This window comes from Pipistrellus kuhlii, unplaced genomic scaffold (genome assembly GCF_014108245.1).
Source record: "Pipistrellus kuhlii isolate mPipKuh1 unplaced genomic scaffold, mPipKuh1.p scaffold_m20_p_5, whole genome shotgun sequence".
Classification (NCBI taxonomy): domain Eukaryota; kingdom Metazoa; phylum Chordata; class Mammalia; order Chiroptera; family Vespertilionidae; genus Pipistrellus; species Pipistrellus kuhlii.
In genome coordinates this window covers 47,466,060-47,727,590 of record NW_023425551.1, presented here as the reverse complement: position 1 = coordinate 47,727,590, position 261,531 = coordinate 47,466,060, and the positions used below count along the sequence as shown (strand labels likewise).

The window sequence follows — 261,531 nt, the reverse complement described above, 5'->3', positions numbered from 1 at the left end:
AATATATTCAATATATATATATAGTGATATATATATATATATATTCAATATATATATACTGGTGTATATATATATATTTAATATATATACTGGTGTGTGTATATATATATTCAATATATATATATACTGGTGTGTGTATATATATATTCAATATATATATATACTGGTGTGTGTGTGTGTATATATTCAATATATATATATACTGGTGTGTGTGTATATATATATATATATATATATATAATATATATTCTGTATATATAGAGAGAAGCTGCATGTTGATTAATTTTGGAATAAGTCCATAAACTAAGTCACAGCATGCATAAATCATTTATATCTTAACTGCTCATTTATATCTGAACAAGTTTTCAATAAGCGGGCTAGTCATTTTCAAATGTTCAAATGTGGTAGCATTATCTTATTTTGCTAAATTACATTTGGGAAAAAGAAGCTGAATGTTTCATTTATTTAATGTTAATATATTCTGAACAATATTACACAATTCATGTGTAGAAGATTAAAATATCACAAATTTCCCATAAAAACATATTATTTAGTCTATCATTGGTATATATTTACAAAACAGTTTATTTTAACACTGCAAATAGAAGTTTCGGTGTAAAGCACTGGAATGGGTTTATACTCTATTACCATGATCATAGTGTTCTTCTTAGGTTCTAGTGAACCTCAGCAATGTTCATCATCTGGAGGTAGGAGTTTATCAATTGCTTGTTAGCCATCATTTCCTGGTGACATCATGCCTTCATAGGCTTTGAAGGTTACATTGGCTGGGTTTGCCAATGTTTTTGGCTTTTCAACAGCAAGAAAACAACTATCAAGGGAACGAAAGGGTCACAGTATCCATGACACTGGAGAATAAAAATGTGTGTATTAGTCACTGATAGTGAAACTGGACTCAGTGGGTTCAAGGCCGCCTGTCACTTCTGGAGCCAAATTAAGCAGAGACAGGGTTGAATCATGTATGAGCATTTATTCCAATAATGCCAGCAGAATGGGGAGAGCAGTCGGTCACCCTGGAAATTATGCTCTGACCCCTGCTTGCCAATTGACTGATTCTACACATACAAAGAAGCAGATAGCTACCCTGTTTCCCCGAAAATAAGACAGTGTCTTATATTAATTTTTGCTCCCAAAGATGCACTAGGTCTTATTTTCAGGGGATGTCTTATTTTTCCATGAAGAAGAATACAATACATATTTATTGTTAAATGAAAATAAAGGAAATTTATTACCTGTATACGATATAGTAGTATGGTAGTTGTCAACACAAACCAGACAAACTGTGAATCCTACAGTATCAAGAATTTACTCATTTATTCAATGACAATCATGACATCATCTTTTGGAACATCATCACAACAATCCAATTCCTGAATTTCCTAATGAATTTCTTGTGACTCCATTTCTTTCAGAATCAGTGGACCAAATCTCTCATGTTTAGCCTAGTGGGGCCTTATTTTTTGGGGATGCCTTATATTTCACTCAGAAGGAAACCTGTAAGTAGATCTTATTTTCAGAGGATGTCTTATTTTAGGGGAAACACGGTACCTGCAGCTGCAAGTGTAACTTGGAAAGGGGAGGTTAGAGTTTGCAATCTGGCCTTTAGAAGCTCAAAATCTGATAACAAGATGGCTAATCTTCTATGGTGCTACAAACAACTCAGCTCATTCCTGGGACCGGAGAATGATCAGCATTCCTGAGAAAACCTCCCGAGGGGGTCAAGGTCTGGGCACAGCACCCAAATCAAAGGGTGCCCTGCCCTTGATCTGTTCTCAAAAATGTATCTTTTTCTGAGTAATAGGCCCATGGAGGCATCTTATCTTGTTGCAGCCCTTGGTTCATCCTCCAGATTCCCAGGGTCTGTGAGAAAACTTCTTATCCATAGTGAGGTGGGTAATTATTGGGCAACTCTGGCCTGTTGTTATTACGTGCCCTTCCCCACTATCAATACGACCCTGCGGAATCGAAGCCAGTAACTGAGGGCAGCGAAGCTTGCTAGCTTTTGCTGTGTGGTAAAGAGCGGTGTAGAAAGATAAACCTCCTCCCTGAGAAAATCCTCCCAAAATATTCTGTTTAAAGGAATAGTGTTCTTTGCCTCTGGTCTTTCAATGGATGTTTCCTGCTGTTTATTTAATTCCGGGTTCCCCTTCCTGTGAATTTGGTGAAAGCCTAATAATATCAAACCAAGAAGGCATAGCCATGTTCAGATTTAACATAACAGGCATACGATATGTTTGATATGTGAACATCTGACACCTGCCCACCTCTTAGATGGGACAAAGGTCTCAAGGTCTATGCAGTTCTAAATGTGAGTACTAAGTGTTATTCTTACTACGTGTTAAAATGTCGCACAGAATTTTGCAGACCAGCAGTAAAACAGGATGGGTGTGGCAGGAGCCTAACCAGTAAATGTGGCCAACTGCAAGGAAGAAATCAATATGTAATTGACCAGATAGTGTGTGTGAGCAAGAGCAAAGCCTCGCTTCAAGGAGACAGAGCTTTGGGCGTGAATCCCCTGACTCCCGCACTTGCTGCAAGTAAATGGACTACCTTGTGACAACCCTGTCTCATTCTTAAACAGAGCACCCCAAACGGCAAGTCCCTTGAGTTCAGTGACACACCCATGCCCTTAACTCCTAATCCAGGAGGGAAAGCTACCATAGGGGCCATCCTGGTGGGGAACACAATGTCAGGAAGCAGGCAGGCATGCCATTGCCCTGTAGGAAGCAGGAAAGGACATGGCACTTGGAGAGCACAGTTTAAAAAGCAAGGACCTATATCAGTGGCTTTCCATCTTTATGCTATAACCGAACCACCTAGAGAGTTTTAAAAATCACTCGTGACTGTATTAAGAATGGTGGATTTAAATGGTCTGAGTTTTGTATAGGATTTTTTTGTTCAAGGAACCCAGATGATTCTAATTTTCGGTCAAGGGTGAGAACCACCAGTCTAGAATAATGGTTCTCAAAATTTGCTTGCATTCGAGTATTATTTTAAGTTGGTTATTTTTAAGGAATAAAAAGCTCAAAAAAACATTTGGCCTTCTCCCCAACTGCCTAAATTTAGATAGAGGACCTGTTCCAGGAAAGGAGATATCAACATAGATAACTATAAATTAGCATGAACTAAGGTCTGATAGGGAGGAACTTGTCAAGGCCCGTTTCATCAAAGTCCTCTCAGTGTTTCATTGTTCAAGATGGCCCCGCAAACACTTATTTACCAAACTTTCGCTTTAATATTGCCTTCCTGCCCTTTGAAGTCCCAAACCTCAAGCCCCCTTCTCTTTAGCTCAAGGTGGTATATGAGTCTCAACTGGGCCCCATATTCTTATGGAACCCTCCTATGTACATTCATAATAAAGTTGGGGATTTTCTCCTGTTCATCTGTCTAGTGGTAGATGAACAGGAGAAAATCCCCAACTTTATTATGAATGTACATAGGAGGGTTGTTAGCTTAGCCAGAGAACTTCAAAAGTAGAGAGGAAAACATTTTTTCCCCTTACACAATAAGTAAGTGTCAAGTATTTAGAACAGTGCCCGCCACATAATAAGCACTCAACAGATTTTATCCTTTTCCTTCAATATCTAGTTCAATATCATCTTGTTAAGCTTCCCTTAATCCTCACACAGTTATTTATCCCTTAATTTATTTAAAATATTTGCCGAAACCGGTTTGGCTCAGTGGTGGAGCGTTGGTCTGCGGACTGAAAGGTCCCAGGTTCGATTCCGGTCAAGGGCATGTACATTGGTTGCGGGCACATCCCCGGTAGGGGGTGTGCAAGAGGCAGCTGATGGATGATTCTCTCCCATAGACATTTCTAGCTCTCTATCTCTCTCCCTTCCTCTCTGTAAAAAATCAATAAAAATATATTAAAAAAATAAAATATTTATTGAACATTTTGTATATGCTAAGCCTCAGGCTTAGGCCCTAGTTGCATAAACTCAGGAGGAGAAACAGTCAATAACAAGTAACGAAGTTGGTGATTACAAAATCTGAAGTGTGAGAGCAATGAGTAACATGAAGACTGTTTTAAAATATTTAGAATTTTTTTAATTTTATTTTTTTTCTTAATACTTGGTATGCTTTTACGGCAGGCAGTTAGACAGACGTGAGCAGAGCATGGACAGGGGCCAGGTACAGGTCACCAGGGTGGAAAGCTTTGAGTGCCTAGTGAAGGTCAAGTGTAGGATGGAACCTTTCCCCCAGGCTGACCTCCTCCCTCAGCATATCACTAGGCATGTGGTTTGGACCCTCTGACCTTTCCTCCCTGCAGATAACTACCAGGCCTAGGCCTCAGTTGTGTTTCAGCACCAGGCTCAGCAAAACAACAAAGCCAGCCAGCCACCTCCAGGCCAGTTGTATGAAATAATGATCCTCTGCCTTGATGCTCAGTGGAGGCCCAGACCCTAAAAGGATACAAGGATAAACTGCTGAATAGTCTATTAAAATCTTGCCAAAACCTGTTTGGCTCAGAGGTAGAATGTCGGTCTGCGGACTGAAAGGTCCCAGGTTCGATTCCGGTCAAGGGCATGTACCTTGGTTGTGGGCACATCCCTGGTAGGGGGTGTGCAAGAGGCAGCTGGTTGATGTTTCTCTCTCATCGACGTTTCTAGCTCTCTATCCCTCTCCCTTCCTCACTGTAAAAAATCAATAAAATATATTTAAATATAAATAAAAATTTTAAAAAAAGTATATTTAAAAAAAAAAATCTTTCCCTGGATCGTTCCTTGAAATCTCCACCCTTAAAAGTCTTGGGCCCTGGCTCATGCTCCTTAGTGGTTAGAGTGTTAGCTCACCCACCAAAGGATCATGGGTTCAATTCCCCATCAAGGGTACCTACCTGAATTACAGGTTCCATTCCTAGCCTGGTTGGAACATGTGTCACTCTCACATGGATGTTTCTCTCTCTCTCCTCCATCCCTTGTCCTGTATCTAAAATCAATGGAAATACATCCTTAGGTGAGGATTAACAAAACAAAAAAGACACTGAATACTGAAAGGATAGTTTTTTTAATTTGAAAAAATATGCCCCAAAACTATTGATAGTTTGCTTTATTTTATACTTCTGTAATGTCTGAAGGTTGAATAGAATATATATTACTTTTATATTCAGAAAAAAAAACCACCTAAAATTTGGAATATACTGAGGGGGGTGTATATAATTAAAGTAAAACACCTTAAAATTTTAGGAACCTCTTTTTTTGTTTTGTTTTTTGTTCCAAAGGTAATCTGATATGACAATTTCATTAATCCTCATCACCTTCCTCTAGTTTGGATACTTGAAAATCTCTGACTGCTTGCCAGCAGTCACTGGAGCCAACCACATAATGCAACTCTGAGACAGGGAGGGCAAGTTTCATAATACTGTAGTCTGCCAAACACCTCTGTGGATCCACCCTACTCTTCTTACTTTGCAAAAGCTGGACTAAAAACTAACTAAAAAATAAACAAACTTAAGATAAAAATTAAACTTAAAACCTTCATAGACATTTAACCTTTTTCATAAAAATTTACACTGAATTTACCATTTAACCCCAACTCACCTAAAGACTAGATATTCATGATTTAGTTAATAAATAACTGCTTTTCCATTGTAACATGATGCTAAGAGTAACTCTGTGTGGCTTTTTACTTCTCAATCTCTGTTTGAAAGTACTAGTACCCAGTGAGTATGACTTATTTCAAGCAAAGTTTTTCAATCACGAAAAAATATTTCAAAAAAATACTTAAATTTCTTCTTAGAATGAATAGCTAGTTATTGCTTTTAAATTGTCATTGGTTTCTGACACTGGATTAAATTATTTATCTTAATACCTCAAATTATGAAAAATGGGGGATCAAAATATCACAAACACTCCGACATGGGTACCCCCAGACCACTCCCGGGAGCGCTGTTCAGGCAGCTCAGAGGGGCACAGGCCTGTGCCCCATGACGTAGGGTCCCTTGTCTGCAAGGTGGGAGAGAAAGCTGGGCGGCCTCCTACAGCTCCTCGGAGTCCCATGGACAATGACTGTGGACACAAACCAGGCAGGAAGCATCTGTGGGAGGGTGGGGGGTGGGGGTGGGGCAGAGTCACAAACACAAAAAGAGCCTTATTAAGTTGCTTTGTTTAATTTGAATTTTAAGAAACAGAATGTTCTTGTTTTTTAGAGATTAACTCAAAACACACCGACCTTGTTTACTTGGAGCTCACGAGCTATCTGGTTGGCATCCAGTGACCTGCCAAGAGTATAACTAAGCCGGCATTAAGGCCCCAACCAGCAGTCTGTAGTATCACCAGAAGCTTGGCATTTCCAATCCAGCTCTAAGCCGAAGCTTCTAATGGCGTGGCAGAGCGCCAGGCCTCCAGACCTTCAGGTTTATGGGCGAGGGAGAGTGCGGGTATGAAAGCTAGTAGTCAGGAGGCTTATACAGGAGATTCATTCACAGTGAAGAGTCCTGGCAGAAAGCACAGAAGCACGGTGGAACGTTGAAGAACCAAAATAAATTTTGCCACGGTAGAAACAGCAAGACGAAACCATTTTCTGAAGACGTGGTCTAATTTTTGAGGGAAAATTGAGGAAACTTTGAGCAGGAGAGTATAATTGTATAAATTTGGTAGGAGGGTTGTTAAGTCACTTCGGGGTTTTGAAAATAATCAGGCTTGGGTACTTGTTTTTCAACCAGATCCATTTAATCATTCAAGGTTTCCAAATTAGAGTAGAATTTATACTGACATAGGAACCTTAATTATATGTAATTGTTTATTTCCAGGCTGTTTATAGTCAAATTTGAGATAGGTATTGATTACTAGGACCATCGATAGAAGAAGGAAAAAAAAGTTGGAGGAAGTAGCCAGTCATTTGTCCTTAGCTTCTGCCAGCCTCATCTCCCCACCCCCACAGACTGTTGTATCACCTGAAAAAGCAGATTCTCAGAACATTTTCCTCTCCTGACACTGCGTAGCCTGCTCCATCAGGCCTCCCTTGGGCTTCAGGGAGACCTGAGACCTTCCTGCCCCGCCCTGGCCTTCGTGTGGTGCAGAATGAGGGCAAGTTCTAGCCCATGAGCCAGGACTGCACAGACTCTGATAGCCTCCCCCTCATCCCTTACCTCTCCTTCCTTATTTAAGCCGCTCTGGATGCAATGGAAAAAAACAAGGAGCAAGAAGTGAAAAAGCCCTGCTGAGCAGAAAAGGGAGGGAACTTCCTGAGCGCAGGCAAAGTTAGGGCAAAACTATAAAATGACTCTGTTACGCAGGGTTATCAAAACGCCCAGGAGCTCTTGGACTTAAGTTCAGAACCAGCTCTTGGATTTTCAGAGAATCGAAGCTTTAAAGTTTTCTAGGTCAAGTCCCAGAGACTGTGATGCACACTTTGATTTGTTTGTCCTGTCTACAGGGAAGCCGATAATACAACTTTAGAAGTTATATCACTGGATACAAATATTAAGTCACCTGGATTTTGTTATATATAGTTTTGTTTGCAATTATCCTGATAACATCTGCTGGAGAGAGACAGGAAATCTATCTCAGGAGGATAAAATCATTTTTGTGGTTTTTTCTCATAACACTCTCTTCCAATCTCTATATATTTTCTTCATAAGCAGATCTGTGCATAGAAAAAAAAAGGGGGGGGGCATAAGAACAAAGTCAAATAAATATTAAACTTTCTTGTAGTTTTTGAACAATTAAAGAGCAGTGGAGAGAGAGGCAAACAGTAATTTAATGCTCTTGTACCTAAAAAGCCCACATTTTTATATGCCCTTCTCCCAGCTCCCATACCTCAAGGAAGATAATGTATCACATTCCCCTCCCCCCTAATCCAGTGATATGGTCTACTTGTGTTCAAGTTTCTTTTGTTTCCCCATTCTAGTTATGATAATCTTTACAACCTATAATGTTCCCACAGGAGGAAGAGCATTTAATAAACCCAGACTAAAACTGAAATCTCCCTAGATTCCTTTTAGAAATTTATATATATCAATAAATATTCTAACACTTGCCCGTTATTTCAAAACCACTAATTTCAGCAGATATAAATGTACATATACAAACATAATAGGTTTTCTTTTCAGAAATCTCCTTATTTCAACAGTCATTTAATGAAACTATCAAACTTAACAGTTTTAGATTTTTAAGAAAACATATTTTATTGATATTTTACAGAGAGGAGGAAGGGAGAGAGAGAGCTAGAAACGTCGATGAGAGAGAAACATCGACCAGCTGCCTCTTGCACAACCCCTATTGGGGATGTGCCTGCAACTAATGTACATGCCCTTGACCGGAATCGAACCTGGGACCTTTCAGTCCACAAACCGATGCTCTCCCACTGAGCCAAACCGGTTTCGGCCAAATCTAACAGTTTTAATAAGATGTTGATAATATTTCTCTCCATTTAACTTATTAAAATGAAATAAAAACAATATGCTATAAAGAAAAACTTGGGGTGGGGGAGACAGTTGTTAGAGAACCAAGAAACTAGGTAATTTTTTTTTTTAATGAGTCACCTGAAATCCTGATAAGGATGGTTTTGTGAAAATATGCTACTCTTAGTCTGAAATACTATGGATTTGCAGACATCTACACTAAAGGCCATTTCAGTAACATTGAAGTTATAACATCATTTTCCCTGGCTATAGATAAGGTCATTTTTTAATGTATTCATTACCTATTAATATGTAAGAAATTACCATACAACCTAGTGGCCTACATTTATCTCACAGTTTTTGTAGTTCAGGAATCCAGAGGCAGCTTGGCTGGGTACCCTGGCCCAGGTCTCTCACAAGACAAGTTCTTCAAATTTCCACCGTGCCTTTGTGCTTTCTGTCAGGTCTGTTCATCATGAATGAATCTCCTGTATATCTCTCCTGAGTACAACCTTTCATACTCTCCCTCTCCCATAACCCAGGGTCTGGACCTCTGCCACTCACCTCTGCCAGAGTCAAGGCGATGGCCAAGGCTGTTTTCATCTCAAGGCTCAACCAGGGGAGAATTAGATGCCAAGTTCACTGACATAGATGTCAGCAGGATTCAGTTCCTGATTGGCCTTGCTTATTACATTGGACTCTCTATAGAGCAGGGCACCCATAACTTGCTGCATCACAACAAGCAAGCAAGAAGTGTGAAAGTTGGGGGTGGAGGGGTGGAGAGAGAGAGAGAGAGAGAGAGAGAGAGAGAGAGAGAGAGAGAGAGAGAGAGAGAGAGAAGCAAAATGGAAGTCAGTCTTTTATAAACTAATTTCAAAAGTGACATCCCATTACTTTTGCCATATTCTATTCTTTTAAATCAAGTCACTAGATTTAGTCCTCACTCAAATAAGACTGCACAAAATGTGGGAATACTAGGAGGCAAGGATCTTTGAGAACCATTGTAAGGACTGCCTACCACATCTGATATAGGAAATTTTTATAACTCCTGGCCTTTTTGAGATAGCAACATTTTTGGATAACCATTTTCAAAAGTTGAAAGTTTTAGAAGAGGGTAAAGGGAATCAAATACAAGGTGACAACAAATGACTAGACTTCAAGCAGGGAGCACACAATAGTGTATCCACATGTTGTATTTTAAAGTTGTACATCTGAATATGATATTAACCAAGGATACCCTAATAAATTTAATAATAAAAAAGTGGACTTACCATAATTTTAAAATGCGTTCTATTTTTTTATTCTGAATATTGAGAAAAAAATTTTTCAGGAAGTAATTTCTTTTATACATTTTAAAAATAAGTACCTACTTTTAACTTATTAATGATATATATTGATATATCTAAAACACTTTTTTGGCTAAATAAAGTTAAGGAGAGTTAGAGGGGGGAAATCAAATAAATAATATATTTTTATCAAAATATATTTCAATTTTGAGCTAGATAATATAAGCTCCTTGACACATGGATCATATAATAAGTCCATTTTACAAATAAAATAAAGGGCATTTATAGATGGGCATTAAAATTGTTTCCAAAAAAATAAGCAAATCCACAAAAATGTCTAGTCAATTCTTCGAAAAAAGGTTTCCCTTCTCCATTACAGTCTCAACAAAATATTTTTGTATATTTGTTGATGTCAAAACTTGAAGTGTCTGTGCATTTTTCTGTGGAGGGAGTTAATAGCATCCATGAGATTTTCAAAACACAAAGTATCGTTATTGTATACAACAATAATTTCGGCGCTGAATTCCCATACTGTCTCATAAGTTTGCTTCATATATCCAAAAGATAAAAGCAAAGCAAAATTTAATGGATTTTCTTTTAAACTGTCCATTTTATCAGTTTAACTAGTGTTGAACTCACACTCATTCGATAGATATTTATTCAGTATACTAGATGCCATCAAAAGTTACAAGCAATGGAAATACAAGTCCCATTCTCAAGGAGCTCACACGTCTGGGGGTAAATGGTAGCAGACAATAAAGACAGTAACGTATACAATACTGAGTGTGCTAAGTGCTGTGAAGAAAATAAGCAGGATATATTTCTGAGTTCTTCAAAGCTTTAATGGGAATATACACACACCTTCAATCAGCCCCTTTGGTCTTGCATGAAAGCTTTTAATGTCAGTATAACGCACTCAGTCAAGTCCAGCAAATATTTATCTAGCACTTACTATTGGCTAGGTCAGTGGTCGGCAAACTCATTAGTCAACAGAGCGAAATATCAACAGTACAACAATCGAAATTTCTTTGAGAGCCAATTTTTTTAAACTTAAACTTCTTCTAATGGCACTTCTTCAAAATAGACTCACCCAGGCCTTGGTATTTTGTGGAAAAGCCACACTCAAGGGGCCAGAGAGCCTCATGGGGCTCGCGAGCCGCAGTTTGCCAACCATGGGGCTAGATGATGAGGTGAACAAGCTACTCAGAGAAGTTTACTGTCTGGGCATGGAAGGTCCCTAGACACCCTCTGGGCTGAGTCAGGGGTTCCCCTCTGTGACCACATAATAACCCGGGCACACATTTATTGTGTTTACCTTCAAATCACATCTAAGTGTCTCTCTTTCGTACTTGACTGCAAGCTCTTTGACAGCCAGGCCTACACTTTATTAATCTTTGAATCCCTAGTGCTTGGGGCTTAGTGGTTGTTGACCTGCATGTGAAGAGATAGGCTAACTGAGAGATTGAGTGTGCCCAGGACTTTTCTCTGACTTCATCTTGAGCAGTAAGATTCAGAATGACATTTTTCTCTTAGGTTGCAGTTCAAAACAACGAATATTATTGATATGAAATCTGACATGGTATAAAAAATGTTTTAATCAAGATCATATGCATTCTTTCCAAGGAAAACTAGTTAGCAACACATTGCCATGTTTTATCCAGCAAAGAAATCATTCTTCTTTTTCAGATTCCTCCCTCCTTCTGGCCCTGGGCCCATGTAACAGCTCCACACCACACGTTCAGTCTCCATTCTTGCTCTGAGATGAGAAGTGACCTGGAGAAGTGGAGGGAGGAGTACCATGCTGTGAAGGTGATGAGTCCTAAGTTTTAGGCTACATTTCCAAAAAAGTCATTCAAAGGTCAGGTCCCATATATATATATATATATATATATATATATATATATATATATATAAATTTAAATTAAACTGAACTTCTCACGGTCAGTGTGTTCTTTGTATATATTGTATCAGAAACAATTATATCATGTAACCATTTCTTTCCGAAAAAAGCCTAATTCTCTGTACACACCCAGCAAAATGTATGTTTTTTTATTCTCAATTTTTCTCAAAGGCAAATGCTTTCCCACACTCAGACATGCATTAATGGTCCTTTGAGTATTCATTTTATGCCAAATTTCAGAGTTATAAGTCTAAACGATTTTGTTTATTTTTTTAAAACATGCATTATAGCAGAAAAAGAATATTTTTTTTCATGCTTGACTGACTCAATTAGTCATTATTTCTATGAATTCTTGAGAAATTGCTTTTAAACTAAGAAGTAGAAGGAGAAATTTCATCAGAAAATTCTATTTTTTGAGAATATAACAAATATGAAGACATGGAATCAAAAGCCTTCATCCTTTACCATATTAATACAACTATCGTATGTCACTGTTGCCAGGAAAGAAGTTTGGGTTTAAACTAACAATTTTAATAATAAATTAATAGCTCTGTATCACCCTGGAGGGAAATCTTTAATAGAAGTAGGGCTCTATCCTTATCTTTATTTTTTAGTGCTCATCAACTTTTTAGATGAAAATGTAAAAGGCATAACCTTTTTTAAAGTATTGATATGCATTTTTATAACTTTTCTCCTAGTTATAAAAATTGCACATGCTTAATACAGGTAATTTAGAAGACACAGGTAAGTATCCTCCATAGTAATATGAGTTTTCTTTCTTATGGGATAATTATACCTCACTAATGTCGTTAAGCCAAGGCTAGATGATCATCTATCCAGGAGCTAAATTATGCTAAAGAAAGGATTCTTGAACTGAGTGGGATATTGGACTATATCCAGCTCTGAGATTGAGTGATTCCATGGTAGAAGTGATTCCATTCATAATTGGAACCAGTTCTGTAACTGTTTATTTTGGAACTAACAAAGAAGAAAGAAAACTTTTTCTAAAAATGTTGCTTGGAACCCAAGAATGTGAATTTACACAATTGTTGAGACATTATCCTTTAATCCTAGCTGGATGGTGTGGAAGGTGCACACAGAAGTACACTTGTGTTTCAAATGCAACAGCTCCTATAGTCCACAAGTAAAAAATAAAAACAAAACTTTCAAACTATAAAGTAAGCAAATTGCACATTGGATTGGGGTGATAATTGGGCGAGTGTCAAAGTATCCTATATAATAAAAGGCTAATATGCAAATCAATCAGACAGCAGAATGACTGGTTGCTGTGACACCCATTGACCACCAAGGGGCAGATGCTCAACTGCCTTCATGGCAGGGCTAAGGATGTCCAAACTGTCAGCCGGACATCCTCCAAGGGTTCCCGGACTATGAAAGGGTGCAGGCTGGCTGAGGGATAACACCCCCCCCTCCTTGCCCTGAGTGCACCGGGCCTCTAATCTATCTACATATATATATATATATATATGTGTGTGTGTGTGTGTGTGTGTGTATATATATATATATATATATATATATATATATATATATGGCTAATATGCTAAGTGTCCCTCTGTCCTATCATCACTATGATGTGCACTGACTACCATGGGGAAGATGCTCAATGCAGGAGTTGCCGTGATGCACACTGGCCATTTTCAAAGAAATGGCACCATGGACCTGGCACCAACAAAGCAACACTTGGCTTCTCCCAAGTGGGACACAGGCCTCGCCACCACCCCGGAGCGACAGCCCACCAAATTGCACCCAACACTGTTGAGACCCCATGGTGCAAAATGCGGCCCACAGCTCATATTATATATATATATATTAGGCTAAGTTGACTCATGCATGTATGATATATATAAAGCTCTCGCTGGCGCCAATTGCATGCATGTGTTTCGATCTGTCATTGTTGATTGTAAATTTGATTGACACTTGTATTATAGAGAAAGGGTGAATAGTGATATTAAACTGTTTCTTCTAATTAACTTCCATTCATTGTGCACGAATCCATGCACTGGGCCACTAGTAGTTTATATAACGAACTCTGGAAAGGAGCCAAATAATGGATTGGGAGTGAAACCCAGATATTGGCAATGTCCCAGGAGTCATGGTTGGAAAGAATTAATCTACCTACTCGTATTTCCCCGAAAATAAGACATCCTCCAAAAATAAGACCTAGTGCATGGAAAGATAAGACATCCCCTGAAAATAAGACCTAACTCAACTTTGGGAGAAAAAATTAATATAAGACACTGTTTTATTTTTGGGGAAACAGGGTATTAGAGTATTAATTTTTATAGGGTAAACTGATACAAATCACCTCAAAATGAAAATGTTATTTTAAAGCTGCCCATCACCTTGCATCTTGAATACTTTTAAAATCATATTTGCATGATATGATTCTAAATATATTTAGAATTTTTTAAATTAATCACTGAAGGGGTCAATGTAAACAAGATACTCGTGAGCAACTTGTTAACCAGAAATGTTTACTTCAGAAAGTAGTTACATTTGAATATGTGAATAAAATATATTATTCAAAGAGATTACTTATGACATAGAGGTAAAACAATAAGCCATGGCTTCTAAAAGATCATAAGGGACTAACTTTGTGAATGATTTTTTTTCCTGAAATCTCAAGCACTTCCTAATTTCTGCTAATTCTTTTTGGTTTACCTTTTTAATGCTTAAAAATAAGATTTTTCTATATAATATACTTAAAAGTCTATGCTGAGTTCAGTAGTTATTCATGTGAAATTAATATGCTTCTTAGTTGATATAAAATTAGTAGGGAAAGCAAGTCATAATATATTTGTAGAATATAAAATCTTAGCATGTTTGGTCAAATATCGTAACACAAAGATGACTTGTATCCAAAGAAATCATAACATGGTTGAAAGTGAAAAAGTCAAACAAATTCAGGGCAAGGTATTTGGGAACTAAAAATGCACTTACAAAACTGGATTAAAAGAGTCTTTTTTATATGTGCATCTGGCACAGAGAATTTGCCTGGCCTGTTAATTTGCTTCCTTACTGTTTATTATATGTTCAACTTGTGGAAAAGGAAATGTAGTTATATAGTTGTGTCTTGTATTCCACTATAGACATGTCCCTTAAAAGTGTAAATTGAAATTTTATAAACTAAATATGTGAAATGGATTCTTGGAATTGGCTTTAGAAGTAGTTAGCATATGATAACCTTATGAGTACTACACTGTATAAACTTGAATTGTTTTGAGTAAATTTTGCTTAAACAAATAAATCTTTTTAACCATTGAGTAATGGGCCATATCTGCTTGGCATGATTTTCAGACTAAAAAGGCAGTTTATGACAACTCCTTATTCAGACCAATTATGAAATAAACTGCTAAAATTCACTTATTCTTAGGTGTCAGTGTGGTAGGATCTGAAACCGGGTTTTCCATTATTCTGCTTTGGTTGACTACAACACTGCAAACTCTTGAATCAGAAACAGTAAGTGTAGTTAATTCAAAATAAGTATACCTTCTTAGAAACACCCTGCTCAAAGTTATTAAAATTGTATCATCACTTGGAATAACTTATCACTGCACAATTCTCAAGAGAAAATAGGGATGGAATTATTGAAAACAAGTGAAAAAAAACATGACAGTGATTGTCATTGCAGAAAAAGCCAAATCAAACATAGGGGAGAACCTAGCATCTGGGAAAAAGCAGCTGCGTGCTCATGGCTTCATAATTCCTCCTGGCGGGGCCCTGTTCAGCTTTACTTCAGACCGAGGCTGGCTGCGGTATGCCAAAATGCTCTTATTCTGCTGAAACACACTTGCCAAAATTGTTATCTTTCCCCCCCATAATATATGCTAGTTTTTCTTTCCTCCTCTGTGTATCCCACATTCTTAAATATATCCCCCATTGTCATAAAGACAAAAGTTGATTTTTCTTTCACTAAAGCCAATTGTCAAGCACAGATGGCCTATGACTTCCCTCCTACGTGCCCCATCCCGTCCCACTCGCTGACCCCAGCCCTTAGAAAACCTTGCCCTCTCTGCCTCGGTGAAGTTGAGTTTGCAGTTAGTTCTCCATCTCTCTCTCCGAATGTAATAGCCTTGAATAAAGTCTTTCTGGCCTTTTAACTCTGTTTGGTATGGTATGTTGTACGTACGTTGATACCAATTTTTAGAAAATGAAAATAGTCATTCAAAATACTGTCTTAGGAGAACAGTGTGGAGTTTCCTCAAAAAACTGAAAATGGAACTCCCATTTGACCCAGTAATCCCACTCCTAGGAATATATCCCAAGAAACTAAAAACACCAATCAGAAAGGATATATGCACCCCTATGTTCATAGCAGCACAATCTACAATAGCTAGAATCTGGAAACAGCCTAGGTGCCCGTCAGCAGATGATTGGACCCAAAAACTATGGTACATCTACACAATGGAATACTATGCTGCCATAAAAAAGAAGGAATTCTCATCATTTGCAGCAACCTGGATAGAACTAGAGAACATTATGCTGAGTGAAATAAGCCAGTCAATAAAAGAGAAATACCACATGGCCTCACTCATTTATGGACATTAAAAAACATTATAAACTGACAAACCAAAAGATAGATATAAAGACAGTAAAGCAACAAGCAGACTGTAAAATTACACCAGGGAGAGTAGGGAAATCTGGGGGAGATAAGAGATCAACCGAAGGACTTGTATACATGCATATAAGTACAACTAATGGACACAAAACTCTGGGGAGGGAGGGTATGTGGGGGGGGGCAATGTTAAAATATGTACACAGATAATAATTTAATAAATAAAAAAATTAAAAAGAAAAAAAGAAAAAGAAAATAAATTTAAAAAAAATACTGTCTTAGTTTATGCTGAAAACGGTTTGATGTTTTCTTAAGATAAACCACCTATTGCATTGTCTACATAAGTAATCCTGTAGTCATGTGAGCAAACTGAAACGGTTTGATTGTAAAGGTAAAATCCGATCCCAACTATGCCTGATGCTGCTTCCACACTACACATACCTATTACCCAGTTTACCTGCCCTGCCCTGGAACCATGATGGGAAAAGAAGCCAAGTGCTGCTGCTGTTTTGTTTTGTTTTTGTTTGTTTGTTTGTTTTTTCCCATTTTTATCTAGAACACTTTCTTCTGGAACATCCTCTCACTCTAGCTGCACATCAAAATAAACCCCACCTAGGCCCGGAATGATTGACCCGGTTCAGTGATCTATATCTGTTCAGATTTGCATGCCAGCCAAGGCCACTCTCAGCCCAAATCTACACTGTCAGGTTTCCTAGAATTTATATTATCTGCAAATCTCAGGAAGTTAATCATCATGTCTTTTTGTTTCTTCTCAACATTTGGCCAAAGTTGAATTATATTAATAAAAAATATTTTCTTCTCACAAAGGAAATCCAATAGCTTGTAGAGAGAAAACTCCTCAGGGTAATTTTCTTTCCTTTCTTGGTGGCATCACAGGACCTTTACTTCCTCTACCACCTGAACACCAAAGGCCGTCAAGAAATGTTTGCACCATCCAGTTCTTAGTCCCAGCTCACTCAATTTTATTTAACCAGATGTAAAGAGCGATGGCTGGGGTGGGTGGGGACATGACAGGAGGAATTACAGACTTTCATTAGAACTAAAAATACCTTATGGTATATACATATGTTTATAAATTTATGGTGCTTTATGGTAATCCTTTTAATCCTCCCAAGAGTCCTATAGGGTAGGTTTTTATAGTGTCCATTTTATAAAAACAAATTGATCTTTCTCTCTCTCTCTCTCTCTCTCTCTCTCTTTCTCTCATCAATAAATTTTAAAGAGAGAGATTATTCAATTGACTTTTGCCAAAAGTGGTAAGATTTTACTTGAGCTGCTGTAGTAAGGGAGAGAGACTCCAGTATAGAACTAAATTTGGCGAAATTAGAGGCAGGAGGTTTTTTTTAAAATGCTGGAAGTGCAAAAGAGAAGTACTTAAGGACCTTGGCTGGGTGGTCTATGTGACGAGGCCATATGTGTCGTCAGCTGGAGTTTATGGAGGGTGAACTCCCACTCGCCCTCAGAGATTCGGACATAAGGGCTCTATCCTCCTTAATGATTACATTTCACAGGGTGGCTCCCACATCCTTGAGAAAGAGATCCTTCATTGTGAAAGATAGAATCTCAAAAAGACAGAGAAAACATTTGCAGTTACATCTGTTCTAAGGAAAATGCTCAAAGAAAAGGGAACTCAGGGGCCTATAATCAGATTTCGTCTAGAACAAAATTCTGTGGGCAGCATTAAGCTTTCTCAGGTTGGGGTCGTCATCCTAGGAACACAGCCTTGAGCTGATTGAAACTATGTTAGGGTTTGTTCAAGTGTTTTAGTGTGAAAGGTGGATGAGATCGTTTGTGTGGAAAGTTACAGTTCTTAGAGGGAAAGTTTGAGGCCTCCTCAAAAAGAGGGCTCAAAGATGATTGGATCAAAAAATTATGGTACATCTACACAATGGAATATTATGCTACCATAAAAAAGAAGGAATTCTCATCATTTGCAGCAACCTGGATAGAAATGGAGAACATCGTGCTGAGTGAAATAAGCCAGTCAATGAAAGAGAAATACCACATGACCTCACTAATTTATGGATAATAAAGAACATTATAAACTGATGAACCAAAAGATAGATATAGAGACAGTAAAGCAACAAGCAGACTGTCAAATTACAGTGGGGAAGGTAGTGAGATCTGGGGGAGATAACAGATCAACCAAAGGACTTGTATACATGCATATAAGTACAACCAATGGACATAAAACTCTGGGAATGGAGGGTATATATGGGAAGGGGGGGCAATGTTAAAATATGTACAAAGATAATAATTTAATTTTTTTTTTTAAAAAGGGCTCAAAGGAGTTGGACTGAAATTTGATTAAGGAGAGAGTCTCTGTCAATGACTGTGGGAATGAGTATAAATTCCCTCCCATAACACCAGTGTTCTCAAAGCATAAAATGAAAGCTATTAATGTTTCACTATTTTTAATGCCTAATAGTCCAGATAAATGCCTTTTGTGAAAAGTGAGATGTCTATAGTCTCTGATGTCCAAAAAGCAGAAATTTAACTCACAGTAGTGGGCTATGATGCTGAGAAAGGAGTTTATTAGAAAAGCAGAAGATAAGGACTTTGATATCTCTGCCTTTGGGTTGCATCTCTTATCGTAAGTGAATGGACTCTCTACCCCACCTAGGTACCTGATCTTGAAACACTCTTTGTGCTCTAAAAAAAAGCCAAGTCACTCAACAAATAGTCATTGTGTGCCCAGCATATACCAGGCCCTGAGTACTTAGTGGTGAACAAGACACACAGATCCCTGCCTGTAGGGGACTCACATTTTATGTGATGAAAGACAGACAATAGATGAGTAAACCAACAATAGGGTGATAGAGTGTGATGGGCTGGGAGGGATCTGCTTTAGATGAGGAGACCAGGGAACCTCTCTTGTCAGGCATTTACGTTGAGATCTGAATGTTCTGGGGGAACAGCATTCTGGACAGAGGGCACATGTGCAAATACCTTGATGTGGAAATTTTGCTAAATTTACAGAACAGAGAGGAGTAGCTGAAGCATAGTGAGTGAGCAGGGAGTGGTAGGAGATGTGACTGAAGAAGGAAAGCCAGGTCATACCTGACATTAGAGGCAGTGGTGAGGAGTTCAGATTTTATCAAGTGCAATGGAAACTCGTGAAAGATTTTAAGCAGGGGAGTGAGAACATCAGGTTTATTGTTTGTGGAAGAAAGAGCAGCAGGGGTCAAAAGTAGATGTAGAAGAGCAGTTCTGAAGGTATTTTAAAAATCTAGAGAAAATGTGATGGTAGCTTGTATTAGGGTTGTAGCAGTAGACAGGGAAAGCCATGAACAGATTCAGGATATATTGAAAGGGGAACTGATTTGTGAATAGATTAGATGTAGGGAATGGAGGAACCAAAGAGCACAGTTAGACATATAGCTTGAGGGAAATACTGGGGGGAAATGGGCGTGAGGAAATGAATAAGAGATCAGTTTAAGAGATGTCAGTCAGAAGCTCTATGCGTAAGTCTAAAATTCAGGAAAGGGAGTCACCTGCATGTGGAAGATATTTAAACACATCACCTTCAGGATTTGAGGAACACAAAACAGAAAATATTTTAGATAACTGGGCAGATGAGGTAAGTATAGTTGTCTATATTATTTATCACATTTAATGGCAGTTATTATGTATTGCATATGTGCATTTTATATATTATACGTTAAATGTGCCTTTAGGTGCACTTATGAATATCACGGGGGAAGGGAGGCAGACCTTGCTATTACGTTTTATGTGTTATGGTGTTGCAATCCTCAAAAATATATACCACCCAGCCAATGTGGCTCAATGATTGAGCATTGACCCATGAACCAATATGTCTCTGATTTAATTCCCGGTCAGGGCACATGCCCAAGTTGTGGGCTTGATCCTCAGTGTGGGGCGTGTAGGAGGCAGCCAATCGATGGTCATCCATATTTCTATCTCTCTATCCCCCTTTTTCTAAAATCAATTTTAAAAAGCATATATATTTTTAAAAGTATACCATATATCAAACTTTCAAATCAGCAGTGCTCCTCATGCCAATCAAATAGTACAATCACAGGCATAAACGCAGAGAACAGAAGTATCAGTCATCTCCTGGCCCATTCTTTCTTTATTATGCAATACTGTGGTAAATGCAGTGACTCTTAGCTGTCACTCGTTTTGGAAGACAGGAGGGTGGAGCAGAGGAGCACCAAACAGAATGGCTCCCACGCCCGCCCACCTGAGTCCATTGAGCCACTTAAGATTACTGAATGATTAATGCAAGTCTTTCCTGGCACATCACAAAGAGTGTCAGCTGGGCCTGTCACAACTATTAGGCATTCTGACATTGGCCTGCTCTTACAAAATGTTCATTGCTCATATACTCGGATCAACTCTTCTTTTTATGAGATTGTATATTATTGTGCAGCAGGTCAAACAACTCTAGAATTCCATCAACACTGTTCAGATGTGGGAGCTTGAAAAATGTCTTTTTCAGTGCTTTGTGCTCAACCACAGTATAACCACACCCAGTTTCTGTTACAGTCTTACCATTACTGCAGCTTCATAAATACTACCATGCATCAAAGTTTAGTGAGTATTTTATGGAATTAGAAGGGAAAATTGTGCTTCTGACTCATGAGTTGGTTGGATTAGATGATTATTTTATTTAAGCTTAAAAAAATAAACACAATTTTTAAAAAAATCAGTTTCAGAGAGGAAGAGAGAGAAGCATCAATGATGAGAGAGAATCATTGATTGGCTGCCTCCCTCACACCCCTACTGACAATGGGATGGAGCCCGTAACCCAGGCACATGCCTTTGACCAGGAATCAAACCATGACCTCCTGGTTCATAGGTTGACATTCAGCCACTGAGTCAACATGGCCAGACTCTTAAAGCTTTAACGTTCTACTTATTTGAAATGAATGCTCCAGATTACTGTCCAATAGAAACTACCTTGGCTAAATGGTCTTTTATTCTTGCCTAAGTGCCTCTGGTGATCAAAAATTTTCAGTCCTCTGACCACAGACTATTCTAAGGTAGTATAGTGGTTTAAAGCTTATGTATTTCTAGTATATAGGCCAGTGGCCAACACATAGTAGAACTAACTAACAATATGGACTCGAAAGCTTTGGATCAGCAGCTATGGTTTCAGGTCTCAGTTTTGCTTCTATCAGGCTGATATTGGAGATGTTAATCTTGTAAGCCTCATTTTCATCATCTATAAAATGAAGTTATCATATTGATCTCTTAGAGCTATTGCATGGGTTAAATATGAAGTACTTAGAGCAATGTTTGGCAACACTGAGCATCAGTGAACGGTACTGAACTAAAACATCATTGCCATATACGATGGGTTCTCCCCTCATGCCTCTCACCCATGGCTTACCCATTTGGGTCATAGAAATGCAGTCTATAGCTTCTATTGCCTCAAAGGGGACAACGCCAAATTCTCCAAGAAGGAGCTGGATGAATAAGTGACTCAGTTCCTCTCTCCCCTGCCTCCTCCTATCCCCTGAATACATCTGACCTGAGGCAAGGAAGAGGGGGAGTAAAAGAAAAAGAAAGAAATGAGTCCCAGTGTTTCCTGCCCCTGGCACCTGGCCTCCATGCCCCACCAGAAGCAGTTACACACGGTTTGCAGTGTGTGTATGGCCCGCTTTGGTTCCCTCACTAAGCTCAGTGCCCTAGTATCTGGCTTGGTGTCCTTGTGGGAAGAAAATGTCTCCCCTCCTGGGGAATGTTGAACTGACCTAGTTTATTAGGAAATGGTTTTTTTCTTACAAATGGGGACTTGAGATAAAATATGGTAGACATAGAAAAAATAAAATTACATTTTAAAGACTTTAGTACATGACTTAAACATTCTCACTAGCCATAGCAACTTTCATCTTTATATATTAGCCAAAATTCATATCCACTCTAATTTCTACCCACTGGTGCCATAGAGAAAGAATTTTATCTTTTACTGAAAATGTCTTCAAATATTTTGACATGAAAATTTTGCCTCTCAAGCTTTCTCTAAGTTATTATTCTAGGTTTGCTAGTCATGTATCACATAAGATGATCCTAAACTCTTCCATTGCAGATATTATAACCTATACATGTTCAAGTATATTTGTCTGAGATTAATATTTCTTGACATTAAAGTGATAAATAACTTTTGAAGCAATGGGAATATCTGTCTTGGAAAAACTGAAAAACTCATAGAAATAACCTTGAGAGGACATTAGGAACTCGAGTTTCAGGTATGTAAATGAATTTCTCCTTTCATTCTGAGCTTTGTTATCTCTCTTATACTTTCATAAATTCTAAGTTCTTTTTTTGGTTAATAAAGAAAAAGAAGGGCCTTAACTGGTTTGGTTCAGTGGATAGAGCATAGGCCAGTGGACTGAAGGGTCCCGGGTTTAAATCTGGTCAAGGGCACATGCCTGGGTTGCAGGCTTGATCCCTAGGGGGGGGCAGGCAGGAGGCAGCTGATCAATGATTCTCTCATTATTGATGTTTCTATCTCTCTCTGCCTCTCCCTTCCTCTCTGAAATCAATAAAAATATAAAAATAAAATAAATAAATAAATAATATTTTTCCATTGATTTTTTTTTTTTTAAAGAAAGAATGGAAGGGAGACGGGGGGATAAGGAGAGAGATTGAGAGAGAAAAAGAGAGACAGTGACTTTGATGTAAGAGAGACATCAATGTGAGACACATTGATTGGTTGCCTCCTGCACATGGGATTGAACCTGCAACCTAGGCATGTGTTCTTGACTGGGACTCAAACCCTTGACCCTTTGCTGTGTGGGCAAACACTCTAACCATTTAGCAACACCAGCCAGGGCCAAAATGCTAACTTTTATCATAAATATTAACTTTATTATCAGTAAGAAAACCCATCACTGACAGGATCAATTTATAACATTTAATTCATTAATTTAAAAGTTAATAATATGTAAGTAAAGTGAATTATACACTGTCTTATTTTTGTCTTTGGAGATGATTACAGAGCATCCATAAAATGTTATGAGTAAGTGGCATATGGTATAAACATCAGCAAAATCCAAATAGAACATCTATCTGTTGAGACTGTAAGACAAGTTTTGCAAGGGTTTTGTATTTCCCACTTCCCTGTGACCTTGCACAAGCAATGACTTTTGGTTTCTGTGGATGTCAAAGATGATTGCATGTTAGGCAACATAATTCTAGCATTAGAGGTATGACTTAGTGCGTTGACAACTACCGCCAGGGTAACCATCTCCTGATCTTCCTACTTGCAATAACTTTCATGCTGATGTCTTCATGCTGTTCTCATTACTAGTTTAAGTACAGCTGGAAAAAGCTCATTAAGCTCTTGCACCAGTCGTTCTCAGAGAGAACCCTGTAAATGTGCAGCAGTAGCTGAGACCGGTTTAGCTCAATGGATAGAGCGTCGGCTTGGGGACTGAAGGGACCCGGGTTCGATTCCGGTCAAGGGCATGTACCTTGGTTGCGGGCATATCCCCAGTAGGGGGTGTGCAAGAGGCAACTGATCGATGACTCTCTCATCGATGTTTCTAACTCTCTCTCTCCCTTCCTCTCTGTATAAAATCAATAAAATATATTAAAAAAAAAAAAAGAATGTATTTGTTTAAAAAAAAAAAAATGTGCAGCAGTAGCCAGAGGAGCCTCCAAGCCCCAAGGACACTCTTTCGTCACTGCTCTGGAAGAGCAGTGTCTGATTCCAAGCATTACGCAGCCTAGTGAGGACACCCTGGGGTCAAAGTTCACAGGGCTCATTCCTGCCCCAGCAGCAGAATTCTGGGTAACCAAAGAGGGAACATTAACAGATATGTTTGTATCAGCAAAATTTAGTAGTTTAAGACATCCCCATCTAGTAATAAAACTGTTTTATAAGGGTTTGGAAATTTCCACTTCCTCATTCTTATTCATCTGTTTTTCCAGCTCCTCGCCCATACTCTGATAACATCCCTCTTGTATCATGTCCATAGCAAATTTTTTTTTTGTTTTGCTTTATTTATTTTTAATTGTAGTAAAATATACACAACATAAAATATACTCCTTAACCACTTTTAAGTTTACAGTTCAGTAGCATTAGGTACATTCACATTGTAGGGCAACCAGCCTTCACAACTCTTTCACCTTGTGGCACTAAAACTCTATACCCATTGAACAACTCCTCATCACCTCTACCCCCCCCCCCACCCCCCGGGAAACACCATTCTACTTTCTACTTATACAAATTTCACTGCCTCATATAAGTGGAATCATATAGTACTAGTATTTGGCTTTCTGTGACTGGTTTATTTCACCAAGCATAATGTTCTCAAGGTTTATCTATGTTGTGGTATACATCAGACTGTATCTCCTTATAAAAGTTGAATGCATATGTAGAGACCATATTTTGATTATCCTTTCATTTCTTGATGGACACTTGGGTTACTTTCACCCTTTGGCTGTTACGAATAATGCTGCCATGAACATGTGTATACAAATATCTCTTCAAGACCATGCTTTTGGGTATATACTCCCAAGTAGAATCGCTGGATCATAAGGCAATTCTATTTTCAGTTTTTGAAGACCATCATCCCACTTTCCATAACAGTTGCATCATTTTACATTCCCACAAACAGTGCACAAGGCTCCAAGTTTTCCACATTCCTGTCAACACCTGTTATTTTCTGTTTTTCTGATAGTAGCTGTTAGGGACTGAACTCCCTTCTTTCCCACCCCAAATTCATATGTTGAAGTGTCCACACCAGTAAATCAGAATGTAACCACAGTTTGAGATCAGGCCTTTAAGAGGCAATTGAATTAAAATGAGCCCTAATTCAATCTGACAGGTGTTCATATGAGAAAAGGTCAGGACACACAGACATAAACGAGGTATGTGCACACGTGGAGAAAAGGCAGCTTCTCAGAAGACAACCTACAGATTGCCAACAGACATATGAAACAATGTTCACCAGCATTGGTTCTCAGAGGGATGCCATTTAAAGCCACAATGAGGTAACACCTCACACCTATCAGAATGGCTACCTTCAATAAATCAATAAACAAATGCTGACAAGGATGTGGAGAAAAGGGAACTGTTGGTGGGAATGCAGACTGGTGCAACTAGTACACTGTTGGTGGGAATGCAGACTGGTGCAGGCCCTGTGGAAAGCAGTCTGGAGTTTCCTCAAAAAAAATGAAATTGGAACTATTTTTTGACCCATCAATCCTACTTCTGGGAATATATTCTAATAATCCAGAAACACCAATCAGGAAGAATATATGCACCTCTATATTCATAACAGCTCTATTTATAATAGGCAAGATCTGAAAACAGCCTAAGTGCCCATTAGTATAGTAGTGGGGGAAAAAACAAAACAAAACAAAAACACTATGGCACATTTGCACATTTACATAGCTGTAAAAAAGAAGGATCTCTTACCTTTTGTGATAGCATGAATGAACCTGGAGATTATTACGATAAGCAAAATAAGCCATAGGGAGAAAGACAAATATCATTTGTTCTCACTTATATGTGGAGTCTAATGAACAAAATAAACTGAGGAACAAAATAGAATCAGAATCACGGATACATGGAACAGACTGACAGAGGTCTGAGGGGAGGAGGACTAGATGAGAGAAGGTGAAAAGATTAGCCAAAGAATATATATGTGTAGCCCATGGACTCAGACAACAGCGTGATGATAGCCAGAGGTGGAGGTGGGGTGGGGATGCAGGGTCAGGGGGACTGGGTGGAGGGTGGAAAAGGGGCATGGAAATGGGGGATATCAATAACAGAGTCAACAATTGGGGAGAAAAAGACAGTATCTAGCATTGGCAAGATGTGAAGTAACTGTGACTCTCAAAAGTTGCTCTTTGGCTATTTCTGTTTATAATTAAACAAATGCCTTTTCTCTGACACAGTTATGTGCTCAAAGTGACTTATTCCCAACCATTCATAGCATGTTCATTTATAATAGCTCCAAATTAGGAACCACGCAAATAGTCATCATAAGCAGAATGAATAATAAATCATGGCATATTCATACAATAGAATGCTACACAACAATAAAGAATGTACCAAAGAAATACAACAACATGGATAAATCTGAAAAACATGCTGGGAGCAAGAGAAGAAAAATACATATGAGTATGTACTGTGTGAATCCATTTGTATGAAGTTCTAGGACAGACAATACTATTCCATGGCTGTGGAAGTTAACCTAGAAATTATCTCAGGTTTGGTGTTATTGTCTGGGAGGATATCTTAGGAACTTTTTGTGGTAGATAAATATGTTCTTGATTGGTGTTAGTTACATGGATTTATAAGTAGTAAAAGTTTACCAAGGTAGACTAAACATTCAGTAACTATAAACTTGTAAAGTAAAAAAGTTTCTGCCAGCCACTCATCAGATGTGTATTCATCACCATTTGCATTTGGGAAATGAGTCCTGTGATCTTGAAAATCCATAAACAAAGCTACAGGTTTCTGAGTGTAGATTGCTCTTTTATTGCAACTCTGAAAAACTTTTTTTTTTTTTTAAGAAAAAGAGGACTAAATTACCCAAAAAGAAAGCTTTTAAGAAACAGAGCTCGAATTCAAACATCTTCTTATAGAAATGTCAAAAGGAAGTATTTATTGTTGCATTATTTTTCAGATGTTGTTTTCAACCTTAGAGAAAATATTTCACATTTCAAATGATTAACTTTAATTATACATGTTCTTGTGCTAGACATATTTTGCAAATGTAGCCATGAAATAATTAAGGTCCTTGTTTCAGAGTTTCAAACATCTTATGAAGAGAGAAATACCAGCAGAAGAGGGAGCAGTGACGGCAGAGCTTAGGAAAGGGGGCATTTGAGCTTAGATGCAAAGCAGGGTAGAGAGAAAGGGTTTTTATGAAGGTGGGCGTATTAGGTTCTTCAGAGAAACCAGAACCAGTAGAATGTGTATATAAAAAGAAATTGTGGAAACTTGGCAAATTCACAATTCTCACCAAAGGCTGGCAGGCTGGAGACCCGGGTCAGAGTTACAGCTGGAGTCCTAAGGTTGACAGAATTTCCTCTCCTTTCAGGGGATGACTGGACGAGATCCACTCACATTATGGAGAATAATCTGTTTTACTCAGAGTCTACTGATTAAAATGCTACTGTCATCTAAAAAATAATATTTGACAAATGTCTGAGCACCGTGGCCTAGTTGACACATAAAATTAACCATTACAGAGGGATGAGCATATTCTCAGGCCGAGGGAAGAACTAAGGGTTCGTATTGGGGCACTTTGTGATAAGAATAATTCATGAAGAAAGATTGGAGGGAAGGAAGAGGGGCTATGATCAAGGGCACAGGCGGAGGGGTTGGCCTTAGAAAGAAGGATGGTACAGAATGGTTGAGGTGAAGAGGAAAAAACTGGGGGAAAAAACACACAAAAAACTTGTCAAACAACTTTGCTCTCTCAGGCGAAAATGAGATATTTATTGGAAGGGAAGATTGGGGGTTGGTGGCAGCTAAAAGCACATCCTGGAAACAAGTTGGGGGTTTGAGGATGTAGAAAGTATCAGGCATCACACTTAGAATAACCTTTCTGTTTCAGGAAATGTTGAATCTAAATCTTTACTTTTGTTTCCCAGCAGGATCTCTAAAAGAGAAGGAGCTGTGGAATTATACTAACTGGAATTTAAGTCGCAAGAACCCACTCAATAACCCACTATGTGACCTTGAGGAAATTACATAAACTCTCATAGACTGTGCTGTAAAAGATGAAGAAAAGGACCTGTGTAAAAGTGTCTAGAGCCACAAGTGATACTTAACGGGGAGAATTCTGACCCTTACAGCACATTTGGCAATGTCTAGAGATGTTTTTGTTTGTAACAGCTGGAGGAGGGTGTGGGTGCTGGTGTGTGTGTGTGTGTGTGTGTGTGTGTGTGTGTGTGTGTGCTATTACATCTCTAGTGGGTACAGGCCACGGATGTTACCAAATATTATTTAATGCACAGGACAGCCCCATCACAACAAAGTTTTAGCCAGTCCAAAATGTAAATAGGCCCTAGCAGGTTTGGCTCAGTGGATAGAGAGTTGATCTGTAGACTGAAGGGTCCCAGGTTCAATTCCAGCCAAGGGCACATGCCCTGGTTGTGAGCTCAATCCCCAGCAGAAGCTGTGCAGGAGGCAGCTGATCAATGATTTTCTCTCATCATTGATGTTTCAATCTCTCTCCGTTCCTCTCTGAAATTAAAAAAAAAAAAAAAAAAAAAAGGGACTAGTGCCAAGTTTGAGAAATCCTGGTCTAGAACAATGCCCGAGGCATTGTAAACAGTAAATGTTGGAAATGTTGGTTTCTGTCTTCTTATTAATCATGGTAAACCAAATGAAATAGAATTTTTTACCCATAAGTGGCCACTGCTGAAGGTTTGTTTTAAAAAATATTTTAAGTACTCTGCTATTTGAAGAAGATGAAAGTATAATTTAGAGACAATAAAGAAGGAAGCCCTACTCAGAAATAAAATTTCTACACAAATAAACTTAAACAAAATCTACATAATCAAGAAATACCCAAAGTTCAACTCCTAACTATAAAAGGACCCTGCTATTCCTTTTTAAAAAAATATATATTTTATTGATTTTTTACAGAAGGGAGAGGGATAGAGAGCTAGAAACATTGATGAGAGAGAGACATTGACCAGCCGCCTCCTACACACCTCCCACTGGGGATGTGCCCACAACCAAGGTACATGCCCTTGACTGGAATTGAACCTGAGACCCTTGAATCTGCAGGCCGACTCTCTATCTATCCACTGAGCCAAACTGGTTTTGGCCCTGCTATTCCTTTGGAAAGGTTCTGGCTAGGACAGACTAGTTCTTTTACTTTGTGTGCTATGAACCAAACTGAGGGAAACTTTCAAGTGATTGGGGTTTACATTTATAAACTTATTTTTACAGTTTTCCTATAGCAATTATATGTTTTAGAAATTAAACAGAGAACTCAGCAAATTGAATGGCTAAGTTTTATCCAGTCATATGTATAATATGCTAATTAGACTGGACAGCTGAATGACCTTCCAGATGTCCTTCCGGACAAAGCTGGGGCTACAGCTGTGGAATAGAGGCAGCTGCTGCCACTGCAAGGCAAGGATTGAGGTGCAGCTGCGTAAGCCTATTCTTGCACAAATTGTGTGCATCGGCCTCTAGTTAAAAATAAAACTGACGTCCTTAAGCAACTTTGGTGCCCATTTCGAACAGTTTTACCTGGGATATCACAAGCTGGTATTCCCAGAGATGTAGACACTAAACAAATAAAGCAAATATATAAGGTGAGTTTAGTTCTTCCAAAGTGATTTTTATTATAATTGCATCAAAAGTGCAAATCATTTCTATTATGCTTTGATGGTGCTGGGAGGCAAGACCCCAAAGCTAGTTATCCAGCACTTAGCAATGCTGTCACACCTAAGTCCCTCATTTATTTAATAATTTTCTTTACATTGTGGTCAAAACTTGCAAAACTATAACTTGCAAAGAAAGCCTTTTACTTGTTAAATGTGAACAGGACATCTGAAAATTACTTTGCATTTGAAGTAAGTATTAAACCAAGAAGTCTGGTCAGCTAAAAATAGGACCAGGAAGAAACTATGTGTGAGCCCTGGTGTCTGCTCACTGGCCAGTGGCCCAGAATTCCTTCTTTGGCCTCAAGTAACTGATCAAAGTCTAGAGAAAAGGGGAGGGGCCCTTATTCCTGGAACTGTACAGAAAAGTATTCGTAGAGGTTAAGGAGGAACTGAAGGCCATGGCTGAATGTCATCCTTGGGAAGTTGGGGGGTGGTTAAGGGGGGTTCCAAGGAGTACTAAAAATAGTAGCTGCCACCTGAGGAGAGCCCACTATGGGCCAGGCAGTCTATGGACATTTTTTTAAATATATATATATATTATTGATTTTTTACAGAGAGGAAAGGAGAGGGATAGAGAGTTAGAAACATGGATGAGAGAGAATCATCGATCAGCTGCCTCTTGCACACCCCCTTCTGGGGATGTCCCCCCAACCAAGGCACACGCCCTTGACTGGAATCAAACCCAGGACCCTTCAGTCTGCAGGCCAACTAAGCCAAACCGGTTTTGGCTATGGACCTTCTTTTATTTGATCCTAACAACCACCTTTCAGGGTTGAGATTATTTTCACAGAAGAAAAAACAGGCTGAGAGATTAATTGCCTAACTTCACCCAGACTTAAGTAGCTGTGGTGGGATTTAAATCTCATACGAGAGGAATGTTGAAATGACTGAAAAATATACCTTGATTGTGTTTGTTTACAATGAAAGTAGATCTAATGTAGATTTTTTAAAAAATTAATAAAGCATTTTTACACAATTTTAGACTCATTGTGGGTTTTTATACCAATTTTATAAATAATCTCTAATAGTATAAGGTGATTAAAATCAATTGGAATCTGCTCAATTCCCTTGGGTGAGGGCATATGCCCAGGTTGCCAGCTCAATCCCCAGCAAGGGATATGCAGGAGGCAGCCAATTAATGTTTCTCTCTCAACAATGCTTTCTCTCCCTCTCTTTTCCTTTCTAAAATCAATAAAAACATATTTTTTTAAAAGTCAATTGGAATCCATTAAGCTTCTTTTAATCATTACATGCATCTTTTTAATGGTTTTATATACATACTAGAGGCATGGTGCACAAAATTTGTGCACTTGGAGTAGGAGGTCTCTCAGCTCAGCCTTTGCCCTCTCACAGTCCAGGAGCCCCACCATCAATGGCCCCACAGAAGGAAGCCCCACCCACCACTGCAGCCCACTGGTTGATGGTCTGGGCCTCCCACTTTGGGGTGATCATGAAGCCCCCTGATCAATCACTCCGCCAGTCGGTGGCCTAGACCTCTCTCTATGGGATGATCGTGGGGCAATGGCGGGGGACCCCCCAACCAATTGCATTGCACCCGCCTTGGCTGGCCTGGCACCAGTGAGTGTCATAGCATGCTCATCCAGACAGTCGTTCTGTTGTTCTGCCATTTGGTCGATTTGCATATTATGCTTTAGTTATTATAGATAAGCAACTCACTAAAAATATAATCATATTCTTTGTATGATTATATATTCATTATTATAATTGAATACTCACATGCATACACATTTATGTACCATATATGTATGTTTACCTATCTGCATTTACATACATGAATTGGTGCATGGGTGGAGTCCCTCAGGGTGGCCTGTGAAGATTTGGTTGAAACCCACAGTCCAACACCACCTGCCACTCCCGCTCATTCCAGCCTGCGCCGTCCGTCGGTCCCAATCAGGAGAGGCTCATACAGCCGCAGCAGCAGCTCTTGCCAGCTGTGAACCTGGTGCCTGTATGGGGGTTGGGGGGGGTTGGGGGTTGGGAGGTGGTGGATAGGACGTTATTGGCCCCCTGGGCAGGCGGTGGAATGCCCTTGCCGGCCTGGGATCTAGATCCGTCCCACTGACATTCACGCTGGTTGTTGGGAGACACCAGGAGGCTGCTTTTATATTGTTTCTTCCTTTTAGAGTGTCTAGGGAGGGGAAGCAGCCACGGTGCCCAAGGACAACTTCCAGGAGGCCTGTGGTGCTGTGGGGATTGTGCTGGCGGTGCCCGGTCCACTGGTGCCTGGCCCATTTTCCAGAGATTAGACTTGCAGGACTACTGAGGGGGTGAGTGGCTGCCACCTGGCTGGTGAGCTGCTGGGATCTGTTGGTCATCTGAGCGGTGCTCCCTCTGTGGGAGCACACTAATCACCAGGGGGCAGCTCCTGCATTGAGTGTCTGACCCCTGGTGGTCAGCATACATCATAGCAACCGGGCGACCAGTCATTTGATTGCTTAGGCTTTTATATATAGATAGATAAACTCTAAAAATTAAAAGACAATACTTTATAATATAGATTATTTTGCTTTTCTTTTGCTTGCTTCCTCCTCTATTTTGTTCAATCATAATTCTAACTGAATACACACATATGCACACATATTTGTATACCTATCTGCATTTACCTATCTGCGTTTGTATGTTTACCTACCCGCATTTACATACATATGGAGGTTTTTTTGGTTGTTGCTTTTATATCAATGTAATGGAACCACCTCATGTATATTCCTCAGTCCATTTCACTTAACCACACTCTGAGGAAATTCCTCCAAGGCAGCTGGCTTGGGTCTAGCTTTTTCTAGATAACGACAGCACAGTGACCCCTGTATGGGTATATCATGGTGTGTTTACCATTTTGCTTTCATAAGCATTCACTTTGTTTCTATTTCTCCTCTACAATACAAAAACGGTTTCAATAAATACCCTTGTGGACAGCCTTGATTTCTTTTGAGTCCTGAAATCCTCCCTTTTCTTCATTTATGCTCCATGTTCAGTCACCAGTTTTCAGTTTTATCCCCGAGATCTCTATGGAACTTGTCCTCTCCCCACTTCCAGGGCTACTGCCTAGTTGGTACCTTCATAATGTTTAGTCTGAACGGTTGTAATAACCTCTGCGTTGATCTTTCTACTTCAAGTTTAACCTTTCTCTTTCACTTTATCTCCTTCTTCTTCCTGGACAATCTTTCTAATATCCAAACTGACCTTATATTTTCAGGTACTCGCCTACCCTGTAAATGCATAGTACCATTGGCTGAGACAAATGGACATGATGTATGAAGTCAATTCTTAGGCTTAATACGGAGCAGATAAAAAGGAGACAACTTTCAAGTTCTAGAGGGCCTGTTCCATCTAAATGGTTAGCTCATCCTTAGCTTTGATCAACTTTTGTCACAAGTGAATGTGGACCAGACCTGCCTCATCTCATTTTTCTAATTTACTACCTTTACCAAAGCATCTGTAATCTGAGGATCAAAGGTGACCTGGTCTGTTTGTTGTTCCCATTTTCCCCTTCTCCTCTCCTCATATCCTTCACTCTGATCTCAGGTGATTCTTCCCTGTTTGTTCATCCTCTAGGGCAACGGTCACCAACCTTTTGGGCCTCAGGGACCACCAGTGGTCCACAGGCCACTAGTTGGCGACCGCTGCCCTAGGGGATTACTTAAGTGTTATGAAAGCTGTTTAGCTTAATTGATGCTTTGTCTCTGCATGTAGTCATCTAGGGGTTTAATGAGAACAGAAGGGAAAGCATAGCAGAAAGAAGCTAACATTAGAGGTCCCTGAGTCAATCACAGAAATCAGCTTCTGATTACACCTCGGAGTAAGGTAGTGACCTCTGCATTTTGTCACCCATTATCCTCTATTCCAGGGGACACTTCTCTGGGTCTTCAAAATTTAATTTTAGCTCTACTTATTGATCAACTATCATACTCCTAGCCATAGTTAAGGACAGTCACATACATGTTCACGTTTATGCCTCATGACCACTCTTCCAGGCTAGTTTTATCATGCTAACTTTTCAAGTAGGTAACAGGGGCTTTGAGAGGTGCCCAAATCACATAGCTAACAATAGCAGTGTTAACCTTCAAATCTTAGTCTTCCCACCCATTTCCAGTGAGTGCACTGCTGGTACAAGCCCAAGATGGACTCAGCGACGTAGTCAAAGGTCATGGAGAAAGAGGAGGAATAGCTTTGGTCCTCCTCATTGGACACATGCTTGAAAGTGTAGTTTGCCCAGGATCATTTTCACCCCAATAAAGATCTTTATTGAAGGCTTGCACATATCTCATTGTTATTTATCTCTATTTTCAGAACCAAATAAACATCTGGTAATAGTAGACAAAAAGTTATCATGAGCTTCCAAGCTTGGAGTATAAATGATTCTGCCCCATCATCCTCAAATTACATTCCTATAAATTCAGCTTTACAAGAGTCTCTAATCCCCCTGCAATGCCCTTCCTATATCTGGGAGACTTTGTGGTTTGGGTCCAATGTTTTAGTCTCTGCTGCATTCTTTATTTCACACTTACTTATGATGGTTAACTCTTTGTGGTTTCTGTGGGAATTCTAGTTTCTCCTTCTAATCTTCTATTTTCTCTCTAAAGTACAAGGTGAGAATGGCAGAAAATCTCTTAATTCTGGTCATTTCTGAAGATTTTTTCATTTTCTCAGTTAACATTTATTAAATATATAAATTCCAAACACTACACTTAGTACTGAAGATATAAAGGTTTTGCTGCCCTTGAGGCTCTCACAGGCCAGTTTGGCAGAAATGATTCCAAAACATCTTGCCAAGCACCGAGTTTCAGCGCTGGCACACAGGAGGGAGAGATCAGCTCTGCCCGTCAGAGAGAGCAAGTCCAAGATGGGGGAGGGGCTACAAGATGACTAAAACGAGGGACCCAACTTTCAGATTTCTTTTGGGGAGAGATCATTGCTTCATTTTGCGCCACACAGAAAGACGAAGGAAGTTCATTGTTTTGCAGGTTTGTGGAAAGCTAGCAACTGTTCCTCAAATTAGCTGATTACAGGTGGCTCCTATCAGTGTAAGTGTAATCTGAGGACAAATATCACCTTTTCTTGTAATGTTTTTTAATTATTATATTTGCTTAATTTTCTTAGTCTGTCTTAACCAACGATCCCTGAGTTTTTAAATATGCAGATCCATATTAATATTACCTAAAGGTTTTGATCAAAACTTGGGATTAAAAGTTAACAGAGAAGATTCCATCCACAGCAAGTTGTGCCCCTTCTACAAGGTTGACTCATTGCTTAGATCTTGACCATGAACCGTGAAGCATGACCTCTTTCTATCTTTCCAGCGTTAAAAATTTCCAAGTACATTTCCATGACAAGTAAGATTTAGCATTGGAAAAGGAGCTCTTCTATGTTGGTTTAAGTCTCTTGGGATACCGAATCTAGAAAAAAAAAATTAAGTGACATAGCCTTAATCATAGCTAGGCTAGACAGGGGTCACCGATTTCTAATGAGGTTACAACATCCTTAATTATCAGAAATGTGATACGAGATGTATCCGGTCTTCTGAGTCCATTGCTGGGAAGCTATACAAATGCCCTCATTAGGCTAGGGGGTCCCGCACAGAACAGGTAGCTGTAAATTCCATTGATGCATTGATGAAAGGTTGGATTGTATTAAAAGAAATTTGGTCAAATCTTTAACCATGATGGTCATAATATTTGAAGAGCAAGTAAGTCTAGGAGTGTTGATGAAAGAAGAATAAAAATTACATTATTACTGGTGTGTGTGTGTGTGTGTTGTTTAAACTTAAAACATTCATTACAATGCATTATTTACTAAAATGGTAGGAAACTTATTAAATAAAGTGTTTACTCTCATGTAGAAAATTGGTTGAGAAGCCTTGTAAAATTGTAGGGTCAAAATAACAGAACAAAAATGGGAAACTTGAAGAGATGGAAAGGAGCCTTTTTGATTATGGGTCTCTACATTGCTCATACAAGGCTGCAGAACACTTGAGGGACTGTACTAAGGTCTGGAGAAGGAACCCTGATTAAGAGAAGTCAGAATCCTGGAACCAGAGGAATAGTAATTATTAAGATAAGGCTATAAATTAACTAATTAGTTAGTTAATTTTTAAAAAGTCAGGTTAATGCTAAGACAACCTCTACCAGATCCAGAAATGAAAGGCACTAGGGGAGCCATGTTGCCAAGATGGCAGAAGAGGGGACCCCAGCCTCCACCCCCCAACAAAGACCAATTATTAGCTATCTTTGAGCAAAAATACACCTGCAAGGGTTCTGGGGTCCACTTACAAAACTTCAGCAACACAATGGTACAAAACAACTTAAGGTTAACCACACAAAGGGGAGAGAGAACAGCTGCATTTTGCCTGCAACACCCAAGTCCCCCTCCCCCAGCTAAAACTGCCCAGCACCAAGAGGGAACTCCCCAGCGAAGGCACTGCCCTTACAGGAAAAGGAAGAGCAAGGTCAGAGGGCAGCTTCCCCAGCCCAACTAGAGGATGAAACTCAAGTTGGAGAGTTGGATCAAAAACAGACTGGAGAAAGGCATGGAGCTAACAACTATCTCTGGGGCTGACATAATAAATGGGGGGCCTTGGGGAGCTGGGTGATAAAGGGAAGAAATTAAGTATACATTTCCAGCTATAAAAACAGTCATGGGCTGTAAAGTAGAGCATAGGGAATATAGTGATTGTGATAACTATGTATGGTGCCAGGTGACTTATTGGAGGGAACACATTGTAAATTATATAAATGTCTAACCATGATGTTGTACAATTGAAACCAAATATATTGTGTGTCAACTGTAATTGGGAAAAAATATTTAAAAATATTTTTAAATAAGTTCTCTGAAACTTGCAAATCTTATCATACTTTTGAAATGTAAACACCCCAGGAGCTAACCAAAACATTGCGCACAGAAACCCAAAGACAAAAGAGGCCTTAAAAAAAATAGACTGCTGTAGCCAAAATTGATTTGTGAAAGAACTAAGGCTTTTTACGAAACTACTAGAACATAGTAAGGATGAAAGAAAATGACTGTATATGAGAAGTAGGATATAGGTTTTCTGTACAAGAAGGTATAAAAAGAGGAGATGCATTTTTGTTGAGGGAAAGGAAAATAGAATATGGTGTTGTTATTTTGATAAGAGAATGATAAAAAGAACAGTTTTTGGTAAAAGGTAAACAAAAATAATAATTTTGTCCTAAATTAAAATGATTGTTTCAAAATACACAAGAGAACATAGGGGAAAAGCTGAAAGGCACATGAACATTGCAGAAGGTTTATGGAAAAGGAATCTTGAGGGAAGAATTTGATCTGTGGTCAGGCTGAATGGAATATTAAGGTAGATAACTCAGTCAATTGCCTCATGGTGTATATATAATACATGTGAATTACCAGGCTCTTAAAAAAAAAAAAAAAAAAAAATATATATATATATATATATATATATATATATATATATATATTATTTTTTTTTTTACAGAGAGGAAGAGAGAGGGATGGAGAGTTAGAAACATCAACAATAGAGAATCATCCATCAGCTGCCTCTTGCACACCCCCTACTGGGGATGTGCCCGCAACCAAGGTACCTGCTCTTGACTGGTATCAAACCTGGGACCTTTCAGTCCACAGGCCAACGCTCTACCACTGAGCCAAACTGGTTTCAGCAAACTGCCAGATTCTTAACCATGATTGTTTTTAAGTCTTTTGTCCTTTGCAACAGTTATTATTTTATTCTAATGCTTTTGCAGAAAGGTTCCTGCCAGCGTACTTCATCTTTAAGAAGATTCATGGAAAGACTGACAAGTACAGGTTTCTGATAACTAAGTTAACTTCCCTTCACTTTTGGGGGGAAGGAGCAACAATAAACCTCTTAAGAGCTTCCCCAAGGCTACCTTCACAGCCCCACAATGTGACCTGTCCTTCCCACATCAGTAGGATGACCTACTGCCTTGATGACATAATGTTCCCGTGTGAAGATTGGCTCTGCCGGGACACCTGCCAGGGAAGGATGAAGGGTAAATCCACAGAGAACGAAAGGCCCAGAGACACCAAATGCCAGTGAGGAGGCGGAGAAAAGGAAGCCCTGGTGCTCATGGAGATCGGTACAGTCACTATGGAAAACAGTATGTAATCCCTCAAAAATTTAAGGATACAACTACCATATCATTAAGCAATTCTACTTCTGGGCATATATCTGAAGAAGATAAAAATCACTATTTTGAATAGATATCTGCACATTCATGTGCCTTACAGCATTATGCATAAAGGTCAAATCATGGAAACAACCTAAGTGTTCATTATCAGGAAAATGGATAAAGAAAATGTAACACACACCTCTCTCTCTCTCTCTCTCTCTCTCTCTCTCTCTCTCTCTCTCTCTCTCCCTCTCTCTCTCTCATAATATATATCTATATTATGATATATATATATATATATATATATATATATATATATATATATATCTTGAGGGCATTGTGCTAAGTGAAATCAATCAGACAGAGAAAGATCAATATGTGTGAACTCCTATGTGAAATCTAAAAACACCAGCTTCTTAAAAACAGAGACTAGGATGGCGGTTATCAGAGCCTGAAGAGTGGGGGACTGTGGGAATGTTGGTCAAAAGGCACACACTCTCTATTGTAAGATGACGAAGGGGAGCCTAGGGCACAGCATGGCGGCTGTAGTGAACAATATAGTATTGTGTCCTTGAACACTGCTGTGGGAGCAGAGCTTTAATGCTCTTTCAGTAACAAAATGGTAATTATGTGAGGTGAAGGATGTGTTAACTCACATTTTGCAATACATCCAAGTATGAAATCATCACATTAAACACCATAAACTTACATGGGGTTATATGTTAATAAAACTAGGGGGAAGGAGGCTTGGAGTAAAAGACTCACTCAGGAGGGGGGCCTTGGAAATGTGAGAGCACCTGAAGTCAGCCTTATGTGATGTCTGTAAGGGTCCACATTACATCTTTCTGGATTTATGCAGTGTTAGAATCCCCAAAACTGTTTGAGGAGTACAGACTGTAGAATTTCGCCAGCCTTCTTAATTTACAGGTGAACACATTGAGGCCTAGGCCACAGCCATGTAGTATCACTGTGACTTTCCCTTCTGGATTCTGGGTTTTCTCTATGACTTCCCACTTAACTGGAAACATTTTTTAGCTCAACACATACCCAGCACCCATGACATACCATGTGGCATAGGGTGGTCATTCAGAGATGTGGATAAAGCTTACCATCTAATGGAGGAGGCAGCATTTCAGAACTAATTATAGTCTACCAGATAAAAAAAAAACTATTCATAGATGTAAATTACATAGTAAATGCATAAATGAAAATGCTAAGTGAAAAAACAGGAAACAAAGTTGTATGCTCTGATAGCAATTCATTAAAAAAAAAAAATGTAGGGACTTGAGAAATGCAATAACCCATGAATGAGCCAAGTGCTAGGAGAAGTGCTAAAACCTTGTATTACAAACACCCGTGCACTTACTTGAGGGGCAGCACCCAGTGTTTGTGCTCCGCGCTGTAGCTCTGCATCTTGCCCCAGTAGAAGCAGCTCAGTAGATCCTGAAACAATATATTAAGTTCCCTTCCATACGCGGTCCCTACTCCAAAGGAACACTCTCCTAAAGAGAATAGAAGAGAGTGAGAATGAACGAGGTTAGAATTCAGATGGACCAAGGAGGGCAAGGATCCGAAAGGATATTCGCTGAAAGTGAAAAAAAAAAAAAAAAAAAAAAAAAAAAAAAGCCTTCTTTCCTCCTGACAGATGGAAACCGACGAGCGCCCCCTGCAGGCGGCACGGATGCTCACAGGGTCACCAGCCGCGAGGCAGGCGGGCGAGGCAGCCTCGGGCTCCCGGTCCACGGTGGGCGCCGTGGGAACCCTGGGCTGCAGGTGACTCTGCACGTGGCGCTGGCACCAGTCGGACTCGCCCCGTGGGCAGTGCGTCCTGGGGGGCGAGGTCCGGGATGAGGACTGGCTGGGGATGGGGTTGGGGAAACGCCCTGGTGCTGGGGGCTGAGTCGGAGCAAACCAGCCGAGGGGAGGAAGGAGACTGAAAGTTAACTCTGGGGCGCTGCCCTCCCCACTTCCAACACATGCACACTGCAGGGGCTCTTCTGGAGATGGCCAAGGGGTGCACGCTCTCCCTGCGTCAGATGTTTCCAGTAAACCCACTCACACATGTGCCCCACAGCTCAATGCATGCACTCTGGGGACAGAAACGAGGTGGGAGGGTTCTTTGTCTAACCCCGCATTTCATAGCGAAGCACAGCATCCCTCCTCCCCCCTCCCCCCACCCCCCCTCAATGGGCAAGTGTCCCGGCTCCTTCCCGGTCCCTCCCTCCTCTGGCCCACCTCCTCCCCGCTTCGCCTCCCCCCACCCCCACGCCCGCCCCGCGTCATCGCCCCCTTTCCCCTCCCCTCTCCCCTCGGTGAGCAGCTGGCTCTGCCTCCTCCGCAGTCTCCGCCGCTGGCTCCGGAGGTGCTGGCCAGCGGTGCAGGGCAGCTCCGGCCCAGGCAGGCAGCGGGGATCCTGCAGCAGCGCCCCCGCCCTCCTCCCTCCCTCCGTCCGCAGCTCCTGGTGATCACCTCGCCCGGAGCTCTTTGATTCCTACTGGGCAGCGCCCTGGGGCGGAATAAGCTTCACAGGTAAGGATGGAGCGTCCCCCGCACCCCCTAACCCCTCCCCAACCGCGGGCTAGACCCTAGCTAGAAGCTGGAAGTTTTCCTTAAAAAGGCAGTACCCATCCTTTTTTTGAGGGACCCTAAAGATGGGATCAAACTTAGCATGTTGTCCTCAAAGCAATGAACTTCTCTTCCCATAGGCAACGGTGGGTGCCTGCCTCTGCGCCGTTTGGCATTAACAGTACAGTGTGTGCATTGGAATACAAACGGGATTCTTTCTACCGAGGCAGGACCAGAGAGGAGCCTCTTTATTTTATGATTATTAGCAGATGCTATTGCAAAAGGTGTAAAACACATTCTCATAAAGTCTACTCTTGAAAACCTCCTTGGCAGGGTTAACTGTGAAAGCTAGAATCCATCAATCTCTCCCTTCAACTTGCAAAAGGAGAGTGGAACACCTTTCTCAAATAAGAAGGTGAAAAGGAAATAGAACAGCATTAGACTGGCTGTAAAATACTCCAGAAAAAAAAAAAAAAGCGCATGGGGGTGGGAGGGGGAATAGATGAAACAAGATTGGCGAAATATTGATAATTGTTGATGGGCACCTCTTACTCTATGTGTGTGTAGCTTGGACATTTTCTATAATAAAACGTTTTGAAAGTTGCAGAAATATTCTTGCCCGGTTCCTCTGACCTTTTTACATTGTCACTGGTTTGAAATGAAGCTGCATGTCCTATCTAGGTGCCTCCTCCCCCTTTTTATGAATCCTACGAACTTCTGGAATTCTCATTTTATCCCAAGTACATTTGCCTCTAGAGAGGATTATAAAAGTCACATTTTGCTACTTGGAGAATTATGCTTAGAATCTGTTTTATAATTTGTAGAAAGAATGTTCAGATCCCAGCCAAATAAGACATCGAGGCTTGAAAGCAGTGGCCAAGCATCATTTGGAATTTTATTTTTTTAAGGAAATATTAGAGGAACTCCTTTAGTGTGAGAAGGGATTGAACTCTCCAACATTTTCTTCCAGACAAGCCCAGAAACCCGGGGGCTTCAGAGAAACCTTTTCATGTTTTTAAATGTGAGACTGTTTAGCCTATGTGTACTTGGCACACAGTATGTATCATTATATGTTAAAACAAACTGTTGCTAATGTGGGTTAATTTTCCCTGTTGAGTAAATTATTTATCTTTCGCTGCCCAACGCTCGAGCATATTGCATTTTAACAGCAGGATCAGATTCAGAATTTTGGAGGTTGAAGCTTCCTCACTTAGCACTGAGTTCATTGCCGAGGAGAAATCTGAGATGAGAGATTAGAAAACAGCGAAGTCAGGTTAGTGGGACAAAAGTTATTTTAGAACTTTGCTTACCTAAAAATTTCTTCAAAAGTTTCAGATACGTTAAACTGATTGAACTGATGTATGATTAGCAACAACCACAATAAAAATGGTGATCAAAAGCTGCTTTAAGGCCTGAAAAGTAGCAAACCTAATATACTGATAGACATTCTTTGCTTTCAAAGATCAACTTGCAAGATATAAAAATAAGTCCGGGGCCATATACTGTGCACTTCCTACCTCAATGCATGAGAGAGCCAGCAGAGGGTTCCTGCTGGGTTCCCTCACTGCCATCCACCCCGAGTTTGATTCACACACAGCATATCCATTGCATACATTGAAATTACATGCCCTGGAAAAAGAGCTGAAAAAAAAAGGGAGGATTTTTATTTTATTTTATTGTGATGAGAAACAGAAGATGTGCGTTACTGTAAAATAATCAGCTGTGTAAGGTTACCATCTTCCTTTCCCTCATGTGCTGCCAAACTCTTAAAGCAGACGTTACTTGGTCTCCGTTCCTGAAGCTCAAGTTGAAACTCATGCTATGGTATGATATTTTGAATAGAAATTGGCACATGGTCAATGAACTTTCTTGCCTTCAGCATGGGATCAGTGGAGAGCATATCCTTTGGGAATGGGTTATAAAGTATTTGATAAACATATGTGAAATATTTGGCAGCATGAAGATTTTCCTTCATGTTGAAAGGAACTGCAGCACATTGGGGTGGGGGGACTATTTAGCAATGCTGTAGGTCATGGTGGAAGTGTGCTGGCACTGCTACGGTTTTCGGAAAGCCACCTGCCAGAAAATTGTCTGGCTGTAGACAGCATTATCAGCTCTCAGTTCATCAGGATGGGCTCTGCGGCCTGGGGATGGGTTTTCTAACTGTGATACATTCCATATGTGACAACCATTTTGTGTATTCGTCAGTTGCTTCTCCCCGTGCTGAATTCCACATGCTTTTCAAATAGATTCTATATCACAGCCCAGAAATGTAAACAATTCAAATGCAGGGCCTTGGATTTGCTATCACCAGGCTAACTTTGCCATCTAGTGGTAGCAATGTAGATAGCAGGTAAGTTCTTATCCTCGAGGATTAAGAATTGAAGCTTCTCGAGGATCATGGGTGAATAAGTTACTTGTGGCTTAAATTCTTTTTTAAAAAAATGTGTTTTTATTTATTTCATAGAGGAAGGGAGAGGGAGAGAGAGACAGAAACATCAATGATAAGAGAGAATCATTGATTGGCTGCCTCCTACACACCTCACTGAAGATGGAACCCACAACCCGGGCATGCGCCCTGGCCAGGAACGGAACCGTGATCTCCTACTTCATAGGTTGATGTTCAACCACTGAGCCATGCTGGCCTGGCATCACCTGTGGATTAATCTAGGATGTTAGAGCTGAAAGAGATCTTAGAATTGTTCTAGTCTAACTTGATAGCTAAAAAGAACTATCACAAGAACTTAAACAAGGAGACTTTGAAATGGTGCATAGTCTTCAGTACCTGTTTGCTGAATAAACAAACAGATCTACCTTCCCTTTCCCAGTTCTTGTCTCTCTTGCAACACTGCTTCATGCCACCATAACATTTTACTGTGATCTGTTTTTAGTTCTAAAATTGCATGTCTGCATACTTTTCCTTAAAATGAAAATTTTCATTTATGTTTAAGATGCTGAACCAAACATTTTCCCACTTTATATCACTCCCTACTTCCTCTTTCTTTATAAACACCAAGGGCAGACAATTTTTAAAAGGCTAGATTCTTACCTTTGTAAGAGTATTGATTTCCTTTTGCTGCTGTAAGAGATTATTGAAGATGCAGTGACTTAAACAACACCTTACCTTATACTCCGGAAAGGCCAGAAGTCTAAAGTAGGTCGGCAGGGTTGCTTTCCTCCTGGAAGTTAAAAGAGAGAACCCATTTTCTTGCGTTTTTCAGGTCCTGGAGGCCACCCCACATGCTTGTGACCCTAACCCCCGCCTCCACCTTCCTAGCTCCTGCTCACGCCGGGCCCTCCTACGTTCTCATAAGGCTCGCTGTGATTACATTGGGCTCACCTGGATAATCCAAACTGGTCACCTCGCAGAATCCTTAATCCCATTTGCAAATCTTTCACCGTGGAAGGAACTTATTTCCAGGTTCTGGGAATTAGAATGTGGCTCTCTTTGGAAGCCATTACTTGGCATAAGCAACGAGAGACACAGCAGTGGGAAATGTATGAAGCACCTTATAAGTATCTGCCAATGTTTGGACTTCCATTGTTTTATGTTAATAGTAATACATTGCTGCTATTTGTTGAATGTATGTCATGCTCTGGGCATATTAGTTTCTTACAAAAATACTTTAAGGTATTCGCCCTATTTAACAAATGTGGGAAATAATGTTTGGAGAGATTGAGTAACCTTCCTAAAGTCTTGCAGCTAAAAAGCAGCATGTATAGACTTACATTGGTATAGACTTACCATGCCCACTGCCTCCATAATGATGGAAACACCCTGTTCTTACTCTTCATACTTGTTAAGTCACTAACACTGCTATTTTCTCAAGGCTGACATTTCATACATGCTGTAGCTTAAAGGCTGCCCGCTATTCCCTGCCCCAGCCAGTAATTACCATCAGTGAGGGCCTGCAGTGGGAGCTGAACTTTGTAAATTACGTTTTCTTCTTTACACCTGCCCCCAATTTGTGAAAGTGACTTTTAACGTTTTTACAGGTGTTCTCCAAAACCTGGCCCATGAAGGCTTGCTTTCTACTTGTTTAGTCTTATTAGTGACACCCCCTCGTCTCCTGCTATGGGCTTTTGCCTGAGCCAGCACTTCTCTCTGTTGGCATTTAAAAATACCAGGGTCAGGTCACAACCTCAACCTGCTGTATGCCAATCTGTATGGAGCAGGCAGGGTATGAAAGTGGAGGAAGGAGATGGCTGGAGCATGTTTTCATACTTATGATGCATGTGTATAAATGTAGGCAGTGATGTGTGTGTGTGTGTGTGTGTGTGTGTGTGAGGGGAACAGGTGGTTGAGATCTTAGATGGTTAAGAAAAGGACAGGCAAGTTGTAAAGTGTCTGTGCAATTGTTGGTGTGACCTAACATATACGTAAGGTAGGAGTTGGTGTTGGCTAGTACTGCCCCCTTGAATGTTTAACAGATTAAGGCAAAATTCTCTTCCGTAATAGCATACTATTTATATACATCAGTGTTTCCCAAATAAAATTCTTGTTCAGTGTTTCCCAAACTTCTCTCATGACGAGAATCACCTGGTGGAGTTGTTAAAATACAGATTCCTGAATCCCAACTAAGAAGTGCTAAACTAGAATTTTTGGGAACATATAGGTAAAATTGTAGAAGTTTGGGAAACACTGAACATGAATTTGGACATCCGCCTCACCATGCATTACAAGGGACAGGTGGCAAAAAAGGTCTGAGTCAGTGTGAGTGTATCACCTGGTGAGGGAATGCCATTGATGCCAGTCCTTGATGTTAAGCCAGCAGCCTCATTTTTCATATACAAGAAAAACAGTTCATGTGAAATTAACATAGTGAGCAGCCTTCTCACCATTCATTATTAGTCCACCTGCCCTACCTGAGCTAAAGTACAAATATAATTGACATGCCAGTAATATTCTATACATTTTAGATAGATTCCTTCAGAAAGTTAGTTTTTTTCTTTCACTGCAAGTCACTCCCTTAGAAATGTTATTTTGACATGGACTCTGTTTCTTTTTAGGCTGAGGGCCTGAATTCCTATGTAGATCCAGGCTATAAATAAGTCACAGGAAATGCTGTTTGAGTGTTCTGGTGAGCGGGTGATGTTTAATCATATTTAAGATTAACAGTAATGAGAAAAATATATTACAAAAAACACAGATGTTTGTAGGAAGGAGTAATTAGGAAAAAATTCACTTGGGAAGTCTCTAAAGTGAAGCTGTCCTTGAACAGAACAAAACACAACAATAAACGGAGTTTGAGAGTGTGTTGGAAACCATCCTAAAATAAAAATATTTGACCGTAAAATCGACGTTTTAGAAAACTAAAAGTGCTCTAACTTTAGCTCATGTAATAAGTTATTTCAAAGTGATATTTTTAAAAAATTAAATTTAGTGGGGTAACATGGGTTAATAGAATCATATAGGTTTCAAGTGTACATTTCTTTCTTTTTTTTAAGTATGTTTTATTGATTTTAGAGAGAGGAAAAGAGAGGGATAGAGAGATAGGAACATTGATGAGAGAGAAACATCAATGGGCTACCTCCTGCACGCCGCCTACTGGGAATTGAGCTTGAAACCTGGGCATGTGCCCTGACCTTGAATCGATCCTGTGATCTTTTGGTTCATGGGTTGATGCTCAACCACTGAGCCACACTGGCCAAGTCCAAGTATACATTTCTATGATACATTAGTGCAGTATGTGCCCACCACCCAAAGTCATGCCATCTTCTATCACCATACATTTATCCTCCTTTACCCTTTACTATCCTCCTACCCCCTTCCCTCTGGTAGCTGCCACATGTTGTCTGCATCTATGAGTTTCAGTTTTATATCCCGCATATGAGTGAAATCACATGGTGCTTAGCTTTTCCTGACTTACTTCACTTCACATAATGTTCTCAAGATCCATCCGTGTTGTCACAAACGGAAGGATCTCATCGTTTCTCATGGCTGGGTAGCATTCCATTGTCTATCTGAACCACACCTTCTTTACCCAATGCTCTAGGACACTTTGGTTGTTTCCATGTCTTGACCACTGTGAATCACACTGCAGTGAGCACAGGGTGCACATATCTTTGAGAATAAATGTTTTTGAGTTTTCCATGTAGATACCCAGAAGAGGGATCTCTGGGTCATAGGGTAACTCTATTTTTAATTTTTTGAGGAACTGCCCTACTGTTTTCCATAGTGGCTGTACCAATTTATAGTAATATTAATTGACCCATGGAGGTAGAACAATAATGATGAAAGAACCTGTTATTGATGCTTATCATTTGGGCTCATTGGTGAGAACAAATATCATCTCATTTAATGCCCACCATTATGATATGAGGTAGAGATCATTATTATCCCCACTTTTCAGGTGAGGATGGAACTTAATGAACTTCCCAAGTCCATATGCCTCATAAGTGGTAAAGATGAGACTTAACCTAAGTCTTCTCACTCCATGGTCTGCAACTCATACCAGCTGGTTACACGTGCAGACCAGATATTCTATATACTATCACAGTCACTTTCTGAGAGCATAGCAAACAAACAAACAAACAAAAAGTAGTAAGTCATCTTTTGTAGTTCTAGAATCTAGGTGGTCATTTCTGTTAATAATGATCAGGTCCAAATGTGCAGTAGTATTTGCTCTATCAGTACAAGATCATCTGCATACCCTGGTATTCTTGCTTCCTTCCTGATTCCCATCTACTCCATTTATTTCTATGTTCCAACCCACAATCAACTGTGTGTACACTGACTCATGGTGGAGAGCCATGACTGCAACCTCACTTTCATTAATCAAAAGGAAGCTTCAACACCATCAGGAAAGTGACAGTTAAGGTCACAATTCTAATGGAATATTGGATCAAAGGAAGAAGATAAGGGAAGACAAGGAATGTTATAGATTTCAAAATATAGATGCTCCACCAATGGGGACTGCATCTTGTTAGGTCAATGAGTTAGTGCGTTTTGAATGTTGGGCCTATGTAGATGGAGCCAATGAACCATGGGTTGCTCTATCAGCGAGAGCTGTCATTTACATTACATTGACATTTTACCACCAGGCAAACTTAGATTTTCCAAAGGAAAGCATCCACAAGCATTTGTCCAATTTTAAATTACAGGCCAAATTAAGCTAACTAAATCCATGTCCTCTTATTACCGGGATTTTGAGGTCATGTTACAAGGCTGTGCCCTTCCCGTGCCCAAGGATAGATGTGGGCACGGCTTTTATTTTTGTGGAGCTCGCTCCACGGGCACCAGACAGGGCTGGGCAACTCATGCCATTGCGCCATCTGTGGCATCAGATGTTGGAGGCATCTCACACCAGCCTACTGAATTTGAAACTTTTCAGATCTCTTATCAAGCCACTGATATAAAAGTAAGTTATTTTGTTTTTCTTATTAAATCACTGAACCATTCACTGTTAGCAGTTGCTAAGATAGCAAAAGAGCAAACTTCAGAATAAACTGATTTTGTGCACACACATGGAGCAGATGTCATTTGAAACCTGGTTAAGCAACCATCCCTGGAAAGACTGCCTTCCAGGGTGGGGCTCAAGCTGCTATACTAGGGCCTGGGTTTATTGTGATTCTTAAACTGCACTGAGGATCAGCATTGCCTGGAAGGCTGGTTAAAACATAGATAACCGGGAACCTGCCCTCAACAAGGAGAGTTTTGGACAGTAGGTGGTTGGGTCCTGAAATGATCATTTTTAACACATTCCTGGGTGATGCCAACCTGGCTACTCTGGGGAGTACAAGCTCGGCATCCTTCGATATGACAGGTATTATAGTTTGCCAGACACCAAATATAGAATTTCATTAACAAATTAATAACGTTCTTCTGAGTTGTTTATATTTTATTTTTGAGTCGCAGGTCAGGAATAAAAGCAATGCCTCAGCTCACAGCTGCTAGGCAGGAAGTGCTTCCCCTTACTCACAGGGAAGTCAGTCTTTTCGTTCTGCTCAGACCTTCACCTGATTGGGTGAGGCCCACCCACATTGAGGAGATAAACTGCTTTGCTCATTCTGCTAATTCAAATGTCAGTCTCATCCGGAAACACCCTCACAGGCACACCCAGGATAATGTGCAGCCGAGTACCTGGGCACCCTGTGGCCTAGTCAAGTTGGTGCATAAAAGGATTACATGGGGCTTTCTTAAAAGTCTGCCTACAGAGTGAGGACCCAGGGCACATGTTTCATTTCGTACAGAGAAGGGACATTTCTATATTTTTGTTCATATTCTATCAATAGTTCCATGATTTGCAAAGTAGAATATCATCTTGTCAGTTATTTAATAGTTACATTCTTCCTTTCTAATCCCTACGTAGATAAAAAGTTGCAGGACTAAATTAAATCATCCAGAAAGTAAAAGTAACTGGGGAAATAGTACCTCAGCACCATGATTTGGGGCATCATTGTTTGCCTAGGAATGACATTCCACATTATTACTCCACAGAACATCAGTATCAAGTGTTTATATGTACAAAGTGATGCTTTGTATTTCTCAGTGAAGACATATGGCTGACTTTCAGTCTTTGATGCAATCACATGCTGTATTAAGTATACAATGGACAGCTATGATCATAAAGGGCTAAATGAAAAAAATTAAAAAATTTTTTAATCCTCACCCAAGAATATTTTTTTTTGGGGGGGGTGAGGATTAGGTGGAAGGGAGGGAGTAGGTGGAAGTGGGGGTGGGGGGTTAGAAACTTCAATGTGAGAGAGACACATTGATTGGTTGCCTTCTCTATGCTCCCTAGTGGGGCCGAAGATTGAACCTGCAACTGAGGTACATTACTTTGATCAGGAATTGAGTCTTGAGACCCTTTGGTCTGCAGGCCAACACTTTAACTACTAAGCAAAACCAGCCATGAAGAAAAAAAATTAACTTTTAAAACTTGTTTTCCAGACTGAAAAGCTCCTTTAATTGAAATTTTGCTGAGAATCAGGTAGATAAAATACATACCTCTTTTTATCCATCATCTATTTTAGTCTGTTGAAAGCTGAGAGGCAACAAATAACTCTGATTTTAGCTTTTTTTTTTTTTTTGTGCAAAGACATAGGTAATTTTTCATTGTGGAAACTATCCAGTTAAGCACAGGATTTCAAGGTCTTCATGGAATTACCGAATCACTCCAACACAATTACATAAAATTGATGAAATATTCATTGTGCAAATTGCATAGAAGACAACAAAAGAAAATACTAAGTGGCTCAACGAAATCATTATCAATATAAATACTGCTCTGATAAAGTCAAATTTGCCATGGTAATGATTAGACAAAATTGTCCCATGACTATGGATTCTTTCCCAAAGTATATTCTTTATGAATTTTGGACAATATCCATTATTTCCCCAAATAAAACAAGTTACAAGATAGGTTACAAGGTACTTAACCATTACAGTCTAATATTAACTGAATCACCATTATTCAGCATTCAAGTGTGAGCAGATCCAAAAAATGAAACTTGCAAAACTTCTATGTAATCTTGCTGATGCCAAGTCATGGTAAATATTTTATAAATTTGTTTAATATGTTCCAGTGTATGGTGATTCCAATGAATTGTTTCATATTTTGGTGAATATATCATGTTTAACAATGGAGAGGTTATGTAGTATATGCTTTATCAAAGAATGCTATTTATTAATAAAATTTTGTACTCCAATACGGCAAAATAAACTCTGCTCTGTCAAGCGATGTCGTATTTGACTCTGCCTCAGAGATAACTTGTGGTTTGCATGCCGGTACACAGGATCCTATGGGTGTTCCCTGGGTTAAGGAACATTCCTAACATTCTTCATTCCTTTGTTTTACACACACACACACACACACACACACACACACACACACTTAGCAGAAGGCATTGAGTGTCCAAAGGTTGTAGGAATATTGTAATTTTGAATTTGCCTCTGCTCTATACTCAATGCAAATCATTTGCTAAGCTGGATAATTTGGTTGTTAGTTAAAAATGATATGGAACAAAGCTTGTAAATTTTAAAATTGCTGCTTCAAAACGTGCCACCCCTGACCCCACCTTCAGGAAGCCGCACTGACAAACATCAGTTCCACTACAGATTTACGTACCTGTGAGCCTAGAGAGGCAGGGAAGGAGGGCCAGGAGAGGTAAATACAAGAAGATGTAACGTATGATTGATCAGCACTCACAACTCTAAAATTGCTTAACACAGAACCACTGCTCTCGGAGGAGGAGACCCTGATGAATGGGACCGTACGTAATCCCTACCCTGCTCCCTCAAGTAGCCGATTCCGAGTCATAGCCTGCGCTCCATAAATTCTTGTAATTAATGTTAACATAGAGGAAAAGCCCACTATGATATATGTTTGTATGTTGCTTGGCCATAGATGGTAGTTCCAGGCACAACTTTGTAAAAAAAAAAAAAAAAAAAAAAAAAAGGGCAGAGTACATTTTTCTAACTTTAGATAATATTTTTTTATGATAAGGGGCTCTGCTTCTAAAAATCAAAGCAGGTCAACAGCAGATGGCCCCATGTATTATTTCATAAGCCTCTACGGCTTTTAGAATAGTATCTGGTGACTTCAATTATATAATCCATCAGCTTGGTCCACAAACCATGGTCCTGGGAAATCCACTATATTCTAATGAACACTTTTTTGAGCTCTGTGCGAGGATCTAAAGATGAGGAACCTTATGATTTTTGCGTTTAAGGAGCCAAGTGCAGGGAAGTGCGGGCCATCTGCTCATCCCTGTCTGTCTAAGTCATCTGGAAATAAGGTTGCTGGATACCTAGGAAGGAGGAGTGTGCCTTGGGCAGTAGAGACCCCCCCAGTTAGCTACCCCTTCCTACTGTCCTACCCATTGGGCTGCCTGGGGCAGTAGAGGTGGAGATGGCAGGCTGGAGGAGGGGCAGAGTTAGGGCTGGTGATGGGAAGATTGGAGGAAAAACCATCTACTGATTTTGGAAACCTGTATGAGCCTACTTTACAGGGTGATTAATCACAATAAAATCTAAATGCAGGGACAATTACAGGAGTCCTGTTTATGGTGAAGATTGGATCCAAGGCCTAAATGACATGGATAAATAACATTTAAGAAGAATATGTTGTAAAGCTCCTCTTTTCTCTTTCTATTTCTTTTTTTAAAGACAAAAGAGAAGAATAAAATGGACAAGACGCTCCTGTGGTTGATCCTCTTCACCCTGGGGTGGGCCCTCACTGGTGGGTCAGAGACGGAGCAGGATGCCATGTGGCATTTGGGGAAAGTGCCCCGGGTTGTCCGGGAAAGGACTTTCCAGCTCACGAGCCCCAAGTTCGAGGCGGAGGCCCAGATGGTGCTGAGGAACGTGTGTGGCATCGAGTGCCAGGAGGAGCTCCCCGCGCCCAGCCTGTGGGACCTGGAGGAGGCTCTCTCCTACGAGACCGTCTTTGAGAACGGCACCCGCACCCTGACCAGAGTGAGGGTGCAGGGCCTGGCCCCGGAGCCCCCGGGGCCCGCGCACAACACCACCGCGAGGAGGAGGAGGAGGAGGAGGCAGGTGTACGGCACCGACAGCCGGTTCAGCATCTCAGACAAGCGGTTCCTGACCAGCTTCCCGTTCAGCACGGCCGTGAAGCTGTCCACCGGCTGCAGCGGCGTGCTCGTGTCCCCCCGGCACGTGCTGACCGCAGCCCACTGCGTCCACGACGGGCGGGACTACGTGAAGGGGAGCAGGAAGCTGCGGGTGGGGCTGCTGAAGATGAGGAAGAAACGGGGCGGCCGGAGACTCCGGGGCTCCAGGAGGAGCAGGAGGGAAGCGGAAGGTGATGCGCAGAGAGGGGGCGGCAGCAGCAGAGAGGACCCCAAGGAGGGAGCCAAGGCTGGGGGGAGGAGAAGGAAGAGCTCTGCTGGGGGTCAGAGAGGTGCTGTGGGTCAGGGAAGAGGTGCTGGGGGTCAGGGAGGCCCTGGGGGCCAGGGAGGACCTGGGAGTCAGGGAGGCCCTGGGGGCCAGGGAGGACCTGGTGATCAGAAAGATTCTGGGGATCAGAGAGGGCCTGGGGGTCGGAGAGGACCAGGGGGCCAGGGCAGAGGTGCCGAGGGCAGGCCCTCGTTCCAGTGGACCCGGGTCAAGAACACCCACATCCCCAAAGGCTGGGCCTCGGGCGGGAAGGGCGCCGCCCTGGACTACGACTACGCGCTGCTGGAGCTGAAGCGCGCGCACAAGCAGAAGTTCATGGAGCTGGGCGTCAGCCCGGCGCCGCGGGGGCTGCCCGGCGGCCGCATCCACTTCTCCGGCTTCGACCGGGACCGCGCCGACCAGCTGGTGTACCGCTTCTGCAGCGTGTCCGACGCCTCCCGCGACCTGCTCTACCAGCACTGCGACGCGGCGCCGGGCTCGGCGGGCTCCGGGGTGTACCTGCGCCTGCGGGAGCCCGGGCGGCGCTGGGCGCGCAGGGTCATCGCCGTGCACGCGGGTCACCAGTGGGTGCACGTGGGCGGCCAGCAGCAGGACTACAACGTGGCCGTGCGCATCACGCCGCTCAAGTTCGCCCAGATCTGCCTCTGGATGCACGGCCAGGATGCCGACTGCACCGCCGGGTGACGGACGGCACCCCGAAACCCGGGCCGTGGGCACCCCGAAACCAGGCCATGGGCGACCCGCAGCGCAGAGGAAAACCGGTTCCTTTATTGTAGCAAGATCTCCGCGCAGAGGATGCCTGGACACGAACTCTAGGAACAGCATGTCCATGTGTGTATACATCTACTTTCTCAAAATCAGCAGGTTTCCCTGAATGTAAAAGCCGTGTAGGGTAAAGGTATCGGATGGGTATGTTCCATGCCACGTATCTATTCTTCTTCGCATGGTCGTAGGTTTGGTTTTTGGAAAATAATTTTGTTGTTGTTGTTGTTATTCTCCTTCTAGCCTTCTTAAGAATTAGACACACTTTAAAGCTTCGAGCTAGTGCTGTCAACAATATGATTTCTCAGTGGCGTGCTCCCAGGGTCGGTCCTACTCTAAGAAGAATCTAATGTGGTGCTGGTGGCAAATTAAATGGGCCGAGTTAGAGGCAAAACATTTGCAACAGTTAGGACTGTTCTGAGATGGGCCCATTCGGTGCATGCCCTCCATGTTTATATTGCTTTCACTTGGGCCTGAGAAACTTTAGTTTTTTGTTTTTATATATTTTATTGATTTTTTTACAGAGAGGAAGGGAGAGGGATAGAGAGTTAGAAACATCGACGAGAGAGAAACATCCATCAGCTGCCTCCTGCACACCCCCACCTGGGGATGTGCCCGCAACCAAGGTACATGCCCCCGACCGGAATCGAACCTGGGACCCTTCAGTCCGCAGGTCGATGTTCTATCCATTGAGCCAAACCGGTTTTGACAAAACTTTAGTTTTTTTGTTTGCTTTTTTTTTTTTTTTTTTTTTTTTTTAAGACTTACAAGGAATTGCTTTATAAACAAAACTGCCAACTATTTTACTGCTTAAAAAAATATGGGCTGAAGTGTGTGTATAGTTTAAAATGAAAGAAATACTTCATCCTAGGAAATAAATCTAGTTTAAAAATAGGGAAGCTGAGGCCTTTTAAGGTCTCAAGGTTTTATTCAGCTAGTGTTCTAACCACGAACTTTTCATGCATGCAAAGGGGAGACAGCTCAACAGTTAGACGTCAATGATCCTTGCATTTGAAAGGCACATTGCTTTATGCTCTACAGTCTCTATGTGCTTTTAGGACAAGCAATTCTCGTCGTCGTTTTCAAGCCAGAGTCTTTTTTCCCCTTGAAAAAATTCAGCTTTCTTTGTAGGGCCTTAGGCATATTATTTTTGGCAAATTCTCTGAGTAGTAATTTTAAATAGATTCCTTAAAATGCATATGATCTAAGAATACTTTTAAAAAGAAGGTTCTGATTATTTTCATTAGGGCCAAGGCTGTTCACTCAGTCTGGCCATCAAGGCAGCCTCAGCAGACAGAGAGTCCACTGGCTGCCCTGGGGCACTTTATACCTATTTCCTGAATGGTTGGTTATAAAAGGGCGTTCGTTCAGGTCCTTATTTATTATTTTTTGTTAATCCCCAACCATATATTTTTCAATGATTCTAGAGAGAGAGGAAGAGGGAGGGAGAGAGAAACATCGATCGGTTACCTCATGTCTGAGCCCTGACCAGGGACAGAACCCGAAACCTGGATATGTGTCCTGACCAGTAATCAAACCCATGAACCTTTGGTGCACAAATGACACTCTACCCACTGAGCAACACCAGCCAGGGCCAGGCCCTTATTTCCAAGGGATTTTAGTAATTTGCAGATGAATGAACCATGAAATTCAGGAACTACACGCCTAATCTCTGGTCTGCTCTTTCTGGCAGTTTTGAGGGATCACATTCTCTCTGTCATGATACACCCAAGTTACTGATTTTGCCAGAGTTCAAATTTATTTTATTTGTCATTATTATTTTTATGAAAGGGGAGTTAAGTCTTTGATTAGTATGCAAAGGAATATTTGATCAGCTTATGATAAAATGGTTTGTAAATTGTGTCCCAAACAGCTGAAATTCAACCCAAGTGTACGTTCTTTTTATGTGAGTTGGTGAAAAAAATCATTCAATAAAAAATTTAAAAAGTTATAATTATTATTGTATTTGTATATATTTCTTTATGCAAGGTTTCAGCAAGTATTAAATCAACTGTCACTTACTTAAAAATGATTCTATTTCATTCTAACCACATTTCAATGAGCAGTATTTTATTAGTGGCACTAGTGGAATAGGGCTACTGACTCAAAAGATTTGTTCAGATCTTTTTTTGAAAATTATCTAATCACTGCAAACAAAGAAGTTTCAAGATGAATTTTGCACACTTATTGGAAACATGCACACACAAAACTTCAGCTTAGGTGCTTACAAAATAATCCTTGGGTTTGAGTAAATTCAGAGTAATTTAGGGTGTTCACTGTAGTTTGGTGTTTAAGGTTAAATACTGAATATACAATACATAATCTCTTTAAAATCATTATACTTTTCAAAAATATAACAGTTCATTTTCTATGCAGAGCTTTGATTTTCCCATTCTCTTATCTTTTCTAACTGAATTATGAATTGATGGTGAAATCTTGTTCTCATCAGATGGGGTCACTGTATAGGATATACAGTTTTTATCCACTTACCATATAACAAAGGGGAGAAAACACCCTCACATGGTTTTCTAAATTCTAGGGAGGGAAATTCCCTGTTTACTCCTCTCTGTAGTTAATAACTGGCAGGTGCATCCTGTGGGCATGGCGTCTTAAAATAATTTTATTCCCAATTTGGGCTAATTTGCTCCACCCACAGGTGAGGTGTTGTCTTAATCTACTCTGCTGTCATGACAAAATACCAGAGACTGGTGACTTAAACAATAGGAATTGATTTCTCGCAGTTTTGAAGACTGGGAATTCCGGCAAGGTGCGTTTCTGAACCCCTTTCCTTGGTTTGGAAGCCACCATCTTGCAGTGTGCTCCCACCCCCTCTTCTCTGTTCACTCTCAGAGAGAGAGCTAGTGAGCTCTTTGGCCTCTCTTGATAAGGGGACTAATCCCATCATGAGGGCTCCACCCTCATGACCCCGCCTAACCCCAATGACCTCATTCAGGCCCCATTTTTTTTTTTTGCGGGAGGGTAGGGCTTCAACATATGAATTGGGGGTGGGGAAAGTGCACAAACATTCAGTCCATAATAGGTGTCTATTCTAAACTCACAAGTTGTATTGGGCCAGGCTTAAGGAACTCACAAACATCCCAGTCACCAGAGGAATTATCAGTGGTCGGCAAACTCATTCGTCAACAGAGCCAAATATCAACAGTACAACGACTGAAATTTCTTTTGAGAGCCAAATTTTTTAAGCTTAAACTTCTTCTAACACCACTTCTTCAAAATAGACTCGCCCAGGCCGTGGTATTTTGTGGAAGAGCCACACTCAAGGAGCCAAAGAGCCGCATATGGCTCCCAAGCTGCAGTTTGCTGACCGCAGGATTTAGTTAAGGGCTATGAAAGGCAACTCAGGCCAGCCAATCGCCTTCTTCCCACTTTCATTACCATCATCTCAAGTGCTCATACCTGGGCCATAGGAAGAATTTAATATATGTTTAAAGTATCAAGTATTCATTGAAGGCATTGTTTACTCTCTGCTACAGGATAAGACTTCAAAAAATTAGAGATATTATCTTAAGTGTATGTTGTATTAAAGATAAAGCTACATATCTAAATAATGGAAATGCTTATTATAATGAGAATTTTACTCTCAAAATATGGTTGTACTTAAGGAATCAGATATTTGCTGTATTCCCTACTGACTTGTTTGAGTTTCTGATAAACATGCTTTCAGACTTACAGGTCCAAGGCTCCTGCAGCTACTTCTCATCCTCTGCATCTGCCATGTAAACATTTAATAAGGTAAACTTTTCCTCAGAACTTGCCTCCAAAATATTTTTGCTTTAGTAAGATTTGGAACTTTCCAATACTATCTTAAGATCTCTTCACCTTTTTCGAGCACTGGGAAGAAGCTGGCTACTTAGACTATCTACTTCATTTCACAATGCAGCCAATATGTGTATTTAGTATCTATTTTTACCTTCCAGCGTGGTTACCAAACGTTGGCTTTGTGAGCACATTTCTATCTATATTAATAAATCTTTTACTATCGATAATACTCAAACTTAGACTTATGTCATTAAAATTCCCTGTGTGTGTATCCATATCCTCAGAAGTGTGCATGCTTTCACACATGTGGCACAGATAAGGGAAATCCTTTGGAATCTCTTCATATAACTGAACACAGATGATTTTGAAAAGTTTTAGGCTTTTGCTCAGCCTACTCTTCATTTCCTCACTCTTCCTTATAGACATAAGAAAGCATACCGATATGTTATGCTCATAATGATTGCATAATCAATATAACAGTTATGTCCAGCATGAGTTTTGGACGGCAGCACATTATAGAAAGATTTTCATAAAAAAAAGCTTAACCTAGCCGAAACCGATTTGGATCAGTGGATAGAGCGTCGGCCTGCGAACTGAAAGGTCACAGGTTCGATTCCGGTCAAGGGCATGTACCTTGGTGGCGGGCACATCCCCCGTTGGGAGTGTGCAAGAGGCAGCTGATCGATGATTCTCTCTCATCGATCTTTCTAACTCTCTTTCCCTCTCTCTTCCTTTCTGTGAAAAATCAATAAAATATATATTTTTAAAAAAGCTTAACCTATATTTTAAAAAGTTATTTAAAAGAAATGATAAAAATGAAATTTTAAAAATGAATAAAAAAGGGCAACATCAGTGGTCTACAGAATTGACTTATTTTTAATACTCAAATGTAATTCTAACCTCAAAAGTAAAGAAAAAATTCTTTCCCCAATATTTCATTAAACCCCAATAATATTGAATGTTAATATGTGTTATTGAAAGTTTAGAATTGGTCTGATTTATGCATGAGCTTAGCATTGTGGTTTATGGATACACCAACTCTGGTATAATGGAAACAATTCTGGATGTGGAATAAAAGACCTTTAATTGACCAACCAGAGTACACTTCCCTGTATAAAGTAAATGTTCACTAATTATAATATCCTAAAACTTGCAATTAGTTTTCTAAGAGTACAGAAATTACTTAATATAATTGAAAGAAAGACTAGAATATCCTAAGAGCAGAGGTCAGCAATCATTTATCCCAGAACTAGTGTGAGTGTGAGTATGTGCGAATATGTGTGCTTCTGGCCTCTTGGGAGGTTTGGGTGATACAACTCTTGTTTTCTCAACATAGTCATCTTACCCTCTCCACCAATATGTTACCCCTAAACGTCCAGCTCCAGGTGCGTAGCTAGCAAACAATGCAGTGCTTTTCTAAGACCTGCCCATTAGGAGTTTATCTCTTCTCAGCTGGATGAACCATTCAGGGACTTCCAAGAACAATCCCTAGAATACTGAGGCCCTGGAAGATGAGGAGAGGCCCCTTCCTGCTCCACGCACCCGCCCCTCACCTGTCTTTCCCTTCCCATTAATTGACAGGAATTAAAACTTTGCAATTTTGTTCTCCTCAGAATTTAAACTGATGCTCCTGACTCAGATACCAGATCATAAGACACCACAAATCTCAGGATGTGAGAGAAAAGAACACACTAATACACAGTTGAGAGTTCTGGGAGGATGGGAGAATTTTTTTCCTTAAGACTACTTTCAATGGATCAGTTGTTAGACAGATTTGTAGCCAACAACTTAGAAGATACAACTTCTGAATTCCTCAAAAACATTTCTTTGCCATACCTACACTAGTGCTGGTTGTTTTTTTTCTTGTCTCCCCCCCCCCCCCCCTTTAAAAAATCAGGATTGGCTTGATGCAAAGATCCTACTGCCAAGCTAAAGTACCACTTTATCAAGCAATTGCCTGAAAATAAAAGTGTGTTATTTTTGAGACAACTCGATTTAGTCTTTTGCCACTGTACTTGAAACATTTACTTTAAAAGGCTCTTTTTGTGGCCTGGGAAAATAAGTGACAATATGATGCCCACCAAATGGGCAGTGGTACCACTTCATGTGGATGGTCCGTGACTGATGTGGTTCTCCAAGAGGATGTCCTGGGCAGCCGTCCGCCCGCATATAACAGCTTGTCTCTCGTGCACATGCTCCCAGATGAAAGCTTGGGTTTTGGAGAAAACTAGTGTACCATTATGCTACACGGACCACCTTTTTATAACCCATAACTAAATGTGTCAATTTTTAGGCTAGGTCAAACAAAATACTCTCAGTGGCTTTCCTATTTTAAATGGAAATGTTCTCTTTTGCTGGAATCATCTGTGACTTTCCAATAGAGCCACATATTCAGAGTCCACTGGATTCATATTTCAGTGGTTTCCCTTAGCCTAGTGGCTTCTGAATTTGGCTGCTCATTGAAATAACTTAGGGAATTGTTTCAGAAAGCCTGTTTCCAGGGTTTTACCGAGATCTTCCCTGGAGTCTCTCAGTGTGAAGCCCAGAAATCTATATTTGATAAAGCTCACCCAGGTTTGGGAACCACTATCATAATCTATCTTTCCTAAACTGATGGTTCTTCCACCTTACACAGTTCTCTATTTCTGCACAATATATATATTTTTTTCTTCCAGGTTAAGTGTTTTCTCAGTTTTACCTGCCTTCATGTTTTTCCTTCTAAACTCCTTCTGTATGTTGGTGAGGAAAATGGTGACAAAACTATCAAATACATAGGTGGGATTCTTTTTAGTAATATTTTTAATGCCCTCACTTGTCTTAGCATTTCTACAAAAGATTCCTAAAGGGAGACTGCTGATCAAAAGCTTTGTTTATTATATGTTCTAATAGCTACTGATGATTGTATATGTCCCCATTCTTCATTTTTTTTAAAAATTACAATAGATAACATGAAAGCTAGAGATCAAAGGAGACACCAAGAACCACTAGCAATCATTACACCATATAGAAAGTGATTCAAATCTTCACTTTAAGATGGTGTCGTCAAAATGGGTTTTAATTGGTGTTAGTTCTTTTATTACAGTAAGCTGACAAAAATTATTAAAACTCTAATACCATCTATATATATAAAAAGCCAGCGACCAGCACACCATAATGACCGGAATGACTGGTCACTATGACACCCACTGTGCTCAGCAAACTGGTCTGATCAGGGGTGGGGACAGCTGGCCAACCTCCTGCAGCCCCTTCCCTGGGTTGGCTCTACCCCCAATGGGCCCCTGCCACCCTAGTCAGCTTGTAGCCCCTCCCCCTGGCTGGCCCCTCTCCTTGGCTGGCCCCACCCCTGATCACCCCCTGTACACCAATAGGGGGTAGGGCCAGCCAGCCAACCTCCTGAAGCCCCTCCCCCTGGCTGGCTCCCACCACCCCAATCAGCCCTCGGCCTCTCCCCCCAGCTAGCTCCGCACCTAATCACCCCCCCCACACACACACCATTTGGGGGCAGGGCCAACCGGTTCACCATCCACAGCCCCTCCCCATGGCTGGCCCTGGCTCCAATTGGCCCCCCGAGTTGGGGGCAGCCAATTGCCTGCAGCTCTTCCCTAGAGCTGGCCTGGCTTTGATTGGGCCCCGATTGGCTGCCATCTCCTCCTTCCAATAGGTCTAGCCCTGATCTGCCCCAATTTGGGCTGGGCTGGCCAGACCTCATCGTGCATGAATTTGTGCACTGGGCCTCTTGTTTGACAATAAAAGCACTATGCAGGTTATTCTTCGGTAATCAGAAATACAATAGTAGCCCAGCAGTACCTAGGCAGGTAAAGAGACCTTTAAGAACTAACGTACCGTGTTCATCCTTCAGACACTTACCTGGCACCTTCTCAGGTGCTCATTGCTGAGGAGATGAACAGGGGGAGACATTTCCTGCCTTTGAGGCTCACAGTCAGCCAAAGCAGATGCCATCTTCACAGCTGATTATAACACACCTAGAGGTCCAGTGCATGGAATTTATGCACAGGTAGGGTCCCCAGGCCTCACCCAGCACCTCAGCTGTGAGACAACTCCCCTACAAGGACACCATGACTCTCACCAATGGAGGACTCTTGTCCAATGGAAGAAAAGCTTCTTTTTTAAAAATTCAGTATTAAACTTAAAATGATTTACAATCTAACACAACATTTCTATTACAATATGCCCACAAAGGAATACACGATCAAATGTAATCTATAAAGAGTCTATATTATATGATATATTATGTCATCAGATACTAGCTTCTGCAAGTTACTTCCTAAGATGAAAAAATAGTTAACTAAGAGAAAGTTAGTTTTAGAAATAGTCTATGCTTCCATTTGAGAAATATTTCCATTGAGAATGGGTTACTTTTTGAAAAAAAAAACAAACAAAAAACCTAAAAAAAAAAAAAAACTTACTTGGAACACCTAGTTGCAGGCATAAAGCCCCCAATTTTGTTAAAACAGGCTAATCTACATTTTGTGTCTGAGTGACTATGCATGCCAGTATGTGAGTAAAGTCACATCATTCTCCAACTTCCTTGGGAATTCTCACAAAACCATTATGGATTTAATTGCATATTTTAAAAGAAAAGTTCATTCTCTTCTGTTTTGGAACATGAAATTTCAGGTTAGGGAGAAGCAGCCAGAGTCCCAAATTTAATGATAGCTTGTTAAAATTATTCTTTCCCCCCTTATTTTTAATTTATTGTAAAATTATCAAAACTATATTTGCATGGACAGCATTTCTCATCCTGAATGTTTTAAAATTTATAGTATTTTGTTATGTGTGTGTCATTGGAAACAGACTTTTTCCACCCCCCCCCCTCAAAAAAAAAAAAGTGAGAAAAAGAGTATGTTTGCATTTTCTTTGTTCAAGATGTTTATTGCATCTCAGACGGCATACATGCATTGGGTTTTTAAACTGAAATACAAAGAAAGCCATTTTGAAATTGGTTTTAGGTAATTTTTCCCCATTACAGTGTATGTTATCCCCACAATAAATTCAGATACAACCACTTTAAAATGGTACCATACATCTATTAAATAATTTGAAAAATAGGCAAACACCTTTCCAACCCAATATGCTTTTACAAAGAGCTGCCAAGCCACTAGCAACACTGATCAACAGTGACCTCATTTATGCATCAAAATCTTAAGCCAAGCCATCAGCACAGTGTGACAACAAATTAAAAAGTAAAGAATACAGTATGTACAGTAAAGGATACAATTTTCTGAATTAGTTTAAACTCTAATCACAATGGTACAACAAAACCTACTTTGAGCTCGGTTGAGTGATGGCAGAACACTAGTCTACAGAACACACAGAGAAATACTAAATTAACAGGTGTACATAAAATTCACAATAAAATAAATTATTTGCAGCAATTTTTCAATTACATATATACCTTGGGGTGCCTTCATAATTATCACTTGAATAGCACATCTCCAATTGCATTTGTATGGACATGATAGAAACAGACCTTTGACTTTTCAGTGCATTTAATCAAGAATGAATAAATAGGTCAATTTGTTTGCAAAACCTGTCAAATATAATTAAAATATAGATTTTAATATAGCAGGGAATTCTCACTTTTTTTCATTCTTGATAAGGTAGCATCAAGGAGAAATATTTATTATGGACATTAACCTTTATATTTTTTTAAAATAAAATTTCTTAACATATACAGTGCCACAAAAATAAACATTTCTCACAACAGTTGAAGTTCCTGTGATTGGAAAAATGTATTCCACACCGAAAAAAGTTTTGTATATTTATGTGTTTTCCTTACTATTTGATATTATCACACTATTCCTGTAACAGAGATGCAGAAGAAAAGAGAACTTATGGAGAGTTTAGGTTTGTCCAAAAGTCATATGTACATTGAAACCTTCAAAAACACAGACACATCTTTCCAAATGGCTCATCACACAACAGCTGCATCATCCGTCCGTGGGCGAGGTCAGAAAAGCACTAGGGGCATGAGAAACATCCACTCATTGTTTACATCATACAACACACAAAGAACCCAAATACGCTACAAGTCTGAGAGTAGGGATAACAGCTAGGGGAGTACACATTCCTAAGGTTCACTTTCACAGCTGTGCTACACGTTTCAGGAGAGAAGGTATGAGTAAGCATTGGGTTTGGTACTGGTGGCTCACTTTGTAAGTCTGAGCATCAATCTTATCTGAAGTCTCCAAACTCATTATTTTTTTTTCCTAGTCAGTCACAAAAATTGCAGCTGTAAAGATAAAAAGCACTTGAATTAGAAAACAATATGACATACTCATCAAGCATTTTATTTATCTCCCTAGCAATGATACTTCATAGGTAGCATGAAGAATCTTTATGCAAAAGGTTTCTATGTTACAAGATTCACCTTCATATACCTTTAGTCAATCTCTAAAATGAACTTAAAATTTCAGCCAGGAAATGAAAAAACACAACATTTTAACGTATAGTTTTGTTTTAGGAAAAAACTGTATTAGCGGAATTTTGGAATTTGGATACTTAAGTATCTTAATAGTAAGACATTCAGTTTCAATTAAGAACAGCTAAAATTTAGAAAAGAGCAGTGAAAAACGGGGAATGGCAGGGACTTCTCTTTTTATTATTGTTGTTGTTATTATTAATTTATTTTTAGTTATGATGCTCAATGTGTCACCAAACAGTTAAACAAGTGACAGAATAAAGAGAAAGGAGATATTTTTGGTAACTCAATGCCTTCATTTTTACTCTGCTCCCACCTGCACTTCACCAGTCCTCTTTCCTGGGTCTTTAAAGCTTGGCCCTGTGGGCAACTCTTCACAAAACACTCAGTGTGCAGTGTGTGTCTTCCTCTTGACTGCAAATCCCTGAGGGACTGTTTCAAGGACCTCTGTTTTGGGTACTTAACAGCATCCCTGATATAGGATAAGAGCAATATTCACCGAGTAACAGGCTGACAAAAGGCTGCTCTTGGAATTTTAATTGCTGATGCCTACATCAGCCCAAGTCAACCCAAAGTGGAATATAAAAGGCACAAGAGAAAGTACTTGGCTAAGGTGACCAGACGTCCCAATTTTCAACAATTTGTCCCACAGCATTTTAAAAAAGTCCCAATGTTTCCACAAATTGTTGAAAATCGGGGGCTGTCCCACCAAAAGCGGGACGTCTGGTCACCTTATACTTGGCTGAGATGTCAAAGTTTTAAATTATTAACTTTGTATAAGGAAAAAAAAATTAAGCAGTAATTTAAAAAAATCTTAGTGGCATTAGAGAAAGTTTAAACATATACAGGCATAAATAAAAATAACACCGGGGAGTGCTCCAAAAGTTCAACACTCTGCTCCTCCAGCTTGAGCCTGGGCTAATCGCCTGATGCCAAGTGTCAGTTCCTATCGCTGTGAAGTGGAGACTATCTGGCTAGTCTATCTCACTGGGTTTGATCTCCTACAGAGAAGATCAAAGAAATCAATGACTGAGAGGTGGGTAGGGAAATACTGAAAATAATGAAAAACAGCATTATTACTGCTCATCACACTCAGCAAGTATTTGTTGAGAACCTCCCCACTGGGTAAGATGTTGGGGTGAACAGTCAACTTTTCCCTTCATCATAAACTCACTATTAATCACTCCGTATTATGTTAGGAATTTAAAACTAGAATGTTAAAATTTAAAAATTCTACTTGAATGTAGAAAAGCAAAAGGTAATAATTTAAGTTTCATTTGATGAGGCTAAGAAAGGTCGAAGAAGATAAAAATACAGTATATTCTTAGCTGATTTCTAAATACAATATCATAAATGTTACTTTTTTATAAATTCCAGTCACAATTTACCAAGTAGCTTGAACAATTTGCTGCTTTATCAGTATAATATCTATCTTTCCAGTCTAAGGACAATTTGGAGATTTGCCTTTCTCTTCGTTTTACAAATTAAGATAAAAAAAATCATTGATAATTCATTAGTAGCTTTTAATATTGATTAAAACACATAAACACTCAAATTATAATGATCATATACATGTACTAAAAACACAGAAGTACAAATATCATCCCTAAAGTAGCTAAGCATTGCACAGGTAATTATTACAAGCCCACAGGAAAAGCTCAATATTAGATACCTTAAATTGTTTACAAGAAATCCTTGATGTTAAGATCCGCTAATGGGTCCTTTGCTGGAGGTTTCTTGGGACTCTGAGTGGCAGGTGTAGGGCTTGGAGAAAGCTAATGGGGAAAAGCCAGCCCCAGAGAGGAGAAATAGAAAGCAAACAAGAAAGACAGATAAGCATTAGGCAGAGCACGCACCACCGAAAACACACATGCGGGAGATTAGATGGCTAAGGGTTTACAAAATCTACTTTGTTCTACTTAGTCACTGTGTTGTGCTTAGTTTTGGAACTTGTAAAATACACTTCAGATGATATTTGGCTTTTCTGAAATTCTTTCATATCAGATGCAGCCAAAAAATTGGAGGACTCTGGTAGAACAATATGGATATGAGTTAGAGAAGATGTGAAAGACTAGTCACATAAAGATATTATGAATATACAGTGAGCAAAACAAAATAAACAATTTCTCTGAACACAAGCATTTTCACTTTGGGTTATTAGTGCTACTAAACTAATGAAGGAAATTTAAAGAACTTTTATAGGGAGAGTGAGTTTGAAGGAAACATTGAAGAGTAACAGTTTGCAGAAAGCCACAGAAGAAATTACTTAAAATTATTAGCTAAATATACTAGGATTTTATATAAAGCATTTGAAGTGAGAACCAGTCCAGTTTGGGGCACTGTCTGTCTCAGATGAGCAAACAGTTTCCTAGTTATAAAAGTCACTAAATTCCAACATCGCCTGTCCAACTTGCAGAAAAGGCTAATTACTCAACACTATAGGAAATAATCATACTGAACTTGTAGTAAAGGCAGTAAAGAATTGCTTTACCTGGTTTCTGTTTGACACCTAAATTATTTCATTGTGTGACGGAAATAGGTTCTGGGATCAGGCTTCTGCAGGAATGCTAGGGTACAAGGCCTTAATTTGGTTATTGTAATCTATGTAGAATAGTAACCTTTGAACCTAATTAATCTCCAATGTTCATATGATAGAAACCTCAGGAATCTGGGATTTCAGGGCAGGGATGTGTTTATTGGTTCAGTAAACAGCTCCAGAAATAAGCATTTTCAGGTGTGTTCCTATGTCCAAAAACTATTGACTGATTGGAGAATCTGTCAGTCGAGTTTCCATTTAAAAAACTTGATTCATACTTCATAGGAAGATCAAGAAAAAAATGAGTATAATGGTTGGAGTTGTTTGGAAGATAAGAAACTCAAGGACTGGTTCATAATTAAGATTCATAATTAATAATTAGGTGAGATGATAACAACATCATAATACCAACCAATTGAGGAATAATGTGATTGTCCAGGCATCTCATCAGTTATGAAAAGCTAATCTGTTCTCTGAAGCTACAAGTCATGTTTATTATCTACCCTGTTTCCCCGAAAATAAGACAGTGACTTATATTAATTTTTGCTCCCAAAGATGCGCTATGTCTTATTTTAAGGGGATGTCTTATTTTTCCATGAAGAAGAATACGGTACACATTTATTGTTAAATAAAAATAAGGGACATTTATTACCTGTATACAGTAAGGTAAATTAATTTTCATTCGAGACAAAGCCTGGAGGGGGCGGGTCCTTATTTTTTGGGGGGTGCCTTATATTTCACTCAGAAGGAAACCTGTAAGTAGGTCTTATTTTCGGAGGATGTCTTATTTTCAGGGAAACACAGTAGTATAATCAGCTATGCTTCATCTTTAATATAGGATATACATCTAAAAATTGTATAAGTATGACATGCCATTTCCTAAATTACTATAAATTTGTTTAAATGATTAAAACATTGTTTTCACCATATACTCCACTTCTCAAGTTTATTCTTTGAATCAAGTAAACAAATTGATACTACGTAATACTGGCAGTATGCTAAAAAAAACACTACCTGAAATAATAAAGTTGTATTAACTTATTTGTAAAATAAGTTACAAAAAACACCAAGTTCATTAAAATAGAAGCATTTTCCTTTTTTCAGAAAGGTGGTAAATAGTCATGGATATATTCAACCACCAAGGTAACACACCTGATAAGTGAGATCCTTCTTAGAAATTAAAAATATCTAGACTGGATTTAACCTTACTATTATCCCCCACACTTTCCTCACACTCCCCAAAAAGCAACTCTAGGAAGGGTTCATCATCTCAGATGAGACTAGGACATTTCATGAAGACAATGCTTTAGTTATGGCATTGAAGGCCAGGGGTCCTCACATTTTAAATTTATCTCTTTGAACACCTAACACCATTCTCTCTCCTAGTCCCTGTGGCTTTGAGGGATTAAAGTAAAAAAGTTGAAAGTGTGTTTTGGGAACAGGCAGAAAATGGATTTAGAGATGATTTAAGGAACAACGGAGGTTCATGTACATTCAGAAAGTTCACAGAAGGAATCCTATGGATAACGCAATATAAATACCCTTTGGTACGCTAAAAATATAGAAGTAAAAATGTTTACTGATATTGTTCAAAGGTATCTGACTGATTCGCTTTAGTTTGCTCAGCATGTTGCTTGTGAAGTTTTATCTTGGTGTTCTGACTATATCTAAGCCAGTTTCTCATGGTGAAAACATCCTTGGTTCTACACACTATACCTCCACCAGACAATTTCTAAGAGAACTCAAGAAAGGGTGTCTCATCAGCATGATTATCACTACAAGCAGCAAAAGCAGTTCTACTAAGTGCACATGTTTTAGCGCCTTTGTTAATGAAGGTAGCACAATGTTGAATAAGAAGTTGGGCCTCACCTAAAGAGAGGTTTGCCTTTTCTTCTGGGTACCCTCTAAAACCTTTGGAGTTTCCCAAGTGACTTTGTTAGTAAGGTTGGATTTTTGAAAGCACACCTGAAAGGTTTTGCTCACAAGATAACAACGCGGGGGCTAGCCATGACAAAAACCAACCATGCGATTTGAGAGTGGGTCTTTGGGCCACATGATATCACTCTGAATTTTAGGGAGGAGTGCGGGGTGGATAGACTAAGTTCAATCACATTGGCAATAATTCTATTAATCTTTCCTATATAATGAGACCTCAATAAAAACGCTGCACACTGAGCTTCCTGGCTTGGCCATCCTGCATGAGTACTGACACACATTGATGCCAGGTGGGTAAACCCATCCCTGAGGACAGAGAAGCTTCATGCTGAGAACCCTCCCAGGATTCACCCTATGTATCTCCTCTTTTGGCCGGATCTAATTTGTAGGCAGCTGACCTGAAGTGAACGTGAGATCCCCTGGACTCCCAGACTTGTGGCTGGTGTTGGAAGTGAGGGTCGTCTTGTGGGGACTGCTCCCTTAGACGTTACAGTTTGGCAAACTCCCTCAGGTAAGTGTTACACATCTAGGGCAAACTTGGCAGTCTGGAGGACTGTGTCCCTAACCTTGAGTTTGGCTAACTCTGGAAACACACAATAAAACTGTGGGTCAGAAGTACTCTTTTTTTTTTTTTTTTTTGTTTTCCTGGAATACATGCATAGATACTTTAAATGCCTGATTGTCCTCAGGAACCATCCTGCATGACGTAGGAGAGGAATGGTGGGACTTCAGGGACTTCAAGACAGGTAGTTATTTCTGTCATTTCCCTCGAAACCTCACAGTATTTTTGCTAGTCTGTCTCCCATGCTCCCTTTACTCCTGGAGCAACAGACAGGATAGTAGGCAACAACATTTCAACAGTGTTCCACATGACAGGTTAATACTTAGCAACGAGCGTCACCATTCTGTGGACGTGTACACAGACCTGTGTGCCGGGGCCAGCCGCTGCTCCAAAGGGTGGCCTCATCATGGGCTGTGCAAACATGACTGGCTGCTGCGGCATCATGGGCATGCCCGTCCCCGCCGGAGGCTGAGAAGGAACAGCAGTTCACAGTGTGAGTGGACGCCACCATGGGCTCCAGGACCACAAGGAAGTATATTGTGTGCTTCCACGCGAGAGGGTGGCAGAGAATCATGGAGGCACTGTGGAAGCGGGGCTGGCCACATAGCAGCCTCATCCCAACCAGGCTTTGTTGCTGTTTATTTGCCTTCGGTAGGCATAATTCTTAGTGGTAAAACACCCTATTTCTTTATGGATGATGGCCCTACCATTTGCTAGTGATGAAAGTGGTAAGTGAAAAGTCCTAATATGAGAGAGTAAGAGTATATTTTGATGATTGAGCTAAGAATGTTTGATAAATATTACTCAAAAAATGACATAACAATGCACTATCAAAATTATTTTGTTAGGAACAATTTGAACTATTTTGTATGTGACCTTATCCTGTCATGTGTAGACTACCTATTAATATGTCTAAAGCAGATGAGGTAACTTTTAAAGTTTTACCTTACTGCATTCTGGGAAGAATTATATTCCATAGCAGTATTTTTTAATCTGGGATTGGGCAATTTGGCAAAGGCCTTAGAAATGTCAATCACACTTTTTAGTGCAGGTTGTCACTCACCATTCCAAACCCTGCTCCTGGTTGTCCAACAGATGGGGCCCCAGCACCAGGAGGAACTGAACTGGTTGAAGGTACAGCTCCTTGCTGCAAAAAAAAAAAAAAAAAAAAAAAAAAAAAAAAAAAAAAAAAAGCACAAGACAAACATACACACAAAATAACAACCAAAAAGAAAGAACCATGTGATTTTGTTTAAAATGACAATATAATTTTAAAATGCATACTCCTTAGGTATATGTAGATATGCAAAGAATTTTTAAATTTCAGTTTTAAATTAAAAAAAACGGGTCTAGCACCATGACAATTATCTGAACATACTTACCAAACTGATGTTCACTGTTGTAGTGCTTTTTGGGCTCGTTGGCTAGTTGATTAGTTAAAGCATAGGGTTTCCCCTCTACCTCCATATATATCTCACTTCCACCCTCATGATAAATGAGTCAAATTTATCTAAGCTCTTCCTTTTCTCACCTAAGGATACATACTTTCCCAAAAATGTATACACACACTTTGAATAATTATAAAGGCAGTGTTTATATATATATATATATATTTTTGATTTTAGAAAAAGGAGGGAGAGAGTAAGAGAGAGAGAGATCAATGTTAGAGTGAAACATCCATCAGTTGCCTCTCATACATGCCCTTATCAGGCATCAAACCCATGACCTATGTGTCTTGACCAGAAATTGAACCCGCAACCTTTTGGTGTATAGACAGCTGCTCCAACCAACTGGACCACCTAACCAGGGCTCCCCATTTTTAAACTATTCTTTTTTGTGTTGTACTTGCTTTTCTCTGACTTGAACGTTGTACATTTGCACAATGGCCAAAATTCTTAGTTTTAAGAAGCATTTAAAAAAGTGTGTGTGTTTATATACATATACATACATATATATATATATATATATATATATATATATGTATATGTGTGTGTGTGTGTGTGTATATAATTTTTTTGTTGCTGAATAATATTTCATTGTATAGATAGATAGAAATAATGAAATATTATTCAGAAATAAAATAGAATGAAATCTTGTCCTTTGTGGCAACATGCGTGGACCTAGAAGGCATTATGCTAAGTGAAGTAAGTCAGACGGAGAAAGAAATTATCGTATGATTTCATTTATATGTGGAACCTAAAAAAACAAAGCAAATGAATAAACAGAACAAAAAAGAAACAGACTCACAGATACAGAGAATAAACTGATGGTGGCCACAGAGGAGGGGAGGGGAGGATGGAATAAAACATAAATAAAAAGGGAAAAGAAAGAAAGAAATCAAACTATCTCTATTTGTAGGTGACATGATTTTATAGATAGAAAGTCCTAAAAAATCCATACACAAAAAAACTTTCAGCGTTAATAAGCTTAGCAAAGTCATAGGATATAAAATCAATATCTAAAAATCAGTTCTCTGTACACTAGCAATGAACAAAAAAACAAAATTACAAAAACAATTTCATTTAGAGTAGCATTAAAAATAATAAAGTACTAAGCAATAAATTTATGAAGAGAAGTACAAGACTTATACACTGACAACTATAAAGCATTGTAGAAAGAGATTAAAGAAGACTTAGATAAATAGAAAGTATGCTGTGTTCATGGGCTGGCAGGGTAGAGGGAAAGCTATTTTGCTCCCCCTACAAGTATTATATTTCAGATTTACGCTTTACTCATCATTTCAACAGGATAGGCTTGGTAAGCTATTCACCAGACCCAGAATTATATAACTTATTGGAACCATGCCATTTATCAGAATTGTAAATAATAATTGTATTATGTACCTGAATTATATCATTGGGACTTAAGGAAATAAAAGAGAAAAAAAAAAGGTTTTTATTAGTTATCAAAACAAAATGAGTTCGGGTCAAATAGTTTCAAGAGTCTCAATCTGTCATTTTGCTCAAATGGTAGATTAACTAAAAAAAATTTCCTCTCCAGATATTATTTTTCCTAAGGTTTTAAATTGTTTTCTTTTTCCACCTCAAGTGAATATTTTATCTATTGGCGTATAAAGGTTGGTTGTATTTAAGGGAGAGAACTGCAGATTCTGTGATTTCCTGTAGAATGCACATATTTCTGAATTGCAAGTACCTTCTCACTTTGTGTGATGGAAACCTGAGAGGCCTGTTGTGCATTGGAAAGCAGGACCAAGAGGAAATGCAGGGCTCTCGGTGGCCACGATGACAGAGCCCGGCCAGCAGACAGATTCCAAGCAGTCAAGTCCTATTAACGTTTCTATTTCTAATTTCATTTCTCTGATCTGAAAACTTTATAGCTGCACCTCCACGCCACAACTGAGGGAAATTCGAAACAAAATTGGAAAAGCAACCTTAGCTCTTGTTAACGGATAAAAACTTTAAAAGGCACACTCTCTTTTATCCCCTCAATTTCCTACTCCAAGGTAAAGGCCTGCAGAAAGGCCAGGGAAATTTGGTAACACTTCTGAAGCACAAGTCTTGGCCGTCTCTTTTCCTTTTCTTGGACATTCTTAGGAAAAGAAACGTAAACATATTTTAAGGAATAGAAAAAGGGGAGAACAGGATGGAGGGAAGCCAGAGGCCCTGGAGTGATTTCTGAGGTAAAAGCAAAGCCAAAGCTTTGTTAAGAAAGAAGAGCTTTGCGGTGACTGCAGTAAATGGGAGTGGATTTGTATAGACTACAAATAAGGCTGAGAGTTAATAAAGATAAAATCACTCTGCATGCGAGAGCCTTTATAGTGCGGCCTGAGTGTTAAGGAAAATAAACAAAGGAAAGAGAACGACAGGTAACTCTGCCCTTCTAATAAATTATTTCTGTTCTAATTTCCCTTCCCAGAGCTGCTGCAGCTATTTTATGCTCAAACCTACTGTCCCTAAGATTCTGGAGCTTACTAAAACTTTAAAACTTTCTGCTTCATAAAAAAAAATATATCTATATCTATATCTATATCTATATCTATATCTATATCTATCTATCTATCTATCTATCTATCTATCTATCTATCTATATATATATGGAGTTTTGAGGTTTTAAAAAAATGAGACTATTAATTTCAGTCTCAGTGATGGTGCCTGCCAATCAGATAAATGGCAGCCTTGCTGCCCTGGAGAAGCAAAGCAGTTGTTAAGCATTTGATGCACTCACCACCCGTATGGTTCAAATCTTGATCTCAGGGGAGGGAGTTGCCAGGGGAGGTCTCCAACCTAATGCTATTTTTAAAGCACTTCTCTCTTATTCTCCTTCTTGGTTAATGGCCTCTCTTTGTTTAGCAAACTGTCCCGGATAGAAACTTGGGCAACCACTGTCTTGGTGGCTTCATTCACAACAGCCCACAACTGTGTGGATTCTACTGGAGAGTTTTCTTTCTTGTCTTCCTTCCCTCTCACTTCAAGCTCTGAAACCATCCCCTTCCCCCCTTTTTTTTAGCCTACAGCTGATCTGCCAAATATCAGGACTTCACCACCCTTTCTCCAGTCCCCTCATTCCTTCTTAGATACTGCAATAACCTTGACTGTCCTGAAATTTACTTGTTAAAAAACAATTAAAAACCTGATCCTTCCTGGGCTGAAGTGTCGCAATGGTTGAGCTTCGACTTATGAACCAGGAGGTCATGGATCCATTTGTGGTCAAGACACATGCCCTGGTGGTGGGCTTGGTCCCCCATGGGATGGAGGCAGCCAATCAATGATTCCCTCTCATATGTCTATTTGTCTCTCTCTGTTCCTCTTTGAAACCAATAAAATATATTTGAAAAACACACACACACACACAAAAACAACAACTTGATCCTGCTGTAAAAGGCACCACCATTAATGTATTAACTTCTCAGAATAGCACCCAAGGGGCCTCTTTAATTTTGCATAGAATAGAGTAGGAAATTAGTTCCTTTAAAAAGCTTCTTTAGCACTGATCTTTTTCTTCTAAAGAAGCTTTTTCTTCCATTAGGGATTTTATACATTTATTGACCCACTTTCCCTGTACCCCAAACAAGACAGTGACTCTCAAATATTTTTGTATTGAAGAATGGAGTGCAGCTCCCTTTGGTCTCAGCATCCATTGGAGTCACTAACCACAGGTAAATGCCTGGGATCCCAGGGTAAGAAATATATTCCCTTTCTCCCATAAGTGAGCCCTAGTTTAAACAATAAATTAAATGGCCATCTTAGTTATACATCAATTTTAAAGAGAAATTTAGTTTTCTACTAAGTATTCTTTGTAAAATTTAAAATACAAAAAATGGTTTTCTTAAGCATTGTTTTTAAATAATGCAAAGATAGGTTTAAAGAAATAGATTCTTAGATACAATGGGCAATTTTTTATTGTTATCAGTTAGGAAATCACTTAAAGTTAAGATTTTTCAGACATTGAAGTCACCAAAGAAAATATTAGCCCTTGAATTTCCTCTCTCACTATCACCACTGGTGGAGGTGAGGAGATAAGAGAAAGTAGGTTTCCAGAAAAAAAAAATATTTTCCTATAGAAACTATGGTATGAATTGTAATTTAGTGAATACTGTTAGTTCTGTTTAATGGTGAATTTTGACTCAAAAGGCATTATTTAGATTGGTTTGAACTTATTTTTATTTATAAAACTGCTTATACTTAAAAACATTACTATTTATAAAATTATTTAAAAGACAATGTGTTCTAAATTCCAAAACTTAGGTATTTAAATTAATTTTGGAAACACAATAGTTTTAGTAGAGTCTATCTAAAATGTTTACATTCTATTCATATGAATTCACTTCCATGCATGTTTGTTTGGCTGGGATTGGTGGGTGATAGATAGAATTAATGCAGGCAATAAGGAGAGTATGACATCAAGAAAGCCTTTGAGATGGGTGTGATAGAGACAGATGAAGGTGGTAAGTAAAGGTGAAAAATTGTGAGTGAACTTGGGAAATAGCAACTAGCCTACTTTTGCTAATTATGGAGCATATTTAGGAAAACAGTAAGTTTTGCTACCTTTGGAAAAGTCTTTTTTATGGTAGCAAATTTTATAAAATAATAATTAGTCTTTATTACCAGTGATATGCTGTTTCATAGAGTGAATGGTGATATTAATAGAAATTTAATATAAAACCTATTTAAATTTTATAGAAAAGATGGTGTTAGTAGTTTTGATTTTTGAAATGGTGAGGAGAATTGATAGTGATTTAAAATGGAAGTTCACTTACACAGTGGAAAATTGCCCAATCTTTCTGGTAAGAAAAAAAATTGTCATTACTTAAGACAATCAAGAAATCTGGGCAAGAAATATGATAAAATATAGATAATGACCAATGTTATTAAATGATTTTGAAAAATTATTTCCATAATTATACAAATATAAAACAAATATCTCAAGAAGCATATATACTATTTAGAAATAATTAAAATTAAAAAATAGGTCATAATCTTTATCAAGTATAAAGTCAATAAAGTTTGCATTTTGATAAATATTGCAACTTGCTTGTATTTCTTCAGAGTGCATGGAAAAGTACATTGTCAGTAGCAAAATTAAGCAAAATGCACTGTGCTGTACACATTGGGAACTGGAAAACTGCCCACATGGCCCGGGCCTCCAGGGGAAACGTACCAAAGGTGCACTTGATGGAACTCCTGTGGACCAGGTTGCTGGGGCCACTTTTGGCTGCCAGTTGGCACCACCGGTCAGCTTTTTCTCTCCAGCATTCCACTGAAGATCTCCCCTAAAATCAAGCATGCAAAATACACAAAAAACACACTAATCAGAAAAGAATGGTGTGTGATTCCTGAGATACTTTTATTTGCGGTTAAAAGCAGTTGGTTTCAGTCCAGTGATAACCAAGAACACAGGTTAAAACTGGTAGAAGCTGCTTAACATATTGTATCTAAGAAAGCTTAAAAGCATTTGACAAAAATAATTTAGAGTTTGGACCTCAATGATAACAGGAATTTTCTATTACGTCTTTTTTTTTTAAATTTAAATTCTTTATTCTTGAAAGTATTACATAAGTCTCCATTTTTTTTTCTCCACTCCCCTATCACTTCTAATAGAAAAACATGCCACAGATTTAACTGTTATCCTTCACTGGTTATAAAAAATACTAAATAACTGTATCATAAATGCTATATGCCAACACTTTGTTGAATTTGAGGTGCATCTATGATGTCCCTTTCTGGATCAACAGAAGATTTCATACAACTATATCATAACTACAACCTGCATTACAATGAGTGTAAGATACCATCCTATATAATAAAAGGGTAATATGCAAGTTAACCCTAAGGACGGAACAATCAGAATGACCGCTGGACCAGTCACTATGAGGTGCACTGACCACCTCTTGGTCCCTTTCCCTGGCCGGCAGGCTCTGCTCACCTGATAGTGAATGGGGAACCGGGGCTGGGTGGTGGGGGACATGGGCAGTGCCAGGCCAAGGCCCCTGCCTTGCTGGTGCGCCACACACAGGGGGTGAACTGCAGCAGGGGCGGGGCCGGTGAGTGGGCAGGAACAGCCTACCTCTGGGTCCCTTCCCCTATCCATCAGGCACTGATCACCTGATGGCAAATGGGGAACAAAAGGAGGGGGTGGGGGGGGCGGGGCCAGCTGTGGGCAACAGGGGAAGATGGCGTTGATCACAGGCCAGGCCTAGGGACAAATTTCATGCACCGGCCCCTAGTATATTGTAAAATGGATCCCAATTTCAGATGTTGAAATATGCATCTAAAAAAGGGTACAGTATCATTCTTACTATCCTCCCTTAAAATTGATCCTCCATGAGAGTCTTAAAAATCAATGTTAGCTAGGAATATTGTAATGAGTCTAGAATTTAAAGCTATGAAAGTACTCAAACCACAATTCCCCAGTATTTCTAGACTAGAAGTCCTGTGCACGAAATTTGTGTACTGGTAGGGTCCGCAGAGGCCGCCGAATGCTGGCCTGGGTCTCCTTCCCTCCCCCTGGCTGGCCCTGCCCCCTGGTCGAATTCCTGGACAAACTCCTGGTGGAAGGGACAATTTGTATATTATGCTTTTATTATATTGGATAAAAGTTCATGACAACATTGAAGGCTAAAATATATTATTCCTTTTCATTGTCATAACTAACAGTTTGGATGTTCCAGCAGAAAACAACAAAAACAAAAACCCAGAATAAAATAAAAACCAATTCTGAAATTACCTAGCCTGAGAATGAGTAATTACTTTAATGAGAACAACATTTGATAGTCTCAAATAGGTACAAATACACTGTCTCAACAAAACCAGATAGTTTAAAAAGCACTTACTTTTTGGATGTGGTGCCAGAAATCCCAAGATCTGTAAATGGATAAAAGAAAAAAGAATTTAAAACTCTATACTCAGCTTAAATGATATGACATTTAAAAGATCAAAGACTCAGAGGTCTAGAAAACGTCCATATTTTGCCTAGGAATGACTACATTCAGTTTTGCAAAGGAGAAACTATGTCAGGAAACATTCACAAATCTAACATTTTCTTTTACTTTACATTATACTTAAGGGTCGTATTTTAATGTCAATTCGTGTTCAGAAAAAAGAGTAAACACAGCAGGCGTGAGTCTGCTCTCTTAGAAAGGTCTATGTGGCTGGCATCTGGGTACCTCGCTAGTAAATTATTCTCGACACTGAGATAAAACTTTGCCTAATGATAAGAGTGGCTTGCTGTGCCTAAACCATAGAAACAACGTGGTTTATGCTGAACACCTGCTTTCCTTCTTAGAGACTGAAACTCTAGCACATGATCAGCATCCAAGAAAAATCCTGGGTGCTGAGTCTCTGGAGGGCTTCCTTGGGCAAAAACATCACACACGTGGCCACATTTCCGTATGCCTTTCCCCTCCTGGGAATGAGAGAGCATAAGGAAGTCTGAGCATGGATTCCTCCAGACTCTGCCTGTGTCTTTCCCTCAATGATCCAGCTGTGCATCCTTATGAGCTCTTGTAATAAATCTTAACTGTGAGAACAGACATGTGCTGAGTCTCCCGAGTCCTTCCAGTGAATCAGTGAATGTGAGGGTCATCTTGAGGATCCTGACACAACCAGCTTCCTCGTTCTGCTCTATCTCAGTTCATTTATTACGTCAGCCCCTATCTATATATCAGGCACTCTTCTAAGTGCTTTGGGTTATGTTGGTGAAGGGAAAAAATAAATCCCAATTCTGGAGAACTTACATTCTAATGGGGTGATATGGATGACAAAACAACATGCACAAAAGAATAAAAAAGTAAATTATGGAGGCGGTCAGAAGGTAAAATGGAAAACCGATAGAAACATGAAAAGGAAGAACGGAATCTGGTGGCAAGGATGAGAGTGAGGGCAGGCAGTGTGAAACAGGATGCTCAGGGAAGGCCCCTTGGAGAAGGTGAAACTTGGGCAAAGCTGAGCAGAGATCCGGGAAGGAGCTTTCTAGGCTGTCATATGGTGCACTGACTGCCTAGTGGTTACTTGAGGTTTAACATTTCGAGAAACTGCCAAACTGCTTTCCACAGCAGCTCCCCAATGTTACCTTCTCACCAGCAATGCTAGAATTTCAAGCTCTCCACATCCTCATAGGCACTCGTTATCATGTCTCTTTTATTATAGACAATCTAATGGGTGTGAAGTGATATCTCATTGTGGTATTGACATGCATTCCATAGATGGCAGATATCGAACATCTTTTCATGTACAAAGTGGCAGTATACTTTTCGGATAAATGTTTAAGTCATTTGACTCTTTTTAAATTGGGTTATTTGTCTTTACAATGTTGAAATGTAGAGTTCTTTATTCATTTTGAATAAAAGTTCCTTAGGAGATGTTTTCTCCCATTCTATTGATTGTTTTTCACTTTATTGATGATATCACATGTAGCCCTAGCTATCTATTTTTTTTTCCTGTTGTTGCTTGTGCTGCTGGTGTCATATCTAAGAACAAGGTTATAAAGATTTATTCATACATTTTCTTCTGAAAATTTTATAGTTTTGGCTCCTACATGTAATCTAGGATCCATTTTGAATTACTTATTAAGAACTACAAGACTGTTTCCAAAGTAGCTGCATCATGTATATCCCTACCAGCAATGGTTGAGAGTTCTAATTTCCCTACATCCTCGCTGACACTTACTACTCTCTTTTTGATTATAGCATTCCCAGTAAGTGTGAAGTGGTCTATCAATGTGGTTTTGATTTGTATTTCCCTGATGACTAATGATGTTCAACATCTATTCATATACTTGTGGGCCACTGTGTATCATTTTTGAAGAAATGTTTATTCAAATCTTTTGCCAATTTAAAAATTATTTATCTTATTACTGAATTGTAAGAATTCTTTAATGTTATAGATACAAGTACCATATAAGATATATAACTTGGAAATACTTTCATTATGTGGGTTGTTTTTTCACTTTCTTAATGGTATCATTCATAAAAAAAGTTTTTAATTTTGATGCATTCTTATTAATTTGTTTTTATTTGATTGACTATTTTTGGTGTTATATCTAAAGAAGTCACTGCCTAATCCTAATATACCTATATTTTTTCTCTAAGAGTTTTATCTCTTATATTTAGGTCTTTGATTCATTTTGAATTGATTTTTATGGATGGTATAATGAGGAGGCCTAACTTCAGTCTTTTGCATGTGGCTATCCATTTGACTTGCATGTTGTTTGAATAGAGTATTTTTTCCTAATCTGAATGGTCCTGCAAACCTAGAAAATCATTTAACGTTGTATGTGAAGTTTATTTCTGGGCTTTTACTTCTATGCTATTGGTCTATTTTTCTATGTCTATATTGTACCACTTGTCCTGATTATTATAGCTTTGTAGAAGTTCTAATAGTAAAAAATATGCTTCAAATTTGTTTTTTATCAAGATTGTTTGGCTATTGGTCAGCTTTCTTCAGCTGAGATAAATATCAAAGGTGGTAGCATCTATGGGCTGTGTGCTGAGGTAAAAATCCTCTATTTCTGAAGGAGGGTCTGGGTAGTACATTATAGTGTCCAGCCAAAGCAGTTACCATTGCAGACTATCCATCAGTGAGATAATATTTTAGAGTAGGAAGAAATACTAAAGTAATTTCTCCATGGCTGTCATCAAAGCATTTTCATGGATGCCCAGACTGAGGATTATGAATGGAAAACCAAAGTATATCCATAGAGTAATGGATAGAAAAGATTGTGTATAAATGATATGCTAAACTTCTGATATAGCTTCAAGTGAAATAAAAGGTATTTGCAATGCTAATCTCATTCACCGTAATAAAAAAATCAAATTCAGAATTGAAATAAAAGGCCATTCTTTATTTTATCAGAGCTTCCCTCACCTCCTAAGACTCTTTCACATACCTTGCTCCAGCCACAGTCTCCTTGATGTTCCTTAAATATGCCAGGCAATCTTCTGCCCAAGGTTTTGGCACTGTTTGTCTTCTTAGCCTGCACATGTTCTCTTTTCAGATAGCCATATGGCTCATCCCTCTACCTTCAAATCTTTCATCAGATTTTACATTCTCAGTGAGGCCTACTTCTCACCCCACTCTGTGGCACTCCTTATCCCTCTTTGTCTGTTCTGTTTTTCCCCCATGGCACTTATGACCTAACACACTATAGAATTTAATAATTTGAAAATGTTTAATGTTTGTCTTTGCCCTTTCAGAGCACCATAAAAACAGACATTTATATCTGTTTTGATCACTAATTTTATACCTAGGGCATGGAAGAATACCCAGTATTCAATAAATAGTGTTTGTTGAATGAAGAACTGACCTTCCCAGAAACTGTACTAAGAAGTAAAGCACTAAGAATTTCTTCCCACTCCTTAATACACTCACCCACAAGTGAATCCAGAAAAAAATACACAGGGAAAGACAGAGGGAGAAATCACACATGATTCAGTTAAATAAAACTATATTACTCACTGCCTACTAAGCTGGCAAGAGATGAGTCAAGATCGCTCCCAAGGGGTTTGCTTGCTGCCACTGCAGGACTAGGAGGTGCCATCGAGATGGGTGCAGGCTGCCCCGTTGGTGCCATGGTTGGCATCAGAAGGTCACCTAGACCATCAAACACTGAAAATCAAATGGACCAGGTTCAGAATAATTGGAAAAAAAAATAGGATATATAGAAAATTAAAGGAAAAACTGTCTTTAAAAAAACACAAAACTATGGAAACAAGTGAATATACAATCTTATAAAAGAAGACTTGTAATTCACACTTATCATGACCATAACGCCAAAAAGAACATCTCTACATAAGTCTACTCATAAAGTATGGAAATACTAATGGACATAAACAAAGATGGAAAACAATCTGTGTAATGTACAGGAAAGAGCACAGACTTTGGAGTCAGAACTGAGCTCAAACTCAGCTACATGCCTCACTAGCTGTATGCCTTTGAGAAAGTTACTGTTTGGGCTTTGGTTTCCTCATCTGTAAGTGGGGAGAGTACCACTACTACTACATGGCTTTGTTGTGAAGATTAAATTAGATGATATATGTCATGTCTTCATTATAACGTTTGCAGTACACAGGCACTCAGTAATTGGTAGCCACAGTTACTCATTAAAAGCTATCAATAAAACATGTTTTATTAAAAATGGTAGTGATTTACCAAAGCCTAAATGGTCTACTCTAAAGTTCTACAATGTTTACTTTTTTTTTTTTTTTAATATTTGTTGAAAGTATTACATAAACAACTAAAAACAATTCTTAAATGAGAAAAGAAGGCCGAATCTCTTAGTTCCCTATGAAATCCGTGTCAAAATAAAACTTGATCTAATGGTCAATACCTACTAATAAGTATCTGAAAAACTGTTGACCATATTTTAGAAGTAAGAATTTTAATTTTTTTCTCCAGTGTAGCAATCACTTTTGGTTCTAACTTTAAGGGAATATTTAAAGTAAACACTATATCAGTAATAGAAACGATGCCATTATTGATGGTTCCTGATTACCATGTAACTAATTACTACTTGTCTAGTTCCTAGAATACAAGAAGACTTAAATGCAGACTCATAGGATTTGCATAAGTTATTGCTAATATCCATGTCAAAGATTTTGTGGTTACTTTTTATAAAAAAAATAAACTATGCATATTTACGATACGTATTACTATACAATGATTCTAAATTAAAAAAGAAGAGCATTCAACTAGGCACTGGCAATGGAAGCAACCAAATTGTCAGGCAGGGCATATATTTAGGGTGTTTCTGAAACACATTTAATTGCCAAAAACTCACCAATTGAAAATTTGTAGTAAGGACCCAGCATGGGAAGAGTAGAATGGAAGAGAATACAAACAAAATGACAGCAGGATGAAAGGTTAAAGGCAGGCAAAGAATACTGTCTCAACTTCAAAAAACCAAGAACTATGAAAGCTTCAGAGAGGGTAAGCAACAGCAGGGGGAGTGTCCACACATTCTATACTGTACAAAGATCTAGTACAGAGTACTTGTTTTCCTTTAACTGTCTCTAAACGGTGTGCCTGTAAGCTCATGCAATAGAGAGTATGCATGTTAAGTTAGATTTCTGCAAAAAAATTAAAAACAAAAACACAGAAAGGAATTAAAGATTATTCTTAAAGCCACCAAAATGTACTGAAAATATTTACTTGCATTACTGAATTTCTTTATTGAACAGTTTTTTAAAATAAGGTCACCACTCAATACTGGGTAGACATTTCCTGATTATCATATGAACCTTAGGTGGTTTATTTTAATAATCAGAACGAACTAAGAGAATGTTTGAAAACCACTGTCTCACCTGATGGGTCAAAGGAGCTGCTGCTAGAAGTTGAAGGCGTTGTTCCAAAAGCTGCATCAAAGTTGGGCTGCAGCAGGTTGTTCTGGGCTGGGGTCACTGGTGTTGGAGAAGGGGCCATGAAAGAACCCCCGAATCCTAGGAAAAAGTTCCAGAAAAAATATAAGCAGAAGCAACTAAACATGGGCAAAGGCCATAAAAACAGAGTCAGAAAAGGTTATAGAAGACTGAAAGGAATTGAACGCATGTAGATGAGAGAAGTCAATGACACCTGGGAAGTTATAGGTTTTTATAAGTATTTCAAGTATTTTGACATCTGCTATGTATTAATGAGAGGTTTAAGTTAACTGGAAACAAGATAGCATGTAATAATATATACCTTTGTTAAGAGAATCCCCAGCAACTAAATCTATGATTACAGTAGAGCACATACAGCTAAGAGGGTCTCACCAAATTTAAAATTCAGGTAATTATTTTCATTATATTTAAACTTTGGTTCTTCAAATCACAACACTAGGCAGTTGGAAAATGCTTAGTTGTACACATTGAACCAGTATAATCCTATATAATAAGAGAGGAATATGCTAATTATCCTTTAAGCTGTGAGGCATAATGACCCTGATCACGGATCTGCAGGAGAGTGGAGTAGCGAACTACAAGCAGGCAGGCAGTGGAGAGCTACAGGAGCAGGCAGGGCAGCAAGCTATGGTGGGCTGGTGGGGAGAGAGAAGGGGAGTGAGGGAAGCCACAGGAGGAAGCAGGTGGAGAGCTATAGGAGGGCAGCAGTGAGCTACTGGCTACAAGCAAGTGGTGGAGAGCTACAGGAGGGAGCAGGCAGCAAGCTATGAGGGGTGGGGGAGGAGGGGGTGAGGGTGAGGAAAGCTACTGGAGGGTGGCAGTGAACTACTGGCAAGCTACTGGTGCACGGATTTGTGCACAGGGTTACTAGTAATAAAATAAAATCAGAAAAATATGCGTGCATTCTTTCTGCCACCAAATCCGTTCTAATATCTTTCATATGTGCTAGTCCCCTTGTTCCTACTGCCAAGTGAAGGCTCTCCCAACCCTGCTCTCAGGATTCATAAAGTCGCCCAGAAGGGCTTCTCATTTGGGCTTCCTCCAGTCTAGTCTCAGCAGTGCAGCCTGGGTGATTTTTCTGAGTGGAAAATGTTGACAAAGTTACTTGCCTAAAATCTTTCCCTGGAGTCGCATAACTTTCAGATTCATAGAGTGCAGATTCCTTTGCATAGCAATCAAGCTCTTCTGGCTCTGGTTCCCTCTCCATCTCCGCAAACTAAGTTGCTGCTTTTTGCATCATCATTGTGAGTCAGATGCCTGCTCTGGGAGGGCTTCCTAGCCTTAAACTGTTATCAGCCACAACTACCCCCATCTTGCCCTCCCCTCGTACATATGTGCCCTCCCCTCGTACATATTAAACCCCATCATAATTCTTTATTCTCACCCCCAGACTCACCCACCCACCCCAGGGATGGCCTTTTGATGTTAACAACTGTGTCTTCTTTTCTCAGCTTTTCTACTAATAGTCAGACAATGCCTGAAACACTGTATTAATGTTTATGGAGTGCAGAAAAAAGTCTGAATATAAAAGGTGAGGAGAAATCAGACCATTATAAAATAAGGAAACCTCAAATTAAATATTTTATCTTTTGACTAATAGAAGCAAGTCATTTCTCTCCACCTCAAACAAAAGCAGAAGCAGAGCTCATCTGTACAAAAATATGCAACCTGTGAAGGAAGTGATTTCTTATTAAGAGCTGAGTTGATCCCTATTATCAAAGAATTTATTACTACCAGGAGTTTTTAAAAAAAATATATATTTTATTGATTTTTTTACAGAGAGGAAGAGAGAGGGATAGAGAGCTAGAAACATCGATGAGAGAGAAACATTGATCAGCTGCCTCCTGCACACTGCCCACCGGGGATGTGCCCGCAACCAATGTACATGATCTTGACCGGAATCGAACCTGGGACCTTTCAGTCCATAGACTGACGCTCTACCCACTGAGCCAAACCGGTTTTGCCACTACCAGGAGTTTTTTTTTAATACTCAGTTTGGGGGTATATATATATATATATATATATATATATATATATATATATTTATTTTCAATATATATATACCCAAAGAGCAGATATATATAGCCATATCTGCTCTTCTTCAGAAACCACTTACGAAAAAAAAAATCCTTAAGCTTGCACTCCATAAAATCAATTTATAAGTTTGAAAATGGCTCCCATTGAAATTCTTTGGTTACTGTTTTCTAAAGCAGGCAATAATGTGCAAGTCATGTTGGTCCTGGAAATTGATATGGATTTGGGCTTAAGCTTTCCTTGTATATGTATAAAAAATTGTAATTTGGAAAATTATTACCTATTAGAAGGTGGTTTTTAAAGTTCACTTTAAGTAATTTTCGTACATGAGTGACATAAGCATCATGGAACTTTCCTAACTGAAGAAAAGACATTCTTTATATTTTCAAGAACTAATATCAATCTGAAGCAAAGATAGGCCAACAGGAATTATTTTTATGGATGTGACCACTTTGGTTTTAGGAAGGTAGGCTGTGTTAATGCTGACTTTTTAGAAACATCGCCCACCTCAAAGTTGGAATATGGCTGTGCTTATTAGGTAGTTTTTCTATGAGGTGCTTCTTCTTGTGACAGGTGAATGTGGAGACAATTGTACTGGGTGCCCAGCTTCTTAAAACATGGCCAAGGAAAGACTATATTCTAGAATCACATCATTTTAGTGCTGGGAAGGGGCTTAGCATCATCTGATTCAATCCTATCGTCCCATGGCTGAAAGAAACGGTGCAAGAGAAGTTAACACAACTACCCAGGATTAAGTAGTAGAAAGAGAAAAAATGTGTGCTTTGACACGGGGCTCGTCTGCTTAGTACTACTAAACTTTGTAAGATAAGTAGGTTTTCTCCACTGGTAAGTAAATAACACTATTCAACACCAACAAAAGTAACAGTGCCTTCTCTAAGACATTGAAGGGTACAGCCAAACTGGCATGAGGCTCACCAAGAGCCGGCCACTGTTTTATGCATTAATTAGGTTGAACCACATGCATTTCCTATAGTTGACCATGTCCTACAACAGCAGAAATTTTATGTTGTTCAACCTAAAACATACTTTGGCTAATTCAATCCTAACACCAACCCCAGGAAGTTCCACAGATGAGGGAACTGAGGCCAGAGAGGTTAAGTAATTTGCCCAAGGGCAAATGATGGCAAATGCAGAGCCAGTATTCCACACAGGACTCTTCCAAACACTCATTCATAATAATACCACACCGCCTCTTTCCCACAGCCAGGAGTAATGCCAGACTTGTACCTTCCTACAGATTTATAAATTTGACAAAGATCTGGAAAGATGACTTTCTCCATCATACTCAGTTCTTATGAAGTAGGTGGCCTCACCGACCTAGATTAATTAAAAAAGTACAGAGTGACATAAAATAATGAACTGGTTATCTTAAAGAAAAAAAATCTATTGCTATACTCTTAATAAAGAGCTAAAAAAGGAAATTATAGACATTAGTAAGAAGTTTGGAGAACTTCTGTTAAGTGAAAAGTTTTAGAACCCAGGAATAGAAGCAAATAATAAATAAACTGAAACCACTAATATTTCTTTCAATGTGGTTATAAATTACATTAAGAATATAGGTATTATATGGAATTGAAAATAAGGTAGTAATCAGTAGGCTTCTGAATGTCCTGCAGGCATATTTGAACTTTCCTGCACTATAACTGGATTGCTCAACCATCTATAGACTCACTTGCCTTTTATCTCAAATGATTAGTCTTACAAATGTGTCTTTCTCAAAGGAAACAGCCTATGCACTTAATGAAGGTTTATTAATACAGACATATCCAAAGTCATCATATTATTTGGGTCTAGTGAAAATTTAAAACTATTGGTAGTTCAACACACTCTCACACATAATCTCCTCACTCTCATTTGCTCCATTATGTTAAAGATGATATCATTTCATTTATTCTCAGTGGTACAACCAGTTCTTAACATATCCCATTTATGAAGATCAATCTGAGCTAGTCAATATTGCTAAGAATAATAGCCTGAGACATTCTGTCTGACACTTTCAGACTGTTTTCCAGCCCCACAGAGGATGAAAGTATTGGCTTTCTGTAGGCCTTCCCATTTAGTGAAAATTGTTAAGTTATTAATTCAACACTGAACATTTTTATATTTTTAATCCATTCAAAGACTTCTATGACTTTGCTAAAAAAGTAATTTGTGTCTTGTGGTTAGCAGAGAATGTAAACTACAAAAAGCCTCATTAGGCTGGTTCCTATCTTCCCCGCTTTTGGAATTAAAGATAGGCTGTGACACATTCCTTTATTAGCACAGACTTATGGTACAGTCACCTCAGAATGGTGTCTGTTAGGGGAGAGTATGGTTTTCCTGCTTGATGTCAACCTCAGAAGTTAGGCATATCCTCTAACACACCTAATCTCCCTTAATAATTCATTTTTACATCCATCATCCAGGAATCTGTCTGTATCTTTTAAATCTCTATATTTTCAGCTGGTCTATACTGAGAGAAGTTTGCCAGCTTTATTCTTCACTGTGTAAAATAATATTAACCTTTATTTGTTATAAATTTAACTCTCAAGTTTCCAGCCAGACTCCATATGAGATATGCATAATATCGGCATCCTATCAGTAATCTCAATGACTTGAAGAGAATATCCAGAGAGAAAGGACTTCCTGCAATTCTGCAAAAATCCAGAACATTTGATTTTATTCATGCATTTCAATCTTAATTATAACTTCAAAGCAAACATTTGTAATTACTGATCTCATTTTAAAATGAACAAGGCCATTTCCCCTCAAATAGCATTTAAAATTATGCTGTTTCTGCAGCCTGTTAAAATCTTATTGCTACAGTATAGCTTGTGCTAACTAAAAACATATTATTCCATTTACATCCTGTTAAATATCTCAATTAAGTGTACTGGTTTAGCTAGAGCTTAAAGTTTCTGTGACCAATTTGCAGCTGCTATGAAGAATATCTGGACCAGGAGAAAAGTCAGATAAGCTAGTATTTTTTTTCCCCCTACCAAGAAACCAGTTGTGGTTTGTGTTAAATGCATGGCCTCTTGTCATATCTGCAACTTTCCAAGTGGAACCGGCAAATAGGAATGTCTTGTTTGCAGGGAAAGATGGGAAAGACATAAAGAATGCCATTGCCCCTGGGAAAGATGATTGAATGTCCAGTTTGAATTACTGATGGAAGGGAAGGTCAAGAGTGGGGCTGCAGTAACCCATGCTGCCTCTTGAGGAAATATTCTACTAATCCAAGAATGAATGTTCCCTGGTATATCCAGTGTTAGGATTCCTATTACACTCTAAAATGAGAGCCAGTCACTACACTATCAAAGGCTACATGGCTAGCAGAGAATTTAAGCTGAGAGACTCTGGACATGGTGACTTCCCTGTGCTTATGGGACCTACATTCTCACCAGCTCCTCACCAACATTATGACCAAAATGCATCCCTTTTGGTGACTGGGGAGGGACAGAGGAAGTTGCATCTTGGTATCTGAGTCCTTTGTGATGCTGCTGCTGTGCTTCCTACATGTACCCTTCTGAGTGAAGTCAGAGTGAGGTAAAACAGCAGTGTCCTGTGAGTTGATGACCAGAACCCCAAACTCACTTTTGTGGTCTTGTAACTGGCAAGTGCTTTGCCTGTAAAAATCATAATGTGTAGGTCTGACTATCATTAAGCACAATTTGCCTTGCCCCAAAGAAAGACAACAGTGGGCTTTTACTGTCTTGGAGTCCTTAATATGTTTCCTTTTAGTCTATCTGTCCCATCGTAGCAATAAGCAATAAATCTAGGCATCTTGTACTAATCTGTTCCACAACATAGTCCTGTTGAACTGGGATTACTCCAGGGATTTATAGATAAAAAAAAAAAAATGATTCACTTGTTAAAAGGTGGAAACAGCTTCAACCCAATGGTAGAAATCTGTGAGTTTCTCCTAGTGTGATTCATATATTATAGAATCAATGATCAAACATAAGCATATTTAAAAAATATTTTTATTGATTTTTAGAAAGGAATGGAGAGAAAGAGAGGGTGAGGGAGAGGGAGAGAGAGACATTGATTTTTTTGTTCCACTTATTTATGCACTCATTGGTTGACTTTTGTCTGCGCCCTGACAGGGGATGGAACCCACAGTCTTGGCCTATCAGAATGATGCTCTGACCAACTGAGCTATCTAGCCAGAGTTTAAAACATAAGCCTATTACCTCTAAAGTAAGCAAAATAAAATGTGCTAACTAAAAGTAAGGCAGATTAGAAGCATCCATGGAGCCACAGTGGTGGCTGGTATACAAATGTGATTTTAATTCATAAATTTATAAAATTCTGGGAAATAACCTTCAATTACATAATGTCTTGTTTTTCAATTTCATGTCTCAAAGAAAACATTCACCTTAAAATTTATATAATAGCTATTACTTATAAAAAAATATATCTTAACTTCCACAAAATACCATTTTATTTTAATTTAATTACCAGCTAGTAGGTCTGCCGATGCTGATGAACTAGAAGCAGCCTGAGGTGCAGGTTGGGGTTCAGAAGCACTAGTTCCAAATGCATCTACCCATTATCCATTGTGCAGCAAAAAAGTAAAAGAGTGTAAACGGTAAGTACAGTGAGTAATTGAAGTGTTTTGCAGATAAATGCATAGATATGGAGCTTTGTACTGTGAGCTAGTTGCCTATGAATATGTGAAATGACAGTGAATTGAATTATGCTCTGATAATTTTATTCTCTCTCTCAAAAAAGAAGTTTATAATAGTTAAGAATTAACGCCTTTGTAAGAGTAAGATAACTTTTTAAAGGATAAAACTTTTAGACTAAATTCTGTCATTTATCAAAATAGGATCAAAGTGTTAAGAATTTTGTCCAAAGATAATAAAATACAAAATTTCCACTCATAACTCTATTAAACTTTAAAAAAATTTAAACAAACAGTTCAAACAACAGCCCTCTTATACACATATGTCAAGATTTCATGTTTATTTGCCACAATTTTTGAGCCTCTGAATGTCAGAAACTGTGACATCCTTGCATCCTCATGTACCCTACCCATCATGGCCCACAGAGTACTCAGTGTGGGCTTAACTTGCTACGGATAATGTTTCAGACAGTAAATACACACTTATGAATATTCATGAAGAAATCACTTCTATCCTGCATTTTTTCCCCCTTGTAAATTTACTGCTAACAGAAGACTTTAAATATATCATCCAAAGAAGTAATTCAGGATTAATCCAACACATTTTCCTGCTTTAAATAGCATATACAGGAAGAGAAAAATACATTTAAATCAGTGAAATACTTTCCAATTCTTTGGAAGGATTTTAAAACATTAAGCTCAATATAAGTAAACTCTACAAAATAACGTATAACATCTAGAACTTCTATGTTCAATTTTGACTGGCTTATTTGTGTTTTCAATTCTGAATTTCATTCATTTTTATATTGCCTTTAAGAACTTAGAAATGTTGCTTTAGCCAACAGATCAGGATTGCCAGGGAAGAACAGTAGAAAGAAATTCAAATGAGCTGATTCTACATAAGGATGAACGAAAAGTCAAAAAACAATCATCTAGAGTAGTTAGGCCATGCACGAAAAATTATGAACTGATGAGGTTGAAGACGATGCAAAGAAATGCAAAGATCTTAAAAACTGGAGTTTACATTCAAGAGCTGGCGATGACTTCACATGGTAAAAAAACAAAAAAATGAGAGAGGATCTACAGACTATGATGAGGAGAAAACAAGACTCGGTTCAGTGTGGAAGGAGGAGAGATACGCACCCCCGAAAAGGTCTATCACACCTGAGGAGTCCACCTTTGCTGGAGAGGCAGTGGTTGCAGGAGCCGGTGATGCAAATGTGTCCACTGCAGTGAAGCACACAACAGGAAACAGTGCACGTCACCCAGAGATAAATGAAACCAGGAGCCCGGACAAACGGCTTCTGGAGATTTCACGTTTAACAGCAGGCGGCACAATGCGGACAGTCTTGACAGTTAAGGGAAAGCAAATGGATCTAACAATACACACTTTCCCGAAGAAAATAAAATTGGACATCTTGAGGTCAGAGGTCACAAAAAAACAACAACAACGTTTTGTCTTTTCATTGCCTTACATTGAAATATTAACCTTCCTCAGTTGGTGGCGGGCCAAAGAATGAGATTTTAAATAGCGATTTTTAATTTTTTTTTTTTTTTGGTGAAGAGGACCCAAGATAAACTGCACTCTTTCCTATGGCCCACTCCACACAGGACCCCCACAGGACAGCTGACGGCGTGACGTGGCACAAGGAAGACTCACCGGATAAGAGGTCAGCGGTGAGAGAGCTCTCAGGCACAGGAGAGGCCCCTTGTGGTGGAGAGGAGAAAGCATCTTCCGAGAGAGAGGGAAACAAACCAAAACCAAGCAGAAGTAAGTAGAAGGCTGCAATCGAAGCCAAACATCTAACAAATGCATTCCCACAGGCGAGGACAAGGGGCTCCGTCACCCACACATTTGGGAAGACGCACGGGGAAGAGAGGGGCGCTGAGGCTTTACCTGTACCGAACAGGTCTATGCTAGGAGCAGCATCCGGCTTGGGCGCTGCTGCTGCAGCGACGTCGGGAGCAGACTCAAATAGATCTAAGACCAAGAACACACATGCCTTTACTCAGCTGGAGGGGCCAGCCTGGAACAGCATCCCTGTCCAGTTCTGACGTTAGCAGGCTGGGGGATTCTGACATAAGCAGCACATGGTTTCTTAGAGAACCATGCAGGTACCAAGTGTTCATGCAGTGATACAGTTGTGGATGCAAGTCAATCGCAAGTACCAGCATTCACTCCACCAGATGTAATGGGTTCAATGACAAGAACAAAAAAATTACCACCAAAGATATCTAGAGCAGGAGGAGCGGTGGTGGTGGTGGTGGTGGTGGTGGCGGAGGTGGTGGCGGTGGCGGCGGTGGCGGTGGTGGTAGCAACGGCGGGAGCAGCCGTGGCCGCTGCGATGGCGGGAGCAGGAGAAGGAGCAGTGGCAGGAACCGGAGGGGCTGTGCTAGCTGTAGGGGTAACTACAGGAACACTGGTCTCAGGTGGCTTCATGGCAAAGAGGTCCAGCTCGGGCGCAGCCTCTGCACTACCTTCCGATGGGGCAAAGGGGTCTTTCGGGAAAGGAAAGTGGAGACACATAGAGCATCAGTTATAAGGACAGAGACGAGAGACTGGCATCACAGCTATGGTCAGAGACACCTGACACGGATATGTACCCACTAGCTAGGTATTCGTTAGGCTGCTTGGACTAAACTACTGCCCTAATTAGCAGGGGTCAGTGATTAAGATGTTTTTCTAAAGAAAAAAAACACACAAACATTTAGCAGGTACCGCAAGTTAAGAAACTGAAACGCATCAAGGTGCTTGTAAGATTGGCCTACAATCTAGCATCAGAGATGGTTATTCTTCAAATCCATACTTAATCCGGTAGCTTTGAAAAATACATGAAAACATGCCTATATATTTGAACTCTCTGTTGCAGAAGAGTCGCAATATAGCATTAGAGAATTAAACAAACAAACAAACATTAAGAGAGCATACTTGCCCTGATAAAAATTGTCAATCTTGAGAAATTGTCAATTTTGATAAGTATGCCCTTCATTGTCTTAATGTTTTAAGTGCCGGCATTAATCTTGTCAGCTTCGATGAATGACACTTTTTACTCGGAAAGAAGTAAACTCGGGAACCCATATGGCCCCACCTAACTACGGCAGTTTCCCACGAGGACAGAAAAACAACAGACGGGCTCGGACTGGAAACCCACCATTTCCTGAACATGCATCAAGTGCCGCGGCTACTGGGGTGGGGGTGGCTGCGGCGGCCCCCTCGGATGCTGCAGGGGCCTCCCCGGGAGAAGCTGCAAAGGCATCTTGGGTGCAGCGTTTAAAACAGCGGAAATTAAAGGAACAAAAAAAAGAGAAGAAATATAGTAAAAGAACCACGTTACATTGCGAAGAAGGCTCCCTTATACAACATGAATTTCTTAAAACGCGTTTTCACGGCCCATGCTCGGTGGGTGGTCACAAAACAACTCTTTGCGCCCCTTCATGTTGGTTTACATGCAAGTGGTACAGTTAATCGATACTGTGAGGCCTACGAGGACCCAGCAGGTCACAGGATTCTCATTGTATAAGGGCTCCGAGAAGCATGTTTTATGCATCACTAGAAATCAATGGATGTGAAAATTAAAACAAAAATAACTTTATTCTGTAACTTAGGACATTACACTTGGATGTCCAGGGGCTACTTATTCACTACATCCCTGTGAGGTCTTTAGTGGTTTCTAGCAATGTGGATGTCTTCTTTAATGCCAATAAATTGAAATATACAGTGGTAATGTGAAGCACTTCTAGTTTAAAAATTTTTTTTATAGTCTAGTACAGGAGAAATTATACTGTTATTATAAAAAGTTTACAAAGTATTCATTTAAGTTAGGTCTTCATAACCACTGAAAAGCATTTTCAGATACAACCAAGGACTTGTTTTAAAGAAATAAGGAAATAATAAAATTAGGGGATGGCACCATAATGCCTTTATTTTCACTTAAATTTATTGTTGTTTTTAAATACTGTATTGCTCTAGTTGTTTGGAAAATAATCTACATTTAATAGATTAAAATATAGTTTCAGGTTTTAAGAATATGTGTTCTTACTATTTAGAGTTAGAAAATCCATTAAAACACAGGCAGACCCAGTTTATAAATGCCCAATTTATAAATTGTTGATGGCTCCCAATGTGTGTTGCTTCTTTCTTTCCTTCCTTCTTTCTTTCTTTCTTTCTTTTCTTTCCTTCTTTCTTTCTTTCTTTCTTTCTTTCTTTCTTTCTTTCTTTCTTTCTTTCTTTCTTTTTTTCTTTTTTTTTTTTTTTTTTTTTTTTTTTTTTTTTTGCCAACAGATGATGTTAGTTATAGTAAAAAAAAAAATTAAAAAAAAAAAAGGCACCAACACCCTCGTAGAACCTGTTTCTTACAGGCTACCCTCCCAGCTTAAAACACTGCCTTCCCCACCGCCCAGAGCTCCCCAGACACTGCTCCTCTGGCCACGGAGAGGGTTTGTCAGTTACCCTTGGGAAACACTGCACAGAGGTTTGTGCAGTGTATTAGGCTGTAGGCCCAGGGATCCTACAGTCAAGGCCCCTGTTTCTCTGTCTATCCCAGCACGTTCCAAAATGACCTGATTGTGAAACCCATTAGCAATCTCTTGAGGCTCAGCATTAGATTAAGTCCTCGAATGAACATTCAATTAGAGGTTCACTTGGCCTAAGAGGTCCTTTACAGACACACAAACATCCCTAGGAGGGACAACAAGACAATCAGTTATTCAGGTCTTATTGATCTGTGGGATCTGGTTGCTTCACTCAGCCACACTGAGATCAATGAGGGAGAGGCCAAACAACAATAACGGAGTGAGTATGAAAAGATACATGAGGAGACAGGGCACACCTTCTCCGGGTGCTACGTGAAGGATAACAGAGAACATAGAGCAACATGAAACCTTAAGACAGGGCTGAAGAGCATAAGAAAAGTCTAAGAGGGTTGGAAGGGCTGAAAACATTTTGTCATGAGTCAGGTCTATCTTCTTTCTTGTTTTTTTCTTTTTTTTCCCTATAAAACTTGGAACTCAGGCTAATAAAATGGGAATAGTAGAAACTGTAACAGCAGTCATTATCCAGTGATATTTATGTGCCAGTCACTGTGCAAATATTTTATGTGCATTATTAAATTTAATTCCTACCTGTCTTGTGATACAGGTTCTACTATCTCCACTTTGCAGATAAGAGAATGGAAGTTTAGAGGCTCAATGACTGGACCAAGGTCACTCAACCAGCAAATGATGGAGTCAGGATTTGGCCATGAACTGTCTGACTGTGGTGTGTGTCTAACCACTATGCAACACTGCTATGAGCTATGCCGCATCCAATATATACAATTTCCTCCTGTAAAATGGAACAAACAGCAGTCATATCAGTGTTAGGGGCCAAATAAATATCCACTGTATGACTTGCTGGCCTCTTTAATGATCACTTATGTGTAAGTAGGTGGAACCCATATTTATAGCTCTGTCCACAGCAGAGTAAGGTCTTTTTGGTTTGTTTTCCTGGGAGCAAGACATCTCCTTTTAATGCTTCTTTTATTTGGTAAAACTCAATATTATAATCTTAACTCACTCCCATCAAAACTTCTCTTAAAGACAGGAGCCCAGCCACTCCAGCCCCTGGCTGTTCAGTCTCCCGGCCCAGGAGAAGGAGAGGGAGATAGGTGAGGAAGACTGCCCAGCCACTGTCTGCCTGTAGCCGCCCAGGCCCCTGGGCAAGAACTGTGCAGCTGAGCCCCGACAGCCGCAGAACTGAGAGAGATAACATTTCAACATTGGTTGTTGTTTTTTTTTTTAAAAAAACTTCTTTTAATACTTAGCTCTCTTTCATGATTAATGGCAACATTATTCTTCCAGTATTGGAAACTAAAGCGATTTCCAATGCAATTCGCTCTCCCATGTAACCTATTGGCAATTTACGTCTAATTCTGCCAAGCCTTACCCAGCAAGCTCCTTGCTGACACGGCTATAGGCTAGTCTTTTTTTCCTTCTAGCAATCTAGGAAACATTTTCTCTCAAGCTTCCTGTAACGACCTTCCCAAATATGTCTAATAGCTGTCGTTTTCCCCATCCTGAACTCCTCCCCCCATCTTCTTTTGCCACATAAGCCATCTTGAAATCATATAATCCTTCTCAACAGCCCCAGAGTCACCATTCCAGCTCCTCTTCTGCTCTAAGGCCAGCTGTTAACCAACGTGCACCTAATGAAAGCAGCCGTGTGGGGTAGGTTCCTTGGGTTCCCAGCCACCGGTTTTGTGCTCCCAGACTACCATCCTCGTGAAGGCGTGCTCATAACTTGATACAGGTGATTGACAGGGTACCCTGGTGCTTGTCCAGAGGAATGAGTGTCAATATGGCATTCTAGTGCTTAGGAAAACCCTGTTATTACAAACTAACGTGGTGCTGTTAGTGAGGTCTTCCTAAATAAAAATGAATGTTTTTAAGGGTGCTGTCTTTTAGTTTTACCAATATCTTTTAAGTTTTACTGAAATTTTTAAACATAGACTCTCAGTGCTCTTATGCATGACCACAGAAAGAAGATTTTTGTTTAAGTTCATAAAAAAAATAAAAACATTTAATAAAACTGTTTCTGAGAAACTTGTTTAATAACTTATCCTGAGATGACTAAAATATCATGTGGGTATGATCTGAATGTTTAAAAATAACAGACATTTCCTACTTTTCAAACTTGAAATAAAACACATAGAAAATGTAATGCTTCAATATTTCATATCCAAGAAATTAAACAATTGGCCATTTTTCAGAAATTAAAATTCTTTAAACTTATTTTTAAAGAAATCTACTTAATACTGCTGTGCATGCTACCTAAAATCTCAAAATGGCATGTTTTAAAGTTGTGTAAACCAAATAACTGGTGTCTACCATTCAAAAGTTCTACCACTTGCCCATTTTAGAGTGACAAGATTTTTTTTTTAAATGGCTACATATCATGGCCAGAGAGAGACTATCATTTACATTTTTATTTAAAATCCTATTCCTAAGTGATTCCTAATGAAAGAAATTAAGGAATATCACTGAAAACTACAAAACAGTGACACACAGACTCCTGACACATAGAGATTTTATAGCTGTTAGAAGCCAGTTTTACTTACTATGCAGATCAGTAAAAATAACTGATGAGATCTGCAGTTGTACCCACCTTTAATCAACCTCTAGCCAGATGACTAGAAAGAATAAAGGTGAAATCAAGGGAGAACCCCATTCTTTGGCATTAATTTGTATGATTTTCGGTAATACTGGTCATTTACTTACTATTTGTTTGTACTAGTCCTTTAAATTTATATTCTAGGGTAGACATAATGGCATTATAAAAGTATTTTCAAACATATATATTTCTCTGCCTGACAAATGTTAAAGCAGAAGAAATGGATCAACACAAATGGCATAATGACACAAAGATTATTTCAAAGAAATATCTTTAGCTCTATTATTCTAGAGAGTCATGACAGAAGCAAGATGGAGTTGATTTCTTAGAGGCAAATAGCTCCTTACACATCGCCTGAAAAACAAAAATCCTAATTGCAAAAGGCACTAAATGCTTAAGCACTACATTGCTATCCATCCCATCCCTCTTTTCCTTGAAGTTTTTCTGTTAACATTAACCTATGAGAAACTGCCATACCCAACATCAATAATCAGGGCAGGGAAAAGGAGGGCGTGACAACGTTTATTTTATACGTTTAAGCTAACACAAATGTTTGTTCTCCAAATTTATACAGGCATAACTGAAAAACTTTCTCTAGTGGACGATGCTTTATAATACACTCTTCAAGAGTCTGCAAACCCCTCCCTCCTCCGTTTTAAAAACAGATTCCTCCTGTAGGAATGGGTGCAGATTCCTTTCTTGAAACAGTGACAATGATGCTGTCTCGTGGAATGCTCCTTGTCTCAGACAATGCTGGCAAGTCTCCGAGTCTGGGGCCCAGCATGTAGAACGGTGTATGTGACACAGCGTGTCAGAGTAATAAAGGCCCGGGGAGGATCCGGATAAACTGGAGCCTGCCAGAACTCTCCTTCCCTCCCCACCACCTGCTTCCTCCAATGTCTTTACCATATTCTCAGAATGCCCTGGGAAAGATGTCATATTATAATGAAGAAACACAAAATTATGATGAATATAACACTACTCGGCTTGTGCATTTGATAGGAGCACCTTCCCAGGTCTGGACATTAGCACCACGCAGAGGGGAACATGTAAACAGACTGGCTTCAGGTGGCTCACCAGGTCCAGACATATGACACTGGCAGAGTCCAGGATATATGGCCCACGCCCATAGCTCTAAATCAACTCTGTGTCAGAATTTACATTTGCATATTTTCAATCCTTTCAAGTCTCACCTCCACCTGTTTTTAATCTATGTCAAGAGTTCATTCAGATGATCTCTCAAAGTCCCAGAGCCAAAGATGGTCCAAGTTTTTGCTTAGATAGAATATGCTTAAAGTTGCAAAACTGGGCATATCCCCAAACTCTCTTCAGAGTCCTCCAAATCTGAACTCTCTTACTGGTAGATGATATTTTTTGGTCCTAAATCTTAAAAATTAACTTAGGCCAGGATTTCCCCTCTAAAATTCCCCAAATATTTTTCTCCCTACTAGTGTGAATCTGGCCTAAAAGACAAAATCGAAAGTATTAGGTCTGGTACCACTTTTACATAGATACTGCAGGGCAGAAACACATATGGGCCAAGAATTCTAGTGGCAATTTCCACTTTGAGAAATGGAAAGTCAACCTCTGCTCTAAATTAAATGAATTTCAATTAAATGAAGATAAAGTTGATAAATTTAGCTAAGATAAACAGACATGAAAAAACATTTAAAAATACTTAAGCCCTCTGACATGCTGTTAAATAATGTGCGGACTTTTAAATCTCTGCAACCCTGGAAGGAAAATGAAGGGACAGTGAGGTGACTGACTAACCTCCGAAAAGATCCACTTCAGCAGTGACAGCAGTAACAGTTGTAGTAGTTGAGGCAGAAGCTGAAGCAGTTGCAATTTCAGCAGCTGTAGGAGGAGGGGTGGGTTCTGTTGCAAATGGATCTGAAATCTGTGCTTCAGAGGGAGCAGAGGCAAGTGTAGCCAGAGAGTCTGTGTTGCACCAGAGATGGAAAACAGATGGAAGAGAAGAAAAGGAGAGGACGAAAAAATACACCAGGTTCCAAACGACCAAAATGAAGGCAGTTAGTAAGACCCAGAAGTCTCTCAAAACAGAAGTTTAAAATAAAACTTTACTCACCCTCTCCCAAAAGGTCTGTCGATGTCCATTATGGGTCAGCATATGAAGAAATAAGAGATAAAGCTGAAATATTCAACCACACCAGTGTCCAAGCAGGGTGAGGCACTAACTGAAGAAATTCTAGCTTTCTGGACCATTTGTAATAAAAAACATAAATGTACAGTCAGCCCTCTGTATCTGTGTGTTCTCCATCCTTGGTTCAACCAACCGTGAATCCAAAATACTTTTTGGGGAAAATGTTACGTTGTGCTGATGTGTACTATGTAGTTTCACCTGCGATTGTTACATCTCTACTGAACATGTACAGTCTGTTTTTCTTGTCATCATTCCATAAACAATATAGTAAACAACTATTTACATAGCATTTACATTACATTGGGGTTGTAACTAATCTAGAGATGGCTTAAAGAGGATATGTGTTATATGCAAATACTCGCCTTTTTATATGTAAGTCCTGAGCAACTGCAGATTTTGGTATCTGAGGGGGTCCTGCACCCAATGCCTTGTGGATACTGAGAGGTGACTCCATGAGCTGTTACCATTATGGAACCTTTGAGCTGGAAGGGTACTTAATTAACGTGCTGTTAAATAATTTAGATCAAGTTTCTAACTTCATAGATGGGAAAACTGAAGAGCAAGTGGGGTCAAGACACTTACCTAAGTCAGTTCTAAACAATTTTGAAAAACTCAATTTTTTTTTAAACCAGATTTACCATTTTAACTACTTTGATTGATTTCCATATACCATAAATATCCATTCTGATGAAATTATAGCTAACTTTACTGATCTTCTTTATTTGATCATAGGTGAAACTTCTGTAGTCTGGAATACCAGAGAATAAATTGGAGCTTTATAAAAGCCGTAATTTGGTTGTAGAATGTATTAAAACAGTCAAATAAATAAATGCAAGTTTAGGAGTCAGAAAAAGAAAGCCCAACTTAATTTTTTTTCTCTTCTACATAGGTTTCACATTATCAGATATTTTTCAATTCAATATAATCTTTATGTATGTGTGTGTGTGTATATATATATATATATATACACATACACACACCTTACATTAAAACACAGCATTTCATTGGGAGGTTCATACTTCTTCATAGGTTTCACATTATCAGATATTTTTCAATTCAATATAATCTTTATGTATGTGTGTGTGTATATATTTGGAGGTTCATACTTTCTGTTTTCAATAGTGGGATTAGAGTTGGCATCTTGAATAAGAAGCCTACAAGGAGTTATTCTTTACTTTACTTTGACTCCATGTCAAACATTTGGATTGTTCAATGGCATTTTTCTATTCTCAGTCACATGAAACTCCTTATATTTAAATTCATGAAAGTTCCTGTAAATTTATTTTAATGATAATTTTTTATCAGAACTCATTAGAAAGATCCCCCAGAGCTTTAAAACAAGTAAGAACCTGTAACCCAAAAGTTCTAGAGGACATTAAAAAAAAAACCCGAAAAAGATAAATTTGACATTAAAATAATCACATTCATTTAACTACACCTTTTGCAAACCCAATGAATATTTTGCAAAGCACTCTACAGCTACACTGAGATAATCAGACTCTTCCTAACCAAATCCCATATATTTCATAACAAACTTTAGAAAATTATAGCACGTGGAATTGACATTAGAAACCTTCTTAAAATTTTAGAATGTATACTTAATAAATAGCATGCAAAAGGACCTACTAGTTTGTTGGGTTGGAGCTAGAGTATATTCTGCTGTTAGGTGGCCAGGTCCACAATCCCAAGAAACAGAAGGTTCTTCCAATAAGAAATGTCTTATACCAACAATACTTGGCCCAATACAAGCGTTACTCCACAGTCACAATGCCTAAAAGTATTTTAGGATGACCAAAGTGGGTCATCAGAAGCCAGACAGACTTGGCCTTTCTCTTTTCCAGGCACTGGTGGGACTCTCCCTCACCTTCCCTTTTCAATATGAATATCTCAAGCTTCAATGAGACTTAGCAGAAGAATGAAAAGCCAGGTGACAGCACAGTTTCCAGACCTATGATGGGGAATGAGCAACTGATTTCACACATTTGTTAAGGAGGAGAAAACTTATTTGCATATACCTGAAGGTGAGAGAAATAAAAAGATTTTAAAAATATAAAAGATCTCAAGAGAAGCCATATATTTATCAGATTAAAATATTAATTTCTTGCCTTTGACTAGTATTTTATTCAACTGGAGGGGGATGATGAAACTTCCAGCAGTGATAAAATGGAAGAAGAAAAGTAAAATTTCCTAAGAAAATGTATGAGGTAATTAATCATATGGTTGAATAATTGATGATGAAAAAATTTTCCCTTCCTGGAAACCACAGGTTTTAGTCTCCAAACTCTTCATTTTCTAGATAAAACAAAATTTATGCTACTTATATCTTGCTTTATGCAAAATTTTCTCTCCTAAAGTCTCTAATTTAGGATGCTAAGAACAGTTTTAAAGATTCTCAAAACTACTACTTGTTGTAAAGAATTAATCTATCCAAAAAAGCTACAATAGCAGAGTTAATCCACTTGCAAATGGTATATAATCAGATTTTTTAAATAATAGAAATCACTAAAAATATTCTCTGTAACCAAGAAAACAGACCTACAACTAAATTAACAATGAAATCTATATCCTACAGTGAGCTATGGCTAACCTTTTAGGTTATTATAAAGATTAAATGTGTTAATATATTTAAGTGCTTATCCATATCTGTTACATATAAATGCTTACATTAAATGCTAGCTATAGCTAACATTTAGGTTAAATTATAATTTTCATTATTGATCTTTGAATATCAAAGCTTCTAATCTTTCTGTGTGTGTGTCTGTCTAAATGTATGTGTATGAAAATAGCCTAAAGATATGCCCCCCAGATTTAATTAACAAGAAAATGGTAATATGAGTCATAAAAACTGCTTTTACTGTAGATAATATTCTACATGGAAATTATTAAAGTCATATAATGACATAATATTGATGAGCTTTCAAATACATGTTGATAATTAATTCTTATTAGGTCCATTAATTCTAATTAAAATCCTAGCAGTAATTCCATGTCTCTCAAAAAGCAGAAATCTGTCTTCAAGAATTTGTAATAAGAAATAATCTGTTTTTCCACTTCTAAGGTACACAGAAATATAATATACAAAACTCACTTGTTTGTGCTGAGAGATGAATTTATTATAAGTAAAAAAAACTCTCCCGATTATGGGGCCAAAAGTAGGAATTTAAAAAATGCTCTGTATTCTTTTCAGTGAAACATGTTCCTTATTAGCTCACAGGATGCCAAATATTGTAAGAACTATTTAAATTAAATTTACCAAAATATAAATTTGCTAAAATTTGGTTGCTTTACACCAACAGGAAAAAAATAGTATCATTTACAATATTCCTCCTAAAATGGCAATATTTATAAATGCCTGAAGCAGTGATGGTAATTTGAAAATGAAATCCTCTTACTGTGTTATGGTCAGATAAGAATATCCAAATAGGTCTAACTAGCTTTTAAAGTTCCTATTGTACTGTCTAGTTAAACAAATTAAAATATGCTTCAATAATAAAATCAGCCTAATCTTATCAAACAAGATTGGGAAAGTGATATTTTTTTTCTTTAGCCACATAAGCCAAAATGTATTTGTTACAATTTAGCATCATCTTCAAACCTTCAACCATCACTAGGTATCTGTAGAATAAATGCAAACTGAAGGTGGGTGACTATGACTTCTCAACTTCATATTACACTACTTCAATTTCTTAAGGCTTATGATTTTTATTATTTTGCTTAGGAAATTTATTTATTAGCATTTTTCTCCCCAGCTGACTTTTCCACTGATATACAATACTGTGGCTGTAGGCATTTTGCTGAGACAGAAGACTAATGCTGTCAAACCATCAAAAAGTGGCCAGCAGGACCTAATTCAAGGCTTCTGCTTGCCCAGAAAGCCCTCTGCATAATTATTAAAAAGCAGGGGAGCAATGGTGGGGGAGGAGGGAGGAGAGGAACATCTGTAATAATATGAACAATAAAGATTAAAAAAAAAAAAAAAAAGCACCTTTCTCTCAAGGATGAGAAAGAGTTACAGCTTCGCTGGCAGAAAGTGGCTGGATACCAGCCGCTCCCTGGAGTCTCACACAAACTGGCTGACCAGGCCAGACAGTCCAGGCTGAAACCACACGACTAGACCTACTGACATCTCAGAGTCTGTCACCAATAGTTATTATTTCTAACAAGTAAAGACGGAAAAGTGTTATAATGAAATTAGTTATTAAAACGTGTTCTTCACGACACTATGTGTCTTAGCAAAAACTCCTTGGAGATGAGTGTAAATTAAAATGTCATACTGAAATTGAAAAAGATTTCACCTACATTTTTCTTTGGTGTGTGTATTTTATTTTATTTTTTAACTTTTGGCACCAAAACAATTGTTTTTAGAGCGTCCATGTAAGAAATGTCCAAACTTGTAAAGAATTTGGTAAGAGCCTGTTTGAGTTCATTTGAGCTGCCTGATGACATGTCAAGAAGCAAGATCTCAAATGCTCCCGAGCATGGTAGCTTTGCAGTTCTTTTTGTACATTTGGAACGAAGAAGGGGACGTAAGGAAGACACGTGAAGGTGGGGAAATCGCAATGACGGTACCATAGGATAGTTAACACGATTATGTGCTCCCTTGAGAGTGGTTATGCCTCTAAAAAAGAGAATTAACCCAGCATTCCAAAGGTGCGGTAAACTCTATGCACAAGAACAATGGAAAAGGCTGACTTAAAGCAAAGATACTCCTTTCACTAAAGAAGACAGAGGCCTGGAGCATGACTCCTCTCCATGACCCCCCCGGTCGGGAATTCAGGATCAGATCGCCTATGCTGTTATTTTGGGTCGCTGGTTTATTACAGAGCCCCTCTCCCTCTCTCTGGTGTGCCGGGTTCCTGGCTCGCCTGTTGCAGGAGGTGCACTGCCCTGTGCCCACGCAGTGGACTAATGGACTTTAATTCGCCTGAATGCTGAGCTGGATCTGGTTGCAACATGGGGCAGAAGCTCTGGACACCGGCCCCCTTTTGGTTCTACTGGACACCCAGCTGCCCCTCTTTTCAGGACGGGGTTAAGGGGCAAGGGACTTTGCAACCTGAGAGATGTAACTCCATGCAAATAAAGCCTTTTACCGTATCTTGTTCTCCCGTGCAAGTCTTAGAAAACTCATTTCTAAAGATCTCGCAAGAATCCCGCGCCTGCGAGAAATCGAAAAGTTTGAATCTCCAGTGACAAAGCTATCCCAGATTTTAACTGCATTTAAGTCAAATACAATGTGAATAAAATAAATTCCTGTCAGGAATCCATGAAGGAAGGTTTTCCATGGAAAAAAAAAACAAATTAGAAATGCTGTCTTTGCATAATCTCATAAATGTTCAGCAATACCCAGACTTCTAAAGCCCGAATCTCTAGAAAACAAGACTAACTGTAACCAGAATTTTAGAACAGCAAAGGAAAGTACTGCCTTTCTTCCAACTTTTTAAATAAAAACTAGATGGCTACATGAACATTTTAATTGTATGATGTATACTTCTTCTGTCTCTGTCCCACTCAATATATATTTTCAATTAATAGCATTGTGGACATTTTCTCTCCAAGTTTCTAGCACCATTTTGGAGCCTCAGAAGGTAAGCATAACAATTATAGCCTGCGTAAAAAGCAACTAAGTGGAGAGATGGCCTGACTGTCCGGTTTCACTCACCTCCCCATGCAGTGGCTCCTCCAGAAGCCGGTGCTGGTGCTGGTGCCGCGGCTGCTGCCGCCCCTCCAGAGGAGAAGTCTGGCTGGAGGTCCAGGAGATCGCTCGATGGTTTAGAAGTACTGGATGGAAGTATGATTTTAAAGTCAGTCTCTGAAGCTTTATAATGTAAAGATATTCTTAATAGAATTATGTAGAAAAAATTATGCAGATTTTAAATAAATAAGAGAACAATATCTTGGAAAGTACAGTAGTAGTCCTTCTACACCAAGGGTTGGCAAATGCGATTTGTAAAGGGCTAGAGGCTACGTATTTCTAACTTGTAGGCTAGATAATCTCCATCACTGCTTGACTCTGCCACCGTAAAAGCAAAAGAAGACATAGATGACACATGAATAAGTATGTGTGCCTTTGTTCCAGTAAAACTTTAATGATAACAAACAGCCAGTGGGATAGATTTGATTGCTGGGGCCATAGTTTGCCAACTCTTGCTCTATAGACAACAATAAAGTTAAGTCATATTTCAAGCTAGAAGTCACTCACCAGAGCAGAAATTAAAAGAGAAAATCTAAATGCCTCGAAGTAAGGTGGAATTTGCTTAATCATGTTACGAAATGCTGGTTAGGAGGACTGTGACAAAAGGAAACATCATCCAAATATTAAAGGTATTAGGGTAAGAGGGTTATGGATAATTTCTTTTCTCTATTTTAAAAATTTTTAATGAAAAACATTCTTGTTTTGAGAAGAATACTTTATTTATAAACCAAAGATAGTAAAATGAATAACTACTAATGTATCTTGTTTTCTAAATAAAAGTACAACATATCAGTTTTGGCTATAAAGAGGACTCACCTGAAAATACATATATATATTTTCATTCATTGGGGCTTTGATTTTCAAAGCTCCTCCATTTGCAGAAGTTCTAAGAAGGAATCTAGAGCTTTGCTATTCAAAGTGTAGACCCCGAACTAGTAACATCCTGGGACCTTGTTAAAAATGCAACATCTCAGGCTTACTTCATTATCCCCTACATCAGAAACATTACTTGAACACGGCCCTGAGTGTTTCACGTGTGCATCCGGGTTTAAAGCGCCCTGGCCTAAAGGTCACCAGACCAGGTACCAAGCCATCAGAGTCCCGGCATCCCCATCCCCTCTTCATAAACAGCAATGACATCTTTTCTTTTTTACAGATTAGAATTCCAAGAAGAATAGATTCTGCTACTTAAAACAGTTTCTAAACCCTTGAAATTTGCCTACTTTCGATGTCCACTTAATAAATACAACAGGTATAACTGCCAGAATAGAAAAGTATATTTATTAATATTCATATCAGAGCTTTTATAAGAAGTAACTTATCTTAGTATAGAGACAGAAAGGTCTTGGTTTTACCAAGTTGGAGATTATAAAAAGCCAAACTAGGCAATAGAGGATAACATACATTGTTAACCTGGGTGCAGTATTTAGATTTACTGCTTAGTTCAAAATTTAAGTCTCTAAATATAGGGCATTCACAACCAGAGTCACAGGTAGTACAAAATGAGACCAGAATCCTAAGATAAAATAGCCAAATGAATAGTTGCCCTAAAGAGTTGCCCTTATTAGTTGAGGAAGCCTCTGCGAGTTGGGGCTTCGCTGTAGGCAGCCCTGAGATTTCACGGAACGCACAATCACCTCTGCCTTTCTCGCCACCGTTCTGATCTCTACGTGCTATTAAAGCTCATGAGAAACACCACCGTGGTCCCTTCCTAACACCTGAGTTTGAGTCCCTCCGATACACCAGCTAATCGACCTCCAGCTGCAAGCTTTAAAAAAAAAAAAAAAAAAAAAAAAAAAAGAAAAAAAAAAAAAAAGGCATTTTAAGACAACATTTAAATTTCCCACAAGAATAAACACTTTTTAGAAAACATTTTCTGTGTCAGCCAATTTCAGAAGAACTTGCAACATGTGCATGGTTTTTCCACTTCCTTTCCCAAATGTGTGGGCAGCAAGGTGATTTCCACAGCTTAGGTCCTTCTTATGCTTTTAGAGGTACAGGCCTCAGTAACTGTATCAGGTATAAAATAACTTACTTTGTGTACCTAAAAATAACCCCAGTAATACATGTTAGGATTAGCTTTCATTTCCTGAAATCATTTGGATTCAGTACTTAAAAAAAACAACAACAATAACTTGTCAACATCAACATACTAATAAGCCTTCCCTGAATACTCATTAACTCACCTGACAGGGGCAGCCGCGGATGGAGTTGCAAATAAATCAACCGGTGGGGACGTGTCAATAGTTTTCGCTGGTGTGGAGTTAGGAGACGTCACAGTTGTGGCTGGAGAAGACTGAAAGCGAAGATGCACAACACACTCTAGTCAAACCCGAACCTGCAGGACACAGAGCGACAGCACTTCCGCTCCGCAGACCCATGAACTATACAGATCTACAGGAGGAAACACTCCTGCCGCTGAGAACGCCAATCCTGTCCTTAAACACGCTAAAAAAGAGATTGGGAGGTAAGGGAGTAATTACATTTATTCAAGTAGGCTGTCTAAAAAGCATGCTTGTGGCCCTGGCTGGTGTTTCTCAGTGGTAAGGGTGTTGGCCGACACACCAAAAGGTTGCAGGTTCGATCCCCTAGTTGGGGCACGTGCAGGAGGCAACTATTTAGTCTCTCACCTCAGTGGTTCTCTGTTTCTTTTTCATTCCCTCTCTCTCTCCCTCCCTCCCTTCCATTCTCTCTTAAAAAATTGATGGAAAAAATATCCTCAGGTAAGAATTAACCAAAATAGAAAAAACAAACAAACCCACAAAGGCACACTGTGGAAAGATTCCCACCTACAATTGGTTTCTTTACCATTAAAACACACATAATATCATGTGCCTTACCTGTTTCATGGGGCTGTGATACAGCATGTGAAAGTGCTTTTCAACTAATAAAATGTTACAGATATTCTTGGTCTCAGTTGTAAAGGACTAGTTCACATTATGATAATACACTGGACTTAGGAAATATAAAGAATACATAAAAACTTATCTTACCTTTTCTCAAAAAATTAAAAATAAAGTTACAGCCGAAACCGGTTTGGCTTCATGGATAGAGCTTCGGCCTGTGGACTGAAAGGTCCCAGGTTCGATTCCAGTCAAGGGCATGTACCTTGGTTGCAGGCACATCCCCAGTGGGGGGTGTGCAGGAGGCAGCTGATCGATGTTTTTCATCGATGTTTCTAGCTCTCTATCCCTCTTCCTTCCTCTCTGTAAAAATTCAATAAAATATATATATTTTTTAAAAAATTACACCTGATCCAGTAATTCCTCTTCTGCATATATACACCCAAAAGAATTGGAAGCAGGGACTCTAAGGGGTATTTATACACTCATGATCATAGCAGCATTATTTAAAATAGCCAAAAGGTGGAAGCAACTCAGAGTGTTCATTGACAGATGAATAAATGAACAAAATGTGGTATATTCATATAATGAAATATTATACAGTCTTGAAAAGGAAGGGAATTCTGACATGCTACAACATGGATGAACTTTGAAGATATTATGCTAAGAAAAATAAGCCAGTCACAAAATGGTAGTTCTTGGATGATTCTATTTATATGAGGTACCCGGAGTACTTAAAATCAGAGAGACAGAAAGTAAAATAGAAACAGAAAGTAAAATAGAGACAGAAAGTAAAATTGAATAGGGGAAGTGGAAAGCTAATGTTTCAAAGGTACAGAATTTCTGTTTTAGAAGATAAAAATGTTATAAAATGAATGATAGCAATGTTGCTAAACAATGTGAAAGTAATCCACTAAACTGCACCTCGAAAAATGGTTAAAATTGTTAAAACCCAACAAAAAATAAACTTACCTTACTTAATGGAGAGGGAGCACCAGATCTAAAAGGCAACAAAAAAAATTAAAACTGAATATACACGTAGAAGCATTTAAATTTGATACTATCACTTGGTCAATATACTTTTTTTTTTTTTTTTTTTTAGTAATGTACTCACTATTTAATACTTTCTACTTTTTACTCAGTTATGGCATCTTTTTTTTTTTTAAATTATTGTTTAAAGTATTACAAATAGTAGTACATATGTCTCCTTTCTGACATCCTTTTCTAATGTCTCCCACCCACTAAATTTCTAGTATTAGAAATTCTTAAGTTAAGAATTTCCCCCTATATCTCTAGCAATTTAATTCTTCAAGTTGATCATTATTGTCCATGTCCATGAAAAATAAGCTGTCTGAATTGGAATTTAATATTTTTTCTCCAAAACTTGGGAAAAATATGTTTTATAGAATTAAAAAACCTGATTTATTATTTCAAAAAGTTCTGAAACTCATTGTTTAAAGTATACTGTGATTAATTAATCATAATTGTGAGGCATAAAATAAACACTAAAATTAAAAAAAAATCCCTATGAGCCCTGTGCCTGAAATATGCCTCAACTTCCTTAAGTGTTTTTAATGGTTATAATGAAATCTATAAAAAATATTTCTATTATCCTATTAGGACTTGTGGAAGCTTAAAAATGAACAGTAATCTCAATGTTTATTTCTAAAGCAGTGAAGGAAAATTAGGAAGAATTTTTTTTAAGTTATATTATGAATAGCAGTGACTACTGCACATCACTTCTACAAAGTGCTTCAGAAACATCTGCTTAAACAGCTTACATTTCACCAACCTGAGTTGGTGGAAAATAACAATAAAACAAAAGGAATTAAAAATACATTGCAATAAGAAGCCTATTGTCAGGATCTTATAGGATGTCAGGGATGTCTTGCTACTTATCTTAGAGAAAATATCACATGTAGTAGTAGCAAAAAAATTAGCAGAGTTAGTAACTGAATTTTATACACTATCATGAATTTTTGTTATTGGATATAGCAAAACAAATCTCATAGTAGTATATGCCTAGTTAATACCTTTTATGTTCAACTTCATTTGCAAATATGTGCCTGCCATTTTCTATTTAAACTTAATTTTTCCTTAAAATTAATATAAAGAAAGGGCTCTTAGAAATTTCTACTATATTATGAAGGTAGAAGCATAAAGGTAACATTTAATTTGGTTATGTGTAGTTTGGCTAAATATAATCTTAAGAATGACATAACCTATAAAGAAAAGGATATACATTTATCTATATTGCTTATTTAAAAGGGCCTACTGAAACAAGTGAATCTTAGTGCACTCTACATCTATAAAAAGCTACTTAGGCACCTAAAAATCTTGTATAGCAGGAATTCAAAAACTCCTTAATGCGTTTTTGACTAATTTCTCCACTCCCACCATTTTTTCCTTTATCTATGTGGAAAAGGAAGGGAATTAAGTCTAAGTAAAAATCCAAGAACTTGGCAAAGAAAACGTAGAATCCATTTGACATGGCCACTTTCTAAGAATGAATTAATTGAAATTAAATGATCTCTCTAGCAATTTCATGAAGGAGTGCTCAGTGGTACTGACACATGAGGAATACTATTACAGAAAAGAGAACTGAGGATATGCAAACGCTTTTTGAAATATGTTTCCAAGCTAATACATAAACATTTCTAACATACTGTATACTCCATAGCAATACTTAAGATATAATAAACATGATAGAATTGCTCTATCTGCCATTAAAGGATATCATGCTCAAATATAAGCATAAGACATCATAATTGGCACAAGAATTATTTTGCCAAGCTCCTACACAAATGCCATTACTAAATGACACGTGTAGTTACCCCATAGATTAGATAAACAAATGAAAATTCCCTATTGTCCCTGCAGAGCTATCATGCCACCTACTGCACTGTATCTTAACTGTGTAAGTGTCTGTATCCTCCATTAGATGCTAAGTTCTTAGCAATGAGGGGACTCACCTCATTATATTCCTGGCACTTTACACAGCAGCTTGCATTGTGTAGGCAGTGAAATATATTTTTGTATTATCTGGATTTTTGAATGAGAATACATTTATGTACTCTTTGTATAAAAATGTAAATTAACCAAAAATCTCAAACATTATTTTGTGTGAAACTAAATTGTTAGGATGTGTGACCTCCGTTCCCATGGACCAGATCCAGCCTTTAACAAGATTTCATCAGGAAGGTGAGAACGAGAGTTGCTCCCTTTGGGACATGACTTAAAAAGGATCATTAATCACGTGTTAAAATCCGAGGCTCTGAGTTCAGAGAGGTAAGTAACTTGCCAAGTCTCTCTATGTGCTAGTGGTGGATTTAAGACTCCAGTCAAAGTCTGTCTGATGCTCAGAGCCTGTGCTCATTTCACATTCCAGCGGGTCCTGACGGAAACACACATAGCCCAGCACAGTTGTTCCTCCCTTACACAATACATTGACTGCTTCCTTTTACTTGTTCCTTTGCTGATTTTCTTTCCTACCATTGGTCATTTCTCCTTTATAAAAGAAAAGGCTACAGTGTTTTGTATATAAGTAATGACATTTATTACAGACCTATATTTATTTTAGCTAGAGAAACTTAGCACTTAGAGAACTGTATTGGGGAAAATAAAACACGAATACAATTTCAGAAGAGAATAAATGACTTTAAAGTAATCTACCCTAAATCTTATAAAATGCTACAAACCAATATGTGGGTTTTTCTGACGCACAGAGTAAGTGCCAAGATTTACTTTCACAATGTTAACAGTAAGGTATCCAAAGAGGACATTTTATTATTTCTTATTTACAACAATAACCCCTACATAGTTTTGGTTATAAGTGCTAGTTATAAAAATAAACAATAACAGAAATAAAACACAGATGTGAAAAATCTGTCTTCCAAATAACTTTACTTACAATAGGTTTATCTTGCATTTCTTGCACCCTCAACAGTTAGAAACCAACATATAAAATAAAATTCTCTCTTTGGTCTATGGAGTCATAGAAACAAACAATATTCAAAGGTACACCATACAGTATTGCATAAATGTTCCAAATATCAGTTTCTTTAAGGTACTAAATAAAGGGCATTTTTTATAGAAAACATTTAAAAATGCTTTGTATTATGCATTTACCCAACCTGGAGACAACTTTAATAATTAATTTTCTTTATAAAATTGTCTTTTGTTATATGACATGGGAAAATCTTTTGGTTACTAAATAAATGAAAAAAAAACCCTTTGATTTCTAAAATCTAAAAGAAATATATATATATTTGTAAATATACATACATATATACTAGTATCTAAGAGAGAGAGACTGTTAGTCTTGATCCAAGAAGACCAGACCAAAGTAAAACCATTTATGCCAGTCAACTTGTGAGACAAATGAAAAAGTATAATAAAAACACAGATGTGTAAAATGGACAGAAATCAATTTTAAATTTTCTGAATACCAAATGTGGACTCTTAAGAGGTTTTTTTTTTTTTTTTTTTTTTTTTTGCATTTTTAGTAATAAACAAATGCAAAAAAAAAAAAAAAAAGAGTCACTCGATATAGTACTCACCCTTCACTTAAGTTCCCAGGTAAGCACAAATATACAAAGAAGAAAATAGTTAACCACTGTAGTTCATTTATTTTAAAAACAGGGAATAAAAGACAAGTTCATATGCGGTCTTAGCCAATTCAGAAAAGAAATATGACAAGCATAAAATGATTTTAAAGCAGAGAGAAAAAAGTATGCTCAGCTAAAGATAATACTATTTCACTGCTTTTGGAAATGTACTTAAGTATATATAGCCAAGTTCTCCAAAAAATTTGCAGCAGCCACTAGGGGGCAAATTTAGATCTGAAGTTAGGACCAAGGAAATCCACTCCAGCAGGCTGCGGCAGCCTTGACAGCAGCCCTGACAGACAGAACAAGAGGACAGTGTGGGTGTGTGCAGCTTGTGGTGGTGGGAAACTTGAGAGGGAAAGAAGGCAAAGAAACTGCCCAAGGAAGAGGCTCTAACTCTTGGGGGTATGCATACTGCATTTCCTTCGCTAAAAAGGTTCCTTTGCCACAGGAGTAGGGCCTTTTCTCAGGCTTCCTGCCTCCTTTTCCTTAAATCCAAGGCAACTAACTCCTTGGCTTCCTAGATCCCGTAGTAGAGGATGGCCCCAGCAGCAGCTGGAAGCGGGCATCTCCTGATGTGACTGAGTATACTCTCTGGTTTTCTATTTGACATCCATCTGTCCACAAAAGGCTGACCACCCACAGCCACACCCTGGGCTGTGGTAACAAACCCTCTAGAGCTCCCGAGAGGTCCATCATCCCAGCAGCTCTGCCATAACTGCCCGAGAGATCCCTACGCTACTGTTTGTCACTGAGAACTTATAATAGGCAATACTTCTTTATACTAACTTGGGGGAAATGACAGAAATAACACGTAGCTAGTAAAACAACAACAAAAGTAAGGTTGGGACACCAGTCTAGATTCTGGGAGAAGAGAGCAGAGAGGAGTTGCCTTCTGATGGCTGTCCCACAGGGAAAACCTCTGATCGGCCCACAGATCTGTCATGATCAGCTATTAAGCTGTCTCTGCTAACGTCTGCTGTCCAGCTCAGTGGACTAAACATAAAGCCAGGACAACCCACCAAGACCTTTCAAGCTGACTCTGCGGAGAGAGCTACACCAAGTGTTACGGGCGAGATAACGAAGTATAAAATCACCCCTGACCTTCAGAATTAGAAAATCTACCTAAACCACACGTGTGAAACAGAATGGAACAACACAGGGCAGAGCATGACTAAGGAAGGTTTCGTAAAATGTCCCTCCCGGGATGTGTGAGGTTTACACAGACAGAGGTAAGGGGGGACACATCCAGGACCAGCAAGGCACAAAGAGTGGAAAGCATTGGGTCTTGTGAATGCACAAGTTTGATGCCTGCCAGAGGGGGGAAAAAAAAAAAAAAAAAAAAAAAAAGAATGGCACCTGGACATTTTTGCATGTATTGAGGAAAAATATCAATAGTAAAACATGTAAGTGCCAAACACAGGTATAAAAATCAAGTAAAATCACACTTATCGCTGCTTCATTGCCACTCTCTAAAAAGATCTCTTAGTAAAATGTCAGCAGCATGCCATGCTGAATGGTTCAAGTGGGAAGAGTCTGGAGTCCAAGAAAGGGCTTTGCTTTTTTTAACAGTGAGGTTGGTAACACAACGCTATTCAAGGCTGCTTGTGAAACTGTGCTTGTTCTACGAATGCCCAATGATGACAGCCTCAATTTTTAAACATAAGCAACTCTTTTTCTAATTATTGCGACTCCCTTCTAAGGGCAAATACCTAAATCAGCAAGTTCAGTTAACATAGGAGCAACATACTCATTTGCTGCATTTGCCTGCAGACAGAGGGTTGCGGGGGTGGGGGGGTGGGGGGTGTGGTGGTGGTCGCACTGTCTTGAGTTAATGGAATGAAGGGGGCAGGGTTGAGGAAACCCAGGAGAATTACAATAGAGCATACCCTAAAACTGTAGTAGTATAAGTTACACTGTGATAAATCTCATTCTTATAAAGAACAATTCTAACATTTTTCCATCTTAGTTATAATATACAACTAATGCGTACTTGTTTCCAGGTTTCTTTCCTTCTAATGTATTTAGATGCTGTTCAAGGGTCTCCATGAGACTGCTGGGAGCCTACAATAAGAAAGTAAGAATAAATGTCTGGGTTGCTTGCTTGCAAAGTAAATACACTGGAACGTCACTGTAACCTTACAGGGTGGAGGTCTGTGAGTGGACCCCAACATATATGCGAGATAATTACATTCTAGGTCTTTTAGAGTTAAAAATCTTTAAGTTCCCTGCAATCTGAGACAGGTCAATCCTACATATACTTAACTCCACAGCATAACAAACAGTGTTACAGTGTGGTTTCAGTGTAGAGTATGCATTGGATAAACTTTTTTCTAACATATTACTTATATGCAGTAAACTAAGTTTAATCCAATTCACCATATGTTTCCATAACACCACAGTGAAAAAAGGATAGGTATTTATATCCAAGTCAAAAATATAAATAGGTATTTGTATCCACGTGCTCAAATACAAAGTAACAGAAATTTGAAATACAGTAAAATCTCACTTATCCATGTTTGACTGAAATATTAGGAAAAATTGCTACTATACTAAAAAAAAGAGGGAGGGGTAAGTGATAGTTGTGGGGAAAAGAATACACCTGTAGTAACTAATAACAATTAAGATTTTCTTATTATTGAGGCATTTAATTCATTTCTATAATAAAATAACTAGCAAATATAATAATGTTATAATGGACTATGTGTATTGGCAGGTTAAATATATTTCAACAATTTTATTGAAAAGTAACTGTTTTCATAAAATTTTAGGCAATATAAAGTGATGGCATTTTACTGTATATTAGAAAGAGAAATAAAAGATTCAAACAATATTCACTCTATTCCTCAAGCATCAAAAATTTAATTTCCTCTTTCTCAGATAATTTAACCCAAATTTGGCCTTAGCAGCAAAGGCATTCAAAGAATAGCATTTAATGAATAAAATATATAACTACATTTATAGATACACTGAATTTTAATAATTATATTTAAATTAATATGAAATTAATTTTGAAAGACTGTGCTAACTGTTGAAATAGTTTACATAACTCAAAAAAATTCATATCACTGTAATTTTATATAATACCTAGAGTGACAATTTAAAATAACATTTATTAAAAATTTGTGATTTTAAAAGTTCAGGATATTTATTTAATATTCATTTAAATTTTACAAATAGAATCATAAATGGTCTCAATAATCAAGTGATTATTATAAGTATAAATTACTAAGTGAAGCAAACATAAGTTTATAAATATAAATTACTAAGTGAACAAAGTATTAATGTGAGCAAAGTGATGAAAGTAAGGTAGAAAGAAGCAACCCTATAAGCATTATCTAAAAAGTTAATGACTATACTGTAGAAAGAATAAGGACTAACAGGGGTTATAATAAATCTAGAAAATTATAAAAATTAAAAGTTTATAATATAACTCAGGTGAAAGTGGACTTACTCAACAATTTCCAGTAAACTACTGTAACAAGTATGCCTCTGAATATATAAAAAAGTTTTTAAAAATAAAGGAAATTTTGCTGTATAGAAGAAAGAGCCAACTATAAAGTTGTACTAATTTTAAAAACAAAATGTACATTGTAACCTTAAAGGGAAGAAAATAGTTGTGGCTTCATAATTTTTAGGTGTATCCATACCTGATAACTTAAAAATTATATTAATAATTACAATTTTCATAATAATGGAACCCAGGAGGCATACTTTATTTTTTTATTTTCTATTGGGATCACAGAAAGGAAAAAACAGTCAAGTGCTAGAACCATTCTCCATTTAGAAGACTCAGGTCCTCTGAATGGCAAGTAAAATGTAAAGGAAATGTGATTCTGTGCTAAACCTGTTAAAAACAACAAATGCTATTACAGACACAGATAGAGAACAATATAGGACAGCAAAAAAAAAGAGGTAGTATATTCTCCTATTACATTTCTTAGGTAGCTAATCAACAAAAATCAAAACCAGAAACAGAGTTTGCAATATTCCTTTCCTTCCTTCTTTCCTTCCTTCTTTCCTTCCTTCCTTCCTTCCTTCCTTCCTTCCTTCCTTCCTTCCTTCCTCTTCTTTTTTTTTTTTTGCAAAGTTTTTTTTTTTTAGCAATTTTAGGAAGAATTTTTAGAAAACAAATTAATAGCCATAATGGAAATCTGATCAAGAACACAGACTACAAAATCAACTTTTGTCTTTAAGAGGAGTTATTTTGCAATATGTGGCACATAAAATTAAGTTTGGAGCATTTTCTCTAAGAGGTTTAAAATGCTTCATCATTTATATTACTTGTAAGTACTGTGAAATATAACAGAAATAAAGTTTTCAAATGTATGCAGACCGAAAAAAACCTGTTTGATAGTAATGCTCAGGAGTGCAGGAATACCGGCCTTCTCAATTGTATCTATGGTGCTGAGCGTATCCTGGCATATAGTAGGCAATAAAGCAAAACTAAAATTTCCAAGGAGCAAAACTCTGAGAATGCCTTTGCTATTGTAAAGAAATTTGAGATTCACAAAGTATAATTAGTTACTTATTTTTAAAATGCCAAAGTCAATAGACCATGAAACACCAACCCAAGAATAAGCCAGCCTGTGAGAAGCCAATAGATAACAGCAATATATTATGGTTACCGATTCATCAACGGTACAGTCTTTAAAAGGAGACTTTTCTTTACCAGTAGTTTTCAGGTCAACCAGAATTCCTGCCACCAAAACCTAAGATGTTTTTCATAAATGGAGATAATTTAAATTTGGAATGCGCGCGCACACACACATACACACACCAAACAAAAAATACTATTTTGAAAATAATTTTCTTGGAACAAATTCATAAATAATTTTGAGTCTAGAATAAAAACGGAAGCATCCATCTAAAATTCAGAGGCTTTAGATTATAAAGCATCATTAAGGGGAGGGGGAGGGGGCTGGATGAAAAAGGTGAGGTAAGACAAAAAAACAAAAAAAAACACAAAAATCATTGACACAGACAACAGCATGGTGATTACCAGAAGGAAAGGGGGTTGGAGGGGACATAGAAGAGGGTAAAGGGGACTAAAGGACTTGGGGTGGTGAACACACCATACAATATACAGATGATGAATTATAGAAGTATTCCCCTGACTCCTATCTAATTTTATTAACCAATGTCACCCCAATAAATACAATAAAAAAAAAACACAAATGGGAAAAAAGCAGCCAAAAGATCATTCAAATTTTTGATCATTAGATCTAAGAAACCATTTGAAAAGTGCTGAGAAATATATCAGGTCTGATATCTTCACTTCTTACCCAAAACAAACTTTTGAATGCTTTTAAAGGAAATGTCACTGGTACATGTCAATCATTTGGATGCACTGAGGATGGCATCAGACGCACAGTTTAAAAAGGGCTACTGATGTCCACTCTGAGAGTTACTGTGCAATTTCTAACCTAAAGGATAGCCATTAAATTCCTCTGCTCCATCTTGCAGCAAGAGGAATTCTAATCTTTTTTGAGTTACTAAGCAGCTTACACCTTCTCCCAGTCAATAGGTAACCCTTCTGGTCTCCATCTCCTCTCTAACCCTCTCCCAGGTCTGTTATTTGTATTTACTGTCACAGCTAGATTGGGTGCCATGGTGGCTGGCAAAGAAAAGAATCTAATCTCAAAGGAGTTAAACTGAGCACGCAAAAAGTAGCATTTCTGACCCATCTGCAGATTAATTCTGGTCTAACATGGTTTGAAGGCTTAACCCTATCTAGAGCAGCTCACATTCCAGCTAGGACTTGACTATACCGTCCCAGTGGATCTAAATCCCCAGTTCTATGAGAAGCCTGCTTTGGACCTGTGAAAAGGGCTCTAAATAATAATTAGCTCTGTTACATATAATCCCAACAGAAAGCACAACGAGGCAGCTTAAGAAATTTCAGAAGCACACAATACTCTTGCACTGACATGTAAATATATACTGGAGAAATAAGATACAAATTGTTTTTTAATGAGGAGGTGATTTACAAATTAAACAATAATAGTGAAGTTTATGGGGCTCTTAAAATCATAACAAAAGTAGGGGATGTGAAATACCAGAGTCTAATGGATCTCTACCAAAGGATAACTTTTTTTTAGGCCCAGGGCAAGACTATATATCTTAAGAATTTTATCTCTGTTCACCAAATTGTGATAACACACAACATTATATAAAGTATGTCACCATAGCCTGTTTGGCTCAGTTGATAGTGTTGGCCTGTGAACTGGCCTGTGAACTGAAGGGTTCTGGGTTCGATTCTGGTCAAGGGCATATGCTCAGGTTGCGGGCTTGATCCCCAGTAGGGGGCATGCAGGAGGCAGCCAACCAATGATTCTCTCTAATGAATGACATTTCTATCTCTCTTTCCTTCTCCCTTTCTCTCTGAAATCAATAGAAATATATATATTTTAAAATAGTATGTATCTGAACTCTAGAGAGATTATGTAAATTATAATAAATTTTATAGTATCATTTAAATTAAATGCAAGTATGTGATTCCTTCTTTTGATGATTTACTATAATTTTAAAAACAAAACAGTATTAAATATTCCTTTAAACCTTTCCTTGTCTTCCTTTAGGCTCTGTTCTAAGTAAAATAAAGGAGAACCTATTTTCTTATTAACTGAGTGCACTTCTAACAATACATCCAGTTTTTCTTTTATTCTACAGTGAGCTGCTCATAGAACTGAATAAAGATGATTTATCATTTTTAAAAGTTATTCATTGAGCTGAATATTTTCATATCCAACTTTCTAGGCTAACATGCATTATTTATTTGGACTATTTTACAAATAAAGACAAAAATCAGCATGCTAGAACTGTATCAGAGTTTGCCCATTCATGCCCCTTCTTTGCACCTGGGACATGCTGAAATCTAGAAGAACAAGAGGAAGACAAATTCAAATGTCTTGATTATCATGCCTACAAATATCTTTTCATAGATAAAATATTTTTAAACAATATTCAAGGCTCCCTTATGATTCAAGTTCAAGAATGAACATATGACCTCAGTAAGTAAATTCAGTTGCCTTTTAAGAAAAAAAACTATGTTTATAAGGGTAGAAAAGTATTCATATTACCTCTAGAAATATATTTAATAGCTAGAAAAAATAAGCTAGAATAATTTCCAAGAAAATCCATTTGCCTACATTTAAAATACATTAAATGCTTATAAATACTTACAAGACTTCATCAATGATCCAGGTAAGACCTTTTATGAAAAACTACAGAATAATAATTTCATGTACACTGAATTTTCCACTCAAAGAATCACTTACCTGTGTGAGGTCAGGAATATCACCTTTATCAATGCCAACTTGCTGTGGATTAAGAAAATAAAAAGTAACTTAATGGGAATTTTAAAAATTAATTTCTTTGAATTTAATTGAAGATCACCACACAATTAGTTAAAACTATATGTCAAACATGGTATAGAATTGTTAAGTATATTAATCTTACTTTGAGCATATGCTCTTTGTGTAGTTTTCCACTCAGTATAATATAGCAATTATTTCACTAATATAGTTAGATATAACAAGTATAAAGAATTATGTTAAAATCCAAAAACAAAACTTATGAAACTGAAGTATAAAATTTAAGGTTTCCTCTATAAAAAAATCTAAAAAAATTGCATAGACTAAATTTAAATAGTTAATTATGCCCAGTAAATCCTTTGTACAGAAAAATGTTTATTTTTAAAAATATATTTTAGTTAAAATTTTTTAAATTTAATTTAAACAAACCTTTCCCCAATCAAAAAACAAACAAACAAATAGTTCAGCCATTTCTCCCACCCTACCACCCATCGCTTGCAACCACCAATCTGTTTTCTATACCCATGAGCTTGGATTTCTCTTATTCTTTTTTTTTTTTAGATTCTACATTCTTATATGTTTTTGCTTTCTCTAACTTATTTCACTTTGCATAGTGCTCTCAAGATCCATCCATGATTTTACCAGTGGCAAGATTTCATTTTCTTTTATGGCTGAATAATAGTCCACTGGGTGTGTGTATAATGTGTGTGTGTGTGTGTGTGTGTGTGTGTGTGTGTGTGTGTGTAACATTTTCTTTATTCATCTATTGATGGACACTGGGGTTGTTTCCATATCTTGACTAATGTAAATAATGAAGAACATGGGGTGCATATATGTCACTTGAGTTTTCATTTACTTTGGATAAATATCCATGTGTGGAATTTCTGGATTATACAGTAGTTCCATTTTTCTTTTAAATTTTCACCCCAGGACATGCTTACTGATATCTGAGAGAGAGAGAGAGAGAGAGAGAGAGAGAGAGAGAGAGAGAGAGAGAGAGAGAGAGAGAGAGAGAGAGAGAGAGAGAGAGAGATCTCTTACTTGCCTTAACTAAACCGAACCTGCAACCTATATATATGTGCCTGACTGGGAATCAAATCCATGACTTTTTGGCATATGGGACAATGTTCCAACCAACTGCAGTTCTATTTTTAATTTTTTTTGAGGAATTTGCATTCTTTATTCTATGCTGGTTGCACCAATTTACATTCCCAGTAACAATAAACAGGATACCCTTTTTCCCACATCCTTGCCAATACTTGTTATTTCTTGTCTTTTGAAAAACAGCCATTCTAACTAACATGTGTGAGGTGATATTCCATTGTGGATTTGATTTGCCATTTCCTAGTAATTAATGATATTGAGCATCATTTTATGTACCTGTTGGCCATCAGTATGTCTTTTTTTGGAAAAATGTCTATTCAGATCTTCTGTCCATTTTTAATTGAACTACTTGCTTTTTTGCTATTGATTTGTCTGAGGTTTTTGTTTGTTTTGTCAATCCTCACCTGAAGATATTTTTCCATCAATTTTTAGAGAGAGCAGAAGGGAGGGGAACAGACAGAAATACCCATGTGAGAGATAAACATGGACTGGTCGCCTCCCACATGGGCACCAACCAGAGCCAAGATGGAGCCTTCAATCTAGATATATGCCCTTGACCGGAATAGAACCCCCAGTCTTTATTTAGACCAATGCTCTACCCACTGAGCCAAACAGGCTAGGGCTGCCTGAGGTCTTTCTATTTGTGGATATTAACCCCTTATCAGAGATATGATTTGCTATTATTTTCTCCAATTTGGTAAGTTGCCTTTTTGTTTTGTTGATGGTTTCCTTTGCTGTGCAGAAGCTTATTAGTTGGATGTAGTCCCACTTGTTTTTTTGTTTTTTTTTCCTTTTCTTTTTGAGGTCAGATTTAAAAAATCATCAAGACTTATTTCAGAAAGATTATCACTTATGCTTTATTCTAGATGTTTTATGGTTTCAGCTTATATGTTCAAATCTTCAATTCATTTTGAGGTTTTTTTTGTTGTTGGGTTTTTTTTTTTTTTTTTTTTTTTTTTTTTTTTTTTTTTTTTTTTTTTTTTTTTTTTTGTGTGTGTGTGTATAGTGTAATATGCTGGTTGCACCAATTTACATTCCCAGTAACAATAAACAGGATACCCTTTTTCCCACATCCTTGTAGTGGCCCACTTTCATTCTTTTGCATATGGCTGTCCAATTTCCCCAACACCATTTATTAAAATTGTCCTTTCTACATTATGTATTCTTAGCTCCTTTGTAGTAATTGAGAACATACTAGGTGTACCAGTTAATAATGTAGATTTTTTTCAATAGATGGAGTTACACATATGTTGTTATATATATATGATTTGATATGTATGCTATTTTGTTGTATTGACAAGCTTCAAAACTTCACATGTCAAATTTGTTGAAGGTGCTAAACATCATAGATATTTTTATACTTAAAAATGTTGAATTTCATGCCAAAAAAAAAGAGCATTTGTGGGAAGTTTTAATTCACTACTTTAATTTGAAGAAAAAGTTATCATATACTTTGGGAAGCTTATGGTGAACATGCTCCATCTTCAGATACTTGTGACCGCTGGTTTAAATGCTTTAAGAGTAATGATTTTGACGTGAAAGCAAAGAAAAATTGTCCTTTTTACATTGTGTATTCTTAGCTCCTTTGTAGTAATTGAGAACATACTAGGTCAACTGAAAAAACTTGAAGACCAACAATTACAAGCATTATTAAAGATGCGTGTCAAACTCAAAAACAACTTGAAGAAAGATTAAATGTTGCTCAGCAAACACTTTCTGATCATTTACAAGCAATGGGAAAGATTTTAAAAGAAGGAAATCGGGTGCCACATCAACTGGGTTGATCCAGGTCAACCATCAACATGGACTGCAAGGCCAAATCACTTCAAAAAGAAGACAATGCTCTGTGTTTGGTGGGATCAGGAAGGTATAGGATATTATGTACTTCTAAAACCAGGTGAAACCATTAATACTGATTGCTATCAACAACAAATAATCAATGTGAACCACGCTTTGATTGTAAAATGACCAGAATTTTCCAGAAGACATGGCAAAGTAATTTTGCTTCATGATAACATACCATCACACACTTCAAAACCAGTTAAAGACATGTTAAAATATCTTGCTTAAGAAATACTAACCCACCCACTGTATTCACCAGACCTTGCTCCTTCAGATTACCACTTGTTCCAATTGATGGCACATGCACTTTCTGAGCAGCACTTCCAAACATACGAAGAAGTGGAAAATTGGGCCTCTGAATGATTTGCCTCAAAACAAGAAAAGTTCTATTGGGACGGTATTCACAAATTACCTGAAAGATGGGGGAAATGTGTAGCTAGCAATGGACATTAATTTGAATAAAGCACTTTCGATGTTTCTCTTTTCTTTGAATACAAAATCCACCATTATGAACCGGTACACCTAGTATGTGTGGTTGTATTTTTGGGCTCTCTATTCTGTTCTATTGATCTTTCCTGAAGATTGCTTTGGCTATTTGGTGTCTTTTTTGGTTCCATATAAATTTTAGAATTGCTTTCTATTTCTGTGAAAATACTACTGAAATTTTAATAGGGATTATGAATCCGAATATATGATAGCTCTGGGTAGTATGAACATTTTAATTCTTCCAACCATGAGCATGGATTACTGATTTATTTGTGTTTTCTTCAATTTCTTTCATTAATATCTTAGTTTTCAACATTCATATCTTTCACCTCCTTGGTTAAATTTATTCCCAGGTATTCCATTCTTTTTGGTGCAATTGCAAATAAGATTGTTTTCTTAATTTCTCAGTTCATTGTTTGTATAAATAAATGCAACAAATTTTTCTGTATTGATTTTGTATCCTACAACATTATTGAATTTGTTAGTTTTAATAATTTTTGATGGTGTCTTTAGGTTTTTCTAGATATCACATCATCTGCAAGTAGTGAAAGTTCTACTTCTACCTTTCCAATTTGGATGCCTTTAATTTCTTTTTATTGCATAAGTGTTCGTGCTAGGACTTCCAAAACTATGTTGAATAAATGTGGAGAGAGTGTCCAATCCTTGTCTCATCCCTACTCTGGAAAAAACCTTTCAGCTTTTCACCATGGAGTATGATATAAATTTTGTTTGTTGGAAGTTTTGATTACTGATTCAATATTCTTGTTAGTAGTAAATTTGCTCAGATGTTCCATTTCAGAATATAATTCAGTATTGGTAAGTTGTATATTTCTAGTAATTTATCTATTTCTCCTAGGATGTCCTATTTACTGGCATATAATTGTTCATAATACCCTCCTATGGACCTTGATATTTCTGTAGTATCAGTTATAACATCTTTTTCATGTCTGTTTACTTATTTAAGTCTCTTCTCTTTTTTCTCTTGGCGAGTCTAGCTAGCATTTTGTCAATTTTATGTTTTCAAAGATTGAGCTTTTAGTCTCACTGATCTTTTTCTATTGTTTTTTTAAGTCTCTACTTCACTTATTTCTGCTTGAATCTTTATTTTCTTCCTTCTAGCTTTGGTCTTTGTTTTACTTTTTTTTTAGTTCCTTGAGATGTAAAGTTAGATTGTTTGAGACTTTTCTCATTTCTTGAAGTAGGTATTTATAACTATACACTGCGTTTTCTGCATACCATAAATTCTTTTATGTTACATTTCCATTTTCTCTTGTCTCAAGGTATTTTTTGATTCTCTTTTGATTTTTTCTTTGGTTGTCAGTAAAATGCTTAATCACCACCTATTTGTGAATATTCCAGTTTTCTTCATGTAGTTTATTTCCAGTTTCATACCATTGTGGTCAGAAAATATGCTTGATATGATTTCAATTCTCTTGAATTTATTAAAACTCGTTTTGTGGCCTAACATGTGCTTTATCTTGTAAAATGTTATGTATATAGTTGAAAAGAATGTGTATCCTATTCCTTTTGGATGGAATGTTCATAACATTGTTATCAATTTAAAATAGACTGTGATAGATATAAGCTGTTATCAGTATATGTAAGGCTCATAGTAACCACAAAACAAGAACCTATAGTAAATACTTAAAAGATAAAGAAATCTAACCATACCACTAAAGAAAGTGAGCAAAGCACAGAGAAAGAGGACAAGAGAAGAAAGGAAGAGAGAACTATGAACACAGCTAGAAAACATTTAACAAATGGCAATAAGCTCAAACCTATGGGCAATTACTTTATATGTAAGTGGACTAAATTCTCCAATAAAAATACACAGAATGACTAAAAAATAAAATCTACTTATACGCTGACTATAAGAGACTGTCTGTCTATCTATCTATCATCTATCTATCTATCTATCTATCTATCTATCTATCTATCTATCTATCTCTTTACTAGAGGCCCAGTGCATGATATTAGTGCACAGGCAGGGTCCCTAGGCCTGACTGGTGATGAGGGCCAATATGTGAGGCAACCAGTGGGGTGATTGGGGAACCCCTGCTGGCACCCATCTTGGCTGGCCTGAAGCCTGCAGGCTGGTGGCAGCTTCTTATTGAGCATCTGCTCCCTGGTGGTCTGTGTATGTCATAACGACCAGTCATTCCACTATTCAGTTGATTTGCATGTTAGGCTTTTATTATTATAAAATTTAGTTTTAAAGTAATTTTTATTTTGGTTTTTAATTCTTACCCAAAGACATGCTTTTACTAATTTTTTAGAAAGAGAAAGGACATTGATGTGAGAGTGAAACATCATTCAGTTGCCTCCTGCATGTACCTCAACCAGAGATCAAACCTGCAACTTGAGTATGTGCCCTGACTTGGAATCCAATCCACCACTTTTGGTGTATAGAACTATAATCCAACTAACTGAGCCATACCAGCCAGGGCAAGAGACATACTTTAGATGTAAATACACACACAAATTCAAAGTGAAGGGATGGAAAAAGATATTCCTCACAAATGGGAATGAAAAGAAATCAAGCGTAGTTATACTTATACTAGACAAACTTTAAAGCAAAGACTGTAATAGAAAAAGAAGGGTGTTAAAAACAAAAAACAAACAACAAAAACAAAACAAAAAGAAAAGAAGGGTATTATATAGTGAAAAAGAAGTCTATCTAACAGGAGGATATAATATTTGTAAATATTTATTCACCTAAATAAGAGCACTTAAATTTATGTAAGGCAAACATTAAAAGGTAAAAGGGAGAAATAGACAGCAATACAATATTAATAGGGACCTTAATACCCCACTTATATCAATGAATGAAGGTCATTCAGACAGAACAATAAAGAAACATCAGCCTTAAAGGACATGTAATATCAAATGAACTTAACACATTTTTATAAACATTTCATCCAAAAGCAACAGAATGTACATTTAGCTTTCATAACTTCCCAGGATGTATTTTCAATCTATTCCCAGAGAGAACCATTTTGTTAGTTTGTTATGTATCCTTCCAGAATTTCTTTATGTACATCCAAGGAAATGTGAACTATATAAATATTTATATCCCCCATCATTACACAATAACATTGTATTATATACACTGAGCTTATAGTTTTCATTTAATAATTTAACTTAGCTCTATATCTAAATTAATACACAGAGTTCCCTAATTTTTTAAGCAGCTGCCTTGTCCTGTAATTTACTTAAGAAGTCATCTATTAACAGGCATTGAAGTTGAGTCCAATCTCTTGCCATTGCAAGCAATGCTGCACACAATGTTTTGCACCTGTGTGGACTCATCTGTAGAATACATTTGTAGAAGTGGAATTACTAGGTAAAAACATACAGGAATTTTTATTAATAGGTTGGGGGAGGAAGTAAGAGAAAAAGAAGCACAAAGAAAGAGCACAAATATAGAAATATATTAATAAAGCTAAATCAATGAAGAGAGTAAGTGCTTACTAATACTACTTTATCAACTCTTGCACAGATTTGGAGATTATTCAAAATAAAAAGTTGGCAAAAAATTCAAATTATAACTTCAATGATCTCATTTTATATAAATGATAGAATCGACTCTTAAAGAAACAAAGTGAGTTTAACCAAAGTCTCTCTCTTTGATAAATTAAGTGCCTTGATTATGTTAATGGAATGCAAAAACAAATACATGAAGCAAAAATGTTGCGTTCCTACAAAGACAAGAAGGCAAACCGGAGATTGGAAAATCCACTTGAGTGTCAGGTGCTGAGCTAACATCTTTTCTCTGCCTTTTCTATGTCTAGATTAGCTTGGGCACTATTGACATTCTGGGATGATGCTTTGTTTGGGGATGTCTGGTGCATTGTAGGATATTAGCAGTATCATTGGTCTCTACCCACTGGATGTCAGTAGGCCTCCCCCTCTTCCTCTGTCTACACATAAATGTAAGTGGGGCTTTAGGATCCCCTGCTATTATTGCATTGTTCTATACTTGGCTGTAAAAATAAAAAATGTCTCCAGACATTGTCCGCTGGGGAGGAAGGGAAAGCAAAAAGCCTACTTTGGAGTACCACTGGTGTACAGGGCACTGACCCTCATTCCTCTAGATCAGCTTAAGCTGGAGAGACCTCCCTGAAATACAGATTTTAACTGCGAATGACTAGACTCTGGCTTTAGAGAAGCCGCTGATGCCTCCCTAAACTCACTTATGTTATTACAAGTTATGGAAATTATAAACTAAGGCAACTTCATCCCCTTTATTTTCATACTTAATATCTATTTAGATGAGCCATTAAATATTAATATGAATGAAGTCAGTGTTTTTGAAAGTAAAGTATTATGGATGCCTAATATTGGAATCACTTTGCTAAAAGATGATGTGTTCCTATGAAATGAATAATTCTGATAAAGACACAATTTAGAAATTCATCCTTAACATTGCTACTTTTACTGCCCTGACCTTGGAAGATTGAGGTGAAGTGTGATTGCACTAGAGAAATCATATTACTTCCTGTCTGCAAATATTCTGGAAGACATACACCTACAACTTGGTATTTACCTTGGGCTAGCAAACTAAGAATAACTTGGTTCTATAAAAAGGCAGTGGTTAGCAGAAATTCCTCTTACATGTGAAACCACCATTTTTGCAAAGTTTCAGTTGTCGGCTTTAGGAATCTTCAGTACAGTTAACCATCTGTATGCATGGGTTCCACATCCATGGATTCAACTAAAGATAGACCAAAAATACCTGGGGGGAAATGCTGTGGTGTTGGTGATGTGTACAATGTAGTTAGGCGTATGATTGTGGTATCTGTACTGAGCATACACAAACTCTTGTTTCTTGTCATTATTTCCTGAACAATATACTATAACAGCTATTTACATAGCATTTACATTGTATTAGATATTATACGTGACCTAGAGATGATTTAAAGTATATGAGCGGATGTGTATAGTTTATATGCACATACAATGCTATTTTATATGTGGGGACTTGAGCATCTGTGGATTTTGGCATCCACAAGGGGTCCTGGAATCAATCCTCTGCAGAAGTCAAGGGCTGACTGTATGAGAAAACAAAAAATGGTGTTTTCTGCACTTTGAGCAACTCCTCTGAGAAATCTATTTCCATCGAAATTAATCTACCACTCTACATTTCTTTTAATATGATAAACAACGTGGTGATAATATTTGCCAAATAGTCAATGTAGTTGTATTTGTTAAATGACATTCTGGAAGTCTATATTAGGCAGGTGGTATTAACCATAGGACAGCTATTGAATATGAATCTAGAGGTAGATACACCATATGAGTACTAATTGGAAGAGAAAGCTATATACATTTGTCAAACAGTATTTCAGTATTAAGCAATCAAAAGCATTCCATTAAACACTGATATTCAACAATTAGTGTTGAAATCATGAACAATATAATTTAAATGGGAAAGAAAGCACAAATGGTTAGGTTTTATCTACTGTGGTTTAATGTTCATTCTATTAAAAATAATTTTATAAATTAGTATACATTCTAATAAAGCAATCATAATGTTCAAATAAACGTAAAATACTTATTCAGTTATTTAAAGACAGGCTCTCAGAGTGATGTCTGATTTCTGTAACTGTCATTCACAGTAGCCTGAACTGAGCCTGTGCTAGCTTGGACAGACACAAAGCAAATTTTTGCATGTGAAAAACAGAAGGAATTGATAAGTAAGCACCCTGTTCTCATGGAGACCTTGAGCTGAGCCATAGGAAGCTGATTAGATAAGTGTATACCCCAGACGGCCACATGTCAGCTCCTTATCTGATATAAACAGTGACAAATGGGAACACTGGAAGCATATGCACCGGGAATTAGCAGAATAATGAAATAATCTCCTGCTCTCTGGACTTAGGCAAAATTGTATTTTCACAGAAAGAAATCAGGTACATTTACTAGATTATATTGATAATTATGGTTAAACCACGGGAAAATCATATGAAATACAAAACATAAAACCTGTGTAGCAGTAAAAGCAAAAGCGTCAAACAATTCTACCCTTTCTTAAAGACCACCGACATCAATAAACCCACGAGGAAATGCACATGAACATGCTTCCAGGTACGTGCAATTTACATTTTGTTTCTCATGTTATACACAAAACATTTTTACTCTGATTACAAGCTGTAAGGATCAAAGCTGAAGACACCCTTTAACAAGGGTGCTTGCAATATTATTTTGATCTCATCATTTGAATTTGACAGTTACTACTTCTGTGATATATGAGACTTGAAATATGGACTAGAACATGGACTAGAGTGCTTTTGAAACTGTGTATATAAAATGCTTGTTCTGTGCTATATTCTCAAAGTGGTTAAAAATACAAAAGCATGGCATGAATGTCCCATGTTCATGGCATTGTGAGCTTTGCCATTGGGCTTCAGAACCTTTTGCACACAGCGCTCCTGCCAGTCCTAGCAATCAGTTAGTTGACACGTAAGATAAAAACCCATCTAGCTAAAGGATAACATTGTTATAATTTCTAATATCAGTATGAACCAATAATTGGATCTTATAAGATGAAAGACCAACTTACAGAGAACCTCAGAAACATCAACTATACAGTTACAAATTTATTTTGACTAAATATGTTTAAAAAGCCCTTAAGAAACTACAAACTTTATAAAATTAATTATACTTTGCTTTATTTTTCATTGTGTTTAAATCACTGACACAGTAAGAAAGGTCAGATTTTATTATCTATATTCACACACAAAGAACAACAGATGGGCTTTTCTGAGGATTTTTCCCTAGGGTCCAATAAAAAGGAAGCACTTTCTTACAATCAAAGATAGCATTAGGTGGAATGGAGAAACGGACTACCTTACAAAGCAGTTAAGTGAGCTCACATCCACAAAACCTTTATTTAAGACAATGGTCATCTGACTGGGATACAGGAGTGCAGTGTGCAGGTCTGAGTGAAAAGGTGGATAGATGACTTCTAAGGTCGCTTCCCACCCTAACACTCTGTTATCTGTGGCAGAGTGTCTGGATAGATTATAAATGTTATTATTCACTCCAGATACATGAGCTAATATTGTACAATTACATTCCCAACAAAGTTTTATATTACTTACCTCCGCAACTTTGAGAAATTCAGACACGCGTGTCATTCTCGTTAGAAATCGTTTGTAAATTTCTAGAGCATCTTTACATTGTCCTTTCTTCATTTCAAAAAACTTTTCTAGAACAGACAGACAAGCATTTTTAAAAGAGTATTATAAGTGTTTATAAATACCATTACTTAAAATTGAAATTAGTGTTTGAATCAACATGGCACTAAAATCTGTAAGAAGTATTAATGCACCTAAGCAAGGGGACTGCAGGGATTTAAAATGGTTCTTGTCCTACGGTGTCTCACAGGAAACAATAAAAATACAGTAACATGTGAATTATCAAACAGGTTAAATTCATGATCCATACCTACCAGCTTTCTATTTTGGAAAATAGCATCGAATTCTTTGTGATAACAATCTTAAAAGTAATGAATGACTGTATTGAACTGTATCCTTATTTCCTTACTAGCTCACTCTTAACCAATAATTTATATATCATAAAGCAATAACCTATAAACTTCCATGAATTAAATAATTCTCTAGATGTCTACACTCTACATAAATAGATACTTCTTTTAGTGGTTATAAATCATTTCTTTCAAACAATGTATGCTTTAGTTATAAGATTGTGAACTTTTGTGGAAAAACATATGGTTTACCAAACACTTCATGACTCTATAATCAAGTCCTCTTTCTCAACCGGTAGCTTTCTAAACAGAAAAACAGAGGAAGTTTGATGTTCTCTTGTGTCCTCCCAAGATTGGACATCACAGTCATTATGGTACCATCACTCCATTACAACTGCAGCATGATAGCATGCTTTCTCCACACCGTTTTGAGGAAAATTCGCTCTTCATCAGTGTTTTTGCCCGCCAGTCTTTCAGTCCATAATTACTGACACTGCAGTTGCAGACATGGTAGGCCATTGTCTACAACAGCTCCCAGGCAACTCTGGATCATAACCAATGGCTTGGTGTCATCATTATTTTATATCTGCACTTGGTTAAACACATGCTATTTTTATATTCTCTCACCCTTTAAAGTTCTTGATTTCATTCAGCATGTAATTTTACTACCTCAAAGTATTTTTAATTTTCTCAAGAAAGGTTTCATAATATATAATTACACAAAGAACTAATTATTAAGGGTAGCTACTCATTACCTTCTGTTGACAGTCTTTTCGTAATTTTACTTTTAGCATAGACCACCCCTGCAGGCTCTTCAAGAGAAGCAAAGGGATTGAAAAAATAAACACATACTGTTTCCTACTTATTAGGATTTGAGAAGAAAGCAAGCTTTTCAAATAAATGGTCAAAGCTAAGGATATTTCCTTTATCCATGCTGTCCTCTTTTTAGATAGGATCATGGTGCTATAAGGAAACAAGTAATTTTTGAAAAAAAGGACTTATTCTGAGAAACTATACTTTCCTTTTTTCTTGTTATACAATCTTCATATAAACAATTCCTTCAAAATATCTAAATTACTTTTGTTTATTATAATCTGTTTACTTCTTTGCATTGGGTCTTTAGCAATAACACAAAAAGAAAAAGAAAACAAAAATAATCTCAATTTCCTTTTAAAACCAATGCCTCAAAATTTTAAGCAAATTTTCTCTGCTTCCTTTGGATGCTTTTAAAATTGCCTCTATCATGGTAATTTAGGATTCATCAACAAAAGAGATTCAATCATCACGGTTTTAGGTCATAAGCCCACAACTATTTCTATAACCACGGTAATGACGATGAAAGGCAACGTGCACTGACATATGCAAAATTGTGAGGGTTCCCTGTCCCCTTAGAGACCAGGACAGGCTCCAAAGAAATTAACACGTTTCACAGAAGGTATGCATCACCCAGAAATGAGCCTCTGTCTTTCTTTCATATTAAAGCTAACATATATTGGTTTTCAGTATTTGAAATGATCAAATTCTACATTCATCACATAAATGTTTGTAAATAAAGTACTGATAAATCCCCTGTCATGTTAGTATTCCCTTTCACAAGTAACTGTCCTAGGAAAGAAGCCACATGAAAAGGAATCTCATCCCTGAAAGACAAACCAAGGCTGTGGACGTGGACATCAGTCAGGAAGGGAAGCATCTTCTAACTTGAACATCAGAGTGTCAATATAGATCAAATGTTTGTGAAGGTTTCTGGCACCAATATTGATTTCAACATTAGATGCCAAGAATTGGTCATGAGGTCCTTGATTAAAACGAACCCTCAATATATTTAAGTTAATTCCTAGCATTATGTAGTAAACAGAAAACATATCTGTCTGGAAATACTTAGGATTCTAAACATGCCTATATTCTAAAGTATTATTTTCACAAGAGCCATTTGTCAATGCCGAACGAAGAGCACTCACACCAGAATGTTGTTGGGCAAGAATACTAGTATACCCCCTACCACTTTGGAAGAGACGGGTCTTGAATATGAAAAGGTGTAACTCTCCTCCTTTTCTGCTCCTAATTATGGCGAATAGACTGTCTTTTTCAAATTAGATGAAATAAAAATATGTACCAAATGGTTATTATTTTAATAAAAAGGAAAAAAATGCATTCTTACTATAATCAATCAGTGAATCCAACATAAAGGGAAAGTAGAGCAATATTTAAGTAGCTGTTTAAGACAACAATAGAGGAGGATCACAGCTTAACATGTTTAATTGTCACATGAATTATAAGAGGCATTATATTGAATGTTCTTCAAGCGGAAGTGGGAATTAAACAGGGGTCCGCTGGTGAGAGAGGATGAGAATGAATCAACTGGGTTGTGCATTTGAGTAAGATGAGCAAGTGAGGTTTTATATTTAAAAGTCTAATTATAAATAAACAGGAACAAGGAGATTAGGAAGGGTAAATTCAAGAGTTCAGTTTTAGATCTTGCTGAGTGTTAGGTAAGAACACAATATCTAAATTTAAGTGTCTACAAATAATAAGACATGTAAAACTAAAGCTCAGAATAAAGGTAAGAACCAACATACTAGATTTGGGACTCATCATAATGGAGATAATAGCTTTTCCAATGAAGAACACACAGAAACAGCAGATTGGTAAATAGCTAGAAAGGAACTTTAGCAAAAGCTCACATTTATGAGTAGGAAGGAAGAGTAAGATCAGCTAGCAAAAGAGAAATGGGAAAACATATCTTATTTGGTTTACAGATAAATTGTCCCACCTGAAATAAAGGCAGTATGGTTTTGAACTGCAATTATGGGCAGGAATCTTTCCATACTAAAGGCAAAATATCCAAGAGCCCTGTATTCGATGCTGGGATTGGCTCATCCAGCCCTCATTCTTTTGTTTTCTAGACTGATAAAAAGCCAGGGTTCTGCAAATTAGACCTGTGGGAGGCCTAGAAGGTGAAATTGAGGCAGAGCCATATTTATTGTACCTTTACACCTGTTTCTTACAAGTGATAAAGCCCTGGAAGTATGAGTTTATCAGCATCATTGCACTGTCTGCCATCCACCTTAGGGGTTTTGAGGAGTAATTGTTATGATTGCAGACACTCGACATGACTCCCTAATCCTTGGAGTATAGCTTCAGGCGTCCATTCTTCTGCTTTCTAGGGCTGCAAGGCAGTTGGGGTGGTAGCAGCAGCGACTTTCTTTGAGCACACCTTAAAGTGGTGGCCTTAGTAGTAGCTCCCCTAGATTCAGTAGTCATCTCATGAGGCTAAAACCAGTTCCTGCAATCTTCCAATAATTACATAACTACCTAACTCCCTGAATTAAACCTCCTTTTATTTACAGTATGTAGGGTACTTTCTGTTTCTAGAATAGGTATAGTGTTTAATAAATGAAGTGGCTGTAGAAATCAGACCCTCAAAAATGTTAAAGATGGGAATCTTGGATTAGATATGCAACTTGATTGGCTTTAATGGCAGCAATGTCCATGGGCAACTATTGAAAAATTAGATTCTCATAGGCTGGGCTGCATAGGAGAAAAATTATTACTTAAATGATCACCTATGGTTTTCTGAAATGAGCACCCAGAATTAAGCTTATCAGAGCGAGCAGCTGCTGGGATAGAGATCGCCATGATGGGAACAAGGCAAACACAACTGTGGGGTGAGGGGCTGCTTCTGACTCCCCTAAAGAGCTTACAAAGGAAAAATGACAGCTCAGGATTTTAAATTATGGATGCAAGGTTCCATTCAGACCGTGATACTTCGAGCTGGCCTAAAATAACCTTATCTCTTGCAGACATAGGACTGTCAGAGCTGAACGTCAGATGAGTGTCTAATTCTGTGAGTTGCTGAATTATAACATATGTGGGTAAGCTAAATTTCCAGCCTCATCATGTTGTCCTTTGTGAAAATGAGGGATTTTATTAGAAAAGTGAAAACAAAACAAAGCACTTGGGTAGATTCATCCAACAATGAATCTATCCTTGCTGGAAAAAGCTTTTCCCTATGAGTCAGAAGAAGCTGGTCCTGCCTTGCTTAGAGATCCTATAATCAACCCCTTTCATCAGAGAACGAAGATTCTCCTCATACCCTATCCTTCTACTTCTTATCCCTTTTCTTTTGTCAACTGCCTTGACAGAATAAAATTAGAATCCAGCAAATCCTGCGTGTCCCGGGGAGACAAGCACAAAGTTGGACCCAGGAGGCAAAAACACACATGCTCCAAGAAGTACAAGAGTTTGTAGATTTATGTTGGCAGGATGATTGCCAGACAAAATGAAAGATACTGACTTAAATTTAAATGGTAAATAACATAATGTTTAGCATGAGCATGTCATAAATATTGCATGGTACTTATTAATACAAAAAGAGTCATTCATGTTGATCTGAATACAAACTTAATGAGGCATCTTGCATTCCCCCCCCTCCTGAATCTGTCAATCCTAATTGATAAAAACCGAGAGAACTGGAATGAATTCTAAAGGTCTGAGCAGGAAAGAAGGCATATTACATTAGAGTGAATAACATCATTGATAACACTGATTTGGGTAAGCATACAAAACACGTGGATTCAAAATGCTAGCCTGACCTGAACATTCTATATTGGCCCCTCTTGCCCTTTTGGCGGAGAAGGACCCTCTTCTCACAATCCAATTGCCCACAGCTGTTGCCTGAGCTTTCTGTTCATACTGAGGTTGAAGCCTCATGTAGCTGGTACCATGGACCTGTCTCTCACCCAGTAGAGTGAGCTGGGCCCTCCCTGGAGAAGAAACCTGGGTTCCCTAAGATATGTGATCAGTGCTGGGCCCCACCAGCAGGTGAGGAGATCCCAAGGCAGGTGCTGGGCATGGAGGCCATGGGGGCATAGGCTAACAAAGAGACAGAACTGAATCTTGCATCACTCTGCTTGGCCCTGGAGGATAGCTGGTTAGCCAGAGTCAGGAAAGATTCCTCAGGGGAGGAACAACCTAAGACAAGCACAGTCGCAGAGGGATCATCAGGAAAGAACTTGGGGTCAACAGAGGTGGGGCACAGACCCTTACCCCTCCAACTTTGCAGAGCCTGAACTCTCACCCCTTCTGAGGGAGGACTCCGACCCCTATGGTTGCTTCCCTTCCCATGCCCAGCTCAAATCGGGACCCAGGTAACAGACAGAGACTTGGCCGACAGCAGCTGCTCTCTCACTTCCAAAAGACTCCTAATATTTAAATTTTAAAAAGGGGGATAATAGGAGAATATCATGTAAGGAAAAATATCCTTTAAGTAAATTACATCTAGAAAATTTTTACTTTAGAAAATTAACTTTCATTTGTAATGCTAATAGAAAGACATCCATGAAAAACACACATGGTGTCAAAACAAGCCAAAGGAAAATCATTTGGGCAAAACATGAAAAAGGATCCCAAGTCAAATTTATAGAAAAGATTCCTTTATTAACTTTTGGTCAAGAATATGTTTGTATATTTTCAGAAAACAACTCCAAGATCATGTAGATTCCTGCAAAAGAGAGGAATGACAGGACTGCTCCAGCCATGAAGACAGAAGAGAAGCAGTCCAGAGATGGAAGACACTGATGATGCCTTGCCATACTTGCAGTCAGCAGCTGTGTGTTGCTGCAGGTAGCCCAGGACCAAACCAGAGAGGGTTGAACCTGCATTACCACCATTTGTCCACCATCCAGAACTGAAATATGATTGCTGACATGTACACATAAGGAACTGTTTGACATTGAAATTGGGACTCAAAAGAACTGTTGGCCCAGAAAAAAACTCACTACAGACTGATTCATTTGCCTCTCAGCAAAGCCATTATTGCTTGTCTCATTTTCGGTTCTTATAAGTGTATTACTAGTATCACATGATCTCATTCATCTACGGGAAATAATGAACAACATAAACTGATGAACAAAAACAGACCCGGAGACAGGGAAGCATCGATCAGACTGTCAAACCTCAGAGGGAAGGTGGTGGAGGGTGGGGGTAAGGAGGAGAGGTCAACAAAGGACTTGTATGCATGCATATAAGCCTAACCAGTGGTCATGGATAACAGGGGGGTGAGGCATGCGTGGGGAGGGGTTTGGGATGGAAATGGGGGAATGAGGACAAATATGTGATATCTTAATCAATAAAGAAATTTTTAAAAAAATGCTAGCCTAAGCATCTGGGAGGGACTCAAACACAGTGGCTCTCAAACTGAAGTCACCAGATGGGCAGCAACAGCACTGCTCAGACCTTAGTAGAAATGCAATTCTCAGGCCCTTCCCCAGACCTACAGAGTTAGAAACTCTGTGTTAGGGTCAGGCAAGCTGAATTTCAATAAGCTTTACATGTATTCTTAAGGAAGGTCTTAGAAACACATCCAAAGCACTTTTTTCTCATCTCCTGCAAAGGGACAAGGGAAAAAACAAAAACAAAAACATGCCCAGACTTTTTAGGGACACAGACTCTAAGCTGATGCTACTCCCTGGGGGCTCAAAATGTCACTTTCTGTTCTATCAATCTGAGTAGAGGCTCTATGGAGATTAGGTGATAAAAGAAAACTATATCCCAGTGGATGCATGAAACCATCTGCGGTTATTGCCCAGGTTTCCTGAACATATATTGTAGTTGGAATAGAAATACTTTGAAATTAGCAGTGTCCTCACAATGGTTTCCGAATTTCTGCAAAGATACAGGGCTAGCATTCCCTCATATCCCCAGTTAACTTGCATATCTGGTTTGTGCAAAAGATGCATGGATGGTAGAGAGAAATAGTAGGTTACTGTAAACTTAATCAGGTGGTGACGCCAACTTGCTGAGATCCAGAGGTGTTCTCCTTACCGGCATAAAATCAGCACAGCTCCTGACACCTGACAGGCAACTACCAAAGCAGAAAATTCTTTTTATCTCCAGCCAATAACCAGAGCTCATCATAAGTAGTTAGGTTTCATCTGCCAGTACACCCTCACTGTCTTATTTCAGGGATATCATCCTCTCTGGCTGTCATAAGCCCAGGGAATATCACTTTGATGACATTATTCTGATTGTATCTACTGGACAAGAATTTCAAGTACGCTAAGTGCCTTGATAAGATACATGCATATCAAAGGGTGAGAGGCAGAATCCATGAAAGTTCAGGGACCTACTACCTCAATGAAGTTTCTGAAGGTCCACAGGTCCCCTCCCTGTGAAAACAGATTGCTTCACCTTGCATCCCCTATAACCAAAATACAGGCAAAAGTTGTCTTTTTTTTGGAGGTGGCATATGCAATATGTGTGTGCTGCTCTCAACAGAATATCTGGTACAGTATCAAATATGAAGTGGAATCCCGATGGAAGGGAAGGCTCTGCAACAGCTCCAGACTGGAGTCACGTGGGCCTTTGCTCCTGCAGATCCAAAGGAACTCGAAGCGTCCGCAGCAGCTCTGAATGCTGCAGAACGCCCTGGCATGCTCCACTAGGAATTTGAGGAGCCTCTGGTGCTTTGGAGCAGAGCCATGTCCTCTTCGGATAGTAACTAATATCTTTTGGAAAAATTGCTCTTGGCTTGCTTCTAGATTCTGACCATAGAATATAGAGTAATCATGACACCTCACGTGTTTTTCTAATATACAAAATCACAAAGTTGGACAAGTGCAAAAATACTCCATCATCAAATAGAAGTGGTGTATCAGAGGTCAGCCTCAAGCAGATCCTGGATCCCATGCAGGTGTGAACATGGCTCATATTCCCAGTGCACCCCCTCTTCTGCACTGCCCTTTCTCCCTCAGACCATGCCTACGACCAGCTGACTGAGGGGCAATAGAACTTAAGCTTGGTTTACAGATGCTGGCACTAGTTGGAAGTAGTTTGCTAAATCATTATATCCCCACAGAGGGGTGACCTTGACAGTGAAAGAAATCTTTTATTTCAGGGAAAGCTTTAAGTAGTATATCTTCCTGATTTTTTACTTTATGTCAAAGGAAATATGAGGATACATATGGAAATATACAAAAATATGTGCAGTAACTAACTGCTGGCCTGTTTTACCAGAGACTTAAAAAAAATAAAATGGAAAGATTAGTGACAAGAGATCTGGACAACAGGTAATAGATGGACCACTCAGAATGAATGAAGATCATGAGACTATTTCTATCCCATGCAGGCCAAAGGCAACCAAAAGACTCTCAGTAATCAGGGAGTAAAGGGACTCCATAGACTGATGAACAAAGTGCCACTGCTAAATCTTCAGTCTGCCAATACCCGAGATCAATGCTGGGTTTCCCCTTGGCACCATACTCCAGGGAGAATGGAGTCATCCACAAAGTAATAGGATAAGCATGGATTCCTAGGGGTGAGAGCAGTATTCCTCTATACCATCACAGACGGTTTATCCTGTACATGGATCTATCATCTCTGCCCATATTGCTCTGCCAGCACCACCATCTGTGGAATTACTCACCATCATCGTATCTCACACAATACTGCCTCTATTTTTACTGCACACGAAATGAGACAACAGACTCCACAGAATCCATCAGTCTTAACATGAATCCCATCCATCCAGAAGTGGCTGGGCTTACATAATGATGGGATAGCTGGCAGAAGAATCCATTTCTAACCTACTCTAGGAATATACCTTAAGAAGCTGGGGATTATAGTGTACACTCCGAACCATTGATCACTTCACAGGTCCAGGAACCTGGGTGCTAGACTGGCCCCTCTCACTATTGTACCGACTGAGGTGGCAGTGGCTGCTTGTTTCCTGCACATCTCCAGAGGTGGCATCACAGGGAGTTTTTTAGCAGAAGGGAGCAGTTATTTATCATTATGGGACTTGTTCTGAGAGGCAATGCTTATAACCTACTCTCTTCGTCATTCTGAAATTTTGTAAGCACCAAAATCCTCTTATGGAATCCCTTCCTGCCTAAAACATCTAGACTATTTCCTGTTCCCTGAGCTGAATCCTTAGATGTAAGAATACTCAGGGGAATGTGACCAGAATGAATGGCATATTTAGATTTTCATGTATGAAGTCTGTGATATCCAAATCTTTGCATCTGATACAGTCTTTATTCAAACATCATTCAGTAGTCTACTTACCAAGTAGGTTAATAACGCCATCATTGTAGCAAGCAAAAAGTTTGATAAGATCTTTGAAAAGAAGCATAAATGCAGCATTTATAACACCATTTGTTAGCTCATTTGGATGCACCTAGAAGAAAATGAGAAGTTAATATGTTAAATTGTATCATCAGTTGACAATTTTTCTCAGTGCATATTAAAGTGTCTCAAATGATTACTAAGAAATTCACATCCCTATTTTACAAATGCTGTGTAATTCTCTTAGTAACCCTACCAATATCAAAAGATGGATCACATTTTTCTTGCTTTGAGTCAATGAAGTTAGTCCTATCAATTACAAGGCATACATATACTCTATTTGATCAGTAATCCATAGATGGATAATATCCACCTTTTGCACATCTGGTCTTTTGTTGCTTTTACATTTTTTTATTACATTCTTCCACCTCCCCTATATATGTTATCTGTGTAAGGGTTCAGGTTCCAGGGCCTGCAGTAACTCAGCAAGGAAGCACAGCGTGGGAAATAGATACCTTATCAGCAACCCCTAAAGCAATTCTTGAGAATCATAGCATTTACTCATCCACCAAATACTCTAACCACCAAAATAAAGAAGAAGAATTTCTCCTCATTCCCAAATCCTCTGGGGTGTGTGTGTGTGTTTGTTTGTTTTTCACCTTTATAACTTTTCTCCTTAGGACAGTATTATCGAAGGGAAGAAAAGCAAAGAAAAATAAATGTTCAAAAAGAGAAAAAGATAAGCATCAATTGACAATACCTAGCTAAGTCCTTACTATAAAATCTATCAAAAAATACATAGTTTGCTGCTTTTACTGAAATGTCACAGAAATTGGGTATTGTGACCAGAATGCAACTATAAAGTAAATCATATTGTTGTAACAGAAATTTTAAATTATTAATAATTGAGGAAAATAGTTTTAAACAACCACCAAAAGAAAGAAAAGCTAACAACGTGAGTTAAAAATTTTACTACATGTTAGAATACTTTATTTTCATGAATTAAATGTTCATTTAATTAAACTTATTTTGAAATAACTATAAATCCATATGCAGTTGTAAAAAATAGAGATTCCCAGGTACCATTCACCCAGTTTCTGGTAACATTACAACACTATAGCATAATACCACAGCTAGGATATTGGTATTGATACAATCCACAAATCTTATCCGGATTTCCCCAATTTTATTTGTGTTCCACTGTGTGTACACGTTTAGTTCTATATAATCTTACCACAGCCAATACATAGGAATGGTTTCAGAGAATAGCCAGGAAGAAGGACCAGGACAAAACAGAGATAATTCTCTTTGGTGGGTGGTGTCATTTAGATGGTCTGTATAAAGTGGCTTCTAACAGCAGGCGGAGCCAGCTGCCTGCAGGTACATTTTGCACTACATTCTGTCAAAGACAACAGGAAACAGCCATCCTCCTCCAAACCTGGGGTTCCAAGAATGCATCACTCACATTTTCCCAAGACTTAATAAATACCTGGTAAACTGCTGGGACGATCTGCACAATTATCTCCATTGCACTAACAGCTTCAACGAAGGGCTTAGCTAAGGTAAATGAGGGAGATCTCAATCTGCTTCCAGCTTTACCTGAAGCCCACCTTCAATGAAAGACAATCCTGACTGTGCAAGAAACACCTGCCAGTGAGATACGTACGTCAAATTCCAGCAGTGCATCGATCTGTCCCTGCAGTATTGGCATACTCTTTAGTAGTTTTTCTGGAACCATTGTTCTCATTACACCATCAGCCCTACAGGTTTTTAAAAAGAGAAAAAGAGAAAACTTCCTTGTACATGAAAAATTCAAGACCACAGACGTTGTTCTAAGCTGTTTCCCCCGCTGTTTCCTTGTTAACCAGGTGGAATGCTTTTGAGACATGAAGAGGCTGTTGTTGACCCTGCTCTCTGTACTACTTCCTCTTATCCATTCTTATTCTTCAACCACACAGGCAGCAAAGGAAGAGAGCCATGTGGTCTGCATATTTATTGTAGAAGCCAGTTGAATTTCTAAATGGATTCTTTTAAATATTTAACCTAGATAATAGTATTCAAAATATAAGTTTCCTAAATGCCAGTTTGTTTGGTTTCTGAGAAAGAGAGAAAACATGTCATGGAAGTCTTCAAATCCTGTAGGCCTGGGAGTCCAGATGTTAGACTATGAACCATCAGTGGAGAAAAATGCATGCTGACAGGCACAGTTTGGCCAAAAAGAGGTAAGTGTTTCACTCGCCACACAGAATGAAACTGGAGGTGAGTGCCGGAGGGTGCCTCAGAGCAGGCAATGAACCCTGGACCCACCGCTGATGGAGCCCCTGCATCCAGGGATGGTCAAGAAGTGGCAGTCCTGCAATGGGTGAGGAGAATGTGATGTGAACAGGCCGATGATGGCAATTATTTTCAAGGTCTTTCTCACTTCAATGGTAGGAAAAGTATCCCAAAGTGTCCTGATGTGCATAAAAGGGTGCAGAAGTTTCTGAGAAGGTGTGGACTTGTGGTGGAGAGGCCACGACTCATCTGAGAACATTAACAATGATTGCCCAGGGCCATGTTAGCAGGCACAGGAAGGTTCATGGACTAGAATCATCTCTAACACGAAGGGGTTGAAGTAAGAATCTTCATTTTATAAATGTTCACCCACAAGAAACTAACTTATTTTGAATAAGCAAGCTTATTATTGCTCATCACCATGATTTTAAAAGTTCGAAGCTAAGGCTGGGCAAGCTATTAGAATAGAGTTAAATTTTTTGTGGTTCCCTGAAACTAAAATATTAAACCTTCTACAACACCTTGTCATTTTTTCAGGTTAGAAAAATATCACAAGATTTACACAAATTTTTGATTGAACATTTCGGATTAAACTCAAATATCTATTTAGAAGGAAATAAATGTTAATTAAGAATTAAAATGTTTTTGTGTTTCAATGAGGCTTTCTTAATCAAAAATTAGTATTAATAACTAGTTCAATTATGGTGTGTGTGTGTGTGTGTGTGTGTGTGTGTGCGCACGCACGCGCGCATGTGCAATACCAGCGCGGTATTACTTCTCAAAAAGAGATCTCCACCATGTACACAGTTCAGTTTAACCTCAATCAAAACACATTGAAATAAGTATTCTCAACTTCAGTCACTGCTCTTTTAAATATATTTTAAATTCTCTCCATTTAAAATTAAATATATATATGAATTTTGAATTGATTTTAATAAACAAAATGTTATGCCAGAGCATCATGTCAGATTTTATGCATGATATAGAAAGCAATGCATATTACAACCTCAAGGCTAACTTCTATAATATTATTGAGTTTCTTTTTCAAGCATTTGTAAACAGGGTCTTCATAATGAAAATTAATTAAAATAAATTAAGTATGCTTTCAAAAACTTTTTCTGCTCAAATAAATAGGAGAAAGAAACAACATACCCTTTCTTCACCCTGGCAAAATCAAATGCCATCTGTCTGTAAGAGAAAGCCTTTTCATTTAAGTATCTACTATAGCGCCTGATGAAGGTAGACATATCATAACCTGGGGAAGGAGCGGAGAAAATAAAATAATTAATAAAATACCTTCAATTGTGCTTTGCTTAGTACCAATTTCTTTTAACTCCCCAGTGTAAATAATTCTAGGATAGAGGTCAGTAAGTGTATCAGACAAGCCTCATTTAAAACACTACTGCAGTCTTCGGCCATAACACCCTGAACGTGCCCGATCTCGTCTAAAAGACTACTGCAGGCAAAAGTGCTTTTGCCATGAGACATTCCAAGACTAATCAGTTTCGTTATGCTATCACCCTTGAAAAGAATGTCTATTCTGATTTTTCCTTGCAGTTTTGTTCACTGTTTCAAATAACAGCATGTTTTAGACTTAATATGTGCAACTCTCTGAGAACTCTCCACTTGCTTGGTGTCCCTGCCTTAGATGTAATAGCAACCAACAAGTATGATGAATGAACAGATGAATGTCATTTGAGTTCTATTCATTTATAAAGAACACTCCTTCAGGACTGTTACCTGTTTTTTAAATTGGGAAAGTACCTTTCATTTCACTGCTTCTTGCACCATTATAAACAAACAACTGTGGGTCTAGCACAACTACTGTTACTATTTAAGGTAAACACTAGAAAGACAAAAATAAAATTTACATAATTTACATGCTGAGTTATTTTAACAATGAGATATTTAAAAACTAGTATAAACTAGCTATATTCAGGGTGTCCCATAATTATTCACTCAAAGTGTACATATACTTTGGGTTAAATGTGAAAAGAAAGAAATACCAATTGAGCTATCAAAAAATGGATGTACATCCTATACTTTTCATTTTTTCTTAAACACACAGTTATAATGATTTTGTAATAATAATTTCATTTCAAAAATAAAAATAGACACAAGAAACATTAAAAAGAAAAAAAAAAGATAAGACATAAATATTCTCACCATGGGATCCACTTTTGTCCAAAAAATTGCTGAGATTGAATAGTGTATTTCTAGAGGCCAAATACTGAATAAATCTCTAAAAAACAAAAATTAGAATCAAACACCAATGTTCTCAAATCATACTTTTAATTTGTGATACTAAAGGGAATTTTTACTTTTACAAATTGTCACTCTTTTCTTTCACTCAGTTATAAATCTTCCTAGTCTCCTGACTTTCTCTGAAGTAGGGAAAGGCCTTAATAATACTGAGTTAGAACTAAATTGTATGATTTTTTATTTCTAAATATATTAGAAACACTATAATTTAATAAGATTCAGTATGCATCCTATACAAAGTGGGAAATATTTTCCAAAATTAAACATGTTTAATTTTGGAAATTCTAATATTTTAATTATAATAATTAATTCTAATATTTTCCAAAATTAAACATGTTTATGAAAGCAAGTTTCACTGAAAGGCACAAAGGAATAATTCCTATGGAAAAAAATAATTGTTCCTTTACCCTAACATTTTTGCCCACTAATACATTGACATGGTAAATACATTTAGATACCAGTGATACTGAATTCTTAGATATCTCTAATAAAATGTCTAACCACATTTGCTTTTTGAAAAATAGCAAAATGGAAGATTAAAATTGTACTCTAGAAGAATGTGAACCAAGATTTCCTCTTCTTTTTCTGCTAATTAGTGAAAACCCAAAGGGCCTTGAGTCATCATCCTCCTCTTCCACAAAAGCCTCATCCCCCACCAAAAACAGACGCGTTTACTCAGTTTACCTCATTTCCATGCACCATGAGATGATGTGTTGTGACTAAAGCTTTAAATACAACCACCCAGCTACTGTTCGTGGCTCGCTCAAAGAGCGTGTCGGCCATCTGAGGAATATTAACGTTGGTCTCATTGGTAGCCTGGATCAAATCTATGAACATAGAGAACATATCAGTCAGTTATATTTGTCACTACATACAAAAATGCATTGCAAATGTTAAACATTTAAACCTGTTCACTAAAATGAATTAAAATTGCTTTGAAAATAGTTAATACAATTTTTAAAAGTTAAACTGTATTATTTTTACACATATATTTATGTGTTTTTTCTTGAGCTTATTTTTTTCCCCTATTGAATCCTCTTCTAAGTTTTATGTGTTTTCTATTACCAATGTCATTTTTTAAAAGTACAAACTCCAGGAGAGCTAAGCCTCCTGTTAATCATCTTTGTTATCCCTCTAAGCATAATTGTCTCAGACATGTGGGCACTTACTCTATGCATCATTTGAACTCAATAACACAAATGTATTTTTTGAAACACAAGAGCTAAAAGCATATTTCACTTGGGTTTTAATTTTGATGGATGTTAATAAATACATTTGTCACATAAGTGTCAGAATGAGAGCAAATAGTGAAAGGAAAGAATTTTACTATGCCCATTTCAGCTTTCAAAGAACATCATGCATGCATTAAATTTCTATAATTTGACTCTAGTTTCTAAGGGAGTAAAACTTTATAATAAATCCACTATCCTACATATTATCAGTATGATTCCAGGTCAATCTCAGGGGAAATTTTTTTTTTTTACAGTGGCCAAAAGGCGCTGCCCAGCTTTCAGAAAACATGGTGAGTATTGTCAAAAGGCTAGCAGAGGCAATCCAAGATCACAGATTTACAAAAGGAATCTAAGCTACACTGGGGCAATGAGAAATGAAGAGGAAACACCTTAGACTTCTTTTGCACCATTCAGAGAACTGCATGATTCCTGTTCCCTAAGAAATCCCATGCAACCAACACAGAGGCAGACCCATGCTTTTCTTTACTTAAAATCCACACTCAGTAATCATCGAGCTATGTATTTGTTTTATGTACTTCTCTATTTTATCATAAGTACAGTTTCAAAAAGTTGATATTCCATCACTGAAGTAGCTATTAATTTCTTAAAGCGTATCGATAACTGATCTGAGTTTCAAGTGGACCAAGCCAGGCTTATTTTTTTTTTAATACATATATTTTATCAATTTTTTACAGAGAGGAAAGGAGAGAGAGAGAGAGCTAGAAACATTGATGAGAGAGAAACATCGACCAGCTGCCTCCTACACCCCCCCCCCCACCAGGGATGTGCCTGCAACCAATGCACATGCCCCTGACCGGAATCGAACCCAGGACCTCCCAGTCCGCAGACCGACGCTCTTCCACTGAGCCAAACCAGTTTCGGCAGCAAGCCAGGCTTATTTCTGACTTTATTTTAAATTCCATTCATCATCCCTGTCCCCTTACTTAATGCCTCTCCCTCAACATTTTCCTTTATTGGAATTCTACTCATCCTTCAAGAAATCTTTCCTGGTCCCTTGTAAATGTAGCCCCCTGTGACCTCTCTCCGTTTTAAAACTTGAGGTGCTTTGTTCTTGCTGGGTGTTCAGATTTGATGCGTAATCGTCCCAAGTTCCTGCCATATCAAAGCTCCTGGAAGATGGACACAGTCATGCCAACATCTTGTCTCCTGTGCAGCACTTCACAGAATACAATGCACGGTAAACATCTCTGAACAAAATGTATAAAAGCTATACTTTAGCCCCAAATAGAAATATAAGCAGTTCTTTGAAAAAGAAAAATCACTATGCTCTCACATTGCTTTCTGAGACAATATCATGGGACTAATTGAAATTCTGTTCCTGTCATAAATTCTTCTGCTCATTTATTTACTGAACTGGGCTCAGGGAATACAGAAATGCACTGCTGGTCGGAGGAGACAGAAGCATGATCAGATAACAGAGGAGCCCCTCTAAGAGGCGAGTAAAGAGAGGCAAAATAATAGAGCAGAAAGAGCCCCGGGCCAGAGCCCTGCTCAGCCCCGGCCTAGGTGTGTAACTCTCGGCAAATTAATATCCCTTTGACTCAGCTCCTCATCTTTTAAATTGGGTTAATAATTACTGCTTTTCGGGGCTATTGCAAGTGGTCTGAACAAAGTAGGTGCCCAAAATAAATGTTTGTAAATATTGTTACACATACACTGCATTTTTATAATGCAGTAGAAAAGATAGTAGAAAAGATCCCATGGGAAGGACCCTAAACTCAGCTATGACCTACAATAGGAATGAGAAGTACATTTTTAGCAAATTGGCAAAGTGTGGAGCCACAAGAGGTGCTTTATCCTTGGACAAAGGTGGGGGGTCTCAGTGCTAGGTGTGGGCAGGTGGTGGGGAGAAACTTAACTAAAGAGTGAGGGAGGGACCTCACACATGACATTAAAGAGTTCGGATTTCACCCTATGGACTAAGGGGACTCTTGGAAAAGTACCAATAAAATTTCACTTTTCGAGTCAACCTCGTTATTCAGCCACTACTAAATACTATCTGAAAGGTAAGCACGGGATGAGGAATAGTCATCTTTGCCTGAAGATACTAGAAGACATAAAAGTGGCAAGTTGAAAAGCCCGGTTGAGAGTCAGATGAGGTGAGCTTAAACTAAACTAGTAGTGGAGATAGGGAGAGATAATGAATGGGGAAAGATATTTATGAGGCACCACTGACAGGATTTGCAGGTGAGTAAATGGATATGAAGAGGTGAAGGGAAAAGAAATCCTGAATAAGTTTCGGTTTTTGGTTTGAAGTCCAGTTAATGCTTTTCACTGAAATAGAAAGAGAGTTGTTTCAAAGGAGATGTGAACTACTAGAGGCCTGGTACATGAAATTCATGCACGAGTGTGTGTGTGTGTGTAGGGTGTGGGGTGTCCCTCAGCCCGGCCTGCACCCCGGGATCCCTCTCATAATCCTGGACGACTGGCTCCTAACTGCTTGCCTGCCTGCCTGCCTGCCTGATCACCCCTAACTGCCCTCTTCTGCCTGCCTGATCACCTCCAACTGCCCTCCCCTGCCAGCCTGATTGCCCCCAACTGCCCTTCCCTGCTGGCCTGATAGCCCCCAACTGTCCTCTTCTGCTGGTTTGATCACCTCCAACTGCCCCCTTCTGCTGGCCTGATCGCCTCCAACTATCCTCTCCTGTTGGCCTGATCACCTCCTAACTGCCCTCCTCTGCAGGCCTGATTGCTCCTAACTGCTCTCTCCTGCTGGCTTGATCTTGCCCCTAACTGCCCCTGCCTTGGCCCCTGCCACCGTGGCTTTGTCTGGAAGGAAGTCGGACGTCCGGAAGATATCTGGTTGACCAGGTCTAATTAGCATATTACCCTTTTATTAGTATAGACTTTGGACATGATATATTTGAATTAGTTGCTGGAGATCTAATTTGACCAATGGATTTTAACATGACAGTATAAATGTTCACTGACATGGTTTCAGATTCAACATTACAATTTAAATTTAAGAAACTACCACTTGGAGAGTTGTGGTGTAGTATCAAAAATGTCCTGAAAAGGCTATTAAAATGATTCTCTCTTTTCTAATTGGGTATCTTTGCGAGGCCATATTTTCCTCATATAGTTCAACCAAAACAATATATTCCAAAAACCTGTATACCGAAACAGATAGGAGCAACCATCCTCTTGGGAACAGGATGTTAAAGAGTTGTGTAAAGATATAAAGCAAAACGTACCACTCTTCTCACTATAGTCCTTGTTATAGTAAATAATTATTTTTCTCTAAAAGTATTTTTGTGCTAACTTATCAATTGGTTTGTTATTGTTATTTTGAAAAGAAAAATGTTTAAAGACTTCCTGTTTTGATGTCGAATACAGTAATTATCTAAAGGCATAAATCACATAAACAAAAACTTTGAAGTCCTCAATAATTTAAGAGTACAAAAAAGCCCTGCGAACAAACAGCTTGAGAGCTGCTTTTCTGGGATATGCATAACAAGGGAATTGCTAGGTTGTAGGGCCTGCACATATTTTACAAAATGCATTTACACAGTAATTGCACCAAGTATATGCTCATCGGTAGTTTATATGAGTTTCTACTGCTTTACTTCCCCACCAAGTAAGGGTTTTCATTTAAAGAATTTCAAATAATTCAACAAAACAAAGTATGGACATAAACTTGAAAAACAAACAAACAAACAAAAAAAAAACCCCCACAAAACACCATTATTGAAAATTTTGAGAATCTAAATGTGAAATATCTCTGTCATATTTAAAATTCTTAGGATTGAAAGTCTTAATTGAATTTTGGGAGAGAGATGAAGTATCTTTTGAGTCGTTTTAAAAATAGCTTTATTGAAGTATAATTGACATACAAAAAAACAGCACATATTTAAAATATACTATCTGGTAAGTTTTTACAAACATATGCACCATAAAACTATCGGCAAAATCTAGACACTGAACATACCCATCACCTCCTAAAGGTTTCCTCAAGCCTTTTTATAATTCCTCCTTCCTGCCCCTCCCCATCTCCATCCCTGTGTCCCTTAATAATCAGCAATCTGCTGTCAGCCATTTTATATTAGTTTTTGTTTTCCAAATTTTCTATAAAGCAAATCATATTTTGGGGCACAGGGGATAAGTCTAGCTTCTTTTTTTCTTTTTAAATATATTTTATTGATTTTTCACAGAAAGGAATGGAGAGAGATACAGAGTTAGAAACATCGCTGAGAGAGTCATCGATCAGCTGCCTCTTGCACACCCCCTACTTGGGATGTGCCCACAACCCAGGTACATGCCCTTGACCGGAATCGAACCTGGGACCTTTCAGTCTGCAGGCCGACGCTCTATCCACTGAGCCAAACCGGTTTCGGCAAGTCTAGATTCTTTGACTCAGCATAATTATTTTGAGACTTGTTTTCCAGTATCAATAGTTTACTCCTTTTTATTAGTGACTTGTGCTCATAATATGGACATACCAAAACTCTGTGTCCATTCACCTACTAATGGACATTTGGGAAGGCTGCAGGTTTTGGTTACTACATGTAAAACTGCCATGAACATTTGTGTACAATATTTGTATGAACATATGCTTTCATTTTCCTTTGAGTAATAGCTGAGTGGAATATTTAACTTATTTGAAAGTAAATATTTAAGAAACTGCCAAACTGCTTCCATCCTGGTTGTATCATGTTACATTCTCAACAGCAGGTATGAGCGGTCCAGTTTTTGCTGTTGTTTCATTGTTGCCATTCCAACAGATGTGACAGGGTATCTCCTGGTGGTTTTCCTTTGGGTTTCCTTGATGACTAATAATGTTAGACATTATTTTTCTTAAGCTTTTCATTAGTTTATTAGTCATTGGCATACATTCTTTGCCCATTTTTATTGCATTGTTTGTTTCTTATTTAGTTACTAGAGGCCCAGTGCACCAAATTCATGCACAGGGGGAAGAGGGGTGTCCCTGAGCCCAGCCTGCACCCTCTCCAATCTGGGACCCCTTGAGGGATGTCCGACTGCCCATTGTGACAAAGTCAGTTTTACTTGCCAAAGGGCAGTCGGACATCCCTCTCACAATCCAGGACTGCTGACTCCCAACTGCTCGCCTGCCCACCTTCCTGATTGCCCCTAACCGCTTCTGCCTGCCAGCCTGATAACCCCCTAACCACTTCTCTGTCGGCCTGTTTGATGTCTAACTGCTCCCCTGCCAGCCTGTTTGCCCCCAACTTCCCTCCTCTGCCGGCCTGGTTACCCCTAACTGCTGTCCCCTGTAGGCTTGATTGTCCCCAATTGCACTCCCTTGCAGGCATGGTCCCTCCCAACTGCCCTCCCCTGCTGGCCATCTTGTGTCCACATGGGGGCAGAATCTTTGACCACATGGGGGCAGCCATCTTGTGTGTTGGAGTGATGATCAATCTGCATATTACTCTTTTATTAAGTAGGATAGAGACCTGGAGCATGGGAGGGGGCCACCTGGTTTGTCCTGAAGGATGTCCTAGATCAGGGTGGGGGTTCCCTTGGGGGGTGGGACGGCCTGGGCGAGGGTCCTGTGGTGGTTTGCAGCTGGCCACACCCCCAGGTGACCCAGGTGAAGGCACTGATATCTAGGATTTATTTATCTTCTACAATTGAAGCTTTGTAGCCTGGAGTGGAGCCAAGCCTTCTGTTAGCTTCATGGTGGCAGCCATTTCTTTTGGGATTTATTTGTCTTCTATAATTGAAACTTTGTAGCCTTAAGCAGAGGCCTGGGCCAGCCAGGGTGTGTGAAAAGCTTGGCTTCCTCCATCACCAGGAAAACCCAAGCCTCCCTCCTGCTCTCTCCATGGCCACAGTCATGTTGGTTAATTTGCATACTCGCTCCTGATTGGCTGATGGGCATGGCTTGTGGGTGTAGTGGAGTGATGGGTAATTTGCATATTGCTTTTATTAGATAGGATTCTGAATCAAATCCTCTATGAGATACATGATTTGTAAATATTTTCTCCAAGTCTGTGACTTCCCTTTTCATTCTCTCAACATTGGCTTTCAGAAAACAGAAGTATTTAATAGAAAGTCCTATTTATCAAGTTTTTCTTTATGGATTACCATGTAAGAAATTGTTAAGTCAAGGTCACAAAGTTTTTCTCCTATGCTTCTAGAAGCTTAAAAATTTTATGTTTGTAAAATTAGACCTATAATATATTTATTGTTAGTTTTTATAAATGGTCTGAGGTATGAATATATAGTCCTTTCTGCATTGTAATGTCATATTGTTCCAGCATCATTTGTTGAAAAAATGATTCATTTCTCAATAAATTGCCTTTGAACCTCTGTCAAAAATTAATTGGCCACATATCTTTGGGTCTATTTCCAGATTCTCTTATGTTGATTGATCTATTTGTCTATCTTACCCTGATACCATGCTATCCTGATCAATGTAAATTTATAATAATTCTTGAAATTGGGTAGTGTTAGCCCTCCAACTTTGTTTCTTGTCAAAGTTGGTTTGGCTCTCGTAGATCCATCATATTTTCACGAGTTTTAAACTGAATTTATCAACTTAAAAAAAATGTCTGCTGGGATTTTGATGGGGATTATGTTAAATCTCTATTTGAATTTGGGGTGAACTAGCATCTTAACAACATTGAGTCTTCCCATCCATGTTCACAGTCTGTCTCTCCATTTATTTAGATCGGCTTTAACTTGTCTCAGCAATGTTTTGCAGTTTTTAGTAAATTTTGCTGATAGTTTCATAGGTGCATATATTTAGCAAAACCTACCAAATAGCCGAAACCAGTTTGGCCCAATGGATAGAGTGTTGGCCTGCGGACTGAAAGGTCCTGGGTTCGATTCTGGTCAAGGGCATGTACTTTGGTTGCAGGCACATCCCCAGTAAGGGGTGTGCAAGAGGCAGCTGATCGATGATTCTCTCATTGATGTTTCTAACTCTCTATCCCTCTCTCTTCCTCTCTGTAAAAAATCAATAAAATATATTAAAAAACAAAACAAAAAACTTACCAAATAGTATACTTTATGTTTGTCCAGTATTTTGTCTGTCAATTATAGGCCAAAAAGGCTATTTTTAGTATGTCAATGTTAGGTATATTTTGCCAGATACATTCTTGAAGTATTTAATATTCTTTGATTATTTCTTAAATGGTATTATTTTCATTTAAATTTCTAAATGTTCACTGCCAATTTTGAGAAGCACAACTTATTTTTATATTTTTTACTTTGTATCCTGTAACTTCGCTAGACTCATTTATGAGTTCTTTTTCGTAGATCCCATCATATTTTTTCATAATTATGTTATTTGTGACAAAGTCAGTTTTACTTGCAATCTTGATACGTTTGTTTTGTTTTGTGTGTTTTTTATTTATGGCACTGGCTAGAATCTCTTGTAATTTGAATAAAAATAGTGAGAGAGGACATCCCTGTCTTTTTCTGATCTTCAGAGGAAAGCATTCATCTTTCACTAGTAAGTGTGATGTGAGCTAAAAATAGTTTATAGATGTTCTATTGTTTTATGTTGGGTTGGGAAAGTGCCCTTCTAGTCCTAGTTTGCTGAGAGCTTTTAACATGAATGGATATATTATAGTATTTTGTCAAATCTATTTTCTGCATTTATTGAGATGATCATATAGTTTTCTTTTTATAATGTCTGTTATTATGTTGAATTACATTAATTAATTTTCAACCTTGCATTCTTGGGATAAACCCCATTGGTCATGATGTTTTATCTGTTATTGGATTTGATTTGATAAAATTTTGTAAAAATTTTATCTGAGGGATATTGGTCTATTATTTTCTTTTCTTACAATGTCTTCATCTGGTTTGGGGATCAATGTAACACTGGCCTCATAGAAAAAGTTATAAAATATTGACTCATCTTCCATTTTCTGGGAGAGTTTTATAGAATTAGTATTACCTCTTTTTAAACTGTTTGGTACAACTTACTAATGAAGTCATCTGGACCTGGAGAGTTCTCTATTTTAGACTACCTTAAAAAACACACACAATAAATTAAATTTATTTAATAAATATAGAGTTACTCAGATTATTTTACATATTTCTGAATGAGCCTTTCAATAAGTTTGTCCTTTTCATACAAGTTGAGAATTTATTAGCATCAAGTTGTTAGCAGTACTCCCTTATTGTCCTTCTGTAGAATCAATAGTGATGTCTCTTTTCTCATAATTACCTGATACTGATCATTTATTTCTTCTTTCATTTTTTTTTCTGATTGGTCTAGGAAAAGGCCTTTCAGTTTTACCTGTCTTTTCAGGGACCCTCTTCCTCTCCACAATTCAGGAGACCATGAGGGTCCAGCTGGGCTCTCCATCCACCCCTTGCTCTGGCCTGGAAACTCTCCCATGGCAGTAAGTTGGGACAGTCCTAGGATGCACCTAGTTTGTTTGCCATCTCTCAAGGACCAGGGTCCTTCACTATCTGGTATACAATATATTTAAAAGTTATTTGATAAACTTGGCATAGTTTCTCAGTTGTTTCAGAAAGGAAGATAAATACATAACCTGTTACTCCATCTTTCCACAAAGTATAAGCCTCTCCTTTTTGGTGGCTTTAAGCAACTGAATATATGTTACAAAATCTATCTGAGGCAAGAAAGCATCATCAAAATAGGAGAATATAATAAATAGATATAAGTGGGAAGATAACTTTAACTTTAGGAGTTGTAAATAATTGTTCACTAAAATAAGAAAAATGTCCACAAACCTAAATAGCTCTCAGATTTATAATTGCCAACTTTCCCCCCCCCCCTCCCCCACTACTTTGTGAGACTCTTGGCAGAACTGTGGCAAGTCTAGGCAGGTTTGGACATGTAAAATCAAATGGCCTAGTGAGGGCTTGGGTGGGAGATATGCCTAAAGGGGAAATGCTAGGAGGTACATAAATGAGACAAAGGTGGAACAGCAATAGCAGGAAGTGATGACCCTCAACTGTTAACTGTAGATGACACAGATGAATGGAGTAGGAAACAAAAGAATGAACACCTGCCTGAGAGTTTAAAGAGATAAAGGGAGAAGTTTGTAAATGTGACCAATATGATAAATAGCATTTGCAGAATTTAACCACAGTATCTTTCTTCAAATAAATTGTTATTTAAAAGTACAAACTGTGAGCTTTAAAATGTTTCACTTACCCTAGTCAATATGGCTGGATAAAAACTTTATTTATATTTTTATATTACTACATGAAAAGTGGAATGTAATCTAGTTTCTAAATTATTTAGGTAATTTCTTTCATTTTCAATACTATATATATATATATATATATATATATATATATATAATTACTCTGTAGTCCTTTGTAGAAATATATACCCCTTAAGCCCCCTTGTTCGTTCCCCTATAGAATTATGGCAGGTTCAAAATTAGAAGATGCAGTATATGTATAGCATAGACAAGTCATTCAGTTAAGAGGTTGGAGCAAGACCAGACCCAGTTTAATTACAATCTGTTACTTAATAACTGTCTGATCTTGAACAAAGTTTCCCCTCTTAACCTCCATTTCTATATTACTATGATGAGGATAATAATAGCACCTATGTGACAGCTGTTTTATTAAAGTGGGTAAGAGAAGCAAAGAATCTAGAGTAGGGGTGTCGAACTCAATCAGAGAAGGGGCCAAAATCTAAAATCCAGCCTAAATCGCAGGCCAAATGGTTTACTGAACAGTCATAAACTGTCATTGTGATGGAAACTCAGCGGAGTGCAGTGATGACAGCGTGGTTCGGGCCACATTGCAAGGCCTGGCGGGATGGATTTGGCACGCGGGCCTTGTGTTTGACACATGTGATCTAGAGCCTGATACATTATAAGGGAAGGATATCGAAGTACTAGCACAGAACCTGATACACTATATCCACCTCTTATAGTGTATCAGGCTCTGTGCTAGATTGGTTGCATTAAACTTCTTTCTTTCTACCTATCATATATTTATCTAAAATACATAAGGATATTTATCATACTATCCTATCCTATATAATAAAAGCCCAGTGGACCAGTCACTATGATGTGCACTGACCACTAGGGGGCAGATGTTCAACTCAGGAGCTGCCCCCTGGTCATCAGTATGCTCCCACAGTGGGAGCACCGCTTAGCTGACTGTGATGTGCAGTGCTCCCATAGCAGGCAATCCCCATAGGCCATGCCCCCACCAGTGCAAGAATCCTGTGCACCAGGCCTCTGGTACATATACAATATAGTATACACTAATAGGGATAGATACACAATTAATAATTAGATCCACCCTTTGGCTACCTATATTAAAAGACTTGGCATACTATGTTAATTAACTCAGTTAATTCATTCATTAACAAATATTTTCTGAATGCTTATCATGTGTCAGGCTCCTCTCTATCAGCTGGAGATACCGTAGAGAACAAAACAGATAGCATCTGCCTTCATAGATCATACTTCCTAATGGAGGGCACAAACTCCTAGAGATACGTCAGGCAGAGATAAGTACTGTGATAAGAAATAAGGTAAGGGGGTACAAAATAACAGCGAGTACTATTTCAGATAGAGTGACCAGGAGAGGGCTCCCCAAGAAAATAATATGTAAGAAGTCCGAAAGGCATTGAGGAAGCCAGTCATCCAGTCATCTTTGGAAGGAATGTTTCATGAAGAGCAAACAGCACATGCCAAGGTCCTGAGGTGAGAGCGTGCCTGAAAGGTTAAAGGAACAGCAAGAAAGCCAATGTTTCTGGAGTACAGCAAGGGAGAAAGTGGCAGAAAGAGATTTCACCAAACCAGGTAACAATGCATTACAGCTCAGGAAGGACTTGGTGTTTCATTGAAATGCAATGGGAAGTTGTTTGAGAGTTCTGATCAGGGAAAGGATGTAACCCAACTTATACTCTGAAGAATTACTATCCTGGCTATATGGAGCATAGACTGGGGGGGAGAGGGGGGGGAGGTGAAGTGAAGAGGATAAAGGTACCTCTGTTGTCTGAAACATCTACAAAGATGTCCTCAGAGTTATGCCAACATTTAAGCATCATGGCAAACTATACCTTCAAAGTGCTCTAAACATGGGCAGTTTGAGATGTGGGCAACAGCAACTATTCAAAATGAACATTATAAACTACCACGATGCTTCCTGGATGCAGATGCTTCCTGGATGCAGCGCCACGACTCACAGAGCTTCACGAAGCCAGCACAGGTGCTCAGCCGCCTGCCTGCACTATTGGACCCAAGGCGTGTCCCACCATTGCTTGGGATGAGGAGGGAGAGAGCAAGGACACAGTCTATGTGCCAAACATTGCATCCTCAGTTAACTGCAGTGTGATAGAAAATTATTAATATTAGGACAAACGTTACAGGTTTACTTTTTGCCTTTTAGGATCCATACACAGCTGGTCCTTGGCATCGACAATGTCACTGGTAGGCACATCTGCATTTCTTTAGCATAGTGTCTTCATTCATGAGGTAATCACATCTGCCCACGGGCCATGATGCTGCATTGCTCTTACAGTTTATCCTTTTCTGATAGTTTTCTTAACTATTAAAATGGGGTTCTCAAAAGGACTCTGTGCTTTAAGGAACAGATGTGAGCAGAACCGGGTGTGTGAGGGGTGGCGGAGGGATTGAGCAAGAAAGAAAAACGTAAGGACACAGAAAACAGTGTGGTGGTTGCTGGGGGAGGAGGGGAGATACGAGAGGGTATAGGAGGAATATGTGGTGATGGAAAGAGACTTGACTTGGGGTGGTGAACACACAATACAGTGTACAGGTAATGTATTGTAGAATTGTGCACCTGAAACCTATATAATTTTGTTGGCCAGTGTTACCCCAATAAACTAAAATATATATTAAAAATGTAGAGTATTGGGGAGGTAGACGACATTTGTAAGCAGCAGAAGATTGCAGTGTTCTGCGCAATCCACAAAGAATCTCAAGCCAGTCCTCTCAGCTGGCAGGAACCTCTGGGAGGGCGGCCTTTGCTGACTTCATTGCCAAGGAGACTGTAGAAGATACTGCAGCCTGGGTTTCTGATTTCCTGCTGTTGCCACAGAATGACCAATGGCCTATGTCTAGTCTGCAAGTGTCAGGTAAAGTCACTCATGTCTGGTCTCCATGATGGCCTTAAGTTGTGTGTGTGTGTGTTGTGTGTGTGTGTGTGTGTGTGTGTGTGTGTGTGTTTTGACAAAGCCTTGGACTGAAAATACGTTTAAGAAATTTAAATTTAAATGATCTCAAAACAGTATTTTTCAAGTCCCTGGAAAAGAACTTGCCATGTTAGGAAGTGTGCCATATCCCAACACTGATCAACTGTGCATGTCTTTTGAAATATCTAACCTAAGATCCTCAGGCTCTAAACCAGGGCCCTCACACCCCTCAGAAAAGAACAGCCATTACACCTTCAGCTCACTCTTTATACCCAATGCCTCCTTCGGGGGTGCTCTGGAACCAGGAAGAGAAGCACTGCTTCACAGTCAGGACTCAAGCAGCAGGAGCAAGGCAGCAGTGTTCTGTTCCAACCAAGCCTCATTCCCACATATGTGAAGCTTAAGCTTCCTAAAAATAAACCAAATCCCCAAGTGGCAACTCCCGTAGCAGAATTCAGGACTCTTCTCCTTTGCTGTTTCTACAGCCTCATCTCTAGGATGTCTCCCAAAGGTAGTCCAGGGCTGGATCTGATCTGCCTTCTACTCCTGCACTTCCGCTGGGCAGGAATCCTTGGCAAAACCAGCACCATTCCATCTCCTTGGCCTTACCCAAGTCTTCTTGTATTTATACTTCAGAACTTCCTACAGAACTTACTAGAAGGAAATACCCAAAAGACCCAAGTTCATTTTCTTTCTGGAATACACAGGAGCACATCTTTAGTTCATAATATTCTATATACCCATCTGTCTGTCTATCTATTTATCCATCCATCCATCCACACACATGCACCATTTACACTATACACACACACATACACTCACCATATACTAGTACACTATATATAAAAACACACACATATAATCCTTACCTAGTAAAAGAGATAAAAAGAATTAAGTGAAATGAAAAGATTTTATAAACCTCTTTCCTTCAAATATACCCTTAATTCTTAAAAAAGTAAAACAACTGAAAATGTTTTAGAGACATTGAAGAGAAGCTTATGAGACTCTGTTTATTGATGAATACTTAGTAAGTGCAGGGGGAAAATGAAGAATGGTGAGAAATTCAGATATTACAGGTAAAAGCAGAGAGGTAAATCAGAAAGTCAGCCCCAGAGACCCCAGACCCCCTTCCTAATCTCTTCTTTCCCCCCCAAAACCCTGCTCAGCTTCGAACCTCCACCAGCCTACCCCACACTACACTCTCCTATCCAGCAGGTGGAAAAAAGAATCATGTTCTCAGTTCCACTAGAGTGTAGGGGGTCAGGAAGAAAAGCTCCTCCTGATGTTTCAGAATGGAACTCATTCAGACTTTAACAACATTATAATGATTAGTACAATAGTTCAGTCATATGCTCCAGGTACATTATGGTTACTACAGACTCTGGGGAGTTAGCTGGAGAATTTAAATACTTAATAGACTATTGTAGAGAAAAACGATTTTTAAGATTTACAAAGCTTCAGTGTTCAACCCTGGCCGGAGTGATGAATGATGTCTGGTGTGCACCAAAAGGTTCCTGGTTCGTTTCCTGGTCCGGGCACATGCCCAGGTTGTGGGTTTGATCCCCAGTTGGGGAGGCAACCAATTGATGCATTTTCATTTTTACCAAGAGGAGTCACTGTTCCCAAGGTTTCTCCCTTTCCAGGTGCTGTGGGATAATCCACAGCCTCATAGCTTTTCTAAGACCCTGCAGTCTAAAGAAAGAGATGTCTATTTCCTATGTCTGTCTTCACCTCTTTTCTCTCACTTATTTAAATTTCCAAGATAAAGAAAAGCAATGAATCTTGGTATATACAAAAGTCCACAAAAGAGTCATATAATATCACAAAGATTACTAGCCATCTCAGAAAGAAAAAGAATCTCTAGGAATCTCTACAAAATGACAATCACCCCCACCACACTACTGAATCTGCTCTGGAGTCAGTAGTGACTGCGAAATTGTCCAAGAACAATCGACACTCTCTAGTTCTCATCCCTGCAATGCTTTGTCCCTTTATTTCAGCTGCCTGATTCCAGCCATATCCTAGAGTCCACTGATTTTTTTTTTCTTATATCTTTCTCTTGGGTTCTTTGCTATACCAGACCTGCAAAACTAGATGAAGCCTCTCAGGTGTAAGTTGTCTACTTAATTAAGCACTATTTTTACTATAGTAAGTATCCCTTGGAATAAGTTGGTCATATTTATATGACCCATAATAAAAGTTACCATTTAGTTGTTTAAGAGGTATTTGAGAATAAGTGGTAGCATGTAATGAGTTCATCAGAGTTTAAATATTAAAGAGTTTCTTTTGTTCAAAGCACGGACAAAGCTTTGTGCTTTAAACTGTGACTAATAGGTCTTTGGTAACTAATTCAGCAAATAAATTACTTAAATTTAGGTCCCAGGCCATTATATAGAGATAAAACCACTGACATATTTTACTTTTATATTACCCAGTGCGTTATTAGTCTAGTTGAATTTTGAGTGTAATATATTAGAGCCTAAATATCCTTTAGGACAATGGCCACATCCATTACGATTAATAGATTGGTTCAATGGCTGACACTACATTTACCAATTCCAATTTCAATTAGTAGAGCTTCATCACACTTTCTTTAGTGCTGTTTTACATGGGGGTAAGACTAAGGAAAGATGAGATGAAAGCCAATTTCTATAGAGCTTATTAGAAATAACTAATTTCTAATTAGTTGGAAACTGCAACATTTTGCTAATTAACAATCATGTCCTTTTGTGTTGGGCACGAAAGTCCATTTGGGCGTTTTTAGTGCCTTGTTTTAAGAATATGTTATGTTCACTAGGTTTTGCATTTCTTAGATAACAGTTTTTATATGAACTCTTAAGTTTTTGATAAAGGTCAAGTGTATCAAGTTTTGGTACTGAAGAATGGACATGATACATGATTTAATGTAATTGGTTCGACTGCTGTTAGCCTGGTACTCTCATGGCTCACTGAAGCTAGCTGTTAACGCCACAACTTACTGAGCTCATGCTGGGTTTGATGAGCTAGCTTAGTAACACTAGCAGAGTGAGGGGTTCTGGGGGATTTGAGGTAAAATGAACATGAACTTTAAATGACCATGTCTATCATATGGATTTAGTTGTTCTTACCTAATACCATGATATTAAAAAAACATAGTTTAAAAAAATAACAAAAAATTATTCCATGCCCTTCAGGAAATAATATCCTAAAGGAGACATATGCTTGTGATGTTCACCTGACATTCAACTAAACTGTAACTGTGGTTAGAATATCTAAACCACACCTAGATCATAATGCACCAAAGAACCTAAATACAATTAATAATATGATTGGTAATATTTTCTTTCTATAGGTATTTCTTTTTCTCCTATATTACCTAAGTCCATCTTAGGCTGAGACCATTTCTTACCCATCCAGATACTGAGGAAAGGGCATTCGAGGCAGAGGGAACCGTTGGTGCCCAGGTGGTTGCTTGCCTGACTTGCCCAGAAACAGTAAGAGGCTAGTGTATCTGAAGCCCAGTGAGGTGGGGCAGGCAGAGGCCAGACCCTGTAAGGCCTTGAAGATCATTATTAGGCCTTTAGCTTTTTGAGTGAGTGATGTGGAGTCTTTAAGCATAACAGTATCATGATTGGCATTATATTTACAAGGATCATTCTAGCTGCCATGTTGAAAATGCACTGTGGGGGTGGGGGAAGGACCGGAGCAGAATTAGGCAGCAATTGCAGTCATCCTGGTAAGGGATGATGTTGGCTGGGAATGAATGGTGCAGGAGAGGTAGGAAGTGGTGACAAATCTCATCATTGATGTTTCTCTCTCTCTTCTTTCCTCTCTGAAATCAATAAAAAATATATTAAACAACAACTCTGCATTGGCTCCTTGCTGCTTTATAAAATAAAATTACAGCCCACCTGTTTGACTTTTTTTTAAGTCTTATCCATTCTTTCTTTTTTTAAAAAAATATATTTTGATTTTTTACAGAGAGGAAGAGAGAGGGATAGAGAGTTAGAAACATCGATGAGAGAGAATCACTGATCAGCTGCCTCTTGCACACTCCCCACTGGGGATGTGCCTGCAACCAAGGTACATGCCCTTGACCAGAATCGAACCCGGGACCTTTCAGTCCACAGGCTGATGCTCTATCCACTGAGCCAAACCAGTTTCGGCCACCTGTATGATTTTTAAGGACATAGTCCACCCTACCTCTGTTTTCTATTCCCTACACACTATGTCATGCACATGATGCTTCTTTGTCAGGAAAATTCCTATGTCTCCCCATAGCCAACCAAACATCTCCACTTCAGAAAAGCCATTCCTGACTCTTCTCAGACAATATTGACTATTTCCACAATACACCAGGCGTACCTTCACTGTATCGCTTATAATGGAGTAGTATTATTGGCTTGTTTACATGTCTGTCCTATGAGGCTCTCCATCTAGGCTCCTGTGTCTTATCTCTATTTTCTCATAGAATCTCCTGAGGCTGTAGGTTCATGGAAGACCCTCTGCTTAACTTAGCCCCTGAAGAAATCAAGTGTTTCTCTGAGTTAGCAAAGGTGCCTGTTCTTCAAGACCTTTCAGCACCAGATGTTGCCACTCATCGTGGCTCAGGGCAGAGCTTAGAACACCCTCTTCCATCCCATCTGCAACATTAGGGACTAATCATCTAGGACCACCCAGAGAAAGGGCAGCTGGGGGTAGGCCAAAACAGCCTGATGGCAGAGGGGCTATCATGGTCACTGCACTGTCTGCCATCCCTTTACTTTCATTTATATTGAGGTCTTTAAAACAACTCTATGAGCCGAAACCGGTTTGGCTCAGTGGATAGAGCGTCGGTCTGTGGACTGAAAGGTCCCAGGTTTGATTCTGGTCAAGGGCATGTACATTGGTTGCAGGCACATCTCCAGTAGGGGGTGTGCAGGAGGCAGCTGGTCGATATTTCTCTTTCATCGATGTTTCTAGCTCTCTATCCCTCTCCCTTCCTCTCTAAAAAAAAAAAAAAAAAAAAAAAAAATCAATAAAACATATTTAAAAAATAAAAAAAAAATAAAACAAGTCTATGAAACTACATGACACAGCTTTCAAATAATCTATAATAATAAAAGCGTAATATGCTAATTAGACTGGACATCCTTCTGAACGTCCTTCTGGATAAAGCTGGAGCTAAGGGAAGCCCGGGTCCCAGGTGCCAGAGGGAAGCTGGTGCCAGCAGCTTGGGAAAGGAAGGCCTACTCTTGCATGAATTTCATGCATTGGGCCTCTAGTCAGCCAATGAAAACCTTGAAATTAAAATTTCTGTTTGGACTCATACCAAATTATCAAGCCATAAGAGCTAGAAAGCCAACACCTAACAGAATAGTCTCTGGTCCTCAATAAACATTTGTTGAATAAAGCAATAATAAAGAATCTCAATATGTTTTTCTCATCCAGAGAATAGTAAAAAAAATTATAATTACTAGAAAATATAAACACAAAACAAGTGCTTACAATGGAAACTTCTATCCCAAAATACTTTTGGGATAAATCTTTAAATCTGATTAAAAAAAAATTAACTCATTTCAGTATGGTGGTGTTCCTTTCACTCTAATCTAAGTACAAAGGCAAAAGAGAAAATAGTAAAGAAAAGAATTTATATGCATTATGCATGACCCATAGGCACAGTGAAGGCCTGGGATGGGATGGGAGGGGGTTGCAAGGGACCAATGGGGAAAAAGGGGGACATCTGTAATACTTTCAACAATAAATATAACTTTAAAAAAAGAAAAGAATGATGTCTGAAATTTAGAAAACAATAAAATAAATAATCTTTGACATAATTTCTCAAAAAATATGGAGAAAAAAACCCCACATTTTTAATTTTCTATTAATCCATGTCAAATACTGGTGTCCAAATCTCTCATATGGTGAGTAAAATTGTAATTATTTACAGATGACATGATACTATACATATAGAGAACCCTAAAGATTCCACACACACACACAAAAAAAAAGTTAAACAAATTCAGTAAAATATCAGGATACAAAATAAATATCCAGAAATCAATTCCATTTTTATACACCAAAAAATGCACTATCAGAGAGGAAAACAAAACAAAACAAAAACGTCCCATTCACAAATGCTTCAAAAGGAATAAAATACCTAGGAATAAATTAACCAAGGATGTAACAATTAAATGGATTATTGCTACCTGAGAATGACACTAGAGACACAGACAACATGATGCAAAGGAAAAAAGAATTCTTGCAGTTAGAACCCTTGATGAAATCCTGACTCCTACCCTCATTGGCTGTGGGACCTTTGATGGTCTCTAACCTCTTTGGGCCTCAATTCCCCCTACCCCCTCTATAAAGTAGAAATATGAGTTATTTGCCTCAAATGGGGTTTGTGAGGATAATAGCAATTGATTTCTTTTTCTTTTTTAAAAATATATATTTTATTGATTTTTTTACAGAGAGGAAGAGAGAAGGATAGAGGATTAGAAACATCGATGAGAGAGAAACATCAATCAGCTGCCTCTTGCACACCTCCTACTGGGGATGTGCCTGCAACCAAGGTACATGCCCTTGACTGGAATCGAACCTGGGACCTTTCAATCCGCAGGCTGACGCTCTATCCACTGAGCCAAACTGGTTTTGGCAGCAATTGATTTCTTGATTTTAATTCCCTTAAATCTTACGGGGAAAGACAGATTACTAATACATTATTCATCAAACAAGTGAATCAAGAATTATCTTACATTAAAAAAAAAAAAAAAGCCATATCCATGTACTTGTACCTGAGTAGCAATTCAAAGAGAACCTCTTGGTACTAAAATTCAAATGTGCTTTGCATAACTTATATTTTAAGGCAATCGATTAATACCAAACCTGAAGCATTGAGAAAGTTTAGGTTTTAAATGCAAAAACTCTGAAACATCCTTTTTCTGCCTCACAATAGCTATAACTGTCTCTGTTAAAGGCAAAATAGAGAGTCAGCCTTTTGCTATTAACAGAACAGGGAAGAAAAACTTCCCATGGCCTACCCAAACACATCTCTGAATTACTAGCTTTTAAAGACAAGGTCAAGGTCACTGGCAAGTGAAACCTGGGCTTGGAACCATCCAAGATGAATGCCAATTCTGGAAGTCTAGGTAAAATCAAAGAGCAGTTTGCCTTAGTATCCAGTATGAATAAATTGCCTAGACAAGTGATGGCAAATCTGTTTCATCTTAAGCATCACCTATGATTGACAATAGAAATCCAAAACAGTGTATATAGATGCACTTGGAGACCAAATCAAAGCTCTGAAGAAAAGAGTGCCAGGGTCAATCTGCAATGTCTGCCAAGGATTGAGGAATATACAGTGAGTCTACTGGCCAGATAGTCATCCATTTCCAGAATCCCCCAGCACTGCTGAAAGAAAACTTAACAGCAGCTAGCTTATTGCTAGGTAATAACGACCACATTCTTACTGCAGTGAAATCTCTGGCAGTCCGAGTGGCATAAGTAAGTGTTTTTAAGGTAGAGTGACAAGCTGTAATCCAATTTCTTTTTCCTTGGACAGGGTGAGGTCAATGCTGTTTGTTCACATCCCATTTCCTTCCCCTTCTGGACTCACAGCTAGACCTTCCCCTTCATTTTGGCGAGGCCACTGAGCTCTTGCTAATGGAATACAGGTGAAATGTTGTGCAGGCCTGGACCTTACTCCCCTTTCTGTCTGTCTTTTTCTGTTAGATAGATGCACAGAATCCAGTGGAGGACTCTGAAACCTGAGGGGATGGAATCCCTAGATGGAACATGCTGCCCACAGAAGTCTGTGATGTGAGAAAAAAAATAAAATTGTGTCGGGCCACTATCTCTTGGAATTTCCAATTAAGGAATTCTGGTTGAGAGTGACAACTATAGTATCACTAGAGGCCCGGTGCACAAATTTGTGCACAGGTGGGGTCCAGCTGGGGGAAGGGGCTGCAGGCAGTTGGCCGGCTGTTCCTGCCCCTGATAGGAGTTGGGGGGGGGGGGCTGGTTGAGGGGGGTCCATGTGCTATTGGCCAGGCACCCCAACTCCTGGTCAAACTCCTGGTGGAACTCAGAGTTGAGGGGACAATTTGCATATTAGCCTTTTATTATATAGGATGCCACATACTCACACAGGCAAACCATGCCCTGAGCAAAGCAAATCAGAATTCTTCCCTCTGATTTTGTAAAACTCTAGCAGTTGGAGAGAGTCCCTTTCTCTGGGTGAAGCTGTGGTGATGTGACCCGGGGAGCTTCAGCCCACCATGCTTCCAGACACACTGAGAAAGAGCTTGAGAACGAAGCAGATGCTCCACTATTGTGTGAAGTGGAGGCAAGAGAAACAGGAGGTGGAGAGGGATCCTGAACAAGGACCAGAGAGGCCCAGCTTCCTCTCTGCCTTTCCCTCACATTAGTGACAAGGGCTAAAGTGATTCTCTCTGTGCTCAAACTAGTTTGACCTATATTCCTGTAAACTCCCTCCCCCCAATCAAAGTGGTCATAATTAATTTGGATATTTAAGGTATATAAGGTGGAAAGTAAAATCCTTCAACCCTCAGACAATATTTTGATATATATTCTACTAAACTATATAGTATAGGCATATACATACTTTTAAAAAATGAAAACCAGATCATATATCATCAGTTGTCTTCCCATGTCAAATATACTTTAAGAATCTCATTTTTTTCAAGGTTGCCCACTATTATATTGTTTGGATACACCATCACTTTTAAGTATTTAGGTGTATTCAATTTTGTGTTCCTATAATACATTGCTGAAACAGGCACCCTTGAATGCATGTTTTTTGCTTTTCTATTTTTCCTTTCATTTATCTGAGATAAATTTGCAGCAGTCAAATTGCTGGGTCAAAGGATTTTCAAAAGTTTTGATTAAGACTGCCAATATGCCCCCCCCAAATGACTGCCCAATTTGTGCTCTTATTTTTCCATCTGAACAAGTAGTGCTGAACTCAATTAAAGAAGCACTTCTGTCTGAGTCCACAGCGCATTAGGGAAATTATTAGAACAATCCCTCAGAAGAACCAAAGTCAAATCTCCATCCTACTAAGATACGTTTATAGAACACTCTTGGCAGAGTAATGCTACTATAGCACACAGTTATTCACAAAATGCAATAAAGTACAACTAAAAATAAAGTGGCTTGTTTGAAACCATGATGAGAATTCTTGTCGGGGGAAAAGAACAAGTAGAGAACCACCAAGCAAGGAGGAGATGCTGGTGTTAAATAGTCAGTTCAGCTTGTTCATTAGCACAGACTCAAATCTGCCCTCCATGGACCTCCCATGGCTAAGGTCATGCTCATTCAAAGGTACACGAAACCAGAATGTGAAGTGTTAAAATACTTAAGGAAGACGCCAAAAAAACATGAATGCACTGCCATCCTGTTAGGTCAGGGAGACAAATATAACAAAATTTCATTAATCCTGGGCCTAACAGAATTATTTACCTAGATGATGGATGGTTTGTAAGCTGTACAATTTGACATTAATCAAGTAGATGGTGAGATTATAGGAATTTTTTAGAAATTTTACTTTAGCTCTTAAGGAAGAATCAATAGCATCTCTTGTGACATGGTTTTAATATTTATCTTGAGGAAAAGAATTATAGTGCACAGTGATGTGAAAACAATTGGCTTTGCAAAGAATAAGAGAAAGGTAAAGTTCTTCACTTGGATATTTACTTAACCTAAACTTTAATAACTTTTAGCTTTTTCTTTGGTGTTTCAGACTAAAAGCAAATCCAGTGAAGTGTGGGAAGAACATATTTAGATATACTTAATGTATATGGTGATTTTGGGGGGTTATTTTTTTGTTTTGTTTTGGATTTTTAATAGTTAAGCCTAATTTATAAAGTTCTATAATTTCAGTGATGGATAGTTAACAAGTGTTATAAATTATGTCACTACAATAATAAGATCAAACTAAGTGGCCTTTAAATTGAAGTTTGCTTTCATACATAGTTTTTTGGAAGACTTTTAACTACAAGTTTGTAATCTTTTTAGTCTTCACTGTCACCAATGGCATAAGTAGCATTCTCTTGTGTCAAAATCATGACCCAAGAAGCAAGCAACAGACAAGAAGAGGGAAAAGATAAAATGAGGTCAGACTAACAGGGCTAGTCCTGGAACACCATTGGGGACTAATGCATGCTGTGCACTGTGTCAGAAGAGCCCTGGCTATGCTTGCATTTATGGTGAACTTTAAATCAGACTGTTAAAATGTATGTGTTTGTGTATCTATAAGTGTGTGCATATATATATATATATATATATATATATATATATAATCTGTGAACATACACATATACACACTATCTACGTTTCAATATTTTTACATTTCCCACATGAACTATACAGAGGCTATTTTCTGGCATATATAGCAATCAAAATTAGGTGAACAAAGCAAAGACCCATAGGACATCTGCTGAAGGCAAACAAGAACTATTCAATACTATTCAATACTGACACATGTAGTATGTGTGCTTTTGCCTCTTTGGGGCTTAGCTTCCTCATCTATCAAATGAAGAGGTCTGACAACTTCTAAGATTCTCTCCAGCCTAGAAGATCCTCCTGGCCCCAGCCCCTGCTCTGGCTCCTGTTCACAACTCAGGTCTCATCTATTAACATTTTAGTCCTCCTCAATGCAGTTTTGCAGCCACCCTTAAGTTCTTTAAATTCCTAAAATGTGCCTTGCTCACCCTGAGCCTCTTCCTAGATAAGATAACCCAGCAGTCCTTGTCCTCACCTAAGTAAATCCAACTCACTCTACATCTGAGCTTAAACATCACTGCTTCTGAAATGGACCTCCACTGTTTTTGCCTTCCCTGTTAAAACGTAGTCCCTTTTTAACCACCTGTAATTACTTCTTTCATTTTTGGTCTCCCCTACTAAGTCCCAAGCTCTCTGATGCCAGAAGCTGTGTATGTCTTGTTCACCATGGTGTCCCTGCCTCCTGGAGCAATTCCTGTCATTTTGTAAATACCCAAATACTTGTTAAATGAATAAATAATGGACTTGTGCTAAATAAGCCACTGAAAGTGTCAACACTGAAAGTAATTTCTAATGCTTCCAAACAGGTCACCAAAAACTAAATTAAATATGCCAACATTTATTGTTCTCTTTACAAAGGCAGAATAATCCAAGGTTTTAGCTTAAGCTTGTCTCCTTTCCTCTAAATTTCTAAAGTTTTTAATGGTAATGTTATTATGTTAATGAGTAATATCACTATAGACACAGTAATAGTATGATTTTGGTGAAAATTAAGAGTATGTAGCTACTTCTGAAATAATGCTTTTCTTCTGTAACTATCCTTACTATTCATACTGTATGTATTCATAAAATATAAAATGGAAACTGAAAAGCAATGTTACCCAGCGGTATCCAACTCAGAACAAAATAAAGCAAATGTGTGTGTGTGCACGTCTGTGCACGCCCGCGAGTGCACACACACACACAGACACACACAAAGTGCTAGCAAAGAATTTTTTTCTGATATTAACATCTAATCATCTACTATCTAATTATTGATATACACCAAGACAAGAACACGTATGCTTTAAATACACAGCCAGAAAAACTCTTCTTATCAAGAATGTCATAATTAAGGTTTTTATCTTATCATAAGAATGAAATTTATGAGAGACTGTTATGAAATAAACATTAACTATCCACATTGGCATTTTACTGTTTCCTTTATTTGTTTGCTTTCCTCTGATACTAGACTTTTATTCATAAACGTAAGAGAAAATGGACCAAGTTGTAACTCCTTATTCTTCTGAAAGGTTAGCAAATAAAGGTAAATTTTTAAAATAGAAATAAGGAAAAAAGGGTCTAAATTTTGGGAAGTGGGAAAAGTTTAATAAAAATATCATTTAGCAAATATTTACTAAAACCTCTCTCATGCTATGTCTGGTGTTAGGGATAAGGCAGCCTCAACTGCAGACCAGAGGAAGAAAGAAACCATGGAATAGGATCCTGCCACTGCTTTTGGAGTGATATGACAAGGATATATGTATACAGGTTATAAGTACTGAAAGGAATGACTAATGTAGGTTTTAGAAATGAGATTTTAAAAATGTATTAAACACTGAAAGAGCATGTGCAAGCCCCAACGGTACAGAGTACAGTGTAACTACTGAATTTCAAAGTGGCTCAGGAAAGGACTGTGGTGTTTGTTTTGGGGGTGGGGATTGGTGGAGAACAGAGGGTGGGAAAACAGGCTGGTTCCATTTCTAGCATATAGGCAGACTGTAAAAAACACCACCAAACACCTGACAATGCAGATAAATAATACAAGCATCCTTCCAACCATTTGGGTAAACGTGAAGAAAAGCAATCCTAAGGGCCAGAAAAAGAAAAGAAAGAAAGAAAAGAAAAAAAAAAGATGCAGGAAACCACATGGTAAACTGATACAGAAAAGAAGGCTCCCTGAGGCCATGTGTTAATGTGAGTGGATAGAGGCTTAGATTTTAAGAGGCCCATGGGGAACAGGAGACTGTCTTTGGAAATAAGGAAGGAGGCTAGCTGAAACTAAGATCTCTGTATAAATCGACAATTCTCATAGTATTACTCCTTTAGTAAGATTAAGAGAAAAACAAAAAGAACACCTTCCAACAAAGACAACAAGAGAAAAACTTGTCCCACCCAGCTTAGGTTCTGAGTAGATGAAGAAAAAGTGTAACCATAGTTTCCCTCTGTCCAAGACTATGATTCAAATGTAGAATACAGATTCATACTCCTCTAGCAGGAGACCCTGAGAGCCCTATGTGTTTCAGAATTTAAGATTTGTTCAGATTTTACAAAAGTAATATGATACTAAAGTACACCATATATTAAGTAACACCCAGTATAATCTGAACAACACACATAATATGAGCATATTTCTGTGACTCAACACATGAAAATTCATGGCATGTAGTATAATGACTATTATCAGGTTAAAATTTGCTGCCAAATGATTGGGGGGGGGGAAAGTCTTCTGAGCTTTTTTGATTTTTTCCAAATATCACCCTAGACTTGTACTAGTTCAGAAACTCCAATAGCACTCCCAAGATAGTAGCACTGTGAGACGACGCAGAAGCAAATATAAATTCTCTAGAGGTGATCCTAGGCACTCAGGATTCCCACAGATGAAGTGAGTCCTAGCCAACATGATGTAAGAGTCCAAAATTACAAAACACATGAGGAAAAAAAATCTTGAGTGAGGATCAGGTAAAAATAATAGCAGAAATAGAACTTCATGTAATGAATCTATGAGATACAAAATATAAAATGAATTGTGTTCAAAATGTAAAGAGAAATAAAAGAGGAACTCGAATATGTGAACAAGAAATGTATATTATAAAAAACAAAATAGAAAAACTCTAAAAATGAAAAAGAGTAAATAAATAATATTAAAAACTAAGGAGGAATAAAAGCAAAAAAGATATAGCTAAAGAGAAAATTAATGATCTGGAAGATATCTGAAAAATAAAGCATGCTAAACAGTGAAAGAAATAGAAACTAAAAAAGGTATATTTAGAAACTATCCTACCTAATAAAAGAGTAATATGCAAATTAATCATCACTCATATTGATCAAGTCACACCCACCAGCCATGCCCACCAGCCAATCAGAGCAAGTATGCAAATTAACCCCATCCAAGATAGCTGTAGCCACAGAGAGCAGTTGAGGGGCTTGGGTTTCCCTGGCAGCAGAAGCAAGCCTTACACACACCCTGGCTGGCCGAGGCCTCCACTCAAGGATACCAAGTTTCAATTATAGAAAGTAAATCCCAAGAAAAATGGCGGCATCCACGGAGCTGGAAAGAACAGCTTGGGTTTCCCCTGGCAATGGAGAAAGCAAAGCTTTCCACCTGCCCTGGCTGGCCCAGGCCTCCACTCAAGGCTACAAAGTTTCAATTGTAAAAGGTTAATAAATTCCAGATACCAGGGCCTGCGCTTGGGCTGGGGGCCGAGGCTGGCCTGCAAACCAGCACAGGCCCCACCCCACACCCCAACAGAACCCCCACCCTGATCTGGGACACGCTTCAGGGCAAACCAGCTGGCCCCCACCCATGCACCAGGCCTCTATCCTATCTAATAAAAGAGTAATATGCAAATTGGCAATTACTCCAGCACAAAATATGGCTGCCCCCGTGTGGTCAAAGATCCTGCCCCCACATGGACACAAGATGGCCACCACAAGATGGCCAGCAGGGGAGGGCAGTTGGGAGGCACCAGGCCTGCAAGGGAGGGCAGTTAAGAGGGACCAGGTCTGTAAGGAAGGGCAGTTGGAGGCAATCAACCATGTAGGGAGGGCAGTTAGGAGTGGCTAGGCCAGAGGAGGAGGGAAGTTGGGAGCAAACAGGCTGGCAGGGGAGCAGTTAGACATGAATCAAACTGGGAGTGATTAGGGGGTGATCAGGCTGGCAGGCAGGAGAGAGGTTAGGAGCCATCAGTCCTGGATTGTGAGAGGGATGTCCCAGATTGGAGAGGGTGCAGGCTGGGCTAAGAGACACCCCCCTACACCATGCATGAATTTTGTGCACCAGGTCTCTAGTAAGGTTATAACGAGGAAGTCTAGCAAATAATGATATTTGAAGGAGAGAAAAGAGAATGAGTGTAGGCAACAATTAATGGTGACTGAAATGCTGAGAATTTTCCAGAACTGATGAGAGACATGAATTCTCAGATTCAGGGAATCCAACAAGTTCCAAATAGGATAAATAAAAAGAAGGCTACATCTAAACACACATACACTACAGAATGACAAAGCAAACAGACTTTAAAAGCAGCCACAAATACAAAGAGATCACCTAAAGTCAGGTAGACTAATAGTTGACTTCTTAAGAACAATAATGGAAACCAAAAGAGTGAAATATCCTCAAAGAGAAAATAACTGCCAATATAAAACTGTATATACAGATAAACTAAACCTATATAAAAATAAACAAATAATAGATTAAAGACTTAAATATAAGATCTGGAACCATAAAACTTTTAGATGAAAACACGGGTAATAAAGACTTTGACATCACTCTTACTAATATTTTTTATATGTCTTCTCAGGCAAGGGAAACAAAGCATAAAAATAAACAAATGGACTACATCAAACTAAAATGCTTTTGCACAGTGAACAAAACCATCAACGAAACAGAAAGACAAGCTACTGAATGGAGAAAATATTTGCCAATGATATAACTGATAAGGGGTTAATAGCCAAAATTTAAAAAGAATTCATACAACTCAACATAAAAAAAAAATAATCCAATTAAAATATGGGCAGAAGACCTGAATAGACATTTCTCCAAAAAGGACATACAAATGGCCAACAGACATGCAAAGATGCTCAACATTACTAATAATCAGGGAAATGCAAGTTAAAGCCACAATGAGATATTACCTCACACCTGTCAGAAGGTCTATCATCAATGAATCAGCAAACAAAAAGTGTTGGTGAGGATGTGGAGAAAAAGGAACCCTCATGTACTGTTGGTGGAATTGTAAATTGGTGTAGCCACTATGAAGATCAGAATGGAGGTTACTCAAATAATTAAAAATAGAACTATTATGTCACCCAGCAATTCCTCTTCTGGGTATTTGTATTGAAGAAACTGATCTGCAAAGATATATGCACCCCTATGGTTACTACAGCACTATTTACAATAGCCAAGATATGGAAACAATCTAAGTGTCCATCAATAAATGAATGGATAAAAAAAGCAGTGGTACATGCATACAATATAATATTACTTGGCCATACAAAAGAATGAAATCTTACCATCTGTGACAACATGGATGGACCCAGAGGATATTGTGCTAAGTGAAATAAGTCAAACAGAGAAAGACAAACATCATATGATTTCACTTATATGTGGAATCTAAAAACACAAAATAAATGAACAAACTATACAAACTTATAGATACAGAGAACAAATCAGCCGTCACCAGATGGAAGGGGGCTTAGGGAATATGGGTGAAAGGGATTAAGAAGTACAAATTGCCAGTCATAAAAATAGTCCCTGGGATGTAAAGTGGAGCACAGGGAATATAGTCAATGATATTATAATAACTGTATGGTGCCAGATGGGTACTAGACTTATTGGGATGATTACTTCCCAAGGTGTATAAATGTCTAATCACTATGCTCTACATTTGAAATGAATATAAAATTGTATGTCAACTATAATTGAAAAGTATTTTTAAAAAGAAAGTAAAAACAAGAAAATCTTAGACATAATGAAAGAATGGTGACCAAAGAAGTCAAGGTGGATGTATTTAAATAAACACTGCCTGTATTGAATAATAATATCTCGCTTTGGCGTTTAAAACTATGATAAAATTAAAACACTGGACAGTTACACCATGTAAGTAAAAAGGGGGTGATGGGAGTTAAAAGTTTCTAAATTTGTTTTGTTTGGGAGGAAAAAAGACACACTGACCTACTTTTGCCTTTAAGTATGCATATTAAAATCTTAAGGGTAATTACTAAAAAAAAACCCAGAAATAATATATATATAGCTTCCAAATTATCAAAGGGGAAAGTTAAAGTTAAAATAAAAACTGAAGCAACTGAAAGGAGGGGGCATAGAACAAGCCTGGAGAAGTAGTAAGAGCAAACCACTACAGATTGTATAAATCAGTTGCTGCTATGGTGGTGGAAGTAGCAGTGATAGTAGTAATAGTAACAACAACAATTATGCTAGTAATGGTTAGCAGGAGTAGTAGTAGTAATAACTGATGTTCTTTCCACCTTCATGTGCTAACCTCTTGGCCAGGGGTTCTACAGGCATTATTTCATTTGTTCCTCACCAAAAGTGAGGTCAGTACTATGATTAATCTTCATTTTATAGTTGAGGTTTATTAATGATCTAAACCAAGGCAGTAGATGGCTAAATAAGGAGATTTCAGGGAGTTTTTAATAATTAATCACCCATTGGATTTGAGAGATGAGGGATAACTCTCAGGTGCATGTCTTGTGTAATGCCTAGTTCCTAATAGCAATTCCAATCTTTCATGCATGAATTAAGCCAAAGACACAGAACATCCAAAGGAGTAGAGTTGGGTTTGTTTTCTTTGGAATGGCGCGTTATTGTTTCAAGAAATTTGGTCGTGACAGAAAAGCAAGGATGCCAGAGGTCACAGCGTCCAAGGAGAGTTGTGTGTAGGTGGGTTTTGCTTGTTTTAAATTGAGATACTTGAACATATTTGTAAGAGAGATAGAAAGAGAGGAAAGCATCCCGATGACAAAGAAAATAAATGATGTAGGAAGAAGGAGAATTATAATTGAAAATAAAAGTGCCAACTCTAGGAAAATAATCAAGGCCAAAAAACAAAACCACACAAAGCAGGCCCAGATCCTGCTTCTCTATTTCCTGAGCAGCCAGGAATGGCTCATGACAAAATCCCTCCGAAAATACTAGGCCCTCCATAAAAATGCATGAGAGAGCCCTGGCTAGTGTGGCTCAGTTGGTTGAGCATCGTCCCATACACTGAAACATCACCAATTTGATTCCCCATTAGGGCACATGCCCAGTTTGTAGGTTCAACTGAAGGAAACCAACCAACGTCTGTCTGACTGTCTGTCTGTCTGTCTGTCTCTCTCTCTCCCCTTGTCCTTTCCTCTCTCTTAAAAATATATATTTTAAATATCTAAGAGAGAAACCTTATGTACACACATGGAAGGGTGAAGGCTTCAGGGTACAGTTCTCTCTCTGGTTTGTATTCCAAGAGTCCATCCCTTCTTACTTTAGGTCATCTACATTTGACACTGGGATGCCATTTAGTAGCTTCCCCACGTCCCCTGCGCCCCCCCCCCCCCGCCTTGCCCCCTTTATGAGAAAGAAACCAGTGAACACATTACATAAACACTTAAGAAAAAATAGTCAACATTTCCCTTCACAAGCAAACAATATATCTCTCCACAAAGAGAAGGGAATTTACAATATTTTTAATGGCGAGAAATATGGCTTTTCAAATTATTTAACTACACCAGGATTATATTTGCATGCTCTTTCAGGAGCTGCAGGCTCAGGAGCTGAGTCAACTAACCTACAACTCTATAAAGAAAGCATCTCGGCCCTGAGGGAGCAGGGTTGTATATCACTTCTGACCTTCTTTACCAAGTTATTGAAACCCAGATAAGCTCCAGAGAACACTCTATCCTAGCATCGATCAGTTTGAAGAGAGGAGGTAAGATATTTATTTGTGAAAAGCTGAGAGAGAGATCTATGGCAACTAAGTGCCCAGATTAAATTACAAATAAGACTTCAGTAACCATTTATTAAACATTAAAGCTAATATGGCAATGTACCCAAAATCGAGATTTTAATCTAAAATGCTGCAAGCTAATACTGAAACTAAGATACGAATTTACCTACTACATATGTAATTTTTATGTATTTTCCCATGTATATCATTTTTAGGGTAACTTTTGAAACATTGATTTGACTTACCAATTTTATACTGGTTTTGGTATAAAATATTACTAACCACATTGATTGCCAAAGAGAAAAAAATATTAAGGGATCCAAATTTATTTAACATCTAAAACAATTTCTCTAAAAATGAGGAAAAAGATCCAGAAAGAAATTCCGATTTTTCCACTCGCTGGTTGCAAAGCCTCCGTAGTAACTTTAAGTCATTTCTGAAGCAGGTTCCCTACATCCACCTGACTCTTGGCACCTCTCTCTCCTCCCTGCCTCCTGCCAACCCCTAAATCTCACATGCTCTCTTTTGTTCCCTCCTGGGATGCCGAGCATCATCCGAGAAACATCACAGGACCAGGCAGATCGGACCCCTTGGATTTCTGATTTCTGCACTTGATCTTAGCCAAAAGGCCGAGAAGCGATGGATTTCTGATTTCTGAAACACTGTTTGGGAGTACATTTTCTCCATCCCTTCTTGGCTGCCTTAAAAATAATTCAGAGTATTTTACTGGTATTACCACTCATGGGCTGGGTCTTCTGGAGAAATCAAGAGGAAAAAGTGTGTCTTGACATAGGAAAATGAAGGGGATATTTAGACAATGATAAATAGTTAAATGAGAATAACTGGAATAAAAGTAAAATATATTTATAGCAAGCTAGTATACTTATCATATTGCAAGTTGTACTGGTGTTCAGTAAATTTTTATATATTGTCCCAATTAATTTTATTCAATAAACTTTGCTTATTTTTTTGGATTGTAGCACTATAGAAATCTGTAAGTTATAACAAATATAGATAGGGTATTAACTGAATTAGGAGTTCTATAAATTAAAATATATTTTATAAATAGTAAGCATGCTTCTGCAAATAAACGTTTAGGTTTAAATTTTATGCTTACTCAGAAAATTTCTTACTTTGTAACAGATATTTTATGAACAGAATTAAGGCAGCAGGAATTTTGTGGTAATTTGCCAATATTTGCCTTGAATCAAAATGTAGACCATATTTACCCTACCCTTTATCAGATATTCTTTCAAGAAATACAGTCATTTTTTTCTTTTTCTTTTTTTAAAAATATATTTTGTTGATTTTACACAGAGAGGAAACTCAACCAAGGTACATGCCCTTGACCGGAATCAAACCCGGGACCTTTCCGTCCACAGGCCCACACTCTATCCACTGAGCCAAACTGGTTCTGGCCATATTTTTCTTAAGGAAAAGAATCACTTAAAAATGAAAAGATCTCAAACATAATATTCAGAACTTGAATCACTTGCCTATTATATGGGATAAACTCATTATTAAAAACCCTCATGAGGCTTAAAATACAAAAAAAAAAAAAAAAAAAAAAAAAAATAGGCCGGGACCGGTTTGGCTCAGTGGATAGAGCGTCGGCCTGTGGACTGAAGGGTCCTGGGTTCGATTCCGGGCAAGGGCACGTACCTTGGCTGCGGGCACGTCCCCAGTGGGGGGTGTGCAGGAGGCAGCTGATCGATGATTCTCTCTCATCGATGTTTCTAGCTCTCTGTCCCTCTCTCTTCCTCTCTTTGAAAAATCAATAAAATATATTAAAAAAAAATAGGATTACTGATAACCAATTTGGCTTTTCATAAGGTTTGGTTGGATGTTAATAGTAATGTCTAAGTTTAAATATAGAAATTGCTCATAAGAGCTATTAATCAAAATGAATCTTAAACCAGGGCTACAAAACTTTTCTCACACACACACACACACACACACACACACACACACCTGCCTAACTTGCAGGTGTTACTTTCATCCAACTCTTTTTTTTTTTTTTTTGACACAACATTTGGGTAGGTACTGGGTACCATATTGGATCTTGTTACTTTATTATTTGACTTAAGCTATCCTTTAGTCCATCAATTACAAAACACAAAAGGAAAAGCAACTGCAATGTAAAACATTCCTAACCAAGAAGGCAAATACTTACTGAGTCCTGGGTGTTTTGTGTACTATTAAATCTGTACACAAAGTTACAAGGAAAAGGAAATGGGGGATGTATAGACAGACCCAGAAAAACTAACCAAATTAACATTGGTTAGGTGTTTAATTGTCATAGGAACAGGGCAACATTATTAGAGTAGAGCATAGAATAACAGTTTTACATAATCAAAAATTACCTTAAAATATATAATTCTTAACTAGTTTACTAATATATACAGTTTCTCTGTAGACACTGAAGTATCTATATCCTTTACATTTAATATATAGATGCTGATTATTGCAAAGCTTTTTATGAATATATTTTTTCCTCTAAGAAACATACTGTTATTGAAAAAGAGAAAAAAAAATCAGAGAATTTATTTTTATGGTTTTTATTAAATCTCCACCTTCTCTCCACCTACTTGTTTAAAATAACAAGTATTTTTTTCAAATGTTTAAATCATGTAACATTAAGCATCATTTTATAAGTCACCATACTTAGCAATAATTTTCTTGGCCTATGAAACTACAGAGAAAAAATTGTCTTTAATAAAATCAGTATTTTAATTAAGTATATTTTCTATAAAGATGTTGAGCCTCTTTAATTAACCAGGTAACTAAAAATATTATAGAGCTTTATATTCTATTATAATCTTCCAATCTAAACTCTAAACTTAAAAGTTATACAAATCAAGAAATTATAATTTTTTTTTGTTTCAAATCCCCAACTCTACATTTTATGCTCTTTTCCTCCCAAGTAGTATTTATTATTTTTCAAACTAAAACACCAACTATTGAAGAATACTTCAGGGCCTACAGGGAAACTTAGTTACGTGTTTGTATGTTTTTTTTTTGTTTGCTTGTTTGTTTGTTTTGTTTTATTTTTAAATATATTTTATTGATTTTGTACAGAGAGGAAGGGAGAGAGATAGAGAGTTAGAAACATCAATGAGAGGGAGTCATCGATCAGCTGCCTCTTGCACACCCCCTACTGGGGATATGCCCGCAACCAAGGTACATGCCCTTGACCAGAATGAAACCCGGGACCCTTCAGTCCCCAAGCCGACACTCTATCCATTGAGCCAAACCGGTCTTGGCTGTGTTTGTATGTTTTAATGACAGGTGTGACTCACTTTTATAACTGATACATTACTGAAAACCTTAGTGAATAAATTTCTAAGGTGGTTTACTGTTATTTAAAGAAACTTCACCAGGAATCCTGAGTGAAGATGCCATCTTACAATGCACATAAATATAACATTATGCATATTCAGATTCTCTGTATCATCTTTTCTTAAATTAGGACATATCAGTAATGTGATATCTATCTACCCAATTCCTCCCTAAGATTGGTTGTAAGTGAAAATAATGTATGACTTAGTGGAAAAGTAAAATGTAAAAAAAAAAAACCAAAAAAACCCAAAAAAACAATACTTCTCAGTCTGTGCCTTTTGCTTTTTTTTGGGGGGGGGGGGGGGAGGTGGCAGGGAGACAGATTTAAATGTTTTTTTCATGCATTTCATAGAGACTGCACTGAGTACATGAGTTGTGAGGCCCAATTTCACACAAATCCTTGCTGGAATTTTCAAAATTAGACCAGGCAGGCTAATATAGTTTCTTCCCCCAACCCTCCAACGAAGAATTTTACTAAATAAACCGCAGATGGCAGTTAAGTACAGTGGTAAAAGCTGTGATAGTTAATTATCTTGCCTGAACCAGTTAAGTAGTGACAAATAAATAATGTAAAGCCCACTGCCTGGCATGCAGTAACTGCTCAATAAATGTTTAGCTCCTATGATTATTCACATTAATAATTCAACACCCATTCCTGGCTTTAACTGCTTTCTTTAAACATGGAACCTTATCCCAAAGTTCCACGTCTTCAAAAATCACCCCACTTACTAACATATGCTGCAAATACTGGAAAACCTTCCACCTTAAAACATGTTAAGGAACTTCTTTGACATCTAAAAGTTAAGATGACTGATGACATATTTAGATATGGAAAAGTCAGTCTTTATCTGAAAATGCTTTAATGAAATGCTCACACCTGCGAATGTTTTCTGAAGGGTATTGATATACTAATCTATTATTTTCCTAGCATTTAGCAAATCCACAAGCTGTAAGCTTTTTATTACGAGGACCTGCTAGACAGACACATACCCTCAAGACATGAGTCACCCTCCCAGTATTGGGGAAACTGATGGAAAGACGGCTAAATGATTCAGCATGCTGCAGCAAAATGAGCTGGTCATGAATTTATAATTTCTATCAGGTGCCCCAGCCCTGGTGGCCTCCCTCACCCTGTACTGCATATGTAACACACGATACCACAATTAACGAATGTTGTTAAGAATTCCTCCAGGAAAGGAGTAATGCTGTTTTCCTTTCAAGCAAGCTTCTACAAGCAAAATTATTCATTTTTTTATGGGACAACAGGTTCAGTAGGCTGGAACACCCTGACAGAGTCTGTTGTCAGCTTCATCAAGCTTAGCTTATACAGATGGGACTAGAGTCAATCCTGACACTGGTGCCATTTCCGCAGCCAGTGACACACGGAAGTCACTGGGGAAGGCCTGCAGCAGGAGGAAACCAGGAAATGGACACAGGGCATCAGGTGTGAAACGGGTAGGGTTGTATCTGTGTCTCTCATGCCAACACCGACCTTTGCCAACACATATCATACCAGGACAGGTCTTAGGCAGGTCCAAGAGACCGAATGGCAACTACAGAATAGATTCTGATGCGGCCTGTTTAGGTGCCTCACTACCCAATGCAGGTGAACGCCTTTCTCTAAGTGTCCCTATTTGCCCTTCAATCACAAAAGATGGCCTGCTAATCGAAGAAAACATTTGTAGATTGGTTCCAAATAGATAGGTTCTAAACTAATTCCCCCCCCCCCCCATCAAATAACCAATATGAAAAACAAAAAAGCTACGAATTAAATGTTTTCATCTAAAATCACACCGCCTCAAATGCTGGAAAAGCACATCCATTTTGTGACCACAGCCTCACAGAGTCATGCTGCCCAGCAGTTTCTGAGACTGGGACAAAGCAGTGTGCCAGAGAGTGTAAAACGACATCCCCATTATCTACCAAGTGCAATTTCCTCCTTCGGTAGTTTGAATTCATTTCGGTTCGGTGTGATCATATACAACACACACTCGTATACCCATCGCTCACACACAAAATCTCAGCAGCCACGCTGAAAAAGACCGCATTATCTAAAAGGTGTTCAAAAAGTATTTAAGAAACAACGGGGGTGACAAGATTGACCTCCCCTCAATCCATCTTATTTCTGCTGTTGTTATGACTGTGCAACCCTGATTTCCTCTAACCCAGAGAAGGAAGGGAGTATGGAAAAGAAAGAAAGAAGAGAGAGGAGAGAGGAGAGAGGAGAGAAAAGGGGGGGGGGGGGGGAGAGAGAGAGAGAGAGAGAGAGAGAGAGAGAGAGAGAGAGAGAAAGAGCCCAATACAGAATGTGCAATTTCTTGCTATCTTATAGCATTCATGAATATATATATATATATATATATATATATATATGTATTTTTTTTTCTCCACTAAGACCTTGGTGGTAAAGAGGCGGGGGGTTGGGGAGGGGGGCGGGGAAATGGCTCAAAAACAAGGTTTGGGGAGCTGACCCAACCCAAGGAAACAGACGCCTCCAGGGTCGGAGGTGTCCAGCTCTGGGCAGCCCCGCTGAGAGTTGCAAAGGCTGCAGCGTTCTGGACGGCGGGGAGCCCAGGCCTCCGCCACCGGCCTCCAGGGCGCATGTCCCACTTATATAAAGAGATGCTTACAGTCCAGGTGCTTCTTCTTGGGGCCCATCACCTCGTGCGTGGTGGCCTTGCACACCGCCCTGGCCACGGCGGAGCCCGTCACGCTGTACTGCGCCGCGGCGATCCGGTCCGTGAGCGTTTGGCCCGACATCTTCGCTGGCCGCGTGGACCGCCCCCTCTGCTGCGGGGACAGGAGAGGGAGGAGGTGGTCTCGCTTTCAGCCACAGACCCTCCCTCCCCTCGGAGCGCCCAGGCCTGGTGCCTCCGCCAGCCGCACGGCGGGGCTCTCCGCCGCCGTCCCCGCCCTGGTGCCACCTCTGGGGGCCAGAAACGCCGCGCCCGCTCCTGCAACGCTTTTGATCTAGGAGCTTCTGGAGCCAGGGGTAGGTCTATCACGCAACCCCAGCGCGGGCTCCGGGTCCCAGCATCCGGTCCCCATCCTCTCCGGCGCCCCCGATCAGCACTTTGCCTGCAACCTGATCCCCAGGTGCCAGGCCGGCGTGCCTTCGGGGCGATTCCCCCAGGCGGGCGCTGCGCCCACCGGGTGCCCACCCTCCCCTCCCCTCCCCGCCGCAGGGCTGCCACCCTGCAGCCCGCAGGCTTCGGAAAACGAATTGGATACCCAAGCCCCGGCCGCTTCCTCCCTCCTCCTCCTCCTCCTTCTCCTCCTCCTCCTCCTCCTCCTCCTCCTCCTCCTCCTCCTCCTCCTCCTCTTCCTCCTGCTGCTGCTGCTGCTGCTGCTGCTGCCGCTGCAGCAATGGGCTCGTCCTCCTGCGGCCGCAGAGGAGATTATCCTCACGTTGCGCCATGTTATGCCCGCGCCTCCCCTTCCTTCCTTCCTCTGCGTCCGAAGCCCGGCCGAGGGCCCTGCGCCCGGGAAGCCTCCCCCCTGCGCCCCCCGGATCCCCGCTGCACCGACCGCGCGGCTCTGCGGAGGCGCCCAGGCTCCCGGCGCCGCGCCCTTCCCGTCCGCGGGGCAGAGATGGGTGACAGCCCAGCCCCCGCCGCCGCCCGCCCTCCCCGCCGCCGCGGCGCTGCCACCGGCGCCTGCACTGCTCCGCGCCCGGGATGATCCTCCGGGCCCCCGGGGGCCCTGCCAAGGGGAGAGGGGAGCCTGGCCCCGCCGCCGCCCCGGGTACTCACCCCGCCCCGGGAGCAGCGAGCCCGGGCCCCCGAGGGAAGCCGCGCCGGGTGGGTGTGCGCGGCCGCGCGAGGACGCGGTGCCCCGGGAGCGATGCCTGCAGCCCCGGCCCAGCCCCTGCCCGCAGCGCCGCGGTCCGTGCGCCCGCCGCCGCCGGTGGCCCCGGAGCCCGTGCCCGCCGCCCGCCGCCTCCGCCGCCAGCGCCGCCGCGCCGCCGCGTCTGCCGCCCCAGCTCCCGGCGCTGCGTCCCCATCCCCGCCCCCACCTCGGCGGGGCCCGGAGTCAGGTGACGGCGGCGGACAAACCCGGGCGCGCTCTCCGCCGCGCTCCTGGCGGCCCCCGCCCGGCTACTCACACACGCCGCCCCCTGAGCCGGGCGCGCCGCGCGCTAGCATCCCGGGAGGGTGAGCGCCGAGCGGGAGGGGGGACGAGGGATGCGGGGAGGCCGCGGTCCGCCCGGCCCTCCACCGCCCCCGCCCGGAGCCCCGCCCGCGGGACCCTCACCCGCAAGCCCTCCGCGCGCGCCGCTCGCACCTGCCGCCGACCGCCTGCGGGGTGCGCCAGGGCCGGGGCGGGGTGCGCGCAGCCCTGCGCGTGGTTCTGGAGTTTCCTCCGGGAAGGCCACGGCTAGGGCGTGGTCACGCTCCGTCTGACAGATCCCAGCCCCCTCTTCCCTCCCGCATCTGCCTCACACGCGCCCTCCTGTCAAAGACAGACTCATCAGCCCAGACGGGGCTGGAGGGCTGAAAATGTCAGATTCTGCCACCGCACCGGGTACCTGCGAGTCCTCCACTCCCTGGAGCTCCTCTGCTTGTCTCTCACCATCGGGAGCCTGGGTGGGCAGGCGATTCTAGCCATGCTGGTCTTAAACGGGTATTAAGGTCAGCGGCAAGGACGAATAAGTAACAGATCATAGTCACAGTCATCATTTGGGTGTGTAAAGAAAACTCTTTTGGTACCCTTAGAAAGTAATGTCTGCCAATTCAGTGTGGTGTTTGAATTGCGTGCATGGATTTCTACACAGGGATTTGGGTTCAGTAATAGTTTCACGTGTTGACATTTTCAAAAAATTGTTATTTACCTTAACCTAAAAGAAATATTTTTAAGTTTTTAAGGTGGAGTCAAAATCAGAACTCGAGTTGTAATTTTCCTTGATATTTTTTCCCTCACTATAGGAGGCCTCTGTTTGGCCAGGAGATTGTAAAATGTCTACCTATACTATCAAGGTTTTGTTGTATTCTCTCTTTCACCTGGTACAGTGTTCAGTATTTCATAACTCTTGGGACTGACTGACTTTTAGCATTAATTAGAAGCTTGATGACTAAAGGAAAGACTGCATTGTTAGGGTTCAAATACTAGTCTTACCACACGATCTAGCAATATCACACCTAAGTACTTATCCAAGAGAAATAAAAACACATCACCATTAAAAAAATGTGTACTCAAATCTTGTAGTAGTTTTATAGGATGACCCAACTGGAAGAAACCCAAATGTGATGCTGGTGGTAAGGAGACAGACAAAAAAGTGGTGGATCCACACAATGGAATTGTACTATGCAATAACAAAGAGATGAGTTTTTATTTCTCTCAGGTAAATACCTAGGCGTGATATTACTTGATCATATGGGCCTTGAAGGCTCACGCTCACAATAAATAGTATTCAATAAATCTTTGACCTTCTTTATTGATTTGAGAGAGAGAGAGAGAGACAGAAACATTGATTAGTTATTTCATTTATTTATGTATTCGTTGGTTGAATATGCCCAGATTGGGGATCAAATCCGCAACCTTGTGGTATCAGGACAAACTCTAATCAACTGAAATACCTGGCCAGAGTCAAACATTGATTTCCCATATTTTTACAAAATGAAGGATCTTTAGATCTCTCTCAATGGTCAGAAAAGAGGTTATATACAATAGACATCCAAAACATTGGCTGAGAAAAAAAAACAAAACACTATTTTTTTCTGAGCCAAAATACATGTATGTCATTGTGTTTTCTAAGTCTCTCATTTAACTTTCATGTTTTATTATGAGTATCAGATCTAATAGAGAAAACCAAACCAACAATAATTAACATGTAGACTGACAATTTATATGAGGGCAAATGTGTTTAAGCTCTTGGTTTCAGCTTATTTGTAAGGCACATGAGTAATTAAAGAAAAAAGCAAAGGGCAGTCACCCCAGGCAATCACCTGAGGTGGGGTTTGAAAAATTCATATTTTTCTCTAAAAACTACAGTGTTTTTAAGGTAAAACTGTAGGGTGATTTCATTCTAGAGGTGCTTTTCTGTCTAAGTAGAAAAAAAAAGTGAGGTGCAGGAATAACTGTATTGGGATATATCCACCCACACAAATGTGACATGTCTGTCCAAACTCAAAAGCAACTGGCAACAAAAAAGCAAATTTTGATATCCTGAAAGCACTTGTGTAGACATAAAAAGATTGTTTCACTTTTATAAGAAGACATAGAAAGAGACCATAAAACCCATGAGCATTCTAATGTAGCAAGAAAATAGTAGGTTATACAAAGTATTGGTAAAATTGAGATTCAAACAAGAAGATCATTTTAGGGAAGTATTATACAACATTTTATCCAGGAAACCATTCAAGTTACTCAAGAATGAAAGTAAATGGAGAAAAAGTATATTCCAAGACAGGACAAACATATCTGCCCAACATTCAGGTTAGAAATTAATTGCGTAGCAACTAGCATGTTTTACATGCATGGTAATACTTAAAAACTATTTTAATATGACATTTTAATTTTTCCTCCCTGTTTTAAACCTAATGTGTCTACCTACAATACAACAAACTTTGACTTAAAAAACAACAACAATATTTAGCCTCACTGGTGTGGCTTGATGGTTGAGTGTCGACCTATGAACCAGGAGATCACATTCGATTCCCAGTCAGGGCACATGCCTAGGTTGCAGGCTGGATCTCCAGTAGGGGACATGCTGGAGGCAGCTTATCAATGATTCTCTCTCATCATTGATGTTTCTATCTCTCTCTCCCTCTCCCTTCCTCTTTGAAATAAAAAATAATAATAATAAAAATAAACACATTTTTAAAAGTCTTTCTCATAGTTATATGAATTAATAGGACTCTGCTGGGTAGTTCTCTTTTGAAATCTTTCATGTAGTTGCAATCAGGTGAAAGCAGGGGCTGTAGTCATTGGAAGTGTCTACTGGGCTTCCCAAGATGGCTTATTCACCCACCTGTCTGGCAGCGATGCTGGCTTTCACTGAGAGCTCAACTAAGGTTTGACCAAAGCACTGATACAGGGCATTTTATGTGGCTTGGGCTCCTTATGGCAGAGTGGTCCTGGTAGTCGCATTCCTTTCCTGGTGGCAGGAATATCTTAAGGTGGAGTATCAGTGGATAGAACGTCAGCCTGCGGACTGAAGGGTCCCGGGTTCGATTCCAGTCAAGGGCATGTACGTTGGTTGCGGGCATATCCCCAGAAGGGGGTGTGTAGGAGGCAGCTGATAGATGTTCCTCTCTCATTGATGTTTCTAACTTTCTATCCCTCTCCCTTCCTCTCTGTAAAAAAATCAATAAAATATATTATAAAAAAAAAAGATGGAGTATTCTGAGAAACAGAGGTGGAAGTTGAGAGGTTTCTTGTGACCTAACTCCAAGGTTATAGAGCATCAGTTCTGTTGTAGTCTATTGATAAAAAAAAAAAAAAAAAAAAAAAAAAAAAAAAAAAAGCAGTTACAAAGACGGTGCAGATGCAAAATGAGGAGACTGTTACTGGCAGATTCTTTGGGGCACCGTCTACCACAGTGATGCACAAAAGTAAACCCTTATGAAGATCCTATAGAGAGAAACATGTATTCTCAGAAATATGAGGTTAAGTGATTCAATTAAGATTTATTGGGAACTATCCCCCAAATAATTGGCAACTGATCAAAAATTTATTTGAGGATAAATTAAATTACGGTGAGTTATTTCCCTTGATTTGAATATCCTCTCTCACATATTAAGTAAACTCTTACTCATCCTTCGAGACCACAAATTCAGTTGTATATGATCTATAAGTATTACCAAAACCCTTTATTTTAGTCCTTCTTTTTACAGGTGAGGAATTTTAAGACTAGAGAGTTTAAGTGAATTTTTCTCTATTACACAGTGAGATTATGGCATAACCAGTCCTAAATTCCAGTTGTCAAACTTCCAACCCAGTGTTCTTTTTATTGCACTCATTGCTTCTTTTTTATTGCCTCTGATAAAGATATGATAGTATTAGGATAGAATTTGATTTCATAATGTCAACTAGCTCTTTATTTAGAAAAGTCCTTTTTAAAAATTCATGGCCTAGAAAGCATGGTAGCTAATATCTTAGGTTATGTAATAGGACAAACCCTGGTTTGAGTCACTAGCATTGGCCCTCATTAGCTGTGGAACCTGGACAGATTCTGTAGCTTCCAAGGCTCAATTTTCTCATCGGTAAAATGGGCATGATAATAATATGCACTTTGAAGGATTATTATTACCATCAAATAAGATAATGGCTTATAAAGCCAATAGCACAATGTATGGAACACAGTAAAATCCCAATGAATGTGGGTGATAGTACTCGATAATTTTATAGAGTAATTGATTTTATTATTTTATTGACATAAGGTTATATTACATTCTATTTTTCTATTTTATTTTATCATTTGGACTACAATTCAAGTTTATACAGTTATTTGATAAATATTCTACTAGTTTCATTTCTAAAGTGAGAAAATAAACTAATAAATTGCCTAGTTTCCGAGGTGTGAAAACCAGATAACTTCCAATATCATCATGGGTTGGATTGAGCTCCTGCGATTCCCAGGAAATTGAAGTAGAAAACATATGCATATAAAAAATAGTCATTGTACAGAAATGCAGTTGCAAATAGCAGTCATTTCTTTTTTAAATCTAGTGATATGATTTCAAGAAAATTCTTGGGAGCGAGAAGATTTTTCTTTGAGAAAGGAGAGGATTAATCAGGAAAGTCTGTCTGGAGAAGGAAGTTTCCCAAATAAATTTCTCACTTAAACACATAGGAGGGCTCAGCTGGTGTGCCTCACCGTCCTGTACGTAGCTCTGTAAGTTTTCCTCTTGTTATTTTACTTTCTCCTCAATTCTTGGCTGTTGTTTCTATTTGTGTACAGCTCAGTTTGCATTCTCAGTTGCTTAGGGCAAATGATGAGGTTCCACTTGGCAATTCATTGCCTGAGTACTCTGGAAAAGCATACATTTGTCTTTGTACAGCTCCAGCAGCACAGCAGCGGTCTGGTGTTCCTGGGAGGTCTGATATTCTCATTCTCCCTCACATTGTGCAGCTGAACATACACATTTACTGGTTAGTTTAAAAAGTTCTTGTGCAAAATTAATTATAGAGATGAACTATAATTTTAATTACATAATTATCAGCTATAATTATACCAGGTAACCACTGCTGTTTCTCCAATAAAGAGAACATTAAAGAGAAATGGAAAACTTAGGGTATTTAATGCTCATTCAGTACAACCAGATGAGAATGAAATGCTCTGTTACTATGTAAATGAACTTTGTCTCAAACAAGTAAGATCATGGACTCTTCCTAGAGCATAATGCATATAACAGTATTGAATTTCTTTTCCATTCATCTCGAGTACTTTTCTTTGTCCAAAAACAAATGCTTCGGATATTTGGGAGTCGTTTCATAGGACAGGGCACTATTACACTAGGTCTAGAAAATTAGAAAACTCTACATTTAACGTTTATTCAAATATTCATATTAGCCTCATGTTAGAAAGTATAATGATACAAAATATATATTTTTATTTTCTAAAAGTGTTAGAGAACCAAGTTTTCCATGAAGGATCACATTTTCATTTTTAAGTAGGAAAATGATTTTTTTTTTAAAATAATGCCAGGGTGCCAATTTTTTTCCCCATGGAGAAACTAAAGAATGAGTTGATTGTTTTACTGTCTTGACCTTAAAATTTTGCCTTCCTCAAACTAAAACTGGATTAATTCTGTTGTAATTGGGATTGATTTTAGATGTACCCTGTTTCCCCGAAAATAAGACAGTGTCTTATATTAATTTTTTTCTCCCAAAGTTGCGCTAGGTCTTATTTTCAGGGGATATCTTATCTTTCCATGCGCTAGGTCTTATTTTCGGAGGATGTCTTATTTTCGGGGAAACACGGGTAGTCATAAAAAATAAAACTCAAGAAATTCTCGTCACTCATAGACTTGGGTGCCTGTTATGTCTTTGTATCAGATGTTTCTAGATGGGCATTATCAGAGATGTGCATTTGGCTTCAGGATATCTCAATCAGTGTCAGCAGTGCATCTCTACTATCTAAATGTGGAGAGAAAGCCAATTTGTTTCCATTGTTACTGACTTCATTCTACAGCCCCCTTCAAGTTTACTCAGGATTTTGCTGATAAGAAATAAACACTGACTTTACAAGAAAGCCCTAAAGTTTCCATTTTGTGGGCCATGGCAACAAATGATGGGTCACATAAGTAAGTCAATAAACTTAGCATTTTTGTAGCATTGTTTTCTAGGGATATGAAAATATTTCTCACTAATAGCATACAAAATTTGGAGATGTTCATAGTTCTGAGATAATATATTTTGTTGTTTGCCTCTTTTATGTTTTATTGGGGGCTTTGTTTGGTGCTATCCAGTGAGGGACATTGTTAGGCAACTACATGGTTTATTGTTGGTTGCTGCCCTTTGCATTTGGACATGTTATTGATTGCCATTACCGCATGGTCCCTATTTGGAAGTCAAAGACCTTTCTGAACTGTGTATATTAATATTGTTGATTGATTTCCAACTATAGTAATGGTTTGTGTAGCTGCCTCTGTTTTAGACCTGCCTCAAATACACAATCTCCTGCTTATAAACCCTTAATGGTGATTACATTTGCTTAAGTACATCATCTTTCAGGGGCTATGATCCCGTAGTGGCCCACAGCTTTGCAACTCGCTAGGCATTTGTAAGTCCTTAAAATACCTTTTGTGCTTTTTGTAGTTGTACAATAGTTGTCTGAGCTTCAGCTGGCTGTCATGGAGGCGTTTCCATGTCCTCATCCTCATCCGCTTCACTTCACTCAGCTGTGTGTAGGAGAAATTTTAACCACAGAGTTCTGGCCACGGTCAAGGAACTCTCTGCTAGAGTCTCTGGTGCCACTTTGTGCCCCACAGTTACCATCTCAAAGGCTGGATGTGACATTTCTGATACGTTTGCCAGTAAGTGTCACTGTCATCTGGGAGTTTACACACATGTCTGAGCTTGGTACTGATTCTAAACTTTGTCAGTTTCTCCTGGACCTCCTCGATTCAGGAAACCAAAGTACCTATCATCAAGCAGTGCACTGTCTTCCAGCCCCACACACAGATGGAAGGTCCTGATGGTGTGGGGCTGCTTTTCAGAGGCATGGCTGAAATCAGGTCAATAGAGATGTGCTCATTCCATGGTGAACAAATGTCTTCCTACATAGAGACTTCAAGAAGAGCAGTCATTAGCAGAATTATTTGAGAAACAAAATAACATGAGCTACTTTCATAATTCTGAAAGATAACCTTGGGCTAATGGAATGATTTTCTTACATGTGTGGAAGAATATTATTCCTCCATAATCTGTGTCTATTTTAATTAACGATGAGCAAGTTTACGTAGAATAGATTGTTTTAACTGTTACTAAACACGTACATTCTGGTGCTTTCTTTAGGCTGGGTCAGCAACAGAAGCTTGAAAAAGTAAAGGCGTTATGGGCTTCAGCCCATCTCTAGGGATTAATGCACAGGTGCCTAAATCCAAATTGCTTATGTGGTGTGAGCTGAGGACTAGGCAGGCAGTACTTGGTTATCCAGGTGAGTGAGCCATAGGAAGCAAAGTCCAGGACCAGAGGCAGCACTCTAGCGATGGTAGGATGCTGGTAAGAGAGAAAATAAAGAACAGGAATTAAAAATTATTCTTAAATACTACCTGGCTTGGTCCAGACTTGAAACACCAATTTTGTAAATGTGGGTAAAGTTGCCCCATTCTAATTATGAGTGCAGGGATGAGAGATTAAACTCAGCAAGAACACTGCCCTGTTTTAGTTGTAGTATTATCTTTTACTCTAGTCTCATGTGTAAGTTGACTTTAAGTAGTTTAGAAAATGAATATATTTTCTAGAATATACTTTCTAGTAGTTTAGAATAATGAATCTTATAAATAAGATTCAAACACACTTCCTCACAGTGCTAAACATAGCATCAACATAGCATAATTACTTTTTGGTATTTCTATTTGGTTTAATATACATATGTGTTTAATGCAAATGTTTTCTCTTATAATCGCATCTTCTTACTTTCACCCTTACTAACAGGTAAAATAACATTTAAAACTGGACCCATGTGAATGTTTTCTTTTCATAAAAATCAAACGTGTCTTCCTCCATTGATTTAAGCCTTCTCTCTTTTTTACAGATAAATGAATTTCCTGCCTATGTAATTTCCTATTTTATCTCTTAAAACGTGTCTCCCCTCAATACAGATAAACAAATGTTTGATGACTGAGCTAATGAATAAAAGCATCAATTTCTCACACAGTACCCAATACATAGTAAATGCTCAACAAATGAGTTTAATGAATGGATGAATGGGAAATCATTGGCAATAGGAGTTGATTTCTCTGAAAAAAATTAATTTATAAAATAAAATAGACACTTAAGGTCCTTTTGGAGACCTATGAGGTCAGATACACAGAGAAATTAAAAGAAGACTGCCTGGCACTCTTTACAAATCAACTGGCTTTTCTCCAAGGAATTCTAGACATTGTCACAAGCTACAACTTGCCAACTGCGTATTAGTCCTTAAAACACCTTCAAGTAAGGCTACAATCCCTCAAGAGTAGGTTTAGAGGGTTAGTCACTGCTGTGTTGTGGAAATACTGTAATTTTGTTAGCACAGCAGTACATGTTGATAGGTACACGTAGCAACACTATAAAATAGCTAAGCTGTCCCTGTGACTCATGATTCCTGACCAACTCTCATCATCTTTTCTTCTTAAAATGTGTTCAGTGTTTTCTTAGCAACTAAATTGTACGTATATGTCATATTTTATCAGCTAAAAACATTTCCCTTAAACTTTAATAAGTAGATGATGAATTTCTGCTGTAGCAGCAGTTTTCATACTTAAGAATTAAATCATAGTACATGCTTTGCCTAGGGTTCTCCATAGTTAGGATATAGTTATTTTAAGCTAATATATTGAATCATAAATATTGATAGGTATACCATCTTATAAGATAGCTTTAAATAATAATGTGATATTACAAGAATTACACAAATTTTGTTAAGATCCCATATGCCAAGCACTTTCTAGGAAAAAAAAATCCTTATGTGTTTAATGTGTATATAAATATATATATATATATATATATATATATATATATATATATATATATCCTGAAAATAAGACATCCTCCGAAAATAAGACCTACTTACAGGTTTCCTTCTGAATGAAATATAAGGCATCCCCCCAAAATAAAGCCCCCCTAGGCTAAACATGAGAGATATGGTCCACTGATTCTGAAAGAAATGGAGTCACAAGAAATTCACCAGGAAATTCAGGAATTGGATTGTTATGATGATATTCCAGAAGATGATGACATGATTGTCATTGAATAAATGAGTAAATTCTTGATACTGTAGGATTCACAGTTTGTCTGGTTTGTGTTGACAACTACGGTACTACCGTACCATATACAGGTAATAAATTTCCTTTATTTTCATTTAACAATAAATGTGTACTGTATTCTTCTTCATGGAAAAATAAGACATCCCCTGAAAATAAGACCTAATGCATCTCTGGGAGCAAAAATTAATATAAGACACTGTCTTATTTTCAGGGAAACAGGAGATATATATATATTGCCTCAGTGGAACTTACATTCTAGCAAGAGAAGACAGATAATAAATTAATAAATTCATTATCTAAAATGTTAGAGTGACAAGTACAATAGAAAAAAAGTATAGAAGGCTATATGGGAAGAGTGACAATGTAACATTAGGCAGGATGGTCAAATATATGGGGTGGTTTGTGGAGGAGGGACATTTGAACAAAGACCTAAAGAACACGAATGAGCCACTGTTGCAGATAATACATTGATCATCACTCTGGCAAATTTCCTTTAGAATAGCCCTCCTGTGTATGGATGATGTCATTCTCCTGCCTAAAACATCGATTTCCTATTGCTTTAGCATAATGTGCAGTGTCCTTAATTTGTTCTATGACAACCTCTGTGATCTCACCCCTGGCTCATCCTCCAGCCCCCTGCCTCTTCCTCTTGCTTTTCCTGTTTCATCCATCTGGTTTTAGTTCAGCTCCCTCTGCAGTGCCAATGGCTTTTCCACTTTTCAGTCTCCCATAAGCATTTCACTCTGCCTGTAGCTGACCACCCTCACCTGCTAAAATAACCCCTGTTCTTAAATTCTCATTGCATACCATATTTGCCCTCCTAGCCCTTATTGCAATCATAAGTAAATAATCATTCTATAATTATTTGTTTAATTTCTATTTTCCTCACAGACTTAAGTAAATTGATAATAGGGATGCCCTACTCATTACTATATTGCCAGTGCCTGACACATGGTGAATGCTCAGTATTTGTTGAATGAATAAAGCACACCTGAAATGGAAGGATTTATGTTGGGCTAGGGAGAGAGAATGTACCAGGTTAGGACAGTAAAATAATAATGAAAAGTTTTGTTTCCTTGAATGAACTTAATATACTATATTTTTAAAAATCTTGATTCTTGAAAGTATTATATAGGTCTTCCTTTTTCACCATTAAACTTCTTGTAGCCCACTTCTATCCCCCAACCCCTAGGCCCTCACCACCCCATTGTCTGTGTCCACATATGCATACAAGTTCATTGGTTGATCTCTTCCCACTAAATGGCCTAAATGGAAAGACAATTAAGGGCTTCAGGCAACTCTTTTAGGGTATATTCTTCTTATGGACCCATATGTAGCTAGCAATGAGTCTCCTTAAACTAGGGGTGTCGAACTCAATCAGAGAAGGGGCCAAAATCTAAAATCCAGCCTAAATCTCGGGCCGAATGGTTTACTGAACAGTCATAAAATGTCATTGTGATGGAAACACAGCGGAGTGCAGTGATGACAGCCCGGTACGGGCCACATTGCAAGGCCTGGCAGGACGGATTTGGCCTGCGGGCCTTGTGTTTGACACATGTGCCTTAGACAATAGGGGCTTAATCACGAGGAACAACAACAGCATGTAATTATTGGAATCCTGAGTCCAGAGCAGTGGTTGGCTAACTCATTAGTCAACAGAGCAGCAAACCGCAGCTCGAGAGCTGCAGTTTGCCGACCACTAAACTAGGAAGTGTAGCAATTATTTTTCTTCTCCAAACATTCCAGTTCCCCACCCTGAAGTTGGGTGTGGCCATTGGACCTTCTTTGACTCACGAACTGAGTGGGTAAAGATAGGTCACTCTGGCAAGAAGCTTCAGAGTCACCACACAATGGCTACCTTTCTCTTTCTGTTTGCCTGGCCTTGCTTCAGGTAAGCAGGTTCTCTGAAACTTGGGTGATTTGTTTTCACAGAATTATCCAGTCTGTCTCGACTACCTCATAAGTAGGTTTTGGGGCTCAGTTGTACAAAAAAAATTCAAGCACCAGTACTGAGATGGAAAACTGAACTCATCATTTCTCCTCCTAAACTGGTGTCTCGATAAGACCACTGACCCAAAGGAAACCAGTGGTCCAAAGCAGAGCAGATGACTAATTTCTGGATTCCTGCCATTCCCTTGCTCCCCACAGGCAACCTACCAGGTGAATGCCTACTGAATACGTTCCCTCCTTCACACATTTCATTTTCCATCTGTCTCTATCTCAGGCCTTACCACTTCTCTCCTGGACAGCCTCTCAATTCCTATCCCTGTGGCCCATTTTTCTCCTCTCTTATTTATCTCCTGTGTGGTTGCTATAGTGGTTTTTCTAAAAGAGAGCTCTGACCAAACTCTTCTTTAAAATTCTGCAGGGAAATTTTCATTAACTTCAGGATTAACCCCAAATCTTCAACAGAATGAATTGAAGCAGGGCATTTGAGATCCTCAGCCCCTGCCCAGGTCCCTTCACAAGCTCACTTGGATTCCCATCCTCCATATGCGCACAATGTCCGACACCTACTCCTGCATTCGTGCTTTTACAATATATTGCCCTCTCACAGCCACCCCTTCTCAGCTCTGGGGCTGCATCACATTGGGCCACAAGAGTTGCATGGCTCTGCAGGGTGGCACCTCCCCAGCCCTGCAATTTGTTTGTACTCACAGACAAGCGAGTGAGCAGAAGAGACGATGCACCATGCTGGCAATGGAAACATCCAGGCACATATTTCTGCGTTCTGATTTATTTTCTTCTTCTCTTAATAAGAGAAAATATTTGTATATTTTAGTTATATTGAACACAGTCAGTCTGTTCTTTATTGATATGTATGTTTCCTATAGTAAATAACAAATCCTTTTCCCCATTTTTTTTTTTTAATCATTGGACATTGCTTTCTTCTTAGGATTTATTGCTATGGGAACCTGAACAAAATAAAAATGTAAGTGTATCTTCATTACATTTAGTGTATCTCCATCACATTTCAGTCCTATCTATTGATATATATATAAAAGGCTAGACTCTCCTGTGGGTGGTGACCAGGGTGTTTTTCACTGAAATCATGTGGTAGGAGCTGTAATACGTATTCAGGCCACTTTCTTCAGAAGTGTGCTTGCTGAAACTGCTAGTATTAATAGGATTTTGATAATTTATGAACTCTTACAGCCCATCAGGAAGTTAAGGCTGACTTTATCTTATTACTTGAAGCAATTTGTGTGTTCTTGAAGCAGAGGGCACAATGTTCTCTTTAGAAATAGCAGAGAGCATTAGCATGGAGGGGGAGAATGCATAAGAAAAACCTTTTCAATGGTAAGAAACTTACAAGAATGGAATGGCAATCTCTTGGTGAAACCTCAGAGAAAAATATCAGGAATTAGGTAGAACTGAAAGCACATGTGGAAAATGTTTTTCTTTTTAGTGAAGCATTTGTTAGATATATTTTAACAAGTAAAACTGAGAACTCAAAATGGGTCATCTGATTGACTAAAAGTCTCAAACTCTATATTTTAAAACATTATAAAGACTAGGTTATATATGACTAGGTGATAAATCTTTCTTCTCTAGCTTGGGGTCACATTTATTTTTACTATTCAAGCCATGAACATTAGTGACTCTGACTTTCCCTGGCTGTTTAAAACTGCAGACTTTTTCATAGGATTCCTCTCCTCAGATATTCCTGGGACTTGTTAGGGAATGCTTCCACACCCATCCTGGTGGCCACTTTAGAAGGGAGGAGGGGATGGGGAAAGAGAGAGAGACATCAACATGAGACACATTGATTGCTTGCTTCCTACTTGCACCCAACCAGGACCAGGGATCGAACCTGCAACCAAGGTACATACCCTCGGGAAATTGAACCCAAGACCCTTTGGTGCACGGGCGACACTCTAACCACTGAGCAAACCAGCTAGGGTGTCCTATTGCAATTTTTTTTTTTTTTGTAAGACTTGTACCTGTGCATGCTACACATGTTTTCTCATATCCCTTCGAAGTCCCTTTGAGGTGAAGAATAATGTGGCTTAGTAAGGCTTTACTGAATTTTTGGAAAATAGTATCTGATGTCCAAGTGATTTACCCTGGACATTGAACCCAGTGTCAGGGTTGTAGTGTAGCCCCGCATAGATTCCTGTGTGTCTGAAAGCCAGTTCATGACTCCAGTTAAGACCAAATCTCCATGTTCCTTTACTTCCGGGCTCCACTTCTTTAGTTCCATATTGCAGAAAAGATTTCCCTCCTTCCCCAAGACCCCGGCCCACCCATTCCTGCCCTTGCTGGATTCATGTTGGAAACTTCCATCCTTTTAGCAGAAGACTCAGATAATACAATCTCGGCAGTTGACACTGTATTTCCAAAATTTCATATGATTCGATCTTGATATGTGAAGGCCACTAACATTTGGTGTAAATCCATACTTTTGGAAAACGGTTCTCTAACTGCAAAGGCACTGTTTGCCCAAACAATGCAACCATTGGCATTACCCAACTGAACAAGGATTGCTCTGTAGCAACTACACTCAGATTTACGTGACTTCACAGTTCTCTCTAGGAACAATGGTAGGTACTATTATGGAATTATAAGTTCCATCCTGGTGTATTTCCCCAAACAAAGGGATTTTGTTACAAAACTTAATTGATATTTCTGACCCTAGAAAATGAAATTTTCAGCAACTTCAACTGGCAGTTTCTTTTCTATAAATAAATAAATAAGTAAGTAAGTAAATAAATAAATAAATAAAAGTAATTTTTAGGCTCCTTCCCCAGGCACTACACACTAAGTTGTAGTTGATGTCCACCATGAATTCAGGTTAACATGGGGAAACACATAGAATTCTTTTTAAAAGAAAAAGCTTAGAGAAATAGATTGACATTTCTAAATGCATATTTATTTTTCTTTTTGTGACAAGTTCTAGGACAGGCCTTCCTTTCTATTTTCAGAACAGTATTGACACACATTCAAGCAAATAAAATGATGTTCTTATTTCAGGCATTTGTGAAAATATAGATTTTAATTAAGCTGCAGAGGCGATTTAAACAATTATCTAGAGCTGAAATAAGTGAAAAGTGAATAGTGATTTGGTAATATTTTAAACACAAAAGTTTTAAAATTACATATCTGGTACCTGTTAGAAGATATGGAAAAGTAAAAATAAGAAAAATACTTATTAATAATCCTACCTCCCAGAGATAACCACCTGTTATTTTGGTATCTTTCTTCCTAGTATGTTTTTCTAAGAATTAAAAAAATGATTATGATTATATAATATCCTAATTTTCTCAGGTTTAAAATGAAACCAGTTTCCTATGAATCATTAAAAATGATTTATAAATATTATTTTGATTATCACAAAATAGTATTATTATTGAGTTTGTGGTGTCCTTTTTAATTTCTGAGATAGTTATAAGCCGTGTTTGTACAGGTCAATATAGAACACATAGTTTTGTCAGAACTGAAGGTTCTATTGTAATCTGATTACTATATCACTCTGATTTACTATATCATTAGTAGGAGACTGGATCTTTAAAAAACCAGTTAAAGCTACAGAGCAAATGATATGGTTTGCCTTTCATTTCAGGTGGAATATGGGGTGGAACCCTTGGTTCATGTCTTTTATAGGCTAATAAAGATTATCATTAGAAGGACATCTAATGATGGGATTGCTAAATGGTTCAATCATAACTACAACTGACTAGTTCATTGATTTCCCCTAACAGACAAAGTCTCTTTTTTAAGCTTCTTTTGTGACCTAATATGTGATCTATCTTGGAGAATGTTCCATGTGCATTTGGGGGAAAAAAGTATTCTGCAGTTTTTGTATGAAGTCTTTTATCAATGTTATTAATTCAATCTGCTGTAATGTGGCACTTGAGGGCATTATTTCCTTATTAATTTTCTGTCTAGATGATCTGTCCATTGATGTGGATGGGGTGTTAATATACCCTAATATTATTATATTACTGTAGATTTCTCTCTTTATGTTCTTTAATAGTTGCCTTATATATTTAGACTAGAGGCCTGGTGCATGAAATTTGTGTTTTGTGTGTGTGTGTGGGGGGGGTAATGCCCCTCAGCCTGGCCTGCACCCTCTCCAATTTAGGACTCCTTAGAGGATGTCCAATTGCCGGTTTAGGCCCAATCCCATCCCTCCTGCAATCTAGGACTACTGGCTCCTAACCACTCACCTGCCTGCCTGCCTAATGCCCCCAACTACCCTCCCCTGCCGGCTTGGTCACCCCCAACTGCCCTCCCCTGCTTGCCTGGTCACCTCCAACTGTCCTCCCTTGCCAGCCTGGTCACCCCCAACTTCCTTCCCTTGTTGGCCTGATCTCACCCCCAACTGCCCTCCCTTGCTGGCCTGATTGCCCCCAACTGCCCTCCCCTGCCAGTCTGATTGCCCCTAACCCTCTGCCAGCCTGATCTCGCCCCTAACTGCCTCTGCCTCGGCCCCCACCACCATAGCTTTGTCCAGAAGGAAGTCAGACATCCAGAAAATGGCCAGTTGACCTGGCCTAATTAACTTATTACCCTTTTATTAGTATAGATGCTTCTATGTTGGGTGCATAGATATTTACCATAGTTATAGTCTCTTCTTGAATTGATCCCGTTATAATAATGTAATATTCTTCTTTGTCTTTTTTTTACATGTAATGTTTTAAAGTTTATTTTGTCTGACATGAGTATTACTATTTCAGCTTTCTTTTCATTTCTATTTGCATGAAATATCTTTTCCATCCCTTCACTTGCAGTCTATATGTGTTTTGATTTGAAGTGAGACTCTTGTAACTAGCATATAGGTGGTTCATGTTTCTTAATCCATGAAGCCAACCTATGTCTTTTTTATTGGAGTATTTAATACATTTACATTTAAAGTAATTATTGGTAAGTGTATACTTACTGCCATTTTGTTAATTGTTTTTTGTAATTTCTTACTTCTCTGTTCCTTTCTTCTTCACTTGATCTGAAGCTTCATGGTTTACTGTTTTACTTTAGTGTTTTGTTTGAGTTCCTTTCTCTTTGTTTATTTTTTTTAATATATTTTATAATATATGCATGAGGTTTATGCATATAATTCTATATATATAGCAATTTATAGCAATCTATTTTAAGCTGATAAATGTTTAACTTGAAATATAATTTATTGGTACTACATTTTCACTCTTCCCCCTTTTTACACTCTATTCTTCTTTCCTACTTAAAGAAGACCCTTTAACATTTATTGTAAAGTTGATTTAATGATGATGAACTCCCTTAGTTTATATATATATATATATATATATATATATATATATATATATATATTTTTTTTTTTTTTCTTATTGATTTAGAGAGGAAGGGAGAGTGAGAAAGAGAGAGAAACACCTATGAGAGAATCATTAACCAGCTGTCTCCTATTCACCCCACACTGAGGTTCAAGCCTGCAACCTGGGCATGTGCACTTGACCAGAATCGAACCCAGGACACCTCTATCCACTTAACCAAACAGGCCAGGGTATGAACTCCCTTAATTTTTGCTTATTTGGGAAAACTCTTTCCTCTCCATTTTTGAATGATAACCTTGTTTTGTAAATCATTCTAGATTGTAGATACCTTTCTTTCAGCAGTTTAAAGATGTCCTGCCACTCCCTTCTATCTTATAAAGTTGCTGTTGAGAAATCAGCTGATAGCTTTATGGGGTTTCCTTTGTATGTAACTAGTTGTTTTCCTTTTGCTTACTTCAATATTCTCTCTTTATCTTTAACTTTTGCCATTTTAATTACAACTAGAGGCCCGGTGCCTGAAATTCATGCACGGGGGTTGAGGGGAGGGGGTAATGGTGTCCCTCAGCCCAGCCTGCACTCTCTCCAATATAGGACCTCTCAAGGGATGTCCAACTGCCCGTGGGATCAGTCCTAAACAGGCAGTCAAACATCCCTCTGACAATCCAGGATTGCTGACTCCCAACTGCTCGCCTGCCTGCCTTCCTGATTGCCCCTATTCGCTTCTGCCTGCCAGCCTGATCACCCCCTAACCACTCCCATGCCAGTCTGATTGATGTCTAACTGCTCCCCTGCCAGCCTGTTTGCCTCCAATGTCCCTCCTCTGCTGGCCTGGTCACCCCTAACTGCCCTACCCTGCAGGTTGATCACCCCCAACTGCCCACCCTTACAGGCCTGGTCCCTCCCAACTACTCTCCCCTGCTGGCCATCTTGTGGTGGCCATCTTATGTCCACATGGGGGCAGCCATCTTTGATCACATGGGGGCAGCCATCTTGTGTGTTGGAGTGAAGGTCAATCTGCATATTACTCTTTTATTAGATAGGATTGAGGCCTGGTGCAGGGGTGGGGGCCAGCTGGTTTGCCCTCAAGGATGCCCCAGATCAGGGTGGGGTTCCCTTGTGGCATGGGGTGGCCTGAGTGAGGGGCATGTGTTGGTTTGCAGGCCAGCCATGTGCCCTGGTGACCCAAATAGAGGCCTTGGTATCTGAAATTTATTTACCTTCTATAATTGAAACTTTGCAGCCTCGAGTGGAGCCAAGCCTCCTGATTGCTCCATGGCCAGCAGCCATTTCTGTTTAGATTTGTTTACCTTCTATAATTGAAACTTTATAGTCTTGAGTAGAGACCTAGGCCAGCAAGGGCAGGTGGAAAGCTTAGCTTCTTCCATTGCCTTGGAAACCCAAGCCTCCCTCCTGCTCTCTGTAGCCATCTTGGTTGGGTTTATTTGCATGCTTGCTCTGATTGGCTGGTGGGCATGGCTGGTGGGTTTAGCGGAGTGATGGTTTATTTGCATATTACTCTTTTATTAGGTAGGATTATGTCTTGGCTCTTTTTGGGTTCACCTTGTTTGAAATTCCCTATGCTTCCTAGACCTTGGTGCCTGTTTTCTTTCCCAGATTAGAAAAGTTTTCAGTCATTATTTCTTTAAATAAAGTTTCTGTTTCTTTTTCTTTTTTTTCTCCTTTTGCGATCCAACAATGCAAATGTTTGAGTACTTGATGTTATCCCAGAGGTCCTTTAAGCAATTCTCATTTTTTTTTTTTTTAATTCTTTATTCTTTCTGCTGTTCTGATTGGTTGATTTCCAATATCTGTCTTTCAGGTCACTGATCCATTCTTGTGATTTGTTTTAGTTAATCTATTGTTGATTCCTTCTAATGTGTTTTTCATTTAAGTAATTGTATTATTCAGGTCTGCTAGGCTCTTTATTATACATAATAACCTTTTTTTTAAAAAAAATAAGTTTTTATTTATTTTAGAGAGTCAAGGACAGGGAGAGAGAAAGAAACATCAGTGATGAGAGAGAATCATTGATGGGCTACTTCCTGTACACCCCCTACTGGGAATGAAGCTCACAACCCAGGAATGTGTCCTGACTGGGAATTGAACAGTGACCTCCTAGTTTATAGGTTGGTGCTCAACCACTGAACTACTCTGGCTGGGCTACTTTCTAACTCTTTGTTAAAAAAAAGTTCTCCCTAGGTTCCTCTATTCCACTATCAAATTTGGTGAGCATCCTTATGACCCTTATTTGAATTCTTTAATAACCAAATTACTTATGTCCTTAACCTTAGAATTTATTTTCCCCTCTGAGGATTTTTCTGGTTCCTTCATTTGAGAGCTATTCTTTGGTCTTTTTCTTTTATTAGAGGCTCTATATTTATTTATATGAATTAGACAAACTAGCTATATTTCCCAATCTTAAAAAAGTGGTCTTATGTATAAGTGGCCTCTGCATAGGCTATGTGTGTTGGGTAATTTTGGCAAGTTGGTAGGAGCTGAGCCTTTGCCTAAGGTGTGAGGGGCACTGGTCTACCAAGCTGGAGTAGCTCTGGGTGTTGCTCCTGTTTGCTCCCTTTCTTTGGGTGGAAATGGGGCTTACAGGATGTATTCAGGAATGCTCTGCAGCAACCTTGCAGGTAGGCCAAAGCAGATGGATGGAGCCCCTGCCCATGCTATAGAGGTAGAGGAGGACATAAACAATGGGGCTCCTTGGACTCTGGAGAATTCCTGTAGTCCACAGGAGCTCGCCAAGAGCTCCTTGGATTCTCCAGTTTTCTCTCGATAGTCTCTCACTGTTTTGTTGTACCAAAAGTGGTCTTGCAAAGAAGCAACCTCTCTGTAGACTTTATGTGCTGGGTAGTTTGGGGAAGCTCCTTGGAGCCTGACAAGCCCTTATGGCTCCTGGGGCACTGGCTGAGTACGGTGACACCTATTTCCTACTTGCACCTTTTGTTTGTAGGCAAAAGGCTCCACACAATGTAGCTGTAAAAGTCCTAAGGTGATCTTGCAGGTAGGCTAAAGCACTTACATAGAACTCCTGTCCAACTATGGACAGCTTCCCTGGAGGTTGTGAACCAACATTTACTGGAAGTTTCAATGCAGTGTTAAATTATTGGAGTGAATCTTACCAACACTAGGCATGCCGTATGACAGGGCAGATTATAAAGTAATACTCCTAATCTTCATAATGAAACAAATGAAGACATGTTTATTTGATTATATGTCATATGTCATTTCTCAAATCTTGCAAAATATATCCTACTTATGAGCAGCTGATGACCCTCAGGATTCAATAAGCAATCTTATAAAAAGTACACTGCACAAGACATATTTTTTATGGTTTTTAATCAGAAGATTGTGTAGGAGGCAATGAATTCTATATAAAAAATAATCACATAGATAAAGCTCTTACAACTGAGAAGCCATCTATTTTAGAGAAAACAATTCATCCATCTTGAAAGGCACCCTAAGTGGATTTCAGAGTAACATAAAATAATATACATTTGTTATTCTAATCCAGAGAGCATAGTCACTTGAGGTAACTTGTTCTTGAATAAGCAGTAAGGTCAGTGGCATGAAAAAGAGGAGTAACAGAGAAGGAGAAACAGAGAGAGGCCCGGTGGACAGCTCTAGATACATAGGGTGTCCCCCACAAAATATATACACACACTTTGAATAATTATAAAGGCAGTGTTTTTAAAAATACATTCCATTTTCAAAATTTAGCAATCAGCTGTTTGGGGACACCCTGTATATTTATATATCTGACACCTGCTACTGAGAAATTCTGAAGATCTCATTCCATGCATGCTATGCTAAAAGGAACCCTTTTATCACATGCGCATTTGAATTGTTGGTGCATTAGATAATATTCTTTTGTCCACTTGCTTTATACACTCCAAAGATTCCTGAGAATGTAAAGTGTCACTAATTATGGTGTATGACGGCGGTGATTCTGTTAGCACACAGCAAAGGGCAAATTTGTTTTATTCAGTTATTTGCATTGCCACAGGGCAAAATTTACTCACCACTGCCACATGGGGGTTTAAGATTTTCCATTGCTCTCATATTCTGTAATACATATAAATGAAACCATTAATGCTCTCTAGTGCCCATAAATATATTTTTGACAACATGTTCTCATTTTATTGCTTTCTGCTTAGATTGAAATAAAATTAATCATGACAAAAGATAGATGATTAACATCACAAACTGGCTCTTTGGCTGAGTTTGCAAAGGTGCTAATCGCCCATTTACAAGCATCACTACACTGAACTTAAATTTGTGCGACTACAGGCGTAGTCATAGATGTTGCTAGTTTATGAGTGTGATTGGATTTTGAGGGAAAGTGGCCAAGATTCCACACAGTAGGCTAACAGACACAAACTGAAGAGGAGGTTTTGCACGTGTCACGCCTGATGACATGCTAAAGTAGGATACCTCTCATCGCAGGAGACAGTTGCGTGCCTGGTGTTGCCGGTGAAGCATTTAAAAGACGCAAAAGAAAACACTGCATGTATGGAACTAAAGCCAGTGCTAGCTTTTCTCATTTTATGCTTTCTAGTTACTGAATTTTCTAATTATAAGATTTTCATTCTTCTCAGTCTTGTTCTCTGGAATGAAAGATTACCGAAAGTCAGGATGAATGGGATAAACATTGCCCTAGCAACACATAAACCTGAAAACACAAACCTATTAGATTCTGCTTTCTGAATGGTGAGGGGTTAAACCAACAATTCTAGCTCTGGAACACTAGAGAAAAATATCATGAGAGCTTGCTAAGGACAAGTACTAATTTAAAGTTGTGTGTTTTTCAGCTAAGAAAATCCCCATAACAATGGGGAAATGTCAAGAATTTCAGAGGGGAGGTAAAAGATTTTTATTGCTATTATGCTTGCCCTGTTGTTAGGGCTAACATTAGACAGGATGGAATTTATGACACTCAATCCCTTAGGACTTTCATTGCCAGCTTTATGATCATAGCTGTGAAACCGCTTTCTTATATCTGAGCTATTGAAAAATTATTTTGTAATTACAAAGTAACATCTGAGGCAGAAGTTGAATTCTGTAAATGATTAGATCACTGAACTGTTAGTTACATAAATGTATCTGGAACTTTGTGCTTCCAGTTTCACCTGAAATTGATTTTAAACAGGTCAATGAAATGATAGACTAGACATGTTTAGGGTCATTCATATGAAGATGGAAGTCAGATTCTGATAAAGTGGAAAGAGATATATCATTTCAGATAAAGAAAATAGTTAATTATAAAAACAGCAAAGGTATTTTTTTAAATAAAAAAGAATAGCCTCCATTGTATTTTCCTCAAAATAATACCTATAATATCTTGATGACTTTAAAGAAATAATCTGCTTACTTATCATACTTACTGGGAAGCATTTTTTTTTTTTGCAAATCTAGTAATCAAGAAATATCTGATGAGCCAAATAAAGTAGAGTCAATTCTACCTACTGAAATATTTATGGTTCTCCTAAAAAATTTACCAGACTTAGGAAACTATAAAACTAGGAACCATGAGAGAAGATAGCCTTACTTCTGAAAACTGCAGGAACTATTTGGATGGAATGAATATCAATAGCCATTTAGAGATCTCCCACATCAACTCTATAACTTCTAAGAATGGAGGGTCATACAATTAAGGTTAAAAAAAGAGATACACATACCATAGAATCTCTAAGGATATATTTTTCTTTCTTAACACAAATATATTGTGTGTGGGTTTTTCAGGCCAATCTTATAAACAATCTATGTGGATTTCTGGACAGCATTTTCCAGTCTCTTCAGGCAGCCTCAAGGTCAAGAGAGAGAAATGTGGACTGGAGTTAGAGTTCAGCTGTATAGATCCTTAGGTATTCAAATGAGACAGGAGACTGAGTATCCTATGTAATAAAGAGTGAATATGCTAACAGGAGACTCTGAGTATGCTATGTAATAAAGAGTGAATATGTCACACCCTTACAAAGATGGCGGTGCCCACAGCCAATAAGGAAGGAATATGCTAATTGACCCTCAAAGATGGCAGTGCCTACAGCCACAAGATGACAGCACCCAGTCCCCTCTGCCCCTAGCCTCCCAGGGCTGGCCCAAGGTGCAGGCCAGCCTCAGATGGTGGCTGTCCAGCTGCCCAAGGCCACCTGAGGCTCAGGTAAGCAGGGCCGGCCAAAGGCTTGTGCTGCCAACAGTGACAGCAGCAGAGGTGTGATGGGGCATCACCTTCCCCTGATCGCTGTGTTGTCTCCCACCCCTGAGGGCTCCCAGACTGTGAGAGGGGCAGGCCGGGCTGAGGGACCTCCACTTCTAGTGCATGAATTTTCATGCACTGGGCCTCTAGTATATAAATAGTCCTGTATTTGACAACAGTTTTAATGAAAATACAGGAGAAATTTTTATCAAGTTCTATATTATTATTCTTTAATTCTTTATTGTTGAAAGTATTACATCTGTCTTTTTAAATCAAGTTTTAGATGATAAATTTTCCAATGTGAATATATTGAGAAAAAGAATTCATATTCAGAAGACTTCTAAAAGGTAGATTAATGGGTCAACATTAATGAGATTAAACTTTAAAGAAAGAGCATGATACTTACCTTCCAGTCCCAATGTCTTTCAAGGTTTGACAGCTTCCTAAACTTTGAAATAAGAAAACAAAACAATCTACAATAGCCAGAATTTGGAAACAGCCTAGGTGCCCGTCAGCAGATGATTGGATCCAAAAACTATGGTACATCCCACATGTGTCAAACACAAGGCCCTCGGGCCAAATCCGTCCCGCCAGGCCTTGCAATGTGGCCCGCACCGCGCTGTCATCACTGCACTCCGCTGCGTTTCCATCACAATGACAGTTTATGACTGTTCAGTAAACCATTCGGCCCGCGATTTAGGCTGGATTTTAGATTTTGGCCCCTTCTCTGATTGAGTTCGACACCCCTAATACACAATGGAATACTATGCTGCCATAAAAAAGAAGGAATTCTCATCATTTGCAGCAACCTGGATGGAATTGGAGAACATCATGCTGAGTGAAATAAGCCAATCAATGAAAGAGAAACACCACATGACCTCACTCATTTGTGGATGATAAAGAACATTATAAACTGATGAACCAAAAGATAGATATAGAGACACTATATCAACAAGTAGACTGTCAAATTACAGCGGGGAGGGGAGGAAGATCTGGGAGAGATAATAGATCAACCGAAGGACTTTTATACATGCATATAAGTACAACCAATGGACACAAAACTCTGGGGAGGGAAGGGATGTGTGGGAAGGAAGGAGGAGGGCAAAAAAAAATTAATAAAATATATTAAAAAAAATTAAAAAAAATAAAAGAATGACTGAAAAAAAAAAAACAACAACAACGAAGAAAAAAGACCACAGATTCTCTCATATAGCCAGGCAGGCTGGAATCCTACAGGGGGGCTGTGGGCAATGGAAACTAAGCCAAAAAGTGTCACAGGTCCCTGACTGGGAGCATAAGCTTGTATCCACCTGTGCCGTGCTTTGGAGAGAGAATGGGGGTCCTCATTAACACTCAGGAATGCCATCGTCTCTGTGGGCAGAAGCAGCAGTTTAAGGTCATCACAAGCCAAAAGTGAGTGGACTCAGGCCCGAAGGAAACCTTTTATTGTCACTAAGGGTTTTGTCTGGTAGTTGGGACAAAGCAGTGGGAAGTTCTCAGTGGCAGGTACAGTCTGCTAGGAGTGCCCTGGCGGGCTGCCTGAGGTGAGCAGGGCATCCAGCCATAGGAGCAGCACAATCCCTGCAGTGAAGGCTGGCAAAAGCTATCAAGTGAGTCCTATATATAAGTGCATCTCAGTTCTAGCAAAAATGAATGAAAGTGAATTACATTCTGAAAACAAAGGTAAAATGTCCCACATCAGGATTGCACATGGGGAGGAGGACAGAAGGACTCAGTGGGTAGGAAGATGTTTGGGGCCCACTTTGGGGTATCAGATGCCAGGCGGCACAAATCAACATCAAAAGCAGCCAACCAAACCCAGCCAGTGTTGCAGGCTTCATCTTCAGTAAGGGGCGTGCAGGAGGAGCAGATCAATGATTCTCTCCCATCATTGATATTTCTCTCTCTTTCTCTCTTTCTCTCTCTCTCCTGTTTCCTCTCAATAAAAATATTTTTTTTTTTAAAAGGAACTAACCTATATAAAAGAAAAGGGCTTTGAGAATCATAATTTAGTTTTTGTCTGGATTATCATGGACACTGAAACTTTATTCAAAGTGTTAATACAACTAAAAATCAAGTTACAGTATCTAAATTAAAAAGCACAACCACAGGCTAGTTGATTGATTATAGCAAATAGTACAAAAGTTAATTTTAAAATATAAGTAAGGATAGAATAAAACTGATATTAGGAGCAAGGACCCTGAAGTCCCAAATTCCTATCCTGGCTCTACCACTTGCTAGCTGAATGACTTCAAACAAGTTACTTAATTTCTCTATGTGTCTGGTAGCGCCTCTCTCAAAGGGTTTTTGTGGGTATTTAAATATTTTTATTCCATTTTTTTTACAATTCATTTTAGTGCCAAAGAAAACAATAAAAAAATTGTATATATGTTCAAAAAGGTAAAAATATTGGATTAAAGAGACTGGCTTGACACACATCAAATAAAAAGGTCCAAAGAGTTTAATTCACTGAACATTTGAAATGCAACAGCAATGCGATATCATTCCTCAAAAGCAAATTTCCTTTTGAGGGGGAAAAACAACAACACAAGAACAGGAGTTATAATAAGGAGGTAACAGCCTCATCTCAGTTGTCATTGATCAGATGTTATCTGAAACATATTTTGTTCTGGAAGCCACATTTTAAGAGGTATATAAGCAAATTGAACTATTGTATATTCAGATTAAGAAAAGGGGGGGGGGGCGTTGAGGGAATGAAATTGAAGAATGTGCCAATGCTTAACTTGGAAAGGGGAAGGCAACATGGGGATAGGTAGGAGTCAGAGTTATGTTAAAAAATGTTAAGTGCTGTCTTAGAAAAAAAAACAGAATAGACCTTCTTTATGTAAATCCAGGTGTCCCTTTGAGTAGTTACTTTAGTACTATTAAAACAAAATGACCTGTCATGAAAGGTGACTAGTTCCTTGGATTTAAACTGGTTTAACTAGATGCTGTAATACAATCTGTTGGTAAGGTGTGAGTTTGAACTCTGTGTCTATTAACATCCATCCCAATACTGAATGTCAGTAACTCAAGAAATTCACAAGTTGGCATGCTTTCCTGGACTTGTAGAATCTGCTTGTGGTTAAGCGGGATGATATGGTTTGGAGTAAGAAAGGGCTGGGTATAATATTAAAATGAAGAGAGCTGATAGGTAAGGATTAAAAGGGTGACTTGAAAAAGGCACTTTTCAATCCTTTAGTAATAAAAAGTTGGATAAGAAACTGAAAGCTGGAGTTGTAGTAACTATTGCAATCATTGACATTTTGCAGTCAGTTTTATTAAATTTCATTCCAGTCAAATTAAATCCATTTAAATCCTCCAAAGGAATGTTGAAAGAACCTTGCAGAGCCTAGAGAAAGAGCTGTAGACTCACATAGTTTCTGGTCTTCGAGGGTGAAAGATATACTTAAGACATATTTTAAAGTAGATTCCTTTTATTCTTGGAAAGCTAGTTTCTGAACTAGGAATTTTGTGTGAACTTTTCAAATACAATAGCGTATTTATTGCACCCTGCTTCAATGGTTTCCACAGGACAGCATTCATTATATGCATTCACTATAAACAGAGTCAAAGACTCAGGTTATTATTATAATCCTTCAAGGCTCTCTGTTTTAATTGAACTATTTATGGCAAACTATAAGGACATAGTAATTCAGGCAAAGGAATGTTCGGAGTCTCTTTTGATTTGTCTTCTCATGACTCTTGAAGTATTGCACAGTGTGGATCAATGAGGACCAACTAACATTTCACAAATCCCTTCTTATAACTTAATTTCATCTATTAGATTCTAGAATTTTTATTTTAATGTGGAATAATTGTGGGTATCTATTTTTAAAGTTCTTTAGAAGTGTCTATAATACTGTGTTTAGTTATTTAATTAGAGTTATGGGGTACTTTAGTAAACTATTGATAGTTTAATTAAAAATGCTTGATTGAGACTATTTTATCTTGTGGCAGATTGATTTTGTGACTCCAAAAGAGATGATCCATGCACACACATTTCAAGATAATTTGGCATTGTTCTTCCTATCTAATGAGATTTTGTTTTATTTTGATTTGTTTTTGTTGTTGTTATTGTTGTCATCAGAATTTTGTAGATCTTGTAACTTTGATTCAGTTTAAACTTTAAGATCTTTATTTTGAAAGAAAAATGTATGCACATAGATATATGTGTCATTTCAAGAAATAGTTCAGAAGTTATTCCATTTTATGTACTATTATTTTTTTTTTTAAATCTCAAAACAAATTATTTCTATCTTAAATATACTTTTTCCTTGGTGAGTGGTCAGCCAAGTGACATTTTTTAAAGATAGCAGATATGATATAAGTAAATTAAAACAAAAAGAATTAATCAGGTTCAAACATATAAAATGCTGGTACCCACAAGCATTTGAAAGCTCTCATTACTGAATAAACAGTCAAATTGAAATGAAATAAATATGAATATAACATTTATTTATTAGATTGCTCCAGTCCTCCACCTCTCCCAGAAAATTAGCATTCAGAATAAATGCTTAATAATCAACAAAATGCAAGGTAGGGAAAGTAAAGCTTGATAATTATGACAGAGGATTTCTTTCTTCAAAGATTCATAAGCAGGTGTCCTTAGCATGCACAAATACACACAAACACACCCCCACACATGCCTCCTGTCAACAACTGCTGCTCTCACCCTATAGGCCAGTTCTGTTCTTGGTTGATGGCCATGTGTTTCTGGCTTTGGGCCATGATATTCTCCTTATAAAAAGAAACAGATGACTGTAGGAAACCCGTCCAAGAAGATACAGAGCCTGAAGCAGTGCCCTTGGTATTGTTTGATGGGAAGAAATAAGTCAAGACTGGCATTAATTGATATCATAAACCCTGTAGAGACTGAGGAGAAATATCACATCAAGTCTGAATGTCCTTACATTTTGGCTATGTTCTAGAAATTTTAAGTTAGTGATATTGATCAAGAATCCTGTTTTCAGTACTACGTATTTAACTACAATACTCCAGAAGGCATTAGAATATGGAAGTTTACTTAGAGTTGGAAAAAATAATGACTTGATTAAATGGAAATTTACATAGTCCATATTCTGGTCAGGAAATCTAAATAGCATATTAATTCTTCCAAATTAATTTAAAGTTTTAACATAATCTCAGTGACATTTGGAGGAATGTACATCAATCCTATATAATGAAAGGGTAATATGCAAATTGACCCTAACAGTGGAAGGACCAGGAATGACCAGTCGCTATGATGCATACTGACCACCAGGGGGCAGATACTCAATGTCAGAGCTTCCCCTGATGGTCAGTGCACTCCCACAGGGGGAGTTCTGCTCAGCCACAAGCGGGACTCGGCTGAGAGCGCAGCAACAGTGGTGGGAACCTCTCCCACCTCCTCTTCAGTGCTAAGGTGGTTTGACTGCAGCTTAGGCCCGATCCCCCTGGGCCTAATCCAACAGGTGGACAACCCCTGAGGGGTCCTGCACTGTGAGAAGGTGCAGGCTGGGCGGAGGGTCTCCCTTCCCCCCTCACCCCAGGAGCACAAATTTTTATGCACTGGGCCTCTATTATTAGTATAAAGAGAGGCATATGACAGAATTAATTGATGAGACTATTTCCCCATTCCACCCATGTCAAACATAAAAATTCTAGATAAAATGTAATACAAAACATAAAGGAAAGAGTGAGAACAAAAAAACAACACTTTAAATTCAAATTGAGCCACAAACAAAATTCTACCATATGTGAAGAAATATAATTTTAGATATAGGATGGAAACTTCTACAATTTGATCTCAGGAGAGCATCTAATAAAATCAACAATAGGACATGAATTGACGTCACATTAAAAAAGTATTATAGAACAGTTGGACAATGTTAAAAGAGCTAGATGAAGAAATCAGAATAACAAGAAAATACAATATTAAAAAGTAAAAATGAAAAGGACATGAAAAAATAAATACGTAAAAGCATGAAAATAAAAATATGTATTGAAATTAACCTTCCCCCCCCCCAAAAAAAAATAGAATATACTATGTATTGGACCTAGTTAAAGAGAGAATTAGTAAATTTCAAGATGGTACTGAAGAGTTTTCTCAGAGTAATAAAGAAATAAGATGTATGAGAGAACAGTTGAGACCTGCAGAATAGGTATGGCAGCTCTAATATGCATACTGGAAGTTACAAAAGAAAGGACTGGAGGAAAAAATAACATCTGAAGGCCCAACTAGATGTCTCTTTCCAAAGTACACTTGAGAAAGCCCTCTTCGTGACCTTACAGTGCATCAACTATTTAGGTCAGTGAGATTTTGGAGTATTTCCTGAAGTAAATGGGGATGTTTTGGCCCACATTCCAGGCTGCAAATTAAGATCAGGCCTGAATGAAGCCTATAATCTTTCTGGGGTCATTTTGGAGAATTTGGACCCTTTCAGGCCTGACCTAATCTGCATTCTGCCGTCATGGGTCTCCGTGGTGAAAACCATTGCCCCTTCCTGGCAGGACTTGATGTCCCAGCTGTCAGCACCTTCTGGGTTATCTCAGCTTCAGACGGTGCCTTCCCTCAAGGCCACACCCCTCTCAAAGGCCGCATCCAGGGACTGCTGGGGTACGGAGGCCCCGTGTGAACAGTATGTGCTCTAACCACCCAGAGGATTGGCTGAGCCTTTGTCATCAGTGCCACATTTCCCGGTGGCCCGTCTGCCCCTGTCCCTCCCTGACACCTGTAAGGGGCTGCTCTAGCTTCTGCACCCAGAGAAGCCAGCCTGAAACAGTAGCAGGAGTGGCACTAGAACACAGGCAATAAGATGGAGCTTCAATCGTAAATTAATTGACCATATGGGTTTATTTCTGGGCTCTCTATTTTATTCCATTGATCTCTGTGACTGTTTTTATGCCAGTATGATGCTATTTGATTACTGTGTCTTTGTAATATAGATTGAAATAGAAGAGCCTGGTACCTTCAGCTTTGTTCTTCACAGGCATTTTGTAATAGGCCCAAAACTATGCTTCTCAGTATCCTGATGGAGAAAGGAACTCCCCTTTCCCTAAGGCTTTTCAGAAAGTTTCTAAATGATTTTTAAAATGAACAGAAAGTTAAAGCCAAAAGAAATTGGAAGATGAACACTGGGGATATCAGAACGTTTAACTAGTGTGTAAAGTAACACTTGAGGGAAATATATATTACTTCTTTCATGTTTATTTATGGGTATTCTTATGCACCTGCACTTAAAAATAATAGGAATTGTGTTAGGAATTTTTCACGGGAAAATAAAAAATATGATCTCTCAGGCAGCCTATGGAATCTACATTGAGTGGATTTGCTGGGGATGGTATAAACAGCTTAAGATTTGGGAGTCAATACTGTGGGTATATTTTTTTCCCAAGTGACAGAGGCAGTATTGTTCACACAAGTAAAACAATGCTATGCTAATAGTCAAGAGAATGTGGCCAAATCATCTCACTTCCTGGGACCTCAGTTACCTAGCCTGCATATAAGAGGTTCTCAAACCTAGATAAATGTCAGAATCATTTGGGAGCTTTTTAAAAATAAAATATTTTTAAAAAATATTTTTTACATATATTTTATTGATTTTTTACAGAGAGGAAGAGAGAAGGATAGAGAGTTAGAAACATCAATGAGAGAGAATCATCGATCAGCTGCCTCTTGCACACCCCCTACTGGGGATGTGCCCACGACCAAGTTGCATGCCCTTGACCAGAATCAAACCTGGGACCTTTCAGTCTGCAGGCCGACACTCTATCCACTGAGCCAAACTGGTTTTGGCTAAAAATAAAATCTTAAACTATTTAAAATTTTATTATAAACTACTTTTATCCTCCTTTGAACTTTATTATAAAATGAAAGAATATAGAATCTACTCTTGTTAAACTTTTTAAGTTCAACATTATTTCTGTAAATATTCCATGTTTTATTCTCCCAGAATTTATTATGCTCAAGGCTTTTACATTTAGATCTACAATCCATTTGAATAAGTATGAGTTAAGAGTCAAGGTTCATCCTCCCCCTGCTCCAATATGGATATTCAATCCTTTACTTAAAAGACTTCTTACATCTCTGCTCATGAGATAGATGGAACTATAATTTCCTTATCCTATAATGACAGGTTTTGTTATCTGGCATCTTAAACAAGTTGAGAAATGTTTCCAGTTTCTCTACACTCTCAAAAAGTTTATGTAAGGCTTATATTATTTCTTCTTCAACTGTTGGGGAGAATTCGCCAGTGAAGCCATCTGTGCAGTTTCCCAAATCCAAGTCCTGCTAGGTTACTGTTCTAGCCTTTGAGTTAGTCTCTAGCCTGTCTATGCCCCCCCCTTTTTTTGCTTATTTGTCCAGTTATAAAACTATTTTAAAGCATAAAAGAGAAATTAAATAGCATTACCGAAGATTTTCAGAGGGTGTTTGCATTAATGCCCAAGAAGGAAATTCTAGTTAAGGTTTTAAAAACTAGGAATGTGTCTCTTTTCCAGAAAATGCATTTAAGTAGATGAACGGGGCGGGGGGGGGGGGGGGGATAGTATGTATGTGTGATAAATGTGTTCCTTTTTGTACAAAACAAGGAGACTTCTGTCTGTGATCTAAGGATGAATTTGCTTATTTGTGAGCGTTCTAAAAATGTACCTTCACTAATAGGCTGCTGTTGGTAAAAAGCATTGTAATTAAACAAAATGGCATGGCTCTGTGGAATGGTGACTTTCCTTTTAGACAGCGATGACTATAGTCCTGTTTAGGGGAGGATTAGAGAATAAGTACATACCGTGTTTCCCCAAAAATAAGACATCCTCTGAAAATAAGACCTATCGCAACTTTGGGAGAAAAAATTAATATAAGACACTGTCTTATTTTTGGGGAACAGGGTAGATTGTTCAGGTTTGTGACAAAGATATCTATAGGAAGAAGGGGAAAATGACTGCCTCCATTAATTTAACAATATACTAAGTGACTAGAAAGCATTAACTACTCAGCAGGTGGGAGATCTTTTTGTACAGGATCTCTCTCTCTCAGTCTTTCTCTCTCTCTCTCTCTCTCTCTCTCTCTCTCTCTCTCCCTCTCCTCTCTCTCTCTCTCTCTCTCTCTCTCTCTCTCTCTCTCTCTCTCTCTCACACACACACACACACACACACACACACACACACAAATTGCTTTGACCTTCTATACTTACATTTCAGGTCCTTAGCCCTCCCTAACTCTCTTACATCCTGCCAATACAACTTAACTACATGGCACAAAAGAAAGGCCCATCTTCCAAAAAAATCAAAGTAAGAATAGACCGTAACACAGTTCAGATGAGCAGTGTGAAGAGGTGCTACGATGATCCCTCACGTGTTGTTTAGTGGAAAGTACAGACAACGTTGGCCCATGGAGGCGGCTCCCAAGGGAATGAGAAAACCGTAGGAGGCAGGGAAACAATTGAAAAATTAGGAAGTAAACTTGGGAGTTTTTAGAGAAGGTTTTAGAACAGGGAGAAGTGGTTCAATATGGGTAACTTTGAGTTTCTGACCTAGCGATATGTAATTGGGATTATTTTATAAGCAAATTAAGTTACCGTTCAAGTAAATGCAGTTATTAAGTGGTTATAACCTAGAAACGGGTGAATATAAAAATGTTAAATACTCCATGAACTTCTGATGTAGCTCAAAGAGAAGGTTAATTTCATTTTCTTCTTAACCAGGGAAACCAAGAGAAATAGCTCTGGTTTGCAAGGGAGATGAAACTCTGTGCAGAGTAGGAGAAGGCCTCTGAAATTGCCATAAAATGCCATCACATGCATCAGCGGAATGCCAAAGGAATGTATTGCCACATATTCATGTGGCTTTAGCTCACCCACCTTCTGTGTAGTAAAATCTTCATGTATTCTACAAGGTGATAGAACAGCTTGGGAAGAGGACGATAGGAGACCCAGAGAAGTCATGATCCCAGGGGCATGGTCCCTTCGTGGGAAACATCTGGTCTTCCGGGGGTTGGAGGCAGAAAGCAGCCTAAGTGAAACTGCAGAAAACCTTTTAAAATCCGTCCTTGGCCACCTTACACAGCCCTGGCTGAGCAGCCAAGGCAGAGATTGTTTACCAGGCTTCCAGAGGAGTCCAATTGTTTGGCCGCAAGAGTTCCATGTGTACACTTATGTCAGCCTTCACCCCCAGGACAAGATTTTGGGCTTTACCTTCTTTGTCGCCTTTGCACTGCTTCCTCCCAAACAGAAAATGTCTGGCCCTGGTATCACACTGTGGAGCTCTTTTGTCAGAGATTATGCTCACCAGCTGTTAGCAACCATGTTAAATTGTTCCCAACTGCACTTCCGTGGATCCCTGAAGCTGATCGTCTGATCATTAGATGTACTAATACCCTGCCTGCCTGCTTGCCATCTCCCTGAAATCTGTGGGGTGCTCATCATTGTTCTTCCTCCTGGACCTTCCTCACTGGTTGACCTGAATTCATACACAGCTTTTCTTCCTTTCCAGAACGGAACCAAGAAATACTTTGCTCAGCCTTTTGATGCGAAGGGCCTATGACACAGAGGGATGTAGCTTGATCTCAGTGTGGTTATTCTAGTATAAAACTCAATGCAAGGATACCCTCCCAATTCTCCCTCTCCCTCTCCCTATCCCTCTCTCTGTCCCCCTCCCTGTCCCTGTCCCTCTCATTGTTCCTTTCCCCCTCTCTCCTCCCCCTTTCTCTCTTCTTCCCCCTCTCCCTCTTCTTCTCCCTCTCCCCCTGGCCCTTGCTGTCTATTGTCTATGCTGGAGACAAGAAATTAAGACATCTATTGGCAGGGAGTCATTATGGCTAAAGATAACCTGCACTTGAAGAACACAGTAACCATACTGGGGGTTGGAAGGGGGGGGGGGTAACCACTAATAATTCTGAGGAAGTTATATATTTTCCATCCCTAAACAAACTTTATTTATTGCTTACACACTGGCAAGTGAACAGATCTAAGAGATCATGCAGGTGAAATAGGCCAGAGGGACCTCCAAAGAAACAGTCCCAAATTATATGTGTCCTACCATACTATTGACCATAGCCAGTAACATCTGGAAACCTTATTGCTACTCTGGTGCATCCACATACTCCCACCCTGCTCTTCTGTCTTGAATCTGTAATAAGAGTTTGCGGTGTCATGGAAGGGATTGCTCTCTCCACTCTGACCACAGCAGGAGATTAATAAATGTTGCTGTGTTGATAAATGTGAGCCACTCTAGCAAATCAACCAAACCCAAAAAGGGGAACATTGAAATTCTGATCTATAGCTGGTAGGTCAGAAGCACATAGGCTAATCTGGATTTGTGATGATTGACATTTGAAGTGGGAAGCAGTTTTATAGGACTGAGCCCTTAATCTGCTGATTCTGATACTATCTCCAGTGTCAGAATTGAGTTGAATTGGGAGATAGCCAGCTGATGTCAAACAATTTCTCTAGCCAATGGAGAAAACACCTGCAGGCTGGAATTGGTGACCGAATAGTAGGAGAAAAAGAAAGGAAAAGGAAATATGACTTGTTTTAGACCACCAACTTCCAAGCTCTTCCCAAGGCTTCTCTGCTTGCTTCAGATTTAGTCCAGGCCAGAAAGGAAAAAAGAAAACCATTCCTCCTTTTCCTAGCCCAGAGCCGGGGGCCTGATCCATATCTCCTCCTCCTGTGGGCTCACCCTGTCCACTGTATTGTCATTGTGAATTATGTAGAAATGAACAAAGACCCGAAGGAACACAGTAAGTTTCTGGTACTAAAAAGATGAAATTAATTAAAGAAGTTAAAAATGTTAAATACTCTATTGAGCTTCTGATGTAATTCATAAAAGCCAGACTTCAATAGCAAAAAATAAATGAAGTCAAAACATAGTTTCAATTTGAGGAAATTGATTGCTAAAGGTTTTTTATGATATGGACAAATCAAATATAAATGCTTTCAGAGAGAAGTTGTAAAATAGTAAATAAAAGACAAAGATTTTCTAATTCTGTATCTGAATAATTATTTCATTGTTATAAAATAGTCATTATGACTTTTAATGCCCCCAAATAGAACTGTTATTCACTATCTTATAGATTTATCAGTAGGAATATCTTAAAAGAGAGTGTTAAAAGGACTCTCAAAAAGTTTTAGATACTAATTGGAAATAAGAATTAATATAATAATGTGAGACGTGTCCCCCCCCAAAAAAACAAAAAAACAAAAACACTGATAGAAGTAAATAATGATTTGCTTCTAGTTGGAAGCATGGCTAATATTTTAATTTTTTAAAGGAAATAATGAAAAAATCATAATAAAATGTTAGGTGTTAGCACAAATTCATTAGCTATGTGGCAGTTCTCATGGAAAAATTATCTTGGAAAAAAGTCCCTAGAGCATGTTTTATTTGGAGAGGACCAAAATTTCCAAGAGTGGTGGGTTTTGAGACTCAGATTTAATTCTTGAATTCTTTCTTTATAAAAAGCAGAAGCTAGAAAACTGCTCACTTGAATAATGAGTGTGCTGTGTAAAATCTAATGAATTTTAGGGGGAATTCCATATTTTCTCCAGCTTTATTGAACTATAATGAAAAATAAAATTGTAAGATATTTATAAGTGTACATGGTGATGATTTGATATATGCATACATTGTGAAAGGTTTCCCATAATCTAACTGATTAGTATATTCATCACCTCATATATTTATTTTTTTGGCTTTGGGGGGGATGTGAGAATATTTGAGTTCTACTCTCTCAGCAAATTCCAGTGTTAACAACTACAGTCACCATGTTATACATTAGAGCCTCAGACCTTATCCATCTTATAACTGGTAGTTTGTACCCTTTTACCAACCTCTCCTCATTTCCCCCACTCTCCAGTCCCTGGAGGCAGCTTTTCTACCCTCTGTTTCTATGAGTTTGACTTTTCTTTTCTCTCTTTTTATTCCACAGAGAAGTGAGATCATATAATAATTGCCTTTCTCTTTTTGGCTTACTTCTCTTGGTATAGTAACTTCAAAGTCAATCCATGTTGTCACAATAGCAGGATGTCCTTTCTCATGGCTGAATAGTATTCCATTGCATATAGGTACCACACAAGAAGAAATATATTATCTAAATAGCTATATATATATATATATATATATATATATATATATATATATATCTTCTTGTGTGGTTATTAATTTATATATAATTTCTTTTATACATATATAAAAGAAATTGAATTATTAACCTTCTAAAATGGAAAGCACCAGGCCCAGATGGCTTCACTAGTGAATTCTACCAAATATTTAAGAAACTATACCAATTCTCTATGATCTCTTTCAGAAGATAAAGTCAGAGAGGATGAGACAAATATACTGCCAGAAAAAATTAACAACCCTGTACACCTATATCTCTCATGAACATAGATGTAAAAATCTTTTATAAAAAATATTTTTATTGATTTTTTTACAGAGAGAAAGGGAAAGGGATGGAGAATTAAAAACATTGATGAGAACATTGATCAGCTGCCTCCTGCACACCCCCTACTGGGGATGTACCCGCAACCAAGGTACATGCCCTTGACCAGAATCAAACCTGGGACCCTTCAGTCTGCAGGCCGACGTTCTATCCACTGAGCCAAACAGGTCAGGGCAGATGTAAAAATCTTCAACAAAATATTAGTAAATTAAATCAAGTCCAACAATATACATAAAAAATTATACACCACACCAAGTGGGATTTACTCCTGGTACATAAGGCTGGTTCAACATTCAAAAATCAATTAATCTAATCTACCACATTAACAGATTAAAGAAGAAAAATCCCATGAATGATATCATTAGATGCAGGTAAAGAGTTTGAAAAAGCCAGCACCCATTCACAATAAAAATTCTCAGTAAAGTAGGAATAGAAGGAAGCTTTCTTAACTTCATAAAGAAAATCTATATTAAAAAACACACCAGTCCTACAGCTAACATCATACTTAATGGTGAGACATGCAAAGTTTACCTGCTAAGATCAGGAACAGGGCAACTATGTCCTTTTCACCACTGCTTTTCAATGTGTTTACATTTTTCAGTACACAAAACACAGAGTTTATTTTTGTGTTATTATTTATTATTTTATTACTAGAGGCCCAGTGCATGAAATTCATGTACAGTTGGGTCCCTAGGCCTGGCCAGCAATCAGGGCCAATCAGGTTCCCTGCCTCCCTGCCTCTCCACCTCCCTGTCTCCTCCTTCCCTTGCTCCCTCAGCACCCAGCCACCACCACTGGTCACCCACTATGATCCACACCACCCCCTGGTGGTCAGCACACATCACAGGGAGCAATTGAACTCCCAGTCTCCTGATTGAACTCCTGAGGGGACACTTTGCATATTAGCCATATATATATATATATATATATATATATATATATATATATATATATATATATATATGTATATGTATATATATATATATATATATATATATATATATATATATATATATATATATATAATAGATTTTCCATAGAACAACTTCTAACCTACTTTTGCCCAATTCTGTATAGGGATGGACATGTGTCATTATATATTTGTCAAAACACATGGACTGTGTAATATCAAGAATGACTCCTAATGTAAACTATGGGCTTTGGATGATAATGAAGTGTCAATGTAGGTTATCAGATGTTAATAAATGTACTACTCTGATGGGGATGTTTGATAGTTGGAAAGGCTGTATGTGCATGAGGTAAGGGGTAAGTGGGAACTCTAGACTTTTTACTCAGTTTTACTATGAACCTAAAACTGCTCCAAAAAGAAAGTTTGTTACTTCAGAAAACTAACTGGGGAACTTTACTGAATTATATTCAGTACGTACAACCCATATTCAGTACGTAATCCACATTTAACCAGTTCAGGGAGAGGTGACACTGTCACCGTCACTAGTTCCTCTCCCTTGCAACATTCCCAAGACCCTCACTTTCAAAAGTTTCTATTCCTTCCCTAGGTCTAACAGGGTGAAATTGGAGATAAGTGCTAAACAGTTTTAGAAAAGTTATTTTTCAATCTGCACGATAGTTCTGCTGATTTTAATAATAAGAAACTTGACTCTTCACTAGAAAACCTCCAACCAGACCAGATTCATCTATGCAACAAACCAAACTGTGACTTAATGTTTCACATCATCGTAGTCTTTGAATTTATTTTTTTCCTAAAACTGATAGAGGCTTTTAGATAATCTTGATCCAGACCCAATCATAAATCATGTTTTTCTTGTTGACTTATATTTCCCACAGACCTGCGAATATCTCTTAACTTACCAATATTTGGTTATTGTTTATGTGGTCAGAGAAATGCTGAGAAATTTTGTTCTAATATATTTCATGAGCTGAGTGAGAATTTTGTAAATAGGAAAGATTCTAGGAACCATCTCATAAAATACTTCATTTCATAGGTAAGAAGCCAGAGTAAACTTAATGACCTGATTGGGGTGTTATTGCAAATTAGCAGAAAACTTCAGACTAGAACCTAGTTCTCATTACTCCAGAAATAAAGAATTCTGAGTTCCCATAATTCAAAGTGTTGGCCTCAAAAAAGAAATGGGAGAATATTTACATACAGGCTTATGCTTTTGACAATTAAAATTTTGAGGAATATGAATTACTAATTTGACCAACAAGAGTCAATGCATTAACATACTTTCTTGAGCTTTGTAGCATTAGCTTGCAGTAGCAATGCACTGTAACACAACTCAGAAGACAAAAGAATTTATGGCAGGATATGACTTCAGCTTGGTTTCTCCATAAATAGAAGCTGCTCTATTTAGAGAACAGGTGTGTTATTAGGGAAAACACACTGACTTTACACTTCGAGTGCACTCCACTGAAGTACTCAATTCCTGACAAAGAGAATCGAGGACATATGCTGAATACTTAATGACATGCTGTTTTGTGGTCTCTCCCAAACCACAATGTGAAGGTAGTAGTTGTTTGTGTTGAGTGATGATTCTATTTGGTGCATTATGTTCCATTTGGTATGTAATATATACCATGGCAAAATCGGTAGAGCTGTGCTCCTGAGGAAGAGAAGCAATGTTTTTATTGGTGCATAAATCAGTTCTCCCAAATAGAATGCATCTTCATGAGAGACAAGCAAAAAAAAAACCAAGTTATTCTCCTTATTTAAGCTTTTTAATGTGTCCTTCCCCTAAGATGACTTTTCCTTTAAGTGAAATAATGTGTTTATTTCTTTCATATCGCTGAATTTATTCCCCACCTTGTAAAAAAAAGTACTCAAGAACTTTTAAGATATTTTTAGGTTTCTACTAAAAAGCAAGATAGACACTTTCCTACTTCAAACTTCATTCAAATATTTTGAAGCTACTTGCCTGACATTTCTTTCCCTCGTGCTCAAACAGCTATTCTAATTTTAACTTTTCCACTGATAACTTCTCTTTAGGAATAACTTTGATTTTATTCCTGATTTATACTCATTATAGAGTTGCCCTAGCAAGCAGTGTATTGATTTCTCCCCCTTTAATTATTTCTTGTTTCTATTTAATATTGATATTTTTGAAAGTGTTATTACATCTCAAAAATTCAGTGCAAACTATAGAAAATTCCTTTGTCACTAGTGATGAAACATTATAACATTCTTTTCCTGTGTCACAGCCCCCTATGTTGCTGAACTCACTGATCATTTGTTCATTTCCATCATTTCTTCACACTTAGGTATACAGGATTTACACCAAAATGCTGAAAAACTATTAGGTGGCAGAAATTGTATATTGATTGGCCATTCTTAAAGTTCATTTTTTTTTCTTCTAGACATTTCTGATTATCCTAGCACTTCTCCTTATCACTGCCAATGAGAGTGCTGATGCTTTACTAAAGCAGATACACTGAGAGCCTGTACAAATACCCATGACCCAGCTAACCAAACCAGAAGGGAGGGCACGGTGTCTTATGAAAAGTGAGATAATTTATATGAGAGCGACTTGTGTATGTAGCATAAGATCGTGTAAAGGTAAATCCAAAGTATTAAGATGCTGAGGTGTGGACAGTGTATGGAAGGTAGAAGCACTTATTTCTAAGACTCAATCCTGCCACTAACCACTTAACACCATTCTGGGAAGTCATTTAATTATCTTTTTCTATTTATGCTTGTATCTATTTGAAAATTAGTCTAGCTCCAAACCTATCATGTTTTTATTACAATTTATTACAATTATTTTCCTATATGTTTTCTCACCTATTAAAATTTTGTTCTCCTTGAAGATAAGAATCTTATTCATTAATTTCTCCATAACTCATACATAGCCCTGTCATTGATTCAAAGTAAATGATCTTTTTTTTGTATATATTTTATTGATTTTACACAGAGCGGAATTGAGAGGGACAGAGAGTTAGAAACGTCAATGAGAGAGAAACACCGACCAGCTGCCTCTTGCACACCCCCCACTGGGGATGTGCCCGCAACAAGGAACATGCCCTTGACCGGAATCGAACCCAGGACCTTTCAGTTTGCAGGCCGACACTCTATCCACTAAGCCAAATCGGTCCCGGCCAAAGTAAATGATCTTATGAGTCATGCCACAATCTCCTGATGTCTATCTTGACATGTTTAAGGCCTTTGGTACAAAGTCTGGTAACTTTTTTTCAGTTTGATTTAAAATAAGTTTTGTGGGGGGGAAATTTACTAGAAAGTGTTTTGGGGAGTGCTATCCAATCTATATATATAAAAGTCAAGTGCCTGAAACCACAAAATGACTGGAATGACTGTTTGCTATGATGCCAACCAACCCGATCGGAGCCCAATTGCCCCTCCCAACCTCCCATGGCCCCTCCCCTTGGCTGGCCCTGCTCCCGATCAGCCCCGATTGGAGTGGGCTGACCAGATCTTACCTGTGCACAAATTTGTGCACCAGGCCTCCAGTAGAAATATAATACGAGACACAAGTATGAGGCACATATATAATATTAAATTTTCCAGAAGCCACACTCAAAGTAGAAATAAAGGCATAATTAATATTAAAAATAGATTTACTTACATAATATATCCAAAGGTATTATTTTAACATATAGTCAATAAAAAAATTACAAAAAATATAAAATAACCTTAGTGTAAGGAAGTGAATTGAGGGATGCAATGTGCAGGGGATCATTTTCTCAGACAAAACCTCTGTGGAGTATCAGTTGCAGTCTAATCCGGAGGTGGCTGTCAAAGTTTAAATGTATGTGTGTGAATCTCCCACTGAAAGGGGAGTTCTGCATGTCAGAGCCTGCCAAAGGGAGCCTGCTTCCCTCCTTCTGTCAGGCAGCTCAGCTCCCACACCACGAAACCACCACAGTGCTGTGAATGCATCGTTTACGGTGTGCTCTTCAGTGAGCACCATATCCAGCTGTCCTGCTTCTTGCTTCTGAAGGTTTCATCAGGCTCCAAAACAGGTGGCTGTTTGGGGCAGTGTGTTCAGAAGGATCCTGTTAGAAGGATTTGCAGCCTATGTCTGAGCTCATTAGAACAATGTGCTCTTGGTATGGGATGTGGCAGTGCATGTGCTAACGGTTTGCCCTCTGTGTTGAGTATGTTTGATATTAATAATGTCTAATACTTCGTAAATACTTACTCTGCCAGGCACATCTATGAAGCACTTCATGACTGATAGCTCATTTAATCCTCTCAGCAATTTGAGATATGTAACATTGTTATCACCATTTTACAAATGAGGGAAATGATGCCTAGAGACATTAAGTTGTTCAAGATTACACGTCTGTCGAGCAGTTGGTCAGTGAGTTATGTGCAGGCAGTAATTTTCCAGGATTTATATGCTTAACACTATGCATACTGTTCAGATATATTCACCTGAGAAACATCTTATCTAATCTCACTGGTAATGATACTAAAATTGATCAAACTATGAAGTCTCTGAAATCCTCAGCCATCTGCCCTGGCCTTTCCTTAAAGGGACAAACTGACAGGCACGGGCAGGAGAACACTGACTCCTTCCTTAAGTGGACTTGAAATGACATGTCTCCAAAGTATGGTCGTTCAGGTGCATCACTGTGGAAGTTTTAGGAGGCTCTGGGCTCAATGAGTTCATTACTATGTATTTCTTTCTTCTTTCCTAGGAAAGACACTATCCATGTGACCAATGGTTTTGCTTTACATGTTTTTTTTACTAAAAGGCTCATTAAGATGCCTTTTGTCTAATTAACCTGACAGCAGAACATCAATCAGCACATCCCTAGAAGTGCATCGATGGTCTTCACTTATTATAGTGTTTGGAACACAGCAGAATACTTACTGTATTGAGAAAAAATAGAAACTTTTTTAATGAAATGCATGCTTTAAATATGATTTATTTATTTTTTGTGTTTTGTTTTGTTTTGTTTTGTTTTTTTGTTTCCCCCCCCTGTAAATAGCATGGAATCTGTTTCCAAATTTTTTCTGAAGCAGGGTAGTCTCATGTAGCCAAGAAAACATAATGATTTCTCTCTAAATTAGTTCCATATTGCATTGAAATAGCATATCTCTCTTGGACAAAATATATCAGGACATTAATAAATGTAACAATGCTTGTGTTTATTAAGTAGGCATGTTACTGAGAGGAAGAAGATAGTGCTTGGCAAAGATTTTTCTTCTTTGGTAAAATTTGGGAAACATACTCACAGCTAGTTTTGCATTATGTACGCATACTCTGATCTCCACAAGAAAAGGATAGATGAACTATCTCTGCCACACCTTCACATCCCATTCTATTTAAAGACACAAATGGGTACCCATTTTACTAGTATGTCTTAGATTCTGCATCATGAAATGTAGAAGAAAAGGCTTTGGCTTTAAAAATTTTGAAGACTAGAGTTGTGAAATACCCTCATTCATGTTAATCCTATGACTTAATATTATTATGATGATTAAATTTTAACATAGTTCCCATCACATATTTATTTTTGCTCAGAAATGTCAACTTATAAACCTGTCATACTCAATAGACATATTTTGAGTTACTACTGAGCGCTAGCCTCTGTGACAGGTAGCATTAGTTGTAAAATAGACACTGATCAAATACATGAGTTGATCTGTTAAATGCCATTGTTGAATAGCATTCATTAGTATGCCAAAGCATATTTAACAAAAAATTATAGTTTCTGTATTGGTATACTAGTAATTAATATTTATATATTTTTAAAAATGCAATGGGTCCTGGCTGGTGTGGGTCAGTTAGTTCTACATCCTCCCATGTACCAAAAAGTCACTGGTTGGATTCCCTGTCAGGACACATGCCCAGGTTGCAAGTTCAATCTTTGGTTGGGGTGCATTTGAGAGGTAACTGTTGGATGTTTCTTTCTCACATCATACAAAATTCTCTGATTTTGAACCACCGTAATATTCCTTCATCCACTTTCCCTTTGGAGTTTCAGTGTAGGCTCCCTACTTGTTCTCCAAGCTTCTTCCTGGCCTTGCTCTTTCACCAATCCCAGCTTTTGAGCCAATGATGTCTGTTTCATTTCTACTCCCTTCCCACTCACAGTGAGATTTGGTACTAAGCTCTTGTCTTAGTCGATCTTAGAGTTGCAGCTTTCCTCTTATGTTGTTTATATTTTGAGAGCGAGGCTCTTGCATTTGAGCTCTCCCGTAGCCCTACTTCTTAGGGCCCCACTTCTTAAGGCCACAGGGCCCTGCCTAGGTTTCCATTCTGAGGCCTTCCTCCATTAACTTGCCTATCTCACCAATTCTATGATATGAGTACCAGACCTCTGTCTTTTCCTGGTTTGGCCATTGCCTCAAGATTGGAGATTGTCCTGAAAACCCAACTTAACAGCAAGAGTCTTGACCCTGTGGACAGACCTCCCCAGGAGCCACTGCCCTACCCTGTATAGCTTTCGGGCATCACACTCCTGCACTTTCCCCATCCCTCAAGCCAGCTCCATTAGAGCTGGACATCTTCCACCCACTGCTGACTGTTTGCTTGAATCTTCAACAAAACTCTTCGAACGGTTCAGCCAGGCCAGGAGCTGTACCACTAATCCTTTGCCACAAAGGACCCCTCAAAAAATATTCAAAAAGAGAGGAGTATCTGTGCAGTGTCTAGTCAGAACACAGCCAAGCCAGTCAGAGAGACACAAGTTGTTACCTACATAAGTGTCAAGGCTAGAGATAAGAATGACCTGGAAGGCTGAAACTGGTTTGGCTCAGTGGATAGAGCATCAGCCTATGGACTGAAAGGTCCCGGGTTCAATTCCAGTCAAGGGCATATAACTTGGTTGCAGGCATATCCCCAGTAGGGGGTGTGCAGGAGGCAGCTGATCAATGATTCTCTCTCATCGATGTTTCTAACTCTCTATCCCTCTCTCTTCCTCTCTGTAAAAATCAATAAAATATATATTTTTTAAGTGACCTGGAAGCATGAATACATGGAACAGACTGTCCGGTGCCCAAGGGGAGAGGGGTGGGGGTGACTGGTAAAGATGGTGAAGGGGTTAGGGAAAGAACATATATGCATACTCCAGGAACATGGACCATAGTTTGGTGATGGCCAAGTGTGGGGAATTGGGTGGAGTGGAGGTGAACAAGGGGATGGGAGGGGTCACTTGCAATAATGTCAGCATTAAACATTTTAAATGCAAATACTAAATTTTAAAAAATAGAATGAAAAAAGGAAATAATTAGGCAAAGTGGGAGACAAGACAGATTAGGCACAGGTGGAACAAGGCCTGGTGCACAGCAGAGTCTGTAAGAAAGTCATCCTGCCGATGGGATACCGGGGCCAGCAGGATTGGTGTGCTTTTGAGGATCTGGGTAGGGTGAGGAGAGGGCCTTAAGTGGTGATCTACACCAGAAAAGTGCCTGCTGTTGGCCCTCTGCCTCATTTCACTCTGAGTAAACTGCCATGACTCACTAAAAAGGAAAATTCCCAAAATACAGCAGTCAGATCCAACAGCATCCTTCTGAGTCACCAAACTGACATCCTCAACTCTGCCAGGGCATTTAGATGAAAATGAGCAGTTTTATTTTTAAATACATTTTTTAATTATTTTTTTATTTCACAGTTACTATAGAAAATAAGGAAAATACAAATAAGTAAAAAGAAGAAACAGGAAAATCAACCACAAATATGCCACTTGTATTTAAGTACTGTTAATATAAAATAATTTGGGTGTATCCTTTATACAAAATTATCTGACTACTTTTTAATTTTGTATATTTAGTTATTTGAAATAATCTGATAGTTTTTTTTTTTTAAAGTATGTTCTGAAAAGCCTCATACTAACTTCAACTGGTTTACAAAGAATTTTAAGTGAGAGATTGTGGAGACAGGCAAAGAAAGCAAAATGAGTAAGACCGGAGAAGTGTTAACTAGAAACAAAATACTATATTTGGGGGGGGAAATTCTAATTTTTAAAGAAAAATAAACACTCCAATTACCAACTTGTTCTTAGAGCTCTCACTACTTAGATTTCGATTCAACTTAAATTATTCATAAATTGCAATTGTAATTGTATTTGTATGGATGAAGCATGTAGTCAATATCTAGAGGGAAGTCATTCTGTGAAAATACGGTTCTAAGCAAGATCCCAGCCTCACTCAGTGATTCTAAATGTTCGGTTTTTCCAAGACAGTGAAGCCCATTGGATGTGGTCAGTCCCGTGCTGGTTGGATGCACTGCTGTGAGGTTTTTCTGCAGATGTTTGTCTTGTTTCTGTTTGCTCGTTTTCTTCCTACCTGGAGATGTCTGTCCTGGCCATGAGACCTCCTACCTTCTAGTGTGGAATTACTGCTTTTCCCAATAGACCACAAAGCTCAGTCAATTCTATCAGCATCTTCCTAAACATTGCTGGAACATTTAAACTTCTCTCTGAATTGTCTTGTTCTTCTTATCCAGAGAGATACCCTTAAACTGTCAAATAATAAATGTTTTCTTTCTACAGTAGAGACTTGGTTTCAATATTTTCAAACTCACCTGTCCATGTTACCCTGTTCGATGACTGTGATGTATCACTTGACCACCTTTACAGGAGTTAAACCGGGGTATTCAGTTCTTCTACACGTGGCTTATCTGAAGCCCCTTGCAGTGAAATACTGTATCATTTTTAAAAATGAGCATGAAGATGTGATGATTTGTGATTATTTCTGGGCATATGAATTCTGTGGCCCAGCCTTTCTAAGATAATTTAAAAATAACAACTAATCTAAACCTTGTGGGACCTGTATGACTGCTATATTCTCATAACTTCCCTTTGCCTGCCCTATGCTTTTGGTGTTCATCCTTCCAATTTCTTTGATTCTCTTTATAAATTCTTCTTATTGTCCCAACACATGGTATAATCTAGCCGTTGAGTCCATATAACCATAGAACGCTTTTTTAATAAAATCATTAGCAGTGTTCTCTAACATTTCTCAGAATTATGTATCCCAGGAGCCATTTCTCCCACTCCCCCTTCCTTTTCACTCAGGTCCTGACCACATTCTGCCTCTTCCAGAAGAGTGGTTTCCAATCATCGGACTTGCCCCCTGAGCAGGATTTTAGTGACGGGACAGAGGTATGAACAGTGTAAAAATCCCTCAGGTTGGGTTTTGCAGCAGCCAATCACTTGCTTGCGCTGGTAGGTTGTGTTACAGTTCTCTCCTTTTCCCTGCTCTGACATGTTTCTCGGTGTCAACTTTTCATTATATTGTTAACCTTTAGAACACTACCAGGTTTCTGAGAACCCAGAGAATGCCCTTGTGTTCTGGGGTTGTTGCTGCCTCTGTTCTTCCAGTATACCACCCGATTCCTGCAACGTCTGTTCAGCTGCATGTTTCATTTTCCTTACCGTTTACCTCAAGGGCTCTGGGTGGATTTATCTCTTGTTTAAAACTACTTGAAACTTGTTTGGCTCAGTGGATAGAGCGTCGATCTGCGGACTGAAAGGTCCCAGGTTCGATTCCGGTCAAGGGTATGTACATTGGTTGCGGGCACATCCCCGATAGGGGGTGTGCAGGAAGCAACTGGTCAATGTTTCTCTCTCATTGATGTTCCTAACTCTCTATTCCTCTCCCTTCCTCTCTGTAGAAAATCAATAAAATATATTTTTGTAAAAATTAAAAAAAATAAAACCAGGTATATCCTTAAACCAAGTTTTAATGCTTTAGGCTTCCATGACTCCTCTTTTAATGCTCAGGTTTTCTGATGTTTGACTTGTTTTCTCTTGTCCTGAAACATGACAACCTTTTCTCACCCTGCTATCAGAACATAAAAATAGATGCCCATCAAACTTTTAATGTAAAACTCTTTAGTACCCACATTCAAGAAAATATTCTGTGCTTGTTTATTATTGATACAGATATGTTAAAAAAAAATGTTTAAAATGACTTACATTTGAAAAATGTAACATTAGCATTCCCTGGAGCTGACTCACATGGAGTAGGATATTTTAAAAATCAGTAAACATAAATTCTGTGGTCTCGTTCTCAATAATTTTCCAAGCCACCATTTTTCAATGCACCCATTTGCTTAAATGTCCAGTCACTGTTTCTTGATGACTAAAGTTATGATTCCATTCTGAGACTGAAAACTTGTTAAATGAGCTTTTGGGATCATATGGTGCACTCTAGTGGGGTCTACTTGAATTACAAACAGTCCTGTTTCCAACTCTTCCCCCCACCATTTTGGGGGAGGGTGGGGCATCACAAGAGGCAGAAATTAGTTAAAAATATACTATGACCTAATATTCATGATTTTTAAAGCTGGAGAACTTGAGCAAAAGAGACATAGTTCTGGAAAGGACATGGAGATGCACATTTCCTTCCATCGCGTCTAATTAGCACTTCACCGAAGGCAATCCAGAAGACAGATTGCTAGCCTAAGCATGTGTGAAGCAGAGGTGTGATCATGCGACATAACCATGCTTGTGTTCACTTTGAGAACATTTCAAATAGATGTTAAACATCGTTATCATCAAATATTTATACAGCATTGCTTGTGTACATGAAATTGTACTAGATATTATAATTCGTTTCCCCTGAGCTACTTTATACATTATAACTAACAAGCTGCTGCACTCAACTGTTTCTTTATAGGTCAGACCATGCAATAGAGGAACTGAAATAGAACTCTTCGAGGATGTGGCAATGTCGTGCCATTGTGGGAAATGGCTATGCTCTGTCAATCATGTTCAGGAGTCAGAGACAGTCCAGCATGAGGAGTTTCTAATCCATTCTCCTGTAATATAGCACATATTTGTTTCTCTGTATCTTTTAAGAAAGGAAACACCAATAGCCAGTGTAGGTGTGAGGCCGCACAAGGTTGCAAAGCAGAAAGGACCGAGGTAGGCAGTTCCTCTTTGCGCTCTTTCACCAGTCAACTGGGAGACTGGGCAAGCCCATGGATAGTCTAGGCCTCCCCTTCCTCCTCTGGAAAGTGGGAAGGTTGTCCATATATTTTTCTTCATTGGTTGGTTCATGAGTTGATGTTATCAGTGAGATTGCATTGTTCACAAGAAGAAAGATTATACTCCAACTTGACAAATAGATGCTAAAACTGGGTACTAGAAAAATAAAATACTATGAAATGGGCCCATTCCCCAGAAATTCACATGTAGTGCATCTCAGGAAAGAATGGGTCTTACGCCAGTAACAATTACCTCCTATAAAGTTTTTGTCTGTCATAAGTCATTCCCACATCACAACATAGGTGTGTTCTCTCTGTGAATAAAACAATGGTTAGAAATGTCACACTGTGGTATCCATGTTGACATTAGACCTGGCTAAACCAATGAAATTGAATCAGATTTTTAATCTTTTCTGTAGATACTAAAGATCCAAAAAGGGTAATTAAGTCTGCTTTCATGAAATATTCTAATCTTAAATTTATGAAGTACTAAAAGCACATTTAAGAGGTGGAAACATTTAATATAATGGAAGATCTTGGGGTGACTATATTTATACACAACAGAAATTCTCATTTGGGAAGGGCATGCATTTGCTTTCGCTGTTTTCTTCCTGTTACATAAGGACCTGGGCACCAGCCAATGGACATCTTGCTACAGAGAATTGACAGATGCCTTAGGAGTAAAAGTGGAGGTAAGCCAAGAAGTCCAAATTTGCACACTTCATATGACTATGGACAAAGCAGTTGCTTTAATGAAAGATATTTCATTAAATATTCCATGCTATTTCAAAGAGTATAGAACATATATGCACACCCTATAGACACAGACAAGAGTCTGATGAAGGACAAGGGAGGGGGAAGTGGGAGTGGTTAGAGGTGGGCAAAAGCAGGCGAAAATGGGACAACTGCAATTATGTCAATGTTAAAAATGTTTTAATAAAATAAATAAATAACTGGAAATGTTCATTTAGATAGAAAAAATAAATAAAAACAAATTATAAATTTTCAAAACACTGCTTAAACATTTCAAATGAAAAATCATACTCTTTGAGCACCTTCTCCTATGATAATTTTTTATAGTAGTACATTTTAATTAAGAAAAGAAAAATAATTCAGATTTAGCATGGCGGATTGAACTTTTTAAAAAAAAGTTGTTGTTTCTGCCCTGTTCTCACTTGCCTTCCTTCTTCACCTGCCATATTATATGGGTCCCTAAAGTCCTCTTACCTGCCCTCTATACTCATCGCTCTGTGAACTCCAGAGAGAACTCTCGGCTCTCATGGTTCTAGCTGGAACATCTACATGGATGATCTCTATTTCTCTACTACCATCTAACCCCATTGGTATGTTCCAATTGTATTTTCCCACCCATCTGAAAGACAGGCCTCTTCAAAATCACATCAGCACCCAACAATCAAGAATTTAAAACTTGCCTCATCCTTGCCCTTCCTGACCTGACTCCACATTGATCTCAAGGACATAATAAAATTTGGAGTAAATTTTGACCAGATCCTCTTTGTCATACTCTAAATCTCAGGCTCTCTTCAAGGTGATTCATTGAAAACGTCTCTTTATCTTTCTATCAGAATAAATTCTCCTTTTTTTCTATTTATAAGTAAACCCAACCTTATGGTATACTTTGAGTGTCTGAATATTACAAATTTATCAGAGTTTAACTCATGATTCACATCTTTTGTGAAGCCTTCCTAAATATTCTTTTTTTTTTTTAAGTTTCTTTACTGATTAAAGTATTACATATTTGTCCTCATCCCCCCATTCCCATCCCAAATCCCTCCTCATTAATGCCCCCGTCCCCTTGTTGTCTGTGACCACTGGTTAGGATTATATGTATGCATGCAAGTCCTTTTATTGATCTCTACCTCTTACCCTCACCCTCCCCTACCTTCCCTCTGAGGTTTGACAGTCTGATCAATGTTTCCCTGTCTCCGGGTCTGTTCTTGTTCATCGGTTTATGTTGTTCATTATTTCCCATAGATGAGGAGATCATGTGATACTAAAATACACATAAAAGAACAGAAAATGAGACAAGCAATAATGTGTAATATCAAACATTGCATAATATGGCTGTGAGTAGAGCTAAATAGAGGGATGATAGAGAAACTGACTGGCTTGGAGTCTTCAAACTTCTCTCTCATTGCTTAACTTAGAACCAAAATTGACCCAGTTCAGAAAAAGGAGTTGTGGCTGAATTTGCCAAGTGGATTACATAAATGTAAATAAGAATATTAAGTAATATATTATGTAAATATTATGCAATGTTGATATTACACATACAGGTTTTTGGTCCTTTGTTGGTGAGATTATTTTTTTTCCCAAATGCCAAAACAGATCTATAATAAATCTCTATTTTGGGAGGTGAGTCATAGTTATATGCATATTCATGTTATTGCCTCTCAGGAACACGTGATGTTCTATCCTTGCTCTTATATGATAAAAATGATAGGCCATTGTGCTACAAAGATAATGCTATGTCCTAATTTGAAGAGGGTTCAATGGGTAGGCCCCTTCTATCCTCCAAAAGTGGTGATAAAATAGCAAAGATAAACCACTGCTCTATTTGTTGCAATTTGAGAAATATACCTTCCTAGAAAAGCCCCAGAGATCCTTTTTGCAATAAATAACAATAACAATAACAATAGGCCAATTCCATTCACTTCCCCCCAGTAAGGAAACATCTTCAGTTGTGTGGTTGCAGGAGAATTTGACTGAGGATCATCCATAATTCAGTTATATCACTTCTAATTTGGGGATGGGGAGATGTGGAAGAAGTAACCCCTGATATTTCCCAAGAATTCAGTACCAGCATCAGAATTAAAAAAAAAAAAAAAATTCTTGTTGCCTGACTGGTGTGGTTCAGTGGTTGAGCCTCAACCTATGAACCAGGAGGTCATGGTTAGATTCTTGGTCAGGGTACATGCCCAGGTTGCAGGCTTGATCCCCAGTGTGGGGTGTGCAGAAGGCAGCCTGTCAATGACTTTTTCTCATGACTGATGCTTCTAGCTTTCTCTCCTCTCCCTTGTAAATATATATATATATATATATATATATATATATATATATATATATATATATATATATATATATATAATGATTTCTTACCCTGGCTGGGTGGATCAGTTGGTCCCATACACCAACACCAAAAGGTTGCAGGTTTGATTCCTGGTCAGGGCATATACCTAGGCTGCAGGTCTGATCTGTGGTCTGGGCATGCAGGGGATGTGATTGATTGAATATTTACCTCTCCCTCCCTCTCTCTGAAAATCAATAAAAACATATCCTCATGTGAAGATTAAAAAAAAAGATTTCTTTGTGCTCTCACATATTAGCCACAAACTGAGGGAAGGTATCATAGTTAATGCACTATGCCATTTGTACTCTCTATTTATGTATATCTAATTAAGTATTTCCCCAAAGAGTATAAGCTTATGAAGGGTTACAGATGTCTACCCCTTTCTCCTCCTACTCCCCCTCCTCCTCTCTCTCACTCTTCCTACTCTTTCTGCTCCACTCCCTTCTCCTTCTACTTTGAATTCTCAAACAGTATTGGTTAAATAATAGATATGTAGTAAATATGTGCAGGTTAAATAAGTAAAGAATTTTTTTAGAACATTGAGAAAAATTCCGTTTATTTGTTTCTGGTAATGGAATAAGTTATGTTCAGCCTTCTCTTCCTAATTTGACTTTATAAGGTTAATATTTACTAAATTCCCAGGAAATCTTGAAACATGGGAAAATATGGGGAAAACCACTTAGATTTATGAAGATAAGGACATAAGCACAACACTCCAATTGTTTGGTACTTCGCTAAGATAATAACATCTGTCAAAAACTACCATGCGCCATCCAAAGTATCAGAGATTAAAAACACAAACAGTAAGTCAATTGATGACTCACCAAAGGGATACAGTTTAAAAGGAAGAAAACAGCTGAAGCAAATGCATGTCCTTAGAATAATATATATAAGTACATAGTATTGCACATTATATAATGAGTAATAAAGACTAAAACAATGGAAAGACGGTGAGGATGGAAGAGGAGGGAAGGGAAGGAGAGGTGGAAGTCCGATGGTGATTATCCAGTTGCCATGTCACTGTGAAGCTACACGACAAGAAGATGTAGGGGGGAAGATGACTAAATTAACTTTTATGTTCTCCTATCATTAGCATCCTATTGTTGCCAAGGCTCAGGAAAGTGTTTCATTCCTGCAAGGTTTCTTGTTGTGCTTCAATAATATGATTGTTTTATATTATTGTGGTAAAAATGTGTTCCATTTCTTGATTCAAAAAGTGATCAATGATGGGGGGTGAAAAGTGCAAAAACTGAGAAGCTCTGATGTGCTCACAGAAACATATGCTGACCCATGGGGGTTTACATTTTCTCAGAGGATAACCCAGCCATCAACAACAAAATGCTCCTGAAGAGAACTAGAGACTGAGACCATATCACCCAAACTGAAGAGTAATAACAATGTAAGGTAATAGCCACCTTTCAGTGAGTTCTTACTATATGCCAGGCACAGCTGAGTGCTATACAGTTATGATTTCATTGATCCACACAAAACCTTATAAATTAGAAACAATCATCATCCCAGTTTCATAGATAAGCAAACAAAGGCACAGAGGAATGATTTGCTTGAAGTTAGAAAATTATCAGAACCAGGATGTGAACCCAGGCAATCTGATTTTAATTTTCATGTCTTAGTAAAAAAAAAAAAAAAAAAAAAAGTTTCATTCTTATTATATGCCATTATACCTCAGTGCATTTTAATACATTTTAGGTCATTTTGTTATAATAAATGTGAATCCAAATTGGGGGGGGGGGGAGAAATATCTACTAACAAGGAGTCCTGGTGGTTAACTGGGATCAAAATTTAAGAAAACAACAATACAAAGGCCTAGCTGCCCTTTCAGTACAGGGACCTCTCATCAAACTGCACGAATGAGAGCTGCTCTGGCCAGGGGCAACAATTCCCTTATTTGTGGAGCTTGCCATGTGGGAGGCAGAGGCAGGATCCAACAGCAAGAGAAGTGCAGGTGCTGGCAAGTGGATGTCCAGAAGTGCAGGCACCAGCATCGGCTCCACTCCTCCATTCCACTTTTTCACTCTAAAGGTTCTTCTTTTGCCTATAAATCTTTATATCCAAAGGGCATTTACTCTTGGAAATAACAAAAGATCATTTTATTCTACAAACAGATTCTTTCATATTGGTTTGGGTGAAGGCTCCACAGAAGCAAATGTCCAGCGAAATGATTCAGGCTCCCTGTTTCAAGCTGCTCTGACGATCACACACACGGTGTGTTGCACGGAATGGTAGACTTCCAGTGGGAAAGGAGATGTGGGCAAGAAGCTAATATTACTGATCTAGGATATCAACATGATCTCTGGGAAGTCTCCCCCTTCCAGTCCTAGAAGGCAAATGACTGTTATTATAGTTATCCTTCTTATTTATCTATTCACAAAACCCTACAATTGTGTGGGTATCCAAATCGTTGATTTATGAGGCAAAGAGATTTAATGGATTATCCTTAATTATAAACTGAGTTAACTTTTTCAACTAGGGCCAGAACTGATTCTACACGGTCAAGGAGATGGCAGGACTTGGAGTAAGAAGTCCAGCTCACCCGCTCTTCTCTAAGTTATAGATGTTTCCATTCTCACTTTCCTTCTCATTTGTCTCATTCTTTCCTTCCTTCACATAAGTTCCCAAATTGGCCCAATGGCCATCTGACCAGATAGAGGTTTTTTGTTCCCCTAGTATTCTTGCTTGATGATGGCTATAGGTTATAAATTTCATTCCCTCCCCTTTTAGGAATGAAAGACATGAGGTAACAAGAAAATCTTTACAGGGATAGAAGTTGCAAAGAATATTTTGACCATTCTGACCTGCCTTGGGCAGTTTTGATTTACTTATCTTTTATCTATATCCTCACATAGATAGAAAAATAGTTTTATTTGTATCTCTTATAGTTCACTCCAGCTCTTCCCTTATTAAATGTTTCCTTAGAATATACCCTAATGCTTTGTGCTAAAACATCTTACCTCATTATCCAAATACTAATAATCAAAATTACATAACTTTGAACAATCACATAAAGATTCCCCAAGTTGTGAGGAAAAAAAATATTCAAGAAAGAAATGTCATGCTATTTAACAAGAAAATGTGATAGACAGTGAGAAATCACATGCTCAGGTAAAAAGTGTGACTTTCACCTCTTGTTGGATGCCTGGCAGGATTTCTTAGAAGGGGAAAAAGAGGATCCACTATGTGATTGATATTTGCACTTTGAAATTTGTCCCTCGCCTGAAATCAGGTCTCGGTGTTTACTCAGCCATAAGATGGATCACATTATTCCTCCGTGTGATGACTCACAGGAAACAATCCATGATTTTTTAAACAGAAAAACAAGCGCAGCTCTCTTTTCCTGAGCATCTGAATGATGAAAGAATAGAAAATGTCTTCCCACAGTCCCACTCAATCCTCACCCAGTTCCGAAGAGAACATAAATGCTGACATTTTTTTTCTGGCCTATTCAATGGGAACTATAAAAAGATGCTGGGAGTGGATCTGATAAAAGGTTTTCTTGCCAGCTATAATTCCAGTGTGTGTGTGTGTGTGTGTGTGTGTGTGTGTGTGTGTGTTTGGTAAATATCACTAGGCTTTTCCTGCATTTCTCTCTTTTTAAAAATATATTTTATTGATTTTTTTACAGAGAGGAAGGGAGAGGGATAGAGAGTTAGAAACATCGATGAGAGAGAATCATCAATCAGCTGCCTCTTGCACACCCCCTACTGGGGATGTGCTCACAACCAAGGTACGTGCCCTAGACTGGAACCGAACCCCGGGACCTTTCAGTCCGCAGGCTTACACTCTGTCCGCTGAGCCAAACTGGTTCCAGCTGCATTTCTCTTTTATATCTTTAGAGAGAAATATCATAAAGGTCTGAAGTGTATAAACACATAGATTATGATTACAATGGGAAAGCAAAATACAGCCAAGTTATCAATGATGTATACTTCAGCTTTGCACAATCCCAGCATTATATTAAATCATCCTTGGAAGAATACTAAGCATGCTTGTAAAAAAATGTTACTTAGAGTACAATATATGCACTTTATTGGGTTTTATTGCATCAAGAAAACTGGTAATCAGCAAACATTGATTGGATTAAGGATTGCCAAGAACATCATCTCAATTTGGGGTTTATTTATTTACTTTGCTTGGAGCTTTTTCAATTATTTATTTTATGCTCTTGTCAATTTGATCTTCACCACTCTTCATTTAGAGTCTAGTAGATACTGGCTCTTAGGTATGTACTTAAGACTGAGACTGTATTCCACTTATTCATAGGCATGCTATCCCTATAAAATGCTTAGACATTCAAATCAGACAAAAGGATGAGCATCAAGTCTTGAATTCCCAGTGAACACTCATGTTCTTTTATATCATAAACTGGAGATTGATACTCAAGAAATACATAATGAATACAGACTTTTAAATATAGATTTTTTTAAGATAATAGCAACTTTATAGAGATTTACAATTGCCAGAAACATCTGGGGGTAAATTATTTTAACTATTTTTTAACAATAATCCATTGAGGTACAAATTTAAATAAATGACAGGAGCAAAAATAAGTAAAAAGATTATTCTGGTATTATGTAGAGACATTATGATATCCATATGGGAAATGTAGTATGTTCTTATCTTGTAAAAATATAATTCTCTGAATCTAAAGAACTAACTTTCCAATAGAACTGACGGTGGTGATGGAAATGTTCTATATCTTTTCTCTCCATTGCAGTAGCCATTATCTCCATGTGGCACTTGCAATGTAGCTAATGTAATGGAGGATCTAAATTTTAATTTTATTTAAATTGATTTAAATAAAGATATCCACATATGATTAATAGCTACCATATTGCACAATTTAACCCTCAAAGAAAAGTTATACTACAGTGACAAGGATGAGATAAAATTAGACACTTAAAAATTAATAGGCATGAAGGAAACATCTGATTAAAAAAAATTTATCCAAAACAAACATAGAACTTACAAAATTCAACAAGAAAATAACCTCATTTTAAGAATGGGCCAAGGACCTTAACAGATATCTCATCAAAGAAGATACATAGAACGCAAATAAGCATATGAAAAGATATTCTACATCATATGTCAGGAGGGAAATGCAAATTAAAACAGCAAGGAGATACTACTATACATCTATGATAATGGCCACCAATCCAGAACACTGATAATACAAGTGTTGGCAAGAATGTGGAGCGACAGAAACTTTTCTTTGTTGCTGATGGGATTGCAAAATAGTGTAGTTACTTTGGAAGAGAGGTTGATGGTTTCTCTTAAAACAAAACATACTCAGCAATCATGCTCCTTGGTATTTATTCAAATGAGTTAAAAACTTGTCCACACAAAAACCTGCACACTGAAATTTATAGTAGGTTTATTTGGAATTGCCCAAACTTGGGAGCAATCAAGAAGATATCCTTCAGCCCGGCTGGCATAACTCAGTGGTTGAACTTTGACCTATGAACCAGGAGGTCACAATTCGATTCCAGGTTAGGGCACATGCCCAGGTTGTGGACTCAATTTCTGGTGTGAGGTGTGTGGGAGGCAGCCAATCAATGATTCTCTCTCATTATTGATGTTTCTACAATATTTCTCTCTCCCTGCTCTCTTTCTCTCTGAAATCAATAAAAATGTATTTTTAAAAAAGATATCCTTCAATAGGTGAATGGATATAATCAATGGGCATAATCTGGAAATATATTTTAAAGTAGGATCTAACTCTAAAGGTTTAGACAGCTTTTTCGGAAAATAATTTTTCACTTCAGTTTTGACCTCTCTCTGAAACTTTTGACTCAGCTAAAAATTCCTTGAAATTCTGTCATCTTCTAGAGTTCTTTGGCATTAATGTCCAGATTCTACTTCCTCTTTTCTATTCCTTCTTATTCTCCTTTTCTGGCTCCTTGGTTTTTCTTTATTTACATGCTTCCTGTTTGGGGCTTTGTTTCCTGAGCCCTCAAGATGCTTCCATTGATACCTGCTTGTTCCACCCAGTCCCTCAGTTCACTTTTCACATCCAGAACTGTTTTTCACTCCCAAACCAGCACCTTGAGCCCCAGACTTCGTTTAAGCTGTCTCATGCTTCTCCATTGCAGGATCCTTCTGACTGAATGTCCCACAAAACCCAGCATCAGAGAACTTGACCCAATGATTTCTAACACCTTCTGACCCTATTAGGCTATAGGTATTTCATTTTCATCTAAATCTTATTGACCTTCCACATTTTATCTTCTGTGGGTGGTAAAATTATTCTTCTATTCTTGAGACTAGAAAAATTGGTATTTATAACATTATCCTTTCATTTTCCCCCTGAGAGCAACTCATCAACAAATCAATCCAAATAAATAATTGTTCCCTGTAATGTCTCTTAGATTCACTTAGCCTGCTTTTCCTCCTGAGCAAACTGGAGGCCTGGGGCTCTAAGAGGTAAGGCGGCCTAGGCATGGGAGTGGGAAGGGGGGCATGGCCATGTGATCAGAGCACAGAGCACTTGGGATTAAGGTTTCATGAATCAATAAGAGGTCAAAGCGATTCCATGGGAGAGGATTGAGAACAACAATGAGAAATATGGGAAAGGTTTTGCAGTGTAGAACCTGCAAGACAGAGTGAGCAGCTTTGAGAAGCAAGGTCCAAAAAGAGTTCTAGAAGCAGCTGGATGTAGGTCAAAAACTTTGATAAACTTCTGTTGATGAATTTAGGGACAGGGTTAGAGATTATTTTTTTCTTTTTCCTGATACATCACCCTAGTCTAAGCCCACAAATACATATACTACTTGCTTTCTTTCTTTCTGCTTTCTTCTTAATTGTGTTACTTTTGGAAAATTAGGAAAACTCCCAGTGCCTTAGATCCTCATCTGTACAAATCATCATACCCATCTCATAAAGTCATTTGAGGATTAACATGTTAATATTAGAACACTTAGAACAGGCCCTGACACACAATAAATGTTACATACACATTGATGATTGCTATTATTTCTATAACAATCTTTAACTGGTTCATCTGTCTCCAGACTCTATCACCTCCATTCCATCTTGCATTTAATTTAGTGATTTTTTTTTATACTTCCTTTGGCCTTCAGTTGGTCCCAAATTACCCAATTCCTCTATTGACATTCTCGACTTTCACCAATCAAGGCCCATCTACTCTTTGCTTCCCAGTGCTTCTCCTCATGACCTACTTACTGTTTCCTGCAGAAGTCAATACCTTTCATACCAGCTTACCTGGTATGTTGTTCTCCTTCCCCCCAAAAATACTCCTTTCTTACCTTCTACCTGTCTCAGTTCTAACCACTTGTCAGGGCGCAGCTGAATTCTACTTCTTCTATGGCAGTGGAGGTAGGGTGTGTAGCTAATAACATCAAGTAGAATGCCTGGCATACAGTGTCTAATAAATGCCTGGCACACTGTGTTTTATTTCTTTCTCTACTATTCAACACTATAGATTTTATAACTGTTTATTGCTTGATTGACATTTGGTTTAAGGATATATGTTGTATCAGTTTAGAAAGCAATCAGTTGCATGTCATAGAATACCACATTTGTGGAAGGTTAAACCCTAAGAATATGTACTGTGTGCTTCCAACATTTCATCAACAACTCAAAAATGTCTCTCTGCCCTTTGTGTTCACCATTCTCAGCCAATTGGGTTTTCATCCATGTGCGTGTTACCTCACCATCCCAGGACTGCTATTGCAGCTCAGGCATTACATCCTCATGTAAGCATTCCAAGATGGAAGGAAGTGTCAGTGGTAAGTGTGTCATCCCTAGCTTAGAGGTTAGAAATAAAGAGTGTCTGGAAAAGGAGAAAAGTGACGCCACCATTGGTTTAGATCACACACGTCAAACACAAGGCCCGCGGGCCAAATCCGTCCCGCCAGGCCTTGCAATGTGGCCCGCACCGCGCTGTCATCACTGCACTCCACTGCGTTCCATCACAATGACGTGCGGTGACATAGGAGGCTTGTGATCTCGCCGGCCGCCTCGCCGGCCGCAGTACTTGCTATCTATTACGCATGTGCATAGATAACAAGTCACTCGAGATTCAGGAGGCGTGACCTATAGTTCGGCATCCGATGTGGTTGTGCGGGTGGCAGAACAGAGGAGAGAGTGAGTGTGCGGGCATAAAAAATACACAGCAGAAGCTGCCAGTTCCTGGCATAAAGTGCAGGCATAAAAATTGCAACAGAATCTGCTATCTGTACCCAGCCAGGCATTTATTGACTGACTTTTTTTTTTCTCCACTCCATTTGCCAAATCAAGCTATCCCTGTGCAGTTTTCAACTTTTTCCTTCTAACGCAGATTTCCAATAAACTACATCTTTTACTGCCAATATTGATCCCAAAATGTCCAGGAAAAGAAAAGTTGACGGTGAAGGCAGACAATTTAATGACAAATGGGAAAATGAATACATGTTTGTGCTTAGAGAGGGCAAACCAGTGTGTATATTGTGTTATGAGACAGTGTCGGTGATGAAAGAGTACAATATACGTCGTCATTTTGACACCAAACATAATGTTAAGTATGGCAAATATACTTTGGAAGAAAAGCATAAAATTGTTAAAGAACTAAAAGGCAAACTACAATCACAGCAGCAAATGTTTACAAAGGCTACAGCAAAAAATGATGCTGCAGTGAAAGCAAGCTTTATAGTGGCTGAAGAAATTGCCCGTACTTCAAGGTGTTTTTCAGAGGGTGCCTTTTTGAAGCAATGCATGCTAAAAGTGTGTGAGCAAGTATGCCCAGACCAGATACAGAGTTTTCAAAATGTCAGTTTGTTAAGAAACACCATTGCAGATAGAGTTCAAGAACTCTCAGGAAATCTATCATCACAGCTGGCCGAACAGGCATGCAGTTATCTCGCTTTTTCACTTGCTATCGATGAAAGCACAGACAACACTGATACAGCGCAGCTGTCCATCTTTATACGTGCTACGAAGACCGACCTCTCTGTCACTGAGGAACTTTTGGATGTAGCTGCCATGCATGGGACGACGACTGGTAGAGATATATTTTAGGCTGTGGAGAAATCTATAAATAATTTTAAATTACCCTGGGAAAAGTTGGTGGGGCTAACTACCGATGGCGCACCTTCAATGTGCGGAGAAAAGAAAGGCTTGGTTGGACTAATGAAGGAAAGAATGCAAAAAAGTCACTGCCACACACCCTTGATTACTTATCATTGCATTATCCACCAAGAGGCTATGTGTGGAAAAGTTCTGGACATGAATGACATAATGACCACAGTCATTAAAACTATTAACTTTATATGGGCACGTGGCCTGAATCATCGCCAGTTCCAGCAGTTTTTACAGGAGGTGGGTACAGAGCATGGAGACGTGCCATACCACACAGAAGTAAGATGGCTGAGCAAGAGCGCAGTCCTCAAAAGATTTTTTGAGCTCAGAGAACAAATTGCTCTTTTCATGGAAAGTAAAGGAAAGCCCTTGCCTGAACTGTCGGATCCCGCCTGGCTATGTGATTTTGCTATGATGTGTGACATATGCGAGCATCTCGCCCAACTGAATCTGAAGCTGCAGGGACGCAAACAAGTCATCACGAAGATGTCTGACATGATCACAGCATTCCAGTGTAAACTTCAACTATGGAAGTCCCAACTGGAACAGGACAATCTTGCCCACTTTCCCGTTTGTTTGAGTATCTCAACCACTATTTCTGGTACTTTTCCTTGCAGTCGGCTGGCTACCAAAGTTAGCCGTTTACTAAGTGAATTTGAGCGGCGCTTCTCTGACTTTAGAACACAGCACTCAGGCTTTGACATCTTTGCCAATCCTTTTACAGTTGATGTCAACAATGTGCCCCATCACCTTCAGATGGAGATAATCAAGCTTCAGTCTGACAGTGGCCTGAAATCAAGGTTTCAGGATGTTGAAATTGAGGACTTCTACCCTCTACTGCCCCCTGACTCAATGCCAGAGCTCCGACTTCATGCTGCCCGTATTCTATCCATGTTCGGGAGCACCTATCTTTGTGAACAGATGTTTTCAATAATGAATCTGAACAAAAACAAGCACAGATCACGCATTACCGATGACAACCTCCATGCTGTTTTGTGGGTTGCTACAGCCCAAGAAATAAAACCGAACATTGACTCATTGATCTGGGGAAAACGGTGTCAGACATCTAGCCAGAAAACAAAACAATGAGCATTTTAGGTACATTCCAATATTACTGTTTTGCTTGATACCAATATTACTGTTTTGCTTGATAGCATGTGAGTTGGTTAACAGCACTGTTAAGGAAAAGATTGTTCCACTCATTTTAAATTCACATTTCTGGTTAACATTGTCAGTTTATGACTGTTCAGTAAACCATTCGGCCCGCGATTTAGGCTGGATTTTAGATTTTGGCCCCTTCTCTGATTGAGTTCGACACCCCTAGTTTAGATAATTAATCCCTCGGGATTACTACCTTTAAAAAAATGGGGTTCTGTTGAGAAAAAGAGAAAAATAATTCCTGAGTAGGCATCTTAGGTAGTGTCTGCACTTCTCTTGCATTTTCACTCTCAATTATAGTCTCTTCTAAGGAAGAAATAACATCTTTATTCTATGGTTTGTACAGTAACATGAAAACATGCAGCCCCTCAGTAAGCCATTGTTTGACTGTTGAAGTCCTCACTGCTGTCTGGGACATTTCTTGTGCATGCACCTCAGGTCCATCTTAGAGTCACAAACAGTGAAAGTAACAAAGGTCCAAGAAGCACACTGTGAGCCAATAGTCACTTAGATTGAGCACAGTTTATATGAAGCTCAAAAGTCAAAACACAAATTTTGAAAAGTTTTCCTGCTACTTTCTGCCTCACATAAACATTACGTGCTTCACTGAGCTGGAAGCCCTTTAATTATCTTTTCAGGAAGCCTTGCTGAGAGTGTAGATTCTAAAGCTACCAACCAGAGCAGCCTCCTGCCAGCTCATGCTCTGAAACAGGCATCAACTCCAGATAATAGTTCCCTTCCCCACATAGTATAGTACTTATCTGACACAAAGTAATTAAGGTCTACATCCAGTAAAATCTCTCATTACATCACGTGGTTTCAGCTCCTCGAAAGCCACTCACCCATCTGGTTGCATTAATTTTGCCATTTGCCGGTATGTGGTTTGTGTGTGTAGTGAGGGGGTGTGTGGAGAACGGAGGACTGCTGGGTGTTTGGAGTAACACGTTACCACATGTGCATGGTCGGGTTTGTAATGTGTACCCAATCACTTCGTCCCTCTGCTCAAGTTAGAAAGGGACAGATGCTCCTGGTGACACCACTCTTGGATTTAACCTCTCATACGTTCCCTGTTCCGTGTTTCCTTAGAGCATCCTATTGTGGAAAATATTAATGTTTTATAATTAATTGGATGAAAAGATATAACCCAGAAATTCCTCAGCTATGAAAGAAAAATTCTACAGATCAAGGGAATAACAGCAATTCTAGATAAAAGCCACCCTGAGTTTTTGAGCCATTGGGGAGAAATATGTATCAAAATAAAAGAAAAGGGTTACATAATTGATTCAGTTTACTTATGTATTCCCAAATTATGCATATGCAGATTAATTTGTACACATTGTGCAAGATTGGAGTAGATAGTGAAAAATTTCAAATATTACCAGTTGACTGGGTTATATAACACTCCATACCCACATGTTTTGGACCCAATTCTTTATTTTTCTTTCAGCGACTTTGAAAGCACAAAAATGCAATAAATAAATCTGCATAAGGAACACAGGCCCAATTTATATAATGGTTATTGTCAAAGCCAGAAAATATTCAACATAGGGTTTTGGATGATCCAAAGTTGCTTTTGATAAAGCTATCCTAAGAAGTCACTGAGTAAATACAGATTATATAGCAGATGTGTTCTATAAATCATGAAGGGCAATTCCACTGAAACATAATTAAAAACAAAGGATATAGATATTCCACACAAGCCAAACATTACAATGATTATCATCTAACAACCAATAAGAGTTGCAAATTTTATCCATTCTTTCAATATGCCTTTTTTTTTTGTAGTTTTTAAAGGAAATATGCCAACCCAAACTGGAATGAGCACTTGGTATGCTCTCCTCATACCAACCTCAGTGATCTTGCCTTGATATTAATCATTACAGCCAGGCTCAGATGGAAGGGGTGACTGGAAGAAGTAGAGAGGGAAAGGATCAAAGTGGCGCTATACCACACTGTGTTCATGATTGTTCTTTCGCATTTTAAACAATATTTTTTTTTATTGGTTTCAGAGAGGAAGGGAAAGAGAGAGATAGAAACATCAATACTGAGAGAGAATCATTGATCGGCTGCTACCTGAACACCTCACACTGGGGATAGAGACTGCAACACAGGCATGTTCCCTGATCAGGAATCAAACCATGACCTCCTGGCTCATAGGTTGATGCTCAACCACTGAACCATGCCAGGCAGACTGTTCTTTCCCATTGTTCGCTCTGACTCATGCTCTTAGACCCATGTAGTCCATGCTGATGTTCCCATGACTGATGGAGGGCATTAGAAGAGTCAGTGTCATGGTTAGAGTTGAGATTCTGAAAGGGTGAAATCTGACTCCACTAAGCTTCCCTATGGGCAAACTGCTTAACCTTTCTACATTTTAGGTTCTTTTTTGTAAATTGGGGATATCAGCAGTAACTATCTCAAGATTATAGGCAGCCAAAACTGTATTGCTCAGTGGATAGAGCATCGGCCTGTGGACTGAAGGGTCTGGGGTTCGATACCTTGGTTGCGCGCACATCCCCAGTAGGGGGTGTGCAAGAGGCAGCTGATCAATGATTCTCTCTCATTGATATTTCTAACTCTATCCCTCTCTCTTCCTCTCTGTAGAAAATCAATAAAATATATACTAAAAAAAAAAAGATTATAGGCAGATTGAGTGAAATATTATTTCATAAATTATTTAGCCCATAATAACAAGCCCTATAAATGTTAACTATTATCATTATTATTTTAGCTATAGTGGCTATAATAGTGATAAAAGAGAGGTTTTCATGCACTCATTTCTTTGCTTAAAAGAAGCACTTGGTTGCTGTGCCCATTATATTGGGGCAGGCATAATGGCTTTGGGCACAACACAAGACCTTGGTAAAATCTCAAATAGGTGAATTTGCCTTTAAAATTTCCTCACCACCCTTTCAGTGCCCACCTCTCCTTCCTTCCCCAGAATATACTCCTGCTGCCTCAGTGGTTCAGAGTCACTCACTAAAGTTTACCTTAACAGGTAAAACTGTCACTCAGTCATCTCCCACCAACTCTTCTGTGCAGAGTCCCATTTCCTCAGATACCTGCCTTAATTCATGCTAAGGTGTAACATTTTCTGGTCTGTTGGTATATTATATTAACTTTTCCAGATAATAAACCTGCATGTTAACAGGAGCCCAGTAGAAACACAGTGCCTTACACAAATGAGTCAGTCTCAGGTGGAATTTCAGAGCTTGAAGTAGGCCCTTGGGGTACACAGCTTGGTGCAGAGAAGATGTTCAGCAGCTGGCAAATTAATTCACACAGGAGGTTCTGCCCACACAGAGATGGCTTGGCAGGAGGTTGTGAGGCCCTGTGTTGCTCTGATGAAGCATACAGCTTATTTAGAGAGAGAAGTATATCAATCTATACTAATAAAAGACTAGGTGGCCCTCATACACAATGTCATCACAAGATGACTGCCACAAGACAGTTGCCACAAGATGGCCACGCACAGAGTGGAGGTGGGGCCCAGCGGGTGCTCCATGCAGTGAGGCCTGGGGGGATCCCATAGCTCCCCGCAGCATGGAGGAGGCTGGTCTCTACATCTTTGCCCCTCATGCAGAGGAGGCGGGTCTGGTGGAGGAGGTGGGTCATGGCAGGGGAGGGCTGTTGTGGGCAATCAAGTGGGGGAGGGGGAAGAGCAATTGTGGGTGATCTGGCCGACAGGGGAGCAGTTAGGCATCAATTAGGCTGGCAGGGCAGAAGTGGTTAGGGACAATCAGTCAGGCAGACAGGCAAGCGGTTAGGAACCAGCGGTCCCGGATTGTGAGAGGGATGTCTGACTGCCGGTTTATGCCCAATCCCTGCAGCAGTCAGACATCCCCTGAGCGGACCCATATTGGAGAGGGTTCAGGCCAGGCTGAGGGACAACCCTTTCCCCATGAACAAATTTCATGCACCAGGCCGCTAATTAGATAATAATAGAACAAAACCCATGGCATCGTGTCATCTATAATAATTAAAGCATAATATGCTAATTAGACTGGGTGTCCTTCCAGAGGAACTTCTGGACAAAGTCGGGGCTGTGAGGGAAGCCCAGGTCCCGGGTACCTGTCGGCGGCCAGATGGAAGCCCAGGTCCTGGGTGCCAGAGGCAAGCCAGTGCCGGCAGCCGGGGAAGAAAAGCCTACTCTAATAATTGTCAAGGTAATATTATTTGAGAATATATAAAAATGCCAAAAGTTATTTAGTAGTGATAGCTAGTATTTATTGACTGCTTATTTAATAGCATATTTTATTGTGGTTAAATATACGCAACATAAAATTTACCATTAGTGACATTTAGTAAATTCACAGTGTTTTTGCAACAATCACCACTATTTCCAGGACATTTTCATCACTCCAAAAGGAAACACCATTTCCATTACACACTTGATTCTCCCCTCCCACCAGTCCCTGGCAACTACTAATCTGCTTGCTTTCTCTGTGGATTTACCTATTCTCTATATTTCATACAAATTCATTCATTTATATATATATATATATATATATATATATCATAATATATATAGTCTTTTGGATCTTTTCCTTAGCATATATTTCAAGGTTTTATCCAGGTTGTAGCATATATCAGTACTTCTTTAATTTTTATGGCTGAATAATAATATTCAATCTTATGGATATGCCATATTTTGTTTATCCATTCATTCATCTGCTGATGGACATATGGATTGTTTGCATGTTTTGTCTGTTGGGAATGGTGCTGCTCTGAGCATTCATGTACACGTTTTGAGGGAGGCATCTGTTCTCAGTTCTTCTCAGGAGTGAAATTACTGGGTCTTATGTTAATTGTATGTTTAATTTATTGAGGAACTGCCAAACTGTTTTTCATGGTTTCCATTTTATATTACCACCAGCAATGTGTGAGGATCCTAATTTCTCCACATCCTCACTGACATTAGTTAATTTTTATCTTTTTAAAATTCTAATCTGCCTTATGAAGTGACATCTCATTGTGGTTTTGATTTGCATCTTCCTATTGACTAATGACATTGAGCATCTTTTCATGTGCTTGTTGGCCACTGGTGTGGCTTTTGTTTTTGTAGCGTTTTAAACACCTTATCTTGATTAGTTCTTACCAAAGATCTGACAGATACTGTATAGATAAGTAAACTGAGATGTTGTGAGTACGATTAGGTAAATTGTCATGCCTGAATAGGGTTCAAACCAATTTTCACACTCTGGATCTAGAGGAAATGAGCCTGGAAATGATGGACTTAGGTTACTGAACAGTATGTGGACCTCCCAGGGTAATAAAAATATCCAAGGACCGTGGGGTTATGATGAAGGCGTGTTGGAAACAACCCACCTGTGAGGCAGGCCGGTTGCAGAGACTGAGCCGCACGCAGCCGGGCCAGTGAGCCTGTTGTTGAATGGTCTCCCCAGGCATTCAGCTTTCACAAAGGAGGCTTGGAGGAGCCTCTGTAGTCATTGGAAACTTTTCTTTCCACTTTGTTTTTCATTGTTAAAAAAAGAAAGAGAAAAATGAGAATAAGAAATAACCTGGTATAACTACCAATATCTAATTTTCCCCCCCAAAAATGCCATTTTACTTGATTAACTAGAATACTGCGGTAAGAATGTAGAAGATGGAGAACTTAGATTTACATAACCCGATAGGAAGAAAATCCAGACTGGATTTCAAAGAGCTTTTTATTATTAGAAATAATCAAAGATCTTTGGAATAGGACAGGTGAGTAAAGAACCCATGCCCCAGAGCCAGGACATGCCTTACCCACAGCCTGACCGACTTGAGAGCCCAAAAGAAGAGTGTCTTTCCCCTGACAGGCACCACCTGTGCCACGTACACAGAGGTGCCACGGGCAGGCCATGTGGTATTGGTAAATGGTTGAACTTTACACATACCTTACTCAACTACCCTGCCTCCTTTTTAGATGACTCTGCCATGGATTACATAATTCGAAAATAAAGATAAATAATGCACAAATAGTAATGAGAGCTCCCACAAAGTCCCTTTAACACTGCAGTTTCCATGAAGAGTCCGCCCTGGTAAACAAAAAGGATGCCCAAAATCACATGGAGATGGAGCCAAATGAGGGCGACTTTTAAGTTCCAGTCAATTTTACCCCAAATACTGAATAATCTTTTACTCTCTATGAGATGGTATTAAATCAGAAGCATAGTCAAGTGTATACTGGGACTAGTTGCAGGGGTCCTCAAACTTTTTAAAGTGGGGGCCAGATCACGGTCCCTCAGAGAGCTGGAGGGCCGGACTATATGAACTACTAATTCCTACTGTAACACCTCGGCTGTGCTCACTGCCCAAAAAACCTGGCGGGCCGGATCAGACTCCTCTGCGGGCCGCATGTGGCCCGCGGGCCGTAGTTTGAAGACGCCTGATAGAGCAACCAAAGGTTTAATGTCAGTCATTTTAGGTATTGACAGATCCCACTAACGGGACAAAGCTCGCTGCCCATGCCGTGTGGGAGCAAGGTATTTTCCCCGGTACTGTGAGAGTAACACTCGCCTGTCAGAGACCTCCTGGACCAAGCAGGGTGTTTTCATTAGCACGCAGAGGCAGATCTCCAGCAACACCAGAGCTTTCTGTTTACTTTAAAGGAAGTGCAAAGTATAAATGTTTACCAAATCTGGACTGGACTGCCTGGTCCCCAGATGAATTTGGCTGTTGTCGCTATTGTTTTCTTAAATGTGTCTCAACATGGACCAAGCAGTTTTGGACAGAAAGGAAGCACGACTCACGCTAATAGCTTTTCTCCTGGGATCTGGGCCTCCCACTGAAAGATGGGGAAATGGGCAAAATTTTTCTTAGCAAGGATGGTGTCTGTGTCACATCGCCCATATAAAATATAGTTAGTTATGTTTTTCAGAAATATTTTTTAAGGCAAATGAGTTTTAAAATATTTCCCCCTAAAATCTTCTCTCCTCATACTGGGGGGGAAAAAAGTCTCTTGGCAAAAGTAACATTTGCCTACAGATCAGGCATTAATGGAAACAACTGGAGAGCATTTGCTGGCCCAGGACTGATATCTGGAGCATTTGTTTCCTGGAGAGTGCGGTGAGATAAAGCTAGCTCTTTTGTCCCCCGAGTCCAAAACACAGATGCCTTAAAGCCTGCTTTAGTGCAGAGCTTAATCAGAAATGAAACTGAACTGTGAAAGATCCTTCAAGATCTTTCTATGTATCGATATAACTGGCTGTATTTAGCACGTACAACCCAGCTGAATTTATTTGAATCCCCTGGATGTTATAAAAATACTCAGTGGACCTTTCAGAGCAGTTACATGTCTATTTGAACTGTGCAATTCCAAATTAAAAAAACATTATATATATATATATATATATATATATATATATATATATATATATATATATATCATGCATATTATGGTTATTGGGAATAAGAAGCTCTGCCCTTTTCTATGCATCTTCCCTCTAACTGAATGTAAAGTATGGATTTCTTTTCCATTATTTCCGTTTCTCAGGGAAGAAGCATCTATTTGGTAGCTGAGAACACAGTTCTCACTAACGAGTTAGAAGAGTGTAGGGGGTTCTGATGGGCCCCTTTCTCCATGCTCAGCAGGCCAGCACAAGGTGCCTGGAAAAGCTGCCGAAGGTGTCTGACAGCCTCCTCCCACCCCATTCCCAAATCAGAGAATATGAGCAAAGCTATTCTCGGCTCTAGTAGGGAGGAGAAGGGTGAGTCACCATCCTTCAGCCAGTCCTCTGCTGAAATGGTGGCTTAATGCTTATGGCTGTTGATCAGGTTACCACCCCTACAGACGAGGCTGGCCCTATTCCTATTATTGGAAGCTCCAAGGACAGCCACAGAGCCTGAGCAGCTTGTAAGCTCTTAACTCCTACCTCCAGGAAATAGCTTAAGAGGCCAAATACCTCAAGAGGCCAGAATGGGGAAAAGCTGCCAGGCTCAGCACAGTTCATCTCTTACCTGGGAGTACCAGTAGAACTGGCATAGCCACTTGCCCGATCTGTCTCCGGTGAGCACAGTGGATGGAGGCCATTATGCAGAACCATCATGCACAATATCTAACTCTTGAAGATCTGGAAAGGGAGCATACAAAACCCATCCATGCAGCCATTCATTCATCAATCATACATTTATGAAATGCCCGCATAGTATTGGTTTCTAGAATCTCACTGGGTAACAGGGGCACAATGATAAAGAAATGTGGTTGTTGTTTTTTTCCTCCTCAGAGAGCTTGCCATCTACTGCAAAGACATAGATTGATGTGAACAAATGATTATAACATAGGATTGGTACTAGGCCAGATGTGTGTCTATGGTGCGAGAGGTACTGAGGAGGGGGGGAGTTATTTCTGCTTGGGGGACAAGGAGACAAAGGAAACCTTCACAGAGCAGGTGCTATTGGAGCTGAGCCTATTGGTCTCTCCAAACACCTACTTCCTGTGCTTCCAGAGCTAGGTGCAGCAGTTACCAACTACTGTCCAGCAGCTGAGCATTCAGACCTCTTGCTTCGATCGTCAGATCTCCTACTACTGATATCCATCTGCTGCCCTCCTATCCTATAAGGAGTCTTGTGATTACCTTAGGCCCACCCAAATAATTCATAATAATATCCCATCTTGAGATCCTTCACCACATCTGCAAGTCCATTTACCATATTATAACATAGTCAGTTCTGGGGATTAGGATGGAGGTATCTTTGTGGAGATGGGGGGTGTCCATTATTTTGCATACTATAGGTAATATGCTGTTGAGTGTAAGAATATCTATAGGACTCTCAGGAACTATTATAGGTTTCAACACTTGGCCGGATTTTCATGTGAGAAGATAACGATGTCGGTAGAGCAGAGACAAAGACTTCAGACAAGTCTAGGTGGGTTGGTGGTGAGGACCTGAAATGGGAGGAGGACAATGTGTATGGAGGAAAAGGACATAAAACAGCCATAGAAGAACATACATATTCAGTCACTCTGAATGTGAAAATTTGATTGCTTTGTTCTTTTTCCACCTTTTTTTTTTTTTTAGTTAAAGGGGTGGAATGTGGTTATTGTTTACCCCTTCAGAGGGTTCAAATACTGAACCCCCCATGCCCTTAGATGCAGGGGTCTTCAAACTACGGCCCGCGGGCCACATGCGGCCCGCAGAGGAGTCTGATCCGGCCCGCCAGGTTTTTTGGGCAGTGAGCGCAGCCGAGGTGTTACAGTAGGAATTAGTAGTTCATATAGTCCGGCCCTCCAGCTCTCTGAGGGACCGTGATCTGGCCCCCACTTTAAAAAGTTTGGGGATGCCTAAGGCTTAGAGAAAGGGGTTTGACTATTTTGGCCTGATGAGGAGCCTATAGATGGCTTCCCAGTTGTCTACCAAACAGTGTCACAGGGAGAAACATTTACCCATCACCCAATGGTGGAGAGTGGTAACCCCCCCTGACCTGAGGGCTGTGCATGGGGCCTGCGAGCAGGTTCTGTGGGCTTGGAACCACTGCCCTAGGGCAGGCAGAAAAGATGCTCGGAGCATGCAGGAAGCAAGGGTCTGGCAGAAAAGATGCCCACAGCATGCTGGAAGCCAGGTACTGTCCGTGTGAAGCCGTTCCAGCCGCCACAGAACTGTTTGCCAAAACCAAGGCTGTGAACAGAGCTGAGGCTGAAAGGGGGTAAGGGACCAGCAGGTGTCTGATGCAAGCTCCTTTCCTGACAACACCCTAATCTCTTTCTGGGGAATCCTTGGGGTCATGAAATCCTCGTTCTTATCTCCCACTTCCAAGGAGCTGAAAAACAACGGTACAGACCTGTCTTCTGTATGACCTACGCACCCCTCTCGGGTAGTGGATGACTGAGAGGCAGGCTGTGCACACCATGAAAGGTCCTGGAAGGATCAAGTGCAGTTTCCCACAGTTGTGGTCAACTTGATAACATCCTTTTATAGTGACAAGGACATCCATGACCTTGAATCCTGAGAAAGCATAAGCAAGGATGGAACAGTTTAAAAAGATCAGTCTTAACACAGCAGCAGCCTCAGCAATAACAAGCTGACCCGGCTGTCTCATGGATGACAGTCCATATTCCCTGCTCCCTGCACCAGCCTCTCTGAATTTCTTTGTTCTTGCCATCCCTTTGTTCGAACTCCAGCATCCTTTTGGGTCTATAAACCCCTCGTGTTATTCTACCAAATTTACTTTTCCTTAAGTTAGCCACAGTCAGACTGATAGAACAATCAGTGAGCAAGATCGCAGACAAGGTGTGGAGTGGGGCAGGGGAGAAGAAAGACCAGCTCCCTCCCGAATGGTCAGGCTTGAACTAATTGCATAACACCCAGTATATATTATGTATGTTATATGTACATATACTGGTATGTATAATGTATACTATAGTATTATGGCACATTTTTAAGTAGAATGAAATTATCTATAGAAACTAGCTCAGGCACGATCTTGTGATCTTGTAAGAATTAACAATCATTAAGAAAAAAAAATCCTCCTCATTTTTGCTTCCTCAGTTATCAGTAATAGTCTTATCAAAATAAGAGTCTACACTTCAGATTTTATACGGACCTAGAGATTGTTTTGGGTCCGCTTCAATCCAACTCTCCTTTAATGGTATCTGATAAGAGATAGGTGAAAGTGTGGATCGGATATACACCGTTCTCTCAGTCCTCCCCTAAAATCCTATCACATGACGGAACAGGAACGGAAGAAAGCGTAGGTGCTCAAGGGCAAAGAAAAGAGGAGTGAATGCAGGCCTGGTAACTGACACATCGGGGCGGAGGAAAGCTGACACCTACCCCAGCAGTGGGAGATGGCCGCAGCAACCAGAAACAAGCTGATTCATGCTGCAGAGCCCTGGGGAGCCTCGAGGATCAGAGGTAGCAGGTATCTTTGACGATGACAATGCTGGGAGGTGCTGAACACAGAAGAATTAGTTCAGGATCTATCCTTGCTGCAGTTAGACGCCCCTCCCCTATCCCCAGCACAGGCACCAGGCCATTGGCCCTCCCCCACCACAGCTGGATCCTGACAAATTCTGGATCTGATCCCAATAGGCGCGGCTGAGGTGGGGGTGAGGCCCTGTACTGAGATGATATAGAGGGATTAAACGTGCCTGTTATACTCTAAAAACTTTTCAGATAAAACAAAAAATCAGTTGCCATATACATTACAAAGTTTTCAATAGTTATGTCTAGCTTACCATAACCTTTCTTTGCTAGCATGTACAAACAGAACATCAGACCCTCCTAGGGTTGACACCTGCCTGGCTCTTGGTAACACTGTTGTGGGAACGAGATGAATCCATGGCCCTGGACCCCAACCGGAAAGGAAGCCTGCTCTCCCAGGCAAGCCACCTAGACACTGTGCATTCTGGCCAGTACTTCCTGTGTTCGGCTTCGGTCATTAATTCTTCATAACACAGTGGTTAGAGAGCACCGTCTCTGGAGTCGAGTTGCTTGGGTTCAAACTTGAGCTCTGCCAGTTACCCGCTAACTTGGCTAAGCGATCTTAGGCAAGTTAGTTAACTTTCCAGTGCCTCTTTATCTAAAATAATTTTAAATGCTTCCAAATCTTTGATAGTTATCATAGGCCAAGGACTTACTTCCATTTTTCTATTAAAAAACTACTCAAAAATTACATTGTGCTCAAAGACAGAATTTGAAGAACTCCATGTCTGCGTCGCCTCAAAATTCATATGTTGAAATCTTCACCCCAAAGTGTGAGCTTAGGTTGGGTCCTGGCCAGGAAAAGGAAAAAAGGTATTATAGGCATTATTGAAATAAATGGTGGCACTTGAAGATGGACTGGAGATTAGATAGTAGTTATTGTATCAATGTAGAACTTCCTGATTTTGTTAATTGTGCTGTGATTAAGAAAGAAATTGATCTTGATTTTAAAATACACAATGAAAAGTATTTAGGGACAAAGGGGCAAGTTGTCTGCAACTTAAATTCAAATAATTGAGAAAAGTGTGTGTGTGTGTGTGTGTGTGTGTGTATGTGTCTGTGTGTGCGCGTGTGTGTATGTGTAGAGACAGAGAACAATAAACCAAGTGAGGCAAAATGTTTAACAGTTGATGAACCTAGATAAAGTGCATATAAGAATCTTTGCACCTTTTCATAAGTTTAAAATGACACAACATTAAAATTTATAAAAACAATATACTATGAACAAAAGATTTCCTCCTGAACATAATCTTCTCCAGGTAGCACTCAGTGATTAAGAGGGATCCCTGTAGACTAATTTACCTGTCATATCTCCTTTCCAAACTTATAAAAAAAATTTGATTTTAAACCATACCCAGTGCTATGATCAAAGGCAAGATAGATCCAGCCTCCCAGAGCCCACTGTATCTGAGTATATGAAACAGGAAGCCAACTAGTTTATGAATTATTCTTCTGATAATATTTCCTGTAGTACCTGCTATTGAACAAAGTGTGGCTGAATCTGTTAGTAGCTATATAAATATTAATTTTTTCTTGGTAACAAATCTCCTGATTTTTTTTTTAAGTAAGGCTATAGGGTAGCTTATAATAAAAGATTAATTCTCCAGTTTTTCTTGCAGCTAGGTGTGGTTATGTGATTAAATTCTGACCAAAGAGACTAAAAATTAAAGTTAAAAGGCAACTTCCAAGATACCTCCTCAAAAGACATCAGTCATAGGCCCTTTGCCTCTTCTTTGTCTCTTCTACCATAGTATTACCTGGACTATAGATGTGATGCCAGGATCTCTAGCAGCTGCCTTGGGCAATAAAGGCACATTCCATACCCTAAGGATAGTGGAATAGAAAGAGAGAAGGAAACTGTATGTCCCTGAATACAAAGAGCTGTCATAACAAACCTGGTAGATTATTTTATATGTGAGAAAAAGAAACTTTCATTTTGTTTAAATCAGTGCTAATTTGAGTTTCAATTTATATTAAATTGAAATTAAATTAAATTATATTAAATTAAATTAAAATATGTATAATTGATTTCAGAGTGGAAGAGGGAGGGAGAGAGAGATAGAAATATCAATGATGAGAGAGAAATCATTAATTGGCTGCCTCCTGCTCATCCCATACTGGGAACTGAGCCTGCAACCCAGTCCTGAATGGGAACTAACTGGGAATCGAACTGTGACCTCCTGGTTCATAGGCTGATATTCAATCACTGAACCACACCGGCCAGACTGGTTTTTGTTTTGTTTTAAATAAAGAGCTAAGATCTGATGTGGACTCATAATTTCTAAGAAATTTTCAGGAGATGGTTCACTTCATGAGCATGGATCCCAGCAATGTTTCTCTCTAGAACCTAATAGACGCTTCACATAGTTTCAGTTGATGAATATTTTAGAATAAATGAAGATACTTTTAAATAAAAACAACTCTAAAATGTTGCCTATAGCAACATTAGAAATACATCCCAACTTAGTATTGCTTTGATTTCAGCAATTTGCTTCAAAGATCACAATAAATATATTTCTTTCTGTATACATATTTGATCAAAGATAAATTTGATCTGGTATTCCAACTTGTTAAAATTATAGAGAGATTTTTTATAATATTATATTGATTTTAATTTTATGATTATATTATTTTATGATTTGCTTTCATAGCATTCTGCATTAATGTATCATAAAGTAAAGTGAATCAGGCTGAGTTATGCCAAAGGAACAAGCAACTCCAAAAATCTCACTACTTTAAAACAACAAACGTTTTCTCCTGGTCAGCAGAGGGCCCTGCTCCATTTTGTCCTCATTCGAGCTGATGGACTCTCCTCCATTTAGACAGGGGGGTAGGGAACATAACAAATTGCTAATTGGTTTTTAGAGCTTCCATTCACATTTTATTGGCCAAATGATGTGTCATTTCCACTCACATTCTATTGGCCAAAGAAGTCACATGACCACACCTGACTTCAAGGAGCAGGGAAGAAGTGTACCCGGCAAAGCTTTTAGGATGAGCATCCCAAAATTGTTGAAGAACACTAGTCACTACAAGATATAGCATTTCACAATTAATTCTGAGCTCATGTCTTCTCATTTCAGTCTTCCCCTGAATTTACTTTCAGTAATTTTTAAAGATAAGATAGACTAAGCCAACTACATTCATTATGGATAGTAATATTTTCCTGAGGAGACCGAGGATTGGACCTAACTCTTTAATCTGCTGTATTTGCTTCTGACTACCTGATGATGAAAGGCAAAACAACATGGCTTCTTAAAGTCTTATCAGTGAAGCCTATATTAATTTAGGTCAGTGGTTCATTAGTGTGCAGGGCTCCTGGGGAACTTCTAGAATGCAGATAAGTCCACAAAATGCTTCCTTTTCCAGCTATATCTGCCTGTGGCCAGCTTTTCTCCATGCACTGCATCCAAGACAACATATTGCAAGAGACTGAATGCAGAGCAGAAATGAGAATCCAATCTTCTTTTATTAAGCCAAACATTAAAGAGATGTGCAAAAAAATCAATTCTGGAGAACATATTTTTAGGTAAATATATATTTATGTTAATATGCAAAGAAATTAATAAGAATATGCAATTTAAAATATTCTCACTTTTAATTTTGAAGATAGTAAATATTGATAGGTATAATCTACATAAACCAAAGGTTTTGGGGGCCCTCGGTAAATTTTATTTTAGCTTTTTGTTTTGAAATAATTATCCTCAATATATTTTAATAGTTAAAAAAGGTCCTGAGACTAAAATGTGTGAGAACCACTGTCTTAGATAGTACTACCCTGCTTGGTAAATTTAATTTTCAAAATAAAGAACTAAGTAGTATTTTCTCTACAATGAGGATTTTAAGGGTCAATAATATAATGATGACAATTTGTATTTACAAAATGGAACATGGCATTGTGAAAATTTTGCCTGTTGGTGCAGAGAGTAGTTTGACATATGTATATTGAAATACCAAATAAATTATACAATTAGATTACAAAAGAGTATGTTCAGTTAATCTAGTAAAGACTACCTGAGAATCAAACCAGTCACTTAATGAAGATTTATATAACTGGAAATAACTAAAATTAACCTAACAGAGGTTAAAAGTAAAATACGAAAATTTATATTCTGATAGAAGAAGTCCAGATGTTAGATGTTTCCACAGATGGTTATTTGATAGGCTCTGCAACATCAGAATATTCCAGTGTCTTTACATCCTTCCAACCTGCTAGTTTCAGGATCTTGGCTCATGTAAACTTTCGTTAGCTCAAAATCCTGATATCAAATGTAAATACAAGATCAAAAGGTATAACATGGAGGAGTGATATGTTTCCTTAGATGCTTTTCTTTTAGGCAGCAAGAAATACTTTTCCCACAATCACACTGGCAATCTATCACTGACTCCTTTTCAAAAATCACTGATCAGAATAAGTTCACATGATTGCTCAAACCAATCAGTGGCAAGAGGAATGAGGTTGCCATGATTGGCATAGGCCAGTCATGATTCTCTCTTTGTGTTTGTGGAAGGGCCTAGCTTTTCCAAAAGCACTTGATTTCTTCATATCTACACAAAATTGTGCATTCAGTATAGAATAAGACCAACATATGCTTTTAGCAAGAATGGGGGCGGGGGGAAGTGGAGAATAACTAGAGGATTGGCAACCAGTAGGTTGTTACACAATCATGACAACTGAAATTTCTCATCATAGTAGCGAGGCTATTATGGAATAATGGGAACGTTTCAGAGAAGTTTTATAAAAATTATACTTGCCTGTTTTTGGTTTTTTTCCTTTTCTTTCAGTTAATCATTAGTCATTGAATTTCTAGCAGCATAGGAAGTCTCATTTTCTTAAATCTTCATTGACAGTTCATTATTAACTTTTAATCTTCTGTAAATTCCATATATATCTCATTTAATAACAACAGAAAATAAATTTTACTCAACCTCAGTCTACTACATTCTGTTTTCTTACTTAAATTATCATGCCTATGTCATTGCTGACATATTATAGTACCACACCTTTTAAACTTAATGCTTTCAGTTAAAATTTGGCTTCCAATTAAACCGGGAGCCATTCGCATATTTAAAGAATATAAATTTAATTTTTAAGTACAATAAGTTTTCTACATAATGAGTACAAATCAGAAACAAATACAAAAAAAAATACTTGTCAATATGTACTTTACTTTATGGAACAACCTACCTACATACCAGCTGTGTGGTCTCCCCCTAATAGTATGAGCCAACTTCAGGAAGGTGCATATTTTCTGCTATGATTTTGTGTTGTCTGGCTATATAGCAGGAATGGTTTATAGATCAGTTAGAAATTGTGTTAGTTTTTTTTTTTTTCCATGTCTTAGTTTGAATGTCCTCTCTTCAGAGGCTCTGCGTGGCCACCCTGTTTAAAAGAGGCCTCCTCTAATTACTTCGTATTAAATCGCTCTTCTAATTCTTTCCATAGCACTCTTGCAAATCCGTAATTATCTCCTTTTGCATTTGTTTATTTTCTGTTTCCCATTTAGAATATAAACACTATGAGAGCTGGAAAATACGTTGGTCTTATTCTATACTGTATGCACAAAGCTTAATACAGTGTCTGGCACGTAGTGGTTGATCAATAGATATTTGAGTCTAGATTTCTCTTCTGAATTATCTCTATTTTATGCTATATCTGAAAGCAAAATTTAAAACCAAACCCTGATGTTTATTACGTTTTGGCATTGATATTTAATAACATACAATATTAAAATTGAATAGTTAACAGATACTTAACATAAGTTGTCAAATGTGGTAAACAGTAAAATATAGGAAAATTTCTTTTATGTCAAATGATATATTCCTACATTTTTTATTTTTTATAGCTTATTAGGTATGAAAAATGAACCTGTTTGGGACCAGCACAGAAGTTTAGAAATGTCTAGAAGTGAAGCCATCAAGAACTCATAGTAGTTTTTTTGTACAAATCTGCAAATATTTTGTACCTTCAATATACTTGGCATTGGAGTTGCCTCAGGAGTCTCATTGTGGTTTTAATAATATACACCCACCTGTAACTATAACATAAAGCATGGACTACTTCAGGCCTTTTAATAATATATGTAATTGTTGTTATTAACCAAGTAAGAAAATTACTTGAAGGGTAAGGAAATGTGGCTGTTTTCAATGGAGATATTCCCATGTATGAGTGTGATTAGCACAGACTTGCTAAATCTCTCTCTGAGCCATCTGTGAGCACCTTCTTGGCTTAAAACAACACACGCTAGCTTTGCTCCGTTCCAAGCAGTTTGTACCACAACTGTTATCTTTACTTAAACCTGGGAAGATTCTCAAGTGCCTGAAGCTTGGAAAGCCACCTTTCGCTAAGAATCTGATCTTCAAATTGAAAAAAAAAAAAAAAAAGACTTCGATTAAATCAATGATCTCAAATGAGATTTTTTTAGCATAAAATGTTGACCACAGAAATTCCCTTCCAATTTTAATGGGGAGGGGGGGGAGATATATTAGCTTACTAATAACTTTAGAATACATTCATGTGTTAACTTTTTCGTGATGCAAAATAAGATTCCTAATAACTTGCTCTTTAATTCAATCCCAAGTTAGGGGGATGCAAATGCTCCTATTGCACTGGCCTCCTTGTGAGCTCCTGAGTTCTGGCGAACCCACCATAGTGGAGACCTCACTGACAAAGACCTGACAGATGGTTTGTCCCTGCACTCAATAGTTGGAGGCCTAGCTCCTTATTGCAGCCCCAATACAATCTTTTCTAAAGAACCTGCTCTGACCAGAACATCCAACATGGAGCGTCAGGGAGATTGCCCTGCAGTAAAACTACCTAAGAGCTGTCTGGAGACCAGTGTAAATGCAATAGAGGCCTTCAAACCAATTCTAAAGTTCTAATAGACATTACAACAACCACTTTCCTTCCAAAGTTGCATGTTCTTAAAAACCTACACCTCAGGAATATTTAAAATGGGCTTGAATTTGATTGTGGTGTTTAGTTCTTCAAGCCCAGACTGAGTGTGGTTAGAAATCCTTTAATGTCATATTTGAAGTTTTTATTTTGAGGTGTGCTTTGCCCACCATAAAATGCACCCATTTTAATTGCTCAGGGTAATGGTGTTTAGTAAGTTATAGAGTTGTGTACCAATCACACCAATCCAATGTTAGACATTTCTATCACTCCCAAAAAGATCCCTTATGCATATTAAGTTTAGAGTTTTGTATTGGATTTTTTTCATAACTTTTCTGCATAAAAATAATATATTTGGAATAAAATGTTAAAATGTTAATAAACTTAACTCTGTTGGCATTCAGAGACAAATGATTAATTTTCCTACAAAAGTATGTACACTGAACCATGAAGAAACAAAATATGAACAGATTGACTAGTAAGAAGATAAAGCTCTCAACAAACTAAAGTCCAGAACCAAGATAGCTTCACTA

At 38.7% G+C, this 261,531-nt stretch overlaps 2 protein-coding genes, 1 long non-coding RNA gene and 1 pseudogene across 12 annotated transcripts; 2 read left to right on the top strand and 2 right to left on the bottom strand.

Annotated features, from left to right (window-relative positions):
- Positions 1-5,874: 5,874 nt before the first annotated feature.
- LOC118706215 lies at positions 5,875-6,059 on the top strand (annotated as a pseudogene).
- A 1,386-nt stretch (positions 6,060-7,445) lies between these two features.
- Positions 7,446-9,087, bottom strand: LOC118705528. Its single transcript, XR_004983709.2, has 2 exons — positions 8,710-9,087; positions 7,446-7,608 (listed from the first exon to the last, which is right to left on the bottom strand). It is a non-coding gene; the product is annotated as an uncharacterized LOC118705528 (long non-coding RNA).
- A 30,836-nt stretch (positions 9,088-39,923) lies between these two features.
- On the top strand, positions 39,924-53,385 carry PRSS35 (serine protease 35). Its single transcript, XM_045573078.1, has 2 exons — positions 39,924-40,150; positions 51,297-53,385. The coding sequence occupies exon 2, from the start codon at positions 51,315-51,317 to the stop codon at positions 52,728-52,730; it is 1,416 nt and encodes a 471-aa protein (XP_045429034.1). The 5' UTR covers positions 39,924-40,150; positions 51,297-51,314; the 3' UTR covers positions 52,731-53,385.
- Positions 53,386-61,450: 8,065 nt separating this feature from the next.
- SNAP91 (synaptosome associated protein 91) lies at positions 61,451-181,626 on the bottom strand. 10 transcript variants are annotated; one of them, XM_045572771.1, is made up of 31 exons: positions 181,444-181,625; positions 180,994-181,012; positions 180,322-180,474; positions 143,532-143,674; positions 142,752-142,827; positions 141,738-141,840; positions 139,978-140,071; positions 138,312-138,423; positions 128,860-128,966; positions 118,289-118,330; positions 113,002-113,072; positions 110,961-110,966; positions 107,374-107,401; positions 105,745-105,854; positions 103,526-103,644; positions 97,792-97,806; positions 97,476-97,643; positions 91,708-91,812; positions 90,779-91,054; positions 90,453-90,536; positions 90,216-90,287; positions 89,699-89,782; positions 88,390-88,473; positions 81,820-81,954; positions 79,976-80,125; positions 76,354-76,384; positions 74,682-74,793; positions 69,127-69,210; positions 68,427-68,531; positions 64,703-64,805; positions 61,451-62,841 (listed from the first exon to the last, which is right to left on the bottom strand). In XM_045572771.1, the coding sequence occupies exons 3-30, from the start codon at positions 180,449-180,451 to the stop codon at positions 64,713-64,715; spliced, it is 2,739 nt and encodes a 912-aa protein (XP_045428727.1). In that variant the 5' UTR covers positions 180,452-180,474; positions 180,994-181,012; positions 181,444-181,625; the 3' UTR covers positions 61,451-62,841; positions 64,703-64,712. The 10 variants fall into 10 exon arrangements, with proteins under 10 accessions (XP_045428727.1, XP_036270258.1, XP_036270250.1 ...); XM_036414365.2 differs by lacking the exon at positions 180,994-181,012 and having other exon boundaries at positions 180,322-180,481; XM_036414357.2 differs by lacking the exon at positions 180,994-181,012 and having other exon boundaries at positions 79,976-80,110; positions 180,322-180,481; positions 181,444-181,624.
- Between the last annotated feature and the right edge of the window lie 79,905 nt (positions 181,627-261,531).

Bases quoted from the DNA above. Each gene is read 5' to 3' on its own strand.
- PRSS35 (XM_045573078.1), top strand. From the start codon at position 51,315: ATGGACAAGACGCTCCTGTGGTTGATCCTCTTCACCCTGGGGTGGGCC.
- SNAP91 (XM_045572771.1), bottom strand. From the start codon at position 180,451: ATGTCGGGCCAAACGCTCACGGACCGGATCGCCGCGGCGCAGTACAGC. The intron at 118,331-128,859 runs GTAAGTAATATA...CTTAATCCACAG, and splicing joins AATTTCTCAAAGTTGCGGAG to CAAGTTGGCATTGATAAAGG. The intron at 64,806-68,426 runs GTCTGTGTACAC...TTTCCCCATTAG, and splicing joins CGGCTGGCCCCGGCACACAG to CTTTCTCCAAGCCCTACACC.